Source organism: Cupressus sempervirens, chromosome 11 (genome assembly GCF_028749045.1).
Source record: "Cupressus sempervirens isolate cs-2001-9-10 chromosome 11, ASM2874904v1, whole genome shotgun sequence".
Taxonomy (NCBI): domain Eukaryota; kingdom Viridiplantae; phylum Streptophyta; class Pinopsida; order Cupressales; family Cupressaceae; genus Cupressus; species Cupressus sempervirens.
The window spans coordinates 30,095,925-30,384,282 of record NC_143128.1 but is presented as its reverse complement, the minus strand read 5'-3'; positions in this window follow the sequence as shown (position 1 = coordinate 30,384,282).

Here is a 288,358-nt window from a genome sequence, read left to right as displayed (position 1 = left end):
TCAGATATGGAGAATCTTTGACTTTTCAAATAGTGCTATAGCTCAGCACTATTGAAATGTTGGTGCTTGGCACATACTGTGTTACTCAACACTAACTACATTTTAGTGATGCTCAACACCTACTATGGATTCACTTGACATCCACTAAGTCTTTTGATGCTTGGCACCCATTACTTTTCTTTGTTCCTTCTGTATCACTCGACACACACTAGATTTTGCATTTGCTTGACACTAACTGAAAATCTGCTTGGCTCAAACTAGCTTGCTCGGCACTCACTAATGAACTTAGTTAAGCTTTGTAGACAACCTTGTTACAACTTATTATTTCAATGTTTTTAAGTGTGGCCAACCTCTTTATCTTCAAGTATATTATCAATACATCATTTTACTAGTGTCTTAACTGATCCTTGCACTTCATTACAAAACCATAACTCAACCTTTCCTTTAGGTTTTTTGTTACATCTTGTTGATTAAATCCTCTTCATCAATCAACTAAATGATAGTACTTGGATCTTATAAGAAATTGTTATTCTAGAAAATAGAAGGTTGTACATCAGTGACAAAACAATAATTCAAAACATTCTTTATCAACAATCTTCCTCTTTGTAACCAATCTTCTTCATTCTTCAACAATGATCTTTTCAATCAGATTTCCAACAATCTCCCTCTTTGGCATTGATGGAAAACCCAATTGATCAACCAAAATATCAAAATGCTAACTAGGTTAAAAGAAACAATCAAATGCCAAAAAGAAAACTTTATTCAAAACTATTCATTTTATCAGCAACATAAACTAGCTTATGACTCCCTCTAAATTCTTTTGTTGATAAACTATCTTCTCCCAGTTTGTTCTTCTCTACTATTCCTCTTGATATATTCTTGTTTGCATTGTTTTCTCCCTCTACGCTACTATTTCCTTTTTGTTTTTTTTTTTCCTATTCTCTCTTTACATAGCTGAATATTCTTTTTCTTTCTCTTTTCTATGGATTACCACTATTCACTTTGTTCTTGTGTTGCTCTTGACCCCCTCTTACATTATTTCGCCATTTGCATGCATTGATCGGCTACTTCTCCCTTTGTCCATTTGATTATGTAGATTTGATCAGTTTTTGCTATTTCTCCCTCTTTGACAACAATTCCAAAGATACATTATCTCAACATCTTAACATGCAGGTATAGCATTTGTTGGTCCTCCAATATCTCAATCTGTCACCTTGCTTGTGACTTGTTTGGAATTTTAGTACTTTGATTACTTTAGGCATAATCCTAAAATAAATATCATCTACATCAATTTGTAATATGCCAACAATCAGCTCATTTGATGCAATGTAGACTTTTTTTTTTCTCAAGTAGCCTTAGCTAGGGGTATCATGCCTAACTTACCTCTAAGATACTCAAAAGCATCTTTAGGTAGTGCTTTTGTAAAGATATCAGCAATCTATTCCTTTGAGCTGACATATTCCATCCTTACTTTCTTTTCTTCCACCAATTCTCTTACATAGTGATACTTAATTGCAATATGCTTTGTTTTAGCATGCATCATAGGATTTTTTGATATGTTGATAGTAATTGTGTTATCACAATAGAGTATCATAGGATCAGTGATGCAGAGCCCATTGTATTATCTTCAAGGAATCTTAGTTCAACTCAAGGGATTCACAATATGCTGGTACACCCTCAAGGAACCAAGAACATCTCAAAGATTACAATAAAGAACCCTGACATTATACACCAATAAAGACAACATCTTCACTCACACAATCAGATTCCTATGTCTGATTGCATTGTTTATAAATTCAGTTATAAATATCTTCTTGAAAAAAACTTTGGAGGAATTGTTCCAAAATAGGCATAGTAAAAAATATTCAAAGATGGTACCCACCCAATAAACCAATTACAAGTTATGGTCTTTGTATCAAGACCCATTTTCTCTGTCATAAACTAGAAACAAAACTAGTAACCCTGCCTAGGGCATCAGATATCTTCCTCAAAATAAATCTAAATGAAACCAAACCAATTCTATATTATCCATCTATGATTCTAATTTCCAAATCTGTAAGCCATTTATTTTTCCCATTCATATATAATTTTTCAAGCACAAATCCCTGCCTTCATCTTGAATGGATATCTTTAAAAACCAGTTTTCACTCAAATCTTCATAACTTTCCCAAATCTAAATGAAAATGATTCAAAATAGTTGAAAATGAAAGTTAGTTCACATATATTTCCAATGAATATCATTAGAGATCTTGAGTCTACAAAATATGTCCGCATCACACGCTGTAACATGACTGTATTCAGCGAATCTCAAATCTGCAAACATCCACTTTCACCAAAATACCCATAAATTATTAATTTTTTCATAAAATTGAACCAAACCAAAAGAATGAGAAGAATAATTCATCATACTATATATCTATTAATATATTACAGGGTTTACAGGCTTTACAGGGCCGTCCAAGGCCTGAAAACTACTCTAAAACTAAAAAATACCAATCAAAATCACAACAATAAAATGCACCAAAAATGTATCAAAGTATTTCCTCTTCTCCAAATTGATTTGGTTCGACCATAAAATAGTTTTTATATCCATTTGACAGTTATAAACCTTCCTAACTAGCCCCAAGACCAACCGTATACCTTTTTACATCATTTTTCTATTATTAACAACTTTCTCAAAGTTGCATTTTACAACTTTTTATGCAACTTTTACATTTTTGACAAAAAATGGCTTCATAGCCTTTACAACTTGACCCAAATACAATACAAATGACTCAAATGAATTTAGATTGATGTCAATAGATCCATTCACCAATTAAATAAACATTTTTACATTATTTATCATATTAAGACCTCCTTTGACAACTTATTACAAATGGCTTCTCTAGCTTTTATATCTTTGTCTTCTTGAAATTTAGGTGCCTCTGCACCATACTCCCAACCTTGAAAAGTTTCCAAGTCCCTTGGAAACATGGAATCAATAACCTGCAAGAAAAAATATTAGATCAAAATCCTCATCTTTTCCTTTGCCTCTTCACCATCATCATTGGATTGATGCCTCCTCCACTTTCCTATCTCTTTCGCTAATGACTCCCATCAATGGAGTTATGCTGGTTTCCTCTATGGTGCTTCTCATTTCTGAGTCCACTCCTCCATGCTGCATCACAACCTCTTGTCCCTCACTTGGGAGTCCCATCATGCCTCTCTCCCCAATCTATTGGCAACACACAAAGGACCATCCTCTCTGGCCCTGGATCATCTCCTATGATCCTTTGGTAGACCTCTCCTATCCACCCATTGTAGCTAAGCGAACTGGCACCATTCTGAAACCACAAACCTCAAAACAAGAATCCAAAATAACCCAACACTGCTTGGTGTAGATCATCTTCCATCTACACGCTCAGAATCTTCTGAGCTCTGATACCAATCTGATGCAGAGCCCTCTGTATTTATCTTCAAAGAATCTTAGTTCAACTCAAGGGATTCATAATAGGCTGGTACACCCTCAAGGAACCAAGAACATCTCAAATATTACAATAAAGAACCCTGACATTATACACCAATAAAGACAACATCTTCACTCACACAATCAGATTGCTATGTCTGATTGCATTGTTTATAAATTCGGTTCTAAATATCTTCTTGAAAAACCCTTTGTAGGAATTGTTAAAAAATAGGCATAGTAAAAAATATTCAAAGATGGTACCCATCAAATAAACCAATTACAAGTTATGGTCTTTGTATCAAGACCCATTTTCTTTGTCATAAACCAGAAACAAAACTGGTAACCCTTCCTAGGGCATCAGATATCTTCCTCAAAATAAATCTAAATGAAACCAAACCAATTCCATATTATCCATCTATGATTCTAATTTCCAAATCTGTAAGCCATTTATTTTTCCCATTCATATATAATTTTTCAAGCACAAATCCCTGCCTTCATCTTGAATGGATATCTTTAAAAACCAGTTTCACTCAAATCTTCATAACTTTCCCAAATCTAAATGAAAATGATTCAAACCAATTGTAAATGAAAGGTAGTTCACATATATTTTCAATGAATATCATTAGAGATCTTGAGTCTCTAAAATATGTCTGCATCACATGCTGTAACATGACTATATTCAGCGAATCTCAAATCTGCAAACATCCACTTTCACCAAAATACCCATAACTTATTCATTTTTTCATAAAATTGAACCATACCAAAAGCATGAGAAGAAGGATTCATCATACTATATATCTATTATTATATTATAGGGTTCCTAGGCTATAAATGGCCGTACAAGGCCTGGAAACTACTCTAAAACTAAAAAAAACAATCAAAACTACAACAATAAAATGCGCCAAAAATGTATCAAAGTATTTCCTCTTCTCCAAATTTATTTGGTTCGACCATAAAATGGTTTTTATATCCATTTTAAAGTTATAAACCTTCCTAACTAGCCCCAAGACCAACCATATACCTTTTTACATCATTTTTCTATTATTAACAACTTTCTCAAAGTTGCATTTTACAACTTTTTACGCAACTTTTACATTTTTGACAAAAAAATGCTTCATAGCCTTTACAACTTGAACCAAATACAATAAAAATGACTCAAATGAATTTAGATTGATGTCAATAGATCCATTCACCAATTAAATAAACATTTTTACATTATTTATCATATTAAGACCTCCTTTGACAACTTATTACAAATGGCTTCTCTAGCTTTTATATCTTTGTCTTCTTGAAATTTAGGTGCCTCTGCACCATACTCCCAACCTTGAAAAGTTTCCCAGTCCCTTGGAAACATGGAATCAATAACCTGCAAGAAAAAATATTAGATCAAAATCCTCATCTTTTCCTTTGCCTCTTCACCATCATCACTGGATCGATGCCTCCTCCACTTTCCTATCTCTTTCACTAATGACTCCCATCAATAGAGTTATGCTGGTTTCCTCTATGGTGTTTCTCATTCCTCAGTCCACTCCTCCATTCTGCATCACAACCTCTTGTCCCTCACCTGGGAGTCCCATCATGCCTCTCTCCCCAGTCTATTGGCAACACACAAAGGACCATCCTCTCTGGCCCTGGATCATCTCCTATGATCCTTTGGTAGACCTCTCATTTCCACCCATTGCAGCTGAGCGAACCAGCACCATTCTACAACCACAAACCTCAAAACAAGAATCCAAAATAACCCAACACTGCCTGGTGTAGATCATCTTCCATCTACATGCTTAGAATCTTCTGAGCTCTAATACCAATCTGATGCAGAGCCCTCTGTATTTATCTTCAAGGAATCTTAGCTCAACTCAAGGGATTCACAATAGGCTGGTACACCCTCAAGGAACCAATAACATCTCAAAAATTACAATAAAGAACCCTGACATTATACACCAATAAAGACAACATCTTCACTCACACAATCAGATTGCTATGTCTGATTGCATTGTTTATAAATTCAGTTCTAAATATCTTCTTTTAAAACCCTTTGGAGTAATTGTTCCAAAATAGGCATAGTAAAAACTATTCAAAGATGGTACCCATAAAATAAACCAATTACAAGTTATGGTCTTTGTATCAAGACCCAATTTCTCTGTCATAAACCAGAAACAAAACTGGTAACCCTGCCTAGGGCATCAGATATATTCCTCAAAATAAATCTAAATGAAACAAAACCAATTCCATATTATCCATCTATTATTCTAATTTCCAAATCTATAAGCCATTTATTTTTCCCATTCATATATAATTTTTCAAGCACAAATCCCTGCCTTCATCTTGAATGGATATCTTTAAAAACCAGTTTTCACTCAAATCTTCATAACTTTTCCAAATCTAAATGAAAATTATTCAAACAAGTTGGAAATGAAAGGTAGTTCACATATATTTCCAATGAATATCATTAGAGATCTTTAGTCTCCAAAATATGTCTGCATCACACGCTGTAACATGACTGTATTCAGCGAATCTCAAATCTGCAAACATGCACTTTCACCAAAATACCCATAACTTATTCATTTTTTCATAAACTTGAACCAAACCAAAAGAATGAGAAGAAGGATTCATCATACTATATATCTATTACTATATTACAAGGTTTCCAGGCTGTACATGGCCATACAAGGCTTGGAAAATACTCTAAAACTATAAAAAACCAATCAAAATCACAACAATAAAATGCACCAAAAATGTATCAAAGTATTTCCTCTTCTCCAAATTGATTTGGTTCGACCATACAATGGTTTTTATATCCATTTGATAGTTATAAACCTTCCTAACTACCCCCAAGACCAACCATATACCTTTTTACATCATTTTTCTATTATTAACAACTTTCTCAAAGTTGCATTTTACAACTTTTTACGCAACTTTTACATTTTTGACAAAAAATGGCTTCATAGCCTTTAAAAATTGACCCAAATACAATACAAATGACTCAAATAAATTTAGATTGATGTCAATAGATCCATTCACCAATTAAATAAATATTTTTACATTATTTATCATATTAAGACCTCCTTTGACAACTTATTACAAATGGCTTCTCTAGCTTTTATATATTTGTCTTCTTGAAATTTAGGTGCCTCTGCACCAATCAGTTACCTCTTCTTTCATACCTTGTAGTAGATGTTTGATCTATACAATATTGGTGAAGTTAAGAGCAATAGCAACATATTTAGCTTTTGTTGTGGACTGTGAGGTGCAACTTTTCTTTTTTTTGGTCCAAGTAACCAATCTTTTGTCTAAGAAAAGTGCTCCTCCACTGGTGCTCTTTCTTTCATCAATATTACCTCCCCATTCTATTTCAGTGTAGGATTTCAACTCAAACTTTTCACTCATCTTGTAGTATAATCCAAAGTCATCAATTCCTTTTAGGTACCTCAATATTCTCTTTACTACCATCAAATAATTTTCTCTTGGATTAGTAGAAAATCTTGCCACTATTCAAATAACTAATGCAATGTTTAGTCTACTATGCACAACATACTATAACTTTTCAATCATTGATATATACATTGTGTAATTTACTTCAGCTAACTCATCATTCTTGGATAACCTATGTCCTATTACCATTGGTGTACTAACTAGTTTTGAGTCTTCTAATCCAAATGTCTTGAGTATCTCCTTGATATATTTTGATTGGGTCACAAATATTCCATGCATCAATTGATGTACTTGCAATCCAACAAAGAATTTAATTTCTCCAAACATTGAATTCACAAACTCATGTTTCATCTAGTCAACAAAATCTTTGCATAAGACATCTTTTTCTCCAAATATTATATCATCAACAAAGATTTTAGATATCAAAATTTCTTTACTTTTTTCTACCTTGATATATATGTTGTTGTTGTCATCTATTCTCTCAAATTCTATCTTCACAAAGTATTTATGTAGTCTCTCGTACCATGCTCTAGGTGCTTGCTTCAAACCATAGAGTGTTTTATGCAATTTGCAAACCATATCCTTGTTGTTGTCATCAACAAATCCCTCTAGTTATTTTATGTAGACTTCCTCTTCCAGCATACCATTCAAAAAAGTAGACTTTACATCTATTTGGTAGACTTTGAAACCTTTGTAGGTAGCATATGCAAGTAGTGTTCTCACTCATTCTATTATTGCAATAGAGTAAAATGTTTCCCCATAGTCCAATCCTTCTTCTTGTGCATAGCCTTTGCAGACTAGTCTAACCTTATTTCTTGTGATCTCACCATTCTCATCAAGCTTTTTTCTAAAGATCCATTTGATACCAATTACATTTTTATTAGTTGGTCTAGGAACTAGAATCTAGGTTTTATTCTTCTCAATCTGATCTATCTCCTTTTCCATAGGTTTATGCCAATTTTCATATTGCAGTGCATTTTTCACTATTTTGGGTTCAATCTTGCTTAGTAGACATGATTCATTCCTTAATCTATTCTTTGTCATTGGTCTTGCTTCCTTGTCACCAATGATTTGTTCTATAGGGTGATGTCTTCTTACATATTTAGATAGTCTTGGTTTTTTCCTTCTTCCCATGTTTGGTCCTTCAACTTCAGAATCACTTTGCACATTACTTTCAAATATTTTATTATCTCTTCCATGTGTACCAATTTCAGAATCAGAATGTGCATTATTTTCATTTTACAACTTGACTTCCAAATGTAGCTCAGAATTCACTGGTTGTGACTTGTTTGATATTAAAATTTGTTGCTAATTTTAAACTTGATTTGTAGCTTCATCTTCAGTAGACATTCCTTCATAGAAGTATAAAAAATATCTATAATATTTGAGTTTCTTGGATTCATTATCTTGGACTTCTACATGCTCATCAAAATTTATATTTGCACTCTCCACTATCTTGTTAGTGTTAGTATTCAAACACTTATATGCTTTGCTTCTAGTGGAGTATCCAAGGAATATTCCTTCATCACTCTTTGCATCAAACTTGCCATTTCTAGTATCTTTAAGAATATAGCATTTACAACCAAATACTTTGAAATGTTTTGCATTAGGCGAGTGACCATACCAAAGTTCAAAAGGTGTTGTATTTGTACCTTTATTGACTTGTACTCGATTCAGGGTGTAAACAGTAGTACTTATAGCTTCTCTCTAGTACTTCAAAGCAACATTTTTCTCCATCATTAATGTTCTAGCATAGTCTATCACTGATCTATTCCTTCTTTCTGTAATGCCATTCCAAGGTGGAGTTCTTGGTGTTGATGTTTGCCTCTTGATTTCTTTTTCATTACAAAATATCTCAAATTATTTTGATGTAAACTCTCCTCCTCTATCTAATCTGAGACATTTCAGACTCTTTCCTATTTCCTTCTCAACCCTGGCCAAATACTGCTTAAACATTTGAAATGCATTAGATTTTTTCTTTAAGAACATGGCAGTCGTCATCCTAGAGTGGTCATCCACAAATAACATTATGTATTTGTCTCCTTGGTAGATTTGCACTTCTATTAGGTCACATAAGTCAGTATGCACTAACTCTAGTACTTCTTTGAAAGTGTAGACTTTGCTTTTAAAACTAGACTTAGTCATCTTTCCTAGTTGACATTGTTTGCACATTGTATTTTCAGGCTTCTTTAGCTTAGGAAAACTTTTGACTTTCTTCTTTTTGTTGATGATAATTGGATTATCAAAGTTAATATGACATAAACTTTTATGCCATAGCCACACATCATCAAGTTTTACAATAAGACAAGTTCCATCTTCCATATCCAAGTAAAACAAATTACTCCTATTTTGTTCACCGTTTCCTATCAAATTTCCATCAGTCTCATAGATTTTGGTAGTTTTCTTTCCAAATTCTACTTTGCAACCTATATTTCCTAATTGTGACACACTTAGCAAATTGTAGTTTAGTCCTTCAACATAATATGCATTATCACATGGAATTTTCTTAGTAAGTTTAATAGTCTTTTCCTTTGATTTGACATGGAGCATCATTTCTAAATCTAACACTATTTCCATCATAGTGGGTAAAGGTAATAAACTTACTTTTGTCTCATGTCATGTGATGTGAGCATCCATTTTCTATGATTCATCTTCAACCTATTCATCATTCATGACTACATAGACTACCTCATCATCATTTTCATCAGAATTTTCTTCTTCAACAATGTAGCACTTTTTTTCTTTCTCTCTCCTATCATCTTCTCTTCTATTCTGGTTCTTGTTGCCTTCTCTGTAATTCTTCTTTTGTGTACATCTTGCAATAATATGTCCTACTTCATTGCAATTAAAACAAATGATAGGAAGCTTACCTTTGAATTTACCTTTGCCTCTGTGAAATCTTCTGGTCAGTAGTGCTTCTAATTGTTCCACATCTTCTTCATCTGTGCTACTATCACTAGATGCATACTTAACCTTTTTCTTCTTTTTCTTTGGTTTCACCTCCTCGGTGTTTTTAAATATAGCTTGGGCTTGACAAAATATTTAAGGTTCTTAGGTCTATAGTTATCAAAGTTGGACAACTCAAATGTAGTGAGTCTCCCTAATATTCCTTCAAAGGTTAACTAGTTTCCTGGTACACACCTTAACTCTTGGATGGCTAAAAATCTAATAGCATAAATGGGGAGCAAGGTTCTTAAGTATTTTCTATTAATAGTGTCATCTTCCAAATGACTACCCAAACTTCTTATTGCACTTACCACTTCTTTAATTCTAGAGGCATATTGAGTAGCATTCTCATCTTCCTCCATTTTCATGTCATCAAACTTTCCTCTGAGGCTTTCTCTTTTTTCTCTTTGAACATTTTGATCTCCTCCATAGATATCAGTCAAGGCTTTCCACATCTTGAATGTAGAGTCACATCCCTTGATGTCATCAAATTTAGCATAGTCGAGAACAGAGGTAATCTCTAGCATTGCTTGATTGTGCTCATTTTTCTTCATATCTTCTATAGTAGGTACATCTGAATCAACATGTTCTACTTCAATTGAGGTTTGTTCATGATCACTTATTTATCCAAGGTGCAACTTCATCAACCTTTCCCATCTAGTGAAGTTGTCTCTATTAAGCTTGGGAACTTCTCTCTTGGACATTTTGATCTTCTTGCTTCTATTACCTTTAAACTAAATCAGTAGATGGCTCTAATACCAATTATTAGAAATACTTTAAAATAACTTAGAGGGGGGGCTAAATTAGTTATTTAGGGTCCAATTGTCCAATTAAAACTTTTTTCATTAAGTAATGTGAGCCTATTAAATTGTTCATTCATCCAAGCTTAAACTTTTCTACTTAGCAAGTTACTGTAAATCAACATGAAAGCATAACACATGAAAGATCAACACGTAACACAGTGATTTACATGGAAACTCAATTTGAAAAGAACCACCAATAACATGCTCCTCAATTTTCACTCTTCTAAAGTGATGCCCTATGAATGGCCTATCATTTTAAAGGCTACAACACATTGTTAAATGTGACCTAGTTAAAGGATTTAACCACCTTGTTAGAAGTGGGCCTAGTTAGAGGACATTAAAACATTCACTTGGAATGCCACCCTATTAAAGGATTTACATATGGCTATTAAACCAACCTATCCATAGTATTTTTCCCTATTTGAAACAATTGTTAGAGAGTAACAACAAGGGCTTTTGACTTGATACAACTCACAACTTGACTTGTAGCTTTCATATCATTATTCAACTCTTCACAATTTTCCTAGATTTTAGTCTTTGTAGCTCTTATAAAATGTTCTCCTTTCAAGAATTGTCTTCTTGATTCTTCATGCTTGATATACTAGTGCAATCTTCTATATGACCACTTATCAAAGTAGAGCCTTTGTGCTCTATTCTTCTTTCTTAATGTCTTCTCCTTGATATCCCTCAACAACTTTACATTTTGGCACCCGAACTACTCTAACTTCTTGGCCTATGACTCCTTGAATAGAAGTCTAAAAAATTATTTTCCCACTCGATTCTTCCCTCCTTTAATTTTAATTCAAATGGATTAGGTAAGATTTAATGAATCTAACCCATATCTTGTTCCTTCTAGAAACATCATGAAGAATCCTCTTGAATTTTATCAAAAATAGTTTAGCTAAAATTTTGTGCCATCAACTCATCATCCTTATCCTCCATTTGGTTTACAAAATTCAAGGTAACAAGCTTGTCGACTCAAATTTGATGAATCTTTGACTTTTAAAATAATGCAGCAACTTGGCAATATTGAAATTCTGGTGCTTGGCACATACTATGTTACTCGACACTAACTACATTTTACTAATGCTCGACACCTACTGTGAATTCACTTGGCATCCACTAAGTCTTGTAATTCTTGGAACCCATTACTTTGCTCAGCTCCTTCTATATCACTTGGCATACACTAAATTTTGCATTTGCTTGGCACTAACTAAAAATCTGCTCATCTCAAACTAGCTTTCTCAACACTCACTAATGAACTTAGTTAAGCTTTGCAGACAACCTTGTTACAACTTATTCTTCCAATATTTCTAGGCGTGGCCAAGCTCTATATCTTCAAGTATATTATCAATAAATCATTTTACCAGTGTCTTAATTGATCCTTGCACTTCATTACAAAACCATAACTCAACCTTTCCTTTAGGTGCTTTTGTTACATTTTGTTGATTAAATCCTCTTCATCAATAAACTAATTAATAGTACTTGGATCTTATAAGAAATTGTCATTCTAGAAAATAGCAAGTTTGACATCAGTGACAAAAAAAATGATTGAAAACATTCTTTATCAACAATCTTCCTCTTTGTAATCAATCTACTTCATTCTTTAACAATGATATTTTCAATCAAATTTCCAACACATACATTATTTGGTCCTATTGTGCTAGTCTTGTGCTTCTTGATCTTGGTGCTATTTTTCCCTAAGGTAAATTATTTCATGGTATCATAGCTATGCCAAATTCTTATATGGTCTTAGAGCCATCAGAGCATCATTTCATAGCCATTGGAAACCATTCTTGCTTCACCTCTTTGAGGACCTCAACTCACATCTAGAGTATCTATAGCTATTAGGAGCATCTAGAGCCAAAGCAGACCTCACCATTGCATCTAGAGTGTCAATTTGGTGAATTTTGACTATAAATTTTCCTACCCTAGGCCATAGTCAAAATTGAGGCAATTTTTTTTAGCAAATCAACACCTAAAGGCTTGATTTTTAGAATTTGATATGATCTATTAGATTTGTAAATTTATTTTTTTAGATCTATATTTATTTTCTCTATAATTTTTTTTTTGTAGTTTTTTGGAATACTTTTTTAGAGTATCAGGCCTACAGAGAAAAAATTTGGTAGGAACCAGGTGGTCAAATCTTGGCCCTTGAAGTGGACTATTCCTTATTAGTATGGCATATTCCATTCTATAATCGATGACATATTCCTGCACATTCTAGCGAGCTCCATAACTTGATGGCATACCACAATTGAAATCAGCAACATCAATAAAACATATTGTTTCATCACTAAATTAACCTAGTTGTACTACACATTTTATATACTTGAGGATTTGAAAACACCATACATGTGGGATTATTCATAACCTTCCCAGTTCACAATGACTGTGCTACTAGCGATGACATATTTCTAGCCACCAACCTCCATGAAATCGGTGATCACAATCCAATGTACATGTGGTGTCACATCAACAACCTTGGCTAGTATAGTCAATGTTGATGACTCTAGTATCCACTCTAGCTCACTAGTGACACATCAACCCACAGACCCCTCTTCTACCAACTCAACACCATACATGACACACAACCTACCTAGTCAGTGCCATGTGGTAACCCCATTCAAAGACACATGGAACTACCACATTAGATTTTGTATGATTTCATACTATTGACATCAACATCCATACCTACCATGTCATCCAGGGAGGGCCCATTTTTCATTGACGTCATCCAATCAAAACATTAAATTTGATGATCATTTGACCATCACCAACAAGCTAGATTGCACTACCATGATGGTTGTTTGGACATCAAATTTAACCTTGCAGTTTGTTGATCAAACCCCTCTCCATATGCAGTTTTGATTTGCTAGTCTGACTTCGAGAGGCCATATCTCAGTCATCTAGACTCCAAATTAGGTGCAATTTTTTTTATTTTGGCTAGAATTTCCTAAAAATTTTGGTGTGGCTATTATTTTCTAGTTTTAGTGCATGGATTTGTTAGAAATTTCAATTTTTGGTGACTATACCTATCTAATCTTACATTTTACAACTTCAAATTCTTTGTATGAGCTCATCTCGACACATTTTTAGGTTCCATATTTGAAATCCAAGAAGAGGTTGTAAATAGAAAAATTAGAAGTCTACTAAGGCTTGAATTAGCAAGTCACCTATTATAAACACACTACCTATAAAGTGTCAAATCATACATTATAGGGGGTTGATTGATTATTTTTTCATTTTGGGGGGTGTATACATTTATTTGATCTCATGGAGTTTTGTTTCACATGTCAGTTTGGTCTTAAACTAAGGTTGATGAAGAGGAACTATAAGAAATGGAGTCCCTTGATAATTGATCATCTAAGAAGAGAGCATAAAGAAGTATTTCCTTTTCTATGTTCCAAAGAACTAGCCTCTGATGATCTAATACCTATCAAAATAATTATGTTAGTAATTTATTTTAGTGTCAATGCTTATTTATTTGATGTCATTAATAAGTTCACTGATCCTTATGACATTTGGTTGGCTCTTTGGAAAGCATATAGAGATCCAATAGCTTCTCCATTTCTAGAGGATATTCTACCACTAGTCACTCCAGTTATGGTACCCACAACTCCAACTGAGATCTTACCTTCCAATGTTCCTATTGCTTCTAATGATCAAGTTTTAGCCACAAATGTTCCTAATTCAGTGGAGCAGGAAATGTCATGTCTTCCTATTTTAGCTTTATAGGATGATTTCCTTCCAAACATTGCAGGGCTATTTGTGGAGTCTCACATTGAAGATGTGGGAGACATCATTGATGACATCTACCTTCTCTTTGTTGAGGAGACTTCTTCAGTTGTTGTGAGGGAACACTCTAAACCTCAACCAGTTCAACTGTCTTTCGATATTAAAATGATTATGGATACTTCTTTACAATAGATGGAGGACTCTTTCACTTCAGAGGAGACATATCAATCTTTGAAGATTGTATTCTAGTTTCCTAAGACATCATATTTTTTGAGGATTCTTCCTACTATTTGGGGAGCATTCTCTACTACACCTATGGCACCATTTCTTCCTACAAGGAGGAACATCATTCAACTTTCATGGTGCAGCTTCTTCAGTCATCAAGGGGCTTCTTTCATGGGTGTGCATTCATCATTGAGGGGAGGCTCTATTATGTCTCTTCCTACATCTTCCTATCAGGATGCTTTGTCATCTTTGGAGGTTTATTTAGTTTTATGCATGGACATGTTGAATAAGTGCACCAAGTTGTGGAACCAAAAAGATGACACCCTTTTTTTTCTCATTCTAGAAAGTGAGTATGTGCTTTGTATATCAACAAAATTTTATAAATGGGCTGCAAACCCACAACCCATTTAATTTTCACTCATTTTGCAAGGATTTCATAGCCACAACATGTATATGAGTTAAAAGAATTATACATTTTCACCACTCGCCTCCTCAAAATTCTTCCTCATCATCAAAGTTTGAGATTGAGACTACGTCGTATGTTGTTTAAACTTGTTTTTGCGACATTTTGTAGATTTTTTCAATTTTTCTTTAAATTTGTTTATTTAATTAGGTTACAATTGGTTTCTTATTGAGAAATTTGATTAATGAATTGGCAAATCCCCAGTAAGATCAAAACCAAAACCCTCAGCAAGATCCAAATGAAAACCCTCCACAACAAGAACAAGAAATTTTGCAACTCTTGGCACACAAAATAAGATAATAAATGAAATAGAAAGAGGCAAAAGTGAATTAGAAGCACTCATTCGTATTTTGAAAGCTTGTAGAAAAACCAATCCAATGAGAGCTCAATTGGCATCCTTCCTCGAGTCCATTATGACCCACGTAGCTTCTATTAATGGTTAGTTGGATATTTGGCAGATTAAGAGGGATGAACAAAAAAGATCTTATGCAAACAAATTATCATATCAAGACGTAAAAAAAAAAAATATCAAGAGGTAGCATTTGTGCATCTTTTAGAAAGATTGGTGAACAAAATACTATTAGAGAGACAACTAAATGGTTCCCCATCCATTGATGCATACATGATGGTATTAGAAATAATTTTTGGGATAGATGGTGCATAGTTTTTTATGCCCCTCCCTACAATAATCATGAGGTCCCAATGTATTTCTTATAGAAATTATATTGTGAATTTTTCCTTGGGGAGATCCCCAATTTTTTTGATACATTAGAATCTCAGAGTAGAGGTGGGGGTCATCATTTGAGAGGCCAAGGGCACATCGTGACCCTAATGTAGTTAGGACACCTATTGTTAAGCCATAGCCCATGAGCAGGTGACTGTTCCTTTAGTTGTAAAGGATCATGTAGAGGCCATCACTCGAGGCACTATTAATGCTTTGATGCAGACCCTCATTCATTGCATGAGTCCATTAATTAAGGAGCCTTCTATGCATCATGGTCACATGTGCACATCATGTAGATCCTTATGCACATTTGGTAGTCATGTTGGTGATAGTGTGGATGATGGGCTAGTCACTGATCAGTTCCTGAATAAGACATTTGGCATTGAAATATAGGTAAATTACAATTATAATAAACTAATTTGATAACATTTCATATGTATAATGGATGACTAATTAATTATCATGTATTGACATTGTTCAAAATTCAGGGTCAAAGTGTTGGTAACCCTAGTAGCAATTCCCTAGCCCCATTTTTCATCCTATCGATAAGTCCAGAGGTATGTATTGATTTAATCATTTAAATTAATACATATATTTATTAAGTAATCATATGAAGGATTGATAAAAAAATTTATGCATGTGCATCAGTTCTCTACAAGACCATCGACATTCACTAGGGACTCTGAGCCTAGACATGATATGAGCTTTGTAGAGGCACATTTGTTTCATGTTAATTTAATTCATTTGATTATATTTTTTTCATGTTTCATGTTACATGTAACATGTATTATATGACATGCATCTCTTGACATCTAAGACTCCTCCTCATCTTTGATAGTCCATCGATCATGGAGTCGCTGCAACTATGGCTAGTTCAGAGCCATTGACTAAGGTATGAAAGAATTTTCTTGATTTTAGTTGTTTTTCATAATAGTTAGTATCAAAATTTCTAATGTTATGTATAAGTGATTATATTGATTGAATTTTTATAGGGTCTTATTACACCTGATCATCTATGAGCCTTTGAGGTGGACTTGTAGAGAGACTATTTGATGGTGGTAAGAAAATAATTAATTTTGTATGTATATATATTTGATTTCAATATATAATAATTATTGATTCATATCTACTTTGTTTGTATCAGCTTGAGTTAGAGAAGAGCCTAAACAAGAGGACAAGTGAGCATGTGAGGAAGACCCCATCATCTCCCTCCACAAGATGACTGAAGACCACTAGAGATTTGTTTCCTTCCCCTCATGGGAAGGAGAAGATATAGTTGATAGACACACATTTATAGGCATCAATGGACATATATGTTGGATTTTATGTCAGTGGACATATTCGATATACATTTGATCTATATATGACATTTTATATTTGATGTATGACATTTGTTTTTGATGCATGACATTATTAGACTTATGACATTATTGGTTAATATATGATATGTTTGCTCATGCATAAAATTATTGGTTATCATAATATATTATGGTTTTGTTAATGTATGACATTATTGTTTATCGTTTTATATTATATATTTTTTCATGTATGACATTATTGGTTATCATAATATATTATATGTTCCTTCATGTATGACATTATTGGTTAACATAATATATTATATGTTTGTTCATGTATGACATTATTGTTTATCATAATATATTATATGTTCATTCATGTATGACATTATTGGTTATCATAATATATTATGAGGTTGCGTGGGCACTTGTACCCACCCTTGGTACTGGTACCCATGTACCCAAGTATTGGATACACGTATCCCAAGTAGCGGGTACTTGGTGGAGAGCATCATAGCTAAGGACCTTGATTGAGATTTCAAATTTTTTTTCCAGTTTTTTGTTTATGTATCAGCTTGTTGTTTATCAAGTTTAATTCAATACCTAATCAGTTCAAAACTTTGATAGAATATTGATTAACAATAAACTTTATCACAATTCAAGCATAAGTTTATCATTTTCGATATATCATTGTCATATGATTTATGATCCTGTTCATGTTTAAAGTTTTCCTTCTTTGTTATTTCTTTATCAAGCTTAATTCAATACCTAATTAGTTTGAAACTTTCATACAATATTGATCAACAATAAACTTCATTAGTGTTAAAGCCAAAAATTTATCATTTGCAATATGTCATTGTCATATGATTTATGATCTTCTTATTCATTTTTAAAGCTTGCCTTCTATGTTATGCATATAAACATTTATCATAAATTAGTATTACAAACATATAACAAATCTAATATTGAAAATAAGACATTGCATTTGTAAAATTTCACTGTTCTTGATTTGAAAAATTATTGTCATGACTCATAAATTCAGGTTTTCTATAAATATAAAAGTATAATTAAAAATAAAGTTTGACATGCCCAAGTACCCCTATCTCCTATTATAAAAATAGTTGCACCCATACCCATACCCATACCAGTACCTGTATGCATACCCATACCCTAAGTACCCAAAGTACGCCCATCCTTGTGCAACCTTGTATATTATATATGGATCTTGGTTTTTTCTCTACACCTATGTGGTCTATAGGATCTCTTACTACTTAGAACATCCCCTAACCTTTCCCAACCTCCTCACCAGGTTAACTGATCCAAACTTGCAACATCACTCCCTTACTCTTATAGGAACACTATCCCTCCAAAGGTTTTATAGGTCTACTAGGGTACCATAGCACTCCCTAGTCAAACCAAGGTTTCCATTATGTCCTAAGGTGTTATTGGAACACTTTTAATATGCTTGAATGGATAAAAATAATAGGTTTATACCTGATTTTAAGATTTCTTCACAAAAGGGCTACAAGGAGAGCCCCTAATTAGGCCTCCACCCAAATTTTTAGGCCAAATAGATACTTTTTCTTAGAGTTTCAACACCTCTAGCCTTAAGAAAAATTGATACATAGGACTCATGATCAAGGATTTTTAGGGTCTTAGGGTGCCTATAGATTGTACAACAAAAATAGAAAAATTGAGGGTTTGGTAGAGTTTTCTTGGTTTCCTGTTGTCCCCACTTTTAAGACACATTCCACACTTCATCAAGAATCCTCCACAAGTTAAAACCTCCTCATACCCCTCTTCAATTCCTCAGAAGGGAAAGTCTTCATTCTTCAAGCTTTCCTCTCGAGAGCTCTTTCTTTGCTAATAGTCCCTAGTTGGGCATTGCCTAGCTCCCCTAGGGCTTGGTCAAAGAATTTTTTGTACTCACTTTCAGGGCCCTTTCTTGCATAATATAATACATTATATTCTATAGCCTTGAAATCTATAACACCATGGAATTTCCATGTTGGAGACAAGACTTACAACCCTTTCATGATATAAAACTCCAAAACTGGCAGCAAACAGGTGTCTTTGAAGAAATTTGCAAAATCTTTCAAAACTTGGTCACAAACTATAACTAATGCATGGAAAATGGAAAAATAATAATAAGACAACTACAAAATGCAAAAAAATGATAATAGCCACGTGATTTTCCTCCAAACAAGATTAAAAACTAGTAAAATCTATGCTAAAATAGTCATAGCCTATTGCATACATTCCAACAGTACAGATTCATACAAGAAATGAGTTTTCAACCCTTGATTAGGGTTCCTCCAAGCATAAATAGGTTTCTCCTCAAGTTAGAGATAGGTTTTATGGGTTTCTAAAAGCTTCTTTACAAAGTAGGTCTTTTAGCAACAATTGGAAAAAGTTACTCAACAACTTTTAAAATTTGCAAGGAATTTTTGGGCAATTTTTATTGCTCAAGAAGTCTTGTTTTGACTCACATTTCAAGACAATGCTATGCCTTCCCAAAAAATCATTGGGAGGGAAAATTTCACTATCTTGCTTCACCTAAGAATCCCCAAATTCATAATAACATCCCTTCCATAAGGTGGCATATTTACATAACATTGCGTTGTTCATGCACTTTGGTCTTCTAAACAAGTAGTCCACCTTGGAAGGTTGTTTTATTGCACACCCATGCCTAAAATGTAATAAAAACTCCAAAATAAACTTTCCCCCAACAAAGAGTTAAGAAGGATACCAACCCAAAGTCAAGGTACCATTCTCAACAGAGACCAAAGAGGAAACTTTAAGAACTATCCTAGCTTGGACACACAAGCATGAGCTAAATGCCCTTATTGTATTCACAGACTTCTTCAAAGAAGTTCATCACACAAAAAAAGATATGGTGGGAGCCTTGAATAGGTGATCCTACACCACCTTCCAAGATATTCTTCAACATCCTATGAGTGAAAATAATTTTCCAACATCCTATGACTATATTTTCTTTGCATCAACATGTAATTTGTTGATTTTCGAACAACTTTTTATAAAGGGAAGTGTTTATGTTTTAAACCCATGAAATGACTATTAAGACTACCAATAAGATCATTAAAATCTTCCACTAACTCCATTCAATGATAACATGCAACTATATAAGGTGTAATGACTCTCAAAACACTTATTGAGTCAACTTATTAACAAAACCAACAAAAAAAGGAAAATTGTTAGGACTAATGCAATTTGGGTTTATAGGTGACCTCAAGTTCCTTGACCTTACAAACAAGGATTACCTTATTACCATAAAAGAATGACATGTTCAAAATGATGTGTATGATCACACCTTTACCTTCTATCACAAGTCTCCATCATTGGATGAGATGACATATCTAGTTGCCACAGTCAAAGATTGCTACCCTATGGCATTTAGTGACTCTTAGGGATGATTCGGTTTGGTGTGCATGATAATGTTCAGGTGCTCAATGGGATAGGATTAGCTTGGGGCTAGTGTTTACCTAGCCACCTAGAGCTAATAGAATAGACAGTTTGATCCCACAACAAAAGGTGAGAGAGATTTGGCAGTTGGCAACTTTTTACTAGCCAACACTTCAAATTTCAGCATCACTCGGGATGGCATCACAAAATGAAAATGAAGTATGATCACTAAAAAGTAAGAGAGGTTATTGTAGGTCTTTGCAACATGGTCCTATAGGACCTAGAATTGCATCCACACCTTGCACGAGCTCTAAGATATGCCTCGTCAAAGATCACTACCCTATGGTATTTAGTGACCCTTAGGGATATTTTAGTTCAGCATGCCTGAGAACATTCAAGTGCTCAATAAGATAGGACAAGCTTGGGACTATAGTTTACCTAGCTAAAATAGTGAGGGAGATTTGGTAGTTGGCAACTCTATATTAGCCAACACTATGAGTTTCAACATCACTTGAGATGGCATTGCAAAATCAAAATGGAGTAAGATCTCTAAAAAGTGAGAGAGGTTATTATAAGTCTTTGCAACATAGTCCTATATGACCTAGAATTGCATCCATACCTCACACGAGCTTTGAGATATTCCCCATCAAAGATTGCTACCCTATGGCATTTAGTGACCCTTAGGAACATTTCAGTTTGGTATGCTTGAGAATGTTCAAGCACTCAATGGGATGGAACAAGCTTGGGGCTAGTGTTTACCTAACCACCTAGAGCTAACAGAATAGATAGTTTAATCCCACGATGAATGGTGAGGGAGATTTGGCAGTTGGCAACTTTATACTAGCCAACACTATGAGTTTTAGCATGAATAGAGATGGCATTAAAAAATTAAAACAAAGTAAGATCTCTAAAAAGTGAGAGAGGTTATCATAGGTCTCCACAACATGGTCCTATAGGACCTAGAATCGCATCCATACCTTGCATGAGCTTTGAGATATGTCCCATCAAAGATCACTACCCTATAGCATTTAGTGACCCTTACAAATGTTTCAGTTCGACATGCTCGAGAATGTTTGAGCACTCAATAGGATAGGACAAGCTTGGGGCTAGGGTTTACCTAGCCACTTGGACCTAACAAAATAAACAATTTGATCCCACGATAAATGGTGAGGGAGATTTGGCAGTTGGTAACTTTGTACTAGCCAACACTATGAGTTTCAACATCACCCGAGATGGCATCACAAAATCAAAATGGAGTAAGACCTCCAAAGAGTGAGAGAGGTTATTATAGGTCTCCACAAAACAATCCTATAGGACCTAGAATCACATTGATACCTCACACGAGCTCTAAGATATGCCCCGTCAAAGATTGCTGCCCTATGGCATTTAGTGACCCTTAGGGACATTTTGGTTCAGTGTGCTTGAGAATGTTCAAGTGCTCAAAAAGATAAGATGAGCTTGGGACTAGGGTTTACCTAGCCCCTTGAAGCTAACAAAATAGATAGTTTGATCCCATGATGAACGGTGAGGGAGATTTGGCAGTTGAAAACTTTGTACTGGCCAACACTATGAGTTTTAGCATCACCCAAGATGGCATCACAAAATTTAAATGGAGTAAGATCTCCAAAAAGAAAGAGAGGTTACTATAGGTCTTTGTAATATGGTCCTATAGGACCTAGAATTGCATCCATACCTTGCACAAGCTCCGAGATATGCCCTATCAAAGATCATTTCCCTATGACATTTAGTGACCCTTAGGGACATTTCAGTTCAGCATACCCAAGAATGTTCAAGCGCTCAACAGGACAGGAAAATCTTGAGACTAGGGTTTACCCAACCACTCAGAGCTAACAAAATAGATAGTTTAATCTTACAACAAATCGTGCGGAAGATTTGGCAGTTGGCAACTTTGTACTAGCCAACACTATGAGTTTTAACATTACCTGAGATGGCATCGCAAAATCAAATGGAATAAGATCTCTAAAAAGTGAGAGAGGTTATTGTAGATGTCCACAACATGGTCCTATAGGACCTAGAATTGCATCCATACCTCACACAAGCTCTAAGATATGCCCTATCAAAGATCACTACCCTATGGCATTTAGTGACCCTTAGGGACATTTCAATTTTTCGTGCTTGAGAACATTCAAGTGCTCAACAAGATAGGATGAGCTTGGGGCTAGGGTTTACCCAACCACCTCAAGCTAATAGAATAGACTATTTGATCCCATGATGAATAATGAGGGAGATTTTGCAGTTGGCAACTTTGTACTGGCCAAGACTACAAGTTTCAACATCACCTAAGATGGCATTGCAAAATCAAAATAGAGTAAGATCTCCAAAAAGTGAGAGAGGTTATTGTAGGTCTCCACAACACAGTCCTATAGGACCTAGAATTGCATCCATACCTCACAGGAGCTCCAATATATGCCCTATCAAAGATCATTGCCCTATGGCATTTAGTGACCCTTAGGGAAGTTTTGGTTTGGCATGCCCAAGAATGTTCAAGCACTCAACAAGATAGGATGAGCTTGCAACTAGGGTTTACCTAGCCACTTAGAGCTAATAAAATAGATAGTTTGGTCCCACAATGAATGGTGAAGGAGATTTGGCAGTTGGCAACTTTGTACTAGCCAACACTATGAGTTTCAACATCACCTGAGATGGCATCACAAAATCAAAATAGAGTAAGATCTCCAAAAAGTGAGAGAGATTATTGTAGGCCTTCACAACATGGTCCTATAGGACCTAGAATCACATCCATACCTCGTACAAGCTCTAAGATATGCCTTGTCAAAGATCACTACCCTATGGCATTTAGTGGCCCTTAGAGATGTTTCTATTTAGTATGCCTAAGAATTTTTGAGCACTCAATGAGATAGGAAAATCTTGGGAATAGGGTTTACCTAGCCACTCAAAGCTAATGGAATAGATAGTTCGATCCCATGAAAAATGGTGAGGGAGATTTGGTAGTTGGCAACTTTGTATTGGCCAACAATACGAGTTTTAGCATCACCTAAGATGGTGTCACAAAATCAAAATAGAGTAAGATCTCCAAAAATAAAAAGAGGTTATTGTGGGTCTCTATGACACAATCCTATAGGACCTAGAATCACATCCATACCTTTCATGAGCCCTGAGATATGCCCCATCAAAGATGGCTTCCCTATGGCATTTAGTGACCCTTAAGGACATTTTAGTTCTGTGTGCCTAAGAATGTTTGAGTGCTCAATGGGATAGGACAAGATTGGGGCTAGGGTTTACTTTTATTAGAGAAAATAATTATTTATTTATTCTATTACTTAAGCTTACTTAGGTTAATGCATATAGTTAATAGTTGTAGTGATGAGTTGTTGACAACATGGGAGTTTGTTCCCTTCTAGCATGTTCCACCTTTTTGTGGAAGTGTGCTTAGTTGTCAACCTTATCTTCTACCACCTTCTAGCTTTCTCTAAAAGCTTTCTTCAAGCCTTTACAAGTGGTCTCTCTCTCTCATTGTAAAATCATTCATTCACATAGCAATTTCATTTTTCCTATTGTGCAATATTTTCTCTTACATTGTTTTCTTTAAGCTCTTGCTCCTTTAGTTTCTCTTCAGCAAGCTATTTGCATGCAAGTGATCTTGACACACTATAGAGTTGGATTTCACCAACTTCTACATGGTATTAGAGCCTCCATGTTACTTCTTGGATGAAAGATTTTTGAAGCTGCAATCTAGAGACACAAACCCTAGTTTGTTTGTGATTTTTTCTTCAATTAGGAGGAAGAGCATTTTTTTAATATTTGGAGAAAAAGGAGAAAAAAGGGCTTGAATAATAGATCTAACATTTTTTTGGATTTTTTATTTATTTTTTGGAGGTACGAAAGAAGCAATTTAGAAAAGATAACTACAAAGGTGATTTTCAAACAGTGATATCTCCCTCATATAGACTCATTTTTTCGAGCAATTTTTTTGTTTTCGGGTAGAATTTTGTGATCTACACATTGGTGCAAGTGGTTTGAGATCTCTATTTCTAAAGTTTTATGCAACTCACAAATCTCAATTTTTTCCACTTTAAATGCTTTTCACGAGCTCATCTAGACACATAATCAGGTTCCACTTTTTTTGAAAGTACATTTTTTTTGTCTACTTTCCAGATCTACAATTAGATTATAGGTTCTATGGATAGAAATACTGCTTTCAAAAATAGGCCCTAAATTGGCTATTATAATTGCACTAAGTATAGAGTGCCCAAATTATACATTAGGGGGGTTAATTAATCTCTTTTGTATTTTGGGGGGAGCATTTTCTTTTATATAATTTTCTTCAGAATAAGACCCTTCTTCTTCTATCTTCTTCTCTCTCAATGGAGGATCCATTTGTGACCTATCTCAGGCCACACAACTATGACACCTAGAAGGCACAAATGACTAGGCTTCTCATGTCAAGGGGCTTATGGTCATTTCTAGATGAGAATTAGCCTATTCTTACATGCCCTTTTGAGGTTCTTCAACATAGGAATAAAATGGATGAGGCCAAGGGATTGATTGCACTAAATATTTTAGGTAGTCTACTATTTCACTTGGATGGTTTGACTACTCCATGGGCTTATTGGCTCAAATTTTAGAACTAGCTTGGCACAATGAATGAGTTCTAGGAAATTTAGCTTGATGCAAATTTGACTTCTTTAACACTTGACAACTTTACCACCATTGAGGACATCTTCATGAAATTCAAATATTTGTGTACACTTTTGCAAGGATGTGGAAAAAGCAAGACAGATGATGAGTGTATCTTTTTTATACTCTCAAAGTTGAGGTGCCAATATCAAATCTTCTCTTCCACTTTCTACTCCACTATGGATGCCTTGGATGACAAACATAGGATGCTTCATTTGAGATATTCTGTGATCGGTTAACTTGTGAATAGTCCAAGATCAATTAGATGGATTCACTTTCAAGTTCACAGTCAGAGGCATTGCTTGTCAAGGATACACGGGAGCAAAAATTGAAGTAGACATTAGATCCCTCTTCTAATAGTTCATCATCTTCTAAGAAGAAGGAGAAAAAAAAGACTAACACTCCTACTTGTTCCTATTGTCAAAAAGGATCTCATGATGAGGCACATTATTTTCAAAAGAGATTTGATGGCTATGAAAAACAAATTGCAGATTTGTAAGCTCTTCTTTAGAAGAACACTATTTCTTCTCCATCCTCTTCTACCTCATAGGGGTCTTCCTTTCAATCTTCTTTCACATCTTCACCATCTACATTAGATCTTGGAAAGAATCATGCATTATAGGCTTCCATTGCATCTCCTTCATAAGTTCCTTAGATACTAGATTTAGGTGCTTCTCACCATATGACATCTTCTCAAGGTGTCTTCTCTACTCTTAAGGCTTCTCCTATTCCTCATATTCTCATGGGGAATAACACTACCCTACCAGTCTATGGGAAAGGTTTAGTTCACATCCAAGATGGTATGTTCAATGATGTATTGTATGTTCCATCTTTGTTTTCCAACCTTCTCTCAATTTCTCAGATTACACATAGTGGATCAGGGAAGATAGTTGAGTTCACTGTTGATTCAGTCTTCATTTGAGATCATGTAATAAGAGTTCTTATTGCTATAGGGGTAGTTGATCCTTCCACTCATCTCTACACCTTCTCACACTTTGGTCCACCATCTCCATTGTTGGAGCACGACTCTTCTCTTTTACAAGAGCATCATGTGGTACAATCTAGATACTTGAAGCTTTGTATTGTTCCTGAGATCCCTATTTTGATTGCCACACCACATCCAATTGAGTGCTTTTATCCTCTACAGGATTCTTCTTCCACTCTACCTAATCCTCCAACTCTATTCATGAAGCCTCTAGGTGTACTTGTTGCAGATACTATAGTAGACATTCATAACAGTATCATCACACTTGCCTTGGATATTCCATTTCAAGATCCTCATCCTTTTTCTTTTTGGCATTAGCTAGGCCTTCCAATTTCCCCTCTCATTTAGGGGTTTACTTGTTATGTGCTTTTGTTCCTTCCACATTGGAGTTTCATTGGTTTGATCAATTCTACAAGAGCTCTATCATTCTAGGGGGGCCTTGGTGTCTATTCTCATGAGGGGACTAGTTGTACTTATGGTTTTGAGAGAGTCTCTTGAGCACATTTATAGTTGTTTTCCTTGGGAGGCCTTGTTGAGGCCTTCCTTCCTTCATTTTTTGAGGCCTTCTTTCATGTTTTTTCAGCATAGTTTACCTCTTCTTGGGGGAGGGTTTTTCACATGAGGTTTTCCCTCTTTCCCTATTTTTAGAGGTTGCATTTCTTTATATTTTGATAGGTGCCCAACATGGCCTTGTTGCCGAGACCCATTCTATATTTCATCTTAGTTTTGTGAGCTTAAGGAATTACCCTAAGTTGCACTTAAGGGGGGGTGTTAGAGTAAATAATTAATTGTTTATTAATTATTTATTCTATTACTTAAGCTTACTTAGGTTAATGCATGTAGTTAATAGTTGGAGTGATGAGTTGTTGACAACACAGGAGTTTTTTCCCTTCTAGCATGTTCCACCTTTTTGTGAAAGTGTGCTTAGTTTTCAACCTTATCTTCTACCACCTTCCAACTTGTTCTACAAGCTTCCTTGAGGCCTTTATAAGCGGTCTCTCTCTCATTGTAAAATTATTCATTCACATAGAAATTTCATTTTTCCTATTATAAAATATTTTCTCTTGCATTGTTTTCTTCAAGCTCTTGCTCCTTCAATTTCTCTTTAGCAAGCTATTTGCATGCAAGTGATCTTGGTGCACTACAGAGTTGGATTTCATCAACTCCTACAACTCGGCCACCCAGAGCAAATAGAGTAGATAGTTCAATCCCACAATGAATGGTGAGGGAGATTTGGTAGTTAGCAACTTTGTACTAGCCAAAACTACGAGTAAGATCTCCAAAGAGAGAGAGAGTTTATTGTAGGTCTTTACAACATGATCCTAAAGGACCTAAAAGTGTATCCATACCTTGCACAAGCTCCAAGATATGCCCCATCAAAGATCATTGCCCTATGGCATTTAGTGACCCATAGGGGCATTTTGGTTCAGTGTGCCTAAGAATGTTCAAGCACTCAATAGGATGAAAAAATCTTGGGACTAAGGTTTACCCAGCCACTCGGAGCTAACAGAAAAGACAGTTCAATCCCCCAACCCTTGTCCCACTAAGTTGCAAATTTGAGCAATTTTTACAACTTTCAACAATGCAGCTTTGCACAAAAATGCAATTTTTACATTTTTCACTTCATTCCACTTGTACAACATGGAAAAAGTTTGGCAATACTAAAATAACTTATTTCCAAATGCTCAACCCTTCACCAATTCCCAAACTCATGTCATTCACAAATCAACATGCTACAAGAGGTCAAATCCTTCATGGTACTTGACTTAGGGCTTGATTGGAAAAATCACAAAACACATCCTCCAGTCTTGAAACCCTAGAATATTAAAAAGGACCCTACTAACTACCATTTCCAAAGTGGGTATGAAATTTCAACCAAGGAAATTGCAATTAGAGGCCCATTTTTGCTATGTGCACCACAATGTTGTCCTAAAAACCTAGTTTCACTAAAAATGCAATAACTTGAGTTAGAAAACACGTAGAATAATGAGACTAGAAGAAAAAGAAAGATGATTTAAAGAAATATCTCAAAAATCCATCACATATGGTTTAAAAGTCCATAAATTTCATGCAATATGCAAACAATAGTAAAAATGACTCAAAAATTAAATTTCTTTCTTTGCAACTTCTTCCAATCCATATATTAATGCCCTCTAGACCTCAAAAATGAGGTATATATATCTTCTATGTATATTTTAATGGTTAGAACCAATATTTTAATAGTTATAACCCTTTCCCCACTAAGTTGCAAATTTGAGCAACTTTTACAACTTTCAACAATGCAACTTTGCACAAAAAGTGCAATTTTTACATTTTTCACTTGATTCCACTTCTAAGACCTTGAAAAGGTTCCAACATACCTAAGACCAACTAAAAAAAACTTAGTCCTACGATTTCTTGACCAAAAATATTAAAAATCCCAAATTTTTCTAATGAGCAACTTTTGCATATAAATTGCATAAAGTGTCTTAAGCATGCAAAATGGTGTCTTTCTTTGACAACCATGGATATCTTATCCAAGGGTTGTTTATTCTAGCCTATTAGGTAAAAAATAATATGAAAACCAAAATATAAACCAAGTTGCAAGCACCTATCAGCTTATCGATTTCAAATTTGGTATAACACCTAAATTGGAGGTTGATGATTTTTCCTATTAGTATGATGACAACTCTACCATGGTTGTCTATCATTCCATTAAATTATAGGAAATATTGTGATGTATTTGAAGAGGTCCTTTGATACCTTTTTATGTCTCTATGAACTTTGTAAAATCCACTAGATTGGGATAGTATCTAAGATCATAGAGGGAACATTATGTCTACTAATCCTATTTATCACTATGATGGTGTATATTAGCATGTATATCTTTAGACTATTGTGTATTTTAGACTTGATGATCCCCTTGGTTGTATCAATTGCATCATATGAATAATCCACACCATTTTTCCCACCAACTAGTCAAAAAAATCTAATTAAAGACTCCTATATTTATGTAATTCTTGCTCATATGAATAAAGATCTTACAAAGTATATAAATATGCATTAAATTATTAGAAAACCTATCTCAAATTTCTCTATTAAAAAAAAAATCATTGTTTCTTAGTGCTTTTTTGGATTTGGCCTTGTAATAAAAAATCTCCATATGGTCAAATTCAAAAATATTAAGAAACCATCAATATGGATTGTGAAAATTTCATGTATTTTTTCAATATTTATATTCTCTTCTACGACTAAGGAGTTTAGAATGCAAAGAAGTGGGTAGCAAACTTTTTCATTTTGGATAACATTCATTACTATTTGTGAAGGAAGGTATCATATTGAACACACTTGATTGATTATAAATAAATTTGCTAATAGTTTGACCTCTCATCATTATAGATTTAATTCATGGAAGTTTATCAATGACTTCTAGAAAAAAGTGAAGAAAATGTTGTGCATATGAGATCCTAAAACTTATCTTCCATTAACCACATAATCTAATAAAGTGAAAAGTGTATGTTTTGATATGGGCCTATGTAATGCATCTATATATTTCATGAAAATTTGTGCTAAGATTATTTTTTAATCATGTAAGTCATTTTAGATGATATGATAACCTATCATATCCCACTCTTTATAGTGTTTAGCAAGTACATCTATTGCATCTTGAATTGCATCCCTCAATATTATTTTCCAAAAATTATCATGCAAGGGAGATTTAAACTCAAGACATGCAACTATAATTGCATCCACCATTTCTTTTCAATAAAGTGACCTAGCAAAATTATATGGTATACTAGAATTAAATAATATAAATAGTTTTTGTAGTTTACACATGAACATTAAGTTCCACTCTATACTCTAAAGATAGGTGTGAACCAAGTTCAGTAAGAGGTGTGAACAAAATAATGTTTATGTCTCCTTTGTTAGGCCTATTTGATATACAAGAATACAAATTTATTTGGAAAAGCTAGGACTTGACCAAATGACCCTAAGGACTATTAAAACATTCTAAGGATCACAGAAATCCTATTTGCATTGAAAACCACCAAAATTGCTTATTTTTTACCCATTGGTACAATTCGGCACTCTGGCTTATAACGGCACCTAGAGCCCAATTGACCTTAAATTTTGCTCTTACTACAACATTCTTATTAATGTTCCAAATCCAAAACTAGGACCACTATCCATTTTCCTTGGTGCCCTGCACCAGTTTCCTTCAAGTAAAATGATGTAACCATCCCCTTTTTGTTCTAATTGTGACTTTGGGATGGATTATTAACATGTATCATATGTGATTATGCATACTAATGTAGGGAAGAGTCAAAGGATGCAGATGATTGGTGCAGAGTCTATAGTCTTAATCCACCAAAACCTTCTTAAGTGCCTAGTAACACTCAACCCACTACAAGATACCAAACAAGGTTTCTAGCCTTTACCCAATGCTAACCTCTATCTCTTCAAGTGGACTCCACTTCTCAAGGGTCTTACCCTCTCCCTCGGGTTCTTAGCAAACTTGGACCAAAATAAGGCTTTAGGAACACTAGCCCTCAACTAGGCCAAATAGGGAAAATTATGCAAAATGCTTTCAGGGTTTCAAACAATGACTTATTTTGTTAGACTTAGTCCTATCACACTATAATTCATCCACTTTTAGGGTTCCCACACCACTAATAGACCTATTTCCCAAATCTAGGCCTAGAGATCCTAGTAGATCTATTTTTAGTTTTCCAAGGTTAACTCCAAAACTCCCAAAAAATGTGGCAAAAAAAACACCTTTTTGGATACCCTTTTCTAGACTCTTGAAGATTCCAAGGACTCATGGGCTGATCCTACTCCAACATACCCATACACCAACTAGGTTCACAGTCCTAATAAGCGTAATTAAGCTAGCTTTCCAAGAAAAGTGTCAAGAGATGGGGTCATAGAATCAGCACAACCACTTGGAATCTTCCTCACCATGCCAAAAATCCATTCCACCCTTCACCTGGATCATTACAACAATTTTGAGAGTTTTACACCAACTTCTCTTCAAAATTAGGCTTTACACATGATGATGTTCAGCCTAGGGCCTACAAGAAAAAATAGTAAACAAAATTTTCTACCCCTAAAACTCTACCATATGTAATAATACACCCTTAACTTGCTTCCCACCAAATGGCATCAAGATCCCACTGTTGGATTGCAAGTTAGAGGGCCATAATGCAATGTAGTTAATTTATAGGCTTACCCAGGCAACCCTTTGTAAAATAGCAATATCTTACACAAATGAAGAGATAAAAACCTCAAAAAAAAAAAAAATGAATGATACTTCATATAACTATCCAAAAAAATTAAAATTTCACATGTTTCAATATGTACACATTTGTACAACAGTAAAACATAGGAAAAATGACAGAAAATCAGGCTTTTATTGCTTCAAAAGACTTCAAATCTTTACAACCATTGCCAATTGAGGCTTGTATGGTAATCTCATACATATATGATTCTATTGAAATGGTTATAACCACATTTGAAATGGTGGTTGTAATGTACACTTGGTTTTTCAACAAAATTGCAAAGTTGTCAGCATTTTTGCAATTTTGCTTGACAACTTTTGCAATTTTTTGCAATTTTTGGCATCTTAACTCCTAGAAACCTAAAACTTAACCCAATGACCCTAAGGACCTTTATAACCTTCTAAAAAACTTAAAAATCCTTTTTTCTTTGAAAAATTACCTATATTGCTCATTTTTGACCCCTTGGTTCAATTTGGCACTCTAGCTTATAATGGCACCTATATTCCAATTGACCTTACATCTTGGGTCTTATTACATCATTTTGAAACCTTATTCATAATTAATAAATAGTATGACACCTATATATTTTCCTTGGTGCCCTACACCAATGATCATCTAACTAGACAAGTCTGGAGTGCTTGGGTACATGAAAATGCATTAAATTTGATGCCATAGGTATAGCAGCAAGAGATCTGCCCAAAGGAGGCCATGGTTTTATGTAAAAAATTTAATTGCATCATCATAAACATGGTTTAGGATCAAATAATAGGTCCTGGAAGTGATTTCTTGGTCAGATTTGAAGAGGCCCTAGTTTTTTACCTTGTTTGGTGAGGGTTTCATAAAAAGAACATATAGATAGTTGATGGGTTTAATACAATTGAATAATCCTCAAATTAGTATCATATTAAGATACTTTAACAAGTTTTATGTTGGGGGGATAATTATTCCATATAATTCCTTTGTAAATGGAGGGGTTTTATGTCTAAAAAGTGGCCCATAGTGTAATAGTAGAGACTTGGTCCAAAACAACCATACCTCATCTTTTGATATGTTATAGAGAAGAAAAATGGGTATCCTAATATTCAATTTATTTTCTTTATCTTATTAAAAAATGTGGAGAAAAATGCAAAAGGATAGCATTTGACGGCTAACTAGGGCTTGTAGGCCTAGTAGGCTGGGATGATTGGTTTACCTTAGAGATAGGCTCTTGGTATTTGGTAAACTAATTATTTGGGGTGTATTAGGGTATTAAAAACCATTATATTACTAATAAATATTTGGATAAGTCATTTACCTAATTTGGGAAACTTAAGCCTTAAGGTTGCATTCAGAAACCTTTGGGAAAACACATTGTTCGGAGTATTTTCCCATAGAACTTGGAAGGTCCCATCTTGCTCTAAATCAATTTTCCCAAAAGTTTTTATAAATAATATATATAATCATACCCTAAATACTTGATTGCAAGTGTAGAAGAGATACAATATGTAATTGGGTCCTAGAGCTACATTACAAGTTATAAGTTCAATACATGTTGATATGTAGTCAAGTCTCAAATACTTAACAATGATTGTGTTAAGAGGGTAATATGCAATTAGGTCTTCAAGACTAGATTGTAGGGATGCAAGACTTAACCCAATGGCATATGAAGATGCTTAAAGAGCTTGCCTTCAATTCCTAGAGACTTGATTACAATACGTGCCTATCAACATAGAAGGATGACTTGTTGGTTGGGTTTTAAAGCCTACCAACCTCTTAGGAATGAGAAAAATTGAAATCAAGTTTGTGAAACCCAATTTCATTTTTTTAATGCATGTAACTTATTACTTGTAATTGATGTCAAAGACCTTGATTTCATATGAGAACTAAGACAAACTATTAACATGTTTAGATTCAAATATCAACCTATACACTAGTAATTATGAGGATAATGTAAGGGCATTCAAAGACATAAAAAAAGGGCCTAAGTGATGCAAGTGGTAGGGTACTAACAAGGTATATTGGGAGAGTACAACCTACAAGAACAACCTAACAAGGTTTGATAGCCCAAACAAGGCTCAAAAACCCAAACTTGCACCTTGACAAAAAATATTGCTTAATACAAGAAATCTACACTAGACATGGAACCAATAACATAGACTCAATGATGTTCTTACATTAGAATAGGCATATCGACTAGAATTGAAGACCCCAAACTAATGAAAGGACATAGTTCCTTCATTAACCTCTTGGATTCCTAGTAGCCCAAGGAATGAGACTTAGGTCTACAACTTGTACACTTAGCATGAAAAGAAAAGATTAACACCAAGATTACTTCCTATTTCTAATGTACTATTAGATTCCAAAGTGGAGAGATCCCATTAGCAAGCAAATTGTCAAATCCTATGGGGATAGGATTTAGACACAGGGGCTAATTAGGCCACATTTACCAAGGAGATACCATTTAAACACATGTTAAAAACATGAGACTAATTGTATATGTTGAGGAATGATCCAAATATGATCATTACCAAGTTACAGACCATAATATGGAGTTTTGAGGCCTTAAAATGCTAGGACAATAGGTTTGTGTATTGATGAAACAATATGTGCATTGTTCAATTCACTTGCTTCATATTTTCTTTACTCTTTTCTATCCCCACCTACATAATTCAAACTTCTACTACATGTAAAATACTTTCTAACACATCCAACTTGTTAAATGGGCTATCCCTTAGCAATTCTATGCTAGGGACCCTTCCCTAAGCTAGAGATTTATCCCTTAAGTTGCTCATTTCCCTATGGTAAGGTATGCCTTGAATTTTAGACCAATTAGTGACTCTTCCAAATACATTGTGACCTCCTACACCCTAGCTATCACACCTAGGTCTAATGACCCTATTGATGCAGAGCACACAACCTACTTTTGCCACATGGTTCTTAAACCTCTAAGGGTACCCAAACCCACTTTAGGATGATGTCTTGATTACCATCCTTTTCTAAATGATGACCTTTAATTATCCAAGTGCACTCCACTCTCCTAAGGTCCTTCCCTTTTCCTAGGGCTCTTGGAAAACTTGGATCAAAATATGGCTTTAGCGACACTTGCCCTTAACTAGGTCAATAAAAGCAAAACAAGTAAAAAGGTTTCAAGACTTCAAACTTAGACTTGATTCAAAATTTCTAGGACTAAACCATTGGTATTCATGCACTTTCAAGGCCCAAACACCTTCAAAGGATCAATATCCCTAACTTAGACCTAGAAATCCTAGTATGTCAAAATTTAGTTTTCCTTGGCAAACTTCCAAACTTTCCATAGGAAAAGGCCAACTTATTAGCTTTTCAAATACCTTTTACCTAGTTCTTGAAGACTCGATGAATTCTCAATTATCTTTGGATTAAAATATTACACAAATGTAAAAAATGTTAGATTTTTAAGATAAATATCAACTTTAAACAACATATAAATGGCACTACCTTTTTTTGTAGAATTACCCATCTCAAATGAAAACAACAAATAAGTTCTACCCAAAAAACAAACACATGAACTATCTAAACAAATTATAATGTAAAATATACTATTTAGATGAAACCATGAATGATAATAGTGTACCTAGATTGACGTACATGTCATCATCAACTTTAACATAGAAATCAACATAGCGAGTGTTGTAGAGATGTAGATCTTGGTCTTTCTTAAGAGCTAATGGTAGCCTTCAACATGTTCAAGTCTAAGGAAGTCATTATGCTCTACATCTTCTTCTTCAATTGCATGATACAAAATGCCACCTAGTGTACCACTGTGCCCAATCACAAACCTTATCACTATCCCCTTCTCCTCCTCCAACTTCTTCAGCTTTGCCCCAACCATTCTCATTTCCCATTTCCCATTTTATTTGTGGGCTTCAAAAAAGATAGTAATATTCAAATTTAAAAACTTACAATTGTTACAAGTGTTTTAGTTGAGTATAGTTGTTGACCTTGTAGCATCCAAGTATGTCATATAGAATCACGTCATTTTCTACTGCTAAAATTAGTTTGATTCCCACCACAACAAATGCTTTTTTGGCAGAAGATTTATTTTCTTTCTCCACTCCATTCATCTTCATTCCACTTGCAACTCTTGCTACTCCTCATGCCATTTCGAGTGAAGATATTGGTTTGTCTAGTGACCTGTATCACTCATGCCCCTTTATATTCTTCAAATGAATCTTAAAACTATCCTTTACAATACCACTTATCCCAATAGATTTAGCTAATTTAAAGTTCTCATACATTTATATATATCTTAGATGATAACACATCAAAATTCAATCTAGCATTATAAGATGGGTTATATAAGTTTATGATTCAAAGATAAATTTGTTTTGGAGTTTATCTAAAATAATTACGAATGACAAAACAAATAAAAGATAAAAGCATGTTAGTCATAATATCATTATTGGTAATAATGTTCCAAATGCAAAGAATTATTTGTTTGAGCTTCTAGCAATGATCAAGCAACTTATTGAATGGCTTGATGAGTCTCAGAAACTTCTCCCATTACATCCTTGCTTTCACCAGTTTTAAGTTTCTGGTTACATACACCTAATCATGAATTTATGTCACAAAGCATTCACATTCTAATAATTTTTATGTTCTTTCATTACATTTTGATCTAAACAAAAAATTCTAAACTTTCACTTATTCAAATGACTAATCTAAAAATGGGTCCTATTAAACAATCTAATATAAATTCAAATAATGTATCTAGATTCTAAACAAATCAAAACATAAAATTTGTGATTTAAACTTATCTCATCACTTACACATAATAAAAATACCCACCTTTTCATGTGGATAGTCTTGGGAGAGAGGTTGGAACATTGTATTTGGATCCAACTGATCACTCTTTCTCTCTCTCTCTCCCTCTCTCCCTATTCAATCTAATGAACCAACTAGATTTGCTCTAAATTTTAATGTCTCAAGTATTGCCTCGTGGTTTAACTCACAAACTTTCCAAAGAATATTATTATGTGGTTTTCCACCATATTTTATTAAGTGGACATTTGATGTGACAACAAGGTTCAAATAATGAAGAATTTTCCTCTCTATTTGCCAATCCTTGAATAGCCACAAATTAAGTTTCTTCATAGAATATCATCTAAGCCATGTGCCGATTACAACCACCACATTGATATGGTACTCTAAACCTTCACCATCTATAACTAAATGATCCAATTTTTTTGGCTTGGACACAATGACACAAATAATAATCTATCCCTTCTTCATTGTCTTCAGGTGCAATAACAACAAAAACATGGCTTGTAGTGACAAATGTACAAAATGCAGTCATTAATTTAGAAAATACTTAGGTAAAAGTTATAAAGTTACATATTGAAATTACAAATATATATATATATATATATATATATAACTAGGTTGCACTAGATCAGAGAAGTAGTCAAATTCAATAGATAAATCTATCTCTATCATTTTCAATGCTTGTGGGGGATGATAGATGTCAATTGGGTCCAAAACCCATATATCTCATTTGTCCACCCATTCAATTGACTCACAGTCAACCCATTTTTCCTTTGTACATGATGGATAATAGCATGCCATTTTTCATGTGTGGATACTCCATGAACCTACATCAAAGCTTCTAAAAGAGTGCAACTCACTTGATCCTATTAGTGTGCAACAATCCTCATATGGTGCAATGTTAGTATTATCTATCAACCAAAAAAATTTACAAATTGTAGACTCACCTTCCTTACTTGAACCCATTGTAGTATTACACCACTAGATGATAGATTTTGCATCTATTAATATTACTCCATCTTTGTACTTTAGTTCTTCACAAGCTAAGGCTCTTTTGATGCATGCACCTACACTATCGTGCTCTCCCTTTCCATGACAAGCCTCTTTGAATTCTACATATATTGAATTCTACACAACCTATGCCTCCTGCTCAACCAATAGAATATCTGTGCATTCTTGAATTGAGATGCACAATTGTATGACCAAATAATGTGTCGATGATATGTTATGCCCCTATTAGCCAAATATCCATAAAATAGTTGAAAACAACCATGTACAAACTCTGTAGAATGTGATCAATCATTGCTGATGTATAAATGGTACTCTCTCAAAATATTCCTATCATCTTATGTACTTGTAAGTGAATGCATGAATGTTATGTGAACAAATATGGAAACCTGTTGAGAACTATAGTACTTTGCTTGCACCTCATTTTGTGGTTGTAGTGTGTAGTTATCTATAAAGTCTACAACTAAAACAATGGTATCCAATGAAAATGTATCCTTGCACAACTTGAATTGCAAATCCAGCCATTGAGCTCTATGTGTATGCCTTGCATACTCATAAATAATCTTTTCACAAAAACTCTTCATGAACTCATACACTGAAGTCTTTTCAATGACTAAATCACATTTTTTATCCAGTTTCTAATCTTTTAGACCATATTTCATTGTCTTAAATTTTTTGTAATCTGCTATTTCATTTCCAATTACATGTGTACTATCCATATGTTCACAAGTTGATAAAAGTTGCAAAAAATCACAAAATAAGCATGTACCATCCAAGCATGATGTCTTGTAATATTGTTGGCTATCCCCTATTTCACATAAAATGTTGGATATGAATTCCCTTGAAGATCTTGGTAGCTCATTCATGTCACAATCTTGCAAAACAAACTTAGAATGCAAAAACACACATATATGCCTAAAAACATCAAAATGGTTAGAAAATTCAATATGTATCCTACAACAAGTTGTGCATGTTTGATTTATCTTCACATAAAAAGGTTTACCCATCTCAAAAAAGCTTTGAATTATTTGAATTTGAGGATACATACCAATAAATTTTGCAAAAAATTGTGTTTGAGTTGAATCCAAAAAATGTTTCACATGTGGGTCATGATTTTGGCTACCAATCATCCTTACAACATCTCTTTGATTAGGAGAAGCACGTGTGTGATTTTTCCAAAAATCTTTGATCAATGATTTCAAAGCTTCACTAATTTATTTATCCTTTCATGGTAGTCTACTACTAAATGTCCATAACTCATTTTTTGTTGGATCTTCCAATCTCTCACACCTTAGCGTGGATCTCCTTAAAGTACCTCTACCAATTTTCAATGTTTTGCTTGTCTTTCTCATGAGTCAAGATTTCTTCATTTGGGTGCTTACTATTGTTGATGTAAGTACTCATCTTGCGATATTACTATCTTTGGTACATGATTTGGAACCCACTTTGTCATAAGCACTCATTAGATTCTTTACAATTCTTTTTTCATTTGAATCGTCCATCGTTCTTAGCCCAATAATCTTCATGATAGGCCTAAATTTCAAATTTGTCATCATTTCAACAAATAATTAGCATTGACCTATAATATTTGATTCTTCAAAGAATAATCTCCACATACAATTAACTTTTCTGTGTCAAGTATTCTTGATAATCTTGTCAAGCATTGATTTCAAAATGTTAGTGTCAATATCAATCAAATATTTTGGTCTTCTCAAATGAATTCTAGAAGGTGTTATAATCTCTTCCATTCCCTCAACATTTTGAACATCAACATAAGGTTGAGTGTTTTTTGTACCTTGAACCAAAGATGATGTGCCTTGGCAATAAGATGCAAAAGATGGAATATCACCTACTTGATATGTTGATGTTGTGCCTTCAACATGACATGATGGAGTGTGTACATCATCAAATCTACAAATTAGTGTCTCTTCAACATGAGAGGATGATATGACTCGAACATTGGAAGATCAAGTAGCTTCACAATTCAATTGTCTTCTTGAGCATAATAGTCTCATTCATTCTCATCTTTCCACTTCTTCCTCTTTGTTTCTTTGTATCGATGGTTCTTGTTCCTCTTTGAAATTCAATTCTTCATTATTGCTTTGCAATTTTCTTTGTTCACATAATAGTTTCATTTAATCTCTTTTAATTTCCAAATCTGCCTCCCTTTCTTCCTTTGTTTGAGTTTTTGGTTTCTTCCTTGGCATGATGATGATTTCTATACGTCAACATCTGAATTACTTACAATTTGTAAATTACAAATCATTTAAATACATATAAAAATTATAGTTATTTCAACAAATACACAATATATATCAAACAACTTGCCAAATTTCTAACCATTTCCACATAAAAATTCATTCAAACATAAAAATTTCATTGAAATCATTATATATTAAACAACATGTCAAATTATAATCAAATTTGTCTCTATATATCAACAAATAATATTTAAAAAGGACCTGCAAGTTAACCTTTTTTATAGAAAGAATATTAAAAAATCCTTCAAATAGCATATCCAATGATTGAATTTGGTGTTTGCTAGCTTCAAAAAGTCTTCAAATAGTGTTTGCTAACTTCTGACAGCTTGAAACCTATGTTTTATATTAGAGCAATAAATTGCATAATAGACAAAAATAGAATATGGATCAAAAGGGACCCAAAGTTTCTTTATGATCATTTTTTGGCGATTTCACATAGTGTGTACACATTATAGCATGTACGCACTATAAAGAACATATGTACTATAGTGCATACACATTATGTGAAAATAAATCTCTCCCTATCCCACCATCTCCTATCCCCTACTCTCTCTCTCCTCTCCCATCCCTTACTCTCTCTCTCTCTCACTCTCCCTCTCCTACTCCCTCTCCCATTGCCTACTCTCTCACACTCTCTCTCTCTCCCATCCCCTACTCTCTCACTCTCTATCCTCTCCCATCCCCTACTCTCTCTTGCTCTCTCTCCTCTCCCATCCCCTACTCTCTCTCACTCTCCCTCTCCCACTGCCTACTCTCTCACCCTCTCTCCTCTCCCATCCCCTACTCTCTTTATATCACACACTCCCATCCCCCCTCTCTCTCCCACCACCTACTCTCTCTCCCCCCTCCCATCCCCTACTTTCTCTCCCTACGCTCTTCCCTCTCCCATCCCCTATTCTCTCTCTCACTCTCCCTCTCCCATTTCCTACTCTCTCTCTCCCATCCCCTACTCTCTCTCTCTCAAACTCCCATCCCCCCTCTCTCTCTCCCTCTCCCACCTCTCCCATCCACTACTCTCTCTCTTCCATCCCTTACTCTCTCTCACTCTCCCTCTCCTACTCCCTCTCCCATCTCCTACTCTCTCTCACTCTCTCTTGCATCCCCTACTCTCTCTCAAGTCTCCCATCTCCTAGTCTCTTTCACTGTCTCTCATCTCCCATCCCATACTCTCTCTCTTACTCTTCTTCTCATACTCCCTCTATCATTGTCTACTCTCTCTACCTCATCCCCTACTCTCTCTCTCTTAGGCTACTCTCGCTCCCCCCTCTCCCATCCCCTACTCTCTCTCTCACTCAAAAAATCTCATCCTCCTCTCTCTCTTTTGCTCTCCCTCTCCCACCACCTACTCTCTCTCTCTCTCTCCCATCCCCTACTCTTAGTCTCTCTTTCCCATCCTATTCTCTCTCTGCTTCCCCCTACTCTCTCTCACTCTCACACTCTCTCCCATCCCCTACTCTCTCTCTTACACACAATCCCATCCCCCCTCTCTCCCTCTCCCACCACGTACTCTCTCTCTCTCCCCTCTCCCATATCCTACTCTCTCTCTTTCACAGATACACACTCCCATTCCCCCCTCTCTCTCTCCTCTCCCATCCCTTACTCTCTAGATCTCTCACACACACTCCCATCCCCCCCTCTCTCCTTCTCCCACTCCCTCTCCCACTATCTACTATCTCTCTCTCACTCTCTCTCTCCCTCTCTACTCTCTCTCCCATCCCCTACTCTCACTCACTCTATCCCATCCCATTCTCTCTTTGTGCCACCCCTACTCTCTCACACTCTCACACTCTTTCTCATCCCCTACTCTCTCTCTTACACACACTCTCATCCCCCTCTCTCTTCTCCCTCTCCCACGACCTGCTCTCTCTCTCTCTCTCTCTCTCTCTCTCGCTACTCTCTTTCCCCTCTCCCATCCCCTATTCTCTCTCTTTTGTAGAGGCACATTCTCATCCCTCCTCTCTACTCTCCCATCCCCTACTCTCTAGATCTCTCACACACACTCCCATCCTCCTCTCTCTCCCTCTCCAACTTCCTCTCCCATTGCCTACTATCTCTCTCTCACTCTTTCTCCCTCTCTACTCTCTCTCTCCCATCCCCTACTCTCACTCTCTCTCATCCCCTACTCTCTCTCACACTCTCTCCCATCCCCTACTCTCACTCTCTCTCCCATCTTGTACTCTATCTTTGCCACCCCCTACTCTCTCACACTCTCACACTCTCTCTCCCACTACCTATTCTCTCTCTCCCATCCCCTAATCTCTATCCCTCTCTACTCTCTCTCTCTCTCTCTCTCTCTACCACCCCTACTCTTTCTCACACTCTCACACTCTCTCCCATCCCCTGCTCTCTCTCTCTCTCTCTCACTCCCATCCCCCCTCCCACCCCCTCCCTCTCCCACTCCCTCTCCCACCACCTACTCCCATCCCCTCTCTCTCTCTCCCTCTCCCACTGCCTATTGTCTCTCTCTCACTCTCTCCTTGCCACCCCTACTCTCTCACACACTCTCACACTCTCTCCCATCCCCTAATATCTCTCTTACACATACTCCCATCCCATCTCTCTCTCTCCCTCTCCCACTCTCTCCCACCACCTACTCTCTCTCTCTCATCCCCTACTCTCTCTCTATCTCTCTCTCCCCTCTCCCATCCCCTACTCTCTCTCTTTCACACACACATACCCATACCCCCTCTCTCTCCTCTCCCATACCCTACTCTATCTCTCACTCCCTCTCCCTCTCCCACTACCTACTCTCTGTCACTCTCACTCACTCTCTCTCTCTCACTCTCACTCTCTCCCTCTCTACTCTATCTTTTCCACCCCCTACTCTCTCTCACATTTTCACACTCTCTCCCATCCCCTACTCTCTCTCACCTCTCCCATCTCCTAGTCTCTCTCTTTCATAGACACACACTCCCATCCCCCCTCTCTCTAGATCTCTCACACACACTCCCATCACCCCCTCTCTCTCCCTCTCCCACTCCCTCTCCCACCACCTACTCTCTCTCACTCTTTCTCTCGCTCTCCACTATCTCTCTCTCTCATCCTCTACTCTCTCTGTTCCACCCCTTTTCTCTCTCACACTCTATCTCATGCCCTAATCTCTCTATTACACACACTCCCATGCCCCCTTTCTCTCTCCCTCTCCCATTCCTTGTCCCACCATCTCTCTCTCTTAGGCTACTCTCTCTCTCACCTCTCCCATCCCCTACTCTCCCTCTTTCTCTCTCCCCTCTCTCATACCCTACTCTCCCTCGCACACATGCACTCCCATCCTCCTCTCTCTCTTGCTCTCCCTCCCCCACTTTGTCTCCCACCACCTACTCCCTCTCTCTCCCCCATCTCATACTCCTAATCTCTCTCCCATATTGTACTCTCTCTACCACCCCTAATCTCTCTCTCTCTCTCTCTTTCACACTTCCTCTCTCTACCATCCCCTACTCTCTCTCCCCTCTCCCATCCCCTACTTTCTCTCTCTACCACCCCTACTCTTTCTCACACTCTCACACTCTCTCCCATGCCCTACTCTATCTCTCTCTCACTCTCATCCTCCTCTCTCTCTCTCTCCCTCTCTTGCTCCCTCTCCCACTACCTACTCTCTATCTGCCATCCCCTACTCTCAATCTCTCTATCCCATCTTTTACTCTCTTTCTGCCACCCCTACTCTCTCTCTCACACTTCCTCTCTCTCTCTCTCTCTCTCTCTCTCTCTCTCTCTCTCTCTCTCTCTCATCTCCTACTCTCAATCTCTCTCTCCCATCCCATACTCTCTCTTTGCCACCCCCACTCTCTCTCTCATCCCATACTCTCTCTACCACCCCTACTCTCTCACTTCCTCTCTCTCCCATACTCTACTCTCTCTCTCCCCTCTCCCCTCCTCTACTCTCTCTCTCTCTCTCTCTCTCTCTCTCTCACACACACACACACACACACACACACCTCTCTCTCTCTCTCTCTCTCTCTCTCTCACACACACACACACACACACACACACACTTTACCTCTCTTCTTTCCTCTTTATGTACTATTTAGGTCTCAATAGTTTGTGTACAGTAAAGTGCACATGTGCTATTAAGACTCAAATTAAAAAAACTCTAAGTAGTGCATGCATGCTATTCAAAATTTTGCATTCTACCAAGCCTAAGGCTTGGTTTTTCCTTAGGGATCTAATGCAGGAGCATCTAGAGGTATAAGGGCAATCTTGTGTCACCCAAAAAAATGTACTTAGACTTAGTTTCTATTTCATTTCTTTACATTTTTGGATACCCATTTGGCTCAAATAAAGGTTCCAACTCTCATAGTTCAACTATCAGTGCATTTGAAAATTCTGAAAAAAATAGGAGCATGTATTTGGGCCATCATTTCGGTAAACTAGAAGGTGTGAATTGGCCAGATGAATGTACTCATGATTTAGAGCATTCCAAAAAAAGAATTAGGTCAATACGCCCCATGGTTTGAAAGTTATTGCAGTTTTTTGAGTTTTGGAGACCTCCTAAGAATGCTTCAAAGTCAAGTTTGGGGCATTAAATGACCTCGAAAAGGGTCAAAAAATGGGGGATGAGTGAAGCTGGTCCATAGGGCTATAGAGCACTTTGAGAGCCTTCTAAAAATGTAAACAGTTTGTCAATCGGAGCTATGGTTCAAAAGTTATGCCTCCTGAAAGTTCGGTTACCATTTTTGGATTCTTCTAGATTTGCACCGACTTCTAATGCAGCTTCTGGAACCTTCTATTTTGTCGGTGGATGCCTACTAGCACTTTCTAGAATGTACTCCTAGTCCTTAACCCTTCGGGGTCTATTTAAGGAGATTTTTGGCATTGTAAAAGGCATTTCGGAGTGGAGTTTGAGGGGAGGTACTAAAAGGAGAAATTATCTCCAGATTTATGCTATTGTAAACCCTTAGGGCATGTTTTGAAGTTTATTTTCTCTGCACTATTTATATTAGCTTATTTTCTCAGTTAATATAATTTTCCCTTTCTATTGGTTCCATTATATTCTTGGGTTGTGTCCCCATCAAGTGGTATCAGAGTGGGTTTTCCTGAGTGTATAGACAGAGCGCCGACTGTGAGGCAGTTTGTACCAGGACTGTGTGGTTGTGGGTTCAAGTTAGAAGATGCCTCCATGAAGAGAGTGTGGCAGAAGGGCTAGAGCTATTGATCCTGAGGAGGTTAGAGCCCTCCAAAGGCAGGTACAAGCATTGCAAGAGGAGCTTTGTAGAGGAGCAAATGTTGCCGCAGGTGACAACAGTAAGGATGACAATGAAGAAGAAGTAATGGGACCAAAAGAGGAAGTTGACGGGGAAGTTCTGAATCCTGTAGAGGAAAGGCTTTTTAGGGCCATTACTAAGTTTGGGAAAAGACCTACAATTGAAGTGGGTATATTTTTAGGAAATCTGAAACCAGATAAGTTGATCAATTGGATCAATGAACTGGAAGAATACTTTGAGTATGAGGATATAAGGGACCCAGATAGGGTTAAGTTTGCAAAGGCCAAACTGAAAGGCCATGCCAAAATCTAGTGGCAAGAGGTTCAACTGGAAAGACTTAGAAGAGGAAAGGAGAAGATCACAAGATGGGATCACATGGTGGACAAATTGAAGAAGCGGTTCATTCCTGTGGACTACGAGCATGATCTGTTTAAGAAGATGCATGGGTTAAAGCAAGTAGGAAGATCAATCCAAGAATATACAAAGGAGTTTTACTGACTCTTGATTAGAGTGGGGCATGCAGAAGCAAATAAGGAGAAGGTTGCTCGTTATATCAGTGGGTTGCGACCTAGCATCTAGGAGGAATTAAGTCTGGTAAGAATGACCAGCGTTGAAGAGGCATACCAGTTTGCCCTACGAGTTGAAGAGAAGCTGAATAAAAGGTTTGAAGGAAGACAAAGAGGGCGTGGTTAAGGAGGAAGGGGAAGTGGTAGATCATCTAGAGGCCGCAATGAAACCAAAAAGAAAAATGAAGATGTGGGTACTAGCAAAAACCAAAGGAATGATCAACTACTCCCATGATCAAGACTTTGGAAATCAAAGAGGAAGAGGTAGAGGACGTGGACAAGGAAGAGGAGGCTTTCATGGTACCTATTTCCATTGTAATGAAGAAGTTCATCATGCCTTTGAATGCCCTCAATGACAAGGAAGGATAGATAGGAGAGCTGAGGGCCAAGCTAAGGTTTCTCATGTGGATGAGGATGCACAATCATCACATTCAGAGGATGCAGAAAGAGGAGAGACCTTGGTAAATGTGAGGATAAATGTTGTGACGTGATCATTGATGGTGGTAGCACTGATAACCTAGTATCAGAAGAGATGGTCTCTAAGCTAAAGCTTAAGAGGGAGAAACATCCCCAACCCTATCATATTTCTTGGGTAAAAGATGATCATAAGGTCTTGGTAAGTGAACAATGTTTAGTAAAATTCAAAATTGGGAGTTACCATGATGAAGTTCTTTGTGATGTTATTTCGATGGATGTTTGCCATCTATTGTTGGGTAGACCATGGCAGTTTGATAGACATGCAATACATGATGGACATGCAAACACATACTCTCTGACAAAGGATGGAGTTCACCACAAATTGAAGCCAATGAAAAAGGAATGTGAAAAGGTATGTAGCAGTGCTAGGATTTGTCTTGTTGATGGAAGGAAGTTTTTAGATGGCATGAAACATTAGCATATGTGCTATGCTTTGATTCCTAGGAAAGATAAAGAAGGTAGTAGTGAAATACCATTTGAAGTTTCAGATTTACTAGGGGAATTTGGAGATATTATCTCTGATAATGTTCTAGATGGATTGCCACCAGTAAGGCAAATCAGTCATCAGATATATCTGATTCCAAGAGCTAGTTTGCCTAACAAGGCTGCTCACAGGATGACTCCTACTAAAATAGAGGAGCTAAATAGACAGGTTCAGGAGTTGCTGAGGAAGGGCTTGATTCGAGAGAGACTGAGTCCATGTGTAGTACTTGCACCAAAGAAGGATGGAGAGTGGAGGATGTGTATAGATTCTCGAGCTATAAATAGGATAACCATCAAGTACCGATTTCTTTTACCAAGGATGGATGATCTTATGGACTGCTTGAGTGGAGCTCAGTACTTCACAAAGATAGATCTGAAGAGTGGCTATCATCAGATATGGATTTGAGAAGGAGATGAGTGGAAAACAACCTTCAAGACCAAGGAGGGTCTTTATGAGTGGTTAGTCATGCCCTTTGGATTGACGAATGCCCCAAGCACCTTCATGCGGCTCATGAATGAGGTACTTAAGAAGTTCTTGGAAAAATTTGTTATTCTCTATTTGGATGATATTTTAATTTTCAGCGAGACTTTGGAAGAACATTTACTACATATTTGTAGTGTCCTTGAAAGGCTAAGGGAAGAGAAACTGTTAATTAATCTAAAGAAACGTGTCTTTGCAAAAAGGGAGTTAGTCTATTTGGGATTTGTTATATCACCTGAAGGTCTCAAAATGGATCCAGAGAAGGTAAAAGCCATCTTGGAATGGCCTACTCCAACATCTGCTACTGAGGTAAGATCATTTCATGGTTTGGTTAGTTTTTACAGGAAGTTTATTAAGAATTTCAGTGGCATATGTGCACCCCTAACTGATACAATAAGAGGGGATAGAAAAGAGTTCAAATGGACTGTACCAACTATGAGAAGTTTTGAATTGCTGAAGAAGAAAGTGACTGAACAGCCTGTGTTGGCACTTCCAAATTTTTGAAAAGTATTCCAGGTGGATTGTGATGCTAGTGGTAGCACTATTGGGGCTGTATTAAGCCAAGAAGGTAAGCCTATAGCATATTTTAGTGAACAATTGAATGATGCAAAGAAGAAGTATTCTGTTTATGATCAAGAGTTCTATTTAATAGTTCAGACCTTAAAGAAATGGAGGCATTATTTATCGCCAAAGGAATTTGTTTTGTATACTAATCATCAGGCATTACAGTACCTAAATAGCCAAGGTAAATTGAATCAGAGACATATGAAGTGGGTAGAATTCTTGCAGAGAGGTAGAATTCTTGCAGAGTTATACATTTTTGTTGAAGCATAGAAGTGGAAAATCTAACAAGGTTGCAGATGCACTAAGTAGGAGACAATTGTTTCTTACAACAATGCAGGTTGAAGTATTTGGGTTTGATGAACTCAAGAATTTGTACCCCGAGGATCCTGATTTTGCCAAAGCATGGAAAGCTTGTAAAGAACCTGTTGCTGTAGATAGAAATAAGTGGTTAGACTATTTGATTCAGGATGGCATGTTGTTCAAAGGTAGTCAATTGTGCATTCCAAGGAGTTCCATGAGGGAAAATCTGATTAAGGAGAAACACAGTGGAGGGATGGTAGGACATTTTGGTCAGGATAAGAACATTTCCATTCTTAGAGAACATTATTTTTGGCCTCAAATTACATAGGATGTGAAGAATTTTGTACAGAGTTGCCATGTTTGTCAAGTTGCCAAGGGGTTTAGTCAAAATACTGGCCTATATCAGCCATTGCCTGTTCCATCAAGGCCATGGGAGGACATAAGTATGGATTTTGTTCTTGGATTGCCAAGGACACAAAGGGGTAATGACTCAGTATTCGTGGTGGTTGATAGGTTCTCCAAAATGGCACATTTCATTCCATGCCACAAAACTCATGATGCTATCCATATTGCAAACTTGTTTTTCAAAGAGGAGGTAAGACTACATGGTCTTCCAAGGAGTATAGTTTCTGACAGAGAAACTAAATTTGTGAGGTATTTTTGGAGGACATTATGGAAAAAGTTGAGGACAGACTTGAAATTTAGTTCCATGCATCACCTGCAGACTGATGGCCAAACAGAAGTGGTAAACAGAAGTCTAGGAAATTTGCTGAGATGTTTAGTTGGGGATAAGCCCAAGGGATGGGATTTGATTCTACCACAGGCAGAATTTGCTTATAATAACTCTATAAATAGGAGTACTGGAAAATCACCATTCCAAATTGTATATGGGAATAGCCCAAGGACTGCACCAGAGCTGAGGAAGATAGAACAAGGGGAGAGGACAAGTGCTGAAGCTGAGGAATTTGCTAAACATATCAAGCATCTACATGAGGAGGTTCAGGCACACATAACCAAGATGAATCAAGAGTATAAAGCTAGGGCTGATCAAAGGAGAAGACATAAGGAATTCCAAGTAGGAGATTTAGTCATGGTACACTTATGAAAAGAAATATTTCCAGCCGGTAATTACAACAACCTAAAAATGAAGAAATTTGGCCCCTGCAAAATTTTGAAGAAACATGACTCAGGAAATGCATATGAAGTGGAGCTGCTAGATGGTATTCAGATTTCTCCCATTTTTAACATTGCAGATTTAATAGAGTATCATGATGATGGTGTAGATGAGGAGTTGGTGTTAGAGCCATGTCCAATTCCTGCTTCTAAGAAGGAGGAGATAGAAGACATTCTAGATCATCGTGTGGGTAGGAGTACCAAGAACAGGCAGTATGAAGAGTATTTGGTCAAATGGAAAGGACGGCCGATCAAGGACTCAACTTAGATTTTAGTAGCTGAGATTTCCCATTTGGAATTTCCTCTACCATCCATAAAGTGACAGGGTCACTTTTCAATCTACCCTGGGTGTCTGATGCAAGAGCATCCAGAGGTATAAGGGAAATCCTGTGTCACCCAAAAAAAAAAGTACTTAGACTTAGTTTTTGTTTCATGTCTTTACATTTTTGGATACCCATTTGGCTCAAATAAAGGTTCCAACTCTCATAGTTCAACTATCAGTGCATTTGAAAATCTCAAAAAAATAAGGAGCATGTATTTGGGCCATCATTTCAGTAAACTAGAAGGTCTGAATTGGCCAGATGAATGTAATCATGATCTAGAGCATTACAGAAAAAGAATCAGGTCAATAGGCCCCATGGTTTGAAAGTTATTGCAGTTTTTTAAGTTTTGGAGACCTCCTAAGAATGCTTCAAAGTCAAGTTTGGGGTATTAAATGACCTTGAAAAGGGTCAGAAAATGGGGGACGAGCGAAGCTGGTCCATAGGGCTATAGAGCGCTTCGAGAACCTTCCAAAAATGTAAACGATTCGTCAATCAAAGCTACGGTTCAAAAGTTATGCCTCCCGAAAGTTCGGTTACCATTTCTGGATTCTTCTAGATTTGCACTGACTTCTAACACAGCTGTCAGAACCTTCTATTTCATCGGTGGATGCCTACTAGTACTTTCTAGAATTTACTCCTAGTCCTTAACCCTCCGAGGTCTATTTAAGGAGATTTCTGGCATTGTAAAAGATAGTTCGGAGTGGAGTTTGAGGGGAGGTACTAAAAGGAGAAATTATCTCCAGATTTATGCTATTGTAAGCCCTTAGGGCATGTTTTGAAGTTTATTTTCTCTACACTGTTTGTATTAGCTTATTTTCTCAGTTAATATAATTTTCCCTTTTTGTTGGTTTCATTTTGTTCTTGGGTTGTGTCCCCATCAGAATCCAACCCAAAGGTTTGGAGTCTGTAAACTAGTCTGAGATGTGTTTTACTACAAACATACAAAAAATGATTGATTTTTATTATGTGTTGTCCTTCAAGATTCTTTTTGGTTGAGCATTGATAAGATTAGGTTACATGAAATTTTAGGTCTCTGTGTTAGTTATATAACCATATGATTTAGTTTTTATTTGAACTATTTTAAGCCTTTCATCTATAATTTCTTTCGAATGTATGTCCATTTTTTGTCAAAAACCAACATGTACTAATTGTGCTATAGATTTGAGATTGTTCATTGAATTTTGAAACAACTTAGTTTTTTAGAAACTAGACTCCATTCTACACATTTTGACAAAAAGAAGTTTTGATTTTAGATTAGTTTTCAATCATTTCAAGGGGGAACACATAGATATTTCACATTTTTGGGATGTGTCTAGTTAAAAAATTCATTTAAAAAATACATATTATAAAATTACCCAAAAAATTTGTGATAAACTACATAGTGTTAAGTAACTTTTTACTAGAGTGATTAAAGAATTTCAAAAAAAAAAATTTTTTAGGGGGGGCACACTTTGTACTGTGTTATGTTTTTTTGGAATAAATAGTACCACTTTCTATGGCCCCCTTTTTTGAGGACCTAAAACTAAACCATTTTGAAAAAAATTTAATATTTTAGAAACTAGATTCAAAAGACTACTACTTTTGTTTTTGTCATATCTTAAAATTTTGAACATAACTATCTTCAAATTCTTGTTGAAGTTCAAAATTTTTTTATTTCAGAAAAAAGGTGTCCACTTATACCCCCCTTTTTGTAGCACAACTTGGTGCGCTTACCCTATTATCTTGTTTGCCACCTTATTTTGGACATCCACTAGATTGGTTCATAGCATCTACATTCATCAAGGACTTGTCAACATATGAGTAGACTTTAGAGGAAGCATCCATAGCATACTACATATAAATCCCTCTTCCATCTTCATATCCATAGTGGGAAGGATATTTGCACCTGTACTTGGTGTATCTTCTTCCTAAATGGAGAAATATTGTTTTTAGGCATTGGATTCTCTTTTATCTTCAAGCACTCATCATCATGAGATCCTTCACTAAGGGGGGTGATTTCATGGAGGGATTCTCTATTGTATATGCATGATGTATGTCATAATGGAGGGGTCATGATTACTCCATCCATACATGCATCTTTCTTTATTTTCCTTATCTCTCTTGTGGGGGAATGGTTTTTCCCATGAGGTTTTCCCTCTTTCTCCATTTTAAGAGAGATTGTATTGCATTTGTGCATGGGTGCCTAACATGGCCTAGTAGTCGAGACCCATCATACATTTTCATAGCTTTTGTGAGCTTAAGTGCATTCCCCTAAGTTGCACTTAAGGGGGGGTGTTAGTGTAAATAATTATTATTTAAACTTTACTTAAGTTTACTTAATTTAATGCATTATTTTATTATTTATTAGGTTAACCCAGGATTATGCATACTCATATGAGTTGTCTTGTTGACAACACAAGAGTAAGAAACTCTATTTTAACACATGGTGTCTACAACATAGGAGTTAGCAACTAATTTTAGCACATGGTGTCTACAACATCTCTATACAAGATACATCTTGTCATACTTATCCTCTCATCATCACACATACTTATGTGCTCAATGGTGGATAATCCACTTTTGGTGGATATGTGCTTAGTTGTTGAGCTTATCTCTTCACTAACTCCCAATCATACTAGAGGCCTTTATATACAGACACTTCTAGTGTATGAACAACAACATTGAAATATATGAGGACATCATCTATCACTAAATAATTTGATATCCAAAGATAATTAGATATTCATTCTCATATTGTTATGATCATACATTATTTGGTCCATATTTTTCTAGTCTTGTGCTTATTTATCTTGGCATTATTTTTGCCTAAGGAAAATTATTTCATGGTATAATAGCTATAACAAATTCTTACAAGCCAACCTAGCTTAGTAGACACTAACTTAGAAATGATTTCCCTATATTGATCAAGTGAAGCTTGGTTAACACTATAAACTAGCAAATTCCTTTAGTAAACAAGTGAGCTTGGTTAGCACTAGTTCCATCCAATATTTCTTTACATTAACCGAGTGAGCTCGGTTGAAACTCATCTTCTACAAACTTTCCTTTGATGCTTGAGTGAACTCGGTAGACATTGTCTTCTAAACTAGGCAAACACAGGAAAACTCAGTAGACACAAAAACTGTCTTCACTATCCAAGTGAGCTAGACATACATTGACTAATAATGGAATGACATTTGTGTAACATCAAAGACAATACAAAATTAATCAATTGTATCTAACAATCTCCCTCTTTGGCATTGATAGAAATACATGTCATAACATAATGAAATTTTGGAACAGAATAAAGTAAGGAACATATCCTTAGTTTTATTTAGAGAACTCCCTTTGACAAAAGACTTCTATTTGCAATAACTTCTACCAAGTTCATTCTCCCTCTTTGCTATCTCTCCATAAAACTTCTCCCTCTTAAAAAAAATTCTATGAGATATGACTATAAACTTCTCCCTCTTTGACAACATATGATAAAGACAAAAACTCTAATAATATCCATGTACCTTAAGTACTGATTCATTTGCAATATGCTCTTATCAATACTGCATCAACTTATTGATCTTCAACTTTCTCTAGCTAGTGCATCACTAAGATTCTTTTAGTGAGCTTCATATAGAGGAATGACCACTAGCTTATCTCTTAGATATAGAAATGCATCCTTAGGTAATGGCTTGGTGAATATGTCTGCAATATATTCTTTTATATTTACATATTCCAATCAGACTTCTTTATCCTGCGCCAATTCTCTTAAGAAGTGATATTTTATAGTAGTGTGCTTTTTTTTGGTATGCATCACTGGGTTTTTTCATATATTGATTGCATTGGTGTTATCATAATTTATGACTACTAGATCCTTGATCTCTATTTTCATTCCTTCCAACAGTTGTTTGAACCAAACAATGTTAGAACAATTAACTATTCTTGCTACATATTATACCTCTGTTGTGGATTGAGAGATACAATTTTATTTCTTACTTGTCCAAGGCACTAGTCTTTTACCAAGAAAGAATGCTCCACCACTAGTGCTTTTTCTATCATCAAGACTTCTTGCCCAATCAACATCAGTAAAAACCTTCAAGTCCAAATTTTCTTTGAGTTTGTACCATAAGCCTTAGTCTTTAGTACCTTTAGATATCTCATGATTCTCTTGATTTCTATAATGTGGTTTTCTCTAGGATTTGTTGAGAATCTTGCCACCATACCAACTACTACTGCCATGTAAAACCTTGTATGTACTACATATTGCAATTTTCTAATTATTGATCTGTACATCATCTAATCTACTTCTTTGGAATCATCATTCTTGAAAAGCCAATGTCCATAGCAATTCCAACTAGTCATGAATCTTCCATTCCAAATTTCTTTAGTATCTCTTTGATGTGTTTGGATTGAGTGATGTAGATACCATTTTTCTTCTATTGAGTCTATAATCCAACAAAGAATTTTATCTCTCCAAACATAGACATCTCAAATTCCTTGCTCATTTCTTCTAATGATCCTTTGCACAAGTCATCATTTCCTGTGAATAATTTGTCATCAACAAATATTTCAGACAACACAATATTTTTCTTTGGTCCTTCTTTGATATATAGACTATTGTTGAAAGCCAATGTGTATCAAATAGTTATGTAGTCTTTCATACCAAGCTCTGGGAGATTGCTTGAGACCATATAATACTTTGTGTAATTTTTAGATTGTGTCTCTTTTGTTAAGATCTACAAAACCATCTGGTTATTCAATGTAGACTTCCTCATCAAGAATTCCATTCAAGAATGCAAATTTAATATCCATTTGATACACTTTAAATCCTATGTGAGCTGCATATGCAAGTAAAGTTCTAACACCTTCTAATCTTGCAATAGGGGAAAAGTTTCTAATATGCATTGAAATATCTTGCTAACATAGGTTCTTTGGATTTGGTAGGGGTTCCATTGTTTTTATGGTGAACTTTAGTATCAAGCTTGGGTCCCACTATCTGTGACTTGGGTCCTTTAGACTTAGTTTAAACTAGCTCAGTAGCTTCTGACTATGACTTGCATTGCACTATCTATGACTCGGTAATTGTTAGAGATTTTGAGGACTTGGGATGTGAAATATTCTTTCTTCTTGGTAGGGTATCAGGTTCATAGTTGTAAGAATTTTCCTAAGGGAAAAATTCACTTAGGAACTAAGAACTCAAACACAAGCACAACTGTAGACCAAAAATGGATATGAGCAATTAATCAGAGTATGTTCAAATACATTGCTCTGTTCAGAATGTGATGTTCAACACACTAGGAGTGCATGTATATAAAGGCCTCTTAGGAAGCACCTAGAATTTCTCTACAAACAACTAGGAGATAAGACAACTAAGAACCTTATCCAACATTCTAGATGAATGGATAAGAATGAAAAAGTCATATGTGTGTAGAAGATTCATATGTTGTAGACAACATGTGCTTAAAAGAGGTGTGGACCCCTGTGATGTCATCAAGACAACTCACAAGAGTGCACAAACTCCTAAGTGTCTCACAAATAAAATAATGCAAAATAATTAAATAATGCATTAACCTAAGTAAACTTAAGTAAGTTTAATAAGTAAATACTTATTTACACCAACACCCCCCCTTAAGTGCAACTTAGGGGAATGCCCTTAAGCTTACAAACTAGGATGAAGATGCATAATGGGTCTTGGCTACTAGGCCATATTAGGTACCCTTGTACATAATGAAGATGCAAATCTCCCATAAAGCAGGAAAAGAGGGAAAACCTCATGGGAAAAACCCTCCCCCAAAAAGAGAGATGAATAAGGATGAGTCGATGGATGGAGTAATAAAGACCCCCCCATTACGACATACATCCAATATATACAAGAAATAAAGGAGAAGGACAAAACGTCCTATGAGAAAAAAGTCCCCCCCAAAAAAGAGAAGAAGGAGACGAGGTAGTCCCCCCCCTTAAAAGTAGTGTGCCAATCAGTGAAGAATGCTCCTATGTAGAAGCTAATCCATGACCTCTATATGATGTTCCTCCCCTTTGGAAAAAACAAAGGCAAGGGTACCTGTGAGATGTGTCCCCTATATGGAGAAGGAATCTCTATGATGATCGGTGTCTCTAAAGCCTGTCCTAAAGTCCCTTTGTCGATACTGATGATGGCTTCCTCCAAAACTACTGAAGAGAAGAGTAGATTGAAGAAGGAAGGATGTAGAAGCTACTTTAGGAAACCAACAGTCTTCCCAAATGTGAGAGAGACCTCTTGCAGATGTTGTAAAGAAGAATCCACAATCACACCAATCTAGAAGGATTGATCATGTAGAGCATGGAGTTGAGGGTCAGAGTGGGCTGTCACAACAACTATAGAAGAATCCTCAGCAAACAGAAGCGAGAAATCATCATAAAAGTCTCTGATATCTACTATGTGTGATTCCAAGAATAGAACTAAAATGTCTGGCAAGAAATCATCACATGGAAGACCATGAGTACCTTGCAGTGCTGAAGTACATGAATCTATCACTGCAGCAAAGGATGAAGTATCTGCCTCAAAAAGAAGATGAATGTCATCAAGAATATCACCCACATCTTCAATGTGAGAATCCATGAACAATTGTGCAATGTCTGAGAGGAAGTCTTCACATGAAGGTAGAGTAGGAAGACATAAAGTATCCTATTGCACTGATTCTAAAGCATCTATGGCTGAAATAGGATTAGTAGGAGCAATAGGAGCTAGAGGTGAGATCTTATTTAAGGTTGAAGAAACCATAGCTAGAGTGACTAGATGTAGAAAGTCCACTAGAGATGGAGGATCACATGGATCTCCATATGCTTCCCAAATAGACCACCAAATATCACAAGGAAAATGTACCAATCTAAGAGGACCAAAAGATTCCCTACTCATACTTTTACGTAAAAATTGATTAAGCTTGATAATATATGTCCAATCAAAATGTGGTGGCATTGAATAGAAATAAGGAAGTAATCCTAGATGTTCTCTTAGATGGTATATTATCAAAGTCTTCCATTTGTAATAGTTCCTTGTTGTCAATTGTGGTCTAATACCAAATTGACAAATCTGACAAGACTCCATGAGATCAATTAATGAACCCCCAAAGAATCAAATAACCCCCCCTGAAAAAGATGTTGTTGGCACATGAAAGCCACTTGCCAATTTAGTTCCTATTTTTGAAAGTAGTATTTCTATCTACAAAAACTATAATGTGATTGTAGATCTATAAAGTAGACAAAGAAAATATGCACTTTCAAAAAAAATGGAACCTAATTTGGAGTCTGAATGAGCTTGTACAAAACATTTTAAGTGGCAAAATTTTAGATTTTGGAGTTGTAGAAAAATTTAGAAATAGAGATCTCAAACCACCTACACCAATGTGTAGATCATGAAATCCTACCCCAAAACAAAAAAAAATTGCTCGCAAAAAGTAGTCCATATGAGGATGATATCTATGTTTGAAAATCGTTGTTGTTGTTATTTTTTTTGAATCGCCACCGCACCTCTAAAAAACAAATGGCTCTAGATTTTGCCTCAAATGTCCAATTTGGATGAAACAAAATCCGATCTAGGAGTTTTTGGACCTTCTGAATGTGATGCAAATATCAGATTTGCACCAACAACCTTCAATCTTCAGCTGAAAAAAATCTCTCCTATGGCCCTATGGCCCAAAAATTTTTGGAAAATGATGTAGATCTAAAAAAAATAGCAGAGATGTAGATGAAAAAAAAATGTAGATCTGAAAATTAAATGTAGAGATTTGAAATAATCATACCAATTTTGCAATTCGGTCCTTTGAGTGCCCGTTTGCAAAAAATATTTTTTTGCCTCACAATCGACTTTGGCCTATGGTAGGCAGCTTTGTAGTCGATTTTCACTGGTTTAGCATTATGGATGTCATGGTGAGGTCAAATCTGATGCTGGACACTCCCAATTTTTGTGATACTCTAGAGTCAAGTTGCAGTGATGAAGCAAGATGATGGTCTCGAATGGCTATGTGATGAGAAAATCTCCAAGTTTCTCTGATACCATATAAGAATTTTCCTAAAGGAAAAATTCACCCAGGAACTAAGAACTCAAACACAAGCACAAATGTAGACCAAAAATGGATATGATCAATTTATTAGAGTATGTTTGAATAAATTGCCCTGTTCAGAATGTGATGTTCAACACACTAGGAGTGCTTGTATATAAAGGCCTCTTAGGAAGCACCTAGAATGTCTCTAGAAACAACCAAGAGATAAGACAACTAAGCACCTTATCCAACATTCTAGATGAATGGATAAAAATGAAAAAGTCATATGTGTGTAGAAGATTCTTGTGTTATAGACAACATGTGCTTAAAAGAGGTGTGGACCCCTATGATGTCATCAAGACAACTCACAAGAGTGCACAAACTCCTAAGTGTCTCACAAATAAAATAATGCAAAATAATTAAATAATGCATTAACCTAAGTAAACTTAAGTAAGTGTACTAAGTAAATACTTATTTACACCAACAATAGTAAACAAATCTTTTGTAATCCTTTCACTCTTTTCTACAAATTCATCAATTCTCATATGTGCACTTTCTATGATTTTGTGAGTAAACAAATTCAAACATTTTCATGCTTTACTTCTACAGGAGTATCCTAGAAATATGCCTTCATCACCTTTGACATCAAAATTTCCTTTTATAGACTCTTTTAGAATATAACATTTGCTACCAAATATTTTCAAATAACTCACATTAAGTTTGTGGCCATACCATAGTCAATAGGGAGTTTTGTTTGAGTCTTTCTTCAACTAAACTCTATTCAAATTATGAACTATAGTGTTGATAGCTTCCTTCCAATATTTGATTGCAACATTCTTTTCTATCATCAATGTTCTTGCATAGTCCATGATGGATTTGTTTCTTCTTTCAACTATACCATTCTACTAAGGTGTACTGAGGGCTAATACTTGTCTTTTGATTCCTCTTTCAATGAAGAAATTATTAAATTCATTGGAGATGAATTCACCACCTTTGTCCAATCTTAAACATTTCAATCTCTTTCTAATTTCTTTTCTCTTGCTAGATAACATTTGAATTTTTCATAAGCTTCTAATTTTTCTTTTAGATACATTACAGTCATCATTCTAGAATAATCATCAACAAAAAGCATGAAAAAATTTTCTTCACTATAACTTTCTATTCCAATAGGTTCACATAAGTCGATATGTACAATTTTTAAGACTTCTTCTGATTGATAGTTTTTTCTTTTGAAACTAGTCTTTCCTATCTTACCAATTTGACAGTTCTTGCATAAACCCATATCAGGTTTCTTCAAATGAGGAATGTCTCTTACTCTTCTATGTTTTCTTATCTTAAATAAATTATCAAAGTTTAAATGACATAGTCTTTTGTGCCATAACCAGCTTTCTTCTACTTGAGTAATAAAACATAAACATTCACTGAGATGAAGATAAAATAGATTACCTTTTTTGGCTTGCTAGATCCAACCAGATTTCCTTTGTCATCTAGTAGTTTTGTCTTGCCATTCATGAATTCTACCTTGAATCCAATGTTGTTCAACTATACCACACTCAATAGATTATGTTTTAGTCCTTCAACCCAATAGGCATTGTCACATATAATTTCATTGGTTAATGAGATATGAATTTTTCCTTTTATGCGGCAAGGTTCATTATTTCCAAATCTTACAATACCACCATCATAATGTTCAAAATGTTCAAATTTTGTTTTATCTCCAATCACATGCTGTGAACATCCACTATCAATAATCCATTATCATTTTTGCTAACATGAGAGATAGGTCTCATCTTATTTCCTTTATCATCAAATTCATCTTTTACAGCAATATACACTATTTCATCTTCACTATTTTTAGAATCTTTAGTAATAAAACAAGATTTCTTACCTTTGTCCTTTAGATTTTATAATTACTTCTTGCCTTTGTGCTAGTGGCTTTTATTCTCATCCTTGCTTTCTCTATTTGGACACCTAGTAGCAATATGAACAACTTCTTCACAAGAAAAGTAGATTAGAGGAATTTTACCTTTGTACTTTCCTTTGCCCTTAGAATATTTCTTTGCAAGTAGGGCTTCAACAATTTCAAGATCATTGTTAGAACTTTGTTCAGTTTCTTCTTCACTTCTTGATTGATTGGCCTTTGATTTCTTGCTCTTTTCCTTAAGTGAGAGTTTGGCTTCAAATGTAGACTTAATATTTTTGGAAATAGGAATATAGTTATCATAGTTGTCTAATTCAAAAGCTACCAGTCTTCCAACTAGAGCATCCAAGGTTATTTTGTTATTTGGATCACATCTCATTTCTTGAGTAGAAGACACTCTAATTGCATAAATAGAAAAAATAGTTCTGAGTACTTTTCTTATAAAAATTTTGTCCTCAATGTCTCCTCTAGATGCTTTGATTGCACTTACATTGGCCTTGATTCTTTTAGCATATTTTACAATGTTTTCATCTTCTTTCATTCTCATTTTGGTCAAATTGTCCTTTGAGACTTTCTGCTTTGACTCTTCTTACATTGTCATCTCCTCCATAGATATCTTTTAGTTTGGTCCACATTTCATGAGTAGTTTTATAGTCTTTTACCTCATCACATTCAACATATCTGAGAGCATATGCAATATCAATCATCATGATGTTATGATTCTTCTTTTCATCAATATCTTCAACTGATAGTGTTCCAGTGGGAGTTTTGTATTCAATATCAAGATATTTGCAACTTGAATCACTTATCATAGCTAGATGTAACTCATAAGCCCTTGCCATGCTACAAAATTTTCTCTATTCAGCTTAGGAATCTCTCTTTTGTAAGACATCCTAATCTTTAGCTTAGGTCCTTAAAACCTTTTCTGCAAGTACCAATAGCTTTAATGCCAATTGTTGGAAATATAAGAGTAACTAAGAGGGGAGGGGTGAATCAGTTGCTACAAAAATAAATCCTTGATCACTTAGATGTCAGTAAAAAATAAACTCTGAAAGCTAAATATTGTTGATGCTTGACAAATACACATAAAATATTATAACTTAGTAAATATTGAATATACTTGGTAATGAATTAGCTTTTATAGATCTTAACATGTTATCAGTGATTATCATTACTTTAACTTAATTGCAAGAATAAAAGAAATAGCATGAACATATTTGACACCAAAATTTAACATGGAAACCTAGTTTGAGAAAAAGTACCAATTGCAACTAGTTCCTAATTTTCACCCTTCTAGAGTGAGTCTTGTTAGGTGCCAACCCTATTAAAGGTTACAAAACACACTGTTAGGTGTGAATTTGTTAGAGGATTTAATCACCCTATTAGGAGTTTCCTTATTAGAGGTCTTTAAAAAATTCAACAGAACTACCACCTTGTTAGAGTATTTACAAATCATTGTTCAGACAACTTTGTTAAGAGACTTACATCATTGCTATGATGGTTAGATAGTAATAATGAAATGACTTAATTTAGATGTAACTAAATTGCTGATTGCAGATCTCTATTCTGGCTTGTACATGATCCTTCTTGATCGAATGTATCATTTTAGCTCCTCAAACACATTTATCTCTAGATTTTCTTCTCCTAAGAATTTATCATATCTTCAATGGATTTACATTACTTCTTTGCACACTATGTCCCACAACTTGACCTTCTACTTATATCACTTACATTGTCAAATTGGCTAGAATACAACTTGGAATAATTAACATTCATCATCTCAGTCAGCTAGAATTAATAGATAAGTTAATTAAACTCAATACACCAAAATAAGAAAATCCTTCATTAGCCAACTCAGCTCAGTAGACATTAACTCAAAAATGATTTCCCTATGTTGATAAAGTGAAGCTCAGTTAAAATTGTAAATTGGAAAATTTCTTTGGTAAAAAAGTGATCTTGGTTAGCACTAGTTCCATCTAATATTTCCTTCATTAACCGAGTGATCTTGGTTAACAGTCATCTTCTATAGACTTTCCTTTGATTCCTGAGTAAACTCGGTAGACACTATCTTCTAAACTAGGCAAACACAAGAATGCTTGATAGACACAAAAAAATTGTCTTCACTATCTGAGTGAGCTAGACATATGCTAACTCATAATGGTTTTCACTATCATTATTATGTTGATTTCCATTGTTCAAAATTATGGGAAGCCTTGTTTGACTCATTGAAAGTTTGACCTAGTTGACCATATTGAGAAAATTATTTTTCCATTTCATTTTGGGGGTCAGAGACTTGTTATGTTTCAAATTTGAGCTTATGATGAATCCAATTGGCTAGTTTTCAAATGCAGTTCCAAATGCAATTTCTAAAGTTTTATTAGTAGTCTAACGTGTAGATTGATTGGTAGCCTTATTCAGGATGTTTATTGGTTAATAGTTTGTTCTCTTGTTAGGGTTTATAACCTCAATCTTTTTAATGCCCAATATTTGGAGAAACAAAAGGATGTCACCAAAAAATGGGTCAATGTATGTGTTATATCCTTGCCCTCTAAATTACAAGATACAACTTCCTTTATTTTAAAATTATATACAATTAATTGATGTCTTTATTTGATCATTATTTTAAAGGATAAGCTCTTGACCTGAGAGAAAAAGAGGCTACTAACCAAATTTCTTGTAGACACAAATGATTTAGGAAAAAATAGATTTAGATAACTCACAATCCCCAATGGAATGTTTGTTATGAGTTATCTTAAAGCTCTAGCATCTAACTTCTAATTAGCAACTATTTTAACTTCTACAATCATGACTACTAATTCTAATGATGTAGATACAATCGAGAGGTGTAGAAAAAGAACCAAACATGGAAGGTAAATAGGATTAACTATGATGCAATCACCATAATGGAATAGAATCTAAGAGAAAATCACAGTAGCAAATATGATTTTCATTTAGTACTCAATGCAAACTTAATATAACCTATGATTGGAACAATAAACATGAAATCCAAATAAAGGTAAATGGAATTGAAAAGTCTTCGCTATCAATTTTTTTTACCCTTTCATTATCTTTAGAAATTACATTTATAGTTTCACTGTTAAGCTCATCCATCACTAGGAATCTAATAGTCATATTATTAAAAATACTTAATTTGAGAAAGTTAGGAATAACATTCCAAATTCATAGGTAGATTAATATGTTCATATATTTCTTGATGTTAAGCCCTAGTCCTATGATGACTCTACAGACATCTAGCAGATGCTTGGATTTCTGTAACTAAAGAGAACCAACGAAAAACCTCAATTCCCTATGTGTTCCTATGAAAATCCTATGTTGGTGCCAAAACCTTATTTTTATATTCTAATAGATAATTGATCTTTTAATTATGAGTATGGATCTAGCTCATGTCAAATCAATGGTTGAGATTAAACATTTTGTTTTAACTAACCCATGCATTTCCTTTTCTCTTTTGAAAAAAATGGACAACCCTGATATCCTCTAATCCTTTTAATTTTGACTCAAAATGGATATGAGTGTGGACAAGTGTCATTATTTTGTATACTTTCTCCAAAACCTTTTAGCCTTCAACATTTAGGCCCTAAACATGACTAAGGCCATTTGATCTTTGTTGATTGAACAATGTGTAATTATACTTGGGTGGGCCTACCATTTATGAACAAATGAGATCAATGGCTTTCTGTCATAATAGATTTAATGTCAAGTATGCCACATGTCCTCCTTCTAGAGAATTCATGAATACAAGATGATTGTTGCCCAAAATTGGCTTGAAGTTCATTTAGAGTCATTGATCTAAACTTTGTTGGATGGTCAAGATGTGTTACTAGACTGGACCCATAGCCTTATGTTTAAATGAAGATCAATAGCTCCCATGACACCATGAGAATTAAAGACCTCACATTTGATCTATGTGAGGTGATGGGAATCATCAAATGTGCATGACTATTAATGCTTTACCAAGGGCACTTATAATTCCATCTTAAAAAACCATCCATTAGTTTGATCCCCATCTGACTGCCGTGACATGTTGTTTGGAGCATTTGAATTTTCAACTTGCAAATGTGGATGTTCAAATTTAATTTGCACTATCAATTGCATTTCAACAGGGTCTTTCACCATCTTTGACTAGCTTTTTCCATCATTGTTGGATATTTGAGCTCTTCATCTACATCAAATTCAAATGTTCTTCGTTCTAACTTGTTTCCATGATCTGCATCATATCCTTTGGCCTTGATCTCGATGTTCTCTTCTTCTCTTTTCTCTAAATATAAGTGTGATCTTCATTTCAAAAGAATCCTATCTTCACCATGAACACTTAGTCAAAGCATTAGGATTTCAAAAAAACCTTCCTCTCATCTAGAAAATGCATAGATGTACCCTCCCTTTCCTAATCACCTAATATGAATGAATGCATTAGATTTCTTTTGAATGCCCACCTCGGTGCACACAAAGGCATAGATAAGAGGAGAAGCTCCTTAAGTGAAATCTAGACGTAGACATGACATCAAATTGACTCAACCCTAATCCTAGAAGTTTAAAAAATAGGGAAACTACAATTATGGCAATACTTGGCTCTATTTGGGGATTTAAGCATGACAATGCTTAAAAGGACCTAGTAATCTCGAGTTCTATAAAACAAGGTAAAAATTTGGCAATAAAAAGAACAAATTAATCTAGGAGAGTGGCAACAACTAACTACGAAAGTGAGCATCAAAACAAAAGAAAACTACATGAAAGAAAAACCTTCTTAACTAGCTATTATATAGGGGTTACCTACTTTAGTTTTGTATTTTCACAGGAGCACATAGGGAATTGAGATTTTTTTTTGGTTCATTTTAGTTATAGAAATCCAAGTGTTTGCTAGGTGTCTACAAGGTCATTATAGGACCAAATCTTAGTGTCAAAAAAGATATTAATGGATTAACCTACCTCTGAATTTGGGATTTTATTCCTAACTTTCTCAAATTAAATATTTGTAATAATATGATTGTTGGATTCCTAGTGATGGATGCGTTTAACAATAAAACTATAAATGTAATTTATGATGATAATGAAAGGGTCAACAAAATTGGCAGTGAAGAGTTGGTAATTCCATTTACCTTGGTTTGGCTTTCATGTTTGTTGTTCCAATCATATGTTAGATTAGGTTTGCATTGAGGGATAAAAGAAAATCATATTTGGTACTATGATTTTCTCTTAGATTCCATTCTATTATGGTTATTGCAACATAGGTAATTATATTTACCTTTCACATGTGGTTCTTTTATTGCACCTTCCTATTGTATCTACATCATTAGAATTAGTAGTCATTATTGTAGAAGTTAAAATAGTTTCTAATTAGAAGTTATATGCTAGAGCTTTAAGATAACTTATAAAAAACATTCCATTAGGGGTTGTGAGTTATCCAAATTCAATTTTTCCTGAATTTTTCTATGTCTAGAAGAAATTTGGTTAGTAGCCTCTTTTTCTCTCAGGTCAAGTGCTTATCCTTTAAAATTATTATCAAATAAAGACATTAGTTCATTGTATACCATTTCAAACTAAAGGGAGTTGTACCTTGTAATTCAGAGGTTAGTGATATAACACATACACTAACCCATTTTTTGGTGACATCCTTTTGTTTCTCCAAATATTGGTCATTAAAAAGAGTCATGTTATAAACCCTAATAGGAGAACAAATTGTTAATCAATAATGTTATAATTTCAAAACCATGATAGATGAAGCCAAACCAATTGTACCCCTAGATTATAGATACAAAACAAGTCAAATGTACCAATTTTTGAGTTTTCAAAAGTTCATTTTCATGCTTTCTTAGGTCCATTCTGTTTGCAAAAATCTCTAACCTAACATGTTGTCTAGTTCTACAAATCCCAAGAGCCAAAATTGCATGCTTTCCAAATATGCCATGTTTATTTTCATGAGCCAAAATTATACCTTCATATTCTACATACCAAAGTGAAACTATGCCCCAAATTTTCTCTCCCCAAGTGGTCATTTGACTAATTTTCAAAATCAAAACTAGATGCACTTTATTATTGTCTAACATGTCATTTGTAGGATAAATTGAAAAGAGAATTTTTTCATTCAATACCTTATGAGTGGATAATCATCACAAGGTGATGTTTGGTAAACTAAAAGAGTGTACACCAGAGAACATAAATGCAAGGTTTCAGAGCTTAGTTTTTTTTTTTTCCAATTTGTAAAGCCAACTGAGAAGCCTCTTGATACAAAATTTGTAGTTTTCTGAAAAGGTTAAAGATAAGTTTTAGAGTTTCAAACATTGATTAATTTTGAATCCAATTAGTATAATAATCTCAATGGGTCAGTTTCAAGGGTTAGATGTTTGAGTTTTTGAAAACAATTAGCCTAACCCACTTTGGGGTTTAACAGACTTCAGTAGACTGATAAGACATTGTGGGGCTTGAAGATAATTTAAAAGAAATTAGAATTCTTTTGATGATTATAATAGTCTAATGTGAAATTTTTAGTTTGAGCTCAAGCTAGATATGAAATTATGCACACAATAAACAACAGAGTGTGGAATTTAACATATTGGTTAAGGTAGATGTTCATACTTGTTGGGATTGCTATCTAATACCCTTTCTCATAAAGTGGTGTTATGAACTATTCATTTATAGAGTGGATTTTAACCTTAAATGAAAATGTTTGTCACTCTTGTCATGATTTTAAGCAAAGAAGAGAGTCTCATATTAAGTATTATCTTCTTGATATGCATATAGTGTCAGCAAGAAAACAATAAAAATTAAAGAATAACAAGCATTGGATTATGTTTGGAGGAGGCAATCCAAAATGTTATATTTTCTTATTCATTGAAATTATTGCTCAAGATACTCACTAGAAACACAAGCAAACATATGGATTTATTTACTGCTAATTATTTTTAAACCAAAGCATTCTTTCCTTATTTCTAGTTCCCATACAACTAGTTGCAACTTATAAAATACATGTTATTTTGGATGGTTCATGGTTATTGTATTTGACTCTATGTGTATGCATGAGAGGCTCCATTTACACAAATTAGGGTCTCTATCTTTCAAGTGTCTTGTGAATCATGTGGAAAAAAAACTAATCAAATTGGAAAGAGAGAAAAATAATTATTTCAATATTCACCATATTGACCAAATTGGTCTGAAAATATATGCCTAAATTGTACACTCCATTGGTTAATCAATGGTTTCAATATAAAAATACACACATCTTAATTGGATCCCAGTCTTGTACCATGAATGCAACTGAAGCTAGAAGAATCTAGTGATTGTCTCAACTGTTGTGATTGGCAATAATTATTAGAGGATAGGAGGTGTTGATGCATGGAATATGTAGATAAAAGAGTAACTGGAATTAAAATCTAGGTGGAAATTGTAAATCACTATTAGGATACCTTCAACCTAATCATTGATTTGAAAAAAAAAGGTTTTTTCCAAATATGATATGCGATGGTGAAGATGTAGTCTTGACATCTTGTATGTGAGTGTGGAAAGGAAAAAAGAAAAAGTTTGTTCTTGTAGTTTTGGTAAGGGGTCAGAAGGCGAACGTGTTTATTGCTAGATTTTTTTCTTTTTGTTTGATTCTATCTGAACACAAATGTTCAAGTCCTTTCATCCATCAGATAGTAACAAAACAAATTTTTAATAAAGGACACATTGTATTTCCAAGAAAATGTGTATTCAAGGGAGAAGAAGTCAAAGTGAGTGGAGATGGATCACAAGCATGGGTCTACACTATTGGGTTATGCTAATTAGTTAAATCAACTAAAAGACTATTTTCTAAAATTTTCATCAAATCCCTTTCTCAAGAAATAAAAATAATGTGTTGCACATTCTTCATGAATAGAATAAAATGAACCCAATTCACTAGTTGTAAGGTAATCTACCCAATATGCCCAATGTTTTATTAGTTCTTCCTATGGTATCACAACAAATAGATGAAATTTTTGAGCTAAGAAAATTAGATTTGAAATTGGAGGAGGACAAGTGTTTGATTGGGATTTTCTAAGATATAGATGAAGTAACCATGTGTGCAAAGGATGAACATAAAATTAGTAATAGCTATTTCTATTTTAGCAGTACTTTTTAAATTACAATGTTATCCATATTAATGTTGGGTTTGCATTCTATCATTATGGAAATAATCACATAGAGAAAATTATGGGATGATACACTACACATTTGAGGTATTGCATGAAGGATAACTTATGATAATTAAGAATAAATACACTTATATGTTATCCCACATTCAAGTGGAAGATGTGTTTCTTGGTATTTTTAATAAGAAAAACTTTGATAGAAAGTGTCTAAAGAACATAGTTTTTTTATAAGAGAAGGAAACTCCACAAATGGGGCCTATTGAAGCTAGCTCAAGTTGCAAAAATTTTTTTTGAACAACTAGCATGATGAATGATGATGATGTAGAAAAATCAAAAAATGAAGGAGAGTGCAACACTTGGCATGCAAAATAAGGCAGGACCCATAGTGGTGATGGAGACCAGGGCGCCACAAGGCACGATCATGTTTTATCATGAAAAAATGGTGTTAGAGATGTAGAAAAGTGAGATATTTCCATGTGGCATAGAGGGTCTAGGTATCAAACAAGAAGATGGAGACATGGCATCTAGGTGGTCGATGACATGGTGACATCAACAAACTAGAGGCTAACACATGGCAATCGGATGCAAGAATAGTAGCATCGGTAAATCACACATAGCACAATCTCACTATCCCACAATGCGATGATGATGATATCATGATGCAACAAGATATTTCCATGTGGTAGGAGCACCTAGTTGGAACCTAGTGAGTGACATGTTAACATGGATCCATCAACCAATCACTGAGCACCATGTGGTGCTGATTTGGTAGGCTACCTAGGGGTGCTGACAGGTTATTAACTAAGCAATAATTGGATTAGAGTAGCCAATCAAATAGTGACATGTGGCAGTCGACTAGTTTGACCAAGCCAAAATTGGAAGGGAAGTCCAAGGTTTGGAGATTTTTTTTAAAGTATGTATTCATTTTAAATGAGGACACAAAATGAGAATTAAAGAATTTTTTAAATCTTGAGTAGGGCCCCATATATTAAAATATTTGTGTAGATATTATAAAGTGGTAACTTTATAATAGTTTTAACTTTTTTGAGAATGGTCTACACATTTAGTCATATGGTATGCTTGGATTTCATACGAGGGTCTTTGGCCTAATTTTTAAGAAAAGGTAGGACTATTATATATCATCAAAAAGATCTCGAAGTGAAATTTCCAAATTTTTAGTCCAGATGCATGTAGGTATCCATAGTAAAAAGTTATTCAAGGATTTTTCCAAGTAGATTTCATCCAAATAATTTTTCCTCCTAGTTTTTTGAGTTTTAATGATGATAGTTAGAGACTCCTTCTTGCAAATCTGCCATTTGGGTAGGGGAAAATCTTGGTAACATTTTTCCTAGTAGTATTATTTTGCCTCCAAATTAATCTAGTGAAGGTTTGGGCAACTTTTTGATACCATATATAATATTTCTCCAAAGAGGTTGTAGATATCATGAGAAGGATAGTATGAGTATGAGATTTAGTTTGAACATAGATGTATGATTCACAAAGTGAAGGGATAGATCTAACAGCTAATGTATGTTGTGATTTGTGGAATGCCCAATGGATAGGGCACTGATTAGTCATAGGATCTCCAAGTATATTTTTGTTTCATATGTGGGTTATGTTGATGTTAGTCAATTAATCAAAATCATTTTCACTTCATGTTGTAGAGCTGAAACGGATACCTACACTTAGCTTGTGATGAAGGGTGCTCCCCTCAATACCATAAACCATAACAAAAACAAAGAAATAACACCAAATGTGAGAATAAATTATGGACTTCTTATTTGCACCACAATACAAAATTAAAAAATTCACAAGCACAATATGTTAACCCATATGGGTGCCTTCATTACAATAGTTTGCAAGACAAGTTGTGAACTATAACCTAGAGTTGTTCTAGACAATGTTTGGGTCCTTCTTAAATAGGCAATGTTATGTTGCCTAGGAGGGTTCTAGACATTGAAACTTAATACCTAGGGTCAACAAACCCCAACAATACATATAGAGTCGGCCAAATACATCTTTGACAATTATTTTAGATATTTTGGGTAGCCCAACTTTGAAAGGCCATAACTCATGAACCATTACTTTGATTGGCTATTATAACCACTTTTTGAAAATGCTAGCTCTTGATCTACAAGCTTGAAATTATGGTGGCACCCTTCCGTTGAGTTTTTAGACCTCATCCGAGAACTCTAAGGCCTCCAACAGTGAGCCTAAAGATTTTTCTACAAATGTTTCTATTGAAAATCTATAATAACTTCTCTGATGCTTAAGCTGGATCAATGAGATTTTTATGGTAGGCTTATAACTCTAAAATGAACCTTCCTATAGAAAATGAGAACATTTTGAGCTCATATGAAAAGCTTACTAAAAATAGGAAGTTTCCATAAATAGTAACCACCCTATCTACTAGTCCTTATTAAAATAGAAAAGACTAAAAATAAAATATTTTTGGGTGATGCAAGATTGTTCTTACACCCATGATGCTCCTGCATTAGACACCTGAGGTAATTTGAGAAGTGACTATGTCACATCTCAAGTGTTCAGAGGAAAACCAATGTGATTAACCTCCTCCTTTGATAGCCAAAATGAATCCTCTACTAGCCTCCCTTACCATTTGACCAGATATTCCTCATAAGTTTTGTTCCTTGTACTTTTGCCAACATGATTGTCTAGTATCTCCTCAATCTCCTTTGTAGCCAAACTAGCTATTGGAATACTCTATTGTGCTTCTATAACTTCATCTCCATCACCTCCTTCATAATACTCTATCAAATTTGAAATATTAAATATTGGTGAAATATTCAATTCAATAGCCAACTCCACTTCATAAGCATTTCTAGATTCATGCCTTTTCACTATCTTGCACAGTCCAAAGCTTTTTCATCATCAGCTTATTATATCTACCCACTGGAAAATGTTCCTTTCTCAAATGAACCATGATTTTATCTCCAATATGAAATTCCTTATACCTCCTTTTCATGTTTTCCTTATCCTTATACTATGTATTCATCTTTATAATGTGCTTCCTCACCTACTACTAGATGTTCTTCAAATGTTCAAAAAATTCTTCTAATTCAGCACTACTTATCTCTCCTTTATCCAACTACCTCAATTTAGAAGAATATATGGGACTACTCCCATATACAATCTGGAATGGTGATTTACTAGTAGATTTATTGACAAAATTATTATATACAAATTTTTCCGATGGTAAAATCATATCCAATTCTTTTGGCTTGTCTCCAACCAAACATCTCAACAAGTTTCCCAAACTGTGATTCACAACTTCTATCTATCCATTAGTCTGTGGATGATGTGATGAACTAAACTTCAAATATGTCTTCAACTTCTTCCATAATGTATGTTAGAAATACCCAACAAATTTAGTATCTTGATCTAAAACTATCCTCTTCAAAAAAACATGTAGTCTCACCACTTTTTTGAAAAACAACTCTACTGCATGAACACCATCACTAGCCTTCTTGCAAGGAATAAAATGTGCCACCTTTGAAAACTTGTCAACCACTACAAAAATAGAATCATGCCCTTGCTATGTCCTCAGTAATCCAAGAACAAAATCCTTGTTGATATCCTCCCATGGCTTCTCTGGTATAGGTACTGGCTGATATAACCCTGTATTTTGCTTCACTGCTTTCGCCATCTAACATAATCTACAAATTTTTATAAACTTCTTCACATCTTGCTACAACTATGGCCAGTAATAATTCTTAGTAAAAAAACTATGGTTTTATCTCTACCAAAATGTCTAGCCAATCCTCCACGATGCTTCTCCTTGATGAGATTTTCTCTCATTGAACTTTTAGGAATGCACAACTAGCTTCATCTAAACAAAATACTATCCTAGATCATGAAATCCAACCACTTTTTCCTGTGAAGTATAACAGGTTATGTACAAGACTTTCATGCTTCACCAAAATTAGGATAATCTAGATATAAAGTACTGAGCTTTTTCAACTGGACCACCTCTATCTACATTTCTATCAACAAAAGTTATCATCTACTAAGAGCATCTATAGCTCTATTAGACTTCCCACTACTATGTTTTAAAAAAAATGTATAACTCTATGAAAATTCAACAAACTTCAATTGCCTTTGGTTTAATTTTCCTTGACTATTCAAATATTGCAAAGCTTGATGATAAGTATACAAAAAAAAATCCTTAGGAAGAAGATGGAATCTCCACTTCTTCAATTCTTGGACTATAGCATAAAGTTCCTGATCATAAACATAATATTTTCTTTTTGCATCATTCCATTTCTCACTAAAGTAAGCAACAAGTCTACCTTCTTGGCTCATAACAACTCCTATTGTAGTACCACTAGCATCACAATCTACTTGAAAGACGTTGTTAAAATATGGAAGTGCTAAAATAAGCTAGTCAGTAACTTTTTATTTCAATAAATTAAAACTCTTATCTACTCCTATAGTTCACTTGAATTATTTCCTAACCCCTCTCATTGTTCTATTCAAGGATCCACAAATACTATTAAAACCTCTTATGAATTTTTTATAAAAACAAGCTAGTCCATGAAAAGATCTTACCTCTATCACACTCATTAGAGTAGGTCATTCAAGGATAGCCTTCACTTTCTCTGGATCCATTTTTAGACCTTCTGCTAAGACTACAAATCCAAGGTACACCAACTCGTTTACAAAATTGCAACTTTTTAGGCTTATCAACAACTTTTCTTCCCTCAATTTATCAAACACCTTACAAATATGAATCAAGTGCTCCTCCAATTTCACACTAAAGATCAATATATCATCTAGGTAAACAATGACAAACTTACTCAGAAATTCCTTCAATACCTCATTCAAGAGCCTCATGAAAGTGCTCAGTGTATTGGTTAGCCCAAAAGGCATGACTAGCCACTCGTACAGACCTTCTTTTGTCTTGAAAGCAGTCTTTCACTCATCACCTTCTCTGATACAAATCTGATGGTATCCACTCTTTAGATCTATCTTTGTGAAATACTTATCTCCACTCAAATAGTCCATAATATCATCCATCCTTGGAAATGAAAATCTATACTTAATTGCGATCTTATTGATAGCATGGGAATTTGTACACATCATCCATTTTCCATTCTTTGGTGCTAATACAATTTTTACAACACATGGACTCAAACTCTCTCAAATCAACCCCTTCTACAATGACTCATGAACTTGCCTATTCAACTCTTCACTTTCGGTTGGTGTCATTATGTGTGCTGCCTTTTTTGGAAAACTGGCTCCTAGAACCAAATCTATCTAGTGATTGATCTTATTTGTTGGGGGCAATCCATCAAGTACATTATCTAATACATTATTAGAAAACTCTCCCAACATATTTGCAACTTTTTGAGGTACCTTCTCTACTTTTTCTTTACTATCTTTTGAAATTATAGAAAAACACATATCCTCACAATTTGTACCTTTGAGAAACTATTGTCCATCAACAAAGCATATTCTAGCACCACTACGTACCTTTTCTTCTTTATCCATCAATGGTTTCAACTTATGTTTCACTCCATCCTCGGTCAAAGTGTAGGTATTTTCTCACCCATCATGTACAACATGCCTGTCAAACTACCACATCCTACCCAACAACATATGACATATGTCCATAGGTATGATATCACAAAGTACCTCATCTTGGTAGCTTCCAATCTTGAACTTCATTGAGCACTACTCATATAACATGACCTTGTGGTCATCTTGCACGCAAGCAATATGGTATGGATGAAGGTGTTTCTACCTCTTTAGCTTCAACTTGTTGACCATCATTTTTGACACTAGATTTTCAATACTTCCACCATCAATGATCACATCACAACACTTGTCTTTACATATGCACCTTGTGCAAGAGAAGCTCCTTCTTTAATCAAGTTCATTCTCACCACTCAGCAGGACTCTTCTATTAACTAGGACTTCTCCTCTTTCAACATCTTCAGAATGTGATGATCGGACATCTTCATCAACATGTGCAACTGTAGCTTGACCTTTTGTTCTTTGATCTATCCTTCCTTGGCATTGGGTACATTAAGATGCTCTATGTCCTTCTTCTCTATAGTGAAAACATTTCCCATGAAAGCCTCCTCTTATAGATCCTTGTTTTCTGCCTCTTCCTATCTAATCTCTATTGTTTTGATCATGGAATGATTAGAATTGTTTCCCCTTTGGTTCTAACTACTACTTTCAATCTCATCCTTATTCTTTTGATCATCATTACAACCACCATAAGATCATTCACCAAATCTTCCACTATGACCTCTAACACCATTCTTATTATTGAACTTCTATTAGGAATAAGGTGTCTCAACCTTGTATAATTCCTATTCTTATTATTTGTTTTGTAAAATGTATTTCTTGCAAATAATGTTGATGTGTCGACATCTTGAATTGTGTGTAAGGAGATCATGACTAAAATGGTTATGATGAATTCCTATGACACGTAAGAGCTATGTTAGGAAGATTCAATGACAGGTGAAGACATGTGGCAACTAAGATTTTTGAGTACTGTGTACTCTACCCCAATAGTGGGGTTTGGGGCATTGCCTCAAAAAAAATTTTGGGGTTCCTATTTTCTTGGAGAATGGTAAAACCCTAATATGGTTTACCTTTTGGGAGTAGCCCTAAAGTGAAGCATATTTTATAAGCATTTTTAGGGTTGCAAAAAAGGTGTATTGTTGGTACTACGAGTAGCTACTAGAGTCTTCTATTTTTGATGTTCAAGTTGCATTGCAATTGTATTGTAACCTCATGTTGAAGATAATACATTGTGCAGGTTCTAAAGGGGTGGGATTGTTTTACCGAAAGGTTTTTACCCACCAGAAAATCCTTGTTATCTGTTCCTTTCTCTATCTATTTTCTGTATGCATGGTTGGCTACAATATTGTTGTTTACATGATATTGAATCTATAAGTGTAGAAGATTTTAATAGGATTTTCATCATACTTTCCTTATGAGATTAGTGTAGGAAGCTGTTTCTGCACCTGAGCTTCCTTACAACTTCTATATCAATTTCTCTTCAACTCTTAGGAAAAATTGGTATGCCTCCTCAATACTTCTCATTTGAACTAGACTCAACTCATCCTAAATACTTGGCCTTGACCCATTAAGATAATGGGTGACTTTCTCTTTATCTTCTTTTGCATGGATGATTCTAATGAGAACTCGATAGAACTCCTCAATATACTCTTGAACTAATTTTCCCACTTGCTTTAACCCTTGCATTTTCTTTGATAGATCAAGCTCATAATCTATGACAATGAATTGTCCCTTTAGTTTAGCTATCATCCATTCCCATCTGGTGATTTTTTCCTTTCACTTTCTATTTGTCTCCAACTGAACCTCCTACCACCAGATCTTTGCATGTCCCTTTAGTTTTTCCTTCACAAACTTAACCCTATCAGGATCCTCAATATCTTCATACTCAAATTACTCCTCCAATTCATTGATCCAATCATTCAACTCCTTTGGGTTAAGATTTTCCAAAAATGTGAGAACTTCAAACTTAGGTTTTTTTCCAATCTTGGAGATGGCCCTAAAAAGCCTTTCTTCCTTTGGGTTTAGAATTGCCTCTGCTTCAACATTTTTGTCTACTTCGTCCTCATCCTCATGTTAATCTCTTACAAGAAGATTTATCCTTTGCACATTTGTTCTTCCAATGCTTTCATTTGTCTTTTGAGGACTTGGAAACCCTTAGGTGTAACACCTATAGCTCTTCCACCATGTTCTCTTTGTAGAGACATTTTTGTGCTTTTGCTAAAAACCTAGTGTAAACTACCTCACAATTGATGATCTGTCTACATGCTCAACCCAAACCATGGTCCTAGTATGAACTACCTCATAGTCAACAATTTGTCCACACACTTAAGAACTCTAACTCTGATACGATTTGATGAAGGGTGCTCCCCTTAATACCATAAGCCATAGCAAAAACAAAGGAACAACACCAAATGTGAGAACAAAATATGGATTTCTTATTTGAACTGCAAATGTGGTATTAAAAAAAATTCCAGTACAATATGCTAACCCACATTAGTGTCTTCATTACAATAATTTGCAATACAAGATAAGAACTATCACCCAGAGTTGTTCTAGATAGTGTTCGAGCCTTTCTTAAATAGACAGTTTTATGTCACCTGGGAAGGTTCTAGACATTAAAACTTAATACCTAGGGCTAACAAACCCTAAGAATACATATAGAGTTGTCCAAATACATCTTTGACAATTATTTTAGATATTTCAAGTAGCCCAACTTTGAAAGGCCATAACTCAAGAACTGTTGCTCTGATTGGCTATTATAGCCACTTTTTAAAAATGCTAGCTCTTGATCTATAGGCTTGAAACTATGCTAACACCCTTTTTTTGAGTTTTCAAACCTCATCTAGGCAATCTAAGGCCTCCAATTATGATCCAAAAGATTTGTCTACAATTTTTTTCACCAAAAATCTGCAATAACTTCTCCAATACTTAAGTTGGAGCAATGATATTTTTATGGTAGGCTTATAACTCTAAAATGAACCTTGCTATAGAAAATGAGAACATTTTGAGCTCATATGACAAACTTACTAAAAATACCAAGTTTCCATAAATAGTAACCACCCTATATTCTAGTCCTTATTAAAATAGAAAAGACTAAAAATAAAATATTTTTTGGTGATGCAACATTTCTCTTACACCCAAGATGCTCTTACATCAGCTTATGACTCTCATAGGTTATGTTATTATCTATTGCATATCATTATCATTTCATAAGCATAGAAGGTTTTGGGATTTTCATTTTCTTAATATAGATTCACATTTATGTTTTAGTAACTAGTACCATATAGATGAATCTGAGATCTATCCACCTAGGTCTCAAAGAACCTAAAGTACAGAAAAAGTTTAGCCTTATAGTTGGCTTGGGTTCCATACAAATTGTGTCTATCATAGGAGATAGCTTCCCTTAGATTCAACTTTTTCTTAGCTTTCTGGTAGCTAAAATCTTTGTTAAATCAAGAGCCAAAATAATGGTGACTCTACTAGGGAATATGTGAAGAAATTCATTATTAAAAGTACTAGAATCTCTGGTATAATCTTTGCATTTTTAGTCATGTATTTTAGTTGTGTTTTTCCCATCTGAGTCACAAAAAAAATGGTGACTCTACTAGGGATGTATTGAATCTCTCTAGTAGAAAAACCTTGAGAATCTAAAAAGAGATTCAATGTGACAAGAAGGCATAAAAAGGTATGCTACATCAGTAATGTTGTGATGATTGTTTCATTTTATTGTTGAAGATCCATGTCTCCCAATAATGTTTTATTCATGACAACAATAGTTTTGAGAGTTGGATGAAAATTGTGTGCTACAACCAAAGTAAGCTAATCATCAATCAATTTAGTTTTTTCAAGGCACTATTGTAAAATTCATAGTCAAGAATAATTAGATGTATTTTTCCTCTTTTCCAAGTTTGTAAATCTCCGAGAGTGGTTTGATGATTTGCAAGTTCCTCACAAGTTGAATGTTTGATTCAAATTTGTCAAGTAATAAATTATGTTTCAAAATCTTGTCTCACAAGTGTGAGTGGTGACTCTAAAGATCTATGTACTAGTCCCTAATCAATTTCTTATAAAATATTTAAAATAATTTCAATATTCAATGAGTAGATATGAAGCTATTGTGAGTTGTTCTTGAAAAGCGAAGTTATAGGTTCTTGATTAGAGAGTTAAAGTGTTGTATGCATCTATTGTTTTATGAGCTTGAGGTGCTAAAAGGAAAATCACATCAATGATTTTATAGTCCTCTTTTCAAGTAGGTGGCAACTCTACATGGTTTTCATATATCATATGAGGGAGTTTCATGCCTACAATGATGCCCAATCAGCAGATGAAGTTTTAACATCAACACTTGGGGTATTTTAATTTTCATGAGTTTTCTTTCCATTAGAATTAAGTGATAGAAAAGTAGTGCCTCTATTTGGTATCTCTAGCACTAGAAGAAAGAGGTATAGTTTTAAAATGGATTCATATCTCATATTTGAAAATGGTTTACACAATTATGAAAGTATTTGTGAAGATATTGCAAGATTGAAAAAGGAACTCTGTGATCAGATTATCATCTTCAAAAGGAATACAATAGGATATTATCAAAGTCTAAATTATATTCTCAAGTACCTAAAGTTTAAATCAACACTTAAGAATCTTCATATTTCTTTAAGACCTATGAAAACTTCATGGCCTATTATTTTCTTAGATGTTTTCATTCCCAATTTAGTTAATTAGTCAGAAATATTGAGGTTAGAAAGGGTTATTCACATTGAAGAATCATTGAAGAAAATTGAGAGTTATTTGATTGACAATGAATGTTATGTTGATTCTTCTGATGGTGAAGGTGAAATTTCTGAAGATCCTAGTGAATGTGATGGATCTTATGAATGTGATACATCCTATGATTGTCAAGAGAAGGATTCTTAGTCTAGTGAATTACATTGATATAATTATCAATCTAAAGACAAACATGATATTGATTCACCTTTTAATGATAATATGCATGAGGAATAAAAGTGTAACAGCATGAGGGATCACTCTTCTTGTGATGAGAATAAACATGATAAGGTACCTAATGTTGAGGTATTATATAGAGAAGAGAAAAGATGTTTTAGTAAAGCTTCTAATTGTTTAGATTATTCCATTAATGATACTATCGTTACAAGTTTTCCATATCATTCAGATTATGATTGCAACCAAGAGGAACAAATTTGTGATGAAGTCATACAAAGTACTAATGAAATTTTAGCACTATTGGCTCATGATTTTGAAAGACATGCATCTAATAATTATTTTTATTACCAGCACATGCGATCTTCAATAAAGATAAAAGTGATCTTAGTGTTGTGAGTTATGATGCATGTCCAAATCTTCCTTCCATTCATGATAAACATGCATGATGTGAAAAGATTGAACATGAATATGAAGTGTCTGATTGTGATAATGCACATAATGAAGATAGATTTGTTTCTAATTCATATGATAAAGAAAGCACTAATGATGATGTATATTATTTTAATTTCAACATCCCTTGTATTGATCATACTTTAGTGATGTGCAATGATCAAGATGATAGATTTGTTTCTTTATCAAATTTGAGGAGAGTTGTTAACAATAGCTTGCATTCACATGTGATTCGGTTTGATAATTCATATGAAGGAGAGGATGATGTTGAGGTTTATGATTCAGATTATGACTTGGCCTTCTATGTTGATAAATCTCAAGATAATGAATTTGATAGACTCAATATTCTTTCCAATGACTTATTTGACAATGACAATTATGGTAATTAGAATATTGTATGTGAACACTTTCATAGCAATATTTTCAACTTGGTAACTAATTTGTTATTTGAGAAATGTGAAGGATTTTCACCACATGTTAAATCTAATTGGATGAACAAAAAGATTGTGAACGAGGAGAAATCATATTTCATATGCCCTTCACAAGTGGATACATAAGGTGAGTTTAAAATCCTTGACATATGTGACTCCTTGAATCAAGTAGAGTACAAATCCTTTGTGTTTCCATTGGATAGCATGTGTAAGTCATTTAATGTAGAAAAAATTTGGTCTAATTTTGAAGTCCAAGAGCATGTTGATATGATGCAAGAGCATCTCCTTGGGACCCTTTTGAAGACTAAAGCACTAGGAGGATGAAGATATGATGTGGTCTTTCATGAAATAAAGCTTAAATGCTTAAAAAGCATATATTTGTAATAACTCCTAAAAGGACAAAATTGTGAAATTCTTGCATTGTAAGAGAAATAGGGAGTGCATAGGTTAAGAAGGGCATTTTATAGGGTCATATAGTTTTTCATAGTCACATCATGTCATTTGATAGGTTATAGGATTCCAAAAGATCATTTAATGCTTGTTTTAGAGTTGTACAAATTCAAATTTTCAAACTTAATGGTTAATTTCTGTTTTGGAGGGAAATGCAATAATTTGAATTTGGTTAGGGATAATCATGTGTAACCACTTGGAAATGGTTTAGGGGTCCCTATAGCATCTATATAAGGTTAGGAACCTTTGATGAGTCCTAATAGTGCCCTATTTTTGTTAATCTTTTGCCTCGTACATTCCCCACTTCTATGGCATAAAATTCCCTTTTTGCTAAACTATTGATAGGAAATTAGAATATTTAAGTACTTCTCTAAAGAGGGAAGAATAGTTCCTAAAAGTTATTTATTTTTTGCTACAAGAGCTGAGAAAGCTAAGGATGCATAATCAACCATTCAATTGGAAGATCCGTTTTGAAGATTGTTGTTTTGTTACACTAAGAAATTAGTTTTGAATGGCTCACCTTTGGCCATATCTTATTATAATTAGACTATTGTATACATTGTTATATATTGCCTACGGCCAAAACAAACTATTGTCTATGTTTGGGAAATAGGCTAGCGGCCATTCAAGTTAGTTGTCAATATGGTTAAACAGTTTAGATTATATTAGCAAATGTGAATCAAAAGACTCATGAGGATAATATATGAAATTCCCTGTTTTTGCATCATTTTTGAAATATTGAATTGAGAACGCAGAACTCCTGTAGCAGCCAGTTTTAAATTAGTTCTCACCCTACCTAGCAGAGGAGGGCCCCCTCTTGGGAAACTTGGTGAGATTAGTGCAGTTTATTTTGTAAGTATTTTCATTGTTTGATTTCGTGTGTTCCTTTCAAGTTTTAAATTGTATGCATTTTCAAGAAGTCTGCTATATATTTGATTGAATCTAATATAGAGCTTGTTGATTGATTATCAATTTAGTTGTTTGAGGAAGTAATTGGTTGTGATAAGTTATAAAGAAATTGTTTGATATTATTCTGTCATTACATAAATCTATTATTGTTTGCCACATTCCTCCTACCACCTACATTCATCCTTAATACTCACAATATCATTTGTTCTATTCCCCTTACTATATCCGTTCAGTCCTTGAGCTAAAATACTCCCAATATTCATAACCTCCTATCACCATCCATATTATTCTCTTCCTTCTTTATCATACTTCCTACTGCATTCATCATACTCTTTGTTGCACTGTATTGAAACCAGTCAGTTAAAAACCTCCTGTCGCTACCATACTTCCTGTTGCAGTTGAGCAGATTATAATCTTTAATTAAACCAATCTCTAGTCAGACAACAAATTTTGCAATAAGAATTCATTGAGAATAATTATCTAAAACAATGTGATTAATTACTTAGAGGTGTGTTAATAAATACATTGTTTAATTGTTAAAAGATGTGAACTTTAGATGAATTTAATCCATTTATAAAAAGTATTGTTTGGATCTTAAAACTCATTTTGTAGCAGATGTGTGATGTGTTTGACTTTTAATTGCTTTGTGTTTAAATTTCATTTGTAGTAATTTGATTCTTAATTACTTTGTGTTCATTTGCAGTAAATGTGTGGTAGTTTAATTTATTACTAAGTAGTAATTTGCATTCACAAAACCCTTGATTTATTACTTTCACCCCTTGAGCAAACAGCCACTATATCTCTCACGAGTTTACAAATCTCGGATTGACATTTGTAAGGGTAATTTTGATTCAATTATATCCATAAAAGGGTATCCCAGTGAACCTTAGTTGTACCCAACATTTTGGCGTTGTTGCCGAGGAGAGATATTAAAGTCATGAAATTATAATAAGTCAAGATAGGAACAGTGAACCCTTGAGAAATCTTGAGCAATTGTCAACCTTGCTTAGGATAGTACCTTTGGTTTCCACTACAGTAAATCATTTAGGTGCATGAATAGGCCTAGAGATAGTCAAGGTAGATTTTTTAAGAAGGAATTCGTAGGTAGCTCAAATAATCAAAAATCACAAAAAGAGAAAAATCCATCAAACATTGAAACCAAACCAAGCAGTGAAGTTAAAATCTAGTCATTCTCTCAATTCACCTCTCTGACTACACCCTTTGAAACTGCTGAACAGTTTGCAAAATTATACGAACTTAGGTGTAGTAAACCTCCAAAACCCCAGGAACAACCCTTTAAAACATATTTTACACGTTGGGCAACCAAAGTTCTGGAAGAAGTCATGGTTGAGCATGTTGAAAACAATAATTTAGGGGGAAATAATGATAAAAACAATAAGAATGAAACTGTTCAACATAATACAACCTTTGAATTTCCTATTTAGCCTCCCATTGATGATGCCCCTATGAAAAATATCCCTCACTCAGCACTTCCCATATTTCGAGGGTAAACCTCCAAGGATCCTAATATGTTCCTATTTGAATTTGATGTCCTTTGTAATAGCTATGATTATCAAAGTGATGCACAAAAGTTAAAACTCTTTCCAGCTAATTTGAAAGATGCTGCATTACAATGGTTTATGAGTCTTAGGGACATTAGGAAATGGAGCCAAATGAAAGATGCTTTTCTATCAAAGTATCAGGAGTACTGTAAGACCAAGGAAGTATGGGATGAAATCTTTCACATGACTCAATGGGAAGAAGAGTCAGTTGAAGATTTCTTGGAATGTTTTGCCTTTAGCTTACAATGCTCATGACGTCCTGATTTAAATTCAGAAACCTTCAAGATGCTTTTCCTAAGAGGAATTCATGATGAAACCATGGATGCCTTAAATTTGATTAGAAAAGGTGATATTTCTAAAATGTCCTTTGAAGATATTTGTGATATATGTAGGAATTATTCACGGTCTCATCGATCTATTTGCGAGAATTCAAGTAATTTTTCCACTATGGGTAATGCATCAGGTATTTCCAAGCATGAAATTGGTAATTTACTTGAAGATCTTAAAATTGACTTATTAAATCATATGGGCAAACAAATTGACACGTTGTATTCTCGCAAGAAGCATGAGGAAGTTGAAAAGGCCTTAGCCGTATATTGTCCAACTTGTCGTAAGAAGCATAGACTAAAGGATTGCCCTTATAATCGAACTCATGTAGCATCACTTGAGGAAGCTAGTAAGACTTCAATGCTATGACCCCTTCCTGAAGGGATGATTCCTATGGAATATACCGAAGAACCAATTTATTATATGGCTCCACGATGCTAGTTTTTACCTCCAGGGTTCTCCAATGAATATTTTTCTAGACCACCTCAACAATTCTCTAACCAAGGCCCATGGTATGGAGGTTATCAACAACCCCAACCTTATTAGCAATGGCTCCAAAGCTTTCAGCCTAGTACACAACCATGGCATCAAACATGGAGGCCGCAACCTTCATATCCAACTCCTCCATCATCATATCAACCTTCACAACCATATATGCAACCTTATCTTCCACAACAATCCTTTCCTCCACCACCATTAATAAGCCCCTAGCAACAACCTCAAAAATTCCTTCCTCCCATACCTTCATCTTCTTTGAACCCACCTTCAAATCTACCACAACCTCCTAAACCCACATCCATGCCAACTCAACCAAATCCAAAATCCCAATAATAAACCTCCTCAACCAATCTATCACACTAAAGTGACTAATTTTCCCACCTATCCTGTTAACTTGGTTGAGTTGGATGGTGTACACCTTAGATCTGGGAAAGCTCTTAAAGGACCTACTATTACAGAGATCTCAGATGAACCTGAAGAGGAACCAAAAAAAGAACCACCCTTTCCTGATCGATTCATTCATAAGTCAGAGCCTAAAGAGCTAGCACATCATGAGTTTGATATTTTAAATGAATTACAAAATGCTAACATCAAAATTCCTCTTTTGCAGGCTCTTAAGGATGTACCGGTATACAACAAAACAATATGAGAATTATGTACCCGGTGTCAGAAAAAGAAGGATCCAAAGACTGTTCAAGTTATTGGACAACGTGTAGAATTAATGTTGGGGAATATCAATATTCCAAAATATGTAGATCCTGGTAGTCCTATCATCCAAGTAAGTATCAGTACAATTGTTATTCCTAATACACTTGTGGATTTAGGTGCTGCTATAAATGTAATGACAAATGAAACAAAAATAAAATTATCCTTAGAGGGACTTAGACCTACCCCTACAGTGCTTCAAATGGCTGATCATTCCTTAGTCAGACCAGAAGGGGTTATAGAAGATGTCATTCTTTCCATTGATAGTTGGGATTATCCAACCAACTTCATGATCCTAAAGCCCAAAGCTAAGTTGGGGGGATATCCTCTCATCCTTGGAAGACCCTAGTTAGTAGTAGCCAATGCCCACATTAATTGTCGGTCAGGTAACATGGTTATTTCTAATGGTGAGAAAACAAAAGAATTAACCTTATATCCTCCTTCTCAACCATTATTAGATACCCAGGATCTAACTTGGGTCGGCAGTGATTCAGATGACTATGTTCCAGTCCTTACCATTGGGCAAGTATAGTATTTTGAAGACCCAACTGATGAGGCCATTTTAATAAATTTTCTTCAGAATAGGTATGAGTCTAATGATATCCTGGAAACTATGGTTTTTCCTTCTCATGCGACCGTTGAATGTCCTTTTGGGAATTTTCCTTTACTTGGAAATCCTAGATCCATTCAGCACTTTCTCACGTTACATTAGCTTCTGCCACATTCATGTTTATATAGTCCATTATTATCTTTAGAAACACCAAAAACATCATCAAAACCTACCTCATCCGAACCTATGGAAATCCTACCTAGGCGTACCCTTAAGGTTAATCCATAATTAACACCAGCTCATGTTAAGGATCTCATAAGTATGCTTAAAGAGCATAAAGATGCTTTTGCATGGGAATATCAAGACATGCGCGGTATTCATCCTGACACTTGTACCCATCACATTTATATAGAAGAGGAGCCGCCCAGTCTGACAACCGCAATGCTAACTTAATCTTTCCTTGCGTGATATTTTCAAAGAGGAACTCCAAAAACTTTTGAATGTTGGATTTATTTATCCAATTTTGGATAGTAGGTGGGTATCTCCCTTGGTTGTCGTTCCAAAGAAAAATGGTAAGTGGCGTATTTGTGTTAATTATCGAGCTTTAAATAAGGCTACTAAGAAAGATCATTTTCCATTACCTTTTATTTATCAAGTCTTGAATACTCTTGGAGGGAAGCGATTCTTTTCCTTTTTGGATGGATTTAGTGGTTACAATCAGATCTGCATTGCCCCAGAAGATCAGGACAAAACTACTTTTACTTGTCCATGGGGAACCTTTTCATACAATGTTCTTCCTTTTGGGTTATGTAATGCTCTCACGACATTTCAACGAGCAATATTAAGTATCTTTTCTGATCTAGTTAATGATTGTGTAGAAGTCTATATGGATGACTTTACTGTTCATGGAAATACCTTTGAAGAAGCCAAAGATAACCTAGAGAAAGTGCTTAAGCAATGTATTGATACTAATTTGTCTTTAAGCCATGAGAAATGTCATATGTTGATGATAGAAAGAATTGTCTTAGGTCATTTAATCTCATCAAAAGGAATAGAGGTTGATCCCAAAAAGATCCAAATAATTCAAGATCTCCCCACACCTTCGACACAAAAAGATGTTCGAAATTTCCTTGGTCATGCCGGATACTATCGGAGATTCATTCAGAACTTTAGTAAAATCGCTTCTCCTTTGTTTTCCTTATTAGCTAAAGATGTTGTTTTCACTTGGACCCCCGAATCTTAAGAGGCCTTTGAAACCATTAAGAACAAGTTAGTAACTACTCCTATTCTTAGAGGTCCTAACTGGGGATTACCATTCCATATCCACGCAGATGCTTCTGATTTCTCAATGGGAGCATTACTTGGACAAAAGGAAGACAATCTCTTCTATTCAATCTACTACATTAGCAAGAATTTCGCTGGTGTTGAGGTAAACTATACAGTAACTGAAAAAGAATTTTTAGTAGTTGTTTATGCTATTAATAAATTTTGGCATTACATTACTGGTTATAAAGTGTTTGTTCATACTGATCATTTAGCAATTCCATTTTTGATGAATAAATTTGTGGTAACCGATAGGGTTATTTTATGGTTGCTTTTATTACAAGAATTTGATGTCACTATACTTGATAAGCCTGGTCGAGAAAATGTAGTTGCAGATTTCTTGTCCCAGATACCTCAATTAGATAAAGAAGTTGTTCCTGTTGATGACTCGTTCCCTGATGAACACCTCTTTGCAATCTCTACCAAAAGTCTGTGGTATGTCGACATTGCCAACTATTTGGTTACATGTAAATTTCCACCACACTTCTCCCCTCGTGAGCATCGTAAGTTGGTGGGCCTCAGTGGATAGTATACTTGGATTAATGGTCTTCTATTCCAAACTAGAACTGACAATATCATGTGCCGCTACATTCTTGAGGAAGATTTTTTGACATTCTTTGTGCTTGTCATACTAAACCTTGTAGAGGACACTTTGCTGCTCAATGGACTGCTCACAAGATTTTGATTGCAGGTTATTACTGGCCCACGCTTCATAAGGATTGCAGACACTATGTTCAACATTGTGACCAGTGCTAGCGCATGGGTCGTCCTACATGATCAGATGAGATGCCACTTCACCCACAGCTTTCTATTGAGCCTTTTGAAAAATGGGGCCTTGATTTTGTTGGACCTATTAACCCACCATCCAGAAACAAGGAATATATTCTTGTTTGCACAGATTATGTCACAAAGTGGGTTGAAGTAGTTGCACTAAAACATGCCAGGGATACCAAAGTTGTTGAATTCTTATATTCTAAAATCTTCACTCGCTTTGGTGTTCCACGCGAAATCACTACTGATCAAGGACCTCAGTTCACTTCAGACCTCATTTCTACATTAATTAAGGAATATGAGATCCGCCACAGAAAATCATCACCTTATCATCCTCAAGTGAATGGACAAGCTGAGGTGACTAATCGAGAACTAGAGAACATCCTTACCAAAACTGTTGCACTTCATAAACGTGATTGGGCCACATGACTTCCTGAAGTTGTGTGGGCCTATCATACTATGTGGAAGACCACCACTAGTCTGACCCCTTATGAATTGGTTTATGGTAAGAAGGTTGTACTTCCTATTGAGTTTGAGATTAAGACTCTTCAAATTGCACTTGAACTCATATTGAGGCTCTCTGATGCTCAAAAGGAACGACTAACCCAACTCCACTCCCTTGATGAGTTATTTCAAGAAGCACTTCTTCATACCAAACTTGTTCAAAATCAATGAACATTGTGGCATGACAAAGACATTCATCAACATTTTTTTCAGCATGGCAATTGGGCACTTTTATATGACTCTCGATTCCAAGATTTTAAAGGAAAATTTCATACAAGGTGGCTTGGACCTTATGAAATTGAACATGTGTATGACAATGGTGCGGTTCAACTCTGTACTGTGGATTTTGAACATCGCAAGCTTCTTGTTAATGGTCATCGCCTGAAGCTATATAAGAGGCCTCTCTCAAAGGACACTTTCTTTCTGGAGATTGCCAAGGAACTCATCATGGTTCCCATTGGTCTCCTTCAGTATTAATAATATACATCATATACTATATATATATATATATATATATATATATATATATATATATATATATATATATATATATATTTATATATTTATAGATTTAAAAAAAAAAAAAAACAAGAAGAGAAGATCCAACAATGAAAACCAGATCTCTAGCGTTGTTGGCCAACTACTTGTTGAAAACTGGGTAATCCAATGACTTGTAGTTGTTAGACTTCCTAGACATGAAAACTGGTTCACTGGTGCTTCCAGGCGACACTAGGTTGAAAACCAATTTTTAGACAGTCTTGTCTCGTAATAATTTTTTTTTTTAAAGAAAAAAAAATGAAAGAAAAAAGAAAGAGCCAACCTTGCTAGTTGTGACAGGAAGTTTCCTTGCTCCTGTCGCCCTTTTGCTTTTCATGCCCATCCTTCTTGGTTAGATGCGGTAGGAGGTTTCTTTGATCTAGTCACTCTGGCCCTTTTCAAATACCCGCCATCACTCTCCTTGCATGTGTCTCTATTCATGATCTTCTCTCTTTATGATCTTTTTTTTTTCAAATCTTTTCGTTGCAGGTTTCACGTGCTTCCTTCATTTTCCATGCTGCTACTCCATTTTTCTGGCATAATTAGTCCATATTTGGCTCGTGCAGCATGGATATTGCTCCATCATTGTTTTGACATTTCCACTCCATCATTTTGCTACTTTTCAGGGATTTTTCTTACCCTTCTTTTTAGTTTTACTTCATTTTCTATTTTTCTATTTCTAGTTTAAGTGCAAACGGGACGTTTTCTTGCCAAAGTTGGGGAGGGGGGGTGTCGTACCTCCGCATTCCCATTAATTATTGCCATTCCTACCACTTTCTCCTCATAATTTATTCACATAGATTGAAGCCCTAATTACCATTATTTTACCTCTACATTTGCCATTGAAACGACGAATTCTGATCAGCCCTCCATTCCTCTCTGTTTGCCCTTTTGAATTCAAACTTTTTTGCTATCATGGGTGGAAAATGTAAGCAGTTTGAACTAGACTCCATGGACAAGCTACTGGAAGACAATGAGGCCTACAAGATTTTTTGCCATGTAGGATGGCATCAATTTCTCTGTCGGCTATAGGGTTATGACCTTACCATTGCTGAAGAATTCGCCCATGCCTTTGATCAAGACTCTGTGACAATATGAGGCATTACCTTTCCCATGACAGTGCAGATAGTGGCCACTATAATAGATCTTCCCCAAATTGGTGAATTATATTTTCCCACTGCCAGTACATGGGTTACAGAATTAAAGACCGACAGAACCAATTTCCTGCAGCGCAATGAGTTCGTGGAGGTTGTTAAGGGACAAGGAGCCAGATGCAAAACCCTTCCTTCACCATGGGATTTAGTAACCCAATTTATAGGTCAGTACATTGCCTGTGAAGGTTGCTTTAATTTGTTTCATGCACATCATTTATGACTCATGCTTTATTTGAGGATAGGGCAACTGGTTAATCTTTCATATTATCTGTATTACTCCTTGAAGAGAGCTTGCACTCAGTTTAGAGAAGGTCATGAACATTCCCTAGCACATCATGGTTTAATCAAGCTACTGGTCATACATGGTCTTCAGCTCCAGGAAATCCCCATAGGATGGGATGCATTTATTGACCCTGCTTATAATGCCCCTCAAACCTAGCAAAAAGAAACTAAAACTATGATTGCAAAACAACCCTCTCCAGAACATGACCTAGAAAAAAACCCTATTGCTATATCTTTGCAAACACCCAAAAAGGGCTTACCCATTTCCTCTAGTACAAAAACACCTAGCCCCTCTCCAATCTGCCGTAATCCACCATGCTTTTCTAGGTTCTTAGAAAACCTAGCCAATGTTGCTCAAGCTGCTATAGATGTTGAAGTTGAGGTTTTGACCAGTAGCTCTAATAAGAAATGAAAAGAAAAAATAGGTAGGGAACATCGCCGTCAAATTAGACATACGAAGAAACAGAGGAATGCACCATTCATAGAAAGTTTGTTAAACTCTACTAATGAAGAAGATAATTCTCACAAAGGTGATACTACTGCAGACCAGTGTGACCCTCAAGATGAATTGGAAAATCTTGACACAAACAAGGAAGGAGAAATCCTTGAAAGTCAAGCCAATAAGGAACCTGAATGTGAACCCATAGAACAAATGAGCCCTGATAAAGCCACAGAATCTCCAAAGAACTATCTTGATCAAGACATAAATCAACAGACACTTGATGCAGGAGGTGAATCTGAACTAGGTGCTATATGGCAAGATGATATAGTGCAAAATACCATCCAAAGGGCTTATGAATAGGGTGAGGATCATTTAAAGGAAAATGTGCAAGACAACTCTGAAACACCTTAAAAAGAACCCCTTCCAGGAAGTGCTATAGGAAATACAGAGAGTTCTTGTCACTTGGTGACATCACAGTCTTTGATTGTTCCTGAGAGGACTCCAAAGGGTCCATCGAGTGCCTTTAGTCCTCTTCTTGATCCTATTCCATTGACAACAGAAATACCAAACATTCCTATGGTTACTATCAATGAATTTCTATATACTTTTATGCAACTTCAGCAGGAGCTTCAACAACTCAGATCCAGGGTCACAGAACAGGATAACATTAACAGTCCAGCTATAGTTTCAAAAGAGTCCATGGAGCACCCTAACAGCAATATCCCACCTGGTTTGTATCCTTTTGTTTGCATGAGGACATGCAAATCCTTCACTTAGGGGGAGATGATGAGTCCTGATAGTGCCCTATTTTTGTTAATCTTTTGCCTCATACATTCCCCACTTCTATGGCATAAAATTCCCTTTTTGCTAAACTATTAATAGGAAATCAGAATATTTAAGTACTTCTCTAAAGAGGGAAGAATAGTTGCTAAAAGTTATTTATTTTCTGAAAATAACATATTGTGACTGATGCTAATACAAGAGCTGAGAAAGCTAAGGATGTGTAATCAGCCATTTAGCTGGAAGATCCATTTTGAAGATTTTTGTTTTGTTACACTAAGAAATTAGTTTCGAATGGCTCACCTTTGGCCATATGTTATTATAATTAGACTATTGTATACATTGTTATATATGGCCTGTGGCCAAAACAAACTGTTATCTATGTTTGGGAAACAGGCCAGCGGCCATTCAAGTTAGTTGTCAATATGGTTAAACACTTTAGATTATATAAGAAAATGTGAATCAAAAGACTCATGAGGATAATATATGAACTTCCCTATTTTTGCATCATTTCTAAAACATTGAATTGAGAATGCAGAACTCCTATAGCAGCCAGTTTTAAGTTAGTTCTCACCTTGCCTACCGGAGGAGGGCCCCCTCTTGGGAAACTTGGTGAGATTAGTGTAGTTTATTTTGTAAGTATTTTCATTGTTTGATTTCGTGTGTTCCTTTCAAGTTTTATATTGTGTGCATTTTCAAGAAGTCTGCTATATATTTGATTGAATCTATACAGAGCTTGTTGATTGATTATCAATTCAATTGTATGATGAAGTATTTGGTTGTGATAAGTTATAAAGAAATTGTTTGATATTATCCTGTCATTACATAAATCTATTACTATTTGCCACATTCTTCCTACCGCCTGCATTCATCATTAATACTCACAATATCATTTGTTCTATTCCCCGTACTATATCCCTTCTATCCTTGAGCTAAAATACTCCCAATATTCATAACCTCCTGTTGCCATCCATATTATTCTCTGCCTTCTTTACCATACTTCCTACCGCATTCATCATACTCTTTGTTGCACTGTATTGAAACCAGTCAGTTAAAAACCTCTTGTCGCTACCATACTTCCTATCACAGTTGAGCAGATTATAATCTTTAATTAAACCAATCTCCAATCAAACAACAACTTTTGCAATAAGCATTCATTGAGAATAATTATCTAAAAGAGTGTGATTAATTACTTAGAGGTGTGTTAATAAATACATTATTTAATTGTTAAAAGGTGTGAACTTTAGATGAATTTAATCCATTTATAAAAAGTATTGTTTGGATCTTAAAACTCATTTTGTAGCAGATGTGTGGTGTGTTTGACTTTTAATTGCTTTGTGTTTAAAGTTCATTTGTAGTAATTTGATTCTTAATTACTTTGTGTTCACTTGCAATAAATGTGTGGTAGTTTAATTTATTACTAAGCAGTAATTTGCATTCACAAAACCCTTGATTTATTACTTTCACCCCTTGAGCAAATAGTCGTTATATCTCTCACGAGTTTATAAATCTTGAATTGACATTTGTAAGGGTAATTTTGATTCAATTATATTCATAAAAGGCTATCCCAGTGAACCTCACTTGTACCCAAAAACCTTCATTGTACGGACAAGTATAGAGGTTGTACGGATTGCTCCATAAATGGAATGAAAAAGCCTTGTTTTGAGTGCATTTTGAAGATTTCTTGGTGTTTTGAGTTCCAATCTGATAGGAGTAAGTTGTATGATCATTTCCATTGATTTTTAACATTGTTTCATGAAGAACTACTGACATTTCATTGCATTTTGTTAACCTATTATGCACTGATTGGCTGGAAACTCACATTTTCAAGCAATTTTGAGGGTTTTTACTAATACTCATGGTCATTCCATGAGATATTTCTATTTTTTTTCATGGGATGTATCAAATGTAACATGTACATTACAAATATGCACTAACATTTGCAGTTAACAAGGTTTGAAGCATAGCTAGCCACTAACATGGGTGAAAATTGGTAGAAAAGGGCTTGGTAGACTCAAGCAGCGGGAATTTGGCCTTAAGGAGGGCATGGTTAATGTTTGAAACATGTATGGAATGTTGAAATAAGGATTTTTTTCCTTCCAATTGGATATGGAAGTTATGGCACATGTGAGATTTAGAAAGCCCTAGAAACAAGGGTTTCAAGAGGGCAAATTTGGGGTTTTTGGGGTTAGGGAGCCCTTAGACTGAAATTGATTGTGGAATGTTTTGATTGAAGAAATTTTAGGAGCCTATGCAAGTTTTGGAGTCTAGAAATTAAGTATTTCTATCAGCTACTTTGTAAATGCATCATTGCTTCATTGTTAAAGATAGGGTCATTGTGAAGAATCTCTAATATTTTCCAAAGGAGTCGCATCTCAGTTTTATTTATGTTTTGTATGAGGATAAAGGGTATCTAAAAAGGTCATTTTTTCAAAGAGTCTTTTGAGAAAATCAAAAGTTAAGTCCATATTTTTCTTGCTGCTGTCACAGAATTGAAAAGTTGCATTGACAACATTGGGGTACATTGTGCATTTTTGCTTAAAAGGTATTGAAACTGAAAGGTATTGGTTGGAACATGTTATATTAGCCAAAAAAATCCTATTGAAGCCTTAAAACCTCTTGGAGTTGACCATTTGTGGGATTTGACCATTAGGACCTAGAAGGGTCACTTGGCACATTATTACAAATTTACTCATTTTGGGTTGTTTAAAGGGATCATCATAGAATTACAAATCCTTTGTGTTTCCATTGGATAGCATGTATAAGTCTTTTGATGTAGAATAATTTCAGTCTAATTTTAAAGTCCAAGAGCATGTTGATCCCTCCTCTCATAGTGAGCATTATGATGATTTTTATTCTAATTCTTCCATGCATGATGAAAGTGAAGAGAATGAGTTTGTTTTTCCAAATGAGCTGATTGAGAATTTTTTGGTAAAAAGATTTTTCTTTTTTATTTTGACTCTTAAATGCCCAAAATATGAATAATATTTGATTACAAATAGTTGAAAAGTTGCTTTTGAAAAGGCTAAATTTACTCTAAATTAATAGGTACAGCTCCCTATTGTGGATTTGCAATGAATTATGTTTTGTTACTAAAACTTATATAGGGTGTGTTCTTGACCTAAGAATAGGAGAGGTAAAATCAAGCTAGACCTAAATAGGATCTAACTCAGGCAAGAAGTGATTTCTAAAGAATTGATTAAGTTTATGAACCCACACATCTTATGAACTCACAAAGCTTAATAATTCAAAATGACATAACAACTAATACTAAATTGATTCAGCTAGAATTTACACTATAGAGAAAGAAATATTAACTAAAGGGAAAAACATCTAAGAGATTTCTCTTTTAACATGCAATGACACTACTTATCGCATTTATTCACTACTTCAAAATAGGGGAATGAAACTGTGTTTGTTCCTTGCATCAATTTAGATTAAAGAGAAAACATGTAATTAACAACTAACAAAAATGGAACGAAAAATAATTGATACAAAATACCATTCAATTGACTTTGCAACATCAAGTACTTTCACACCAAAAATTAGCCAACATTTTATTAATCTTTCAAATTCATACATATAGGATTTTGAGATGACCGTTACAATAGAAACCAATTTTTTGTATTACAATGATCACACCAAAAAATGAAAGGGACAGAATATGAATTAATTTCCCTTGTTTACCATTTCTAGTTTTTCCCTATAGGCCTTAGTAGCAACAATGATTGGGATTAGCTCTTCATGCTTAGGCATGTTTATGTTGGTGTATCTCAAGAGCCACTTAGAATGCTCCCTAGCTAAATCCTTCACAACATTCAATTGATCTTGCAATTCCTCCATGGCCCCATGTATGCATCCTCTAAGTTTTTGGAGTTCCACAACTCTATTTTGATTACTAAAGGATACATCCATCAAACTATCTATGAGTTTGGAGAAATTCTCCTACATGATGGTTATTTGAATGAGTTCTTTCCCTTGACTTCCAGTCTATGAATCTATATGCAGTCCCCCCATGAGTTCAAAATCTCTATCTTGGTCCTTCTTTACTTTATCCTCTATCTCCTTAAGTCCTTTCTCTACTAACAAGATCATTTTTTATTTGAACTACATGTTGTAAAGCCATTCGAACAAAGGTTCATCTCCCTTGGGCAAGATATTTTCTTCTATGGCTTCCTTTTCCTTCATTTGAATAATCATTTTTAGAAGAGAGATACAATCATCACACTTCACTCTTTCTCCAGCCAAATTATTTCTATTTGTTGAGATGTTATCCTTCTCTACTTCTAATCTTAAGATGACATTGCCAATTTTCTCTATAATAGAGAGCCCCTCTAATTTGAGCTTCCTAGTCTAGTCCTTACCAATTTGGCCAAAGTTCCTATCTTCCTGAAGCTGAGAGATAAGGGCTCGAACTTTAGCAATAGTAGGATTACTTACTACTAGCATTCTAGAGATACTTGCCAATGAAGTGACCAATTGTCTAATAAATTTTTTTAGCTCTTCTATCTCCACCTTCATCCTAACCTTTGACAACTTGAGACTCTCTAGTTGTCCTTCAATTACTTTGTTGGTTGACTTCCACAAACCAACCTTGGTGTCATGTTTGGCATCTCCAAGATCCATGGAGTGCAGAGTGAAATCATCTGTAGACATATCTTCAATCTGTCCATCCTTTGTGGGCTTTGCGATCTCCATAGTTAGGTTCCCAGTTATAGGATATTTTCTAAGGATAGGCAAGGTCTTCTACTTCTTAAGCTTACTCAAAGTAGATCCAAAACAAACTGCAAGAGATAAGGTATCCTTACTGGGAGCACCTTCATCCTTCCTCTTTCTCTTCTTCTCCAAAGTTTCCTCCAACTAGGAATCTATGCCTATCACCTTGGAGATCATCCCAAGTGAGTTTATGTTGAACATCTTCTTATTGACTGGAGTGATTATCATCGCAGTTGAGGAGAAGGGGTTCTTTGGGTCTTGAGATATGAGCTTAGAAGAGCTCTGGCTTTTCTCCACTTTTGAGTTTTTCTTTGCTACCTCATTAGATTCAATAGATTCACTCCTATTGCTCTTACATATCCCAAATTCACTATCTACACTGGGGAGCTACTTGGTTGTAGAAGTGTAGCACTTGTGAAACTGGGTTATGATGAGGTGAGTGAACTAGGGTGACATGAGGAGAGGGAACTAGGGTAATGGTATTATTTTTTGGCTCCTCCATCTTCATCTTCTTAGCATTAGTTTGGGTTCCAATGATTGGGATGGAGCCATCCTAACAATTCATAGCCATAAGGATGTTCTTTTTTGGAGGTTGGACACCTCCCCCTAATGGTTAAGTTGTTTCTTGAGTGATGGCCAAGGTTACACTTGTTGTGCCACTTTGAGAGGAGGAAGGAGCTATAGTTGTTGGAGAAGCTTGAGCTGGTGTGCTTTTACTTTTACTCCTCTTCGTAGTAGTCCATTCATCCCACTTTCCAAATCTTTTGATGATCCAGGCCATCATGATATCTAAGTCTTCCTCAGCATCCTTGTAAGGCTCCAAACTAATAGGAGTGCCTCTTAACTTAGTCAAATATGTATCGTTATGCATATGTTTCCCATCATCCTCTAATCCTTCAACATCTAGATTGATATTATATGTTTTTATTTGCTCCACTATGAGCCTAGTGAAAGAATGATCTCAACTTTCAAAATTGCCTTTACAATCTACCCAATAATCTTCAATAGTGGTAATGTGTTTGATCACACTCCCAATCTAAAACACCCTCCTAGCATATCCATTCGGATCAAACATAGGTCTCAAGACCTCATAAATCTACAATTTGTACTTCATCTCAAACACTTTAAGCATGTTCTTTGCATTAGATCGAGACTTGCGATTGAAAGCTCCTACTTGCATAGGGAACTCATATCCCTTCTTCTTCAAGCTCTCACTCAGTATATTCATGTGGATTGCCTACCTCATGATCTCAATCAACACAATCATGTTGCTCAGATATCTAGGTAGCTTCAAGGGGAATCCATCGAAAGTTGCAAGGTACAAATACAAAAAGGATGAGAACTAGATAAAATAGCCTCCAAACTGGCTAATAGCCTCCATTGCTTCTAGGCTAAATCTCCTCTCTAGGCATCCCTAGAGCTCCCTCCTAAGCCCAATTAATATATTGAGTATCAAATCATATAACTTGCACTAAAAATAAATATTGCTCAACAAACTTTAAAGCCTCTACTTCACCTCTTGCTATATGTAATAGGACCAAGATCTCAACAATCTTTGGTTTGATATTAGTACCAAATAGAGTTTTGGGGACCTTACTCTTGGTGCACCTCTTGCTATATGCAATAGGACCAAGATGTCAACAATCTCTGGTTTGAGATTAGTACCAAATAGAGTTTTGGGGACCTTACTCTTGGTGCTCCATGGCTTTTGAAACTAGGACTACATAATCTCCTTCCTCCAAACCATCTTCTTAGTAGAGAACTTAGAAATTGCTCCTCCCACTATCAAATCTAAAAACTCTTCCCATTCTAGAACTCAGAGACAATTGACCACAACTTGCCTATCAATGGGGATCAACACTATATCATTTGGTAACACAATCTATCTGGTATCTAGATTGTAGTGATTTTATGTATTCATAAACCAATTTCAGAGCTTGGACTACCACCAAGAAACCAACTGCTTCCACTAGGCCACATCCTCAAAGCTTCTCAATTATGGGATGAATTGGCTTTGATTTCAGCCTCTTTTGAAAATCTTGCATATCATAAGAATGGAGTGAATTATCCATTAAATCTTGCAAATTGGACTTGATTCCATTCAACCCATCAAAACCTACAAACCTAGTTACCATTCTATCTGAGAATGAAATGAGTTGAAATTTTGAATCTCAAAGAAGAACAGGGTAGTGAATTCAAAAATATAGGCTATTTGAAAGAGTTGTACAATTTAACAGAATAAAAGTTCAAGAAAGAGTGGTAGTTTGAATAAATTTTTATGTTTCCATCTATATAGGAGTCTCAATTCACCTATTGATCTTCATGATTTGTGCCACACGAATGAATTAAAGGATAAATTTGTTGAAATAGTAAATGTGAGAGCTCTAATAGATATTTTAGTGTCTTTTCACTATTTTCATTGGCCCAATAGTAACTTTATATTCTTTCATACTTACTTTCCCATTTCCCATTATGTTTTAGGAAACTATGAATAGAGTACCCTTTATGAAAACATCTGCCTAATCAAATTCTGCTTAATATATCTCTCCTGAAATGGTTAGATTATTTCCATTATCATATTAAGATGTTTTCTATATAATTTGTGGGTCCAATCCACTTACAAAGTTGATTTTCTTCAAAATGTTGAAAATTGTCCTAATGGGTTGAAAACTCGCCGAGAAGACAATTTTCATTTATCTGCCTAGTCTTTTGTTTAACTTTATCTTTGAGCTAATACTTTTTTTGGGTTTGGAGAAGTTTAAAATAAATGTCAAAGTCAAAAGGTGGCCACTTCCTTGTCTATTTTCCTTTATAATTTCCTTTGGCGAAAAATGGACTTCATGGGTTAGAAACCTGCCAAGGAGAAGTCAGTCTTGAGTTCTTTGCTTGAGATGATTCTGAGCATTGTAATAATCCTGAATGTTTCCTAAGGTAGTATATCATAGTTAAAATAGGAATTTATCATAAGATATCTAATTATCTCCATACATGGATATCTACGCATCATTTGTTACTCTTCACAACAAATCACCTTTATGGGTTGAAAACCCGTCGAGGAGAAGGTGAAGCTCATTTTTCTACAAGCTTCTTCTTTTCATTGAAAATATGATAAGCTGTGAGCAAGCTCAACTTTGTGAATAATTTTTGCATGTTGAAAGAATCTCCATCAAATTAGGTACTAAGCTACTCATAAGACTCACAACATAAAGGAAAACCACCCAGCTATGAAATGTGAAGGAAGGGAAAGATGAAAAATCCAATGAAGACTCTTTCCACCTAAGGGAGCTTAAAACTAAACTCAAACATACCTAGTCTTAACTAAGACACAAAATTCTTCACTTTTGTAAAATTGTTATAGGGTGAAAATTGGGGCAGTAGAATTCTAATTTGATTGGTGAAACTAATGGAAGTGATATTTTCATCTTACCTCTAGAAGATGTAAATGGAAATTAGGCCTATGACATAGGTAATAAATTGTGTTAAAAGTTTGGCATCCTAGGGCCATCATTTGTATAGTCTAGGAGTAGATTTATTGCTTTCAATAAAGTTGTTTGAGAGAAATATTGGAGTGCTTTTCTTATTCTAGAGCTATGAATCTTTTCCATGCTTGCAAGGGCCATGCATCCCTAGATAGAGCCACTATTGGGACTCAAATTTGTAAGCCCAATTTGAGTACTATTTCAAAATTTGTACTAAAAAGAAGCCCCTATAAGGGTTTTTTAGGCAAGTCTACCTAGCCATCATTTCGAGGCCTATGTGTTAATCAAGGATTAGTTTTGAAAAATGAGTGTCTATACACTTAATTTATTATAATGCATTTACTTAGTTCATGTCAAACAAGTAATTCATGTCGAGCATAACATATAAGATAGAGCATGCCAAGTAAATAGTGAGTGTCGAGCCACTCAAGTGCTTAGTCACTAAGATGTCGAGCAGATAGTATGTTCTGAGCAAGTAATGCATGCATAATCATTTAGATACTGAGTGAAAACATTGAAGTTATAGTTAGTATTGAGCACCAGGGACTTTAGATTGCCAAGTAATAAAGTTTTGACGTAGTTTTTTGCATTGGCAAAAATTACTATGTAAACCAATTTTGATTCAAGTTAAGGATTGTTTTACAATCTTTGTTGATAAGGACAAATCTTAAATATGAATCATTATGCATTACATGCATTCAATCAGAAAAGGGAACATTTAAGAGGTAATATGGGTGAATCACTACCATTGATTCATACCTAATCCTAAATAACCTAGGTCTTCTTGAAAAAGACAAACCCTAAACTTTTTAACAAATGCTAAGGAGAATTGAAGAAAGTTTGCATGCAAAAATAGAGAAATCATGGTGATTAAGGTGTTATGAATTGAGTTACATTGCAAAATTGGTTAAAGGAGAATAGAGGAAAGGAATCAGAGGACAACAGAGATACATCTAGTCAAAAAGGATCAAGTACACATTAGTATAGAGGTGATCTGACATTTAGCAATAGAGTGCTAACTGAAGGATCATTGTCGAGACATTTTAAAAGGTGAATCAATTAAATCTCTTAATAGAGTAGTCTTAACAAGCTGTAGTAAATCCTTTAACATGGTGCTTACTTCATTGTAAGTTAAAATCCTTTCACTAGGCACACTTTTAGTAGGGTGTTTAAATACTTTAATAGGGTAAGATCTAACAATCTTGTAAGCCTTTAACAAGGTAGACCTTTCATAGGGTAGATCATGTCTCATGGTCAAACATTGTAACCTTCATTAGATACATGTTATTACTATAGTAGTGAAGATTTGTGGGGGTACCTTCTCCTTGGAGGGTTCATGTGTAACCAAATATCTTGTGTCACACATGTGTTAAATATATTACTTTTATGCTATGGATGTGTGGTGAATAGTTTTAGAGGTTAAAATATTTAAGTGCTAATTCACCCTCCCAACCTCTCAGAGTTTACTTCCCTTTTGTATTTCTAACAATTGGTATTAGAGCTGAGTTCTCTAGAAAGTAAAGCTTTGTAGCTTTGAGGAAAGATCTTGGAGATGGAAGTCTACATATTGGGAAAGACTATTGAGAACTAGAAGATTAAAATACAAATTTCCTTACATCAAATGAATGAAGGAAGAAATGATTTGAAGATATCACGAAAGAGAAGGAAGGAAATTGCTATTGAGGAGAATGACACACAATACCAAGATATTGACACTATTGAATTATTTGCAAATGGAAACTCCAATCAATTTAATGCAGTAGTTGTAGATCTTAGGGAAAAGAATGAAATCCTAACTAAAGAAGTCAAAAATATCGAAAGAGAACAAGAAGTCCAATCAATATTACTATGTGAGGTGACCAAGCAGAAAAAGAAAGATGAAGAGGAAAAAGTCATGGTTCAAGATGATAAAAGGATTTTAACCAATAGACTAGAAGAGAAAACATCAAAGGTAACTAGGATTTCTAACATGCAATTCAAAACTTTGGGTCAAATGATGATTGCAAATCATGAACTGAATGCAAAGGATATTGAGATCACAACACTAAAGTTGTAGAATGAACAATTGAGAAATGATCTGAAAAGAGAAAAGGAGTTTTTTGATAGTTTCAACAAACCTAGTGAAGCCATCAAATGCTTTGAACAATTGATGAGATCCCCTAGATCCAACAGTGACACTTCTAGATTGCGTTACACTAATACTAAAGAAGGAGAATCATCCAAAAGTGGTGAAGAAAGAAGTATCAAAGGTAAAAACTCTGAACCTACTTGTCATAATTGTGGTAAGATAGGTCATACTACTAATTTTTTCAAGAGCAAGTTTGCAAATCAAAATCCTAAGCAAAATTTCATGGGTCATTTCCACAAATGCAATAAACAAGGACATAAAGCACATGAATGTAGAACCAAGGCCACAAGCACACAAATATTTTAAGGATACTTATATAACTCTTAGAAGTATGAACATATAGCATACGAGTGTAGATCCAAGCCTAATTAGTCATCAAATAAGTAGACAAAGGCAAAACATAATGGCAACTCTTATAATTGGGATTATAATACAAGGTATAGTCATCACTACTATCAAAAGTATGGACATGTTGCTGAAAATTGCATAAGTACACATTTTAGATGTCACTACAATAGATGGTTCAGTCAAACCAGATGTTTTAGTTGTTTGAAGAGTGGTCACATAAGAAGGAATTGTCCAACAAGGTCAAAGGCACCGCATAATGGGTTCAACAAAGGAAAAGGAAAGGTAGATGTTGAGAATGTTAGAGATGAAATGAACAAGACATGGAAGAGAAAGGAACATTGTAGTACATCAAGTGTAGATGGGATCACTTCACCCAATGGGTCAGGTGATCACATTTCCTCAAATTAAGCAATCAAGAGGTAAGTGGGACTGATATTTGAAAAGATACACTACACATCAGTTCCAAGGATTTAATTTTGAAAAGATTACATATGCATGAATAAAGATGCAAAGTTTTTTTAAGAATCAAGAATAAATTTTTAAGTTTTGTTGGTTTTCATGTTACTACTGAGCATGAAAAGTTTCACTATGGTTTCTGAGTGAAATGTTAGTTGATACCAAGCCATAAAAGTTGTTAGTATTGATCAAGCTTATAGTGCTTGCTAAGAGGAAACTTCATGGAAGCTGAGTGAGTCAAAATCTTTATTGAAGCCAAGCTTATAGCTGTGTACACACTAAGCATTAATTGCAAGGTTTTGAGGTCTATATGATCAATTTCTACTCATTTGACAACATTCAAATTTGAAGGAAAACATGAAGAGCTAAACACAAACTAGAGAAATTATTGTTAGAGTAAATAATTAATATTTAATTATTTATTCTATTGCTTAAGCTTACTTAGGTCATGCATTTATTTAATACTTTTGTATTTAATGCATGTAGTGGTTAGTTGTTGACAACTCGGGAGTTTTCTCCTTTTTTAGCATATTCCACTTTTTGTGGATGTGTGCTGAGTTGTCAATCTTATCTTCTACCTCCTTCCAGCTTGTTCTACAAGCTTCCTGGAGCTCTTTATATTCGGGCTCTCTCTCATTGTAATCATATCGGAAGCCATTTCTTATTGTAAATACATTTCTTATTGTGTTTGCATTTTTGGCTCTCATGTCCGTTTAGGGTTTTTGCCCGTGCTCCATGCTCCTCCCCTTCTATGGCTTCTCTTTGACAGGTTCGCATGCAGGTGATCTTGGCATCTTCGGAGTTGGCTTTCCTCAACTCCAACATGGTATCAGAGCCTTCCTGCTGTTGCTTCGTTGAAGAAATTTTGAAGCCGTGATTTGAAGTCACAAACCCTAGTTTGTTTGTGCATTTTTTTCTTCAAATCAGGGGATCAGCGATTTTTCGAAGCACTTTCAGCCCAAACGGACATCACCATTGGATCCGGAAGGCCGTTTGCAGTCAGGATTCATATAAAGCTTTTCATTTTTGGAGACAGGGCAATTTTGGCGATTTTTTCAGGATCCCGGGTTCGCTGCCGTATGGATCGTACGGACGCAGCGCGGATTTTTTTTTTAAAAAAAATTATTTCGGGCGCCGCCGCCGCGCCGCCCGCGCTCTGCCGCGGCTCCTCCTGGCTCCGCTGCTGCCCGGCCTCCTCCTGGCCGCCGCCCTCCGCCGGTAGCGCCTCTCCAGCTCTCAGCTCTGCGGCCACCTCCACCAGCGGCGCAACCTGCCTCCACCGCCCTGCGGCCGCCTCTGCCCGCCAGCACCGCTCCAATAGTGCAGCAGTTATTGCCCAGTCAGCGACACGTGGCATTTTCTGCTGCGTCGTGTGACTGACACGTGGCAGGCGCGCCACGTGGCACATTGCCACGTGGCACCTGCCACGTCATCATCTGTACTGCCACGTGGCACTTCTTTTTTGTGGCGACAGCCTCCAAGCCATCAAATTTAATCGCGTGACTTGCTGATGTCAGCGCTGCATCAGCCCTTGCATGCACCTCTCCTGATTCACTTTTTGACCTACTTGTGGTTTTTTGGCCATAACTCTTGCATACAGAGGAATTTTTCCAATCCGAAAGAAGCTCTGGAAATCTAGTTCCGAGACGGAGATTTTGGTGTAGGTATTTTTAGGTTTTGATGCTTTTTTATTGCCTATTTTTTTAGTTAAAGTCTGAAGTCCTCTTTTTGACTCCGGCATGCATATCTTTTGCGTCCCATGCCTGTTTTTTGAAAACTTTATATTTCTGGAAAGCTAGTTCTGTGTAATTTTTAGAACTTTCGTCTTTTTTCCTCACTTTTGGCCTCTTCTCTTTCTATCATAGTTTTGGCATTTTTTCTCTATGGTTGATATTTTGAGTGTTTTAGGCCCGAGGATCATTTTCCTGGCATGGTTTGCTTTCTTTTAGGCTTTACTTTCTTTTGGTTCAGCTCTTTTTTAGTTCTGATCATTGTAGCTATCTTTTTGAAGCATTTTTCATTTTCGCACTGAGATAAATTGTCACTTTTGCATTCTGGGAGTCATGAACATTGTTTTTGAGTCAGGTGTACTTGCACTATTTCATAAAGCACCATGGGGGGGATTATTTGTTTGCTATTTTAGGCATTCTCCCTTTGTCAAGTGAGTGTCCCTTCCACGACATTAGCCCATGCAGAGTCAGTTAGACCGTGTCTTTATCAGTGTCTGTACCTCTTTTTCTCTCTCCTCATTCTTGGTTCATTTTCAAAAGATTTTGGCTCACCTTCTCAGTTTCCTGTCATCACACCCTGTCTGCATTAAGGGGGGGTTATGATGTGTTCTAATGCATCCATGGTTCGATGGTTCGATAGTGTGAACTATGTATTCAGTGGTTGATCCTACATACAAGGCAATTGCAGTGGCTGGCTACCTATGCATTTCGGTGAGATGGATCATCTACCATATAGACATGCTTAGTTCGTGCCTTCTTCTTCCATGGAGGTTTTCTTCAGATCAGCAAGCAGTTTGGCAGATTTGCGACTTCTTCATGCTTCAGTGATGCTGCTTCTTCATGATCACTCTTTGTTCCTGTTTTAGGGGACAATTTCCTAGTTGGAGACTTCTTCAGCTCTTCACTGGGTTCTTACCTCTTTTTAGGGGAGGGTTTTTCCCATGTGGTTTTCTCTCTTTCCCTACTTACAGAGGTTTCATTTTCTTGCATTGTACTTGGGTACCTAAAATGGCCTCGTTGTCAGGACCCATTATGCATTTCATCTTAGCTTTGTGAGCTTAAGGCATTTCCCTAAGTTGCACTTAAGGGGGGGTGTTAGAGTAAATAATTAATATTTAATTATTTATTCTATTGCTTAAGCTTACTTAGGTCATGCATTTATTTAATACTTTTGTATTTAATGCATGTAGTGGTTAGTTGTTGACAACTCGGGAGTTTTCTCCCTTTTTAGCATATTCCACTTTTTGTGGATGTGTGCTGAGTTGTCAATCTTATCTTCTACCTCCTTCCAGCTTGTTCTACAAGCTTCCTGGAGCTCTTTATATCCGGGCTCTCTCTCATTGTAATCATATCGGAAGCCATTTCTTATTGTAAATACATTTCTTATTGTGTTTGCATTTTTGGCTCTCATGTCCGTTTAGGGTTTTTGCCCGTGCTCCATGCTCCTCCCCTTCTATGGCTTCTCTTTGACAGGTTCGCATGCAGGTGATCTTGGCGTCTTCGGAGTTGGCTTTCCTCAACTCCAACAATTATCTAGAGCATTTCCAAATAGATTTAACAGTTGTTCAATATCATCTCCATAGGATTGAAAAGGTATTTATCATGTGTTGAGCTACGTAGTTTAAGATTTTGCAAAACCTAGTTTTATGAAATGACATCTAGTTCTTCAGTAGTAAAGGTTCTAGATGGAAAGGAAGTTTTGAATATACAATTGATAAGTAATGAGATTAAACAACCAAATTATAGAGCTATTCTAGACATGGCTTATAAACAAGATCCTTCTGATCTTTTGTCAATGATACCACCACAATTTTTAGTGATTCAAGATGTTAGATATTGCTAAACATGTAAGGTTGGAAGCATAGGAGACATGGAGATTAGGGATACATATGGGAAATTGTGTGAAAGTGGAGCATTGAAGGAGGAATAAAAAAGTGTTGAGAAGAAAGGGTTAACCTGTACCCTATATTTCCCCAATGTCTTCAAGACAGAATGGATAAAGATAGTTTTTTAGTAGAATACATGACAATTTTGTATGGTTAAAGAATGGACTAGTGAAAATCACCAAGAAAATTGTACATAGAGTAATAGGGTATCCAACGCTTTATTGACCTAAAACCATGAGAAGTGAGTCTAAAGAGGTCATTCAGAAGAATATAGGGGTAGTGGAGAACAAATAAGGCATGACAATTGATACTATTCCATATCCCCTAATTTCATTTATAGTGAGGATAATAACACATAAATTCTACCAATCAAGTAGGCTCAATAGTGTACCATGTATTGATGTTGACATGGGCTATAAGATAGTCAAGAAGGATCATACCTATGACCTCATCAAGTTGCAGTTGCAATATTAACTAAGAATTTGTGAGCCATAAGGAAGACCAAAAGTGTACAATGCAAATTTGAATCTATTCATGTATGTATATTCTTTTATCTACATAATACATTTCCTACTTTTGTTAAAGTTGCATGGAAGGTAAACAGACCTATTGTAGTGCAAATAGGTGAATCATTGATCAACTAGGTGATAATTTTGAGTGAGTTATGACAAGATACTTCAAAGACTCTGAGTAGTTAATGAGGAAAAAATTAGGATACTAGTTTCACTAATGGAGAAGCATTTTGATGATGTTTTCTTCCTAGTTGACACTAACTTTGTATATGTCCAGGAAGCAGTTCCTAGAGTTAGATGGTTAAGACCATTGGGATATGAAATCAATGTTGATGAAGCCTCTGCAACAATCACAACATTACTTGCAAAATAAGTGGACAAGGAGGCTACAACTTTTATGAACTATGAAGTGACTAAGTCAAAAATCACCATGGACTTGAAGAATACTTCAATCATTAGGAAGAAGAATAAGATGGTGAAGAAATTGAAAGTGAAAATTGGTGAAGGGGTAAAAGAAGAAGAAGAAGAAGAAGATGATGATGATTATGAAGAGAATGCACCCAAGGAAGCACCATTTGCCATCACCCAAGGTCAAGGGGAAGACCAACAAGAAGAGGAAGTAGAAATTATAGAATGTTCCAAGGGAGAAGAAGCTAGTGAAGCACCTATAGCTACCGAAAAGAAGAAAAGAAAAGCCAAAGCACCATTAGTGAGAAAACCAAAGAAGGTTGCAAAACCTACTCAGCCTATAGTACCTACAACAAGGGCTAGCACAATATCCACTACACAAAAGGTTAAGGAAGTATCTAAGCCAAAGGAAAAGAGAAATAGTCAAAATAGCAAGGGTAAAGAGTCTTAGAAGAGACTAAGGAGAAAATATGTTGCCCTACTTGAATATGATGAAGAGCAGATTGAATCTTATGATAATAGCTAGTTTCAAGTGGTAAGTGTTAGATTGTGGTGACTGATCAAGAAAGTATTGTACATACTTCATAAATTGGTTCTTGCGGCGGTATTGAGCTGTAAGGGATTACAGATTGTAATAAGGTTGTAATCACTAGATTGTAATAAGATCAGACTTGATGTTTGGTGGATGTAGCCCAGGGATTGGGTGAACCACATTAAATCTTTGTGCCTTGTGTTCATTTTTGTGTGTTCTATTATTTTTTGTTATTGGTTATATTTGCATGTAGTTTTTATTTTTGTCTGTGGTTTATCCTAACAAGTGGTATCAGAGCAAGGTTGTCTTTTAGTTATCCTCTGCAAGAAAGTCTCATGGTTAAGTGGGAGTCTCATAGTTGAGTGGGAGCGATGGAAGATGAGGGTAAGTTGAGGGTTGATAGGTTTAATGTGTAGAACTTCCAGTTATGGAAGATGCAAATGGAAGACTATTTATATCAGAAGGATTTATGGAAGCCGTTGGAAGGAAAAGCCAAGAATCAGGGAACTATGTCAGAGGCTGAATGGGATCTTTTGGACAGAAAGGCACTCGAAAGCATTCGGTTATGCTTGGCACCATCGGTGGCATTTAATATTACAAAAGCAAAGACGACAAAAGATTTGATGAAAATCCTAGCGACACTATATGAAAAGCCCTCCAATTCAAATAAGGTATTTCTCATGAAGTGTTTATTTAATATGAAAATGGCAGAAGGTGGATCTGTTGCAGATCATTTAAATGAGTTTAATACTATTACTAGTCAATTATCTTCTGTGGGTATCAATTTTGATGAAGAAATTAGGGCTCTCTTGATTTTGTGTTCTTTGCCTAAAAGCTGGAATGGCTTGGTAATGGCAGTGAGTAATTCTGTTCCTGGATCTAGTACCCTAAAATATGATGATGTGATCGGTGTTATTTTAAGTGAGGAAACTCGTAGAAAATCCTCAGGTGGATCTACATCAGGAAGTGCTTTAAATGCACAAAGTAGGGGCAGAACAACTGAAAGAGGAAGTAACTCTAGAAATCGTGGGAGATCAAGAGGAAATTCAAAGGGGAGGAGGTCTCAATCGAGAGGACCAAATGATTGCTGGTACTGTGGGAAACCAAGGCACAAAAAGAAAGATTGCTGGAATCGAAAGAAAAATGAAGGAGATAAATCAGATGGAGACAAGGAGGCAAATGTTGTAAGTAACAAATCTGAAGAGGATGTTTTGCTTCTATCTTTAGAGAGTGTTGATGATTCAAGGGTTTTAGATTCTGGTGCTTCATTTCATGCTACACCTCATAGAGGTTATTTCATTGATTATGTCCAAGGGGATTTTGGGCTTGTTTATTTGGGGGATAATGAACCATGTCAGGTTATTGGAAAGGGAAAAATTAAGATTAAGTTGTAGAATGGGAATCATTGGCTACTACATTAGGTAAGACATGTTCCAAAACTAAGTAGAAATTTAAATTTAGCAGGGCAACTCGGTGATGAGGGTTGTGTAGTTACTTTTAATGATAAAAATTGGAAGGTTTCAAAAGGTTCCCTTGTAGTAGAAAAAGGTGTGAAAGTAGGCACCTTATATCTTTGTATAGGTCATATTTTTCCTTCTACTTTGATTGTTTCAGAGAAAAATGAATATTTAGGAACAATTACTGCAGTTGAGCAGGGAGAATAAATAGCTGTTGTAGATTCTGATACAGCGCTGTGGCACAATAGACTTGGGCACATGAGTGAGAAAGGTATGAAAGTACTTCATTCAAGGAAAGTTTTACTAGGTCTAAAGTGTGTGACTATGAATTTTTGTGAAAGTTGTGTGTATGGAAAACAAAAGAGAGTGAGTTTTGTAAAGACAGGGAAGGAAAAGAAAAAGGAGAAATTAGAGCTTGTGCATACAGATGTATGGGGACCAGCCCAAGTATCTTCCCTTGGTGGCTCTCATTATTATGTTACATTTATTGATGATGCAACTAGAAAATTATGGGTTTATTTCCTTAGACAAAAATCTGATGTATTTCAAACTTTTAAGAAATGGAAATGCTTGGTTGAAAATGAGACTGGTAAGAAATTAAAATGTCTCAGATCTGATAATGGTGGTGAATATTGCAGTCATGAATTTGAAGATTATTGCTCCACTAATGGTATTCATAGACAAAAAACTATTCCAAGGACTCCACAGGAAAATGGAGTGGCTGAACGCATGAACAGAACTATAATGGAGCGGGCAAGGAGCATGAGGTTGCATGCTAGGTTGCCCTTACACATGTGGGTGGAGGCTATCAATACTGCAGTATATTTGATTAATAGAGGTCCCTCTACTCCTTTGGGCTGTGGTATTCTAGAGGAAGCATGGACTGGTAAGAAGGTGAGTTATTCTTTTCTCAAGACCTTCGGTTGTGAAGCTTTTGCTCATATAGACTCTGAAAATAGAACCAAGCTAGAAGCTAAATCAAAGAAATGTGTCTTTGTTGGATATGGCATTAATGAATTTGGTTATAGGCTTTGAGATTTTGAAAATCTTAAAATTATTAGAAGTCGGGATGTCATATTCAATGAGAAAGTGTTGTACAAAGATCTGTTGCAGCAACATGAGAAGAAAGAAGATGATTATGTAGTGCTGGATGATACTCCAAAAGCTGATGTTCTAGCCATTCCTCATGATGTGCAACAACTATAACAACAAATACCACACACACCAGTGAATGTTAGACGGTCAACAAGGAAAATTAGACCTCCACAAAGGTTTTCTCCCTCTTTGTATTCTATTTTACTTACTGATGTTGGTGAACCTGAAAGTTATGATGAAGCTGTGCAGGTGGATACTAAGATTCAGTGGGAGTCTGCAATGAAAGATGAAATGGACTCTTTGCTGAAAAATAAGACATGGGATTTGTGCAAGTTTCTTGCAGGTAAAAAGGCTTTATAGAATAAATGGGTTTACAGGTTGAAAGAAGAGGAAGGAGGTAAGAAAAGATTTAAGGCCAGGTTAGTTGTAAAAGGATTTGCACAGAAAAAGGGAATTGATTTTGATGAGATATTTTCTCCTGTTGTTAAAATGACTTCTATTCATACTGTTTTAAGTCTTGTGGCTACTGAAGATTTTCATTTAGAGTAGATGGATGTTAAAACAGCCTTTCTTCATGGTGATTTGGATGAAGAAATATATATGGCTCAGCCATAGGGTTTTGAGGTCAGAGGTAAGGAGAACTTAGTGTGCAAATTGAAGAAAATTTTAAATGGCTTGAAGCAAGCACCTCGGTAATGGTATCTAAAATTTGACAGTTTCATGCATGAGCATGGATATAATAGGTGTCATTCAGATTACTGTGTTTATTTTAAGAGGTTGGATGATGATAGCTACATTATTTTATGTTTATATGTTGATGATATGCTTGTAGCTGGGTCTAACATGGATCATATTAAGGGGTTGAAATGCCAATTAGCACATGCATTTGCTATGAAGGATTTGGGGGCCGCAAAACAAATCATTGGTATGAATATTTGCAAAGATAGGAAGAACAGAACATTGACGCTATCTCAAGCTGATTATGTTGAGAAGGTGTTGCAACATTTCTCTATGGAGAATGCTAAAGCTGTCAGCACACCTTTACCTGGTCATTTGAAATTGACTAAGGAGATGTGTCCCAAGACACAGGAAGAGGAGGATAAGATGTCCAAGGTACCCTATGCTTTAGTTGTAGGAAGTTTGATGTATGCTATGGTATGCACTAGGCCAGATATTGCACATGCAGTGGGAGTCGTTAGCAGGTATATGAGTCATCCAGGATTTGAGCATTGGAATGTCGTCAAGTGGATTCTCAGATATTTGAGAGGAACATCCAATAAGTGTTTACACTTTGGGGGCTCTACTACTAATTTATAGGGCTATGTTGACTCAGATTTGGCTGGGGATATTGATACTAGGCAGAGTACTACAGGTTATGTCTTTACTGTTGGTGGGGCAGTCGTGAGCTGGGTTTCTAGGTTACAGAAGATTAATGCTCTCTCCACTACAGAGGAAGAGTATGTTGCTGCTACAGAGGCAGCCAAAGAGATGATATGGCTTCAATTCTTCTTGGAAGAATTGGGACATCCTCAGAAGGATAATTATTTGTTCACAGATAGTCAGAGTGCCATTCATCTTTCCAAGAATCTAGCTCTGCATTCTAAGACCAAACACATACAGTTGCAGTACCATTTCATTCAGTCAATTTTGGAGGATGGACAGTTAAAGCTAGAGAAGATACATGCCAATGACAATCCAGCAGATATGTTGATAAAGGTTGTAACAAGGGAGAAGCTGAACTCCTCTTCAGCTTTGGTTGGTCTTTTAGACTGAACATGAATAAAAGAACAGTAGATTCCAAGATGGTTTGATCCAGTGGGAGCCCCATGTGGTAGTGGTATTGCTACAGGATCAGTCTCCAAGTGGGAGATTGTTGTTTAGTGTGGAGCCTGATCAGTCCCCAAGTGGGAGATTGTTAGATTGTGGTGACTAATCAGGAAAGTACTATACATACTTCATAAATAGTGGGGTTCAGGGCATGGTAGCCAACATATTATGGCCGACATATGGTTGACATGTTATAACCCTAAAACGGTTTAATACTTGTATAAAAGGGCTTAGGGTTGGGTATTTTTCATAATGTTGTGATACGAAATTGGTTCTTGCGGCGGTTTTGAGCTGTAAGGGATTACAAATTGTAATCAGGTTGTAATCACTGGATTGTAATAAGATTGGACTTGCTGTTTGGTGGACGTAGCCTAGGGATTGGGTGAACCACGTTAAATCTTGGTGCCTTGTGTTCATTTCTGCGTGTTTTATTATTTTCTGTTATTGGTTATATTTTCATGTAGTTTTTATTTCTGTCTGTGGTTTATCCTAATAGTAAGTCATAGTTCTTCTTCAAATTTAGATAATCTATGTCATAGTACTATCTCTTATTGAATTAGCAACCAAAAATTGAGAGTGTGAAGAAGGTACTAGAGAATATTTTCTCTTTGCATAATAAATTGAATAATACTACACTCTTTATAAGGGAAGTTAGGAGTCATATCCTAAACTCAAAGAGCATTATGCAAAGATTTGGCATAACTCTACCAAAATCTCTAGCCAAAAGTAAGAAACACTTCAGCACCCTCCTACAATAACAAAGTCAATTAGCAACATTACATAAAGATGAAGCCAACGTCAAGGCTAAACTAATATGCATCTAGTCTACATTAACTCTACACATAGATATAATACACAAGGAACTAGCCTATGTTGAAACTCTTATGAAGAAAGATCCTCATCTTTGTACACTTAAAGGCTTAGTAAACCTTGCTATTGAGATGGGCATCCATATTAAGTCATTGGAGGTAGCTTGTGATAATTGGGATGCATCTCTAAAGATTATACTAGAGGGCCATAAATCATTTTTGGACAAACACACTATTTTTTTATAACCCTTTGACATAAGTGTCAAAAGGGGGGAGTAAGAGCAAAGTGGGAGTAAGAGAATAAGAAATGAGAAAGAGTATGGGGGAGATAGAGATAGAGACAAACATATAGAAAAAAAGTATCAACTTAGCTTATGCAAATCTACTCAATAGGAGAAAAATTATTGTTTAGATACAAAGTATAGAGTAGAACAATAAACGCAGGGGGAGTTATGAAATTTTGAGTTATGCCTGATAAGTCATGTGTTGTAAAATTTTGATATTTTGAATTTTTTTATAGAAGTTAAATAGATATCAAATATCTAAGTTATGCTCGTAATTATAAGATTATTAATGTATAGCCAAGTGTTTTTGACACTCATATCAAAAGGGGAGACTTTTGATCTTAGATTGGTTTTAACAAATGAGTGTCTATATACTTAAATCATTATAAGTTATTTACTTAGCTCATGCCAAACAAGCAATATATGTTGAGCATAACATATAAGATATAGGAAGCTGAGTAAATAGTGAGTGCTGAGTCACTTAGATGCTAAGTAGGTAGTATGTGTCAAGTGTCCAACAAGCACTAAATGCTAAGTCATTCAGATGCTGAGTGATAGCATTGAAGTTATAGTTAGTGTTGAGCACCAGGAACTTTAGATGCTAAGTAATATAGTTTTAACATAGTTTTTTGTATTGGCACAAACTACTATGTAAACCATTTCTGAGCTAACTTAAGGATTTTTTTATGATCTTTGATGATAAGAAAAAATCTTAAATATGAATCACTATGCATTACATGTATCCGATAAGAAAAAGGGAAGGTTTAAGTGGAAATATGGGTGGATCACTACCATTGATTCATACCCAACCCTTAGCCACCTAGCTCATCTTACAAAAGAAAAACCCTCAAAAATTTAACAAATGCTAAGGAGAATTGAAGAGAGTTTGCATACAAAAATAGAGCATTCATGGTGATTAATGTGTTATGAATTGAGTTACAATGCAAGAGTGGTTTAAGGAGAAAAGAGGAAAGGAATCAGAGGGAAAGTAGAGATACATTTGATTAGAAAGGATCAAGTAAAAATTAGTATAGAGGTGATCTGACATCAAGAAATATAGTGCTAACCAAAGGATCATTTTTGAGACATTTTAATAGGTGAGTTAGTTAAATCTCTTAACATCCTAGTCTTAACAAGTTGTTGTAAATCCTTTAACAAGGTGTTTACTTCATTGTAAGTTAAAGTCCTTTTACTAGGCACACTTTTAGTAGGGTGTTTAAATCCCTTAACAGGGTAAGATCTAACAATATTGTAAGCCTTTCATAGGGTTGATCATGTTTCATAGTCAAACATTATAACTTTTATTGGATACACTTAATTACTGTAGTAGTAAAGAGGTCATCCCCACCCCAGATTTACCTTCTCCTTGGAGAGTTCTTGGGTACCCAAATATCTTGTGCCATACATGTATTGAATATTTTACTTGCATGCTATGGAAGTATATGTTTAATTTGGTATTTAGTTTATATGCATAGATTGTGAGATGGATGTGTGGTGAATAGTTTTAGAGGTTGAAAATTTTAAGTGCTATTCACCTCCACTCTCAGAGTTTACTTCCCTATTGTATTTCCAAGACTATAATGTGTTTCAAGTGTTTAACATATTTAGTTTACTACATGCATGCATCTCAGGTTGATAAATTATCATTTTGAGTCATTTTGTGAAGTGTCATTTGGAGCATTTATCAAATCTGCATTTTTCTTCTAACTGCCAAACAATGACAGAAAGCCTATTTTTCAATTAAATATCTTGCACCTAGTAAATTTTCATGACACAACTTTGGGAGTGTCTAGTATTCATATCAAAGAACCTATGTTTCATTATTCAAGTCATTTTGACATATTTTGATAGGGTTTTGAATTCCTCAAATTTGGGTGTTTATCTTTATTATGTTGATGCACATTGTTTAGAATTCAAGAAAGACCAATTGACCCATTTCAACTTTGACCTTGTTGACCATATTGATAAAACTATTTTTCTATTGCATTTTGGGGATCAAAGACTTGTTATGTTTTATATTTGATCTTATGATGAATCTATTTGACTAGTTTTCAAACATGATTCCAAATGCAATTTTTGAAGTTTTATTGGTAGCCTAATTTGAAGATTGAATGGTAGCCCTATTTAGGATGTTGTAATTTTAAAAATATGATATATGAAGCCAAACCAATTGTACCCTTGGATTATATATAGAAAACACTTCAAGTGTGCCAGTTTTCAAGTTTTCACGAGTCCATTTCCATACTTTTCCAGGTCCATTTCGTTTACAAATTTTTTTGTTTTAACAAGTTATCCATTTTGCAAATCCTAGGAGCCAACTTTGTGTGCTTTCCAAATATGCCCTATTATTCTTCATGAGCCAAAATTATACCCTCTATTCTCCATACCAAAGAGAATGTATGCCCCAAGTTTCCTCTCTCCAACTGGTCATTTGACTAATTTTCATAATCAGAATTGGATGCATTTTATTATTTTCTAACATGTCATTTGTAGGATAAATTGAAAAGAGCACCTTTTTCATTCAATACCTTTTGACTAGATAATTGTCACAAGGTGATTTTTGTAAACTGAAAGAGTGTACACTAGAGAACATGAATGCAAGGTTTTAGAGCTTGGTTGTTTGTATTTTCTAATTTTTAAAGTCATCTCATAGGGCTCCTAATACAAAATTTAAAGTTTGTAGAAAAGGTTAAAAATGAGTTTTAGAGTTTCAAACATTGATTGATTTTGAATCCAATTAGTATAATGATTTTAATGGGTTAGTTTCAAGGTTCAAATATTTGAGTTTTAAAAAAAATTATCCTAACCCACTTCGGGGTCTAATGGACTTCAGTAGACTGATCAGACACTGTGGGTCTTGAAGATATTTTAAAATAAATTATAAAGCTTCTAATGATTATAATAGTCTAATGTGAAAATTATTAGTTTGAGGTGAAGTTGGATATAAAATAATGCACACAATGAAGAATAGAGCATGGAATTAAACATATCAGTGAGGATAAGACGTTTATGCTTGTCAAGATTGCTATCAAATACCCTTTCTCATGAAGTGGTATTATAAGCTATTCATTCACAGAGTGGATTTAAACCTTAAAGGAAAAAAAATCACCCTTTTCATGATTTTAAGAAAAGAAGAGAGTCTCATATTAAGTATTTTCTTCCCGATATGCCTGCAGTATCAACAAGAAAATCATAAAAATTAGAGAATAGAGAGCATTGGATTGATTTTGGAGGAGGCCATCCAAAATGTTAGATTTTCTTATTCATTGACTTTATTGCTCAATACACTCACTATAAACACAAGAAAACATATGGATTTATTCACTACTCATGATTTTTAAGCCAAAGCATTCTTTCCTTATCTACTAGTTCCCATACAACCATTTGCAACTTCTAAAATAAATGTTATATGGATGGTCCATGGTGAATGTATTTGACTCTATGTGTATGCATGACAGGCTCTATTTATACAAAGAAGGGTTTCCATCTTTGAAATATCTTGTCAATCATGTGGGAAAAAACCAATCAAATTAGAGGAGAGAAAAATAAATATTTTAATGTTCACAAAATTGACCAAATTGGCTTGAGTATATATGCTTCAATTTTGCACCCTATTGTTTAATAAATGGTTTTAATCTATAAATATGGACATCTTAATTGGATCCCAGTCTTTTACCATGACTGCAACTAAAGTTAGAAGAATCCTTTGATTTTTTCAATTCTTATGATTAGCAATAATTATAAGAGAATAGGGGGTGTTGATGCATGGAATACAGAGATAAAAGATTAATTGGAAATTAAATCTAGGTGGTAGTTACAAATCACCATTAGTATGCCTTCAACCAATTGATTGATTTTAAAATTTTAAAAAAAAATTGCCAAATCTGATATGCAATGGTGAAGACGTAGTTTGGACATCTTGTATGTGAGCATGAAAATAAACAAAGAAAAAGTACCCCTAAGTCTACTAGACATAAGCTATCTAAGATTGATGATTCTACTAATGCAAACTAGACCCTACATATATCCATGATTGAAAAAATATCAATATGTTTTCACAGCAGGCCATATATGTTAGAAACAATAGTCCACTAGGATAACTAGGGGGGTGGGTTTGTTATCCAACAATTAAAAAATTTATCAACCTTAAACAATATTATCCATTAAACCAAAGTAAACAACAACCATAATGAGATGCACATAGACAAGTATACCAAATATGTTAACTAGGTAAACCCTTGATCAGAGGGAAAACCTTGATAGGAATGATGATTACAATATGATGCACTAATATAAATATTCCTTGTTAGAGGATGGTCTGTGTTAGGATTCTATTACAACATTTAGTACATATGAGTCCCTATTATGAGACTCTAAATCCCTAATAGGAGATTCCAACCCTATTAGGAGTTGTAGTATAATGTATGCAAGAATAGCCCATTGCCCAAACATGAAATTTCAATTACAAGAAGAGCTTAATGCCCAAACAAGTAATTTATTGTTAAGTTCCTCTTTCCTCTATTCTATTAACTAGACCAACCACTTTTAGACCTTGTAGACTAGGTCACAAACCTCTGATCCAATTATCCAACTTTTGATCACTAAATAAAACCTTGGCAATGAAGTTTCCTTCACTTTTTCTTTTCTTTCCTCAACTTTCATTCCTCTCTTTGTGTTACTTACAACAACTTCTCTTCAATGCACATGATAAAGGATAATTTCATTCCTTCATATCAAATCCATAAATAAATGTGTTGCATAAAATTGTAACCAAGATTATGCAAACCTCAAACTATGAACATAGCAATGGAGTAAAATGTTCGGTATGCTCTCAGGAACACAATAATGGATGAATCTCTTGGATGTATGAATGCAAATGGAAAATGTACCTAAACTAGAGGATGTGAGAAATGATAGAATGATGATGCAATAACAAGAAATTCTAATGGACTTCAAATGACTCCTAACCCAGCCAGGGTTCTCTTCGTGTGTGTGTGTATATCATGGTGTCAAATGCTTGAGACAAGATGTCTATTTAAAGTGGATGGAGGAAGCATCTAGAATGTGCTTAGAAACCACTAAGAGATAAGGATAAGGATTTGACAACTAAACATAGGAGATAAGGATAAGAATTGACAACTAAGCATCTTATCTCACATTCTAGATAGATGGATAAAACTGATAAGATTGCATGTATGTAGAAGATTCCTATGGTGTAGACAACATGTGCTTAAAAGACAACTCATATGAATGCACGTACTTTTGTGCAGTTTGAATAAAGATTAAATTAAATAAAATTTAATTTAATCAAGGTCTAGAAGAATTAATGGGAATATGGAGGATTTTAAATAAATAAAATTTATTTAAAAAAGGGAATACGTGGAAAAATCATGTGTTAATTAAATTAACACATTAGAGCTAGGAAGTATTTAAATTAAATTTAAATACTTAGACAAAAATGAACTCATTTAATTAAAATAATTTAATTAAATAAGTAGAAAAATGTGACTAGTATTAATTAAATTAATATAGTCATTCGGGATAATTTTTAGTGTGTACAATAAATTCCATAAGTCATCTATTACACCTCAATTAATTATTATGGGACCAAATTAAGAACATGTTACACTTAGTGATAATATTAATCTTTTCTCTTGCAATTGTTAGAAACAATAGTCCACCAAGATGACTAAGAGGGGGGGACAGGGTGAAATAATAGTTAAAACATTTATCTTCTTTAAAAAAACTTAACCATTCAACCAGAGTAAAGAGCAACTAGAAAAAGATATATATAGATAATTACACTAGATATGTTGACTAGGGAAACCCTTGATTAGAGGGAAAACCCCAGTGGGAATGATGCCCACAAGATGATGTACTACTATAAATATTCCTGGTTAGAGGGTGGATCCTATTAGGAGTCTATTACAACATTTATTACAATGAGTCCCTATTAGGAGACTTTGAATCCTTGCTAGGATATTCCAACCCTATTAGGAGTTGTGGTACAATGTATGCAAGAAGAGCCCACTACCCAAATATGCAATTTCAACTACAAGAAGAGCCCACTACCCAAATATGCAATTTCAACTACAAGAAGATCTCACTGCTCAAACAAATAGTTTACTATTATTTTCTTCTTTCCTTGTTATTTCCTCTATCTTGTCAACTAGACCAATCATTGTTAGACCTTTTAGATCTAGTCACAAACCTCAGATCCAAAAATCAAACCTTAGATCACTCAGCAAAATCTCAGCAATGAAGTTTCCTTCACTTCCACACTACTTTGCTCAACTTTGAATTCCACACTCTCTACTACTTTTAGAACATTCAAAATTAACATATATCCATACCATGATAAAATAAAATATCCTTACTTTATACCAAGTCCATAAAACAATTCCTTGATTTGGTTGTTAGTCCTTAATTAATTATTACATGACTACATTAAGAACACGTTACACTTAGCGATAACACAAATCTTCTACCTTGCAACTTGAATAACTTTATGTACACACAATATTATGATAATCTAGCTTAGACACATCATCCTCAATGTGTCTTCTATATGTCCTCAACCTCAATTCTTGAGATATCAACTTGACTGAGAGATATAACTAGTTTACCAGAACATGTCTCTGTAAAATTTATCTCAGAATAGACATCACCAAAACTTACATTACTTCTTCTAGACTTATGCTTTCTTCTTTTGATGTTAATTGGATATGCCATGTATTCAGAAGTATCTCCCATAACCTCAAGTGGTTATCATGCTCAACTAGTCATTTGTACCAACTTTATCTTTCATTGTTCTTTTGTTAGATGCCACAAAAGACATCAAACATGCTATGTTGACATCAATGAAAAACTTAGTCAGGAATGTAACATATCATCATCAAACCAATCTTCCAAAAGAAGCTTGAATATCTTTCCATACATGTAATATTATGATGAGAAAACTTAGCCATGTCATCATCAACATTTCTTCTTCACATCTTTAACTTTAGCTTCTTGAAATAACAACTTTGCTCAGAGATATAACAAGTTTACCAAAACATGCCTCTATAAACTCTATCTCAAAACACTCTTTACCAAAACTTGCATAACTTCTTCCAAACTTAATATCTTGTGCTTCCAAGGTTAGCTACATATACTAGAAACTCAATAGTATCCCTCTTTAACTTTGGTACTAAATGTACGCCACAATCTATCCATACCAACTTGATCTTTCTACTATTCTTCTATCAGATACCACAAAAAATTGCTATGTTGACATCAATGACAAACACAGTCATGAATGTAAGTTATCATCATGGTAACATATCTAAAATACTCCCCCATAAGAATATCATCAATGTTCATGCTTCCAACAATATATTACTTTTTCAGTTGGAATAGTTGCTAAATTTTCATCAAATGCCAAAGAGAATCACATGATGGTAGTGAAAAGGATAATGAGATATTTGGAAGGAATAGAAGTCTATGGATTGTATTACAAAATAAATTATAATTTTGAACTAAGGGTGTTTACTAAATCAGATTGGGTAGGAAATATTGTTGACAGGAAAAGCACTAGTGGAGGTGCATTCTTTCAAGAAAAGATATCAGTGTTATGGACAAGCAAGAAGTAGAATTATGTTTCTCAATCTACAACTAAAGTTGAGTATGCAACAGCTACAATGAACTATTCAAATATTATGTGGATCAAATAGTTACTAAAAGGTACAAAAAAAGAAATCATAGATCCAGTGGTTATATATTGTGATAACACAAGTGTTATCAACATTTCAAAGAATCCAATGATGCACACTAAGACAAAGCACATTGTTATCAAGTATCACTACTTGAGGGAATTAGTTCAAGACAAAGATGTGAAGCTAGAATATGTGAATACTAAGGAACACATTGCTAACATATTAAAAAAACTATTACCTAAAGATGGTCATGAATATCTTAGAGGTAAAATAGGGGTGATTCCCCTAATCAAAGCTACTTAAATAGGCAAGGTGCATTGAATCACATGTATTGATCAGAATATCCTTTATAGTGATGCAATACAACTCTACTTTGGGAAGTTCCTAAGGTATATAATTTAGTAAAACAAAATAGATCAGTCATAGACATATGACATATATCAACCAAATATGCTAAATCTATATAATTCAGATGTATGAAGACTTTGAAGCTGATATAGCTACATGTCTTTGGCATTGTTATCAAAGAGGGAGAGATTTATTAAAAGGAATAACTTACTATAGAGAGAAATTTAGAAACTTATAGAAGAAGATATTATAGAAAGAGGGAGCAATTACTCCTAAGAGATATTAAGAGAGACCAATTAAGAAAAGAAGAATCAAATTGTCAGCAACAAAATCTTTTCGATTGTATGGTAACTAAGCTATTACTAGTATTAAGATGTTTGATATGTTGCCATCAATTCCAAATAGGAAGATTGTTGGAAACTTACAATTGGAACAATTTTTTTTTTGTCATTGATGTCAAATCGATTAATGAGACATATTTCTACCTAATCCAAAGGTCATATCTATTTGATTGATGAAGAGGATTTGAGAATTTTCTCATAACCATAACACCTAGAGGAAAGGTTGAGTTATGAAAAGGAAGTTACATTGGACATTTGATTACATAGACTTTGATAAACCAAAGTGATTATTTCTGTTAAAGAATCTAAGAAATGTTGAGAAGAAGTAGAAAATATAGTTAGTGCCACGAAAATCCAATGTTGACTAAGCATTAGCATCAACTGAGAAAGATAGTTGATGCTAAACCAAAAATCTTTACAATGACCAAGTATTTCAGTGATGATCGAGTACAAAAATTTTGAGACTATTGAGTGAAAGTATAAGAATGAATTCAAGGAAATCATGAGATCAAGCTGACTTGGTTGATTTCTTGGGAGATGTAAATTGAATTAAAGATAAGATTGATGAGATGGATCATTAAATTAAAGGAAAGGATTAGGTAAATACCTAAGAGACAAATTCTAGATAAGTTTCTAGAAGAAGATCAAGAAGATGCACAGATACAATGAATCAAGTTGAACCTGTTCATAAACCCTAAGATCTATGGTGGATGTAGAAAATGGTAAAGCAAAAATTGTCTATTTAAAGAGATACAGAACTAAAAAACAAGATAGTGCAAGTGAGCATGTAGTGCATATGAATGTGTATGTGTAAAGCTTGTATGTGAAGAGAGACACATAGAGAAAGGTTGACCAAAAATGCACAAGAGTGTGAGTGAATGTGAAGCTAAAGAGAAAGTTTGTAGATATGATGTTGCTATTGATAAGTACATTAGAGTAGAAGGCTTAAGTGTTATTGAGAAGAGTGGATTGATTTCTTGAAGGGTGTATAAGAAAATCAATATTAGAGATGTCACTAGAAGGATTATCAGTAAACTAGCATAAGGACCAAACAAAGATCTAAATCTACAAAAGTGAGTTGTAATCATGACATAGATCAACACTTATTATTTTTTTACTAGTCATTGTAAACAGTTTGTATTGAAACCCTTCTAACAGAGGTTGACATAATAGTCTATGTAAATCCTTTAACTAGGTGACATTCTAAATGGAATGATCAAAGTCCTCTTATAAGGCCACTCTTAACATGTTGAATAAATCATCTAACTAGGTCAAATTTATTAACAATGTGTTTTGTAACCTTTAACAAGGTTGTGTCCTAACAGAGCCCACTTTGAAAGAGTGAAAAATAGTGACATGTTGCTGATCATTTTTCCCAAATTCGGTTTCCACATAAAATTCTAGTGTCAAAATGGTGTGTTTACATTTGATAATGTTTTCATTATGCAATGCAAGTTATGTTTATGAAAGTTCTACATTAAAGAGTGAGCAACAATGGGATAAGCAAAATAGTAAAATTTTCATTGTTTAATTGTTCAAGTGGTACATATTTATTGGAATGTTTAGAATAACTAGGGGGTGAATCAGTTATCCAAGGTCTAAATGTACAAATAAAACATTTTAGTACTTCAACTTACGTATGCATTGATCATTCAATATCTTAAACTTTTGTATATTGTTGTCCTAGATCAAAATAACTTTTCAAAAATGTAAACATGAAATACCAGAAAATCAATCACACATTTTGAAACAAGGATTTTACATGGAAACCTAATTTCGGAATAACCACCAGTAGCATGCTACCAATTTTCACTCTTCTGAAGTGAGCCCTATGAAGAGCCAACCTTGTTAAAGGTTACAATGCACACTATTAAATTTGATCTGGTTAAAGGATTTCAATCACCCTATTAGGAGTGAGCCTTGTTAGAGGACTTTAGAACATTCCATCAGAATGTCACCCTATTAAAGAATTTACTCATGACTATTAGGTTAACCTTAGTCCAAATGAATTATCTACAATAATAGGATAAGCAGAAAAATGAAGTGTTTATTGTTTAATTGTTCAAGTGGTACAGATTGACCTTGAGTAATTGATTCACCCCTCCTCTTAGTTATTCTAAATATATCTAATAGTTTTTTTTCCAATGAGTTATTTGACAATGACAATGAAGGTAATCAACATACTATATGTGAACACTTTCATAGTAATGTTGTCAACTTGGTAACTAAACTTCCCAATTCCCATGATATAAAATGTTCTTAAACTTGACACTAGTTAAAACCTTTCTGAGTCACCACCCACTTAGGGGAAATTACTACAATAGTCTTACTAACCTTATAGACTATCATAGGATTATGATGAAAGAAATGGACAAATAGAAAGCACCCAATCAGAATTTTTTTTGGGACTGTAACTCTTTCCTAGTGGATAAGACAACTTTACAAGGATGGTTCATGTCAGTGTAGACCTATGGAGTGGGGTTTTGTTTCTCTTCTTTTTGAATTCTCAAGGTTTGTCACTAGAAAAGTCCACTAAAACCACAAGTAATTTAATAGGATCTAACACATGTAATACTAACACTTGTCCCTAGCAAAGTTGCCATTTTGTTGGTGTTTAAAACTACTGTATCAACAAAATGTTCAATACCAAAAGATAACACTCACATAACCCAAGGATTAGCCAATTCTCATTAACAATTACATAAGTAAACCATTTGGACCCAACTTCAACAAAACCAAGGATGGTTTCCTACTCTTTAGGCTCTACAAAACCAAGGCAGGTATACCTAGGGGATAAATCACCAGGATATTGTTGCATGGGACTTAATTTAGTTTCATTCAGATTCTCATCCTCTATTCCTATCACATGTGAAATTTATCCATTTGTTGATATTCTTTAGTTCATGTATATCCCTCTTAAGTAGATTTGGTCCTAATTCTCCTTAAATTTACAATTACTTCTGGGAATAGCAGCTAACTAATATCCAAAAGTAAAATATAAATGAGTGATGACCAATATTATAACTCTTAAACAAAATGGAACAAGAATGACCTTAAAATTGAAAATTTTGGATATGTAGCAGCATAATTTACTCTCTAACACCTCTTATTTATATGACCAATGCTTTATCCATAGGGGCAAATAGTAAACTATTAGTAGGAGATCTTATTCAATTAACTTGTAATTGAATTTATCAACTGTAATCACCTATTTCCATTCTTACAAAATATCCTTTTCATAAATTCATGAATTCTACTAATCTACTAAAGCATTTACATAATCCCTTGAATTAAAAGAAACAATAAACCAATATACAACCCATCTGGACTACATTCAATCAAATGAACCTTATTCAAATGATCTCAAAATTGACAAACTCATGAAATGGAGACAGAAAATAGTGACACAGATCTAGTGTAAAAACCCTTTTGTATTATCCTTTTACTGATTGATATAGGAACCAATAGAGACTCAATGAAGAACCCATGAATTCATGTTGATGTTGTCCTTTCTATTTTTTATTAGAAAAGTACATAACTAGAAATAAACTTAAATAGAACTACACATGCTTGGATCGACTGTACTATTTTCTTGACAATCCAAAAAAAAATCAGACATCGGACCCTTGTTCCAACCTTGGGATCTCACTTAAATATGTGAGATGCAACAAGCTTCAAGCTTGGAAAACTTGACAAGTGTCCAGAAAAATAAAAATTAATGTAATAGAAAGTTAACACATCAATATATACTTTGGTAGGTCCATTTCTATTACATCATAACAAATTATTGGCTATTTTGATTTGCCACCACTATTCTGAATCTTCTAAATATGCTACCACCAGGCTAGCTAATGATGAGTCCTATCGTGTTTCTAAATCAACTTTTACCCTTGGATTTTCACTATTTTCTCTTTGGATAGACAACATTACTTTTACCCTTGATTGTTTCTTAGTCACGTCCACATCCTGGGCTTCTATACCTGCAAATGGAGCTAACTGGTGACCTTCACCTTCTTCATTTTTCATATTTGGTGCTGATGTGTCAATGATCTGCACCTCGTGATCCTGTATCTCATCATCATCTATTCCAACTTCCTCAAATTGCTCGCTAGAAGAAATATCCACCATCCATGTGTCAAACACTATATCATCTGGCTAATCAAACTATAGAATATCTCACTGCTTTTTGATAACATATTTTGCCTTCCTATCAATATCAACAAATTCTTTTTTTAAAGAATCAAAGAATATTTGGGCTTTCACTATTTCCTCAGTTGTGGTAGCCCACCATGTATGCCCTATTTCATTGATAATCCTATTCATCCTTAAACAAAATAAATCATCAAGCTCCTTGGCCCATTCATCTTTGTTCTTCAAAACATTTCTCCTATCTAGGGCATAAAGAAACAACCTAAACTTTTGGCTCTTGTATTTGTTCAAGTAGCCAACTATTATTCTTTGCAAATGAAATCTCTTATTGTCAAAATCAGAAATATCAGAAACAATATCAAAAGTTTTTTCAATTTGATCATAGGACGTTTTTATGACAAAATAACATAAAAATGTCATTTCTTTCCTCCTTCTTACCCACTTATTCACAATAGGCTTTAAAGCCCCATCACTTACTTTCATTTCCTCCCAAATAATTATCACCCTAGCCAACTGATCATAGACTAGTGGCCATTCAATTTTGTCCCCCATATATGTGACAACCTTTATTAATTTATCTTCATATTTCACCTCCAACTCCACATGTAATGCCCGTAGCTTGCTTTTTTCTTCTACAAAATCTTATGATGTTTAGTAGTCCGGCCTTTGGGGTGTATCTGGTATTTCTATGAGGGGGGTAGATTTGAAGGGTTCAACTAGAGGGTGAGGGTATGTTATTCTTGGTCTTGTGGACCTCCCCATTAGCTTGTTCTCAAGCTCAATTGTCTTTTTAACCTCTTTATTATAGGCCTCTAGAATTGTTTCATATTTTCTTTGTAATTCAAACATGGCCTAGTCTTCCTTCTTAGCAGTGGTCAAAAGAAATTGGGATGAATCCACATTCCAATGTGATGCCTGTACATGAGAGGTATCAGCAACTCTTCTTAAAATTATGTTTCCCATCAATCCAGACTCGTCTGGTTGTAATAATGTTGCTCTAGATCCTCTTCTTAATGACCAGCTGACCAATGCAGCTCGATCTTCAATTAATGTAGTACCTTGGAAGTCCATTTTATTTTGATCTTGCAAATTCAATTTATTTGAAACAGAATTGAAAACTAAGGCATCAGTAATGTCCCAATTTGGTAACGATAAAATGTTAGATGCCCTTACCATTTTTCTTCCCTCTTCAAGGCTTATATTCTAAAATTATTTTATCATTTCTTCTTTTTTTTAGTTTTTGATGGAGGCCTCATCTATTTATAGATGCTCTATTTTCAACCTTTTACATCTTTCTTCATAACTATTCATGTTTTCCCTCCATGCAAATTGTTGGAAAGCCCTAGACTTTACAAAATTATCATCAACCAAAAATTGATGACTTGTCTATTCTAACATAGGGTCCAATTCCTTGTCTATATAATTAGCTATTTTTAGATCCAAACTTGGTGGACGAGGTTCTTGAGGGTTACCTCATCTAACTCTGCTTGAGTAATAAAAATACCTTCCTATGATCCAATTTTCTCAATTTTCTCACCAATGAGTTGTTCTTCCCCAATCCTCAAAGGAGATTGAGTGGGTGAATATTCCTCAACTTGAGGACTCTTTTCCTTCATTACCCTCTACCTCTTGGGAGAAGCTTCATCAGGTCTCTCCTCTTGGAAATCACTAGTGGATCCTATTATTTGCTTGCCCTTATCTACAAGATCCCTTTTATTTTGAATTACAATATAACCTGGTTTCTTTTAAACAATTATTTGACTAGCTCCTATATTAGGAGTGAAAGCCAACCTCCTCATGACCTCTCTAACCTTATCTAGGTATGAATCAATATAAGATTATTTCTTCTCATTCATAGCTTCCATTATTTTAGAGAAGGTATTCATGAGTTTATTTACTTTATTAGCCTCTGTATTAGCATTATCTAGAGGACCATATTTTTTATCAAAACAATGAATGAATTTTAAAACTTGGGAATATACTCTCCCCTTTTGTTTTTTAGTTTCATGTTCCTACAAAGAGAATAAATTCCTTATTATGTCTTCTAGATAATATGAATCATGTTTGGCCTATCCTAATTTAATCGTATCTCAAGGTCCAATTAGAGAATCCCTCAATATCACAAAAATGGGGGTGGGAGACAGCCATTTTATACTGATCCAAAATTTTATGCAAAAAGAGCCAACCCCCTTTGGTAATCATGAACTGGTGTGCCAGAGTGCAAGTAGGAAAAATTGACCCTAGTGACCTTTTCAACAGAAACATCTCCTCCACTTCTCCTAATTGCCACAAAACTTTAGCCATTCCTACCTTTAAAGGTACTTGGTAGGGAAAAACATGAGGTCTCCCCCTAAAACCATAAAGTCTAAAAATAGTAGAAAAAAAGTAAGGAATACTATCCCCCCAATTGTGTGAAAAATTCAAATTATGGGGGTTATCCATAGGCCTAATGAGATTCATTATTTCCTAAGGGATCCTAGGATTGTCACTCAATATGAGACATCTCAATTTAGAGGAAAAATACCTATTAAATATGACAAAACTAGCCTTATCTGTATCCCAGGTCATATTTGCACTCCACAATTGGACTAGTAGTGCTTCCCCATTCTCCTCTTTGTTTAGTTCCATCTCTTTAACAAAATATGCCACCCCTTTAAACAAGAACATATGCATCAATAGAGAATAGCGACCAAAGGTCTTCTCCACTTTCCCTTTGACAATTCCAACCAAACCAACATGGATTTCTTTAGCTAAAAAGGAAGAAAAATCATAAATAACATCTACACCAAAAGAGGCAATTTGAACCATCATATACATAAGGTCAATGGGCATGAAATCCTACTCGTCTTCACCAAAAACATGACACAAGGTCCTATATATCTCTACAGCTCGAGAAGTGAAAAGACTCTTCTTAAAAGGTTCCCTAGAGGTTGCAGTGATTACTGCAAAAAGTTCCTATTCTGCCAATATGTGCCCTCGGCGCACCTCACCTAATTACATCCTTCTTTGCCTTGTATTCATTTTCTAGTCCTAATAGATTAATTGGCACATGATAATCTGACAATGGCTCTAGGTGAAAAACCTCTCTAATTTCCTTAGGACCAATTGAGATTAAAGGCACACCATCAGTTCTTCTCACCACCCTAATAGCTTGGTCATAATTCTTGGCAATGGCTACAAGAAAATCGTAATCCATGAAAACACTTGGAACTACTAGTTTTCCCAAATCAAAATTTCAGACGTTAGCATGAGGGGCAAACAAATTCTTCTTTGAAAACCATTTTTTGAACAAAACAAGACCAGTTTGCTTAGTTGTTGCATCCCTAACCCAGTTCCCTTTGTCATATGGGTCATCAACAATCTTAAGCCTAGGGTTTAGGGAAATTAACTTCTTAACTTGTGCAAGTTTAGTGGTGGACTCTGGGAGTAATTCTAGCAAATCGTCATGAACATTCCTATCCATATAATTTACTTGCCTAGAAAATGCTTTCTTAGGAGGCATCTTGACTATAATTCACAGGAACTAGAATGCTACAAAGTTTATAATATGATTACTTACTTGATTTGTCAAACTTATTCTTCTTGAAACCTCTTCAATAGCTCATGAACAAATGGAGGATTGCTTCACATCTTTGCTAGGTTTAACACAATATCATCAGTAGGCTCTTGTGCTTAGAAAACGTGAAATCTTTGTTTGTGTGAGACTAGAAATGGAAAAATCTCATGTATTATACTCTATTTTACTCACATGTGAAGCTTTCATTCATCATAAATGCATAGAATTGAAAAATAGAGTGGTATCACATTTCCTTTTAAATTTGTGTCATTGATCCTTGAAAATTCCTATGATCCAAGAATGAAAACTAGGCTGACTCACCTTTCTTCTTAACATGCTAGCAATCAAGCCAATAAAATGCTTCCATCTGTACCTTTCCTTCAATGCTAGCATTTTAGTCTGGTCCCACTAATGACTGGGGATACATGTCATCAAATTGCTACCTCGCTATACATAACTTTTGTGCATCTTGCTATAGCGAGCTAGTGATAACCATTGATTATGCTTTGATCGTGGGGTAGACATTTGATATAATTCTTTAAGAGAAAAATGGTGGGTCCGTCATTCGCTATCTCTCTATACATAATGTCCATACAACCCTTCATAGTGAGATAGCAATGGTCGTAGATTTGAAGCTAATCTGAGGGTGTGGAAACTGGATGAATCTTTGAAAAGTGGTGGGTCCCTTACTCGCTACCTCACTATGCATAATCTTCATACATCTTTTCATAGCAAGATAGTGAGTATCGTTGATCCATGCTTGATCTGATGATCAAAATCCCTTATATGTTTTATGCATGGGGTGTGGGTCTTGGTTACTGCTGACATTGAGCTAGCTTAACATGCTAGCATATATATATATATATATATATAGTGACATCACATCTCCTTGGCATTGTCATGTTTGTTATTTTTTAGGCGGGTTGCTACTTTGCTACCGGCAAAAGTCATTTACTTTCTAGTAGCAACATACTGATTTCTTGTAACCCATCAAAAATTAGCACCAGGAGAATTAAAAATAGAAAAACCATGATTGACATGTATGTCACAAAAATAAAGGCATAGCTTGCAAGATATCTTCCTCAGGATCCTCAAAAATCACTGCCCATCTTAAAAGAACACTTTCTTCTGCAATACCAATCATTCACTATGTTGCTACTAGAAAATTGATGACTTTCTTGGTAGCGATGTAGCGACCTCTAGCAGATTTTGAATTCTAGTGATAGAGAGCATATGACACATTGATTGAAATTTCACCAATTAATGTCACTGTTAGAGAAGGTGGTCATGCACATTTATGAAATTGCATGGGAATTTTGTAGTTACATCATCTTTAAAAAGGTTTCCACTTTCTTTCTATTCGAGGCACTCGTTATGTCGCCATGGGCAGGGCGCATAGATTTTTTGGTTGCGACATAGCAACTTGCCAGAAAAACTTGGGTCCTAGTGACAACACTTGCAAATTTCTCCTTGTGCATCCCTGATACTGACAACCCTATGGCAGAGCACATGACCATAATGTTTTCAAATTGATACACTTCTTCGGTGTTGGACCTCATTTTTCAATACCAAAACACAATTTTTCAATGGTCGCTACATCACTATAGTAAATAGCCCTACAACTTTTTATAATGAGCATGCCTTGTATAGACAACACCTTGTACTTTAAAAATCCATTAATTGATGAATTATGTGAAAAATTTCACATCATACACCATTCTTCATCAATTTACTATCCCCAAGGCAATGGCCAAGTAGAAGCTACAAACAAAACTATCATCAACATCCTCAAACAAACTGTCAATAATACTAGTAGGGATTGGCATTTATAGTTAAACCCCACCCTTTGGGCCTACATGACGAGAATTAGGATTCCTATAGGTGTGACACCCTTCTCTTTGGTTTATGGTTGTGAGGCCATTCTCCCTTTAAAAGTTGAGATCCCCTCTTTGAGAGTTACTCTTCAAGATGTCCTATCAAATGAGGATTATAGAGTAGTCTGTCTAGAATAGCTAGAGTTATTAGAAGAACATCAATGCACAGCACATGAACATCTCAAAGTGTATCAAAATAGATTATCAAGGCATTATAATGAAAAGGTTAAACCTCATGTTTTTTAGATTGGTGACCTAGTGTTTAGAGAAAACCCCAAGAATGAAGCAGCAAGAGAAAAGAAAGGGAAATGAGAGGCTAATTGGATTGGTCCTTACCTTATCATAGAATCCTTTGGGAGTGGTACCTACTGACTTTCATATTGTGATGGCACAAAATTAACAGAACCCATCAATAGCATCCATCTCAAACGGTTCTATGTCTAAAGGCTTTAAGAAAAACTTCAAAATACCAAAAAAACTGAAAAACCTCAAAATACCAAAAAAATTGAAAAACATCAAAAATACCAACAAAAAAAAAATGGTACAAAAAAAAGTGAGAACAACACTTTTAGTTTGAAAAGGGGCAAGAGATAGCACTTTTAGACTTCCCTAAGCAACACAAGGTTTTCAATGTAGTTGAATGGTTGATTTACTATCTCTGAGACAAATCGTGGTTCTTTGTGGCTTCCCATTGCAATTAATAGAAGTTGGGAATAAGAGAAAGGGGTAGCATTTATAGTTGAATTATTTGGAGGTATTTGGCAAAAAAATATTTGTTTATCTGGGGTTGAGAAGCTATCATAATCTATTAGGCTAGTATTTGATCTAGAATTAATTTCACACATACCCCCTTGAGAAACATTTGTGGGTTCAAGTTATGAGATCTTTTGGCATCAAGAGTGGATTCATAGTAGCACAAATAACCAACATGGCAGCAACAGTAAGGCAAGGGAAGCAGAGCTTATAACGGAAATAATAATAACAATAACAAGAGCAAATCAAAGCCCTTTTCCTTGATTGAATGAGCATAGTAGTGGAAATAGCTAGTATGACAACAACAATGGGGAGCACCACAAATTCAGCAACATAGAGAATCTAATTATGTATTGAAATACCATAGACATGAATTGCAAGAAAATCAATACACATCTCTAACATCCACCTTGCCCAATAAGCTCCAATATTTATTTTTCGCCCTTAGTCCACCTATTGGCATCATAAGCTCCTCCATTGCCTCTTTAGGTACTTCACACAGTCCTGGTTACCCCCGTATTCTACCAAATCTTGCTCACATCCTCCATTTCACCCCCACCAACCCAAAACTCTTCCAAAAATGTTAACAAAATTCAAATATCATCCAAAAATGTCAAAAACATTCAAAAATTGTTCAAAAATGCAAATATCATCCAGAAATGTCAAAAAAATTCAAAAATTGTCCAAAAATGTCAAAATAAATTCAAAAATTACCCAAAATGTCCAAAAAAAATAAAAATTCAAAATTCATCTAAAAATAACGACAAAATTTAGAACTAGCCAAAAGCATTCAAACTGGGGGTAATTCCTATCAACAACACCTCAAAATTCCTCTCAATTTCTCACTTTGGCTCCAGAACAAGACAACAGCTCCCAACATGCCCTGTGAATATTAAGAAGTGTGGTAATGTCCTATAACATAATTTCAGGCTTAGGAAAATCCAGCACAACTAAGATAGCAGAAGAGATGTTGCGAAGCTGACCGTCGCCTTCCTTCCATGCAGACATTATTAATGTAAATGAAGAAGGATTTTTAGTCTTATTTAAGTTGTCATGGCCACGATTAGTCTAGCCTCCTTCAACAAATATGTCAGTGCTATCTTTAAAGCCCAAATATCTATTGGACTCTTTCATCCTCACTCAACTTGAGGCACATAATAAGTAGGCGTAAGCGTGTGAGCTTGGCCTTCCCCTCTAGCATCTTTTTCAAGGACCAAGTGTCCTTTTTGGACCCCTCCAGTGCCTTTTTAGGCCCAAAGCACCTTTCTTAGGCCCCTCTAGTGCCTTTTTTCAAGGCCCAAGCGTCCTTTTTGGAACCCTCCTATGCCTTTTTAAGCCCAAAGTGCCTTTTTTAGGCCCCTCTAGCACCTTTTTCAAGGCCCAAGCATCCTTTTTGGACCCCTCCAATACTTTTTTAGGCCCCTCTAATGCCTTTTTCAAGGCACAAACATCCTTTTTAGACCCCTCCAGAGCCTTTTTAGGCTCAAAGCACCTTTTTTAGGCCCCTCTAGCACCTTTTTCAAGGCCCAAGCATCCTTTTGGACCCCTCTAGTGCTTTTTTCAAGGCCCAAGTGTCCTTTTTGGACCCCTCTGGTGCCTTTTTAGGCGCAAAGCACCTTTTTTAAGCCCCTCTAGCACCCTTTTCAAGGCCCAAGTGTCCTTTGGGACCCCTCTAGTGCCTTTTTCAAGGCCCATGAACCTTTTTTAGGCCCCTCAAATGCCTTTTTATAGGCCCCATTTCATCCTTTTCAAGACCCTCAATGTCTTTGGGCCCCCAACATGTCTTTCTTAGTTTAAAATTGTCTTTTCAAGGCCCTATTTTGCATACTTGAGACCCACATGTTCTCTTTTGGGCTCCATAAGCCTTTTCATAGGCCTCAAGAATGCCCATCTCATCACACCCTCAGAGAAATGTCCTCTTATTGGCATTATTATTGTCTATACTAAGTCCTTCATATGCACACAGACATTCTTGCCAACCTGTCATGGTTATCCTCACTCTATGGATGGTATTGTTACTATTTTTATGAGAGTTAAACCATTACAACATTTATCCAAAAAAACACAAAAAAAAAAAAATCTAAATATTTTCCAAACAAATCACAAAAACATTCTAATATTTGATAAAATCACAAAAACATTTAAATATTTGAGAAAAATCACAAAAACATTTAAATATTTGCAAAAATCACAAAAACATCCAAATATATTTTGAAAATACCAAAATACACATGGCAATGCATTACAATCAACATCAGTTGCCACAATAGCAAACATCAACTTTTTATTCCCCTACGACAGCATTAACTGTGTTACATCCCAACAATGTCTAGTGGATTATTTATTTTGGCCTCCCAAGGGAGGTGGCATAATAGGTTGTCCAATCAATGGTGTCTCTTTTGACCTAGCTCCAGATGAAGAGGCTCCCAGTCTCAACCCCTGACGTGTCCATACTGCTTCCATAGGAATTGGAAACCTTTTGCCATGTAATTGCATGTTTAATAGAGCTATAAATTCTTTATCTATAAACTATGTTTCCTACAAGTCCTCATGTGGGAATGCCTGATAATAACATCCCATCCAATTAGTAGCTTCTTAGTGTACCTTGGCCATCTGATGCATTTCCATGAACACATTCTCCACCAACTTGCTTACCCCTTGTGCAGTGATCGCTTGTTGGGCTGTGTCTCACTCTTGTTGCATTTGATCAGTCATCATTCACCAATGCTCCCTATCTACTTTTGCCTCACCCAAATGTTGTTGCAATTGCCTCACCTTCCCCTCACTTAGCACCAACCACTCAACTTCAACACCAAAGTGTTTTCCTTCACAATCTCTTTCCTAAACAACTCAAATTGTGACTGTTGTAACACTAGCTCATTCTATGTGCTCTCGAAACCTACTTGTGCCATCTTCATTGATTCTTGCAACTATTGTGATTTTGATCATTTAGCCCACATTCTTGCATCACTTCCTCGTTAGGATAAACTACAAACAGAAATAAAAAACTACATGCAAATATAACCAATAATAGAAAAATAATAGATCACACAGAAATGAACACAAGGTACAAAGATTTAACGTGGTTCACCCAATCCTTGGGCTACATCCACCAAACAGCAAGTTCGATCTTATTACAATCCAGTGATTACAACCTGATTACAATCCGTAATCCCTTACAGCTCAATACTGCCACAAGAACCAAATTTGTATCACAACATAATGAAAAAATACCCAACCCTAAGCCCTTTTATACAAGTATTAAACCACTTTAGGGTTATAACATGTAGGCCATACGTCGACCATAATATGTCGGCTACCATGTCGGCCATGGCCCAAAAAAAAATTTCGAACCCCACTATTTATGAAGTATGTACAGTACTTTCCTGATCAGTCACCACAATCTAGCAATCTCCCACTTGGGGACTAATCAGGCTCCACACTAAACAACAATCTCCCACTTGGAGACTGATCCTGTAGCAATACCACTACCACATGGGGCTCCCACTAGATCAAACCACCCTCGACTCTATTGTTCTTTTATTCATGTTTAGTCTAAAAGACCAACCGAAGCTAAAGAGGAGTTCAGCTTCTCCCTTGTTACAACCTTTGTCAACATATCTGCTGGATTGTCATTGGTATGTATCTTCTCCAACTTTAACTGTCCATCCTCAAAAAATGACCGAATGAAATGGTACCACAACTGTATGTGTTTGGTCTTAGAATGCAGAGCTGAATTCTTAGCAAGATGAATGGCACTCTGACTATCTGTGAACAAATAATTATCCTTCTGAGGATGTCCCAATTCTTCCAAGAAGAACTGAAGCCATATCATCTCCTCAGCTGCCTCTGTAGCAGCAACATACTCTACCTCTGTAGTGGATAGAGCATTAATCTTCTGTAACCTAGAAACCTAGCTCATGGCTGCCTCGCTAATAGTAAAGACATAACTTGTAGTACTCCGCTTGGTATCAATATCCCTGGCCAAATCTGAGTCAACATAGCCCTGTAAATCAGTAGTAGAGCCCCCAAAGTGTAAACACTTATTGGATGTTCCTCTCAAATATCTGAGAATCCACTTGACAGCATTCCAATGCTCAAATCGTGGATGACTCATATACCTGCTAACGACTCCCACTGCATGTGCAATATCTGGCCTAGTGCATACCATAGCATACATCAAGCTTCCTATAGCTGAAGCATAGGGTACCTTGGACATCTTATCCTCCTCTTCCTGTGTTTTGGGACACATTTCCTTAGTCAATTTCAAATGACTAGGTAAAGGTGTGCTGACAGCTTTAGCATTCTCCATAGAGAAACGTTGCAACACCTTCTCAACATAATCATCTTGAGATAGCATCAATGTTTTGTTCTTCCTATCTCTGCAAATCTTCATACCAAGGATTTTTTTTGCAGCCCCCAAATCCTTCATAGAAAATGCATGTGCTAATTCGCGTTTTAGCCCCTTAATATGATCCATGTTAGACCCAGCTACAAGCATATCATCAACATATAAACATAAAATAATATAGCTATCATGATCCAACCTCTTAAAATAAACACAATGATCTGAATGACACCTGTTATATCCATGCTCATGCATAAAACTGTCAAATTTCAGATACCATTGCCGAGGTGCTTTCTTCAAGCCATATAAACTTTTCTTCAATTTGTACACTAAGTTCTCCTTACCTTTGACCTCAAAACCCTGTGGCTGGGCCATATATATTTCTTCATCCAAATCACCATGAAGAAAATCTATTTTAACATCCATCTGCTCTAAATACAAATCTTCAGTAGCCACAAGACTTAAAATAGTACGAATAGAAGTCATTTTAACAATAGGAGAAAATATCTCATCAAAATCAATTCCCTTTTTCTATGCAAATCCTTTTACAACTAACCTGGCCTTAAATATTTTCTTACCTCCTTCCACTTCTTTCAACCTATAAACCCACTTATTCTATAAAGCCTTTTTACCTACAGGCAACTTGCACAAATCCCATGTATTATTTTTCAGCAAAGAGTCCATTTCATCTTTCATTGCAAACTCCCACTGAATCTTAGTATCCACTTGCATAGCTTCATCATAACTTTCAAGTTCACCAGCATCAGTAAGTAAAATAGAATACAAAGAGGGAGAAAACCTTTGTGGAGGTCTAATTTTCCTTGTGGACCATCTAACATTTACTAGTGTGTGTGGTATTTGTTGTTGTAGTTGTTGCACATCATGAGGAATGGTTGGAACATCAACTTTTGGAGTATCATCCAGCACTACATAATCATCTTCTTTCTTCTCATGTTGCTGCAACAGATCTTTGTACAACACTTTCTCATTGAATATGACATCCTGACTTCTAACAATCTTAAGATTTTCAAAATCCCAAAGCCTATAACCAAATTCATTAATTCCATATCCAAAAAAGACACATTTCTTTGATTTAGCTTCTAGCTTGGTTCTATTTTCAGAGTCTATATGAGCAAAAGCTTCACAACCAAAGGTCTTAAGAAAAGAATAACTCACCTTCTTACCAGTCCATGCTTCCTCTAGAATACCACAGCCCAAAGGAGTAGAGGGACCTCTATTAATCAAATATACTGCAGTATTGACAGCCTTTGCCCACATGTGTAAGGGCAACCCAACATGCAACTTCATGATCCTTGCACGCTCCATTATAGTCTTGTTTATGCGTTCAGCCACTCCATTTTCCTATGGAGTCCTTGGAATAGTTTTTTGTCTACAAATACCATTAGTGGAGCAATTATCTTCAAATTCATGATTGTAATACTCACCACCATTATCAGATCTGAGACATTTTAATTTCTTACCAGTCTCATTTTCAACCAAGCATTTCCATTTCTTAAAAGTTTGAAATACATTAGATTTTTGTCTAAGGAAATAAACCCATACTTTTCTAGTTGTGTCATCAATAAATGTAACATAATAATGAGAGCCACCAAGGGAAGATACCTGAGCTAGTCCCCATACATCTGTATGCACAAGCTCTAATTTCTCCTTTTTGTTTTCCTTCCCTGTCTTTACAAAACTCACTCTGTTTTGTTTTCCATACACACAACTTTCACAAAAATCCATATTCACACATTTTAGAACTAATAAAACTTTCTTTGAATGAAGTACTTTCATACCTTTCTCACTCATGTGCCCTAGTCTATTGTGCCACAACACTGTATCAGAATCTACAACAGCTATTTGTTCTCCTTGCTCAACTATAGCAATTGTTCTTGAACATTCATTTTTCTCTGAAACAATCAAAGTAGAAGGAACAATATGACCTGTACAAAGATATAAGGTGCCTACTTTCACACCTTTTTCTACTACAAGGGAACCTTTTGAAACCTTCCAATTTTTATCATTAAAAGTAACTACACAACCCTCATCACCGAGTTGCCCTACTGAAATTAAATTTCTACTTAGTTTTGGAACATGTCTTACCTCATGTAGTAGCCAATGATTCCCATTCTACAACTTAATCTTAATTTTTCCCTTTCCAAAAATCTGACAGGGTTCATTATCCCCCAAATAAACAACCCCAAAATCGCCTTGGACATAATCAATGAAATAACCTCTATGAGGTGTAGCATGAGATGAAGCACCAGAATCTAAAACCCATGAATCATCAACACTCTCTAAAGACAGAAGCAAAGCATCCTCTTTGGATTTTTTACTTACCACATTTTCCTCCTTGTCTCCATCTAATTTATCTCCTTCATTTTTCTTTCAATTCCAGCAATCTTTCTTTTTGTGCCCTGGTTTCCCATAGTACCAGCAATCATTTGGTCCTCTCGATTGAGACCTCCTCCCCTTTGACTTTCCTCTTGATTTCCCACGATTTCCAGAGTTACTTCCTCTTTCAGTCATTCTGCCCCTACTTTGTGCATTCAAAGCACTTCCTGATGTAGATCCACCAGAGGATTTCCTATGAGTTTCTTCACTTAAAATAACACCGACCACATCATCATACTTTAGGGTACTAGATCCAGGAACAAAATTACTCACAGCCATTACCAAGCCATTCTAGCTTTCAGGTAAAGAACACAAAATCAAGAGAGCCCTAATTTCTAGCAAAAATGCAACCTTATGTTCTACATTTTCTGCTCACACTCTCTCTATTGCCAATAGTTTATGTAATCCTTCCATGTCTCGTGATGCTTGATCACTATACCCCACCTCTAGTTGTAGCTCCCCCACATTCACAATGCTCACTCCCCCTTCTATTGACCCTCATCCCGCTATCTTGAGACTAATCCATTATCGTGTTCCACTCAGTACTTCCCCACCACTAACACCTCCCACATCCTTTGCAGTCTCTCCCACAAACTTTATAGGAGATCTTATTTCCCCCACCTTGTCCTCCACTTCTGACATACTTTTTGTCTTCTCAAATAGACTATCCTCCACTTGCAACATTGGCCCATCATTTTCCACCCCTTGCAATGCTTGTTGCACTGTAGTCCTAGATAACATCATTAGCACTGGCAAAGGCATGTCCTCCATCTCCATCCCCACCCCTTCAGGTTGCACAAGCCTTTTCTCAGATTGGCTTGTCTCACCTAGACCTGAAATTACCACTTGGAGTTCAAGTTGCTCCACCCACTCCTCAGAAGATCATCTAACACATTTTTCTCTTTGCCCTTGCCTCATCCACCTCCCTTAGTTAACATCACCCTCTCTCTATGACTGATCTAGTGAGGTTGACATACTTTCACTTGCAAGATTCCCACAACCTCTTTCTATCTCTAATAACTACATTCTACTCTCCACTTCACCTTGCTTCATTATCACACTATTCAACTCCTTATAGCCATCATTCACCTGAACCTCATTCTACACTAGTCTTCCATGTATCCACTCTTTGCATCCTACCGCACTAGTACCTGGTACATTTGACCTTCAGCTCTGACATTCTATCACCCAAATTTCCACCAATGCACATCGAACACCAGATTTTGCTACTAGATCATTGTTGTCATATCCCATGCCTTCTCATCCACCTAATACAACAAGTTACTCCCTAGCAAACCTAAGCAAAACACACAAAACAAATGTAATACTATCATACACAACTAAAAGCATGCCTAGTTCACACATAATGATTTTCTATGCTATCATGCACTTTAGTATCTCAATGATGTGTTCGACTAGAGGTACCAAGATAAATTCATGATGTTTTATTGGTTTTGCACTCTTTAATGCCTATGATCCTTTGGTTCTGCACATTACTAGCATCGACTTATAAGAGCCTCCTCTCGGATGGAATGCCATGTGTACCTCAACCAATTTTGTACACTACCTTAGGTGAGGTCCTTTTTCTAACATGTGACTGGTTGGTGTGCCTATTTTTATTATTCTGTGGCTATAACTTCTACTTCTTAACAATGTCATGTTTTCTTGTACATTGTTCCTCTTTGTTGGTACTTCTTGGCATGAAAAAGTATTCATATCACTATAGATGAGCTAGTGGTGGTTGTACTCAGTCACTTTTATCACATGCTCTATGATGACAATTAGTTTGCCTTTCTTTAAAAAAGGTGACAGTTAGTTGGGTTCATCTAGTTTGCATTTTTCATCTTCAGTTCCTTGTGAAACACATGGTTGGTACACAACTAGGTTACAATTCACCGACATTACTCAGAAATTTCACAACTAGTTACAAACAACACATGTAGCAGCATCAAAATCACCCTTAAAACAAGCTTATAAGCACTCATAGACTTTGTCTCTTTACCCCATCCACGCTAGCATTACATGTCATAAATTCACCATCAAATTGTGCCTGTAGTGCCTACCCTAGTCTACATTTTTCTAGTTTACATTTTTGCTATTATTGCCAAACTCTTTTAGGCCAGTTTTATGTGGATCATTAGTACCATTATCTTGAGATTATTAGATATTGTTTCAAACTTAGTTGATATATGATGAGATTACTTGGTACTCTATAATTCATGTGTACATGATGATTATTATAATGTTGTTAAATTATTGATGATGTTTAGTTAGATGGGTTATCATATGTGTTTTCTTGTGGATACTTACCATATGTGTTTTCTTGTGGATACTTACCCCATACTACATGTGTATGGTGTGTGTGCTTGTTTTCTTTATGTATGATGTGGTTAAGGGAGGGAGTTGTAGTCACCTACTAGTTGGGACCTACACAATGTACCACTTCCTACCATTGTCTATTTAGCTTAATATATATTGTGTATGTACATGCATGGATTTTATGCAGGTTGCAGGTACAGGGTATCGACTTCCCTGAATTGCCAGGATGAGCATACCCTATCGCATTATCTCAATGGTAAGAGAGGGGAGATAAATCTTAAGTCCAAATCCTAAACCCTTTATCCATTTGTCCTAATTGATAATTAGGACAAGTATTTGAGTTGAGCACCTTTCGAATGTGTCAGATGATGTTAATTCATGATTTTAAACCTTAAGTATGTTTTTGTATGTGCTTTACTAATGATGGGTTTTTTCGTGTTTTTACTTTATGAGTTTTGGTGAATTTTTTGTTAATTAAGTCTAAATAAAAAGATTTAATTAATGATTTAATTAAATGGAAAATTATATGTTATGTTAATATTTTATTTAATTAATTGAGAAATTAATTATATAAAAGAGTCAAATAAAAGAATTAAATTTGAGAATAAATCTATAAGTTTAAATTTGAACATGATAATATTTAATTAATTTAATAATAATATATATATTTGGAGTGCATTTTTAAATAAATGCTAAATAATATTATTATTTAAATTAATGGATAGATATCAAAATTATTGTTCAAAAATAAATTTAGAAGTGGGAAAAGAAAATTAATTTATTAAAAGTTTTATGATTGCATAATACGTGCATGAGACTAAATTAAATAAATCAATTTAAAAGAAGTCAAGTAAAAATTAAATAAAGTAATTTAATGGATTATTGTATGTGCATGGAAAAGATAAAAGAAAGATAAATAAAAGTTAATAAAGAGTTAAAGGTGTGAACAAAGAGTTCTCTGAGGTGAATGCACAATTAGTGCCCCAATTTTAGGGAGAGAACTCCTTTTTCACAAATTGGGGGTTCATTTTTCAAGAGGCTGGGAAATTTTGGAAAGAAGAAGGAATTTTTCAAAGAAGGAGAAAGTTCTGAGAGGGAAATTGTTCTCTACAGATTTCTGGATCGTAGCAAATTAGCATCAATGTCTAGGTAGACGCTTGTGAAAATTTGCATAATTTAAATATGTTCTTTTAATTCCTATCTTCTTCGTGTTTGATTAGATGATTGTCTAGGTAATTTTGGTGAAAAATGTATGCATATATCATGTAGTGTTTTTCTAGATATTGGAAAATTATTCTATACATGGAATGTTTTAATGGTTTAATATAAATTCTCTCTAGTAGATTTTTGATTGAGCAAAATTTATCGAGAAGGGTTTGAAATTTTAAGATGGGTATGTTGAATACATCCATTAGATTAATTATGGGCTTTAAATAAATAATAATAATAATATATATACATTACAAGCTTACCCAAATTTGTTTTATGAGATTTTGGTTTATTACAAAATTGTAATAAAATAAATTTAAAAAGAAAAATGAAATAATATTGGAGGCAATCATATTTTTTGTAAAAATTAAAATAAAAATGAAAGGAAAATTTTAAAAGAATATAATAATAATGGGGAGGGGCGGATCAAACCACCCCCTACCCCTGTCATGTCTCTGTGCACAACAAGTGACTACTGATGTAATCGTACCTGTTGATGCAGGACGACTACAACAACAGTCCTTGCGTCGCAAGAGGGCCGCAGGACTTATTATATTAAGCCGGCAGGCTTATTGAAAAATGCGATTCATTTTTAATAAAGGTTTTTTAATATACTTTTTAAAAAGTTGTTATATATAATTATAATATATTTTAAATAATATATATTAATTAACAAATCATTATTAGTTTTGAATAATAAATGACATTTAATATAGTTATTTAATTTAATTTAATTTAATAAATATTAATTAAAAATTGATAATTAAACACTAGCAAACTTGGAATAAATATAATTTTATCTTAGTAAATTTAGGAATTGATTTTAAATCATGGGGTAAACATTTATTTTTGCTTAAGCTAATACTTGAATTTATTATAAGGAAAATGATGAAAATATTTCTTCACTTGTTAGTGAACTCTGAATAAAAATTGAAAACCCACATGTAACTTAACTATGTGCTTTCAATAAACTAAAAATCTTGTGCTTCTATCATGTTTTCCTTATGCTATTTATGTTTGAGATTTTTTTGGGTTGACTAGATTGTTGACTAGTTATAGGATGTCTACCAGAGGCTTGGGGGTTTTGTGAGTGTGGTATCATGTTGACTCGATCTTGATCATTAATGCTCAACCATGTATGTGATGGTATGCTTATGAAGAGTATGTTTGTTTTGTTAGTTACTATGTTTTTTAGTGTCTTTGTGAGATAGCGGGATGTATGCTATGAGATACCTGAATAACCATTATGAGTCATTAATCAGTATTGTTGGATTACTTTCGATTGCTCATTGAGAACCGATGGATATTTTGATTTATCTTGTTGCTTTCTAGTTGCTCATAGAGAACTGATGTGATTACTATGATTATCTTTATGATGTTTTCCAGTCACTTGTATAGGACTGAGGTGATTTTGTTAATATTATGTGATTTGTGATTTCATGAGCTTAGGGTAGGTTATCTTTATGCAGTGTCAGGAAGTGGCTTGCAATGGGGGCCAAGTACCCTAAGAGGTCCTGGGGGTAACCCATTGTAAGTTGTTTAATAAGTGATAACTTTACACTTAATACTAACTTAAATGAACCTAATAAGAGATAATTGTGTGTTCTCGCCCATGCCATGAGTGCTAATACAGACTAGGATGGGAGTAGAGAGAACATTTGGTTATGACCTTGCATTTCGTAGTATGCCTTGTCAGCGCGAGAGGATACTAGTGGCTGCAGGGATCACTAGGGACCCGGGAGTCCTAAGGGACTGCTCAAGTAACTCCAAACATGATTTGTGCGATGACACTTTCTCGCTTACATAGTAGATACCTATGTGTCTTTGTGGTGCCTCTGGGTTTAGATGTCAATCTATTTTAGGAACCTTTGAGTTAGCATACTTATAGGATTTCCTAGACTTAGAGAGTATTTTTGTTATGTGATTTGTTATCCTATTTAGGACTTGAGACTATCTCCTCAGCGTGGTGGGAGTGGACCATTTAGGTTCCATGTGGTCGAGTGGTAGTGCTTTTTACTCTTACCATTGAGATTTGTCCGAGACACCATGGCTAGAGTATTCTTGTTGGCATATACCTTCATTCTGTTCATGGATCATTATGATAGATGGTTATATTATATGTTCGATGTTGTATCATTTTATAATGGACGTATATCTTTTGATGTATGGATGTATTATGTATGGAAGATGGTTTCATTTATTTTATTGCACATGTATCATGGATCCAAAGAGGATGATGTATATCTATCTTTACTTATGTATATTCTTTTAAGCCTTTCATACCCTGTGGCTTGTACAGTGGATGAATGAGAATTTTGAATTAATTTGCCAAAAGGCATTCGAAACAAATGTATATTAAATGGATATTGGACTTTTCATTATTCTTTCATATAGATGTTGTAATTGATGGACATAGTTTTAGATTAGATTTAAATGTGATTCAACATCATGGAATCTTAAAGGAATGTAACCTGTTATGTATGTTATTGCTTCCGCTACTATGTGTTTGATGTGTATGTTATATCTTTCATGATTTTTTTAAAAAAATGCTATCAGACTTAGTCAAACTTTAGATTGTTTCTTTTAGATCCCTTGGCGGAGTGTTACAGTGCCACCTCATTTTCTACCTTGCATGGCTTTTGAATCCCAATCAATCTCATTTAACCACCTTCCATCTTCATCTGGTTCATTGCATCACCTTCTTTCATTCTCCATCTCTTTCATTTCATCCATTCATTTAGTGGCTTTTGAATTGTAAATTTTGACATACCAACTCAAAGCCTTTGAATCTCAAACAATTTCATCACATTTCATTTCATTTCCTTTCATTGCATTTTCATTTCATTTTAGTACATTTTCACTCTTCATTTCATTTCATTCCATTTTTCATCTCATTTCATTTCATTATCTATCATTTCATCACATTTTCACTCCATTTCATTACATTTTCATTTTCATTTCATTTCATTACATAATCCATTTCATTTCCCTTTCTTATTTCATATCATTTCATAATCCATTTCATGTTCACTTCATTCCTCATTCTGTTACATAATTCATTTCATTACACTTCATTTCATTATCATTTCATTTCAGTAACTATCATGTCCCTCTCTCTTAGCTCATTTCATTTCATTTCTATCTAATGGCATCTCATGTCCCATTACAAATTTCATTTCATTACGTGTTGCATTGCATTACATGATCCATTTCATTTTCATTTCATATTTCATATCATTTCATTTCATTTCATATTTCATCCCATTCTATTTTATTACCCATCTTATTTCATTTCGTACTCATCTCATTTCATTTTATTACATAGTTCATTTCATTTTCATTTCTTATTTCATCTCATTTTCTTTCATGACATCTTACATTTCATTTCACCTCATTACTCATTTTAGTTCATTTCATTTCATATCACATTTCAATTCACTCCATTTCATTTCATCTCATTATATATTACATTCCATTTCATTACCTATTTCATTGCATTTCATTATTCATGCCATTGCATTTTCATTACTCATTTCATTGCATTATATTGCATTACCAATCATTTTTCTTATCTCACGTTATATTTCATTACATCACATTCTTTTCTTTTTTTCATTTCATTTATTTTCATCACCTCTCATGTCACTATTTAGTTCATTGCATTACATATCATGTTATTACATCTCATTTCATATCATATTTCATTGCATTCATATTACCCCCTCACGTTTTCATTACATCATCAGTAACCTACCATCTACTCTAAATCATGATTCATCTACATCAATCATTCACATATATATACACATTGACATCCATTGTCAACATAATCACCACATCAAATAATCACATGACAACATAAGTCCATGATATAATAAGTGCACACAACTAAAACATCAAGGAAACTCAGATATCTCATAAAGCACCATGACAATCAAAAGGTCCTGCAGAAGGCTAAAATCGTAGGAACAACAAATCAAATACATCAAATCAAATACATCAACATGTGAATCATAGAATCATATCATATGCAAGTACATAAATTAAGGATCAAATAAGTTCCTCTACATAAATGCCCAGTAAACATCCTATGAATAATCATACACAATGAAACATGAGGCAATAGTACAATCATATAAACTCATCCAATAGAGGGTCCCTGATCTGAGAGTCCCTTCTCACTGGGGGCACATGTATCCTCTTGTCGTGCCTACTCCATCACCTCTTTTGATGATGCAATGGGAGCAACCATAGCTATCTAACTCAACGAAGCCCCATCTATCCTCGGTGGTAGTGGTGGCAGTGGTGGTTCTGGTATCATCACTACTATAAGTGTCTGCAAGGTACTCAACACCTCACCCATCCAAGCCTCTATAGCACTCACCCACATCTCTAAATCAATCAATCCCCCAAACTTCTCTGATGGTTGTGCCTCTGGCAGTCCCTATTGCTATACCTGTGGTTGTGCCCCTAGTAGATCTTTGATAGGCCCTTGCACTCATGGTCTTTGTCAATAGACAAATTGAACATCCTCTAGAAATCTCGCCCTCATCCACTCTGCTCCATCACACTTCCCAACCATCCCTCCTCTCACCTGTGCACCACCTTGGCCATGGACATCCCTAGCTCTCCCTACACCAATTGGTCCTTGCATTGGGCCTTGTGCCACTCCCCTCTATGGTAACACCATAGCTACTCAGCCTTGTGTCCCTCGTACGCTGCCCTCTCTGATCCTATCTCATCAACTCCCTCTACCTCTCCCTAGACCATCCTCATCATCATCATCCTCTCCCCCACTCGATAGCTCATCAATACTAGGCATCAGCTTGGCTAGATCTATGTACCTTGGAAAGGGATGATCTTGAAACCACCATGCATAATCTCCCTGCATCCCTACATCTACTACACTTTCTTATAATGCCCAAGGTTGTGGTGTATCTATCATCTATAAAAATGCCTCCATACAAGCCTCATACTCTAGCATTGGGCCCCAAACTGGTCTAAATGACTGAACCTAGGCATAATTTGCAGTCCCCTGTGGCATGCCCTTCTGCCAACCAAACTACCTCACCACTCACCTAAAGAAAAATCTCTCTAGTATAGAAGGAATCGAACCAAACAAAATCCTCAGACTAAATAAATATACTAGCTCATCATCGTCCTCTACCCATGGCTCTATAAACCTGTAAGGTCTCCATATGACCTCATCAATATCATCCAGTGTCTAGTGCCAATACTCTGTCTTGCCCAAATGGTGCTACATAATAGGACTTGAATAAGTATACATATAGGGCATGCCTTGTGGCCGTTGTCATACACATAGTGGACATGTAATGGGTAGATGCTCCCATGTCCATACCTATAACAAAATGACCCCTGCTGATAATTATGAGGCTCCCAAATATACAACTTGGTGTAAATCATGACACAAGTGAGCCAAGATACAACTACCCTAGGAAAATCTCTGTGGCTCATCAATCATCTCCTGAATTAGCCAACCCCATCCAATTGGACACCCCCACCCTCGGTGATCTAGAAAAAAAAATCCACCTATCAGTCCTGCTAATACTATTGGTAATGCATCATACTATAACATCTAAAACTAGGACACATTATCATTGCTAATACTGTCATCTCCAAACAAGTCTCAGAATGTAGCCCTAGCAATAGTCTAATCATAGTACACTAGATCCCCTACAGTAAGGATTTGAATAATCATGTACACATCTTCAGGAGTCACTATCGTCTCTCCCATTGGCAAATAGAATGTGTTGTGGTCCGAGTGCCACCGCTTGGCCACAGCTATCAATAATTCCCTATTCACTCAAAATTGGGGCATCTACAATAAATACATGAAGCCACACCTATCTGCATTGGACAATCAACCCACTAACTCTAAGGGCCACAAATAAAGTCCTTGTACCATGAGCTTACGCCCGTGCACATATTATTCATCAAGAAAGCACAACACATCAATCTTCATCACAGAGTGACCATCAAAAATCAATCTCTTAATCATATCTATCCATCTAACTGCTAGTTCTATCTTGGACCTATTGCTCATCTTTCTCTATCTTGAGTTGGACTGGTTTGGCTTCCCTACTTTGTATCCTAAGTTGAGACATTACCTATCTATTATTAGATCAATCCTAAACACATAACTTTATGGATACCTGACTACTAATGATTACTTGTCATGCTCAACCATGGTTGACCAACCAAGACTCTAATCTTGGGGGTTATCTCACGCTCAACAAACAATCCACACCTAGTCAAATGCATCACAACATTCAACTACCCTAATCCACCATGCAAAAGTGCTCTTATATAGATTGTGTGTGCTATCCCATCTCATATGCACTATTACATTATGTGGATGTACTATTTTATATGAATGCACTATGACATACTTCAAATGCGTCAAAACATTTTTTGTATGCACTATTTTATATGAATGCACTACAACATACTTCAAATGCACTGAAACATTTTTTGTATGCACTATTTAATTGAATCCACTAAAAAAATATTCAAAAGCACTATTTTATGGAAAACATGCACTCTTATTTTAAATGTGCTTGAAGATGTTTCATTTGTGCTATTAAATTATGTGCATGTGCTATCATATTCAGATGCGTTATTATACTTTTCATATGCACTATTTTCTACCAAATGCACTAGTCTATTGCAAACCCAAGGCTCCAAATGGGCTAATACACCCTACAAAAGTGCTAAAAGACTATGCATAAGCACTAAAAGAATTCAAATATGTCACAAGAAACTTTAAATGCACTAAACCCCTCAAATTAACACTTCCACCCTACAAATCTATGCAAAAACTTCAAAATATAGGTAAAAACCCTAAATCACAAACACAAAGGATCTTGATGACTCACTGGGGCATTGTAGTCTACTAGATGCTCATATCAATGGCCCCTATCGAATCTATGCTTGCAAAACCTAGGTCCTAGTGATAGCACTTGCAAATTGCTCCTCGTGCGTCCCTGATACTAACAACCTTGGGGCAAAGCATGTGACCATAATCTTTTCAAATTGATACACTTCTTCAATGCTAGACCTCATTTTTCAGTACCAAAATATAGTTTTCAATGGTCGCTACATCGCTATAGTAAATAGCCTAGCAACTTTTTATAATGAGCATACGACCTCCATGGATCCAAACAAGTTCCAACGACAGGGCAAGACCTTTTCAAAAAGGACTCAACAATGACTTCAAACTAGGTAGCAAAAGAATATTTAACCCCTTTTAAAAGATTTCATGCCAAGATAAATTTAAAAAGGGCAAGACCTAAGGTTTTACACAATTTTTAAAAGATATCAAAAATACAAGACCCAAAACTTGAAACCCTAGGATCAAATAAAAGAACTCACATCTAATTTTTACACCATAATTTTAAGAAAAGTTACTATGTAAAAAATCAGACCAACAAGTTGATTGAGAATGCTTATTTGATTGGTTAAGCTAATGGAAGTGATATTTTCAGCTTGCTTCAAGAAGATGCAAATGAAAATTGGGTCTATGATAGAGGTAAGAAGTTGTGTTGAAAGTTCAATGGCCTAGGGCCATCATTTGTATAGTTTAGGAGTAGATTTCTTGCTTTCAATAAAGTTTCTCAAGAGAAATTTTGAAGTGGTTTGCTTCTTCTAGAGATCTGAATCCTTTCCATGCCCACAAGGAGATACATCCCAAGATAGAACCACTGTTGGGACTCAAATTTTGAAGTCCAATTTGAGCACTACTTTGACTTTTTTGCTGAAAAGAAACCCCTATAATAGCTTTTTAGGCATGTGTACTCAACTATCATTTTGGGGCCTATGATGTGCTTCAAGTGTTTAACAAAATTCACTTAGCACACACATGCATCTCAGGTTGACAAACTATCATTTTAGGGCACTTTGCAAAGTTTCATTTGGAGCATTTATCAAATCTACATTTTTCTTCTAAGTGCCAAATAACGATAGGAAGCCTATTTTGCAATTGAGTATTTTGCACTTGGTAAATTTTCATGATTCACCACTTCAAGATTGTCTAGTATGCATATTAAAGAACCTATTTTTATTTTTCAAGTTTTTTTGACATATTTTGATGGTATTTTGAATTCCTCAAACATGGGTGTTTATCTTTATTATGGTGATGCACATTGTTCAAAATTTCAGGAAGCCCTATTTGACCCATGCAACTTTGACCCAATTGACCATATTGAGAAAAATATTTTTTTGTTACATTTTGGGGGTTAGAGACTTGTTATGTTTCAGATTTTATCTTATGATGAATCCGTTTGACTAGTTTTAAAATGAGATTCCAAATGCAATTTTTGAAGTTTTATCAGTAGCCTAATTTGAAGATTGATTGGTATCCCTATTCAGAATGTTATAATTTCAAAACCATGATAGATGAGGCCAGACCAATTGTACCCCTGAATTATATATAGAAAACTCTTCAAGTGTGCCATATATTGAGTTTTCAGGAGTCAATTTGCATACATTCCCAAGTCTATTCCATTTGCAAAAATCTCTGGTTTGACAAGTTATCGACTTCTGCAAATCCTAAGAACCAATTTTGCATGATTACCAAATATTCCCTATTATTCTTCATGAGCCAAAATTACACCCTCATATTCTCCATACCAAAGTGACCCTATGCCCCAAGTTTCCAAACTCCAAGTGGTCATTTGACTAATTTTCAAAAACAAAACCAGATGCATTCTATTATTTTCTAACATGTCATTTCCAGGATAAATTGAAAAGAGCACCTTTTTCATTCAATACCTTTTGACTAGATAATATTCATGAGGCAATATTTTGTAAATTGAAAGAGAGTACACCAAGGAACATGAAGACAAGCTTTTAGAGCTTGGTTGTTTGTTTTTGCCAATTTTTAAAGTCATCTTAGAGGCCTCCTGATACAAATTTTAAGTTTTGCAGAAAAGGTTAAAGATGAGGTTTGAAATTTCAAACATTGATTGATTTTCAATCCAACTAGTACAATTAGCTCAATGGGTTAGTTTCAAGGGTTAGATGTTTCAATTTTTTTAAAAATAGCCTATCCCACTTTGGGGTCTAATAGACTTCAGTAGACTGATAAGATATTGTGGGGCTTGATAATTTTTTAAAATAAATTAGAATGGTTTTGATGATTATAATAGTCTAATGTGAACATTATTAGTTTGAGGTCAAGTTGGATATGAACTTATGCACATGATAAACAATAGAGTACAGAATCAAACATATTGGTGAGGATAAGAAGTTCATGTGTGTTGGGATTACTATCTAATACCCTTTCTCATGAAGTGGTGCCATGAGCTATTCATTCACGAAGTGGATTTGAACCTTAAAGTAAAATGTTTGTCACTCTTGTCAACACTTTAAGCAAAGAAGAGAGTCTCATATTAAGTATTTTCTTCCTGATATGCTTGTAGTGTCAACAAGAAAACAATAAAAATCAAAGAATAGTGAGCATTGGATTGAGTTTGGAGGAGGTGATCCAAAATGTTAGATTTTCTTGTTCATTGAGTTTATTTTTCTAGAAACTCACTATAAACACAAGAAAACATATGCATTTATTCACTACCCATGATTTTAAAACCAAAGCATTCTTTTCTTATCTGCCAGTTCCCATACAACCAATTGCAACTTCTAAAATACATGTTATATGGATGGTCCATGTTGATCGTAATTAACTCTATGTGTATGCAAGAGAGGCTCTATTTTCAAAAAGAAGGGTCTCCATCTTTGAAATCTCTTATGAATCATGTGGAAAAAATTGGATATAATCAAAAGAGGGAGAAATAAATATTTCAATGTTCACCATAATGATCAAATTGGTCAAAATATATAAACCTAAATTGTGCACCTCATTGGTTAATTAATGGTTTCAATCTAAAAATATTCACATCTTAATTGGATCACAGTCTTGTATCATGACTGCAACTAAAGTTAGAAGAATCTGTTGATTGTTTCAACTATTATGATTGGCACCAATTATAAGAGAACAAGAGGTGTTCATGCATTGAATATGGAGATAAAAGAGTAATTGGAACTTAAATGTAGGTGGTCGCTACAAATCACCATTAGTATGCCTTCGACCAAATCGCTAATTAAAAATTAAAAATATTTTTTCAAATCTGATATGCAATGGTGAAGATGTAGTTTTGACATCTTGTATGTGAGCATGCAAAGGAACAAAGAAATAGTTTGTTCTTGTAGGTTGGGTATGGGGTTGAAAGTAGACCATGTTTATTGCTAGATTTTTCTCCTAGTTCAAGTTTGACTGAACACAAATTTTCAAGGCCTTCCATCCATTAGATAGTACCAAAACAACATTTTAATAAAGGTCACATTGTATTTCCAAGAACATATGTATGCAAGGGAGATGAAATAAAAGAGATTAGAGATGGATCACAAGCCTAGGTCTACACTATTGGGTTGTGCTAAGTAATTCAATCAACCAAAGGCCTATTTTGTAAAATTATTTTCAAAGGTCTTTCTTAAGGAGATAATGTGTTGTGCATTTTTCACCAATAGAATGAAATGAACCCAAGTCACGAGTTGCTAGGTAATCTACTTGATATGCCCAATTTTTCTAAATTCTTCCTATGGTATCAAAACAAATAGATGAAATTTTTGAGCTATGCAAATTAGATTTGAAATTGGAGGAGGATAGGCATTTGATTAGATTTTTCTAAAATATAGATGAAGTAACCATATGTGCAAAGGATGAACATCAAGTCGGTAATGGTTATTTCTATTTGAGCAACAATTTTTTTAATTACAATATTGTCCATATAAATAGTGGGCCTATGTTCTATCTATAGACGCCCAAAATTTGGCAAAGATTCAAATCATGCAATCCCGATCAATTAGTACCAAATTAGAGAGAAAATCAGAAGAAACACAACAGACTTTTAAATAAAAAATCACATCATGTCATTAATCATCTTTTAAATCGACAAGACCTAAATCAAATTTAAAAGAGGAATAAAACAATTCAAATTCATAAAATAAAATGCAAAAAGGGAGGAAGAAAAATAAAAAGTGTTGAAAATAAATCATTTAGTAAATCAATAAAATCACTTTATCCTCACAAGATGAAAATCTCCCTTCTACCATTTAAAAGAATTTGAAAAATCCTCATATTATCCACAAAACCAAGTCTGTTGGACTCTTCCTCCTGGTCTTTTATGAGATATTTTGAGTTTCACTTTCACCACCTGTCAAAAGTTAAAATCATGGTTCTTACCCCAACCCCTTCCAAAATCTTATAAATAGGAAGGAAATCTAAGAGACAAGGGTCCCAAGTTTTTATGCATTTACACTATAGGCATATTTAGACTCATTGTTTTAGCATTTTCATTATAGTGATTTCATAGCATTGTTAGTATCAGTTTATGTCATTTGGCATCATTTTGTATCATTTAGCTTCATTAATTGCATATTTAGCTCATAGCATGATCACTTCAAGAGCATTTCTAGGAGTTATATTTTGAAATGTCCCTTTTCTAATTTTTGTATGATAGTTCCAACCTTTAATCAGATCTTTAAGATCAAACAACTAATATCACAAAGATCCTCCAAATTTCTCAAGAAACCCCAAATCGGGTATGTCAGAAATGGTGCCAAAAGCTTCACAGCTTCACCTATTATTAATAAATCTGAAAATGGACATTTTTACAGAAATCTCAGAAACATAACAGCCTACAAAATGACATTTCCAGATCTATATAGCCTTTACACAACATCTCACAAATGTAGACAAAAACTATGCTCATCGAGCTCTCGAAATTAACACAAAAATGCCCGGAAACACCACAAAAACACTAATAAACTATCTCAAAAGTTTAATCACATCCCAATACATATATTCAGCTCTATTTTAATAGCTTAAAGTCTGAAATACAGCAGAAACCAAAACTGATATGAAATGCTCAACTGAAAACACCAAACTCATGCAAAAAACACACCCAAAAACCCACAAATCTACACTGTTCAGCACAAAGACAAACTCTGTATGAGCATGCACATGGAATGGCTTCAAACTCCCATCCTTAGCCTTCCTGGAAACCTGCAAACTCCTATTCTTGGGTCTCCCTGGAAACCTGCAAACTCCCATTCTTGGGTCTCCTTCTCCACAGGTTTGGCAGCCTCTGAAGAATAACAAAGAATGAGCAAAAATCAAGTTCTGGGATCAGCCCAAAATGCCTCCAAACCCCTTAAAAGAGGGCATAACTGTAACTCACGTCCAAGAGAGGTTAATGAAACATATTTTAATAATAATTTTCATTTATTAGTCCAACGGTTTCCAAAGATTAACCCCCTTTTTCTGAAACTTCACTTTCTTGGGCCTGCCTGCCTTAGCAAAGATTATTATTTTTTAATTATTTGAAAAGGGGACATGACAAATCCTCCCCTCCCAAACATTGCTTTTCCTCAAGAAATGGCTGAACAATAAACCAATCAATCCACCTGGATCCCAAATGTAGTATTGAACTATACTACTACCAATTAACACAGGCTCCTGCAATATCCTCTGCAATATGACCAAGAGGAATCCATAATCAAACTGACAATTATAGCTCAACCAAACTCCAAAATCACAACTTCCACAGTCAGAAACCCATGAGACACAAACTCTTAGAACATCAAAATCCAAGTAAAGTGGACTACCAACATAGTAAATACCATCAATGCATTCCACTGGCGTATACAGAATGTACAATCCAACTCTGCAACAATGGTGAATGCTCCCAAATGAAACTGTACCAAGTATGGAGAATCCACACACTATACAATGCCTGCAGTCAACACAACTCTGTAGATCACCAACCACTATCTCATAACCATAACTACCATGCACCCCTGATGGTGAAAAGCCATCACAAGATAAATAGCAACAATTGGAACCCAAACCAAATTTTCCTGCCATCAACTCCTCAACACAAGGATCAAATGCTAACTGATGTACATACCTTGCAATATAAAGTTGATAAAAAAAACCAACCTCAGTCAAGAGCTCACCATGAACAAGTGATACAACCCACTGTGACTGATCACCAACTAAGTCAGGAGATGTCATAGCCAAAGGAGTAGAATCAATAACAACACCCGCTGAAGTATCACTCTAAAACTCCTGCTCTAAGTCATGTATTATCAAGTTGTCAACTGTAGAACCTATCACCATGTCATGCCCATCACAACTCTCATCCTGAGATGTCAAACTATCCCATAACTAATGACAAGCACTAGGAACCAAAGTACATCTGTGTATCATCATCTCATCAACATGGTCATCAAAGGTAAATGGATGAGTGTACCTCATAGTGTAATGCCGATAGAATGCGCCAATCTTAGTCAGTGGCTGAGACTGTAATCCAGATGAAACTAACTGCAATTGATCATTAACCATGTTGGAACTGACTACTACCTCCGAATATATCACCAAGGGAGTAGTATTACTAGCAATAACCATGCCAATTGCCAACTCACCAACATCACACATGATCTTTGATACATCTCTAGTCTTCATGCCATCAGTACTAGAGGCCACCACCATGTTAGGCATACAACAATTTGCTACAACACCCAACTCAACTGAACCTAACTCTAGTGGGAATGAACCTAATATGCCAATGTTAGTATCAAAGATGTATGCATCCCCATCTCCATTGTCTCTGACAATCTCAGCCATGGACATCCTCGGATCACCAAACACCATAGCTTGTGATTGTATAGAATCAGGTAAAGACTGTAGTCGCTCTAACTCCATGGTCACCTTAGCCAAATGAAACTGTGACTCCTTGAAAGCCAACTGTGTACTCTCAAGAATATCAAAAGTCACCTCAAGCTGCTCAGTAAGCTCACTCACCTCATCTTCCTTGGCCAACAATGCATCATATGCTGTACTACCCCACTCCATAAGATAATCTCTGTCGGCTATCAACTACATATAATTCTATCTCAAAATCTGAATAGCCTCCCATAAAGAGTGGAACTCTGTCAAGGAAAGATAACTGCCTCCCTTCTCATCACTAGTAGGAGAACACCATCCATAAACTGCTAACAACTGACGAGCAGCATCAAAATGCTGGGAAGTGATAGCAATGTCTCGGTCACTAACTCTCAACTGATTAGACACGTGATGGCACTAGCTTGACTGTCTCCTACAAACCTCCTCTGATGCACTGTCTAAAGGAGTATCCTCAAAGTTACTAGTCTCTAGAGTATTACCATCCATATCTTGTGAATCAAATCTAAAGCTCATATCAACATACGAAGTATCAAAAACATTAGCATTTCTGTCCAACTCCTCTATACCCAAGGAAACTAAGTCTTCAAAACTACCCATTGCATCCTCCTAGATGTCATCAATGGAAATATGATCCTAGGACTCATCTATACACACTGCCAAATATGAAATATCATCAACACATTCCAGCAGGTATGGTCGACTAGATATATGAACAAAGCCCAACATTGGTGTATAAAAACTAATACCAACATCAGACAAGATACTGGCACAAGAAAAGACAACACCGTGTAATCTGCTAATCAAATCCATGATAGCACCCAAACAAACACTGCTACCAAAAAGTGTTAAAGATCTCCAGTCAACTGAATCCCAAATGCCAATATAACAATTTCGAGTCCATATTCGTAAACTAGAATCAATTGGTAACTCAAGAAAACTCCTCACCTGAGTAATATGACCAATACCAACTAACTCCACATACCTATCATGATGAGATAATGAAGTCACAATACTATCTTTGTTCACCTTCAGCTGGCTGGACAAATCATGTGAAGTACTACCAGTCTCAACCTCATGTGATGAAGCATCTAACTGTGCCTGGTACTCTTTCTCAAAAAATTCATGAATGCTCAATGTCTGCACATCTCTACTAGGTATCTCACCATCCTGCACAACAACATCCTCATAATCATCATCTGAACCCACTACACTGTAGTCACTGCCTGTTGTAACTATACCATCCTGAATACTTGTGGCATCACCCTTTGACGACCTGTAAACAATTGTCTCAATTTGAGTATCAAGTTGACCATTACTATCAATCTGTGTAATATCCTTTCCCACCACCTCCTGTGGCAGAGTAGAATCTGAGACCTCTACCTGGCTATCAGCTAGTTTCTCAAACTCCTCATGCAAGTTCTTGGGAATTGTGTCATCTGTCCTGTGAGAAAATCTGCCAAATAGAAATCCAGTCAACTTATCCACCTTAGCTGGGTCAGACAACATGTCATTCATTATACGGTGGTGCTCAACCAACTGTTCAGACATGTCATGGCTTATTTTCATAAGTTTATCTAAAATGTCTAAATAACCATCATTTCTACTATTTTGACTCTGGATATCAATTGTCCAAGATCGTGTCCTCTGAGACTCTGTACTATACCTATCCATTTTGGATAAAGTATAGTGTAACCCCAATAAGATATAACTTCTTCAAACACCAAGAACTAACATGCAAATGATTAGAAGTAGCATGCAACCATAGATTTTGACATGCAATTGATTAGAAGCAACATGCAACCACCAAATTGACCAAGAACTAACATGCAAATGATTAGAAGTAGCATGCAACCATAAATTTTGACATGCATCTGATTAGAAGCAACATGCAATCATAAATTATGACATGCGAGATCTGGGTAGTTGTCAAAATTGACATGCAAGATCTGGGTAGTTGTCAAAACTGACATGCAAGATCTGGGTAGTTGTCAAAACTGACATGCAAACTTCTACAACCACCAAATTCACTAAGAACTAACATGAAAATGATTAGAAGTAGCATGCAACCATAAATTTTGATATGTAGCTGATTAGAAGCAACATGCAATCATAAATTATGACATGCAAGATCTGGGTAGTTGTCAAAATTGACATGCAAGATCTGGGTAGTTGTCAAAACTGACATGCAAGCTTCTACAAACCCTCAGGCTGGCAAGATCATGGCTCTGATACCACTAAAATGTCTCTTTTCTAATTTTTGTATGATATTTCCAACCTTTATTCAGATCTTTAAGATCAAACAACTAATATCACAAAGATCCTCCAAATTTCTCAAGAAACCCCAAATCGGGTATGCCAGAAATTGTGCCAAAAGCTTCACAGCTTCACCTATTATTAATAAATCTGAAAATGGCCATTTTTACAAAAATTTCAGCATAATAACAGCCTACAAAACAACATTTCCAGATCTATATAGCCTTTACACAACAGCTCACAAATGTAGGACAAAAACTATGCTCATCGGGAACCCAAAATTAACAAAAAAATGCCCAGAAACACCACAAAAACAATAATAAACTATCTCAGAAGTTTAATCATGTCCCAATACATATATTCAGCTCTATTTTAACAGCTTAAAGTATGAAATACAGCAGCAACCAAAACTGATATGAAATGCTCAACTGAAAACACCAAACTCATGCAAAAAACACACCCAAAAATTCACAAATCTACACTGTTCAGCACAAAGGCAAACTCTGTATGAGCATGCACATGGAATGGCTTCAAAATCCCATCCTTAGCCTTCCTAGAAACCTACAAACTCCTATTCTTGGGTCTCCCTGGAAACCTGCAAACTCCCGTTCTTGGGTCTCCTTCTCCACAGGTTTGGCAGCCTCTGAAGAATAACAAAGAATGAGCAAAAATCAAGTTCTGGGATCAGCCCAAAATGCCTCCAAACCCCTTAAAAGAGGGCATAACTGTAACTCACATCCAAGAGAGGTTAATGAAACATATTTTAATAATAATTTTCATTTATTAGTCCAACGGTTTCCAAAGATTAACCCCCTTTTTCTGAAACTTCACTTTCTTGGACTTGCCTGCCTTAGCAAAGATTATTATTTTTTAATTATTTGAAAAGGGGACATGACATATTTCGCATATAATTTGCATTATAGTCATAGATCTTTCATTTTTCATCATAGATCTACATTTTTACCAATATCCCATTCTAGAACTATCACTAAAAGGCTAGTCTAAGAGCTATTTTAGCGGTTGTAGTTAGGGAGACATGAGACATTTGTAGAGATTACTTGCATGCTAATGATGTCTTGGTCTAGTATAGTTTGTCATCAATCCATTTTCTTTCTATGTTAAAGTTTCATGAATATGCATTCTTTTACTATGTACACTATCATTATGAAAATAATCACATAGAGAAAATTGTGGGATGATACACTATACATGTGAGGTGCTATGTGAAGGATCATTCATGAGCATTAAGAAGAAATACACTTATATATTAGCCCACATGTAAAGATAGGATGTGTTTCTAGGTATTTTTAATAAGAAACACTCTGATAGAAATTGTCTAAAGCACTTGGTGTTTTTGGTAAGAGAAGGAAACTCCACACATGTGGTCCATTGTAGCCAACTCAGGTTGTAGAACAAAATTTTGAACAACTAGCATGATGACTAGTGATGATATGGAAAAATCAAGAATGGAGAAGAGTGTGACACTTGGCATACAAAACAAAGTGGGACCCACAATGATGATGGAGATAGGAATTCCACATTGCATGATCATGTGTTCTTGCAAAAATATTGTTTTATAGATGTGGCAAAGTGAGATATTTTTGTAAGGCATAGCACGTCTAGTACCAAACAAGGAGCTTGTGATGTGGCATCCAAGTGGCTGATGAAATGGTGACATCAATGAACCAAAGGTTGATACATGGTGGTTGGATACAAAGATAGAAAAGTCAATAAATGACACATAGGACAATCTTTTTTTCTCACAAGGTGATGATTATGTCATCATGATGCAATAGATATTGCCATGTGGCAAGGTTTCTTGGGTGGAACCTAGTGAGGTGGCATGCTAACATGGATCCATCAACCAATCAATGAGTGCCACATAGTGTTGATGTGGAAGGTTATCCATGGGTGTTGACAGGTTTGCGAATGAGTAGTGAGTGGATTGGAGTAGCCAATCAAATAGTGACACATGACAGTCAACTAGTTTAACTAAGCCAAAATTGGAAGGGAAGACCAAGGTTTGGACAATTAAAGGATTTTTTAAATCTTGAGTAGGGCCTACATATTTTAAAAGAATTGTGCACATATTATAAAGTGGTAACTTTATAATAGTTATATTTTTTTGTGGAATGGTCTTATAATTCAGCCCTCTAGTATGTTTGGTTTTGAAACAAGGGTCTCTAGACTAATTTTTAAGCAAAGGTAAGACTACTATATATTGTCAAAAAGCTCTCAAACTAAACTTTTCATATAACCATACATCATCAGTTTGAACAATGAGAGTAGAAGCATCTTCCATGTCTAGGTAAAACAAATTACTCCTAGTTTGGTCACCTTTTCCTATTAGACTTCCTTGAGAATCTCAGATCTTATCCACTCTATTTTCAAATTCAACCTTGCATCCTATGTTGCCTAACTGTGAGACACTTAAAAAGTTGTAATTTAGGCCTTCAACATAGTATGCATTATCACATGATATCTTTTTAGTAAGCTTGATACTACCTTTCCCTTTGATCTGACATGGTGCATTGTTACCAAATCTAACACTATTTCCTTCATATTGAGTAAAGGAAATGAACTTACTTTTATCTCCAATCATGTGATGAGAGCATATGTTGTCTATGATCCATTTGCTATTCTTATTCATGCAGGTTACCAGGGCAGTTGCTTCATCTTCATCTGATTCATCTTTCATAGCCACATAGACTACTTCATCATCATTCTTGTCGGAGTCTTCTTCAACAATGTAGCATATTTTTCCTTTACCTCTATAGTCCTTGTTGTCCTCTTTCTTGTTCTTGAAGTTGCCTCCATCCTTGTAATTTTTTCTTTTGTGTGCATCTGGCTGCAATGTGACCAACTTCATTACAATTGAAACAAATGATTGGCAGCTTACCTTTGAATTTGCCTCTTTCTCTGTGAAATCTTCTTGCTAGTAATGCCTCCAATTGGTCTACATCATCTTCATTAGTGCTTCTCTAACTAGATACATACTTTCCTTTTTCACTCTCTTTCTTTGTTTGCACCTCCGCATTGTCTTTTATTGTCATCTTGTCTTTGAATGCAGATTCAAAGTTTTCTGGCTTGTAGTTGTCAAAGTTGGATAGCTCAAAGGTAGTGAGTCTTCCAATTATTCCTTCAAATGATAATGTGTTGCTTGGTACACACCTTATCTCTTGGATGGTTGATACTCTTATAGCATAGATATGAAGCAAAGTTCTCAAGTATTTGCTACATACTATTTCTTCTACTAATTGTCCTCCTAGGCTTCTTATGGCATTTACCACTTCTTTCATCCTTGCACCGTATTGAGCAGCATTCTCTCCTTCTTCCATTTTCATGTCATCAAACTTTCCTCTTAGGCTCTCTCTTTTGTCTTTCTTGACATTATCATCTCCTCCATAGATTTTTGATAATGTTTCCCACATCTGATATATAGTACCACATTCTTTGATGTCATCATACTCAGCATAGCTTAGTGCTGAAGCAATATCTAACATCGCTTGATTGTGCTCCTTCTTCTTGCTCATGTCATCTGCAATGAGGGGTCTTGCAAGGTCTACATGATCAACTATAATTGAGGTATGTGCATAGTCACCTATTGATCTGAGGTGTAGCTTCATCAGACTTTGCCATGCAACAAAGTTGTCTTTGTTTAGTTTGGGAACTTCTCTCTTGGACATCTTGATCTTCCTATTGTTAGTACCTTGAAACAAATCAGTAGTGTGCTTTAATACTAATTGTTAGAATTATTTAGAATAACTGAGAGGGGAGGGTGAATTAGTTATTCAAGGTCTTGTAATGTCCAATTCAAACTTTCTAGTAAAACAAGAGTGAATCAGAAGTACTATCCTTTTTACTTTCTTAACATGCATACAATTAAACATGAAAAGTAAACATGCATCACACCATAACACAAAGGATTTTGATGACTTAGAAACCCTCTAGGAATAAGAAGGTAAAACTAGGGTGGGGATGATACCCACAAAATAACCATGCAATTGATTTTAACCACTTCTGATGGTCTACCCTGTTAAAGGCCTGCCCTGTTAAAGGCTACAACGCATTCTTAAATGTGACCCTATTAAAGTATTTCTACACCCTATTAGGAGTGTGTCATGTTAGAGGATTTAAGAACATTCAACTTAGAATGTTACCCTGTTAAAGGATTTACATAGAGCTATTAGGCTCACCCAAGTCCATGGGATTTATAGTCACCTTCTCAAAAGAATCTTTTATCCCTCTCTAAGGATCTTCTATCCTTCTCCCAAGGATCTCTTATCCTTCTCCTGAAGATCTCTTATCCTTCTGCTGTGGATCTTCTACCCTTTTCCTAAGGCTTATCCACCTAGCTATTAAGCTAACCTAGCAATGTAGGATTTCAATATCTAATACAATGGTAAGAAAGTATTAGAAATATTTTGACCTGATAAAGATTGCAACTTTAACCTTGTAGATTTCAGATCGCTCTTCAATTCCTTTCTTTGCTTGGCTTTTCTCCCTTGCAGTGCTGACAGCTTGTTCACCCTTCAAGATTTGCCTCCTTGAGTTCTTCCACTCATTATGCCAATGCACTCTATGGTCACTCGATCAACTCAGAGTCTTGATGCTCTTTCCTTACTCCTCACTGTGTCCTCTTCTTGACACTTCACACTAGCCTTATCTTGGCCCCTTTGCACAACCACTCTTCTAACCAACTCCCTCTCACACACACTTGATTTCTGACCTATAACTCCTTATAAAGAAGTTATGTTCTTCATTTCTTGCTCAAATCTTGATTTGATCTTGAGAAAATGGTATTGTTTTCCCTCCAAATTGTTTCTTCCATAAAATTCATGATAGATCCATCAACATTCGCTTTGAATTGGTTTGCATGGTTTACATAAAATTCTGTAACATCTACTCATCATCCTTATCATCCAACTAATTCACAAAATTTGATGTAACAAACTTATCGTCACTGATCTAGAAAATCTTTTGACTTAACAAATAATGTAGCAACTCAGCATCATTGATTTACTAATGCTCAACTCCTTCTGTGTTACTTGTCTTCTATTGTTGTTTTACTAGTGCTCGGCACCTATAGAATTTCTACTTTTCTCAGCACTTGAAGACTTGCTCAGCATCCATTACCTTTTTCTCATGCTCGGCACTTGAACAATTTTTTCTTACTCGGATCTTGAAGGATTGCTCAGCACACACTAAAGTTTAACTTGCTCGGTACTACTAGCTAGCTAAGCTCTCTCAAATGAACTTAGCTAGGCTTTACAAATGACTTAGTTAATCCTTACATATTTGATGTGTCTTGATGTGTCCATTCTCTATGTCTTAGAGTATGTCATCAATACACTATTTCATCAATGGCTTAGCTAATCCTTATACTTCTTTACAAGATCATAAATTCAACCTTTCTCTAGGTGCTCTAGTTGCATCTTATTGATTGCCTCCTCCTTGTCAATCAACCAATTGATAGTATTTGGATCACTTAAGCAATTGTCATTCCTACAAGTAGCAAGTTTGACATCAATGACAAAATAATGATTGAAAACATTCTTTACCAGTTCCATTATTATTCATTCATGATCTTTTTCAATCATTTTCAACAAGTTTGAACATAGATGTTGGACTCAAAAAGTCAAGAGATAGATCTAATACCTAATGTATGTTTTGATTTGTGGAATACCCAATGGATAGGGAATTTATTACTCATAGGATTTGCAAGTATATTATTACTTCATATGTGGGCTATGCTGATATCAATAAATTAATCAAAATCATTTTCCCTTTCATGTTGTAGAACAAAAAATAATACCCGCACTTATCTTGTGAGTTTCATAGACCATATTATTAGTCATTTCATGTCTTTTTCATTGCATGAGCATAAAAGATTTTGGGGTTTTCATCTACTTAATACATATTCAAATTTATGTTTTAGGAACAAGTACCATATAGATGAATCTAAGATCTACCTACCTAGGTCTTGTAGAGCCTAAAGTGTAGAAGGATTTTAGCCTTATAATTGGCCTAGGTTCCATACAAACTGTGTCCATCATAGGAGATAGCTTCCCTTATTGATGAAGGATGCCCTCCCCAATACTATAAATGCATAATAGAAATAAATAAACAATAGCAGATGCGAGAACAAAATATAGACTTCTTATTTGCACCACAACTGCAATATTATATAATTCACAAGTACATTATTCTAACCCACATAGGTTCCTTTGGTACAATAATTTTCAAGACAAGTTGTGAACTATCACCCAGAGCTGTCTTAGACAATGTTTGGGCCTTTTTTAAATAGACAATTTTATGCCACCTAGGAAGGTTCTAGGTGCTCAAACTTAATACCTAGGGTTGATAGATCCTAACAATACATGTAGAGTCAACCAAATACATCTTTGACAAATTATTTTATAAATTTTGATAGCCCAACTTTGGAAGGCCATAACCCACAAACTATTCTATAACCACTTTTTAGAAATGCTAACTCTTGATCTACAGGCTCAAAATGGTGCTAGTGCCCTTCCATAGAGTTTTTGGACCTCATCTAGGAAATATAAGGCCTCCAACGGTGAGCCTAAAGATTTTTTGCAAAATTTTGCAATAACTTCTCTTATACTAATGCTTGAGTAGTGAGATTTTTATGGTAGGATTACAACTCTAAAATGAACCTTCTTGTAGAAAATGAGAACATTCTAAGATTGTATGATAAACTTACTAAAAATAGCATGCTCCTAGAAATAGCAACCTCCTTGTCTACTAGTCCTTATTAAAATAGAAAAGACTAAAAAGAAAATATTTTTGGATGATGCAAGATTGTCCTTACACCCAGGATGCTCCTGCATCAAACACTCAAGGTAATTTAAGAAGTGACCCCGTCACATCTCAAGTGTTCAGAGGAAAACCAAGACATTTAACCTCCATGATGAATCCTCTACTATTATCCCTTTCCATTTGACTAGGTAATATTCATAAGTTCTGTTCTTTGTACTTTTACCAACAAGACTATCTAGTATATCCTCAATCTCCTTTGTAGTTTAACTAGTTGCTAGAGTATTCCACTACACTTCTGCAACTTCATCTACATCATCTCCTTCATAATGCTCTATCAAATCTAAAATATTAAATACTGGTGAAATATTCAATTCTTCATATGCATTGCTAGAATCATGCCTCTTCACTATCTTGCACGGTCCAAAATTCTTCATCTTCATCTTATTATATGTACCCACTGGAAAACACTCCTTTATCAAATGAGCCATGACTTCATCTCTAATCTAAAATTCCTTATATCTCCTTTTTACATCTACCTCAGCCTTATATTATGTATTCATATTTATGATGTGCTTCCTCACCTCCTCATGGATGCTCTTCAAATGTTTAGCAAAATCTTCTACTTTAGCACTACTTATCTCTTCTTTATCCAATTACCTCAATTTAGAAGCATTTTTGGGACTACTCTCATATATAATCTAAAATGGTGATTTATTAGTACTCCTATTGATAGAATTATTATATGTAAATTCTACCTATGGTAAAATCATATCCCATCCTTTTGGTTTATCTCCAACCAAGCATCTCAGCAAGTTTTCCAAACTACGATTCATAGCTTCTACCTATCCATTAGTTTGTGGATGATGTGATGAACTAAACTTCAAATCTATCTTCAACTTCTTCCATAATGTAAGCTAGAAATACCCAAAAAAATTGGTATCTTGATTTGAAACTATACTCTTTGGTAGACCATGTAGTCTAACCACTTCTCTAGAAAAAAACTCTGCTACATGAATAACATCACTAGTCTTCTTGCAAGGAATAAAATGTGCCATCTTCAAAAACCTATCAACCACCACAAAAATAGAATCATGCCTGCATTGTGTCCTTAGTAATCCAAGAACAAAATCCATGTTGACATCCTCCCATGGCTTCTCTAGTATAGGTAATGGTTGATTCAAGCCTATATTTTGCTTCACTCCTTTCACCATCTGACATACTCTACAAATTTGGACAAACTTCATCACATCTTGTTGTAACTATGGCTAGTGATAATTTTCAGCAACCAAGGCTATAGTTTTATCTCTACCAAAATGTCCAGCCAATGCTCCACTATGCTTCTTCCTTGATTAGATTCTCTCTCATTGAACTTTTAGTAATGCACAGCTGGCTTCCTTTGCATGACATATTATAATGGTTCATGAAGTCCAACCACTTTGTCCTATCAAGTGTAACAGGTTATGTACAAGCCTTCTACACTTCACCAAAATAAGGATCAACTAGATACAAGTATCGAGTTCCTTGAACCCAACCACCTTTATTTGCATTTCTCTTAGCAAATTTTTTCTTCTACTAAGAGCATCTGTGACTTTGTTAGACTTCCCACTCATGTGTTTCAAAACAAATGTATAACTCTACAAAAACTCAACCCACTTTAAATGCCTTTAGTTCAATTTTCATTCACTATTCAAGTATTGCAAAATTTGATGATCATTATACAAAATAAACTCCTTAGAAAGAAGATATTGTCTCCACTTCTTCAATTCTAGAACTATAGCATTAAATTCTTGATCATAAAAAAAATATTTTCTTTTTGCATCATTCAGCTTCTCACTAAAATAAGTAACAAGTCTACCTTCTTGGCTTAAAATAGCTCCTATTGTAGTACCACAAGCATCATAGTCTACTTGAAACACCTTGTTAAAATTAGGAAGGGCTAAAACAAGTTGCACAGTAACTTTCTATTCAATAGATTAAAACTCTTATCTACTCCTATAGTCCACTTGAACTCTTTCCTATCCCCTCTCATTGTTTCAATCAAGGGTCCACAAATACTACTAAAACTCTTTATGAACTTTCTATAAAATGTAGCCAATTCATGAAAAGTTCTTAACATTGTCACACTCCTTGGAGTAGGCCATTCAAGGATAGCCTTCACTTTGTCTAGGTCCATTTTCAAACCTTCTCTTGAGACTACAAATCCCATGTATACCAACTCCTTTACAAAACTACACTTCTTCAAGTTTATCAACAACTTTTCTTCCCTCAAATTATCAAACACCTTACGAATATGAATCAAATGCTTCTTCAATGTCTTACTAAAGATCAATATATCATCTAGGTACACAATGACAAACTTACCTAGAAACTCTTGCAGTACCTCATTAATGAGCCTCATGAAAGTGCTCAATGCATTGGTTAGCCCAAAAGGCATGACTAACCACTCATATACTCTTTCCCTTGTGTTGAAAGTAGTCTTCCACTCATCAACTTCTCTTATAAAAATTTGATGGTACCCATTCTTTAGATCTATCTTTGTGAAATACTCAGCTCCACTCAAACCATCCATAATATCATCCATCCTTGGCAAAAGAAATCTATAATTGATGGTGATCTTGTTGATACTATGAGAATCTATGTACATCCTCCATTCTACATTCTTCTTTGGTGCTAACACTACTAGTACAACACATTAACTTAGACTCTTTCAAATCAACCCCTTTTGCAACAACTCATAAACTTGCTTGTTCAACTCTTCACTTTCTTCTAGTGTCATTCTATACACTGCCTTGTTTGGAAAACTAGCTCCTAGAACCAAATCCATCTAGTGATTGATCTTCCTCACTAGGAGCAATCCATTAGGTACATTATTTGATACAATATCATAAAACTCTCCCAACATATCTACAACTGCTACAAGTACCTCATCTACTTTTTTCTTACTATCTTTAGGAATTATAGAAAAACACATATGCTCATGCTTCATACCTTTGAGAAACTCTTTTCCATCAATAAAACATATTCTGGCAACACTACATAACCTTTTCTTCTTTATCCTTTAATGGATTCAACTTATGTTTCACTCCATCCTTAGTTAGAGAATAGGTATTTGCTCGCCCATCATGTAAAACATACCTGTCAAACTGCCATGGCCTACCCAATAACATATGACATATGTCCATAGGTATGATATCTCATAGTACCTCATTCTAGTAGCTTCTAATCTTAAACTTCACTAAGAACTACTCATTAACCCTGACCTTATGGTCATCTTGCACCCAAGCAATATAGTATGGATGCAGGGGTTTCTACCTCTTTAGCTTCAACTTTTTGACCATCATTTCTAACACCAAATTGTCAGTAATTCCACCATCAACAATCACATCACAACACTTATTTTCACATCTATACCTTGTGTGAAATGAGCTCCTTCTTTGTTTAGATTCATTCTCACCACTTAGCAAGACTCTTCAGTTAACTAAGGCTTCTCCTCTTTCAACATCTTCAGAATGTGAGGATCTGGCATTTTCATCAACATGTGCAACTCTAGCTTGACCTTCTATTCTTCGATCTATCCTTCCTTGGCACTGGGTACATTCAAATTCTCTATGTCCTTCTTCCTTGCAATCAAAACATTTCCCATGGAAGCCTCCTTTTCTAGATCCTTTTCCTCTACCTCTTCCTCTCTAATCTTTATTATTCTGATCATGGAAATGATTGAATTTGTTTCCCCTTTGGTTTTGACTACTACTTCTAGATTTATCCTTATTCCTTTGATTATCATTATGACCACCATAAGATCATCCACTAGATCTTCCATCATGACCTCTTCCACTATTCTTATTGTCAAACTTCTTGCTCAGTTTCTCCTTAACTCTTAGGGAAAACTAGTATGCCTCCTTAATACTATTCATTCAAATGAGACTCATCTCATTCTAAATGTTTGGCCTTAACCCATTAAAATAATCAGAAAATTTCTCCTTATCAACTTTTGCATGGCCAGTTCTAATGAGAACTTGGTAGAACTCTTTGGTATACTCATGGACAATTTTTTTTGCTTGTTTCAACCCATGCATTTTCTTCAACAGGTCAAGTTCATATTCCACAAGAATAAATTTTTTCTTTAGTTTAGCTACCATCCATTCCCATCTAATGATTTTTTCCTTTCCCTTTCTATTTTGCTCCAACTGAACCTCCTGTTACTAGATCTTTGCATGTCCCTTTAGTTTTTCATTTGCAAACTTGACCCTATCAAGATGTTCAATATCTTCATATTGAAAATATATCTTCATTTCATTGATCCAATCAATCAACTTCTTTGGATTAATATTTCTAAAAATGTGGGAACTTCAAACTTGGGTCTTTTTCCAATCTTAGAGATGGCTCTAAAAAGCCTCTCCTCTAGGTTTAGAACTACCTCTACTCTGGCATTTTCTTCTACTTTGTGCTCATCCTCACTTTCATCTCTTACAAGAAGATTTATTCCTCTTCACATTTGTTCTTCCAATACTTGAATTTTCCTTTGGAGGGTTCAAAAACCCTTAGGTTTAACACCTATAGCTCTTCCACCACACTCTCTTCATGGAGGCATTTTTGCACTTTTTTTAAAACACTAGTGCAAACTTCCTCACAATTGTTGATCTATTTACACACTCAACCCAAACCATTGTCCTGGTGTGAACTACCTTACAATCATTGATTTATCCATACACTCAAGAACTCCCACTTTGATACCATTTGATGAAGGATGCTCTCCTTAATACCATAAACTCACAACAGAAACAAAGAAACAATAGCAAATGCCAGAAAAAAATATAGACTTCTTATTTGCACCACAAATATGGTATTACATAATTCACAAGTACAATATTATAACCCACATGGGTGCCTTCTGTACAATTATTTGCAAGACAAGCTGTAAATTATCACCTAGAGCTATCATAGACAATGTTTGGACCTTTCTTAAATAGGTAATTTTATGGCACTTGGGAAGGTTCTAGATGCTCAAACTTAATACATAGGGCTAATAGACCCTAACAATACATATAGAGTTAGCCAAATACATCTTTGACAAATTATTTTAGAAATTTTAGTAGCCCAACTTTGGAAGGTCATAACTCACGAACCATTACTCCAATTAGCTATTATAAGCACTTTTTGAAAATGCCAGCTCCTGATCTATAGACTTAGAATCACACTAGCACCCTTTTGTTGATTTTTTGGACCTCATCTAAGCACTCTAAGGCCTCAAACGATGAGCCTGAAGACTTTTTTACAAATTTTTTCCACCAAAAATTTATAATAACTTCTCTAATACTAATGCTTGAGAAATGAGATTTTTATGTTAGGCTTATAACTCTAAAATGAACCTTCCTGTAGAAAATGAGAACATTCTGAGCTCGTATAAAAAACTTACTAAAAATCACAAGCTCCAAGAAATAGAAACCTCCCTGTCTACTAGTCCTTATTAAAATAGAAAAGACTGAAAATAAAATATCTTTTGATGATGCAAGATTTCCCTTATACCTAGGATGCTCTTGCATCACATATATGTAACTTTGTCTTGGCTACTTGGTAGTTAAAATCTTTTTTAAATCAAGAGCCAACAGATCCATAGTTCCCATATGTTGTCATCAATGCCAAAGGGGGATACTGTTGGAATTTTGGATAGGGTAATTAGTATTGTGTATTCATTTATGCTAATAAATAGTCAAGATTGAGTGAGAAAATCATGAAGATAAAACTTTGGGATAAAGACTTAGAAAATTACAATAGAGTTTATTTGCCAACACATTGACTATTTTGGTTAGCATGGATTGTAGAATCATTTTTGGCACATGTGCACTTACTTGGAGAAATCACAATATGTGAGGATGATGTATGTATGATTGTGAGATAGTACTAGTAGTTTAGATAAAGATATTCTAGTTTTATAGTGATAGTGTTAAGCTAATAGAACAAGGTAAAAGACATGGAATCAATATTTTATATTGAGGAATTATTAGTTTTATAAATATAGTTATTTAACTAATTAGGGACAACATTTTAGATGCCAAACCTAAGAAAGAAAGAGTTAATTTGGTAATTTGGAAAGCATGTGAAAAATTGAAGGCCAATAGATTAAAGAAATAAGGTATAAAGAAAAAGTTTTGAATGTGAAGTTGAGTGTATTTTTTCTAATCAGTATGTTGTTATTTTGAGATGAATAATTATGATGTAATATTAGGGTAATACAAATTTATGATCAAGGTTTTGTGAAGAGTGGTGAAAGGAAAAACCAAATATTGAAGATATCGGTAGTAGTAAGAGGTTTTTGTATTTATCTCTTTTAATGAAGAACATCATTGTATATTTCATGTTTTGGTAGTGGGCTCATCTTGATACTTTGTGTAATTGCACCAACAAGTCCTAATATGTTTTAGGCTTATAATAAGGCCTAGTCCTCTAGCAATTACTGAGACACTATACAAATGTAACATACTCCTAACAAGGTCAATATATTTCACAAGAAAGTTTTGATTAGTGGATCATCTTGTGTGTACCATACCCACCAAGGTCTTCCCTTGGCTAGGGTTTCCCTAGTTAAAAAAATATAGATTTATGCATTATTTTATGGTTTTTTTTACTATTCAACATAATCATTTTACTTTCATATGCAAGTTATAAGTTTTTGAATGATATCCATAACTAGGGAAAAGTTTGTGGAATATTCATTTACCCCATCGCACCCACTCTTAGTATTCTTATTTGTAACAAAATCAAGGCCTTAGGAGGAAAAGAAGTAGAAGGAGTTCCATTTTTTAATGGAAAGATGGAGCTATAATTAGTGATGGAGTGGATAGAAGGGATGGAGAACCACTTTGAGTTTGAAGGAATCTTAGAAGCCTAGAAGGTCAAGGTATCTAAGTCTAGAATTGAGGAGTCAACCCTAACTTGGAGGAAGTTCCTACAGTCAAAGAGAGATAAGGAAGAAAAGTAGCCTAGAGATTCTTAGAAAGCCATGAAATCTAAGGTAACGAAGATCTACTTACCTGAGGATTATGAAATCCATTTACACAAGAAGAGGAAAAGTTTTGGAAAGAAGGATTTGGATGTGGCTACCTACACAAAGGAGTTCTACAAGTTGTGCTTAAGTTCCATGTTGCATTAGGATGAAAACATTAAGGTAGATAGTTGATGCAGGAGCATCCTAGGTTGACATGTTATGCTGCTCATCTATGTTCATTCTATTGGTTGTTGTTTAGTTACAATCATTTTTGAGTTGCAGCAATTGTTGAGTGCTAGTAATTTTTTAGTATAAGCCAAGTTGAGGTTATCTCATGTCATATTAACACTCAAGATAGCATGTTATCCCATCTCACTCTACAGCATGTGACAAGTTCCACAGTGTGTGTTATGTCAACTTATATAGTGTATGTCGAGTGATCCTTTATGTGATGAGTTATCCTATTGATGTTGAGGGTCAACATTTTGGACAATTTTTCTACATTTTTGATGTGATTTAACTTGTAGGATTAATTATGATTGCTACATTTATGATAAGACCTTGTCTTGGAATGTGTCTAGACCATTGTTGGGTTAGTCTTTCTATTATGTAATTATCTAGAATGTTCTATAAGACATTTTGGCAAGTATAAATAGGAGTTTAGGCTTAGAGTTAGGGAAGATTCTAGAGAGTTTAGAAGAGAATGGAAAGGTTTAGAAACTTTGTTGCATATGTGTTTGGAAGTGTGAATTTGATGTTGGATTGTAGATCTTGAATGTATATTGTATTTGGTTGTAAGCCAGAAAGCCTTATAGCTGGCCATGTATGTTAATATTTTGATGAATCAATAAAAGATTATTGTTCTCTCTCTCTATTGTCTTGTTCTCTTTTTGTGTTTTCTTTTGTTGTGTTAACTCTACAAGGTTGGTTTGGATTACTAGGTGTACCTTAGGCCCTAGTTCTTTTTTCCCTCCTTACATTAGGTGGTATCAGAGCTTGCGGTTCATCCTTGTGGAGATTGGATTGTATAGAACCTTGATTTAAATTTGGTTTTAGGGTTGCAAATATATAGATTTGATCTATAACTTGCAGAGGGTTGCAGTCACGTAGGAACCTGATTTGTAAATATGGTTTCTGATAGAGGAAATGCTAATAATTCCATATTGGATACATTGAGACAAATTGCAGCTAGATTAGATGTTGTGGAGATAGCCCAAAGGAGAGGATTTCATCTTGAGGATGTGAGTGATGATGAATTAGTTGCACCAAACCCTAATCCAAAACCTAAAGAAGATCAAGATGAGGAAAGATTGTAGAGAGTATTATCTAGGGCACATTTGAAGCCTACTATAGAAGATGTTCCTTATGATGGAAAGTTGGATACCAATGTTGTGTTGGATTGGATCTCTAATATGGAGAATTTCTTTGAGTATGAAAATGCTCCTGATAATAGGAAAGTGAAACTTGTAGTTACTAGGCTAAAAGTTCAAGCTTCACTGTGGTGGGAGCATTTGCAAATTGATAGACAAAGGAGAGGAAAGGAAAAGATCAAGACTTGGTCAAAGATGGTGAACAAGGTAAATAAAAAATTCTTTTCTATTGATTAATAAGTTAGCTTGTTGAGAAAGATGCAAAATTTGAGGCAAAAAGAGATGAATATGAAAGAGTATACTGATGAATTATATAGATTGGATGATCTGGACATGTGGATGATGATTTTGAGAAAATTGCAAGATATCTAAATGGATTGAGATTTGGTATTCAAGATGAAATAAGTTTTGTGAAATTGGAAAGTGTAAAAGAAGCATATCAATATGCCTAGAAAATTGAGGAGATATTGACAAAGAAGCATGAACAAAGACAAAGAGGTAGAGGTGGTAGATTCAAGAGAGGCAGAGGTAGATCATATGGTGAAGGTGGCATATCTGATAGTTTTATTCAAGATAAAGAAAAATCTAAATGGAAGAATGATGACAAATACAAGACTAAGTGGAAAGGTAGTAGTTCATACCAAGGAAGAGGTAATTCTTATTCTAGAGGTCGATTTCCATGGTAATTTTTTGAAATTTGGTAAAGAAGGGTATAGATATTTCAAATGTAGATCCTCTGAAAGTGGGAAAGGTTACAAAGGAGACATTGAGAGTTCACTAAGTGAACCTAAGGCTGGAGAAAATATGATGGTGAGAAGAACCTTATGTAATAAGGGAAGTGATGAGGAACTTGTCCTTAGAAGAAGTCTTTTCAAGACCAAATGCAAGATGGATAGAAAATGTTGCAAGGTGATCATTGATAGTGGAAGTTCCACAAATTTGGCATCAGAAGAGCTAGTTACAAAGTTGTAGTTGTAGAATTTGAAGCATCCTAAACCTTATCATGTTTTATGGATCAAAGATGAGCATAAGATATTGGTAAGTGAGCAATGTGTTGTGAATTTCAAGATTGGACATTACTTTGATGAAGTTTTATGTGATATTATATCTATGGATTTTGGTCATATTGTGTTGGGTAGACATTGGAAATATGATAGATATGTTGTACATGGTAGAAGATTGAATTAATAGACTTTTTGGGTGAATGGGAAGAAGATAATATTTATGCCTTTGATTGAAAGTCTAGATGAGGTTAATTGTACTACCATGAGAGTTTGCATAGTTAATGGAAAAAAAATTCAAAAAGAAGTGAAGAAGAATCAAGTTTTTTTTCAATAGTTCCTAGAAGACTGAGTGTTAGTAGTAATGATCGAGCAGCAAAATTTGGTAATGACTAAGTAATAGTAGAAACTAGTGATAATGATCAAGTACTAGTAGAAACTATAGAATTTTTGAATGATTATAAGGATATTTTTGTTGAGAATATTCCTGATGGTTTACCACTTGTAAGATGTATAAGACATTGTATGGATCTGATTACTAGAGCTAGTTTGTTGAATAAAGAACCATATAGATTGATACCTATAGAGAATGAAGAACTTAACAGACAAGTGCATGAGTTACTATAGAAGGGATTAATCAAAGAAATTTTGAGTCAATGTGATGTACCTATTGTATTAGCACCTAAGAAGAATGGAGAATGGAGAATGTGTATTAATTCTAGAGTTATTAACAAGATCACAATGAAATATAGGTTTCCTATGCCAAGAATGGATAACATAATGGATTTTTTCAGTGGCACAAAGTATTTTACCAAGATTTATTTGTAGAGTGGCTATCATCAAATTAGAATCAAAGGAAGAGATGAGTGGAAGACTATTTTCAAGACAAAGTATGGTTTGTATGAATAGTTGGTTATGCCTTTTGGTTTGACTAATGCACCTAATACTTTCATGAGATTGATGAATGAAGTTCTGAAAAGATTCATGGGTAAGTTTGTGATTATTTATTTGAACGATATTATGATATTTAGTAAGACTAAGGAAGAACATCTTGAGTATGTTAGACAAGTATTGTAGAGATTGAAAAAGGAAAAGTTGATGATTAATTTGAAAAAGTGTTCTTGTATGCACAAGGGATTTTGTATTTGGGATTTTTTATTTCAAATAATTATTTGAGAATGGATCCTAAGAAGGCTAAAGCAATTTTGGAATGGCCTACACCTGAGAATGTGGGTGAGGTAAGATCATTTCATGGTTCAGCTAGTTTTTACAGAAAGTTTATAAAGAATTTTAGTGTTGCTTGTAATGCTATGAATGAGACAATGAGAGGAGATAAAAAGGAATTCAAGTGGACACATGGAACTGATAAGAGTTTTGATACTTTGAAACAAAAATTTGTTGAGTTACCTGTATTGGCTTTGCTTAATTTTAATAAAGTATTTCAAGTTGAATGTGATACAAGTGGTAGTACAATAGGATTTGTATTAAGTCAAGAAGGTAAGTTTGTTTCTTTCTTTAGTGACAAGTTGAATGATGTTAAAAGAAGTATTCTATGTATGATCAAGAGTTTTATGCTATTGTTCAAGCATTGAAGAAGTGGAGACATTATCTAATTCCTAAGGATTTTGTGTTGTATACTAATCATAAAGCTTTACAGTACATGGGAAGTCAACATAAATTAAATCAAAGACATATGAAGTGGGTTGTGTATTTGCAAAGTTTTAAATTTGTGATTAAACATAAGAATGGACTTACTAATATAGTTGTTGATGCATTGAGAAAAATACATTCTTTGTTGACTAAAATGAAGATAGAAGTTCTTGATTTTGATGAAATGAAAGATTTTTTTGATACTGATCCTAATTTTTTTGAGGTGTGGAGAGAGTGTAGTGCACCAAATCTAACAATTGAAATCAGTAAGTATGATGAATATTTTATTCAAGAAGGTATGTTGTTCAAAGGTATCCATTTGTGTATCCCTAGAAGTTCTATGAGGTTGAATTTGATTAAGAAAAAGTATAGTGGTGGATTGGCTAGACATTTTGGAATTGATAAGACATTGAGTTTGCTAAAAGAGAAGTATTATTGGCCACAGATGCACAAGGATGTTCAAAAATTTATAAGGATTTGTGGAGTTTGTCAAATTTTCAAAAGGAGCAAGTTAGAATACTAGATTGTATACACCTATTTTTATTCTTGAGAAACCTTGGAGTAGGATTGCCTAAAATAGAAAAGGGGTATGATTCTATATTTTTTTATTGTGGATAAATTTTCTAAGATGGCTCATTTTATACCATGTAAGAAGACATCAAATATTGAGCATGTTTCTAAATTAATTTTCTTCAAAGAGATTGTGAGATTGCATGGATTACTACAAAGTATTATTTTTGAGAAAGAGAGAAAGTATTTTAGTTATTTGTGGAGAACTTTGTGGATGAAAATGGGTACAAAGCTAAAGTTTAGTTCTACATTCCATCCACACATTGGGGGATAGACAATGGTTGTGAATAGAAACTTGGGTAATTTTCTAAGATAATTAGTTGGAGATGAAACACATAATTGGGAGATGGTATTTGCACAAGCTGAGTTTGCATATAATAATTCTATGAATAGAAGTATAGGGAAGATACCTTTTGAGATTGTTACTAGAATAAAGCCTAGAGGAGTATCAAATTTAAGGGATGTTGCTGGTGAAGAGAAGAGAAGTGTTGTAGGAGAAGAATTTGTTAATTTTATGGAGTCTTTGCATAAGGAAGTGAAGCTGAAGTTGGAACAAAGTAATCAAAAGTACAAGGAGAATGTTGATAAGTCTAGAAGACATCATATTTTTTAAGTTGGTGATGAGGTGATGGTTCATTTGAAGAAAGGAAGATTTATGGTTGGAACATATAATAAGTTGAAGATGAAGAAGTTTGGACCTTGTAAGATATTGAAGAAGTTTTATAGTGGAAATTCTTATGAAGTTGAGTTACCTATTGACATGGATGTATCTCCTATATTCAATGTTGCTGATTTGTATAAGTATCATGAGTCAGATGATGAAGTTTTTGTACCTAATGATTATCCTAAGAAGTAGATTGAAGAGGTTGAACAGATATTGGATCAGAGAGTTGGTAAAAGTACAAGAGGAAAAGAGTACTATGAATATTTGGTGAAGTGGAAAAATAGACCAGTTGAAGATGTTACATGGATTTCACAATCTAATTTGGATTCAGCTCAGGTTGAGACATCTCAATGATTTAGGAGAATAATTTCTTTCTACCGTAGTTTTCTAATGTAGGAGCATCCTAGGTTGACATGTTATCCAACTCATTTGTGTTCATTCTACCAATTGTTGCTGAGTTATAGTCATTGTCAAGTTGCAACAATTACTGAGTGCTAGTGATTTTGTAGTATAAGCTAAGTTGAGGTTATCCCATTTCATGTTAACACTCGAGTTAGCATGTTCTCCCATCTCACTTTGTAATATGTGTTGAGTTCCATAGTGTGTTCCAAGCTATTCTTCACATGTTGAGTTATCCAGTGTATGCCCAATGATCCTTCATGGGCCAAGTTCTCCTGTTGATGCCTAGTGTTAACATTGTGGATGAGTTTTCTACATTTTTGATGCAAGTCAACTTGTGAGATTAACTTTGATCATGACATTTATGATAAGATTTTGTCTTGGGATGTGTCCAAACCATTGTTGGGTCAGTCTTTCTATTATGTAATGATCTAGTGTGTTCCAAGATATCCTTCACATGTTGAGTTATCCAGTGTATTCCCAATGATCCTTCATGCGCCAAGTTCTCCTGTTGATGCCTAGTGTTAGCATTTTGGATGATTTTTGTACATTTTTAATGCAAGTCAATTTGTGAGATTAATTTTGATCATGAAATTTATGATAAGAGCTTGTCTTGGGATGTGTCCAGACCATTGTTGGGCCAGTCTTTCTATTATGTAATGATTTAGAATGTTCTATCAACCATTTTTGCAAGTATAAATGGGGTGTTTAGTCTTAGAGTTTGGGTAGATTATGAGAGTTTAGAAGAGAATAGGAAGGTTTGGAAACATTTTTGTGTGTGTCTGGAAGCACAAATTTGATGTTGGATCTTAGATCTTGAATGTATATTGTATCTGGCCATAACCCAAAAGACCTTACAGCTGGGTATATATGCTAATATTTTGATGAATAAATAAAAGAATATTGCTCTCTCTCTCTCTCTCTCTCTCTCTCTCTCTCTCTCTCTCTCTCTCTCTCTCTCTCTCTCTATTGTTGTTCTCTTTGTGTGTTGCTTTCCTTGTGTTAACTCTACAAGGTTGTTTTGGATTTTTGGGTGTTCCTTTGGCCCTAGTTTCTCTTTCCCTCCTTGCATCAAATAGATACCTTAATGGAATTAGATAGAGAACACAACAAGAGATCAATCTATTAAGCCCAACTACTATCCACAAATGTCATCAACTAGCCCTTAAGGTGCAAGAAAAGGGGAAAAAGAAACATGATACCCAATCTAAGAGTAGGGGTAGAGGAAGAGACTCTAGAGGCTATAGAAGAGGTTATGGTAGTAGAAGTAGTAATAACAAGTCACAAAGTGACTCTAATCTTAAAAATCATAGTGGGGACTCTAGTTTAAGAGGAGGGTCAAGTAGAAGCAAAGGATTTGGAGGCAATAGTGGAATAGTAGGCAGAGGCTCACATTTCACAAATATGAAATGCTACAATTATGGTCAGCTTAGACACCCTTCTTATAGATGTCTTGAGAAAGGGACCACTTCTCAATCAGAGAAAAGAATAAATTATGTATACGAGGATACGAGAATTATACAGTATCTTGATGTGAATCTAGACTTAGAGATGGGAAAAAATTGATGTTCTAAAGAATCTTGATTAAGGAACTAGTCAAAGCAGAACCTACACAAAGAAGAGCACTATTTAGATTAAACTGTAAGATACTTGAAAAAGTACACAAGTGATCATAGATTTAGGTTCAATTGACAAAATTATCTCTAAGGAAGTAAGAACAAGTTGGGATTAGAAAGGAAACCTCATGCTCATCCTTATAAGGTTACTTGGTTGAACAAAAGCCTGAATGTCTTGGTGAATGAACAAGTTTGGGTAGTGTCCATTATTGGAGGTTACAAGGACCACATTTTGTGTGACATATTACCCTTGGATGCTTGCCACTTTCTATTAGGAAGACCATGATAGTATGACAGGAAGTCCATCCATAATGTAGAGAAGAACTATTACTCTTTTAAGAAGAATCCAGTCACATGTCATATTTAGTCACTAGTTGAAGAAGATGAGGCAATTATAGTAACCCCTAATGTGTTATTGATCAGTGGGAAGAAGCTTTTGAGTGTTCTAAAGAAGGAGGAAAATGAGGTGAGCTTTTTCATTATGGTGAAACCTAAGGAGGAGGCAAATTGAATACCAAAACCATTACGTATAGAGGTGGAGAAGTTACTTGATAGTGATTGAAGTCCTTCTACATTACCACCTAAGAGATCCTTTAGTCATCATATTGAATTCATACCAAGGGCATATTTACCTAACAAAGCTACCTATAAGATGGCTCCAAACCAAAATAAGAATATTGCAAGGCAAGTACAAGAAGTTCTTGACCAAGGTCTGATAAGGAAAAGGATAAATCCATGTGTAGTGCCAGTAGTGCTAGCCCCTAAAAAGGGAGCTATGTGGAGGGTATGCACTGATTGTAGAGAAATGAATAGGATAACCATTAGGTATTGGTTTCCTATTCCTAGAATAGAAGATCTCATGGATTGTTTAGGTGAGGCAAGGCAGTTTACAAAAAAAAGACTTGAAAAGTGGTTATCACCAAATTAGATTCAAGGAGGGAGATGAATGGAAAATGATATTCAAAACTATAAAGGGTCTATATGAATGGTTTTTCATGCCCTTTGGGCTTAGTAATGCACCTAGAACATTCATGAGGTTGATAAATGAAGTTCTCAAAGACTACATAGGTAGATTTGTAATGGTATACTTGGATGATATACTCATCTTTAGTAACATGAAGGAGGAAAACTTGCAACACTTGGAGATTTTATTAAAGAGGCTATGTGAAAATAAGTTATCCATAAAATGAGAGAAATGTGAATTCATAAAGAAAGAATTAGTATCCTTAGGATTTTTGGTTTCATAGGGAAGTCTAAAGATGGATCCAAGTAAAGTGGAAGCTATTTTGAGTTGGTGTACTCCAAGATCAAGGGTAGAGGTAAGCAATTTTCATGGGTTAGCCTACTTTTATAGGAAATTCATAAGGTTGTTTAGAGAGATTTATTCACCTATTCTAGGAACCATTAAAGGTAGACTTAAAACTAAGTTTAAGTGGACCAATGAGGATAATAAAGGGTTTTAAGAAACTCAACCCATCTTAGTTCTTCCAAGATTTAATAAATTATTCATTGTGGAATGTTATGCAAGTAATTTTGTAGTGGGAGAAGTGCTTAGCCAAGAAGGAAGACCAGTGGAATTTTTTAATGAATTGAATCAGGAAAAGAAAAATTATTCTTCTTATGATTTGAAGTTGTATGCATTGGAACAAGCCCTCAAGTAGTGGAGGCATTACCTATTTCCTAAATTTTTTTTGGTTTTTACAAATGACTAGGCTCTAATTTTCATCAATACATAGGGCAAACTAAGTTATAAATAGATTAAGTGGCTAGAGTTTCTCCAATCTTATACTTTCTCTATCAAGCATAAGAAGGGACAAAAAAATAAGATAGCTTGTGCACTCAGTAGGATATTACTAACAGTCAATGAAGTTCAATTGCAAAGTATTTGAGTAGAAATCTTTAAGCATCTCTACAAGGATGATGAAGACTTTGCATAGGCTGTGGAGTTCAATAATCATTTTCATAGTCAATATAAAAACTACACCTTACATAATAAGTTTCTTTTTAAGTTTAGTCAATTATGTGTACCTAGAGGGTCCATGAGTGAGAATTTTATGCAGGAGAAGTATAATGGGAGTCTTAGTGGACATATTTAGAATTACTTAGAATAACTAGAGGGGGTGAATCAGTTATCCTCAGGTCCATATGTTCCAATTAAAAAATTTAATACTTCAAACAACCTAGGTCTATTCATTATGTAGCTCAATTTCTAAAGTAACTTATTAGTAACATAAACTTGTAGTCCACTATCCTAATAATCACCTAACTTACATAAAGTAAAATATTAAAACATATCAAATAAAATCCACACAATTAAGACAATAGGATTTAATATGGAAACCCAATTTGGGAAAAATTACTAGTAAAATGTCACCAATTTTTCACTCTTCTAAAGTGAGCTTTGTTAAGAGCCAACTTTGTTGAAGGTTACAATACACACTTTTAGGGCTGACCCTATTAAAGGATTTAATCATCCTATTAGGAATGGCCTTGTTAGAGGACTTAAGAACATTCCATTATAATGTCACATTTATTAAAATATTTATAAATTATTATTAGGTCAAGCTTGATTAAAGGATTTTAACTTATACAATGGTTAGAAAGTAACAAAAAGTTGATCTGATAAGTACAACTCACTTTACAAATATAGATCACAATATAGCTCATCTACTAAGTCATTTACTAAACTCCATTCATGTCTTCATCACTATATATGATCTTCACCTCTTCTCTTCTCCTTCTTCTCAGCCTTCTTCTCTAGTTCACTAGTCAACAAAATTAGCAACTACGAACCTCTCTAGGTTAATCCTTATGCCTACTTAAATAGGTAACTTGATAGTTTTCCACTTAAACATCACTATTGATCTTAGGTTTAGGTCAAATTCATTGAATCCTTCCATCATTTTATTTCCCCCTTCTCCTTCTAGATAGTTCTCAAAACTCATCTTTGAATCCATGCCTAGAAACACTCAAACATGGTTTCTCAAAAATTAAATACTCCATCTCATCAAAAATTATCCTTCATGCACTTTAACCAATCCCAAATTCTAACTATGTCAGATGGGAATCTCAATTCCTTCACAAACTAATAAATGCTAAAACTTGATGAATATTGTGTTCCATGACCTCATTCATCACTAACTATCTTCACTTGGTCCAACTTTTCTAATACTTAGTCTTTACCAATGCTTATTTGACACTATATTTTCTTGGCTTGAACTATTCACTTGTTTGACACTAGCATAACTCATCTTTAACTATAAGTTCCTTAATCTTCAAATTTGAAGCTTAGTTTAGCCTATGCATTTGGTCCTTCATTTATCATCTCTTCTAGGCTTAGCTCAACTACCTTCTCCACTTAGTATTATGATTAAATAACACCTTATCTTATCAAATTCCAACTAATCAAGTGTGCATTGTACTTCCACACAACTCAACCTTTCCACTATGTCTCCTTGTTATCTCTTGTTCTCAAACCTTCATCAATCATCTTGATATGGAACTCTACTCAAGTAGAAACTATCTCATCAATAAGGTTTGACATCGGTGACAATATAAAAACTGTTTCAATTGTAGTTTCCAAAATTTTATCACTCTGGTATTGATGAAAACACCTCACTTTAAGATACCATACAATCTAAATCTCTTGACATACTTCAATCAACTCCCTCTATGTTTAGTAATAGATCTTCATCAATATCCTTAGTTTCATTTTGATTCTCATCTCAATGTCAAACAATCTCTTTGCTCTCATCTTTTTAGTTTCATTATGATGTTCATCCATGTAGTTCTAATATGCAACACCTCACTCTTATATCATGACTACTTAATTATTTCTTCCTCATGTTGTAAGGTAACTATAACTATGTTTTTACCTCTTAATCCACTAATCGGTAACCAAACTTAAAGCACCAAATGAAAAATCCAACACGTAAAATCACTCACACACTTGACACAAATATTTTTGTTACATAGAAACCCAACTTGTATCAAAATATTAGTGAGGATTTGTACCCATAAATAATTGCACTTTTATAAAGTACACCTTGTTAGGAGTTTAACATTATCATGACTTTACAAAGACACATTTAAGTGTCACTATGTTAGAGTATTTGCATCTATCTCTATTAGTAGTATCCTTGTTAAAGGGCTTCAAAAATTAGTTAAAGTGTTACCCTATTAAATTATTTACTTTGAAGACCTATTAGGATCCACCCAATTGAGAGATTTCACCTATTATAAATTTTAGGGAATGACATAAAGATTTTTCTATGAAAAAATAACTATCTCTACCTATTTAGGTCTTCTTAATCTCTCTTACTCTTCTCAAATCTCCTCTCCTCTCTCTAGATGGGCTATACCTTCCACTTATTCATACACCAAATGGATTGGGATCAACAACATTAAACCTGTCATTCTTTCACTTGTTAAACTAGGTTTTTCCACTTCCACCAACTTAGCAAAACCCTAAATGTACTATAATTCAAACATCTCACTCACATCCATCTACCATAAGATGTTTATTTAAAAGTCACTTTTTCAAAATCACACCAACTAATTCATAGTATTTTATACCAGAGCTCAAACATATCTTAACCTATCATGATATTCCTCTAGAATATTCTCCACAAACATAATCTCAATCACTATGATGCCATATCATCACCTCCACATGTATATCCATGCTACTAGATTACAACTAACTCATCCCAAGTCATTTCAATGATTCTACTTAATTTCTCATTACTCAAGAAATCATTCTTTATTAACCCTTCTATATAGTCTTTAACCTATCTATCATAGTTTCATCAGTCACCTATCTAACCTAAAACTATGTAACCTATCATCTTTCCATCCTATAAATTCTTTACCTATCATGATATTGAGTTTCTATCATAACACTACAACAACATCACTATCTATTCAACATCTTGTTTTGATTATTATTCTTCATTCATAATGGATTTGATAAACTAGTATATTAGAGTTATAGGTGACTCTACAACACCCCCAGTATCAAATGAAAGACCAAGATAATTTCCAGAAGAGATTGCCAAGATAATTGCATTAAGATGCAATAAAAATTTAGTAATCATGGGATTCCTTAATATCCCATGGATTTATTTAAATGTACATAATAGGCTTTCTTATATAGGAAAGGTGATAAGAGACAATGATAATGAGAAGATAAGATAACACCTACACAAGGTAGAATCACATGTCCACCAAAGGTGGATCATCCTCCATTATACAATGAATAATGTGCAATGTTGAGTTTGATAATGTGATATATACACTAAAAGTGGAATGAGGTGATAACTATCACCCCCTAGAATGTTATTCTCCTCCACCATGTGCATAATTGAGGTGCAAACTTGTAGGTGTCTTAATGAAAAACTACTATGCAATGCATTATCTTAAGTAATCTTAAACAAGCATAATTAGTAAATATTTAATTACACTAACACAATCAAATCACTTATCGATTATCACTAATTTATTATAATAGTTGCATTTTTACTTCACTGATCATTTCATTCTTCTCTTCACTAACTACATCATACACCTTAATATCTTTACAAAAATTAATTATACATGGACAAATACTAAGAGAACTATGTCAATAGTCAACATCAATGACAACATAGTAAATGATCATCACATAATCAAATTATCATTTCTTATTGACATCATCCCATCATCACTTATTCTATAAACCTCGTCAATTATACCAATAGTATCCCCCTTTGACATTGATGAAAAATATACAAAACATACTATACTTGATTTCTCACATCAAACTATTCAATAATTATTATTGGAAACAAAATGTTTCCACTTCTACCTTCGACTTGACCTTTTAAGTTCTCAATTGATTCTCCTTCTTTCACTTCACTTACCTTTACAACTTCATACATATATTCTCACTTTTTTGTGTGCACAAATCATTCTTCTTTCTCTCCTTTCTTTAGTTTTTCTAGAAGTACCTTCTAAATTCCTTTATTTCTTCTCTATCTCTTCCTCTTATTCAACTTTCTATTTATCTCATGAAGTCATCTTCATCATCAATTTAAATATTAAGATATTCAATGTATTCATTTAAATTTATGTAACCTACATCCTCTCTTAGTTCAACTTAGGGAATGTAATTTCCCATATAACCTTCCCCTCACATACTCAAACATATCCTTAGGTAGTGGATATGTGAAAAAAAATTCTACCTTTTTCTTTTTTGGCACATACTCCAACTTTACTTCATTTTCTTATCTTTCTCTCTAAGATAATGAGACATGATGACTATGCCCTTGGTCTTAGATTGCATTATTGGATTTTTAGAAACATTTATTGCACTTATGTTATCACAATAGATAACTACAAGTTCATCATCCTTTTCTTTTATTCCTTCCAAGATTTTTTTGATCTATGTGAATTTTAACAATATATTGAAGCAACAACATATTTTTCATCAATTATAGACTAAGATACAGAGTTATGTTTCACTTGTATATGAAACAAGTATTCCACCTAGAAATAATGAACCACCACTTGTACTTTTTCTATCATCCAAATGACCTTCCGAATCAAAATTAATATATGCAATTAATGTGAAATCTACTTTTTCTAGACCAAAAACCATGCTCTTCAATTCCCTTGAGATGTCTGAAGACTCTCTTTACTACAATCAAGTGTGATTTTTTTATATTATAGGAAAACCTTTCTAATAATCCAATTATCTATGTTATATCTAGTTTTCTTTGTACTACATATTATAGTTTACCTATCATAGATCTATATAGTGTCTCATATACTACCTTTCTATCATCATCCTTTGATACTTTTCAACTTATTATCATAGGAGTACAAACTAGTTCTAAATCTTCTAATCAAAATTTCTTTAATATTTCTTTTATATACTTGGTTTGACTAATGTAGATGCCATCCTTTAGTTGGTAAATATTTAATTCTATGTAGAATTTAATCTCACCAATCATAGACATTTTGAATTCCATCTTCATTTCTTCTTATAATTCTATACTCGTCAAACCATTGCCTCCAAATATAGTGTCATCGAAAAATATTTTTGCAATCAACAAATTATCATCAATTTCTATCTTTGGGCACATATTGATGTTATCACTTATCCTTGTGAATTCACTATTGACCAAGTTTGAATTTAAGGTCTCATACCATGCTCTAGGACCTTGTTTCAATCCATACATGGACTTTTTTAATTTGTACACCATGTTCTTTCCTTATGAATTTTTAAATCCTTTAGGTTGTTCTATCTAGACCTCTTCTTCCAATACACCATTAAATTTTTTTGACATAGCATTCATCTAATAAATTTTTAGTCCTTTGTAAGAAGAAAATACAAGATATATTTTAAATCCTTTATTTCTATCCATAGGTGAAAAAATGTCTCCATAGTCTAGTCCTTCTTCTTGTGCATAGGCTTTGAAAACTAGCTTTTCTTTTTTCTTGAGAACTTTACGTGTTTCATCCATCTTATTTATAAAAACCCATTTTTTTCTAATTACTTTCTTGTCCACTAGTCTCGGAACTAGAATCCATATTTTCTTCTTTTAAATTTTTTATAATTCTTCCTTCTTCCTTTAAAGAATTTTTTATAGTTTTTGGTTCAAATTGAGATAACAAACATGTACTTTAAACCACTAGCCAATAATAAAATTTAAAACATCAAATGAAATATCTAGAACATGAAATCACTCACACGTTTGGCACAATATTTTTTGGTTATGCATAAATCCAATTTGAACCAAAACTATGGTGGGGATTAGTACCCATAATTTTTATTCTTCTAAAGTATCCCTTTTTAAGAGCTTAGCCCTATTAGGAGTTTACAAAGACACGGTTTAGTCCTACCCTATTAGGGGATTTACTTATAGCCTTATTATGAGCTTTACCTAGTTAGGATAGCCTTGTTAAATGACTTTAAACACAAGTTATATTATCACACTATTAAAGGATTTACAATGGGGAACTTTTAGGATGCACTCGATTAAGGGATTTCACCATTGTAACTATTAGGGAGAAACAAAAAGACTGAAGTATAAAATAGCACTACCTTGCCTATTCAAATTTTATTAAGATCTCCAAGTCTTCTGAACTCTCTTCTCTTCTCTTTGAATGGACCACATCTTCTAATTATTTACATGCCAACCAAAACACTATCAACAACATTAAACCCATCCTTCTTTTATAGGTTAAATTGGTTTTTTTCACTTCCACCAACTCAACAAAACCCTAAACATATTAAATTTAGAAAATTCAAATATCTTGCTCCTATCCAACCACCATAAGATATATTTTGAATTGAGGTACAAATAGCTTTTGAGGGAACCTCAAGATCCCTTAGAAAGATAAAACATCAAATATTCAATAGATCCCAACTAAACTAAAAAATAGAGAAGAATATTGTTGGAAGCACAAAAATTGACAGACCATAAAATAAGTTTTAGAGAAACCCAAAACCCTTAACAAAAATGAGAACATAAAGATAATCAATAAAATCCCAAGATAGAATATTGTCGACAAGAAACCCAAACGAAATTGACAATAAGGAGGAAATAAAGAGGAAGCATAGACTACCCAATGGGAATGAAACGAAGATCCCACAACAAGAGAAAGAAAGGAAAAATTAGGATTTTTCTTTACTTCCCTTATTGTGGGAGTGCATAGTCTTATAAAAATAATGAGGGGAATTTTTATGATATTTCCCAACAACTAGGATCCACACTTCCTCCACCATAGAAGCCTTCTTTTGCCAATCTCAAGAAACCAAATCTTGAAACCCCAAGATAGAAACAAAAGAATAGCTAGCCACAATAGAACTACAGTAAGATTTTATCTTATGTTACAAGTCACTTTTCATTATTATGCCAACTAATTCATAGTATGGTATGCCATATGTCAAACATGTTTGAATTGTCATGAGATTCCTCTAGAGTTTTATCTACAAACTCAATCTTAATTATTGTGATGCCAAATCTGCAAACTCAAGAGCTCATTCTTTTTTAACCTAATTATATCTTCTTTAATCTATCTATCATAGCTTCATTGATCATCTATCTAACCTAAAACTATCTCACCTGTCATATTTCAATCTTGAAAATGATTTTCCTATCATGATAATGAGTTTCTATCATAATTATATCAACTTCACTATTTATTGAACATACTAATATGATCATTGTTCTTTATTTGTCATGGATTTGATAAAATAATTAAATTACCAATTAATTGTCACTATCTTCTCATGGTAGTTTCTTTTATACTTCACCAATCATCTCATTATTCTCTTCACCAAATGCATCATAAACCTTAATCTCTTTACAACATTAATTATATTTGGAAACATACTAAGAACACTAGATCAATAGTTTATATTAATAAAAACACAACAACTAGAAATCACATAATCAAATCATCACTTCTTCTTAACATCATCACATTGTCACTTATTCTTTCAACCTCACTAATTATGCCAATAATTTTCATGAGTATTTTTTCTATGATTTCCCTTTTATCTTTAATGTTTCTCTCTAGGTTTCATCAACTAACTTGTCAAGCTATTGTTAGAAATAGGGATTATTGAAGGGGGGAGAAGGGGTGCGGGCAGGGGTGGGGGGATGGTGTATCAATAATCTTCAAACTTTAGTCACCAACTGGACATTATTACTTACTTTAAACCATGCATAACAAAGCAATAAAGTAATACTAAATAGTAATAGTAACAATGCATAGAAATAACTCATGACACCATATTTTGTTAACTAGGGAAAACCCCAGTGGGGATGATACCCACTAGATTGTTGGATACAATTGTTAATTGTGTATTGTCCTTGATGTTGCACAAATGTCATATTAGTCATCAGACAGAGTCTACTGAGCTCCCAAGGTTAACAAAGGAAAGTTAATGTCTATCGAACTTCCAAGGTTAACAAAGGAAAATTAATGTCTACCGAGCTTCCAAGGTTAGCAAAGGAAAGTTAATATCTATCGAGCTCCCAAGGTTAACAAAGGAAAATTAATGTCTACCGAGCTTCCAAGGTTAACAAAGGAAAGTTAATATCTACCAAGCTCCCAAGGTTAACAAAGGAAAATTAATGTCTACTGAGCTTCCAAGGTTAACAAAGGAAAGTTAATATCTACTGAGCTCCCAAGGTTAACAAAGGAAAATTAATGTCTACTGAACTTCCAAGGTTAACAAAGGAAAGTTAATATCTACTGAGCTCCCAAGGTTAACAAAGGAAATTTAATGTCTACCGAGCTTCCAAGGTTAACAAAGGAAAATTAATGTCTACCGAGCTCCCAAGGTTAACAAAGGAAAGTTAATGTCTACTGAGCTCCCAAGGTTAACAAAAGAAAGTTAATGTCTACCGAGCTCCCAAGGTTCACAAAGGAAAGTTAATGCCTACTGAGCTCACTCAGTCTCCAAAGGATTTTTGTAGGGTTTGCAGTGTTTACCGAGCTTCACTTGGTTAACACTAGAAAACCATTCTGGAGTAGTGGTTACCGAGTTGGGTCAGCCAGCAAAGGATTTTTGCAGGGTTTACAGTATTTACCGAGCTTCACTTGGTTAACACTAGAAAACCATTCTGGAGCAGTGGTAAGAAAACTTCAAATCATTCAAGGATAAAGGTAAGAAAATATGTTTTATGGCTAAAGATTCTAATGATTCTAATGATGAAGAAGAAGATGAAATTGTCTACATTGCTGTGAAAGATGAGTCTGATAATGATGAAGCAATGGCACTCATTTCTCATATGAGCAAAAATGATACATGGATCATAGATAGTGGTTGTTCTCATCACATGCTGGTGATAAAACTAAGTTTGAATACTTTGAAGGCTATGATGGTGGTAGTGTAAGATTTGGTAACAATGAACCTTGCTGTATAAAAGGAAGAGGAAGAATCTCTCTAACCAAAGAACTTATACGTGATTATGCCTACTGGGTAGAAGGACTAAATAATAATTTTTTGAGTGTGGCACAACTACTCAATAATGGATTCAAAGTAGAATTCATGCATGGAAAAGCAAGACTGCTGGAAGGCAAAGGAAAACTGATTAGATCAGGCACTCAAACAAAAGGTAACATATTTTATCTTGAACTTGGTGAATCTTCATGTTTTATTGCTCAAGTTGAAGAAATTTGGTTATGGCATAAAAGGTTGTGTCATGTAAATTTTGATAACTTGGTAAAGATAAGAAAATTCAAGAAAGTGAGAGGCATTCCTAACATGAAGAAACCTGAGGTCGGTTTATGCAAGAATTGTCAGATTGGTAAAATGGAAAAGACTAGTTTTAAAAGTAAAAACTATCAATCTAGAGATATATTAGAAATTGTGCATACTGATTTATGTGGACCCATTGAAATTGAAAGCTATACTGGAGAAAAGTTCTTCATTCTTTTTGTTGATGATTACTCAAGAATGATGACTGTCATGTATCTAAAGAAAAAATCATAAGCATTTGAGAAATTCAAATGGTATTTGGCCAGAGTAGAAAAGGAAACAGGAAAAAGATTGAAATGTTTGAGGTCAGACAGAGGAGGAGAATTCATTTCATATGAGTTCAATAACTTTTGCATTGAAAGAGGAATCAAAAGATAGGTATCAGCCCCTGGAACTCTTGAACAAAATGGAATAGCTGAAAGGAGGAACAGATCTATCATGGATTGTGCAAGAACCTTAATGATTGAAAAGAACATTGCTATCAAATATTGGAAGGAAGCTATCAACATTGCATTTCATACCTTGAACCGAGTACAGCTTAAAAAGCACTCATTCAAGACTCCCTATGAGCTATGGTATGGCTATAAACCTAATGTAAGTTATCTAAAAGTATTTGGAAGTAAATGTTACATTTTGAAAGAATCTAGAAAAGGAAAATTTGATGTAAAAGGTGATGAAGGAATATTTTTGGAATACTCTTGCAAAAGTAAAGCATATAGATGTTTGAACTTGTCTACTTACAAAGTCATAGAAAGTGCACATGTGAAAGTTGATGAGTTTGCAGAAAAGATTGAAGAAGAAAGAAAAAAGGAACCAGAAGATTATAGAAGGTTTGTTTTCACTGAACCTGATACAGTACCAGTCAATTAGGAATCTTCTACTCCTAAGTCATCAGTAACTGAATTATAGGTAGTTCAAACTGAGCTACAACAACCTGAGTTACATTCAGATGCTACCAAGCAAGTGTCTACCAAGTCTAAAGGACTCGAACCAATATCTATCGAGCCAAAACAGCTAGAACTCAAAATTGAAGTACAAGAGGATAACAATGAAATTCTCTCAAAAGGCAAGGAACCTGTATTAGTGTCAGGAGACATCATTTAGCAGATCAGATCATTGGAGACAAATCCGAAGGAACCATGACAAGAAGCAAGTTGAAAGGTACTTGTTTACTTGCTGATTTTGAACCTAGAAATATTAATGACGCATTGGGAAATGATAGTTGGATTGAGGCTATGAATGAAGAGATAGAACAGATAGAGAAAAACAAGACATGGACTCTTATACCTAGGCCTAAAGATAAAAATTTGATTGGAACTAAGTGGGTATTCAGAAATAAGTTGGATGAAGATGGTAAGGTATCAAGAAACAAAGCAAAACTAGTATGCAAAGGTTATGCTCAAGAAGAAGGAATAGACTATGGAGAAACTTTTGCTCTCATGGCAAGATTGGAAGGAGTCAGAACCTTACTAGCATATGCTACACACAAAGGATTCAAAGTTTATCAAATGGATGTCAAGTCAACATTCCTCAATGGTATACTAGATGAAGAGGTTTACATTGAAAAACCTAAAAGTTTTGTTGATCCAGATAAGAAGAACATGGTATGCAAATTACACAAGGAATTGTTTGGTCTAAAACAAGCCCCTAGAGCATGGTATGAAAGATTGCATAACTATCTTATTCAGATTGGTTTTCAAAGAACTAATGATAACAGTAGCTTGTATATAAAGGAAGGACCAGATAATAAGATTGTTTTGGCAAAAATAGTTGTAGATGATACTATTTTCACAGGGAATGATGATCTATGCAAAGAATTTTCAGAGCAAATAAACAAGGAATTTGAAATGTCTATGTTTGGTGAAATCAAATTCCTTGTTGGTCTTCAAATTTAGAAGAATAAAAATGGTATCTACATCACTCAATCAAAATACATCAAGGAGATATTGAAAAAGTTTCATATGGGAGATTGTAAACCAGTTGGGACTCCTATGTGTACTAGATTAAAACTTACCAGGGAAGATGAATCAAAAGAAGTAGATCAAACATTGTATAGATCTATGATTGGAAAGCTGCAGTATGTAGTTCATACTAGGCCAAATATTGCCCTTGCAGTTGGTATTGTAGCAAGATTTTTAGCAAAACCAAGAGAAAATCACATGATGGCAATCAAAAAAATAATGAGATATTTGAAAGGAACTAAAATTTATGGTTTATGGTACAAATTTGGAGGTAATCTGGATTTGAAAGTGTTTACTGATGCTGATTGGGCAGGAAACCTTGATGATAGAAAAAGTACAAGTGGAGGAGCATTCTTTTTTGGAAAGAGGTTGGTTTCTTGGACAAGCAAAAAGAAAAATTGTACATCTCAATCTACAGCAGAAGCATAGTATGTTGCTGCAGCAGTAAATTGTTCTAATATTGTTTGGTTTAAATAGTTGTTGAGAGGCGTGAAGGTAGAAATCAAAGACCTAGTTTTTATGTTCTATGATAATACAAGTGCGATCAACACATCTAAGAATCTAGTGATGCATTCCAAAACCAAGCACATTGCAATAAAATATCATTTTTTTAGAGAATTGGTGCAAGACAAGGAAATCAGATTGGAATATGTTCATACAAAGAAACAAATTGCTAACATATTCACAAAGCCATTACCTAAGGATGCATTCTTGTATCTAAGAAGTAAGTTAGGGGTCACTCCCCTATCTGAAGTTCACTAAAATGAAGTTTTAGTAATGCATCAATGCATATCAAGTAAAAGATCTATTAGTTGATGCAGCATAATCAGGACATATTGCATATGAATTAGTACTCAAGGTACATTAAAATTCATTTGAGTTGTGTTTTCTTTGGCATGTGTTGTCAAATAGGGAGAGTTTTACTGTCATATCTTTCTAAAATTTGTTTAAGAGGAAGAGTTTTCTATGGAATTCCTTCACAGAGGGAGATTACTGAAAGAGGGAGAGTTTGCTATCTAATAAAGAAAGTTGTCTTGACAGAAAAGACTTGTTAGACTTGTTTTCAAATTTCATTCTGCTATGACATGTTTTGTTGCCATCAATTCCAAAGAGGGAGATTTTTTGATATAATTGTTAATTGTGTATTGTCCTTGATGTTGCACAAATTTCATATTAATCATCAGATAGAGTCTACTGAGCTCCCAAAGTTAACAAAGAAAAGTTAATATCTACCGAGCTTCTAGGGTTAACAAAGGAAAATTAATGTCTACCGAAGCTTCCAAGGTTAACAAAGGAAAGTTAATATCTACCGAGCTCCCAAGGTTAACAAAGGAAAATTAATTTCTACTGAGCTTCCAAGGTTAACAAAGGAAAGTTAATATCTATCGAGCTCCCAAGGTTAACAAAGGAAAATTAATGTCTACCAAGCTTCCAAGGTTAACAAAGGAAAGTTAATGTCTATCGAGCTTCCAAGGTTAACAAAGGAAAGTTAATATCTACTGAGCTCCCAAGGTTAACAAAGGAAAGTTAACATCTACCGAGCTTCCAAGGTTAACAAAGGAAAATTAATGTCTACTGAGCTCCCAAGGTTAACAAAGGAAAGTTAATGTCTATCGAGCTCCCAAGGTTAACAAAGAAAAGTTAATGTCTACCGAGCTCCCAAGGTTCACAAAGGAAAGTTAATGTCTACCGAGCTCACTTGATCTCTAAAATATTTTTGCATGGTTTGCAGTGTTTACCAAGTTTCACTTGGTTAACACTAGAAAACCATTCTGGAGTAGTGGTTACCGAGTTGGGTCAGCCAACAAAAGATTTTACTGTTTTGATATTAAGTTTAATTGTTTCATGTGGTTGACTGATGTAATGATTTTTTTAATTTTTTTTTGTTATTCTAACCTATATTTAAGCCGACTTGATAATCTGAAAGGTATATATATAGATGTTCAAGTTGTGAATTGAAGAAGAGTGAATATATGGATGAGGATGAAATAAGCGAATATTGAGTGAATTCTGATGAAGGATTAGATATCTTGGAGGAGCTGCAAAGTTGTATTCGATCAGTAAGGATTCAGTAAAATAGAAAAGAGATATGTAATCAGCAAAAGATAAGTTGCATATCATTCAGGTCACCTCATTGTTGCTTTCTAATCATTGTAATAGTGAATCTAGAATCTCTTAACAGAGTTGGTTTAACAGTCATTTTGTAAATCCTCTAACAAGGTGACAGTTTAGTTGAATTGTTCACAAGACCTCTAACCAGGCCACTCCTAACGGGGTGATTAAATCCTCTAACAAGGTCACACCTAACAGTGTGTTTTGTAACCTTTAACAAGGTTGGCTCCTAATAGGGCTCACTTCAGAAGAGTAAAAATTGGTGACTAGTTACTTGGTGGTTTTTCCCATATTAGGTTTCCACGTTAAATCTAGTGTCTCTTGTGTTCATTTATCACAATCTTTGCAAGCATATTAATGACTATGAATTCTAGATAATTAGTAATTAGTTAATCTACCAAGTTATAGTATTCCTACATTGTTTACCAAGTATCAATAGTAAGTAAAGACATCTAAGGAATTTATTTTTGGAATTAAATTTTGTGGTAACTGATTCACCCCTCCCCTCTCAGTTACTTCATCTATATTTCAACACTAGATAATATACTGATATATAAGTTGCTTGTTAGAGGACCTTGTTAGGGGTCAATGAGAAAATTTAGCATAAAAATCCCTATTAGGAGACTTTGAATCCATTTTAGAAGATTCCAACCTTGTTAGGAGTTGTAGTGTAATGTATGCAAGATGAGCCCAATGCCCAAACAAGCAATTTCAACTACAAGAAGAGATCACTACTCAAACAAGTAATCTACTATCATTTTCCTTCCTTGCTTGATCTTTGATCTTTAGCTTGATCTTGGATCACCAGATAGTTCATATCAAAATTTCACATATATCACTTACAAAAGTTAGCTCACTTCTAAATCTTACTTGATAGAATTTCACAATCACACTTCTTATTGCAAGAAGTCCTTTAAATAAATACCATGCCTTTTCATAAAATACTACTAGGTTGGCTAAGATCATAATTCATTTTTCCAATTTAGAGTAAAAATCTAGGATGTGGGCCCTAATTGGACAAGTAATTGTTTTGCAACCAAAACAATTCTTTCCTTCAATTATGTTGTCCTGCTTCATCAAAACATGATTAACTCTATTATGTACAATCCGTACAAAATTTTGAGGTTATACATGTTATCACCAACATGTATACTATCTCCATGTAACTCTGCTTTCCATAATATGACATCTGCTAAATATTATAAACAAAACAATACACTGCTATAAACCAAATTCTATACTTAGACAATTTTCTAATAACCAAACACTACGTATCTTTATTTCCAAGGTTTCTTGTCAACATGTACATCATGTGTTGTCATTTATGAGAAGAATTACATATCACAATTAGCCAATTGTCAACAATCTCCCCCTTTGGCATTGATGGCAACAAAATACGAAAAATTGGCTAAGTGAAGGAAAAAAAAAAAAAAACCTTACCTTAATAGTTAAGATTTTTCATATGCTCCCCCTTACAATATACTTCATATTATTCATGTATTTTTCCCAATAATATACTTCATAAGTTTCTCTGCTATTACTCCCCATGTGACATCAATGACAGAGGTCACAAAATGTCAAGATTTTGTCCAAAACTGTCAAAATTGTTTTCCTTGCCTTTATGCTGAAATAATCTTCATACAATCTTCAAAAATAGTTTTCAAGTTGTCCATACATTTTTTCCATGTCTCTTTTGTACACTTTTCTGATGAGAGAATTACACATAATGCATATGATGCAATTTCAATTGCATTGATATCTAAATACAAAAAAAATAGTATATGTGTACTTGGCCTTGACATGTTCTTCTAGCTAATTCTCAAAAAATGATAAATTCAAAGAAATGGATTCTTTGAAATTAGATTTTCTCCTTAATATCTATTATTTCTAAAGTTCTAGTTTCTTGATCTCGCTGTGAACACTGGCAACTTGGCTTTCAATATCATCAACTTTACTCAATGGGTGTTAGATTAGGTTGGATAAAGCCTCTAACTTATTCAACTTAGCCTCTAACTAATTGTCCAAATCCTTAGTCATTTTGTATGATAAGGTACACTTAACATATAGAGCTTTCCCTTCCTACTAACATCTCTGAATTTCTTTTACACAATTATCAAGATTGACTAAGTTGTTCTTGATATTCTGACAAATGGTGCTAAACAAGTTAGCATCATAGAAGATCTAACCTTTTCCCTCTACAACATTCAAAAATTTGTAAATTTTTCATCAAAATACTTTATCACTACTGCTGCTCTCTATTTAGGATTTGGTTTTGAGTGTTGAACTTCCAATGTATTGTGAAGTATGTCTATTACTTCCATTAGTGTTCTTTGTAAACTCTTTACTTTCCTATTTTTCTTAATTAACTTGGTAAGGGATGAGATCATATCTATTTGATCATCATCATTAGTAGATATAGTGGCAAGAGAGAGTAGAGTAGATGAACTAGATGGTTTAGTTTCATCTTCCCTCTGTTTATTTGTTGTTTCCTTGGCTTTCCTCTCTTCCTCTTCTTTCCTTTCTTTTTCTTCTTTTTCCTTCTTCTCTTCTGATCTTTTCTTTTCTTCCTCCTCTATTTTTCTTTTATTGTCTTTGTCTTCCTTTCTTTTCCTTTCATTCTCAAGCAATTGTTTCTTGTGTTCCTCTATCCTTTGCTTTTCAATTTCAATAAGCTTCTTTTCTTCCTCAGTTTGCTTTAGCTTATCTTCAACATCCTTAGTATTAGGTATATTTGATTTGGAACCACCAAATAGATTTGTATCATCAGTGTTCAAAGTAATATTGGTTTGATCAATCTTCACGCTATCATCACTTACTAATACTTCCATGGTTCTAGGGGCTGGAGGAGTTGTTGTTTGTAATTCTAACAACATCTTGCTAATAGCTACTGTTGTCTCTTTCCTCAACTTATCCTTCTCACCAACCATGAACAAAAATGGGCTCAATTTTTTCCTCAAGTAAGTAGCTAGGTTATTTAGTAATCTCTTAATCTCATCTTCATCATCAGTCTTGCAAATGGTCCTTAGCATAGACTTTCAAAGTTTAAGGTCTTCTTCCCTTGTTGGATTCTTCTTCTCAATAAGTCTCTCATAAACTTTCTCGTTCACTAGTCCTTTGATATCTTTCATACTTAGATCATTTACAATGATATGTCTTATAGTAGATATATCAATTTGATCCTTCTTGAAATTATTATAAAGATCATAAAATGTGTTCATCTAAACAATGTTTCCCTCATTTGCAATCGTTGTGTTTATCTTTTCAATCTTCAGCTTCCATGGTTGTCAAACTTTTCCTACTACTTGTTTAGGTGGATTCACCTTCTCAGCTTGCTTGATTTCATGTTCCTCAACTTCCTCATTACTAATGGATTCAATTGTCAACAATGCCCTCTACTTCTTTCTAGGTCTTGAAGCCATCTATTTGACTCTTTTTGCCTTTGTAGGCACTACTTCAGCTAATCTTTCTAATTTTCTCTAAGTTCACTAGGTTGAACTTTGGATAATACTGCATAAGGTATACTATATCCTAAAGTTGTCTCAGTAACCAAAACTAACAAGGGTTGAATATTTAATACACCTCATTTCAATGTCTATTTTATGGCCTTAGATTCACTTTCTATCATTCTAGCCTCAGATAATTCTTTCTTCATAATTCATTCAACCTTATTGTGAGATGCATTTTCCAAGGTTGCTTGATGAGCATGGTATGTGATCTCATCAAATGTGCCAAATATGTTCTCAGTTTTATCTATCTCAGAATTCAACAACAAATCAATGTATCCAACTACAACATCATTAGTCAACTCATAGCTCAATCGATCCAAAAATGTTTCTCAAGGTTACACTACTTGAATGTATGTATAGTCAGTATCAACTAAGATACATATGTCCTCCTTGAATCTATCCACAATTGCAGGTGAGATCCTAAATCTTTGTTTCATCTCATTTTGGAATGTTCTCATAATCAAATTACCACTATCCAATACCTTATCTATAGGGTGTCTTTTGCATACCTCTAATATATTTTCCATAGTGCACCTATCACTACTCATAATATTAGTTACTGACAAGTAAGGAAATCTCTTTAGCACATAAAAGAATATGTGATTAATCAATGATTGGAACCTAAACACACCATTCTTTCTTCTTGTAATCTTCTTAAGGTTCTCCAAGAGTTGCATGCTTAGAATTTCACTCAAATTCACCTATTTTTTCTCAACACAAATATTGTAAGCTACATATATAAAAATTGGCTAAAAGTTCATCTATCTAAGAACTTGCACATACTGGATAAGATATTATTCTACTAAGAAATCTCACATCATCCTACTTGATGGAGCTAAGTACCATAGCTTTTCCATTGTAAACTGCCTTAGTGTATCTTTCTAATTTCTTCTTGACCAGTTTCTCTCCTATGGGTACACTGCCTTGTTTTCCAAGACCAATTACCTCATGTATAAGGTTGGTAGAAATTTCTACTACATTATCTTTCATCCATAACTTTCGATCATGTATTCTACTTGGTATAATTTGAGTCCATTCATCTATATCTAATTCATGATAAAAATGATACTTAAACAAGTCTAATTCACTCAAATGTTCAAATCCAGTCTTTATTGGCATGTTGTGGTTAAAGACTATTTCCATATCCTTATTCATGTATTCACTGCCAATAGACTCAAAGTTGCAATTCAAATAGTTTTCTACATCTTCCAAATAGACTACGTTGTTCAGGGTGATAGATAATGTAGAATTAGGGTTTTCATCACTATATTTTATAGAAACTACCTTAAAATTAGGTCTATCCTTATTCTTGATATTGTGAACAACTAACATATCCATAATTCTTATCAACAATATCCTTTACCAAACAAATATTGCAGAAAAATGATTAAATACCTCTCTAAAAATAGGGTTTGCTTCGAAATCACTCTGACAAGTCACTTTGGAATGTACTTTTCTTTGAATGTATTTACAGTGAAGTAAAATCAATTATGTACTCCATTTATGCATCAACTTGAAATTGCATCAATTATGTACTTCGTAAATATGTAAAAGTTTCTATTTGTGTTCTGCAAATAGATAACTACATAAACTAATCTATCTAATCTTCAAATGTCACCTGAGGTTTATTGTAGCCTCCTTTCATCATGAAAATCATCCTCAAAAATTTACATCACTAAATTCTCTACAAAAATGTACTTTTTATCTTTTGTTATAGAATCAACTCTTGTTGTAACACCAGTAACTCTAAAATTCATCATAACTTGTTTAGATGAGCTCCAAACTACAAGTGAGCTTAGGTACCATCTAAAAACAACTAAATACATATTTTCCCAACTTCTCTACCTCTAATTTGATCTCTACATGAAGTTCTCAAATTCTAATGCTATGAACAAACTTAATTCAACTTGATTGAATCAAACTCAACATCTGACTTCAGTCTTTCTATCTCATTGTCATTTAACTTTTCCTTTGAGATATTTGTTCCTTTCACAAATGCTTCATTAAGTTCTTCTCAAAGTTCACTTACAGTGTTTCTTTGTTCTACATTGTTAGATCTGGAGTTCCTTCTAGCATTCCTTCTATTTTTGAAGTCTCTTCTATTATTTGTTTTGTCTCCAAAGTTTCTATCCATTCTATAGTACTTCATTGTGTGTTTGAAGTTATTGCATAACTGACATACAGGTGCTCTACTTCTAGGATTCTACTGATCATCAGGTGCATGACAATTTTGAGCAATATGTCCTAAGTTGTTACACTTATAGCACATAATTTGTCTTCTATCATCATAAGATCTTCTTTTTCTCGATTTCCTTTCATTAGATCTGCTTCTATCTATAGGTTTAGTATTTTTAAACATTCTACTATTTCTTCTATCATTATCATACATAGGTTTCCTACAATCAATTGCATTATGACCCATACCATGATAATTATGACAATACAAGGTCTTAACATGATTAAATGACTTATTAGTACAATCTCTCTTCATATGACCTATTTCATTACATAAAAAATACTTCCCTCTAAATTCATAGTCTCCACTTGCTTTAGTTCATCCAAGATTTCAACTTCATTGATTTGCTCAACTTCTTTAGGTTTCTTAGAAGATTGACTAGATTCAATCTTATCATCAGATTTTTCTATTGCTTTTTGATCTAATCTAATCTTAGGTTTCTTTTTAGACATGTTAATTAGACAACCAAGACCAATCTTATCATAAGAAGGTCTCTATATAGACATTGAACCATTAAGCTTTTCTCTGCTAGAATAAAGCTTCTCAAGCTATTGTTTGCATCATGTCAATTCACCTTTCACAATAGCATTGTACTTATGGAGTTCTTCATGATCTTCTTTTAATGTTTCAAGTTTGGATGTTTTATTTTCTAGACTTGCTCTTAGATTTGCATTTTTGGTCTTCAAATTAGATTCAATTTTGCTAGGATCATTTCTCAAAGTTAACTACAAATTTGTAATCTTCAATTCATGTTTCAAGATCTTGTACTCGGTCTTGATTAAATTTGAATAGTCATCATCAGTGGTTCTAGATTCAGTAGATTTAGGCTCAGATCTCAGATGTTCAATCTTTTCTTTCAAATGACCAATATATACTTTGAAGTCTTTATATCTATCCTTCAGTTTATCTCTTTCTTCAGTAAGAAGATCAATTTGTTCAAGAGCTTCTTCAAGGTTCTTTTTCAATTGTTCCATATCCATAGGGATCTTACTCAAGTTGTTAAGCCTTTTCAAAGTAACTACACTCTTATACCAATTGTTAGAAATAGGGATTGTGGCAGGGGGGGGGGAATCATTAATCTACAAACTTTAGTTGCCAACTTGATATTATTACTTACTTTATACCATGCATAACAAAGCAATAAAGTAATGATGAATAGTAATAGTAACAATGCATAGAAATAACTCATGACACCATATGTTGTTAACTAGGGAAACCCTATCCAAGGGAAAACCACAGTGGAGATGATACCCACTAGATAATATACTGATATATAAGTTCCTTGTTAGAGGATGGACACTATTAGGAGTCAATGAAAAAACTTGGTATAATAGTCCCTGTTAGGAGACTTTGAATCCTATAAGAAGATTTCAACCCTATTAGGAGTTGTAGTGTAATGTATGTAAGATGAGTCCACTGCCCAAACATGCAATTTCAACTACAAAAAGAGCTCACTACTCAAACAAGTAATCTACTATTATTTTCCTTCCTTGTCTGATCTCTAATCTTTAGCTTGATCTAAGATCACTAGATAGTTCATACAAAACTTCACATATATCACTTGAAAAAGTTTGCTCACTTTTGAATCTTACTTGATAGTATTTCACAATCACACTTCTTATCAAAAGAAGTCCTTTACATAAATACCATGCCTTTTCATAAAATACTATTGGGTCGGCTAAGACCACAAGTCACTTTTCCAAGTTAGAGTAAACATCTAGGATGTTGGCCCTAATGGGACAAGTAATTGTTTTGCAACCAAAATAATTATTTCCTTTAATTCTGTTGTCTTGCTTCATCAAAACATGATTAACTCTATTCCATACAGTTTGTACAAACTATTGAGGTTATACACGTCATCTCCAACATGTATACTATCTCCATGTAACTTTTCTTGCCATAATATAACATCTGCAACATGTTATAAACAAAATAATACACTGTTGTAAACCAAAGATTATATACATAGACAATTTTCTGATAACTAAACACTAAGTATCCTTATTTCTAAGGTTTCCTATCAACATGTGCATCATGTATTGTCATTAATGACAATAATTACATATCACAATTACCCAATTTTTAATAGCTATTTGGGTATTATTTTGTAGAAATCACTTGGTTCCTTACAAAATTTATGCATATGCCTGACAACTTCTTCCTCTATCTTCCTCTTTTCCTTGTCCTTATTGATTGAAGAATCATTATGAGGTCATTGATGATGAACATGTTAAATATGGTTATCATGTTAGATGAATGAGGGGGGTGTGGGAGGGTTGAATCAATTATCCTCAAGACCTTTTAACAATTTCAACAATTTAACAACTTGAACTTTTAATATGTAAAATCAAAAACTTGATTCAAACTTCACAAATGTTAGAAAGTAAATCCCACTACAATATCAGATTGAAACAACTCTAAATATCCTTATAGGGAAACCCTCAATGGGGGTGGTACCCACAAATTGATGTACTAATATGTTAGTTCCTTGTAAGAAGATGGACCCTATTAGAAGTCAATGAAATAAATTTAGTATATATCAATCCTTGTTAGGAGATTCCAACCCTATCAGGAGTTGTTGAAGATAGAAGGACACACTATCCAAAAATCTTTAGGACAAGACCACCAAACTCTCTTTCCAATTGGCCTTAGCATTATCCTTCTTAGAATAATATAGATAAACAATTGTCAAGAACAATTTCTTTTCCAAATAGAGTGTCTTTGTTCACTCATTACGTCTCAATTGCACCAATCACTACTCTAATGAAAATACATTCACTATGAGGTTCACTAGATCTCACATACAAATTTGCATACTCGCATTAAACAAAACCACACTCTACCATAAGGAAAACATCTTTCCTTTATACCAAGTCCTAAAAAAAAAGTTGAGTCAGCCTCGAGGCTTTCCCAATTTACACTAATAATATAGGACCATCTCAAGACATTATACTTGCATGTTACATTACATCTTTACACTTTTCACAGTTATAAAGAATTGATAGCTCACAATCTTAAAAATATTTAATCGATGCTCATCTAGATGTGTGTGTTTGACCACCACATCTTTATCATGTCTTCTACCATTTATCAAGTCTACCTAACTAGATTCTATTAGATATAATCTAACCATCAATAACTATTACACATGAACTTCATGTAAACACTATCTTCAACAAATATTGAATAAGTTTGCATTGTCTTCACTTTTTTGTACACATTTGTAACCATAACATATCAACACTTTGTAGAACATATCATCAAGTCCACATATTATCAAATTAATTCCTCAAACCATGTGACCATGATCTTTATATTTTTCTATTCAATTCTCATAAAATAACAAGTATGTTGGCATCGATGACAAATATTGCCATGAATGTTTTGGAAATTTTTTCAATGCTCCCTTTAGGGTTCATGACAAGGGATTAACTATGTCATGTGTACTATAAGTTGAGTGGTTATATCATGCATTGATAGATTAGTCTTTTGTTGCAAAGACAACCCCACTCTAATAAGAGGTATTAGAGCTTGGTCATAGGTTCAAACCCTCAGACCCTCGAGTAACATTGAGGAGGATATTTTTGGAAAAAAAATTAGTGCTCGCCTTAGGATTCATGAAAAGGGCTTAACTACCTCCTCTATATTATAAGTTGAGTGTGTGTATTAGGCATTGATAGATTGGTATTTTGGTGCAATGGAAACCCCACTCTAAGAGAATGTAGCACATGATCATTGTATCATCTCTCCAACAATGTTATGATACTCTTCCATAGGAATACCAACAACATTCATGCTAACAATCTCCCCCTTTGGAATTGATGGTAACATAGATGAAAAATATCTAAGTTCCATAAATCCCAAATGTATTTTTAACATGTTCTCCCTATTCATGTTGTCCATGAATGTCTATTGTAGTGTAACAATCATGCATAAGGAAGGTATTAACCTCCCCCATACATCAATATCTTTTCAAATCCTCTTCAACAATCAAATCTTTCCTTTAGGAACATTTCTCTCCATTGACATCAATTGATACATATTTTTCATGTGTTATTCTCCCTCAATACATAATGATGTTTTTCATGTATTACTCTTATCCCCCATTGACATCAATGACAAAGGCATCATTATGTCAATCTACTACATAAGATCTTCAATAAGCTCAAGTTTTCAAAGATAGTATTTGTAATACCTAGAAAATGGGCTAATGCCTAACATACTATGAACAAATCACAAAATAACAATATGCTAGCACCCTCTAGTCTACCATGAAAGACAAACTAATAAAGAAAGAAACACAAGGTTAGAAACCCCCTATTTCATTCATAGCTCCCACATCTCTATCATGTCTTCTACTATTTCTCAACTCTACCTAACTAGATTCTATCGGATATAATCTAACCATCAATAGCTATTACACATGAACTTCATCTAAACACTATCTTCAACAAATATTGAATAAGTTTGCATCGTCTTCACATTTTTGTACACATTTGTAATCATAACATCTCAACACTTTGTAGAACATATCATCAAGTCCACATAAGATCAAATTAATTCCTCAAACCATGTGACCTTGATCTCTATATTTTTCTATTCAATTCTCATAAAATAACAAGTATGTTGACATCGATGACAAATATTGAAATGAATGTGTTGGAAATTTTTTCAATGCTCCCTTTAGGGTTCATGACAAGGGTCAACTTTGTCATGTGTACTATAAGTTGAGTGGTTATATCAGGCATTGATAGATTAGTCTTTTGTCGCAAAGAAAAACCCACTCTAATAAGAGGTATTAGAGCTTGGTCATAGGTTCAAATCCTCAAACTCTTAGGTAACACTGAGGAGGAGATTTTTGGAAAAAAATTAGTGCTCACCTTAAGATTCATGAAAATGGCTTAACCACCTCCTCTGTATTTTAAGTTGAGTGTGTGTATTAGGCATTGACAGATTGGTCTTTTGGTGCAATGGAAACCCCACTCTAAGAGAATGTAGCACATTATCATTGTATCATCTCTCCAACAATGTTATGATACTCTTCCATAGGAATACCAACAAAATTCATGCTAGCAATCTCCCCCTTTGGCATTGATGGCAGCATAGATGAAAAATATCTAAGTTCCATAAATCCCAAATGTATTTTTTGCATCTTCTCCCTATTCATGTTGTCCATGAATGTCTATCGTAGTGTAACAATCATGCACAAGGAAGGTGTTAACCTCCCCCATACATCAATATCTTTTCAAATCCTATCCAATAATCAAATCTTTCCCTTAGGAACATTTCTCTCCATTGACATCAATTGATACATATTTTTCATGTGTTATTCTCCCCCAATACATAAGGATGTTTTTCATGTATTACTCTTATCCCCCATTGAGATCAATGACAAAGGCATCATTGTGTCAATCTACTACATAAGATCTTCAATAAGCTCAAGTTTTCAAAGATAGTATTTGTAGTACCTAGAAAATGGGCTAATGTCTAACATACTATGAGCAAATCACAAACTCAATAATAATATGCTAGCACCCTCTAGTCTACCATGAAAGCCAAACTAATAAAGAAAGAAACACAAGGTTAGAAACCCCCTCTTTCATTCATAGCTCCCATGTCCTTATTTCTTCTCGAAATGATGTAGCTCCAAAATTGCCTATAGTGCACATAATTATGAAGCAAAAGCCTCAGATGATGATAATGCTATGAGAATACTTGAAGTTGTGATTTTAGTGTGAGAAATGGAGTAAAAGACTCAAAAACTAGGGACTTGAAAAGACTTAAGAATTAGGGACCAGAAATGAGAGAAAAAGTGCTCATTTTATAATCAACACTCAAGATGAGAGCATTGGATTTGTAACCTTGGATATGTGATGTGGGAAGAGATTCCTTTGAGAATCCATGATGCAAATGACACAAGATTCCAATTATAAGATTCTATGATGCATGGAAGTCAAACTTGGCTAAATGTGCGAGAGAATCTATGATGCGTCATAAGACACCTCAAGCCCACTTAAAGCCAAGAATCTATGACAAAGGGAGCTAAAGATAGACATGCGTAAGGGAATAAGAATATTGGATTATGACATATCTTAGCGAAATTTCAAAGGAGAATCCACGAGGTGTCACGCCCAAGTGTCATGATAATGTCAATATTGTATGGAATATTTGAATTAAAAATCCTTTATTCCACAAAATAGAAATTAGTGAAAATGGAATTAATAGGGGAAAATATGACTTAGGAAATTAAGAATTTCCATAGTTTTGGGATGATGAACCAATTAATTAATAAAATAACAATTAAATGAGAAGTTAAGTTAAGAAGAATAATTAGTGAAATGACATAGGATTAAATTATGGGTTATTTAATCCTATAGAGAATATTAGTAGATGATTGGCCAATTTGATTTGATAAGTGTGACAATATCCTTTTATGAAGTGTGATGATAATAAAAATTGAATTGGATGATGATAGGTAGACCAAAGCCATGGTCAAATTGATTGATTTATCAAAATTGATAACATGCCAAGGACATATGACATGAATTAAAGATATGTAACATTTAACCGATATCGTAAATGCTACAAGATTGAGATTGATTGATAAGGTTGATCATAATAATATCAATAGACACAGTCAATATTATTAAAGTGGTTTTATGATGTCATGATCTAACATTGAGAGCCTTGACAATGTCAAAGATCAGATGACATGAATGATAGTTTGACCTAGCACTAAGAGCCATGATAGTACTAAGGCTAGATTGACAAGATTTGATAGATTGATAGGTTTACAGGACACTAAAAGCCATAAAAATGCATAGGATTATACAAATGATGATTTATTTGGGATGTCTGATATGTTTTTTGATGATTTAGACTAATTTTGGGTGATTCTGAGCTGATTTGGGGTGATTTTGGGTTGATTTGATATGATTTTGAGTTGATTTGATGTGGTTACAAGTTGATTTGAAATGGCTCCAAAATGATGTTCAATTGATGTGAAAGAGGATATGATGATAGACACTATTGAGATACAATCAAGTTGGCCAAAAGATCAAAGTTAGAGGAATGAGATAATGGGATGAATTAGTATGAAGAAGTGATGTCAATTCAGGGGCCCAAGAGTATTTTCAAAGGTTACCACTCAAGATAGTAATCAAATAATGAAAATGATATCTCAATGTTTTCACACCAAATATATGAATCCAATGCAATTAACAATTTGAAAATCAGAGTTGAAACGCAAAAGTTATGGCCTCCAAAGTGCAACATAGGGGCTCCAGGAGTAGTTCCGACCATCCTACTACCCCGAGTGTGCCCAAAACTCACCCAAGTGCATCCATTGCACACTTGGTAAGCCCAAGTGTGCCATGATAGTACCAAGTGTGTCCATGGTGCACTTGGGAAACCCAAAAAGTGCAGAATGTGCTCTAGAAGGCTCCAGGGGCCAAAAACAACCCAACTGGACTCAGAATGACCTAAAACTCTGTGTGAGTGTCCAAAATGGTGGAAAGAGGTCAGAACATGAGTGAAATCAGTCAAAAAAATGGTCACATTAGGTCAATATTTGTCAAACAAGGGTCAAACTAAGGTTGGACTAAGTGGAAAGCCCTAGAAGGCTGACAAATAGTGTAGGATGATTCTGGAATGTAGGAATGCAAGATGAAGATGATTCGGTGTATTAGAAACACATGATCATGGTGGTGAATGAATATAAAAAAGAATGAAGACCTAGGAGATGATATGAGAACCAATTAGAATGAGGTGAAGACTACTTCTTTCAAAAGGTGTGCTATAAGTCAAATGGAGCTTCATTTTGATGAAGTCGTAGATGCGAACCATTTTTTAGCATCTACATTTTGCCCCTCTTTAATACAATGTGATTTACAGTGTTGTGTCAAAGAATATTGATGAGAAGGCCATAAAAACATGCGCCTGTAAGAATGATATATATGGGTGCCCCCTCGAGAAATTGACTAAGATATGCATATGATTGGTCAATTTTTCGATAATGAGATGCAAGGTAGAAGATGAAGAAGACACAAAAGATGGAGGAGATGAGGTGAGGAATTGTTAGGATGATGAGAAGACTTTTACTTTTGTAAAGTGCACTACATGTTATTGGAGCTTTATTTTTATATGGAAAATGGAATGGAATGCAACATGGCATAAAGGGCTAGAGTGTAAAATGCAAACCTTTTGTGTAAACAAGCACGATGTAGATAGAACATGACCTTGTCCTTCCTAAGGCATATATACATACCTCAGACTCTCAGAGGTACATTTTAATAGATAGAAAATAAAAGATGACCATGAACCATCTTGGCCACTCTCATACATCAATTTATATCATCGAGTGGCATAGGAACATGATCAAAGAAAAACAAAGAAAAAAAATAAATTACTCACTAAATAGCATGATCCAACAGCTATTCTTGTCCATTATTACTTACTTTTTAGTATTTTAGGTCTACAAATAATGTTTGATAGGTTGATGATGTGATAGGTCTGTTTGTTGATTCAATTGATAGGTTCATAGTGACATGTTGGATTGACTGCTAGTTCACATTGCTCAAATAGTGTGATTGTCTTGAAAGTGTAGTGCTTTGAGTTTTAGTCTACAAAGTGCAAGTGTGTACGTAAAATGGGTGGTTATCCACAATGAATATTTACAAGGTTTATTGCAAATTTTTGATGGATTTTGTGATTTTTAGGGGTTTTGAGGATATTTCATGTTTTTGGTGTGACTAATTTTTTCCTGACATTTTACGATTTTTAGGGTTTATTTTAGGACATTTTATGATTTTTAGTGATTTTTTTAGGACATCTTATGTTTCTTAGTTCTTTTTCAAGATATTTTATGATTTTTAGTGATTTTTTTAGGACATTTTATAATTTTTAGTGATATTTTTAGGATCGTATTTGAATTTTTAGGTTTTTTTCAAGATCGTATTTGATTTTTTAGGATTTTTTCAAGATCATAAAAGCATATACAAGTGTTAGCTCCAATCCGTTATGTGATAAGTCCAATAGATAAATAGTGGTTAGGGATATGCCCCTAGTTCAAATTCAAACTCATGCAATGTGTGGGTAATATACCCTTAGGCAAGACGCAAACTATGTACAAAGGCCAATGACAGAGTATGTATAAACTGGTGATGCATTAAGTAGGATAATAATGGATATTAACCAGTTCGTGAGCCATGGTCAAGGAGCCAAGGATGTCTTGCAATATGATGGATATGATTAAGGAATGACAAAAAGAGGAAAAAAATTAGATGGAATCCTAATAGATGGGAGAGCAATAACTGATTACACATGGCACCTGTTTGCTAGGTTTTCACCATGGTACTTGCCCAAAGTGCCTATTTGTTAGTTTTTCACTCTTGGATAGAATTTTTCTTTTGACTCAAATTTTCATGCCAAGATTCCTGTTTGCCAAGTTTCATCAAGGCATCCATTTTTTCATGACTTTTTTAAGTTTTTTTTTTTGTCCATGACTTTTTTCAATTTTTTTTTATGTTTTTTAGGACTTTTAAACAAAATCATGAATGTTGTTGATGAATGTTGAGAAGATAGCTATTGTTTGTGTTGCTAACTGATAATGTCTTGATCCATGACTAACCATAACTACATAGGATTCAATCTAAGTTTGTAGCTAAGATCAAACCACTAGAAAGGCCTTGAGATATACTATCATCTACCATATGTAAGATAGTGGTTTCCTCTCACAAATCAAGGCATCTGAGGATAAATGGGTCAATGGATATGTTGTGTGGTATGTCACTGATGATGACATGTGTGATAGTGTGTTGGATAGAGGTTTGATGTTGGGTGTTGGACAAGTTAGGTGGTTGGATTGGGGGATACCCAACTGGATATAAGGAAGGATTGGGAGGATTGAGACCAACGTCTTCCCACATAAAGGCTAATAGAGAGCACTCAAAAAGACTTTGTGGCATGTTGAACATTGGAAAATTGATATTCATGGCATCATCTTTTTTCATCTTGTATCCTTGGGAGCTTCTTATCTTTTGAGTTTTCATGGTCTAATGGCACCTTTTGATTTTCACCAAGAGACCTACTTTTGTCATTTTTGTCTCTTTTTGCTTTGCAACTAGAAGGTGGAGTTGGCTCCCCAAAATATGCCAATGTGTTCACTTTAGGATAAATTGCTTCTTTATGATCACCAATTTTAATACCTTTATATATCTCAAAGTTTGTTGCTAAAGCATCATAATTTTCAAATCGATCAAAAATTGGTGGTCTACATTGGTCCCAATCCAATAGTTTAGGATTACTTAAGGGGATGTCATCATTAGTGTTGAATGGGCTTTGGTTGAAGGTAGATATATGGGCATTATATTTAGTGGTATAATTGGGGTCATGCTCAGAAGCTAGAGGATTGTTGGTTTTTGGTGGGGTATCCTCAAATGTCTTTTCATCATTCAAAACATCCATAGTCTGACACGTAGGTACTTTAGTATTAGGAGGACCTATTTGTAATGGTTTGAATCCAAGCCTCAAACTAGGAGGTCATTCCTTTGTAGTAATAGGTTCAATGATTCCTTGTTTCTAAGATCCAAGACCACCATGTCCATCATAGGCTTGTTTCTACATGATAATAAACCTAGGTCCACACTTGCTAGGAGATGTCAAAGTGGGTTCTTCTTCTTCTTTTTCTTTCTTAATACAGATAGATGTATTCTCATCGATAGAAGTGGCATTCTTTGTACTAACCTCAAAATATTGTGCTTGGAATAGGTGTGATTTACCATAAGATTGGGGAGAAAGTGGTGATTCCCTAATGTGGGATACTTGAGGCATGAAGTATTCTCCACACCCATTGTCTTCAATCTTTAGCTTTTCCTTGGCCTTACTGAGGAGTATATCTTCATCCACATATTTAGAGGAATATATGGGTTGTGCTTCATATTTTTTTGGGACTTGGCATATATTAGCATCTCTCATATTTGCACAAAACTAGAAAGGGTCTAGATCTCCAGGGATTGTAACCTCCACATTGTTGTAGGAAAATTTTTAGCATTGATGATATGTAGAGGGTACTACTTTCATAGCATGAAGCCAAGGGTGTCCTAGTATCATGTTCCAATTCATTTCTATATCTAGGACTTGGAATAAAGTGTTCTTAGTAGTTGGACCAACTATAATAGGTAAGATGATGACCCCCACAGAGAAGCATTCACCATCATCATAGGCTTTGATTGTGATCCATTGAGAGGGATCCACATCATTTTTAGAATAACTAAAACCTTTGACTACTTTGAGTGTATAGATATTTAGCCCTACTCCTCCATCTATCAAGACACATCTGACTTTAACATTGTGGACAAAGACTTCAAGGTGAAGAGGGTCATTGTGTTTTGGTCTATCTTTAGGGATGTCACAAGGGGAAAAGGTGATATGTTGGGAGGTAGATAGGTTCACCACCATGGCTTGGAACTAGGCAACATCAATGTTATCTGGGACTACTGACTCATTAAGGGCTTGATCCAAGATCTTTTGATGTTGGGGAGATGCACACAATAGGTCCAAGATGGATATTTGCACAAGGGTTTTGCCAAGCTATTCAACAAGGCTATAATCAGATGAAGTAGGAGCAGCAGGTCTACTAGGGGGTTCAGGTCTAGTAGAAGTAGTAGGTCTATATGGGGCTTTAGGCAAAGTGATCTTGGGACAACATGTAGTGACAGCACAATGAGGGTCTTCAGCCTTTAATGTGAATATTGATATGTGAGAATCTGACTCATTAAAGCAATTGATGGTGTATTCATATCTAGTGTGCATGTAATTCACATTACCTTATGATTTTGAGTTTGAACTAGAGGGTTTCTCTATGTCATGATTACCCAAAGGATCTTTGAAGATAGTGTGATCAAAGTTGGATGCTAATAGTGATAGATCGATAGTGATTACACCATCATCAATAAGGTCTTGTATTACATGTTTCAATTGGAAGCATGATGAGGTTTTATGTCCTTTGGTGCAATGGTAATCACATTACTTTTTTTCATCTCGCCAATTGGCTTTAGTCAATGGTTCATCTTTGATTGGGAATAATTGTAGGAAGTTATTATTCAATAACTATTGTAGTGTAGTCTCAAGAGGTATCTCCAAAGGTGTGAATTTTCTGTCCTTGGTTCTAGGATGTCTTCAAGGTTTTTCTTGTGTGGAAATCTCAGTTTTCTATTGTTGAGGTGTTGTTTGATTGGGAATTTGTGAATTCATAGGGTTTGCACCTTTAAAAGTCAATTGAGGTAGTGTTGTGCTACCTATTTGTGCATCTACAATACCATCATTAGTAACATTCTTATTTTTGGAGAAAAATTTTGCCTTGTCATTAGATGAGTTGGTGTTTGTGTTTTCTTTGTTTATCTTAAGGATTCCCTTATAGATAAGAGCATCTTCAATACTAGCCCCTTTTTTCATCAGTTTAGAAATGGTGCTTGGACTCTTGATTTTGAGTTCATAATTAAGTCTAGGACTAATTTTTTAATGTACATGTTAACTTGTTGTTCTTCAGGAATGTCTAGTGAACATTGACTGACTAAGCTTCTCTAATGAAGTAAGAATGTAATAAATGGTTCTCCCATCTTTTGTTTAGTTGAGCACAAATCAAAAAGTGTCACCTCATTTGTAATGTTAAAAGCAAAGTGGGAGATGAACTTGTCTGCGAGTTCTAACCAAGATTTGATATTGTTGGGAAGTTTGGAGTACCATTCAAGTGTGGACCCACCTAGAAAATGAGGGAACAATCTCATGAGGTAAGTGGGCTCATCACTAAGTTCGGTACATGATGCACAAAATTCTCTGATATGATCAACAAGGTTGCCTTTCTCTTGGTATTTTTCAAATCTTGGAGGCTCAAAGTGTTTTGTGAATGGAGGCATATATAGAATTTTATCAAAAGGATTAGGATGTAAGTCCCTTTCTGTATATAGAGCCTATTTCTTTTGGACTCCCAATGCCTCACCTTGTTTGGAAAGTTGTTTGAATTATTGTAATAGTTCTTCATTAGGGTTTTTCATGATAGTTTTTCCTTCAAGTCTTTTGTGTATATGAGTAGATTGTTTGCTATGGCGAGAACTATGTCTACTCAATTTTGACATTTTTGTATCTAATGAGTCTGGTGATGCGGCACTTGGTGGTGGAGGTATGTTAAAAACTCAAAGAAGAAAAGGTCCTTGTTGTGACACATGTTGGGGTGCTTGTTGTGGTATTTGATGTGGCACCTATTGCAGTAGTGATTGTGATTGATGTATCATGTGTTGTTGTGACATTTGTTGTGGTTGTTGTTGGGATACCTCTATTGGTTGTGTGTGAGGCCATGTGTGTGATTGTTGTTGTAGAGGTATCTATTGAGGTTGTTGTGGAATATGTTGCTATTGTAACAAATGTTGTTGGTATGAAATCTTTTGCTCAAGTCATCTTTGATATTCCAACTATTGCTTGAGCTGCTCTTGTTGCTTAGCAAACATGGCTTGTTGTTGTTGGATTTTTTTTGATACATTGTGTAGAAGTCAAGTGGGTTTGCATTGGGTTGTGTGTTAGGGACATTGTATGTTTGTACCACTTGAGGTTGTTACTGTTGTGGTTGATGTTGTTGTTGATGTTGATGTGTTAAATGTGTGTTGGAAACATTAGGTCCTAGGACTATTGCAAGTTGGTGTTGTCGGGGTGGTTAGTTGTGTCATTGAGGATTGATCACCATGTTGGTATTCTTGCTTTGGAACCTTTCTGTGTTAGAGGTTTCTCCTTGGGACATCATATTGACTTGACAATGAGGTGCATTCCTTTTTAGGAATAGGTGTAATGTCAATAAGACTTTTCCTTTGTGCATCAATAGGGATTGTTGTAGTTGAAGTTTCACATAGGGTACTCGCGGGAGGCTCCATAACATTTGATGTCATAACACTTGGTAGGGTTAGGAGTAGAGGTGCACTTTGTTGATTTGTCTCCAAATGAGGTATGTCTAGCATCCCTAGAGCACAAGTCTATTTAGGTGCATCTTGTTGTTGCATCATGTGACTAAAATCAAGTCTTAATGTTCTCTTGGGATATTTAGGAAGAGTCTTGTTTCCCTTCATTGGTTGTGGTTCATCAAATAATGGATTAATGTTGATGTGTTCAAATGTAATTTGGAGGATTTCAATTATGGGTTCTTGATGGAACCTTATAAGTACCATTATTGTATTTAAAAACTCCAAAGGTTGTTTTCGCTTATCTAAGTCCAAATTGATCATGGGTTGTATGTTTTCAATGGTTGTGTTGGTTTGATGTTTGGACTTAGGTCCCTCTACATTTGGGTTGAATTTGACAATTTTTTGGGCTGCCAAAATTTTGAAGTTCTTGCAAAAACTTTTGTCTTCACATGCCCTAGCTCCTTCTTCATCAGTGATGCCATAGTCAGTGTCAAAGTCATCACTTAGGTGCATAATACCTTGTTGTTTTTTTGATGTATTAGAGTTGAAGGTACTCATTTTAGGTCTACTGAATTCAAAGGAATGTGTTTGTTCATCCTCAAGTGTGTTCGGTACAATTCCACCTCCGGGTGGTATTGGCACGAATATAGGTTCAAAGTCAGGACTCCATTGAACCATCCCATGTGTAGGGGAAGTGTTTAGAGGAAATCTCATGGTGCATTGTTTAGGTTTTTTTGCATCATCTCTTGGTTATGGTGATCTTGTGAATACTTTCTTAAGGGGTTTGTAAGTAAAGGTTGTGATGCCTCGATTTGGTCTTCTTCAAAGGTTTGTTGGGTTTTCTTGCTCTTCTTTTGTCTTGGATGAGGTTTTGGTTGTGTTGGTGCCTTAGAAAACAAGGGTTGATAAAGTTTTTCAGGCCTCTGAACTAATTGTATGCAAGAGAATTTGACCTGTTGGAAGCAAGAGTTAACAAAAAAACATTAGTTGGACATAGATATTAAGATATTCAAGACAAAATGAAACACAACTAATATTATGCTTGAGTTTTGCAACTCCAAGCAACCAATAAATCAAGTCCTCATGCAACCTCAAATAGCTCAACAAATGCACCCATGAGAGGCCATGTTGGTGTGTTTTAGATTGGAGGGATGTGAGTGTGCTCTTCCCAAACACAACTATGAATCCCAAGATGATGAAAGATGCAATAATGAATATGCAACTAAGCTAAATGATGAAGAATACTTCAAGAGATGGCTATGGAAGCAACCATTCTTGAGAGCACTCAATGGATAATAGAAATGGATGTAGAAAGAAAATCTAAGAATGTAATACTATCATGAATATGAAAAGAAATGCAAGAAATAAACAACTACCAAAGGGTTAGTAACTATGCATAAAAATTTTAGAAAGTTCTAACTCTAAACTAGCATTATAACAATGCATATGGAGGAGATGGAAAATGCTTGATACAAGGGCTCTATTTATAGGCTTGAGAGAGGCCTTGGGGAGGTGTCATATATTTGGCATCCACATAGGTTCCACAAGGGAGACACATGGGCAAAAGGACAAGCCATGCAAAAGTCAAAAAGAGCCTTTAATGTTTGAGAGGCTCAAGGTGTGCTCACACATGTGAGCAACCTTTGGGGAAGGAGTGGGGGACAAATGTGTAAGAGGTGGAAGCTTTATTGGATCAAGAGCTTATCACACATGTGTGAGCAAACTCTTAGGAGCTAAAAGGTGTTTAGAAATGGATTTAGGATAATAAAGTGGGATTAAGTAGTGAGTAGGCTTAGAAGGATGAGAGCAATGGTTGTAGGCTAGGTTTTAGGATAGGATTAGGATTAAATTAAATAGGATTCAATTTAATCATAGGTTTAGAGAAATTAATGGAGATGGAGGAATTAAATAAATAGGATTTATTTAACAAGGGGATTTATTGAGGATCATGTATTAAATAAATTTAACATATTGGGGATGGAAGTATTTAAATTAAATTTAAATACATAAGGAAAGTGAAATTATTTAGTTAAATAAGTAGATGAATATGATTGATATAATTAATTAATAATTAATTAATTATAATGTTAAGGGTAATATTAAATGAATTAATATAACTTTTAGCACAATTTTAAGTGTCTACACTGATTGTGTCCTAGTATGTGTTGGCATGATACCTAAGGATGTAGATGCAATGACAGAAAGCCTAAATGGACTCTCTACCTCCCAAGTGCACACCTAAACTACCAACTACGCCCAAACAGTACCAAGTGCACCCTTGGTACACCTAGGAGCCTAAAGGTAAGCAATTGGTAAGTAAGAGGTATGAAATGGGTAAATAGAGGTGTTAGAGTGCCTAAAATGCAAAATGTGAATGTTTTGAGTGATTTAGAGTGTTTTGCAAGGTTTTGTGATGCAATGCAAGGTGTGGAACTGTAGATTAGGGTTCTAGAACCTAGAATGAAGTCCTTAATTACCAATTGCACTTGAAGTGTGAAATTGGTAAAATAGGGTTGCGATTGGTAAGTTAGCAACAGAAAATAGGGGTTATGGTGTCTCTTAGGCCCTTAAAACTACTCCTAGGGGTCCCAAGTGCACCCTAACAGAGCAGAGTGCACCCTAGGGAAAAAAGTTGACAAAATGCATGAAATGAAAGGACATAACCATATTATTGGACCCCCTAATTAATCTAGGTGTGATAAGGAAGTGTAGATAGTCGTTATGCCCTTCCAAGTGAGCTCCTTCCTTGCACCTACAAGCACAAAACTAGAAAATCCAAGTTAGATAAGCATGTTCAAATTGGGTTCACCAAAATGTAGTACCTAGAAAATGGGCTAATATCTAACATACTATGAGAAAATCACAAACTCAATAATAATATGCTAGCACCCTCTAGTCTATAGTAAAAGAAAAACTAATAAAGAAAGAAACACAAGGTTAGAAACTCCCTCTTTCATTTGTAGCTCCCATGTGCTTCTTTCTTCTCGAAATAATGTAGCTTCAAAATTGCCTATAGTGCACACAATTATGAAGAAAAAGCCTCAGATGATGATAATGCTATGAGAATAATTGAAGTTGTGGTTTTAGTGTGAGAAATGGAGTAAAACACTCAAAAACTATGGACTTGAAAAGACTTAAGAATTAGGGACCAGAAATGAGAGAAAGAGTGCTCATTTTATAATCAACACTCAAGGTGAGAGAATTGGATTTGTCACCTTGGATATGCGATGTGGCAAGAGATTCCTTTGAGAATCCATGATGCATATGACATAAGATACCAAGTATAATATTCTATGACACATGGAAGTCAAACTTGGCTAAATGTGGGAGAGAATCTATGACGCATCATAAGACACCTCAAGCCCGCTTAAAGCCAAGAATCTATGACAAAGGGAGCTAAAGATAGACATGCATAAGGGAATAAGAATATTGGATTATGAAATATCTTAGACAAATGTCAAAGGAGAATCCACAAGGTGTCACACCCAAGTGTCATGATGGTGTCAATATTGTGTGGAATATTTGAATTAAAAATCCTTTATTCCACAAAATAGAAATTAGTGAAAATGGAATTAATAGAGGAAAATATGACTTAGGAAATTAAGAATTTCCATGGTTTGGGGATGATGAACCAATTAATTAATAAAATATCAGTTAATTGAGAAGGTTAGTTAAGAATAATAATTAGTGAAATGACATAGGATTAAATTATGGGTTATTTAATCCTATAGAGAAAATTAGTAGATGATTAGACAATTTGATTTGATAAGTGCGATAGTATCCTTTGATGAAGTGTGATGATAATAAAAATTGAATAGGATGATGATAGGTAGACCCAAACCATGGTCAAATTGATTGATTGATTAAAATTGATAACATGCCAAGGACACATGTCATGAATTAAAAATACGTAACATTTAACCGATATCATAAATGCTACAAGATTGAGATTGATTAATAAGGTTTATCATAATAATATAAAAGAACATAGTAAATATTATTAAAGTGGTTTGATGATTTCATGATCTAGTATTCAAAGCCTCGAAAATGTCAAAGATCAGATGACATGAATGTAAGTTTGACCTAGCACTAAGCGCCATGATTTTACTAAGGCCAGATTGATAAGATTTGATAGATTGATAGGTTTCCAAGGTAATGAAAACCACAAAAATGCCTAGGATCATAAAAATGATGATTTATTTTGGATGTTTGATATCTTTTGTAATGATGCAGATTGATTCTAGGTGATTCTAAGTTTATTTGGGGTGATTTCAGGTTGATTAGATATGATTCTAAGTTGATTTGAAGTGGTTGTGAGTTGATTTGAAATGGTTTATGATGATGGTGAAATGGATCCAAAATGATGTTCAATTGATTTTAAATAGGATATAATGATAGACACTATTGAGATACAATCAGGTTGGCCAAAAGATCAAAGTTAGTGGAATGAGAAAATGGGATGAATTAGTATGAAGAAGTGATGTCGATTCAGGGGCCCGAGAGAGTATTTTAAAAGGTTACCACTCAAGATAGTGACCAAATAATGAAAATTATATCTCAATTTTTTCACAGAAAAGATATGGATCCAACACAACTGACAGTTTGAAAATCAGAGTTGAAACACAAAAGTTATGGCCTCTGGAGTGCAACATAGTGGCTCTGAGAGTAGTTCTGGGCATCCTACTAGCCCAAAACTCACCCAAGTGCACCTGGTGCACACTTGGTAAGCCCAAGCATGCCATGACTATACCAAGTGTGCTAATGGCACACTTGGGAAGCCCAAGTGTGCTCAAAAAATGCAGAATGTGCCCTAGAAGGCTCCGAGGGAAAAAAAACAGCCCAACTAGACTCAGAATGACCTGAAACTCTATGTGAGCATCCAAAATGGTGGAAAGAGGTTACAAAATGAGTGAAATTGGTCAAAAAATGGTCACATTTTTTCAATATTGGTCAAACAAGGGTTAGACTAAGGTTGGACTAGGTGGAAAGCCTTATAAGGTTGACAAATAGTGTAGGATGATTCTAGAATGTAGGAATGCAAGATGAAGATGATTTGGTATATTAGAAACACATGATCATGGTGGTGAATGAATATATGAATGAAAGAAGATTTATGAGATGACATGAGAACTAGTTAGAATGAGGTGAAGACTTCTTCTTTCAAAAGTTGCGCTATATGTCAAATGGAGCTTCAATTTGATGAGGTCATAGATGCGAACTATTTTGGAGTGTCTACACTATTAAGTATTAGTTACCAAGAGACCTTCATGACTAAAATCAAACATAGATACTCCCCCATAGAGGAAGCATCAAACATCTACTCAAAATAAAAAAGAATTGCTCTACTACCATTGGACTAATGCAATCTTTGCATAAACTACTCAAAAGTAGGCTAGGACATAACCCCAAGCATACATCTCAAGTACTCAAATGTATCCTATGGAAAAGACTTTGTAAAGATATATGATATATTCTCCTTTTTACTTACATAATCCAATCTAGTCTCTTTTTCTACAACTTTCTCTCTCACAAAGTGATAATATATATATATATATATATATATATATATATATATATATATGCTTTGTCTTAGAACGTAAAAAAAAATGCTTTGACATACTTAGTGTACTTATTGTATAACAACATATGATATTAGGCTCTAAAGTTCAATTCTAATGTCCTTCAATATTTTTTCATCCAAATCATCTGATAACAATTACATGTTGTTGCTACATACTCTGCTTCTACTGTACTCTATGAAATATAGTCTTGTATCTTTCTTAGCCAAGAAACCAATCTTCCCCCTAGAATAATAATCCACCATTTGTATTCTTTATGTCATCCATATTGCCTACCCAATCCACATAAATGTTTGCACATAAGGTAAATTCATTTGATCTATCATACCATAATCCAAAATCAAGTTGACCCTTTAAATATATGGAAAAAAAATTCACTTCTACATAATCTAACTCCTTACAATCAACTTGAAATTGTTCTATTATACCATCTGCATTACCTATATTAGGCCTACTATGTGTCAATTATTGTATTCCTCTAATCATAGAACTATAATTTTTATGCTCAACAATAGGGTTTCATCTTTGCTAAATAACTTGTGACCAGTTACCATAGGTGTTCCAATAGGTTTGCAACTTTCTAAACCAAAATTTTTCAACAAATCTTTCAAATACATAGTTTATGATATGAAAATACCACCATTTTTTTGAACAATCTACAATCCCAAGAAATAATTCATCTCACCAATCATACTCATCTCAAATTATCTCTTCATTTATTCTATAAATGCTTCAGTTGCTTCATCATCACCTCCAAATATTATTTCATCCACAAACACATCAACATTTAGTAAGCCATTTTTAGTTTCCTTCAAATATAAATTACTATTTCTAGTATATTTAGCAAAACCCATATTTTCCAAATGCTTATCCAATCTTGCATATCATGCTCTAGGTTCTTGTTTCAATATATCTAATGCTTTCTTCAACCTACAAACCATATCTCCTTCCTTAGTCAAAGTTAAACCTTCAAGTTTCTCAATGTATATCTCTTTTCTAGTTTTCCATTTAGAAATGTTGATTTGAAATTGATCTAATATACTTTAAATTTCTTATTAGTTCCATATGCCAAAAATATTCTAATTGCTTCTATTCTAGTGACAAGTGAAAATTTCTCCTCATAATCAATACGTTCTTGCTATGAATAGCCTTTACATACTAGTCTTGATTTTTTTTTCACAACCACCATTTTCATTCATCTTATTTCTAAATACCCACTTAGTTCCAATAACATTCTTATCCTTAGGTCTAGGGACCAATCACCATGTGTTATTCTTTTGAATCTAATCGAGTTCTTCTCTCATAGCTTTAATCCCAAAGCCATCTTTACTAGCTTCATTAGCACATTTAGGTTGAACTTGAGAAATAAAACATATTTTTTCACATACCTTATTCTTTTTCATAACTCATTTGTATTTGCTTCCAAAAATTTGATCAGTAGGTTGATTCTTCATCAAGTTCTAGTTGTTAGAAATGCTTTTAGAATAACTAAGAGGGGGTTTGAATCAATTATTCAAGGTTCAACATGTCCAATTCAAACTTTTTCACGAAATTTAGTGAGCCCATTCAGCCATTCATTCATCCAAGCATTAAGTTTCCTAATCAGCAAGTTATTGTAAATCAACATGCAAGCATAACACATAAAAGATCAACACATAACAAAGTGATTTACGTGGAAACCCAATTTGGAAAAAACCACCAATAACATGCTACTCAATTCTCACTCTTATGAAGTGATGCCCTGTGAAAAGCCTACCCTGTTAAAGTCTTACAACACACTATTAAATGTGACCTTGTTAGAGGATTTAACCACCTTGTTAGAAGTGGGCCCGATTAGAGGACTTTAGAACATTCACTTGGAATGCCACCCTGTTAAAGGATTTACAAATGGCTATTAAACCAACCTAGGTCCATAGGATTTTCATATCTAATACAATTGCTAGAGAGTATTAGAAAGTCTTTGACCTGATTACAACATACAACTTAACTTGTAGATCTCATATCACTTCTCAACTCATACCATTGCCTAGCTTTCAATCTCTGCAACTCTTGACAGATTGCCCTCCTTTCAAGCTTTGTCTCCTTAAGTCTCCATACTTAGTGTACCAGTGAAATCATCACTTCTTGACCACTTGTAGAAGTAGAGCCTCTATGTTCTTCCTTCTCTTAGATGCCTTCTCCTTGACACCCTTCATACAACTTCACAACTTGGCACTTCAGCAACAACATTTTCTTCCTGGTCTATGACTCCTTAAATAGAAGTCTTAGAGTTTCTTTCCTACTCAATTCTTCCATTCTTTAATTTCAATTCATATGGATTAGGTAGGATTCATTGTATCTAACTCATATTTTGTTTCCTCTAGAAACTTCTTGAATAATCCTTTGAATTTGTGCAAAAATGGTTTACATAGAATTCTATGCCACTAGCTCATCATCCTTATCCTCCAACTCATTCACAAAATTCAAGGTAACAACTATTTAAGCTTGGATTTGAAGAATCTTCATCATTTAAAATAATGTAGTAGCTTGGCACTATTGAAATATTGGTGCTCGACACATACTATGTTAGTCAACATCAACTACATTTTTACTGATGCTTGATAGCTAAAGTTCACTTGGCACCAACTAAGATTATCTAATGCTCGACACCTGATACTTTGCTCAGCACTTGAACTTCACTCAGCACCTGAAGATCACTCAACACACATTAGATTTTCCTTTTGCTTAGCTCCAACTGAGAGTTTTCTCGACTTCAACTAGCTTGCTCGACACCCACTAATGAACTTAGTTTAAGCTTTGCAGTCAACCTTGTTACAACTTATTCCTCTAATGTTTCTAAGTGTGAACAACCTTTGTATCTTTGAGTATGTTATCAATACATCATGTAACCATTGTCTTAACTGATCCTTGCACTTCATTAGAACATCATAACTCAACCTTTCCCTTAGGTACTTTTGTTACATCTTGTTGATCAAATCCTCTTCATTAATCAACTAAGTGATAGTGCTTGGATCTTATAAGAAAATTTCATTCCTATAATTAGTAGGTTTGACATCAATGACAAAAAAATGATTGAAAACATTCTTTTAACAAAAAACTTCCTTCTTTGTAACAATCTCCCTCTTTCATCTTCAACAATGAGCTTTTCAATCAGATTTCCAACACTAGTAAAGTGTCACTGGTTCAACTGTGATTTCTACTCTAGGTTTGATCCTAGGTTCTTCACTTTGTTCCACAACTTGTATCTCATTCTACAAATTAGTGTCAGACTTATAAAATACTTCAACATTTTCTCTATTGGTCCTTGGATTAGTCTCTTCATCGTACTTGTAATCAAGTATTATTTCCTAATTTCTAAACTTTTCACCCACTTTAACATTTATGCTCTTAATAATAGTTTTATTTCTCTAATTAAAGTATCTATAAGCATTTTTTTTCAATGAATAACCAAAAACATACCTTTCTCACTTCTTGAATCAAACTTACCAATGTCATCATCCCTTTTAATGTAACACTTACTTACAAAGATTCTAAAATATTTAACTGATGGTGCATGTCCAAACCATAGTTCATAGGGTGTCTTACTAGTACCTTGTTTGATTTGTACTCTTTTCATAGTGTATACCACTATATTTACTACTTCTCTCCAAAATATCTTTGCCACATTATTCTCAAAAATCATAGCTCTTATTTCTTCTATTACATATCTATTTCTCCTCTTATTTATATCATTCTATCCAGGTGTCTTGGGGGCTGAAAGTTTTCTTTTAATGCAAGAGGAACTAATGAAGTTAAGAGATGGGGGAATAATTAAAACTATTAAACATTCCACTTGGGTCTCTAATTTAGTACCTATTAAGAAAAAGAATGGGGACATCAGACTCTGTGTAGATTTTAGGAATTTGAACATTACTTTCCTGAAAGATAATTATAGGTTACCCAATATGGAAGCTATGTTGCAATAGGTAATAGGGTCTAAACTTATGTCAATGATGGATGGATTTTTAGGATATAACTAGGTCCTAGTAAAGGAAGAAGAGGAATTCAAAACAGCATTTACAACTCCTTGGGGAACCTATGTGTATGCAAGAATGCCATTTGGTTTGATTAACGCATGTGCCATATTCCAAAAAGCCATGGATGTGGCTTTCCATGAGTATACAAATAAGTTTATGGTGGTATATCAAGATGACCTCACAGCTTATTCCAAGAAGGCTGAAGACCGCTATAGGAATTTGGAGAATATTTTTATCAAAGCATTGGAATATGGAGTGTCATTAAACCCTAAGAAATGTGCATTTGGGGTGACTAAAGGTAAGTTATTGGGACACATAGTGTCAAAGGATGGCTCAAGATAGATCCTAAAAGAGTAGTAGCCATTGATAAAGTCCCTAAGCCAAAGAATGTAAAAGGAATTCAATCTTTCTTTCGGCAAGTCAACTTCTTAAGAAGGTTTCTTACTAACTTTGCTAAAATTAGTAGACCTATTTCTAAAATGCTCAAGAAAGGAGCCACTATAAATTGGAATGGTGAGCCTTCATAGGAATTTCAAGATATTAAGACTACTATAAAAAATGCCCCAGTCCTGAGGACTCCTGATTACACTAAGCCAATGCACATATTTTCCTTTGCATCTTTCCACACTATAGCTATAGTTCTGTTGCAAAAAAATGAGGAGGGATATGAACAACCCATTGCTTTCTTTAGTAAATCACTACAGACTGCTGAACTAAAATATGAGATAAATGAAAAACAACAATATGCTTTAGTAAAGGCTATTAAGGCATTTAGATGCTATTTGGTAGGTGCTATTGTCATTGCATTTGTGCCCAGTGCTACTGTGAAGGATATTTTTTCTCAGCAAGAAGTATCAGGAAGAAGATGTAGGTGGATCAATAGGATCCAAGAGTTCAACATTGAGATACAAATAACAAAGTTGGTAAGAGGTCAATGATTAGCTAAACTCATGGCACAAGCTAACTTAGATGCTAATCAGATAAATATGGTGACAAATGACCTCATATCTAATTTATGTGACATAGATCATTGTGACTAGTATGCAAATGTTATCCACTACCTACAACATATGGAAGCTTCATCCTATCTAACTAAAAATTAGAAGAGAAGCACCAAGTTACAAGCCATCAAGTACATAATTATCCAAGGTGGATTGTGGTGGAGAAATTTTGAAGCAATATTACTAAAATGTGTTGATCAAGAAAGGGCCAAGGAAATTCTGAGTGAGATGCATACTGGAGTGTGTGGGGGACATTATATGGCTAAAACCACTACACACAAGGTAATGAGAGCTAAATTCTGGTGGCCATCCCTTTTCAAGGATGGTCAAATTGTAATGCCCTGCCAAAGGATCCAAAGAATTAACCTAAAGTTTCACTAAGTTTGGTAGCATTTTTTTTTTTTTAATCATGAAAGTAAAAACCATTTACAACTTATCCATAGCAATGGAAAAAATAGCAACAATCTAAATGAAAGTAAACATACTTACGTAACAGGTTACATTCTTCATGGATCCCTTAACATTGAGTTACATCTAAACTAACTATTAATGATTCCATCTAGTACTACATCCACATAAAATAATAATGAAAAGTTCAACATTCGTAAATTACACTTTCGATTCCTCAATCATCCACTGTACATGCCACAGGGTATGAAAGGCTTAAAAGAATATACATATGTAAAATAAAGTACATCATCCTATTCTAATCCATGATGCAATAACATAAATGAAACCACAAATCATACATGATACCATCATCATAGGAGATAACCATAAATCATAAAACACATCTAATCTAAGTCCACGGTTCCTCCCAACCATAAATAGCATCATTAGACCATCGTGGATCCTAGCCATCCGTCCATGCGTAACATTCCAAATTACAAAATAGATTATCGATTTAACATAGTATTAATGTCACTCCTAAACATACTACATCATATGTAGAAAGTAATCTAACATGCAAAGTAAAGCATAAGATAACATCATCTAACATATGAAAATCATCAATATGAGGATACATGTCCACCATCATAATCCATGAAGATAGATGCCAATAAGAGAATGCATTAGCCACGGTGTCTCCGATGAATCTCAAATGATAAGAGTGATAAGCACTACCACCCGACCGCATGGAACCTAAATGGTCCACTACCACCGCACTGAGGAGATAATCTCAAGTCCCAAATAGGATATCAAATCACATGACACAAATACTCTCTAAGTCCAAGAATCCTAAAATTTTACTAACTCAAAGGTTCCAATCACAAACTGACATCTAATTCTAAAGGCACACAAAGACATGTAGGAAACCTACTATGCAAGCGGGAAAGTGTCATCGCATGAATCATGCTAGAGTTATCCTGGTAGTCTCTTAATAGACCTGGCCCCCCAATGATCCCTGTGCGGCTACTAGTATCCTCTCATACCAACAAGGCATACTACAGAATGCAAGGTTGCAACCAAGCATTCTCTCTACTCCCATCCTAGTCAGTATTAGCACTCAAGGCATGGGCGAGAACATACAATTATCTTATTAGGTTCATTTAATCCCTATTTAGTGTAAATGTTTTCACTTATTAAATAACTTATAATGAGTTACCCTGGCAGCCACTTAGGGCCCCAGCCCCCATTGCAAGCCACTTCCTAACACTACAAGTAGATAACCTACCCTAAGCTCATGGAATCATAAATCACAAAATCACCACAGTCCTGTACAAGCAACTGGAAAAATACCAAAAGATAATCCACAATAGAAGCATCAAATCTCCATGAGAAACTAAAAAGCATCCATAAATAATCATGACCACATCAGTTCTCTATTGGCAACTAAAGGTATCACTGATAATCACAAGTATCCATTGGTTCTCAATAACTAAAATATTTCTCAAAATCATACTGATCGAAGACTCCAAAATGATTGAGTCAAACATGTCACAACATGACATCATCAAGAAATAAATCAACACTTTAGTCCCATCATAGCGACTAGAAAGTAATCCAAGGATAACTGATTGATGACTCAAAAATGGTTAAGTCAAGTGTCTCAGATACATATAACTTAGCTTCACTCAAGAAGATTGATGAGCAATAACAATTAGTAAATAAAAACATCTCATAGAGCATACCATCACATTACCATGGTTGGGTTTATAAAGAATCGAGATCAAAAGACATCATCATGACATCATAATCATAACCTCCGAGCCTTTGGTAGACATCCTATAACTGGTCAACACTAGTCAACCCAAAAACTCAAAACAAGAAGCATAGAGAAAACACAATGCAAGCATATGTTTTGGTTTGCTTTTGCAATCACATGATTAAGCCAAATATGAGGTTTCCGATTTTGTTTCAAGTATATTTCAAGAGTATAAGATTCTTCTACAAGTCAACCCATTTATTTCTTTGAATAAAGCATAGAATTATCCCTCCATTATTTTAGAACAATTTCTAAAATAATCATAAGATAATTATTTACTTATTTAAATCATTGAACTAGTTCCCATTGACTTTTAGATAAAATCATTCACATTATTCAAAACATAATACTTATCAACTTTCTAATAATTAGTTTACAATTTCCTTTAAACACTTCAAGGACAATCATTTATTTAAAATAATCCTCATTGATTTTAAGTAAAATCAATCTTATTAATAATTCAATTATTTAATTCCACTTATTAATATCTCTTTTCTTTTAATTTTCCCTCATTTAAAAATCCATTTACTTAAATTGACTAATAATTAATTACACTTCTTCTACTATTAACTAATCTTAATTAAATTTAATTTAATTAGATTAGTTAATAAATCATATAAAACTAATGCATAATAATAAGATACTATTTTAATTCAAATCCAAACCCCGAATCAATTTCCAAATCTTGATTCTACTAAGGGAAGATTGCAATAACATTTTTTAATTTATTCCATGCTTTGATAGATTATTTTTGTGAAGTTTAAGCACAAAGAACTCTTGGTTATGGAAAATGGAAGAATGACTATCATTGAATAAAACAATCCCAATATGGGGACCATGTCTCCTTAATGAACCATTGGATCGAGCCGAATTTGAAATATATTGGAGAGGGCCAAGTTGCGCCAAATCTAACTGGAGCAATCGAATAAATTTAGTCTAGATAAAAAGTTATGAATGTCTGAGTTTAGGTCTATGTAAGAAGCAACGATAGGGTAGTTTGCGATGAATTTCCTTCATAAATGAAACTAGGGTTTCCTAATGTTTCTTTGCAACCAAATAAAAATTAACATACATATCTAGATTCCAATTTCAAGATTGAAGATTCATTCATGGAGTATATTTAGACACATATAACAGACATGATGAAGATAGAATGAGAAAGAGTGCAAATCGAATATGTGAAAATCACAAGTGCACCTGGATACTGATGCTAATTTTCTATGCCTCAGAAATCCATAAAAAATTCCCTTTCTTCTCCAACATTCGCCATTCCTCCAAGAATCAAACCAACTGAAACCTCCAAGTGACTAGAAGTGCTTGTAGAAGCATATGAGCATGTAAGATGCATCTAGAATGTGTCTAGAAAGAACTAGGAGATAAGTATGACAACTAAGCACATAACTTCTACAATAAGAAGATAAACATGATAAGGTGTCTAGAATGTTGTAGACACCATGTGCTCAAATAATGTGCTAACTCCCAAGTGTAGACAACATGTGCATAATTAGAGTGTAAACTCATGTTTTGTCAACATGACAACTCTCGAGAGTTTGCATACTCCTATGTGAATAAATAATGCATATTAATTAATTTAATATTCACTTTTTTCTTTTCAATTTAATTTTTTTTTTTTTTAATCTCATGCACTCACTTTATTAAATCCACTTGTTCTATCTTAATATATTTATATTTTAATCACATGCACACATCATGCAATCTAGAATCTTTTAATAATTTTAATATAGATTTTCCACTTTTAAATTTATTTTTGAAACTTAATTGATAAAACATTTATTAACTTAAATAAATATTATCACATTCCAACTTTAAAATTATAACTTTTATCTTCAAATTTAATTATTTTATTTAATTAATTTCCTAATTAATTAAATAAAATAAATATTAAAATACCATATTAATTTTCCATTAAATTAAACCATTAATTAGATCTTTTTAATTAGGCTTAATTAATGGAAAATATACCAAAGACTCATAAAATAAAATACGAAAAACCCACTATAGCAAAACACATATAAAATCAAACCAAAAGGGTTAATATCATGAATTACGTCATCTGAAGCATTCAGAGGGTGTAGACACCTAAATCTGATTACAGCAATAAGTAATCATATTTAGTCATCTCCTAGGATATTATTCATTAAATATTTACTATTTAATTAATTAATCGTCATCCCCTAGTTAATTAATTTATTTAATTAACTATAGTCCAATTGATAAAATCAAATGATCACCCAAAATCAATTTATCAGTTAAATCCCTCTTCCCCTATTAAATTGAACAAATCATTAAATCTATTCAATTTAATTCCATACTCCCATTTTATTGAATAAATTATTTAATAAAATATCTAAAATCCTAAAACCTTATCCTAACCCCTAATCCAACCCATTCACCCATACTAACCTCACTTAGCCACCTAACTAACCCATCCCATCAAAGCCAAATCACTCAACAACTAACCCCCCTTCTAAGGTAATCCTAAACCTCTTCTAATCATGTGCACAATCACAAACATGGGTTAAGACTTGCTAACCCAAGCTAAAGTCAACAAATATCTTCCCCTCATGCTCCAACATAAATGACCCTCAAATATCTCTTACACTCCTCCTAATGGCTCTTACATCCTCACTCATGGATCTTACATACTCAACCACCCTCATCAAGCCTTTGACCAACCCTTATCCTATCCTCTCACACTCATCCTCTGTGTGACAAGTGTCACCTCCCCATTGGTGCTAAACTAGCACAATCCATGTGCTCCCTTTTGAGTGCATCCTGACCCTCCCTCACCATCTCATCATCTTGACATCTTGGCCCTCCATTTCTCCAACTCTTGGCCTATAAATTGAATCCTCCTTCTTCACTAAAATGATCCATCCTCCATGCAAAGTTATAATGCTATTTTGAGAGCTCATAAACTACCAAAATCCTATTATAATGTTGGAATCACTCCATGACTCCATTGTTGCAACCTTATCTCACTCACCCCATCCATCCATTTGAAGCTTTGAGCATAACTTGTGAGCATACATATTTTAAATCAGGGACAAATCCATTGCATCATGATGTTATACCATTAGGAGCCTACCATTCTTGGTTTGCTTCCTTTTGTGGTGATAACAATCAGTCTTATCTTAAGTGTTTGCTTATTTAGTATTGTTAATGCTTTCCTTAATAGCCAGTATTCATGTTACACTACTAAACTAGGTGATACATCACCTCAATCCCCTTACTCTTCCCAGTCCAACACACTCATCTCTGAGGAATTTTACAAGGAAGGCCAAAGGAAATCCCTCTCCCACCCCCATCACTCCTCTTACATCATCCTATCGCTACCATCCCTATCACATCCACCCCACTTATCAAACCCCTTCCATCTCCTACCTCCCATCCATTGAATCCCTCCAAATCCCATCCACATCCTCTCCTCCTAGAATTATTCAAATCCCATGTAATGAACCTAATGAGTCCCTCCCCCATCAACTCATCCCTACTGAAGAAACTCCTACCCATCCATCTACCTCACTTAAAAAGATCATCCATACTTCTCCTAACATACCATCCACTCCCACCCATTCCTACCAAGATCTTGTCCAAAAGCATGTTGAAATACCCCCTGACACAACAGAAGATCCTGCCATCCCACTTATTCCCCTACATGATCCACTTTTACCATCCCCTCCATATCTGAATCCTACCATCACACCTACTCCATCTCAAGATCCATTTCCATCAACCCATCCAACTCAAGATCCTATCCTTCCATCCCCTCTGCTCCATGATCATACATCTCCCATAATCCATGATGATAGATCCATCGAAGAAGAACTAACTATCATACATGAAGCTTTGACTCCTTTAGCTAATAATGGACTCACATCTTGTGTTCCAAATAATGAACATCATATTGAAGAAAGAAATAAAAGTGTATCTCTAGATGTTGGTATCCCCTCTATCCCTACATTGTCCCAAGTCCTTCCATCTCCACCCCAAAGCTCCCATCCATCTTATTCTACATCTATTTTGGGCCCTTATACTACTACTTCTTTTCAACCCTCCATTTTGGGTCCATATACCCCTTATCCAAATCCCCCATCCTTTCCATCCATTTTTGGTCCTTATATACCTAATATGAATCCTTTATCTCCTCCCTCTATTTTGGGACCTACTCCTTCCCTGTTTCCATCTATTTTTGGCCCATATCCTTCATTCCTGCCATCCATTTTGGGAAATTATATCCATCCATATCCTATGTTCCAATCTATCCTTCCATCCCCTCAAATCCACCAACTAGATCATCAAAGGCAGTCACCCTTGAATCCCTTCCAACCTTTAAATCCTATCACTCCATCCATTATCCCTCCATCTCATCCATGCTCTTGTTCCCATACCATGGCTACTAAAAGCATATTGGATGCCAAAATACAAAAGCATAAATCCAAAAATCCATAAAAATCCAAGTCTTGACATGTCCCTTCTAAAATAAATGTTCATTAAGATAAACATTTGCTCCAAATAAAAAAAAAGTCAAGAGGCCACAAAGGCCCAAGCTCAAAAAGTCAAAAATCATGTGGATACCCAAGATGCTCATAAAAGAAATGCATCTTAAAGAAAAATCTCAATCAGCATCCATTCCTACTACTCAAAAAGCCTCATCCATTCATCCTTTATCCAAATCCCCATATATACATCCTTCATCCCCCGAACCATGTCTTAGTCCATATGCTTTGTATCCTGAATTTCCTATCCTCCATCTTCTAACTCTACTTTTAGTCCTTATCTTTCTCTTCCTCTATTTTCTCCACAACCTCGCTCAAAACCATCTTTCCCACTAATTTATCACCTCTCAAGGTGTGTGCCAATGATGATCTTTCTATTTTCCTCATCCATTTACCCACAAGCCTTATGTCTTTGCATCTATTATCTGCCAAATTCCCATCCACCATTCCACTTGTTAAATCCAATCCTTTTCCATCCATCCTACCAACATCTGTGAGTAAAAATGCATCAAAAAGGTCAAAAAAAAAAAAACAAAACAAAAAAAAACCATCCAATGGTGAAAACTTGGCAATTTAGGCACCTTGGACAAGTACCATGGTGAAAACTTGGCAAACAAGCGTCATGCAAAATCCCTCCATCCAAATTCTCTGTACACTTAGGGGCATGTTCCATCACCCATCATCCCCATCTCATCCCATCGTACCAACCACACCCTATCCATTTCACCCACCATCCTCCTTTGGATCTTGATAGAAATAAAGTCCACCACTAGATACATGCTTTTGGTCATCCCTTTGACATCCATTTTCCATCAAAGTTTGTATCCACTTATCCTTTATCTACCCATTCTTTCATCCATCCAATCCCTCCATTGGCCTTATCCACCCATCCTCTTTATCCTCTACCTCATTAACCTTTCACATCCTAGCTTCCATCTATCTCCCTCATCCTCTTGTTGACCACTATTCAGTCCTACTGCATCCCTCATAAAAAATCCTCTTGAATAACATATTATAACTGGGGGCACTTTATTCCTTGGAGACTGTGTCATGTCCATCTTTCCATCAATCCTTATCCTTTTGCATTCCTCTACCCAAATCCCTCTATCTACTGTTCCCTTTTTCATCTATCCTTGAATCTCCCAACATTACCTGCATCTTTCCATCACCTGGTACATCCCTTATCATCAGTACCTAGCCCTCCACTATCCCTCATCCTACATTTTTCATCCACTATCACCTCATCCTGAGCCTCCATTCGCTATCCTCCCATCCTGAGTTTTTCTCTTGATGTCTCCTCATCCTGAGCTTCTCACTCCCACTATCTTAAGCTTTTCAAAAAATAGCTTCTCCTTTTGAGCTTTTCATCCCCTCTATCTCCTTATCCCATTCTTTTCCTCTACCTCCCCATCTCAAGCTTTTCATCCACTATCTTCTCATCCCAAACCTTTTATCCACTATCTCTTCATCTTTATCTTTCTTCCCGCTATCCTATCTTGTTGCACTTTTGTCTAGTAACCCCTTGTACATCCTTGGATCTATCAACTATATATTCCTTGCCCATTCATCCTTATCTTGGTCCCATTGTATACCTCTCATTTCTTCGTGTCAGTTCTTGCTTGATCAAAAACCTTACCGTTCTCTTGGTTAGGTGCTTTAGTGAATCCTTGTACAAGATCCCTTGTCATCAAAATATTGTCCTCAATAGTTCTACTTGCCTAGCTCATCTTAGTCCTTGACATTACCAATAGATCCTTGAAAGATGCATCCTTTCTCTCATCTGATCTTGTTCTGTCAGTATCCAGTCCTACCGATCTCTTTAGCAAAGGTTGAATTTTTTTATGGATTTACATATTCTTTCGATTTATTTTCTTTTCAAGATTTCAAGCATGATTCTTAAAGTATCTCTTTCAAGTGATTTCAGTTGTTCCCTCCTCAAGGTCACCACAATCTTTTATATCATGGTGTGCTACAAATGGGGCAATTCGAGTGCAAGGCCTTGATCAGGTCTTTCATCTTTTCTTTTTTTTTGCTTGTGGGTTCCTTGGTATCATTCCCACTCTGACTCTTCCAACATTCATGCGTGATGTTGGGGCAATCCTTGCATGTTTGTTTTACATTAGTCATCTGTAATATTGGTACAAAGGCCTTGATGTTCTTGGTAACCCTGGCATATACCCAATATTCCTATATCAAAATAAATGCTCAATTACATGATGGTGTTTCCCCTTTGGAACACCCCCACGCTCAAGCTTCAATCAATTGCATCAAAACATCCCATCCCATCCTATTAGTGCAACCCATCCTATCCAAGAATCCCATCCTTATCCAAGCTTCCCATCTCATCCAATAATCCTATCCTATGCAAACATCCCATCCAATCCATCTTTCCATCATGATCCAACCAATCTCTCAATTCCATCATGTCCAATCTTGCATCAATCATAATCACAGCTCTTGCATCAATGATAATCATAGCTCTTGCATCAAATCATAATCATAGCTCCTGTGTCAATCATAATCATATCTCCTTTATCAATCATAATCATAGCTCTTGAATCAATCATAATCATAGCTCCTACATCAATCATAATCTTAATCATCATCGATCTTCATCCCAGAATCATAATCTCCCCAACCCTACCCTCCCTTTCTTAGCCCTTGGTTATCCTTGTGCACATGGTTTTCCTTTGTATCATTCTCCCGTAGTGTGAGTATGCACTTTCTCCCCTCCTCTCTTAGACACTCTCTGTCATCTCGCTCATCCTTGATTCTTGTGCTTTTCAAGAAGTTGTCAGGCCTCACCATCTCTCCCTACCACCTTCTTGAAGGTGCATCATGCAATCCATTCTCTCCTCTTCTATGCAAAACTGGGGCGACTATGTTGCTTCAAAAAGTCTTCTTCATGTCGTTTATGTTTGAACTTCTTTGAAATAGTGTTTGAACCTAAATCTGATTACATCAATAAGTAATCATATTTAGTCATCTCCTAGGATATTATTCATTAAATATTTACTATTTAATTAATTAATCATCATCCCCTAGTTTATTTATTTATTTAATTAACTATAGTCAAATTGATAAAATCAAATGATCACCCAAAATCAATTTATCAATTAAATCCCTCTTCCCCTATTAAATTGAATAAATCATTAAATCCATTCAATTTAATTCCATACTCCCATTTTATTGAATAAATCATTTAATAAAATATCTAAAATCCTAAAACCTTATCCTAACCCCTAATCCAACCCATTCACCCATACTAACCTCACTTAGCCACCTAACTAACCCATCCCATCAAAGCCAAATCACTCAACACCTAACCCCCTTTCTAAGCTAATCCTAAACCTCTTCTAATCATGTGCACAATCACAAACATGGGTTAAGACTTGCTAACCCAAGCTAAAGTCAACAAATATCTTCCCCTCATCCTCCAACATAAATGACCCTCAAATATCTCTTACACTCCTCTTAATGGCTCCTACATCCTCACTCATGACTCTTACATACTCAACCACCCTTATCAAGCCTTTGACCAACCTTTATCCTATCCTCTCACACTCATCCTCCTTGTGACGAGTGTCACCTCCCCATTGGTGCTAAACTAGCACAATCCATGTGCTCCCTTTTGAGTGCATCTTGACCCTCCCTCACCATCTCATCATCTTGACATCTTGGCCCTCCATTTCTCCAACCCTTGGCCTATAAACTAAATCCTCCTCCTTCACTAAAATGATCCATCCTCCATGCAAAGTTATAATGCTATTTTGAGAGCTCATAAACTATCAAAATACTATTATAATGTTGGAATCACTCCATGACTCCATTGTTACAACCTTATCTCACTCACCCCATCCATCCATTTGAAGCTTTGAGCATAACTTGTGAGCATACATATATTAAATCAGTGACAAATCCATTGCATCATGATGTTATACCATTAGGAGCCTACCATTCTTGGTTTGCTTCCTTTTGTGGTGATAACAATCAGTCCTATCTTAAGTGTTTGCTTATTTAGTATTGTTAATGCTTTCCTTAATAGCTAGTATTCATGTTACACTACTAAACTAGGTGATACAGAGGGTACTCAACTTAGATACTTGTCCTAATTTCCAATTAGAACAAATTTCTTAAAGGGTTGGGCTTTGGACTTGAGAATTTATCTCCCCTCTCTTACCATTGAGATAATGTGATAAGGTAAGCTCATCCTAGCAATTCAGGGAAGTCGATACCTGGTACTTGCAACTTGCATAAAACCCACGCATGTACATACACAATATAACTAAGCTAAATAGGCAATGGAAAGAAGTTGTGCATCATGTAGATCCTGACTAGCAGGTGACTATGACTCCCTTCCCTAACCACATAAGAAATGCCATCCAAGAACAAACACACACACCATACATATGCAAGTATGGGGTAAGTATCCATAATAAAACACATGTGATAATAAACCATCTAACTAATCATCATCAATAACTAGAATAATGTAATAATCATCATGCATATATGAAATGTAGAGTCTAAGTAATCTCATCACATATCAACTGAATCCATAGAATAATATCTGATAGTCTCAAAAAAATGTTGCTAACTATCAACATAAAATTAGCCCTAAAAGAGTTCAACAATGATTAAAAAAAATGTGAACTAGGGGCAGGCACTCCACAAATCATGGTTAGGAAGTGTGATTCTTGTCAAAGTTTTGCTAGAAACTAAAATTTTTAGGTAACGCTCCTTTAAAGCAAGTTGAGGTACAAGCACCATTTCAGCAGTGGGGTATGGATTTCATAGGTGAAATTTCTCCCAAATCTAGTACTGGCTACTCATGGATTTTAGTACTGACTACTTTACAAAATGGGTAGAAGCTATCCCTACAAGAAATGCAACAAGTAAAGTTATTTATAAAGTTCTATGACAAGTATGGAATAACCAGGTCAACATCTTTCCCATATCATCCACAAGGAAATGGACAAGCTGAATCTACAAATAAAAGCTTGTTAAAAATTATTAAAAGGACCTTGGATGATAGCAAGAAGGCATGGGACTCTAAGTTGCAACTTGCAATATGGGCTGACATCGTGACTATCAAGAAAGTTGTTGGAGTAGCTCCTTTTGATCTAGTATATGGAATTCAAGCAAGGATGCCTCAGAATAACTTAATGGGACTCTACAATCATATCTAGTTATATGATGAGGATATTATAGATGATATGCAAGAAAGGCTTGATGAGCTTGTAGGGTTAGCAAAAGAAAGAAAGGAGGCATCAGTCAGAAACCAAAAGTTGCAGTTACAAATCAAGACACTATATGACAAAAGGACAATAAGAAAAAAAATTCAAGATGGAGATTTAGTCCTAATGTGGAATGCTATAATTGAAGATAAAGAAAAACATGGTAAGTTTGATCCTATCTAGCTATGTCCCTATTTAATTGTAAATTCATGGTGAGAAGATTCTTATATCATCAAGGATTTATTAGACAATATTCTGGAATTGCTAGTTCATGGACAGTTCTTGAAGAGATACTTTTCTTAAGGTATCCATTTTTCCATGACCGTTAGTTTTAGGTTTCTTTGTGTTCTTTTACATTGTGTATATATTGTAAATACATGTAAATATCCATGTACAATCTAGTTTCTTGTTTCTATGCGTTTCTTTGTGCTCTCTGAAGAATTTTTCATCTAAAGTCAAGTATGTTGATGGGGTCAAGCCAAATAACAGAATGGACACAACAAAAAAGGGAAAATTTTATTAACTATAAAAATATACTAGTACACTTAGTGCAGAGAAAATAGACTCCAAAACATGCCCTATGGGCTTACAATAGCATGAAACTATAGATAATTTCTTCTCCTAGTACCTTCTCTCAAACTCCACTCTGAACTGCCTTGTACAATGCCAAAAATGTTCTTAAATAGACCCTAAAGGGTTAAGGATTAGGAATACATTCTAGAAAGTGCTAGTTGGCATCCACCGACCAAATTGAAGGCTCCAGAAGTCACATTAGAAGTCGGCACAAAATTAGAAGAATCTAGAAATGGTAACCGAACTTCTAGGAGGCATAACTTTTGAACCATAGCTTCGATTGATGAACCGTTTACATTTCTAAAAAGCTCTATAGCCCTATGGACCAGCTTCAGTCATCTCCCATTTTTTAGCCTGTATGAGGTCATTTAATGCCATGAACCTGACTTTGAAGCATTCTTAAGAGGTCTCCAGAAACTGAAAAACTGCAATAACTTTCAAACCATGCAGCCTTTTGACCTGATTCTTTTTCTGGAATATTTTAAATTACAATTTTAATCATCCCTCCAATTTACACCTTCTAACTCACCATAATTATGGATCAATTACATAGTCCTATTTTTTTTGCATTTACATGTATCCTAAGGTGCTTAAAAACTCTAACCGAGAACACTAATTGTGGAACTGTGAGAGTTGCAACCTTTATTTGACCCAAATGGGTATCTAGAAATAAAAATACATGAAACAAAAACTAAGTCTAAGTACATTTTTTGGGTGACACAGTATTGCCCTTATACCTTTGGATGCTCCTGCATCATATGTGGTCTGCTCTTCCAAAGATTTTGAATTCTTGCATAGACTCAAATAGTCTATCACCCCCAGATAGAGCCACTATTTGTCTAATTTTTACAATCCTAAAAAAAATTGAAACTTTTATTGAAAAATCACTTGAGACATTGTATCATGCATTTTAGGGTTTGTCCATTTATATTTCTCAAAATTCTTAGATTGCCCTAGTTCATGTCCTGGTCTCTATGTTGTTGGAATTCTATCAAAATATCAAGATTTGTCATAAGAGCAATCAGTTGAAAATCCCTAACTATGAAAACCCTAATGCCTTATATCATGTTACCTTAGTTTTGAAAACCCTCAAAAATAATATTTCAAAAAAATGATTTTAAGGCATAATACTTTTACCCTAAGGATGGGCTTACACAAGCATGACTTCATTAAAAATCCTATTTAAACCTTTATTGACTGTGGTTTGCTCGCAATTTGCTCAATTTTTTATTTGGAAATATCTTTTGAGGTGCAAATTTTATGTGATTGTTGATCTTGTTTAGATCAATGAGTATCACATTCCCACAATGTTGAGATGCAAGAAATTTAAGGAATGTGGGCATGCACTTTTTTGACATGTAGCCCTTACCTTTTTAAAAATCTTAGTGAGCCACAAAGTTTTCGATGAGTCATAAGTTGTCAAAACCTTTTGCAGACTTGTCTGTACTTTTCGTGCATATTCTGGAATTACTAAAATCTCATTGAATGATTTATTAACAAAGATATTCCTTTATCACCAAAATTCATCAAACATTGATTTCATTTAAATCAAGGGCTAGCGCTTTCTCGCAAGAAGGAGGCGCTCGAGAATTAAATAATACAAGGAAGTGTAAATAGGAAACCTAGCACAATCTAACAACATCGGCCCACCATTTCCATAGGTGATGTTGAGATGTCTTCCATGGTAGTACCTGATGAGTTGGACTGGATGATAATATTTTATTTGCCAATTCATATGATGTGGTATTTAAGACTCATGATTCTATAATTGTTGATCTGTGTGAGATCAAAGGCTAGTGCATGCCTATATTTTCAAGCTACACAAAAGATAAATAAAGCGGGCAAGTAGTTTTTGACACATAGCAAGGTAGGGTCAAAAATCTCTAGTATGTGTTGTAGTGTGCCAAGCTATAAAATAATTGTTGATATGTATTTCCAGTTGTGCCACTAAAGAATTTTTCCTACCATATAGGATTGAATATTTATCAACCATAGATCTTTCAAAGATTGAGGGTTAGCACAAGCCCGCATAATGAAGTTTCTCATTCAATAAGGAATGCAGGTATGGTCCTTTGCATCATGTGTCATAGTGGGGCCAAAATTAGGGAAGAATGTTGAGTCATGCCTTAATGTATGCCACATGTGCTTAGCTGGAAGTACTCATGCTATGGGCATGGAAAATCTTAGCAATTAATGTAGTAGGTAGCAATTAATCTAGTAGGTAGATGGGTCAGAGCATGAGGGTTGAGAAGAGTCACTTCATTGGTCTGAGTGGATGATGTAATCATGAAGTACAAAAAAATTTCACACCGTTGATCCTATCTTGATCAATGAAGGGTGCTTTCCTATATAAATAACTTGATTGAAGTTTAAAAAAAGCGGGTATGCACCATGTAGACACATTTCCATGGTAACGTCACTTTCCCCATCTTGCAAGGTTTATAGAATTCAAGCATTGCCTATGTTGATCTCTCCAAGATCGACGATTGGCACAAGCCCACAATTTGAAGATGGTTATCAAATAAGGAAAGTGGGAATGTGCTAGCTTGATGCATGGAAATAATTATGTCAAATCCTCACTCACATAGAAGATGATATGGGACCTACTTGAGTGGAAGTTTTCATGAGGCACAAACTCATATAAAGGCTTCATATTGGTCAGTGTAGCTAACTAGACTTTATTCAATGGTAAACCTATCCGATCATTGATTTTCCCTTGATCAATGAGTGGCACTTACCCACAAAAATAAGGTGAAAGAAATTTAAGGAATGTGGGTAAATGGTAATGCAACACATGGCCATGTTTTAAAAGCCATAAAGCTTGTTTTTTTTTTAATTAAAGCCGTCCAATTTGGTGAAAATCTATGGATAGGATTCAAATCTGGGTGCAATTTGGAGGTAATAGTTACTGAGAGTAAATATGGTGCAGAGCTCATTCGTATGATTTCAATGCATGAATAAAACTCATGATCTCACCATTAATGAATCACCAAAGTGTAGAAAGAACATCAGAGCATACAAAAATTTTAGAGCCAGGGCACAAAAACTTTGTTTAGCGATCCAGTAAGTTGTAGAGGAAATCACATAGTGCAGAAGTGCAAATTTTAGTGGGTAAGTACTCTATGACTCCTTGAAAATCAAGTATCTATTGTTATAAAATTTCTAAGGTTATTCAAAATGCCTCCTTGAAAATAATTTATTGGACAAACAGACTATCTGAAATGTTCTATACATGATGAATTTCTAGAACAATTCCCTTTATCTATACATGAAATAACTAAGGGGGGGGGAGTTGATTCCTAAACACCCTAGGGTAGCCATAGCAAAGGGTTTCCATGACAAAGCTAACTAGGTATGAGATAACTATGTTTCCACGAGAGGTTTAGAGTTATTTAGAAAATGGTTTTCAGAGCGAAAATTGAACACTCCTATGAGCAATGTATGGGAGTTTGACATTGGTTAATTAATAGTCCCCATAGTTTTCTTTGATAGTGATTTGCTGATGGATTTGGCCAAGAAATATGATCCAATTACAGGGTGGGTAAAGAACCATGCTGGAGTGAATATTTTTAAGGTTTGCCTTGAATTAATTAGTGAGGTTTTCAAACTCAACCCTAACCATGTTGTGCATGAAACTATTGATATGGATGACCATTAAGAAAGGCATGATACATCAAGGATTTACATAAGAACAAGGGCACTACAAGAGCATGCTGCTAAAATTTGTAGTTTGCCTATGATTACAGCAAGCACCCTAGAGCCATTACTAAGTAGGCATTTTAACCTTAGGGTTTAGGCATTATATTTTTCTCTTTGCAAAATTTTTGGGATGAATAAAACTCATCAAATCCTAGGCTCAATTGTCCTTGTTATGACTCAAACTCTTCAGTTTGGGATGAGCACTATTCTGGATTATGCTACTTTTCTTGTGAAGTAAATTCACAATGTTTTGGTGGGGATAGCAAGGGGAAAAGTGGACAAACCATGCTATTGGTATTCATTGCTTATGCATGTATGCTTGTAAAAGGGATTTACCTTTTTCTCGAAGGGTATGGAGCTGGAAACAACTAGGGATGGAGAAAGTAACCTAGTGCAAATATGGAGTGTGGATATGACTTCAAAGGCCATAGATGCTAGTTATGTGAGGTTTGATAGATACTTCGCATCAAAGCTTAGATTAATTTTGAGAGGGGATAGCCCTCAAATTCCACAAGCACTATTAGAGTTGGTCAAACCTAAGGACCATGCATAAGGGCTATTAGTTAGCCATAATTGGGGGGATATAATCCCTTATAATGTTTCAGTAGTAATAAGAGTATATGGTTTTTTTGGAAAGCCACATGTGTTTCCATTTCATGTGCCCTTAAAGATAGGAATAGTTGAGCTGTTATGGAAAATAGGCACTAAAAATGAGAGGGAGTTGCCTAAGAAGGGTACCTTTTTTCCAATTGTTACTATGGTACATGATTTTGTCTTTGTGAGGAAAGGGTGGAACCACCTAAATTTGTTCCTAGATAGATATAACATGGCAGAATCTCATGCTAGATTTATTGATCCTAAAGGATTCTATGACCTCTTAAGAGAGAGGATGAAAGCTTCTCGCATGGTGCAACAAGTTTACTATCTGGAGGATGTAATTAGGAATGTTTTTACTTTGCAAGAGAAAGAATTGAGAAAGGAAAAATGGATAGTATTTAGAAAAACCCTAGAATTCATTAATGCTTTTGACCTCCATTATGACCAATTGAAAGATAAAAAATATTGGTGAGCCAAGATGCAAGCATTAATGAATAATTTTTTTGTGATTATCCAAACTATGAATGAGAAGAAAGCCACATATGTTGAGACATATCTAGACAAGGCTACAAAGGTGCAAAGGAGGATCAATAGTAGAAATGTATAGGCCCCTGGACAATACACCTTGCAGAAAAGGGTGGGATATGTAATGATCCAGAATGTGCAACAAGCTTCTCTTCAGCAGAGACCAAGCCCAGGAAGCCCATCTATAACCAGTGCTCCAAAAAGATAAAAATTAGGGCAAGGGTCTTCTTCCCAAGTGGAGCAATATTCCCCAAGCCAATCCCCAATCAGAATTGATGATGAAACATCTCTAAGGGAGTAGCTTAGAAAAATTGGTGGAGAGGGGGATGTGATTGTTACTTCCACATATTTAGAGATTGGAGAGCCTCAAGAACCACTTGCACCTTCATTTGATCTCACTATGGCTAATTATCAAGGTAAGGAGATTGATCCCATAGTTGCCCAAGCCTCAGAAAACTTTATTAATGATGAGAATTTTGTAAAATCTAGGGCTTTTGCTCAATTTTTGTGGAGATTAAACATGGGAAATTTTGAGAAAACTTGTGAGAAAATAAAGGCAGAACAACTAGATAAACCTGAATCTACTATTAAGGAAGAGCTAAAGTCTAAATTTTTGAATGACTTTGCTCAATTTACACCTGAAGCTAGGAGGTAGATAGTTAAATAGTTAGGAGTCCTCCTTCTGCCAGAATGGGATATAGTGAATGCCATTGTTTTTGATTCAGTAATAAAACAAAAGGATGTTCAATTAGGGACTAAGGAAGAGATATTGCAAGCTCACAGAGGAGTCAAGTTTAGTGATGACCACCAAGCCCTTGTTATTTGGTCCATGTAAAAAAGGAACAATACAAGAATGCATGAAATTTCTACTATAAAACACATTGGTGCATTGACAATGTTTAGGGCTGGTGAGGTAGGCAGTAAACAACTAATGGGAATGGCATCAGAAATGTTAAAATTTGTTAGTGTGGTGTCTGGCCAAGAAGAAGATAGATTTGCTCAACTCAATGCTAGGTTTGAAGAAGTTATGAAATAATATGAGAGGAGTATGCAAATATAATCATTGGAAAATAAAGTGACTCAAATGGAGAAGATTCTTGGGAAAAGAAAATTAGGAGAATCCAATAAACCTAGGATTACATACCCCCCACGGCCACCTGTTGAGCCTTTTAAGTCAACACTAATTATTGAGATGCCAAATACCCCAGAAAGGCCTCAATTCTATACTACAAAGGATTTTGAAGAAGAGAAAAATAAGTTATTATAGAACTTAATAACCAATATGAAGAAAAATTGAGGCAGGGTATCATGTATTTAGTAGATAGAATTGAATGGCCATAATTTTTTGATTTGTTAGTAGGGATTGCAGCTATTAGAGATGAGCTAAAAGGAAATGAAGCTACATTCAGACCCATTGTACAAAAGTGGATAGAAAGAAATGAAGATATCACTGCTATGTGTATATCTGTTATCTAGCTGACCTATCATCAGATAGAAAAGATCTTTGATTTGTTAAATAAATTACAAGGTTTTGATGATAAACAAGATTCTTTCTAAAGAAGATTAACTATTTTTTTTTCCAAGTATTTTGTAGAAAAAATTGATTTATTCCCTTGTGCTTTAAAGACAATTGAGAAAGTGAAGGAAACGGAAGAATGGAAGAAGGAGTTGGATGAGATATTTTGCAAAAGAATGAATAAAGTTATAAATGAAACAGGCCATCTATTATGAGCAATGACAAATGAAGAGCTACTAAAGGTACAGTTTTTCTACAATAGCATCAAAAGAGATCTTGTGGATATAGAGGCAATTGCAAATTCCTTAATAACTATGCAAAGAGAGGTCCTAAGTTTTGATTGACCTGATGACACAGCCCACAATGAGTGGAAATATAAATTTCTATCTATAGAGTAGATGGCAAGAGATGACAAAGTAGAAGATGATGAGGAAGAAGAAGGTGCAAAAATAGAAGTCACCCATGTAGTTGATGATAAAGACAAAGAGGATCCTCAGGTAGCCGAAGGTGACTCATCACTTTCAAACTTGATGGCCACCTACCCTAAGGAATCAGAATGATAAAAGAATATGATCATAGTTCTTTTTTCTTTCCAAGTGGAATAACAGAAAGGGACCCACAAAAGACTTTTTAATGTATTGGTCTTTCTGTTATTCACAATTTTGTTTTCTTGTGATAGGTGTATGTAAGAATCTTTGTGAAGGACACCTATCAATCACATTTTCCCTTTGCTAATGTCTATATAAATGAGTTTTCAAGGCAATGTGAGGGTCCGATTTCTAATGCTTTTAGTCATACATAGTTTTTTTGGTCCAAGTAATTTGAACAAGCTTTATGATGTATTTTCTCTGTAAGTTTATGGGAATACATTAATACAGAATGATCTCTGTGTTTTTCCTATGGTCATTCTACGTTTACTACAAAATGTATACAACTTTCAAAGAAAATGAATACGAATTATGAGTTATCCCCATATTAGTTATTTTTGAATTTTGTCTCCTTTTGGTTACTTAGTTATCTTGATGTTTTATGAGTAAAACTTGTGCAATTGAATGTAATCCTTTAAGTTGTATATCTTTTCATCACTACTATTAGTTCAATGAATTGAGTAAACACTTTGATGGATTTGATGAGGTTGTTGTAGCAATGAGAAGGATGTTTGAATGATGGATTTCAGTAAGAATTGCTGATAATTTTTGTTGTAAGGCAACAAATTAGATTTATAGATTTGTAGTAGACTCTGATCCCTACTAGATTAGGCACTAGTCAAGGTGATTCAGCTAAAAGAGAAATAGATCATAAATGGGTATCAAATCTAAGATTATAATCAATTTTACTTTTATTTCCTGAAGATCTTCAAAGCTGGTCAATACTTGTTTGCATGAAATATTCTAGCCTTTGTTAGCCACTATTGCAAAGAATACTTGTAGATCTATAGAAGACTTTATGACCAAATCTATTATATGGGGTGTATTATGTTTAAATTTTCATAATTAGTTGTGTGATTATGGATTAAGGATGAGAATCAAAATGAAACTAAAATAGTTTTCATACAACTACAGTCAAATTGAGTCATCCCTTAGGTATACCCACCTTGGTTTTGCAAAGCCTAAAGAGAAGCAAACCATTCTTGGTTTTGTTGACTTTGGATCCAAATGATGTGCATGTGTAATTGAAAATAGGAAATGGCTAATCCTTAGATTGTATAAGTGTTATCATTTTGGTATTGAAGCATCCTAATGCTCAGTAGTTTTTAAAAGTCCAACAGTACCAATCTTCACAATTATATTAAATTTTATATGACAAAACCTTTTGTTCCAAGACCAATATTCATCTACATGCCACTAAGTATTTCATCTCAATAGGATTCAATTGAAAAAAATTACCTCTTGTCCTTGTACCAATACCAATGATCTTAGCTTCTTCATCTTTGATAATTCATGTCTTATCTGTTACTTGCAACTATTTAACCCTTATCCACTAGTTGTCCAATAGTCAAAACATTATGTTTCAATTCATCAAAAAAGTACACATTATTAGTATTAGTTTTCCAATAAGTGTAATAGTTCCCTTTCCCTTAATGTGATAGGTTGTATTATTTACAACTCTAACAATTCTACCACCATAGATATTAAATTCAACGAATTTTTTCATGTATTCAATCATATGATGAGAACAACCACTATCAATAATTCAATCAGATTTATTATGTTCAACTTGTGATACTAGTGCTCTTTCTTCTCTAACTTTTTCTTTTTCAAGACTTTCTTTCTTAATAGAAACAAACCCTATTTCATCACTTTCACTCAAAAATCTTTCTAGACTAGCATATAATTCCTCATTATTAGAAAATGGACATTTCCTTGGTTTATAAGGCTTCTTCTGAAACTTTCTTTCTCTTTTAGGGAACTTAGAAGAATAATGACCATACTCCTTACATGTCCAACATTTAGATATTTGTGTACCTTTAGATTCTCTTTGGATAACTAGGGAAAGATCTCCTTCAATCTTCTTTTCTTATTTTATTTTATCTCGACATCTCCACTTGTACTTGCACTTCTTGTCGATGTAGGTCAAATAATTAACACACTTAAAGAAGTCTCAATTCTAGGAAGTTATAAAATTTGCCTCATTCACATCTAAAATGATTCTAACCTTTGAAGAAGAGTCACTCTTATGAAATTAGGTGTGTAGGGATTAATTTGTTCAACCATATGTGTTTTTTGTTTGAATGTAGGTGTCAAATTCTTTGATATTTTCCATATGAGTTCATCTTCATATTTTGTTCCATTATATTAAAAGCCTGAATTCCTACATTAATCTCTAATATTATTTCAAAATAACTTCTTTCAAATTTATCTTCCATCATCTTAGCATCTTAAAATAGGAATGTCCAATTATGTACTCTAACCTTTCTAGCATGCTTATCACCTTCAAAAGTAGATTACAAAGATTTCCAAATTTCATGAGCTAATTTTAAAGGTTTTACCAAATAGACTCATTTTTAGGAAGAGTTGTCAAAATTGATTCTCTAGCAAGCATATTGCACATAAACTTACCTCTTTGAGGTTTAGTACATTCTTCAAGGTTATCCTCATCAACCATATATTTCTTTCTCTTAGTGATCACCCAATATCCCAAACCCATGCCTAGAAAATGTGTCTTCATCTTCTCCTTTTGAATTTCATAGTTAAGTCCATCAAACTTCATACTTTCTTTCTTGAAATGATTACTCACCATAGATCTCCTTAAGTTGTTAATATTTTCTTTCAAGGACATGTTTCTCTGACACCAATTTTTAGAAAGTAAAGTCCACCAGAATAACTCAAAAGGAGGAGAGAGGGGTGAATCAGTTATCAGATTAAAACAACCCTCAATATCCATATTAAATCCAAAACATATAAGAAATAGATGCAACAACCATAGAAAATATAACCATACACAATAACAGAAGATTTTTTAACTAGGGAAACCCTTGATCAGATGGAAAACCTTGGTGGGGATGGTACCCACAAAATGATGTACTAATATATAAGTTCCTTGTAAAAGGATGGACCCTATTAGGAGTCAATGAAATATATTTAGAACATATCCATCCCTTTTAGGAGACTTAAAATGTTAGGAGTTGTGGGAGACAAAATGACCCATTGTCCAAATAGCTTTAGGGCAAGACCACCGAACTCAATGTCCAACTAGTCTTAGTCTTATCCTTCTTAGAATAATATAGATAAACAATTGTCCATAAAAAATTATTTTCCAAATATAGTTTCTTTGTTCACTCACTATGCTTCAATTTTACCAAACATTACTAATATCAAAAGATATTTTCTATCAGGTTCGTTGGATATCATACAAATTTTAATACTTGCACGACACATAAACCATACTCCACAAAAAGGAAAACATATTTCCTTTATACAATTTCCTAAAAAAAAATATTTATTTATCCTTAAGGAATCCCTAATTTACAATAATAATATAGGACCACATTAAGATATTAAATTTAGACATTACATTACAAATTTACACTTTTCACAATTACAAACAATTGTTGGCTCATAGTCTTCCTAACTCTTTACTCAATGTTCATCTAGATGTGCATGTTTGACCATCGCATGTTCATCATGTCTTCTATTGTTTCCCAAGTCCACAAAACTAGATTCTATCTTTTTTAATAGATATAATCTAAACATCAATAATTTTTGCAAAAGAACTCTATCTAAACACTTTCTTCACCAAATATTGAATAACTATATATTGTCTTCATATTTTTGTAAATGATCTTAATCATAAAATCTCAAAGCTTTGTAGAACATATCTTCAAGTCCACATAAGCTCAACTTCATTCCTTAAACTGTAAAACCTCATCCTTCTTTGTTGTTGTGTTAATCTCATAAAATAACAAGTATGTTGATATCAATGACAAAGATTGCCATGAATGCAACACATGATCACTATGATAGCTCTCCAATAATGCTAGGATACTCCCCCATAGGAATACCAAAAAAATTCATGCTAAAAACAATAAAATTCAATTTAATATTTACTAATAAATTATTAGCTTATACTAAGCATCAAAGAAATTGAGTGTTAATTGTATTCTTAACATACTGAATTTCAACAATAAATAGTAAACAATAGATAAACATTAAATAACATGCAACACAATTATCCACACATTTTTGCATAATTATTTTTAATGTGGATGCCCTAATAAGGGGGAAAACACCTAGGACTAGTAACCTAAAATTTTCACTCTTCTAAAGTGAGGCTAGTTAGGAGCCAACCTTGTTAAAGGTTACATGCAGATTATTAGTGTGACAATGTTATGGGATTTATCCCAAATATCATCTAGAACTTATTACTCCTCAATTGAGTGGCCTTATCTAAAGGACTTACAAACATTATATGGAATACCACCTTAAAAAATATTTACAAATAAGAATGTTAAGTCCACTCGGTTAAGGGATCTTCTACTACAATTTCTAGAGAGTAATAGTAAAATAGTCTAATTAAAAATACAACTATCTTTGTTGTTATAGATCTCCATTTTTCTCATACTTTGTCCCAATTTATTCCTCCTTGGCTAAGCCACATTACACACTTCACTTTCTTGATCTTGCAATGCAGTTCTTTACAGTTGTAAACTTTGCATTACTCGGTTGTTAATATTTTTTTGATGATCACCATTTCTATTGCTTGGCCTATATTACTCTTCTGATACTCAACATATATTGTGCTTGGCACACACTATATAACTCTTCACTTTTATACTTGGAACTTTCTCGGTCACTAATAAGCTCAACTTGTATCAAAATCCTTGGTGACCATACACTTAATCGGCTCCTATAGAGCTCAGTACATATTTACTTATGTACATGAATCAACCTATGTAGAGTAGCTCAATCACAATGATGACCATTTGACTCTATCTTTTAAATGACTAAGTGATTGACACTCATAGACAACAATGGTTAGAGATACCAAGAATATCCCCTTTTAACATTAATGGAAAAAGCACTTTGTCATATTTACATCATTACAATACAATCTAATAAATGAGCTCAACCCCTAAGGCTTATGACTTATGTCAATGAATAATTGTTGGTGTAAATAAGTATTTACTTATTACACTTTACTTAATTTTACTTAGGTTAATGCATTATTTTATTATTATGCATTATTTTATTATTTCTTAGGTGAGACACTTAGGACTTTGCGTACTCTTATGAGTTGTCATGTTGACAACACTAGAATAAGCAACTCTAATTCAACAAATAGTGTCTATAACACTAGAGTTTGCATAATTAACTAAGTTTTCATGTAGACAACATAGTTATTCACACTCCTAATTTAGCACATGGTGTCTACAACATAATTCTGCATGTTACACCATTGTAGGCTTATCCTCTCATCTTTGCACTTACTTTTATGCTTAATGGAGGATAACCCATATCTGGTGGACATGTTTTTGGTTGTATGTCTTATCATGTTGTTGATTCCTATGCATTCTAGAAGCATTATAGAGGCCTTTATATATAGGCACTCCTAGTGTACTTTCACATCGATACATTGAATGAATATCATATCATCATTCTGATCATACTTTTTTGGTCTATTGTTGTGCTTGTGCTTGAGTTCCTTGGTCTTGGATGAATTTTTCCCTAAGGTAAATTCTTACATGGTATTAGAGCTCAGAAAGAATCTCTTCATATAGAGGTTTGAGACCATTCTTGCTTCAGCACCTCAACCCAAATCTAGAGAATTTGTGGATAGTGGGAGCATCTAGAGCCAAAATGGACCTCACCATTGCATCTGAAATGTTTATTTGGTGAAATTTGACTATAAATTTGCCTACCCAACAATAGTCAAAATTGAGGCAAAAAAAAATTTGCAAACCAAAACCCAAAGGCCCAATTTGCAAAATTGGTATGATCATTTCAGATCTATACATTTAATTTTTAGATCTGCATTTTTTTCATCTACATCTCTACAAATTTTTTTGGATCTGCATTTTTTTTGTGAAATTTTTGGCCATTAGGCCAGTAAGAGATATTTTTAACAAGTGAAGATTGAATCTTGTTGGTGCAAATCAAATATTTGCATCACATTTAGAAGGTCAAAAACCTCCCAAATTAGATTTTGTTTCATCCAAATTAGACATTTGAGGCCAAATCTAGAACCTTTTGATTTTTGGAGGCACGACGGCGATGATTTAGCAAAAATAACAATAGAGGTGATTTTCAAATAGTGATATCTCCCTCATACGGACTTGTTTTTTCAAACAATTTTTTTTTTGTTTTGGGGTAGAATTTCATGATCTACACATTGGTGTAGGAATTTTGACATCGTCATTCTTGAATTTTTTTGCAACTCACAAATCCTAATTTTTACCACTTCAACTGCTTAGTACAGGCTCATCTGGACACATAATTAGGTTCTATTTTTTTTGAAAGTGCATTTTTTTGTCTACCTTTTAGATCTATAATCAAATTATAGGTTCTATGGACAACAATACTACTTTCAGAAATAGGCCCTAAATTGGTAAGTGGCTATTAAAGTGCAAATCATATATTAGGGGTGATTAAATATTTTTCCATTTTGGGGGGTGCTTAAATTCATTAATCTCATGGATGAGTTTTGTTTCACATGTCAATTTGGGATTAGACCCCCATTGACAAAAAGGAACTATAAAAAATGGAGTGCTTTAGTCATTGATCATCTAAGAAGTGAGCATAAGTATTTCCTTATTTATGTTCCAATGAACTGATCTCTGACACTGAAAGATAGCCATCTGTTGGTAGACTTTTAGATATTATTATAATAAATATGACTAATGATCCTTGGCATGTCATTAAAAAGCTCATTCACTCATATGATATGTGGATGGCTCTTTGGAAAGAATGTGAAGATCCAACAGTTCCTCCTTTTCAAGATGACATTATATCTTTCATCACTTCAATCATGGTTCCTTCAACTCCAGATGAGATCCAACCTCCTAATACTCTTGTTGATACTACTAATCTAGTTCTAGCCATAGATGCTTCTAATTCAATGCAGTAGGAAACATTACGTCTTCCTACTTCAACTTCATGGGATGACTTCCTTCCAAACATTGCAAAGCTATTCATGGAGTCTCACATTGAAGATGTGGGAAACATCATTCATGATATCTGCCTTCTCTTTGTTGAGGTGGATACTTCATACATTGCCATAGTGATAGATTCATGTACTTCAACATAGTAAGGTACACCTTTTCTTCCAATTCTAGCATTAGTAGATGACTTCTTGATAGACATTGAAGGTTTGTTCATGGAGTCACACATAGAAAATTTGGGAAACATCTTTGAGGATCTACATCTTCTCTTTGATGAAGTAGAATCTTCTCTAGTTGTTGCAAGGGCTCACTCTGATCCTCATGTCCATTCTCTACATGATCAATCTTCAAAGGTTGATGTGATTGTGGATCCTTATGTACAACAGTTGTAGGAGGTCTCTTTATCATTTGAGGAGACACTTTGCTATTTGGAAAATGTTCTACATACATCCTTGTTAGATTTGCACTCCTCCTTCTCAGCAATATTGGAAGGAACCACCATCAGTATCAACAAAGGGATAGTGGAGCAAGTTTCAAAGACACATTTCATCTTCAAGATTCTTTCCACACATAGGGGAAGCATCTCACCTATACCTCTGCCATTATTTCTTTCAAAGGGGAGAAACATTATTCAGTTCTCATGGATCAACTTCTACATTAGAGTAGCTCTCACTAATCGACACACTATATTTAGGGGGGGAACTACCTTTTCTCCTTCTTCTTCTCTTTTATGGGGGGGACTTTATCCTCTTATGGGGTTTTATCCTTTTCCTACTTCTCTATTGTATATACTTGATGTATGTTGTAATGGGCGGGTCTTGATTACTCCATCCATCCAAGCATCTTGTCTTTTAATCTATTTTTGGGGGAGGGTTTTTCCCATGACGTTTTCCCTCTATCTCTACTTTATAAGAGATTGCATTGCATTATGTACATAGGTACCTAACATGGCCTAGTAGCTGGGACCCATTATGCAATTCATCCTAGCTTTTGTAAGCTTAAGTGCATTCCCCTAAGTTGCACCTAAGGGGGAGTGTTGATCTAAATAAGTATTTACTTATTACACTTTACTTAAGTTTACTTAGGTTAATGCATTATTTTATTATTATACATTATTTTATTGTTTCTTAGTTGAGACACTTAGGAGTTTGTGTACTCTTATGAGTTGTCATGTTGACAACACTGGAGTAAGTAACTCTAATTCAGCACATGGTGGCTACAACACTAGAGTTTGCATAATTAACTAAGTTATCATGTAGAAAACATAGTTATCTATACTCCTAATTTAGTGTCTACAACATAATTTTGCATGCTACACCATTGTAGACATATCCTCTCATCTTCACACTTACTTCTATGCTTAACAGAGGATGAACCATATCTAGTGGACATGTGCCTAGTTGTATCAATTATCATGTCGCTAATTCTTGTGCATTCTAGAAGCATTCCAGAGGCCTTTATATGTAGGCACTCCTAGTGTACTTTCACATCGATACATTGAATGAATATCATATCGTCATTCTAATCATACTTTGTTGGTCTACTATTGTGCTTGTGCTTGAGTTCCTTGGTCTTGGGTGAATTTTTCCCTAAGGTAAATTCTTACAATAATGAATAAACAATGAAATAATGAATAAACAATGGAAAAATGAATAACAAATCCATTTCACCTTTATTCACATCTATATTTCTCCCTTTGACATCACATATCATTCCCCTTCAAAACTCTTACTCCACCTTGTTTTTTAACACTATATGGCATAGTTTTTGGGGTTCAATAGGTGGAAGTAATCCATATATTTCAATGAATTCCTTATGAACTTTGGTAATCATGGAAAATGCATGATCCCATGTGGTTCTTGCTTCTTCTAAAATATGATTCTATAACTATAATCTTGCACCCAAATCAATTAAGCTATTAGCCACTGAAAGATTGTGATCTTCTATGATAAGATCCTAGGTTATTTTCAATTATCTCTACATGACCTCCAAATAAGGTATCATTATTTGCCAAATAGAGATCAATTTGGATCTCATATTGTTTTCAACCACCTGAAGCTTGACCAATGTGCCTTGAGCATTTAGTAAATTATTGAAATGATCAATGCTTGATTATGTTGATTATGAAATAATGTTCCTTTATCTCTTAAATTTGATTTATTTATGCCTAAATATTATTAGGTAATCTTGGCACTTCTAACAAAATTGTGTACAAATATTGTACCTTCTATATTAGCTCAATCATAATACGTACTCTCTCTTGTAGTTGCACTTTTTTCTTGGTAATGGTTGTGGAAACTTTGTCTACAACCTTAGTTTTAGATCTTCTAGTAGACCAATCTATTAGCTTCTCATTTGACTCCTTATTTCCAGCATTCACTTGATCAACTATAATTACAAGTTGGTTGATGATTGGTGCATCTTCATCAAAATTATGAATGTCAACAGCATAAAAAAAAAAGCTTTACATCATTTAGTAGCTATTTTTTCTTGTTCTCTTTCTTAGTTCTTTCCTTTTCTTCTTTGCTAAAACTTCTTGCAACAAATTTTTTTCTCCTAGGTGAGACTTTTCAAGTCTAATTATAAAATATCAATAATTTTATCTAGACTAACTTCAATATCTAATGAAATATCTTTTATTGCTCTCATCCTTCTGCTAGGAAAAAGAGTGTTGTTGCTCACCACTAACTTGAGAGTTGGTGAAGGGGTGTCACCACTCGGTCTTGCTTGTGCATCTATGATTGAGAAAAAAAAGCTATAGTCAGTTCAACTACATTTTATTATATTCCTTCCTTAATATGAGGTGTTGAAACAATATTATTATCTAAAAGTATTTCCTTCTCTTCACTGTCTACCTCTGTATCTATGAGCCTTGACTACTCAACATCTGGAGAGTTAGGGGTGTTAGCATGTATACAGGACATTCTTCCTTATGGACTTGACACACTTAAGCTTTCTCCACTACTATAATAATCTTTGATGTTTACAGTGTTTATCACTCATGTCTTTGTTGTTAACCCAAAAAATGCTCTTCCATAGAAACTTACTTTGTTAGTGTACTGCTTCCTCTTTATTTAGTAAGATCAAACACATTCTATATTTTGGAACAAATCTTCTCCTATATTGCTCAAAAAATGTCTTGCTCCTAGTATAAGTCATGCATTACTCTAACTAATCATGTGTCAGTCCTTATATTTTTCTCTTCCTTCTCTACCTACTCCCATCTTTTTTCCAATCTATTATATGAGTCTTGAGGTATCTTCTTCTCTATTTCACTAGGAGCTAGTTTGAATTTGAGATTATTTCTACCATAGCCTCCTCAATTTTCTTTCTTTCATCATTATCTAGTGTATCATATTTGACAAATCTAAAACTAGACAAACCTTAAGAACTTCTTAAGTTTGCACATACCTCATCAATAGACTTAGTTTTCCTCTAAGGTGGTCCTCTAACCAATCTTCTTCTTTTGGTTATGGGGGCACTGTACTTTTTAGCTTCTTCTACCTTATGCTTTGCAAATTACTTGGCACTAGCAGCTCCCCTGGTCCTTGGTTTTTTTGGTGGTAGAGGAGAGATGGGTATGACTAACGGTTTCTTCTTTGTTCCTTGAGCCTTCCTACTTGGTGGCCTAATAACAATTAGGGATTTTCCCTTATCACCTCCTTCTTCTTTTTCTTCTTCATCACCACTATGTTATTCTTCATTTTCACCAAGACATTGTGTCAATTGTAATGGTTCTTTTCGCTTGCCTAGGGTGCCCAGTTTTTGTTCTAACACTACTATATTTGGGCTCAAATTATGATGACCGACCATCATAATTATAATAATAACTTATCGTCCAACTGACATCAGTCAAAATTGGCTCCTGTCAGATGGGTGTCAAATATTTTCTATTGCAATTTGCGATGACAGGGGTTACTATCACAATTGTGATGACTATAGGTGTCATAAATTGGGCTATCATTTTGGCAAACCATTTATTTTCACTATAAGAATTTTGACAAAAAAAAAATTCAACTTAATTATGACATCCATGTGACAAAAATTCTATGGGTCCCACAAAAAGTAATCAGAAACCTTCATCACAATTGGGATGGGCATGTGGTAGGAATGTTGTGGGATCAATGGCTAGTCATCACAATTGCAATATCATATTTTATTAATAAAAAACAATGTCAACAAACATTGAATAGCTATGAAGTAATCATAGATTAATATTGAGCTTCACTTAGTTTCAAGAATAGTTTAATACTCTCTACTAATCAGGGCCAACAAAGTGAAGGTGGAAGCTCATTTGACCCCACCCCCTCACCCCACCTAACATCTGAATTCCCTATTAACATCTAAAATCTTTAAGAAATGATCAATGTTTAAAGTACAAAAAAAGGTTCCAGACCTACAAAAGTGGCATCATTTTCTCATTTTCTAGTGCATGTCATTTTTCTAGCACATCCAAAATAAGATTATGCTACTCTGAATCAAGAAGGCATGTGCAACTGCATTCTTTATGCATGGACAATAGGTGGAGCTGAAAAAATGTAGCACAATTACATTTATTTAATAGGTCTATTAAGTTTTTAAAATTATAGACCATCATCATGAACAATGTTTGTGATGGTCTATAACATAAAATACCTAATTAAAGACCTCTAATGAAAATGAAAACCCTTTTTTTTTTTAAGTTCTACCTAATGTCATATACATATGAATTGGCATTGTATATTGAACTATAGCATCCTTTTGCATTACCTAAAACCAAGAGATCCAAACAATTAGTTGTCATACAATCATAGGTTATTATTGAGCTTCACTTGGTTTTGAGAATAGTTTATTATTCTCTACTACTTAGGGCCAACCATGTGAAGGTGGAAGCTCATCCCCCCCCACCCTCCCCCCCCCCCCCAACTTCTAAATTCCTCATTAATATCAAAAATCTTTAAGAGAGGATCAATCTTTAAAGTACCTAAAATGTCCTCATCGCCTCCTGCTACTCTCAGGGGAAGTCCATCTTCATTGCTCATGGGAAATTCATCACACAAGTACATTAGGAATGTACTCATCACCTCATGCATTAAATGAATCCAATATTAGAAAATGTCCCCTAAGAAATAATAGTTCAAGTTAAATAAATACATGAAAAATGAGAGAGAGAAAGAGAAATCTACTTTCCAATAGGCATTTCCATCGCATCTATGGTCATTGCTACCTGTTGAGTTAGTTTTATTGTTTTTCTATTGTGAAAAGATCTCTATGTTTACACACACACACACACACATATAGAAATAAATAAATGCATGCATACATATACAGAGATCACAAGGGCATCAAAATAAGATGCAGATATCAAAAGGACAAGACAATGAAATGTAGTGATCACAAGGGGACATACATACATACATACATACATACATACGTATATATATACTTATACATATATACATACATGCATGCATGCATGCATACATACATACATCTATATAGAGAGAGATCTTCTTTAAGGTGCTAAGTGACTTACCTCAAGATTGTCCACAAAATAATGCAGATCAAAAAAATTAGCAAAGTTTGCAAGAAATTTTACAAAAACATATCATAGCATATATTTATAGAAATAAACAAGCCATAACCCAGTTAAATGGGTCTAGTTACTAATTAGATGGGTTGATATATATGTGTATTTAACTAGGTTATGGGTTTTACAAGGGAATGAGCCTATGATTATGGCATTTACACAAAAGAAGAACTTGCTTCTTCAACTCCTTAGACTCAACTCTTCACTCAAGTTATTCTTCCAATAGTGAGAATAGCTACTACAAATTCTTGGAAGCCAAGGGACCCTGAACCTTTGCTACATTTTCTAGATACATGGGAGAAGTCACTACCAATGTCAATACTTCATTACATTCTAGATCATATAGTGATGCCCAAATTAAAAATGACATTAGATACTTGGGATCCTCGCAGGGAGAGTGTGCCAATACATGCTTGGTTACATCCTTGGCTTCTATTTCTAGGCCAATGTATGGAGCCTTTATATCTAACCACTCCCTATAAATTGGGGAACGCACTTCATGCTTGACATTCATGTGATGTATTTGCATATGCAATTTTATCACCTTAGAAAATTGTATCTGATCTTGCGAGCTGGGAACTACTAGTTGTTTGTTTTATTATACCTAATCTAATGATAGCTCTACAAGAATTTTTTTTCAATCCAGTTAATAAGAAATTAGACCAAATTAATAGAAATAGTAGATACTTTGGATCCTCACACAAAGAGCATTCCAATACAATTCAAAACCCATAGAATTTAAATCAAGTTATTTATCTGTAATTCTTTTAAACCTTTAATAAGATAGGCATAAAATACCAAGTCTGTAGATCCAGATGTTCCAATTAAATTTACTGGAAAACATAGAACAAATAATAACATAGTCCATTAAGCTTCCCAACATGTTCCTACATTATTAATACCCTATCTTAGCTAATTTTCTTGAATCTAATTGAAGTCAAATTGGAATTTTAGAAACTTGTATTTCTTGAGCACATAGAAGACATAGTTATAATTAGGAGGCATAAAAAATTAAACATATTTCAAACCCCATTGCAAAGGAAAGAAATCATTAAATATAGATACTCTTTAAAAAATTGAACAAATTTGCCCTTAACAAAATTATATATATTCTAGGATTTCTATACAATATTTTGTCTAGATTTTCTCATTAGAAATCATGGCATTTGGGAAAAAAATATAGATTTGAAATAAAAGTTTGTATTAGCCCAAAAAAAAAAAAAATTAACTCAATTAGATATATTCTAAGATTTTTATTAAATAAAGAAATAGGTCTTATCATAAGACATGGGTCTTATCACCTACCTGATTAGTTTGGAATTTTTTTCTCACCAAAAATCATAAAATGTAAGAACAACTATGCCAAAAAGAATGTAAAAAGATGATTATCATGCACAATCATTTTTTTAGCTCTTTTGGCACAATCATTCTTACAATTTTTTGGCTCAATCTCCAACTAGTTAGTATGTGTTTTAAAAAATTATTCTTAGACCGTGAGTTAGGAAAAAGAGAAATATCAAACTTGAAAAAGATGGACATAAATGCAATTAATTTTTAAAATTTAATTTTATAAAATTATAAATAGAACTATAGAATTATAAGAAACTATTGTGGTTTGTACTATTTGAAAATTATAGTTACAAGTGATAAATTTATATACCTTTGATTCAAAGAGTGCAAATAAAGGGAATGAAGTATTCCCAAAGGTGAAAGCTCAACTACCCCCCCCACCACATGTGGATAGTACTGTTAAGTAGAGAATAGTTAAATACATACAGACATACATGGTAAAGTGCTACCTAACTATGTCCAAGGTGTCTCTACACACTAGAGCTATACTATGCCTACCAAGCTACCTACATACCCATATCCACAAGATCAAGACCCTTGAACTACTCACTCTAATGAATATGTAGTTCTAGTTTCTAATTGTATTGATGTTGTTGTATTCTTATAACCACTGCTAAGCTTTACTCACCTAATACAACTCTTCACTATCATACATCCACTCAGCGAATCAGGTCATTTTCTATCATTAAAATATTGTAATACCCTGGTGCAACCTTTATATTGTAGTCTACAATTAATGTAAGGTTAACATATATACATCCTAACTCACTTCTTATATAGTTATGTTTAAAAGCTTGTGAAAATACCCATGGCCATGTTACCTATTGAGTGAATTTTTTGTTTTTTCTATCATGTCAAGATCTTTCTATTTATATACATATATACATATACAAATATATATACATATAAATATGTATATATATGTATAGATACACATACATACATACATACATATATAGAGATCACAAGGGCATAGCAACGAGATGTAGAGATCACAAGGTAGGACAACAAAATCCTAGATCTTCATTGATCTCCATAATCCACAAGATCTCTCTTTATATATGAATTCATACATATATATACACATAAATACATGCATACATACATCTGCATATGCAATTTTATCACCTTGGAGAACTGTATTTGAACTGCTAGTTGGGACTAGTTGATTGTTTGTTTTATTGTATCTAATTTGATGATAGTACTATAGGAATTTGTAATCAACCCAACTAATTAGAAACTAGACCAATTTAGCTGTGTTATGTCTTGTTTCTTTCTAAAAATATCTTCTATGATATGTTTTTCTAAAATTTCTTGCCCATTTTTCCAAGTATACATTATATTTGTGCAGGATCTTGAGCTAAGTCAGTTAGCATGGGTTGAGTGAGTTTTATTGTTTTATAATTTGGATTATGGAATATGGGCTTTTTTTAATCATTTATTTTGTTCAAGTCCTAATTTTAATGAAGAAAAAAAGTGGTTTTAAGGGTGGATAGGACTATATAATGAAGAGGAAACTTGAAAACTTGAATGTTTAAATGTTGAAATGAAAGCTATCAAGGATCAAACACCTATGGAAGAGTTACAACACAATGTGAAGATGATTTTAGATATTAAAAAAAAAACATGACATAAATCATTCCCCATTTATTTTGATTGTGGAGAGTTGCATACTAAAGAGGTTGGAGAGCTTTGAACAAGGGTGGAGAACTCTGAATGTTGGTGGAGATTTCATTTTTGTGCCCTTGTGGTCACTACATTTTTTTGTCATGCCCTTATGATCTCTGCATCTTGTTTTCATGCCCTTGGTGGATATTAGTGGAGATCTAGGATTTCATTTCTATGCCCTTGTGATCTCTACATTTTGTTGTCATGCCCTTGCTCTATGATTTCATTGCCTAGTCATGCCCTTGTGATCACTATGCCCTTTGTAGCACTACAACATTTGGGATCAAATTGCAATGGCAATTTGTGATGGTGGTGTAATTTGTGGTGTTCAGGCCCAAATGTGGTAGTGCTTGCTCTGCGATTTTCTTCAAGGGGGGAAGAGGTACCTATGTAAATATTCTTTTCTTTTCCTTCTAAACATGTATCTCTCTTTATATTTCCCCTAGTAGGTGATTAGAGAAGCTTCTTTTTATGTATATGTATGTCTATATATATATATAATATACACATATATACATATACATATGTATATATATGTATATACATACATACAAACATACATATACAGAGATCACAAAGGCATGACAATGAGATCTATATATATATATATATATATATATATATATATATATATATATATATATATATATATATATATATATATATACATACATACATACATACATACATCTGCATATGTAACTTTATCACCTTGGAAAACTGTATTTGATCTTTACTCAATCACTAAGAGATAATATAATTTGTAAGTATAGAATTCTACATGCTTAGTTTGGTACGAATAGTTTTGATTGAATTCATCTGAGGAGAGTGAGTCTAATCATGATGGTAATGGCTCCATGTATTGGGTCTTTAGAGGAGAGAGACTTACAAACAATTAAATTTTGTTTATGGATATGGGATGATTCATTTGTGTGAATGGTTGATTGAACAAGTTGCAAAAATTCAGGGTGTCAATTACAAATAGTTTCATTAATTAGATAAGGGAATCAAATTTGAAAGCAAGCTGATTAAAATTGGTATGTCCATCCTTATGATAGATGTCTCTATCTCATAATAGAAAATTACCTCAAATGACAAGTGACAAATTATTAAATGTATCAAAAATTAGAAGAACATTCACCTATAATATTGTTGAAGGAAAAAATATAATTTGGTGGAAAAAGCCATGAGCTATGTGGCTCCACATTGTGGCTATTCCACTATCCTATTGTGGAAACTCTTCACATTAAATATGAAGATCTTGAAACTAAAAAAGATAACTATCAAAGATCTATATGATTAAATAAAATAAACAAGAGTACTAGTTGTAGCTGTATAATTCTAGTATTATTGATTATGTTAAACAAAATGTTCAATAAAATAAGTATGAAGTGACATAAATGGATCATCTTCTTGATCCTATTATGACTAATGTGAATGCATTCGATCAGTACCTGGATGATATTATGCACGAGATTTTTACTCAATCACTAAGAGATAATATGATCTATAAGTATAGATTTATGCATACTTAGTTTGGTATGAATAAATTTGATTGAATGCAAGGATAATTTCTTGTGTGAATCCAAGACATCAAATATTAATTTAATTTAGCACAAGTACTATGAAATTGTGTATGTATGCATGTAAAGTAGTTCACATAGTGAAATGGTTTACATACATACATGCACATATGCATACAATCATCATAATCAGTTATCCTTGAATTTGACCAAAGCTATTATATATGAACAAGAGCTACATGTTCAGAAAGAAAAGAAAAGAATATTTACATAGGTACCTCTTCTCTCCTTGAAGAAAATCACAGAGCAAGGGCACAAATATTGCAAGGTAATGACAAAAAAATCCTACATCTTCACTAATCTCCACCAATGTTCAAATCTCTCCACCCTCATTCAAAGCTTTCAACCCTATTTTGCATGCAACTCTCCATAATCAATCCAAAAAAATGGAGAATGCTTAATGTTCTATTTTCTTTTCTTTTTTGTTTGTAATTCATAATCCACAAGATCTCTATGTATACATACATAAATATACATATACATATAATACATACATATATATACATGCATACATATATAAATACATACATATATATACATACATACATGTATACATACATACATGAAAATAATGACACACTTTCTAAGATTTTATAATTGTTCAACAAAATTAATGTTTTTACAAGAAAATGCATCTAAAGAATTATTAGCTCAAAAGCAAGAACATGGTGTTGAAACAATACAAAAAGCTATTTACATGAGAGGTCTAGAAGTGAAGGTGTTGACCAATCTTGAAAAATTGAATGCTAAAATTAACACTATCAATGATCAAAGACCTGTGATAGAGTTACAATACACTATGAAGTTGATTTTAGATAACATAGAGGAAGATATTCAGAAGTTTCATAATCAAAATTGAAGGCATGAGAGCAAAGGAGAAGGAGTGGCTTTAGAAATAGAATGATGAGTAGCTGCTTTAGAAAGAGACTTACATGGCAAAAACAACAGCTAGACAACATACAGGATATTATGGGAGCCATTGGATAGAATCCAGGAAAGTGTTGCAGTAGGTATTATGACATTAGAATCACTTGAAAGCATCTTTAAGAATTTACATAACCATGAAGAAAATCATAGAGCTAGGGCATGGAAAAAAAATCATAGAGCAAGGACATAACATGACAAAAAAAATCATAGAGAAAGAGCATAGCATGGCAACAAAATCACAAGGCAAGGGCATGACATTGAAATCATAGAGCAAGGGCATGACAATGAAACACAAAAATCATAAGGGAATGGTAACCAAATCGTAAAGAAAGGGCACAACAACTAAATGTACAGATATATCATAGGAAAGAAATACACCAAACACATATGCATAATCATGAGGCTCATTCCCTTGTAGATGCCATAACCCAGCTAAATATACATATATATCAACCCAACTAATCAGAAACTAGACCCATTTAACTGGTTATGGCTTGTTTTTTTCTAAAAATATCTGCTATGATATGTTTTTGCAAAATTTCTTGCAAACTTGACCCATTTTTTGTGGTCTACATTATTTTTGTGCACAATCTTGAGGTAAGTCATTTAGCACAGGTTGAGTGAGTTTTATTGTTTTATTATTTGGATTCTAGAATATGTATGAAGTTGAATCATATATGTAATAAGCACCTTGAAAAATATCTCTCTAAATATGTAAAGAGGTACATGTTTAGAAGGAAATATAAAGATATACATGTTTACAAGGAAAAGAAAAAGAACATTTACATACATACCCCTTCTCACCCTTCAAGAAAATCATAGAGAAAGGGAATGACATGACAATAAATTGCAAAACAAGGGAATGGCATGAAAAATAAATCACAAAGCAAGGGAATGATAATAAAATGTAGAGATCATGAGGGTACAACAACCAAATGCATTGATCACAAGGGTGCCACAACAACATATATAGCTCTCTACCTCTTTCATGCACGACTCTCTCCAAAATGAAAAAAAATGAAAAATTATTGTAATGTTTCTTTTTTTTTTGTTTTATGCTCACAAGCACATCACAATTACAATGCCAACATTGGTATTGTGATGGTGTTAGGGAAAGCTGCAAAAAACACATTAAAATGACCACAAATTACAACGTTGTCACAAATTGTTGTTGTAATTTGACCCCAAATGTTGTAGTGTAAATATTCAATAATTTTCTTCCTTTAGCTTCTTAATATCTCCCAAAAGGTTTAGCCTTGACATCTATCTCTTCTTTCAGTAGTGCATCAATGTTTGCACTCACTACATCACTATCTATCTCATAATCAAAACTTTGTAACCAAGCCTTCCTCAATTTCAACGTGTATACAAAAGTGTTGTCTATATCCACAAGAAAACATATGTCATTGTAATATTTCATGACCAACTCTTTAGGTATCCTCATTCTTCTTTTCATCCTTTTCTTAAATTTATCAAAATAAGTATCCATTACACTCTTAAAATTTTCCCCCAGCTAAATGATATACTTATTAATTTTTTTTGTCACTAGTTTTTCTTGCTTCCATACAAAATTACCAATACCAAGAAAATACTTTTGGATATAAAAGAAAATACACATAATGAGGGATCCAAACTTATACATTGAATTCTTTGTTTTCTTATGGATGATAGATTTTTTACAAGTTATAACCTAAGATCTTGGCAAGATCATACTCGTGATATTTCATTACAATCTTCCATGCTTATTCCATAGCCACACAAGGCACACTATTCAATATTCTTGATTGGTAGAATTTGTGAGCGATAACCCTCACTGCAAATTCAATTAATAGATCAGAGATTTTTGTGATAGATAGACCATGTCGAATCTACTTGACTCCTACATTTACCTCAACTTCTTCATGACTCCAGCTTCACATGGCTTTCTTCCTATCTAGGGTTGGATATCTTATAACCCTATGAATCATTTTCTTTGTGATCTCCACTAGTCCATTCTATAACCAATACTTAATGTCATAGATTTGGCTCAAAACAACTTTAATCCATTCAACCCTAAAATTCTTTAGGAATTCCAAGGCACAAGTTAGCCCTTTCCTTTCAACAAATTTGAATTCATCCTTTAGGAGTCCTTCATTGCACAACTTTTCATATCTTTCCTTGATTTCATAATCACCTACTTCTCCAATTTTACATATACAATAGCTTCTAACATTATGGATCATAATGACTTTAGGTGGTATCAAGGATAACACACCCATTGAGTCTCTTTTCATACCAATCTCTGGAATAGCACAAAAATTTGGTGGAGGAAAAGTGTCACTCTTCACTAGTTGGATTTTACTAACTTCTTGGCTCATTCAAGTGGTTGATGAAGCTATCATGTTCATAGTTAGGATTTGAAGTTATTCATTCTCTAAATACTCGTCATAGTTCATATCTTCTCTCATTCAAGCCTCTTCATCTAAATCTCTCTTGAAATATTTGCTCATTACTAAAATCACCAAATTCCTCTGTGCTCTCAAAAATCTGAATGGAAGGTATGCAATAATTTATCTTCTAAATTCATTATATACCTTCTTTTGATTACTTAGGGTTCTTCATTAATATTGTGTATTTAGGTAGGTAGAAGCTAGCTATCTTGGTCAATATTGATGCCTTTAAAATAGGTCTTTGTATCAAAACTCAGTCTCTTCCATATTACTAGGTCTCTTATCATTTCTCTTCTGAAGTGCCTAGTCTATGTTTCAATGCTCGGTCAACATAGACAATTTTTACTGACCCTTGACAACCTTTCAAAAATTTGTACTTATGCTTCTTCACATATGCAGATATGAATTTTTGGCACATTTTCATGTAAGGAACTAATGCATGATATATTAATTAAGTATATAGTTCCATATATACCTCTCTTTCTTAGTATCAGATGACATGATCACCTTCTCCATTGGATTGAGTGACCTCTTCTCCATTAGTTCCACTAGTTCTATCTTTTATTTTCCATTTCTAGTTCATTTCATTCCTAATTTGTTCAATATCCACTTTTCCTTTGCCTTTTCCTTTTCTCTAATTCATTGAATATTCTTGAGTCCTGCAATTCTTACTTTGATGTCCAAACTTGTGACATTTGGAATATACATTATTAGGTACATAATTTGTCCTTTGATTTATCTAGTATAGTTTTATCTGTGATCTACATTCATATGCTTGTTGGTTAACATTTTTTCCTCTTATTATATTTGATAATCTTGATTCTTTGATACCCAATGTTTGGAGAAACAAAAGGACATTTACCAAAAAATGGGTTGATGTATATACTTTATCACTACCATCTAAATGTATTAGGTACAACTCCCTATGATTTTTGCAATAATATGCAATGAATATGTCTTTATGTGATCAGAAATTCTTGATATTATAAGCTCTTAACCTGAGAGTAGTAAAGGATAACCAAGTTTCTTATAGGCACAAACAACTTAGGCAAAATGTATATGAATAACTTTTCACACTCAATGGAACAATTATAGTAGATTATCTTGATATCTTCTGGCTTCTAATTCTATTCTAATAGCAAATTACACATCTAAATGTAGTAGTAAGAAAGAAAAGATTATACATATTAGGACAAGTGGAATTTATTTGGCTATTAGCCTTGACTGAAATGGAATTCAAAAAGTATCTAATAGATTCACATACATTATCCTTTAATTCCCAATGAAATGCATAACATGTATGAAAATATCAAGAAAAGAAACATAACCATTTATTAAGCAACAAATAGAATTACTATACTACAAATATCAAAATGAAGTGGAATCCATCTAATTATTTATAAGATCATACACAATTGTCTTTCAACTCTAAGTGCAAAATTTTCTAATGTATGGACTACAGAACATGAAAAGAAAATATTGTAAATGGAATTATAGAACCATTCCTTGTCTAGTTTGTTGACCATTGTTATGTCAAAAGAGATTACATTTATAGTCTATTGTTATCATTTCTAAATTTTGGTAGAGAAACAGTCATATAATAGAGAATAAAATTGGAAATATCCAATTTGTATTGTGATATGAGCACGTTCTATCTCTTCTATTGATGATTCTAAATCAATGACATTCCTAAAAACATACTATGATTGTTCACTTTCGTGTAGTCTTAGAAAATCCTATAGAAAATTGTTTATTCTCCATTTTCTGTCTTTCTGTGCCAAATCCATATATTTCATATTCTAATAGTCATTGCATTTTCAAATTTTTAGCATCAATGTTAAATCAATGATCATGATTTAAACATTGACACTTTCCTTTATGGTTTCCACCATGGGTCCATCAAGTTGATGTGTCTTCCTATTGCTTTGTCACTAAGAATAATAGTCAAGCAACTTCGTATAGTGAGATAGCAACAACCATGGATCTCTTTCCAATCTAACAATGATAATAGAAAAATGTTAAATTTCTTTCTTTTTCGGCACGGGTCCCTCTTTCTAGCTAGGTACATTGTGGCAGACAAATGAAAAAAAATTATTGTCTGATGTCAAACTATTTTGGCTCATTGGCACCTCATGACTAGACTCTGACTGTGTTTAATAAAAAGTGATGGCCCACTGGACATGTGTCATTCCTTTGTTATCTCACTTTACTTAAAGATCAATCAACTTTTTATATTGATACACCAAGAATTGTAAATCTATTTTAATCAAGTGGCTAAGAACATACATGACATGCAGTCTTTCTTTAAACTATTTGACTTGTAAACTAGCAAATGACATCTAGTTTTTGATTAATTTAATTTTTCTCCACCATGTAGTTTATTTTTTATTTGCATCTAAGCTATCAATTTTTATTTCAAAAGAAGTCATATCACCTTTGACTGGTTTCTTTTTCCATTTTTGCATTTTTGAACATTCATTTTGTATTGGATCTAACTAATTTTGCCTCTAACTTGTTTTCAAGATCAGTATATCAATCTTCAACTTTAATCTTCAATGTTATCTTTTGCATTTGCTATGTATATATCTATGAAAATATATCCTTCTCTAGATATAGATTGTTGAACATGGAATTAGAAACTTTCAGAGATGAAAAAATGCTTTCATAAAGAACTGCTCCTCAACATGAATCTTGTAATCAACATGATTAGAAACAAAGAATATGAATCATTACAGATATTCAAACCTTCTTCTCCTCAAGAAAATGCATAACAAAACCCTCCCAAAACCTAATCACCTAGCCAAGAAATATTGTATTACTCATATGGTTTCCCACATTAGGTTAACTCAAATGAAAATGAGAAGAGAGACCATTCTAAGGGAAATCTACACAAAAACTCAAGACTTTAAGTTTTGACTTGAATCAAAAACCCTAAAGAAAAGATATAGATTGAAACTTAGGCAACATGATGCAAGAGCATCCAGAGGCATAAGGGCAATCCTGTGTCACCCAAAAACAATACTTAGACTTAGTTTTTGTTTCATGTGTTTTCATTTTTGGATACCCATTTGGGTCAAATAAAGGTTCCAACTCTCACAGTTCCACTATCAGTGTTCGTGTAAATCCCAAAAAAATAGGAGTATGTAATTGAGCCATCATTTTGGTGAACTAGGAGGTGTAAATTGGCTAGATTAATTTAATTGTAATTTAGAGCATTCCAGAAAAAGAATCAGGTCAAAAGGCCCCATGGTTTGAGAGTTATTGCAGTTTTTCAGGTTGTGGAGACCTCCTAAGAATGCTTCAAAGTCAGGTTAGGGGCATTAAATGACCTCGAAAAGGGCTGAAAAATGGGGGATGAGTGAAGTTGTCCATAGGGCTATAGAGCGATTTGAGAGCTTTCCAAAAATGTAAACGGTTCATCAATCGAAGCTATGGTTCAAAAGTTATGCCTCCCAGAAGTTCGGTTACCATTTTTGGATTCTTCTAGATTTGCGTCAACTTCTAACGCAGCTTCTAGAACCTTCTATTTGGTTGGTGGATGCCTACTATCACTTTCTAGAATGTACTCCTAGTCCTTAACCCTCTGAGGTCTATTTAAGGAGATTTCTGGCATTGTAAAAGGCAGTTCGGAGTGGAGTTTGAGAGGAGGTACTGAAAGGAGAAATTATCTCCACATTTATGCTATTGTAAGCCCTTAGGGCATGTTTTGAAGTTTATTTTCTCTGTACTGAATGTACTAGCTTATTTTTTAGTTAATACAATTTCCCTTTTCTGTTGTGTCCATTCTGTTCTTGGGTTGTGTCCCCATCAAGTGGTATCAGAGCAAGTTTTCTTGAGTGTGTAGACAGAGCACCGACTGTGAGGCAATTTGCACCAGGACTGTGTGGTTGTGGGTTTGAGTTAAGGAGATTCCTCCACGAAGATAGCATGGTGGAAGGCCTAGATCTATTAATCCTAAGGAGGTTAGAGCCCTCCAAAAGCAGGTACAAGAATTGCAGGAGGAGCTCTATAGAGGAGCAACTGTGGCCGCAGGTGATAAAAGTGAAGATGACAACAAAGAAGATAAAATTGGACCAGAAGGGGAATTTAACGAGGAAGTTCTAAATCATGCAAAGGAAAGGCTTTTTAGGGCCATTACTAAGTTTGGGAAAAGACCTACAATTGAAGTGGGTGTATTTTCAAGAAATCTAAAACCAGATGAGTTGATCGATTGGATCAACGAACTGGAAGAATACTTTGAGTATGAGGATATCAGGGACCCAGATAGGGTTAAGTTTGCAAAGGCCATGCCAAAATCTGGTGGAAAGAGGCTCAATTGGAAAGAAATAGAAGACGAAAGGAGAAGATCACAAGATGGGATCGCATGGTGGACAAATTGAAGAAGCAATTCATTCCTATGGACTACGAGCTTGATTTGTTTAAGAAGATGCATGGGTTAAAGCAAGCAGGAAGATCAGTCCAAGAATATACAGAGGAATTTTACCGACTCTTGATTAGAGTGGGGCATGCAGAAGAAAATAAGGAGAAAGTTGCTCGTTATATCTGTGGGTCGCGACCTAGCATCCAGGAGGAATTAAGTCTTGTAAGAATTACCAGCGTTGAAGAGGCATACCAGTTTTCCCTACGAGTTGAAGAGAAGCTGAATAAAAGGTTTGAAGGAAGACAAAGAGGGCACGGTCAAGGAGGAAGGGGAAGTGGTAGATCATCTAGAGGTCACAATGAAACCCAAAAGAAAAATGAAGATGTGGGTACTAGTAAGAACCAGAGGAATGAGGGTTTCAACCGCTCCCATGATCAAGACTTTGGAAATCAGAGAGGAAGAGGTAGAGGACATGGAAAAGGAAGAGGAGGCTTCCAAGGTACCTATTTCAATTGTAATGAAGAAGGTCATCGTGCCTTTGAATGCTCTCAACAACAAGGAAGGACAGATAGGAGAGCTGAGGGCCAAGCTAGGGTTGCACACATGGATGAGGATGCACAATCATCAAATTTAGAGGATGCAAAAAGATGAGAGACCTTGGTAAATGAAAGAATCCTACTAAGTGGTGAGATTGAACCAGGACAACGGAGGAGTTTGTTCTGTACCAGATGCAAGTATGAGGATAAATGTTGTGACGTGATCATTGATGGTGGTAGCACTGATAACTTGGTATCAGAAGAGGTGGTCTCTAAGCTAAAGCTCAAGAGGGAGAAACATCGCCAGCCCTATCGGATTGCTTGGGTAAAAGATGATCATAAGGTCCTGGTAAGTGAACAATGTTTAGTGAAATTCAAAATTGGGAGTTACCATGATGAAGTTCTCTATGATGTTATTCTGATGGATGTTTGCCATCTATTGTTGGGTAGACCATGGCAGTTTGATAGACATGCAGTACATGATGGGCATGCAAACACATACTCTCTGACAAAGGATGGAGTTCGCCACAAATTGAAGCCCATGAAAAAGGAAGGTGAAAAGGTATGTAGCAGTGCTAGGATTTGTCTTGTTGATAGAAGGATGTTTTTAGATGGCATGAAACATCAGCATATGTGCTATGCTTTAATTCCTAGGAAAGATAAAGAAGGTAGTAGTGAAATATCACTTGAAGTTTCAGATTTACTAGGGGAATTTGGAGATATTATCTCTAATAATGTTCTAGATGGATTGCCACCAGTAAGGAAAATCAGTCATCAGATAGATCTGATTCCAGGAGCTAGTTTGCCTAACAAGGCTGCTCACAGGATGACTCCTATTGAAATAGAGGAGCTAAATAGACAAGTTCAGGAGTTGTTGAGGAAGGGCTTGATTCAAGAGAGCCTGAGTCCATGTGTAGTACCTACAGTACTCACACTAAAGAAGGATGGAGAGTGGAGGATGTGTATAGATTCTCAAGCTATAAATAGGATAACCATCAAGTACCGATTTCCTTTGCCAAGGATGGATGATCTTATGGACTGCTTGAGTGGAGCTCAGTACTTCACAGAGATAGATCTGAAGAGTGGTTATCACCAGATACGGATTAGAGAAGGAGATGAGTGGAAAATAGCCTTCAAGACCAAGGAGGGTCTTTATGAGTGGTTAGTCATGCCCTTTGGATTGACGAACGCCCCAAGCACCTTCATGCGGCTCATGAATGAGGTACTTAAGAAGTTCTTGAGAAAATTTGTTATTGTTTATTTGGATGATATTTTAATTTTCAGCAAAACTTTGGAAGAACATTTATTGCATATTTGTAGTGTCCTTGAAAGGCTAAGGGAAGAGAAACTATTAATTAATCTGAAAATGTGTATCTTTGCAAAAAGGAAGTTAGTCTATTTGGGGTTTTTTATATCACCTGAAGGTCTCAAAATGGATCCAGAAAAGGTAAAATCCATCTTGGAATGGCCTACTCCAAGGTCTGCTACTGAGGTAAGATCATTTCGTGGTCTGGTTAGTTTTTACAGGAGGTTTATTAAGAATTTCAGTGGCATATGTGCACCCCTAATTGATACAATAAGAGAGGATAGAAAAGAGTTCAAATGGACTGCAGCAGCTACGAGAAGTTTTGAATTGCTGAAGAAGAAGGTGATAGAATAGCCTGTGTTGGCACTTCCAGATTTTAGAAAGGTTTTCTAGGTGGATTGTGATGCCAGTGGCAATGCTATTGGGGCTATATTAAGCCAAGAAGGTAAGCCTATTGCATATTTTAGCAAAAATTGAATGATGCAAAGAAGAAGTATTATGTTTATGATCAAGAGTTCTATGCAATAGTTTAGGCCTTAAAGAAATGGAGGTATTATTTATTGCCAAAAGAATTTGTTTTGTATACTGGTCATCAAGCATTACAGTACCTAAATAGCCAAGGTAAATTGAATCAGAGTCATATGAAGTGGGTAGAGTTCTTGCAGAGCTATACATTTGTGTTGAAGCATAGAAGTGGAAAATCTAACAAGGTTGCAGATGCACTAAGTAGGAGACAGTTGTTGCTTATAGTAATGCAGGTTGAAGTAGTTGGGTTTGATGAACTCAAGAAATTGTACCTTGAGGATCCTAATTTTGCTGAAGCATGGAAAGCTTGTAAAGAACCTGTTGTTGTAGATAGAACCAAGTGGTTAGACTATTTGATTCAGGATGGCATGTTGTTCAAAGGTAGTCAAATGTGCATTCCAAGGAGTTCCATGAGGGAAAATCTGATTAAGGAGAAACATAGTGGAGGGATGGCAGGACATTTTGGTTGAGATAAGACCATTGCCATTCTTAGAGAACATTATTTTTGGCCTCAAATTTCACAAGATGTGAAGAAGTTTGTACAGAGTTGCCAAGTTTGTCAAGTTGCCAAGGGGTTTAGTCACAATACTGGCCTATATCAGCTATTTCCTATTCCATCAAGGCCATGGGAGGACATAAGTATGGATTTCATTCTTGGATTGCTAAGGACACAAAGGGGTAATGACTCAGTATTCGTGGTGGTTGATAGGTTCTCCAAAATGGCACATTTCATTCCATGCCACAAAACTCATGATGCTGTCCATATTGCAGACTTGTTTTTCAAAGAGGTGGTAAGACTACATGGTCTTCTAAGGAGTATAGTTTCTAAAAAAGATACTAAATTTGTGGGGTATTTCTGGAGGACATTGTGGAAGAAGTTGAGAATAGACATAAAATTCAATTACACGCATCACCCGCAAACAGACGGCCAAACCAAAGTGGTAAATAGAAGTCTGGGAATTTGCTGAGATGTTTAGTTGGGGATAAGCCCAAGGGATGGGATTTGATTCTACCACAAACAAAGTTTTCTTACAATAACTCTATAAATAGGAGTACTAGAAAATCACCATTCCAAATTGTATATGGGAATAGCCCAAGGACTGCACCAGAATTGAGGAAGATAGAACAAGGGGAGAGGACAAGTGCTGAAGCTAAGGAATTTTCTGAACATATCAAGCATCTACATGAGGAGGTTCAAGCACACATTACCAAGATGAATCAAGAGTATAAAGCTAGGGCTAATCAAAGGAGAAGACATAAGGAATTCCAAGTAGGGGATCTAGTCATGGTGCACTTACGAAAAGAAAGATTTCCAGTCAGTACTTACAACAAGTTGAAAATGAAGAAATTTGGCCCCTGCAAAATTTTGAAGAAACATGACTTAGGAAATGCATATAAAGTGGAGCTGGCAGATGGTATTCACATTTCTCCCATTTTCAACATTGCAGATTTAACAAAGTATCATGATGATGGTGCAGATGAGGAGTTGGTGTTAGAGCCATGTCCAATTCTTGCTTCTAAGAAGGAGGAGATAGAAGACATTCTAGATCATCGTGTGGGTAGGAGTACAAGAAATAGGCAGTTTAAAGAGTATTTGGTCAAATTGAAAGGATGACCAATCGAGGACTCAACTTGGATTTCAGCAGCTGAGGTTTCCCATTTGGGATTTCCTCTACCATTCATAAAGTAACAGGGTCACTTTTCAATCTACCCTGGGTGTCTGATGCAGGAGCATCCAGAGGTATAAGGGCAATCCTGTGTCACCCAAAAAAATATACTTAGACTTAGTTTCTATTTCATGTGTTTTCATTTTTGGATACCCATTTGGGTCAAATAAAGGTTCCAACTCTCGCAGTTCCACTATCAGTGTTCATGTAAATCTCAAAAAAATAGGAGTATGTAATTGAGCCATCATTTTGGTGAACTAGGAGGTGTAAATTGGCTAGATGAATGTAATTGTAATTTAAAGCATTCCAATAAAAGAATCAGTTCAAAAGGCCCCACAATTTGAGAGTTATTGCAATTTTTCAGGTTGTCGAGACCTCTTAAGAATGCTTCAAAGTTAGGTTAGGGGCATTAAATGACCTTGAAAAGGGCTAAAAAATGCAGGATGACCAAAGCTGGTCCATAGGGCTATAGAGCACTTTGAGAGCTTTTCAAAAATGTAAATGGTTCGTCAATCGAAGCTACGATTCAAAAGTTATGCCTCCTAGAAGTTCGGTTACCATTTTTGGATTCTTCTAGATTTGCGTCGACTTCTAACACAGCTTCTAGAACCTTCTATTTGGTCAGTGGATGCCTACTAGCACTTTCTAGAATGTACTCCTAGTCCTTAACCCTCTGAGGTCTATTTAATGAGATTTTTGGCATTGTAAAAGGCAGTTCGGAGTGGAGTTTGAGAGGAGGTACTAAAAGGAGAAATTAACTCCACATTTATGCTATTGTAAGCCCTTAGGGCATGTTTTGAAGTTTATTTTCTCTGTACTAAATGTACTAGCTTATTTTTTAGGTAATACAATTTCCCTTTTCTATTGTGTCCATTCTATTCTTGGGTTGTGTCCCCATCACAACAACTAGCTTTATTTGGGGATTTAAGCATGATAATGTTTGAAAGAATCCAAGAAATCTCTAGTTCTGCACAAGGGTGGAAACTTGGAAACAAAAAGATTAGGCCATACTAAGAATGAAACAAGGAACTACCTAAGGAAAACAAGAAACTAAACTAAGCAAAATGTATGAAAAGGAAAACCTACCTAGCTATCTACTACACAAGAGTTACCTATTTTCAATTTTGTATTTGATACAACTTTAGATCCTACCCATTGTAAAAATATGGTAGGGTTTCTCCAGTTGTATATGCCAATTTGAAAGAATTATTTTGATTTTCTTGTGTGATCTAAAACGGTACTTTCAACAAAGGTTGAAACTTGGAATCTATGCCTCTTGGCTCATGTCTCTTATCCCATAACAACACCAAGTCACCTTCTGTAAATTTTCTAGGCCTTGCTCTTCTATCAAATAATTTATTTATTTTTTCCTAATTTTCAGTAATCTTATCAACTATCTCTTTTCTCTCCTCTTGCAGTTTAGTAAGATACAAGATCCTCTTCTCTAACCCATCTTTAAAGACATCATCTTCAATTGTATTTTTCAATTTACAAGCTGCTAGTTCTAATGGCAGTGGCAATATAGCTTCTATTCCATACACCAATTCAAAAGGTGAGATCCCAATAGCCCTTTTAAGTATGGTCCTATCATCCCATAAAGCATCATGAATTTTCTTATGCCAACCTTTATGATTATTTGAGACCAATTTATTCAAAATATTAATCAAATTTTTATTATTAGACTCAGCCTACCCATTTCCTTGAGGGAAATAATTAGAGGAATGTCCAACTTAAACACCATTACCATAGAAAGACTCAATGATTATTGAAGAAGAAAAATAAGATGCATTATCCATTACTAACTTCATAGGAACTCCAAACCTAACCAAAATATGTTCTTTGTACCACTTTTGAGGAAGTCTTCTTCATTGGCTTTTCCTCTAACCATTTGTTGAAATAATCTATAGCAATGAGTATGTATGAATGTCCTTGACTAGAGAGAGGATTAATTAGGCCTTTAAAATCTAAAACCCATTGATGGAAAAGAGCTTCAATTACTACTGGCCTAAGAGGTAAGGTAGCCAACTGAGGTTTACTAGTAAACATCTTACATTTTTCACAATTAGTCACCTACTTATATGCATCTTTAAACATACCAAGCCAATAATAACATTGTCTAAAAATTTTGAATGCAGTGATGGTGCTAGAAAAATGTCCACCACATGCTTCATCATGAAAAGATCTTAACAACTTTAGCTGTTGTTCCTTACCCACACATCTTAAAAATGCTCCATTAATGGCTCTCTTATATAATACATCATCATGAATTATATATTTTAGGGCTTTTGTTTTGAGATCCCTTCTTTGTTTAGCAATCAATCCTTTAGGGAATTCATTATATGTTAGAAAACAAGTAATGTTTGAGAACAAGAAATCTTGAAGACTTATCATAAGAACTTTTGGAGTACCTTCTTCTGTGTTTTGTTGATCCTCTACTAAGGCTATACAAAGTAAATTTCCTCTAACAAGTTTGTTTGGTTTTATTTCTATATCATATTCTTGAACTTTGGCTATCCACACTACTCTATTATTCCAACAAACATCTTGTTGTGTCAAAATACTTTTCACTCAAGATATGGCACATATATTATTGAATGAGAATGCAACACATGAAATGTGAAATTATTGATGGCTCTAAAGATTGCATATGCATGTTTTTTGATTTGATAATATCTTATCTCTTGATTTTTCAATGGTATACTCATGAAAGCTATTGGGGCTTATTTTCTCTCTTTATTTTCTTACGTCAATATAGCTAACATAGTATGTTTTGAGGCATAATAGTAGATGATGAACTCTTTGGTGTAGTCAAGATGAACAAGCATAGGGGCTTTGGAAATGGCCTCCTTGATATCTTCAAAGGCCTTTTTCCCAACATCACTCCCTTTGAAAGTTTTATTTCATTTCATCATATCAACTATACATTTAACTATTTCAATGAAATCAAGAACAAATCTTCTCAAGAAATTTACCTAGACAAAGAAAATTTTCACTTTAGTTTTGTTGGATACAATTTTCTAATTGTGTGTTGTCTTTGATGTTACACAAATGTCATATCAGTTTTCTGTCAGTGCTTACCGAGCTCACTTGGTTAGCAAGACAGTTTTCCTTGTCTATCAAGCATTCTTGAAGATTACTCTTCAAAGACAGTGTCTATCGAGCTCACTTGAGCATCGAAGGAATTCAGGCAAGTAACAGTATTAACCAAGTTCTCATGATTAGCAAAGGAAAGTTGGACAAAGTCAGTGTTCACCGAGTTCACTCAGTTGCCAAAGTATTTTTACAAGTTCGCAATGTTAACCAAGCTTCTATTAGTTAACACAAGAAATCGTCTCAGAACCAATATTTACTAAGCAGGGTCAACCAATGAAGGATTTTGTTGTTTTGACATAAGACACTTTATTATTTCAAGTATTATTTCTAGCTTACTATGGTAATGACTATTGGTTATTATAATTTTTAAATGAGCCAACTTGACAATCTGGATGGTATAAATGAAAGGTCAAGTTGAGATTTTTTAGTGTGTGTGCAAGTGTGTTGATTGAATTGAGAAAGAAAGAGTGAGAGTGGATTGGAAGGATAAGTATGTATCCTTGTGGAGTACAAAAGTGTTATTTGATCAAGAAGGATTAAGTATGAAGTAGAATAGGATCTATAATCAATAATTCAGTTGCATCACAATCAGGTCATTTCATTGTTACTCTCTAACAATTGTAGCAGTCATCTAAATCTCTTAACAAAGTTGGTTTAATAGCCAATTGTAAATCCTCTAACAAGGTGACAGTTCCATTGAATTATTTTTAAGACCTCTTGCAAGGCCACTCCTAATAGGGTGATTAAATCCCCTAACAAGGTCACACCTAACAGTGTGTTTTATAACCTTTAACTAGGTTGGCTCCTAACAAGGCTCACTTCAGAAGAGTGAAAATAGTAACTAGTTACATTGGTGGTTTTTCCCATATTGGGTTTCCATGTTAAATCCTAGTGTCTCATGTGTTCATGTTATTTCTCTTATGCTTGCAAATTAATTATTGTGAATATTTTAAGATCAGCTAAAAGTAAATCACACTCTACATTTACCAAGTTATAGCATTTTTGTGTATTTACTAAATAATAGCATAAATCATTTTTTATGGTTGACATCTAAGGGATCTAGGATTTATTTTAGTGGTAACTGATTCACCCCCCCCCCTCATTCTCAGTTACTCCTTCTATATTTCCAACAATTGGTATCAAAACTTTTGGTGCTTACAGGAAAGGTTTCAAGGACCTAAGCTAAAGATCAAGATGTCTTACAAGAGAGAGAGATTCCAAAGCTAAATAGAGACAACTGTTAAGTATGGCAGGAACTCATAAGACTTCATCTAGCCTCCATTAGTGATTTAGGCTTGAAATACCTTAATGAAGAATACACAACTCCCACTGGTACATTATCTATTGGAGATATTGCTAAGAAAAAGAACCATAACACCATGATGATTGATATTGCATCTACTCTTAACTATGATGAATTTGATGATATCAAGGACTCCAAAACTATTTTTGGTATGTGGAACAAGCTAAAGGACATCTATGGTGGTGATGACAATGCGAGGAGAGCTAGAGAAGAAAGCATTAGCGGATAGTTTGATCAAATAAGAATGAGAGAAGATGAAAATGTTGTCAAATATGTGGAAAGAATCAAAGCCAGTGTCAGTGCAATCAGAGCATCTGGAGCAAAAATCAAGGATAAAACTATTGTAAGAAAAGTTCTCAGAACTTTACTTCCTATCTATGCAATTAGAGTATCTATTATTCAGGAAAAGAGGTGTAAGCCAAATCACAAGATAACTTTGGCTACTTTAGTAGGAAGATTGACAACTTTTGAGCTAGACAATTGTGACAATTATGTTCCAGCTTCCAAGAATATTGAATTTTCATTTGAAGCCAAACTTTTACTCAAAGAGAAAGGTAAGAAAATAAAGGACATTCAATCATAAAGTGAAGAGGAATTAGAGGAAAGTTTTGATAGTGATCTTGAATTTGTTGAAGCTTTACTTGTAAAGAAATATTCTAGAAGCAGAGGAAAATACAAGGATGAGAAGAAAAGTCACAAGTGCAATGACAAGAAAGATTTCAAAAATTACAAATCATTCAAGGACAAAGGTAAGAAGACTTGTTTTATGGCTAAAGATTCTAATAACAGTGAAGATGAGATAGTATACATTTATATGAAAGATGAATCTGATGAAGAAGAAGATAAAATGGCACTTATCTCTCATGTCAGTAAAAATGACACATGGATCATAGACAGTGGATGTTCACATCATATGACTAGAGACAAAACAAAGTTTAAACATTTTGAAGACTATGATAGTGGTAGTGTAAGGTTTGGAAATAATGAACCTTGTTGCATAAAAGGGAAAAGTCAAATCTCATTAACCAAAGAACTTGTATGTGACAATACCTATTGGGTTGAAGGATTAAAACATAATCTATTGATTGTGGCATAGCTAATCAACATTTGATTAAAGGTGAAATTTACGTATGGCAAGGCAAGATTGATGGATGACAAAGGTAATTTGATTGGATCAGGCAAACAAACAAGATGTTACCTATTTTATCTTGATCTTGGTGATTGTTCATGTTTTATTGCTCAAATGGAAGAAAGTTGGTTATGGCATAGAATATTATGTCATGTAAACTTTGATAATATGGTTAAAGATAAGAAAATTTAGAAAAGTGAGAGGTATTCCTAATTTGAAGAAACTAGATGTTGGTTTATGCAAGAATTGTCAAATTGGATAAATGGGAAAGACTAGTTTTAAAAGAAAAAAATATCAATCTGAAGATGTCCTTGAAATTGCGCATACTAACCTATGCAAACCCATTGGAATAGAATGCTATACTGGAGAAAAAAAAAATTATTCTTTTTGTTGATGACTATTCTAGAATGATGACTATTATGTATCTTAGAGAAAAGTTAGAAGCATTTGAGAAATTCAAATGGTACCTAGCAAGAATAGTAAAGGAAATAGGGAAAATGTTGAAATTCTTAAGATCAAACAAAGGTGGTGAATTCATCTCCAATGAATTCAATAACTTTTGCATTGAAAGAGGAATCATAAGATAGGTATCAGCCCCTAGTACTCCTGAATAGAATAGAATAGCTAAAAGAAGAAATAGATCTATCATGGATTGTATAAGGACTCTAATGATTGAAAAGAACATTGCTATCAAATACTAGAAGGAAGCTATCAACATTGCAATTCATACTTTGAACCAAGTACAGTTGAAGAAGGACTTATATAAAACTCCCTATGAGTTATGGTATGGCTATAAACCCAATGTAAGTTACCTAAAGCTATTTGAAAGTAAATGCTATATCTTGAAAGAGGCTAGAAAAGGAAAGTTTGATGTAAAAGGTGATGAAGGTATATTCTTAGGATATTCTTGCAAAAGTAAGGCATATAGATGTTTGAATTTTTCTACTCATAAAATCATAGAAAGTGCATGTGTGAGAATTTTGAAATATCTAAAAGGTACTAAATATTATGTTCTATGGTACAAACTTTGAGGAAACTTAGACCTAAAGGTATTCACTGATGTTGATTGGGCAAGAAATCTTGATGACAGAAAGAGTACAAGTGGTGGAGCATTTTTTTTTGGTAAAAGATTGGTATCTTGGACAAGCAAGAAACAAAACTACACATTCCAATCTATAGTAGAAGCAAAATATGTTGCAGCAGCAGTGAATTGTTCTAATATTGTTTGGTTTAAATAGTTGTTGGAAGGAATGAAGTTTGAGATCAAAGAACTAGTTGTCATGTATTGTGATAACACCAGTACAATTAACATATCAAAGAACCTAGTGATGCATTCCAAAACTAAGCACATTTCCATAAAATATCCTTTTGTTAGAGAATTGGTGTAGGATAAAGAAATTAGATTGGAATATGTTCACACAAAGAATAGATTATAGACATATTCACCAAGCAATTACCTAAGGATGCATTCTTGTATATAAGAGGCAAGTTAGGGGTCATTCCCCTATTTGAAGCTCACTAAATAAAGTTTTAGTGATGCATCAATAGGAACCAAGTTGAAGATCAATCAGTTGATGTATCATAGTCAAAGGGAATATTGCATATGAATCAATACTCAAGGTACATTGATACTAATTTGGTATGTGTTTTCTTTGACATGTGTTAGATTACTATCATATCTTTCTGAAATTTGTTTATATCTTTTGAAAAAGAAGTACACTATCTTAGAAGTTATGTAATTCCTTTATAGAGGGAGAATAATGCATGAAAGAGAAGAATTTTTTGGTTAAAATCTAATAGGAAGAAACTTTCTATCAGAGAAAGTCTTGTTTTCAAATTTCATTGTGCTATGAGATGTTGTGTTGCCATCAATGCCAAAGAGGGAGATTGTTGGATACAATTGTCTAATTTTGTGTTGTCTTTGATGTTATACAAATTTCATATTAGTTTTCAGTAATTTCTTACCAAGGTCACTTGGTCAACAAAATAGGTTTCCTTGTCTATCAAGCATTCCTAAAGATTACTCTATAAAGATAGTGTCTACCGAGCTCACTCGATCATCAAAGGAATTCAGGCAGGTAACAGTGTTAATCGAGTTCTCATGGTTAGCAAAGGAAACTTGGACAAAGTTAGTGTTCATCAAGTTCACTCAGTTGCCAAAGGATTTTTACAAGTTCATAGTGTTAACCAAGCTTTTGTTGGTTAACACAAGAAATCGTCTTAGAACTAGTATTTATCGAGCAAGGTCAGCCAATGAAGGATTTTGTTATTTTGCCATAAGAAACTTAATTATTTCAAGTTTTTTTTTCTATTTGACTATGGTAATGATTATTGGTTATTTTAATTTTTAATTGAGCTAACTTGATAATCTAGATGGTATAAATGAAATGTCAAGTTGAGATTTTTAGTGTGTGTGCAAGTGTGTTGATTGAATTGAGAAAGAAAGAGTGAGAGTGAACTAGAAGGATAAAAAAGTATCCTTGTGGAGTAGAAAAGTGTTATTCAATCAAGAAGGATCAAGTATGAAGCATAAAAGAGATAGATAATCAGCAATTCAGTTGCATCACAATTAGGTCATTTCATTGTTACTCTCTAACCATTATAGTAGTCATCTAAATCTCTTAACAAATTTGGTTTAATAGTCAGTTGTAAATCCTCTAAAAAGATGAAATGAGATCCATTTAATTATTTTTAAGACCTCTTGCAAGGCCACTCCTAATAGGGTGATTAAATCCTCTAACAAGGTCACACCTAACAGTTTGTTTTGTAACCTTTAACTAGGTTGGCTCCTAATAGGGCTCACTTCAAAAGAGTGAAAATAGTAACAAGTTACATTGGTAGTTTTTCCCATATTGGGTTTCCACATTAAATCCTAGTGTTTCATGTGTTCATGTTATATCTCTTATGCTTGCAAATTAATTACTGTGAATATTTTAAGATTAGCTAAAAGTAAATCACACTCTGCATTTACCGAGTTGCAGCATTTTTGTGTATTTACTAAATAATAGTAGAAATTGCCTCTTATGGTTGACATCTAAGGGATCTGGGATTTATTTTAGAGGTAACTAATTCACCCCACCCCCTCCCCACCCTCTTAGTTACTCCTTCTATATTTCCAACAAGTTTTACTCAATAGTAAACTTTATTTTTGAATAGCTTTAACCCTATTTGGATCAATCTTCACTCCTTCTTGAGATATAATATGACCAAGAAACTTGCCTTCTATAACATAAAATATTGATTTCTTTGGGTTTAGGGAGATACCATGCTCTTTACATATTTGTAACACATTTTCTAGATCCCTGATATGATCTTTTCTCTCCTTGGAAAAGACTGTCAAATTATCAAGATTTATGACAATAATTCTATCTTTCAAACCTTTGAAAGCTGAATTCATTTCACACTGAAAAATTGCTCCTATATTGATTAAGATAAAAGGTATTCTATTCTATGTAAATTTACCCCATGGTGTGGTAAATGCAATTTTGAATTGATCTTCTTCATTTACCTAAATTTGGTTGTATCTTGGAAATTCATCCAACATGGACATCATCTCTGATCCTACAACAATCTATAAAATATTATCCAAATTAGGGAGAGAGAAATTATCCTTTAGTGAGGCTTGATTTAATTTTTTGAAATCTACATAAATTATTATTTCTCCATTATTTTTCCTCATTGTTACAATATTAGCCACCCAAGTGGAATGATGAATATGGTATATAATCTTGGCCTGTAGCATTTCGTCAATTTCCTTGAAGATTCCCCCTTCAACTATAGGATATAATTTCTCTGCTTCTACCTGAATGGTATTCCATCTAGTTTAAGAAGGATTTCATGTTTGAAATTTCCACCCGTGGAATTATTTAGGTCTTCATAACTCCAAGAAAATACATCTTGAAATTCAATGAGCAATTTCTTGATTTCTACTCTATCATATTGTGTGCAACACTTGCCTATGTTTATCATCTTGGGGTTGACTTCCATCCCTATGTTAATTCTATCATAGTTAGCATAAGTATTTCTCCTCTTATCTCTTTCTCTCTTTATATATGCATCATGCCTATCAAAGAGTTTCTCTAAAGAGATTAAATGCGGTGGAATCTTATTACCTTTCAATTGAAACACATCATATCCTATCTTTTTTTCATCTCCTATCACTGAATAATTATCTTTTATATTAGTGATTCCTTCAAAATACAAACATTCAAAAGGACCTTCCCCTTCAATGAATTTGAGTATTTTTTTATCATCTTCAAATACCTGCCATGACTCATCATGATCAGGGACATTAGGTTTGAATAGAACTTCTACTTTATAAGTTTGATTTTTGAAATCAGTGTGTGGTAAGAGAAATGGTGCAAATACTACTAAAGAATCATCTCTTGAATTGAATTCTCTAAGTACTTATGTAATTGAGAAGGCAAAAAAACCCTCAATTTCATCCCACACCTTACTACAGTAGTTTCTCAATCTTGAATTCTTCACTGCATATTGATTTCTAACTTTTCTTACTACTAACTCTACATCTTCTTGTGCTTTAAGCATCTTGAATCCTTTTTGTTTTACTATCATTATACCAAGAAGGAGAGCTTCATATTCTATAGTATTATTAGTGTTTTGAAATCCAACTTATAAGTAAAACAAGTCATTTCTTCATTGGGTGATATCAACACCATGCCTACACCTAAACCAACATTTACACAACTACCATCAAATTCTAGGGTTCACAATTGATCACCTTTATTTGGTTCTGATTCTTCTAAGATCTCAGGGGTACTAGAGAACAACATATAATTACCAAACTACATTTCATGATACAAGATTTGAGATCTAGGATCATCTAATTTTAAAACAATGAATTTTTCTCTCTCTTTTGGTTCTAGCTTTACCTTTTTGTCTCCAACTTGTATAGTGGCACTAGACCAATCTAATTTTATTTCTCCCCCCATATCTTTGCAAAAACTTCTATTCAAGAGCATTCCATAGCTTGCAAGAATATTTTCTACTAGAATAGTAAGTTTCAGTCTCTTAGAGGGGTGAGTAGCAAGGGCAACTTGAGCATCTTTAATCTGTCCTAGCAATGGCACTTATTTAGTAGCCATTGAGTAGCATCTACCAAAAGCTTTAGTGAATGGGAGTCCTAAATCTTTTGCAACAAAAGCAGGCATCACATTATCAAAGGCTCATGAATCTATGATGCAATTACTCAATCTATTTCCATTGATGAACAAAGAAATATAAAAAGGATCTGGTTTTTTATTTGGGTAGGTGTCTAAATTAGAAGATTCTTCTTCTTGAAACAATCTAGGAATTGCAAAATCATCATTATCAAAAGAAGCTTCACTAGTGCTAGCCTTATTATGATGTTCAACATTGGCATTAATATTAGCATGATCTACATCTTTACTATTGTAATGTTCAACTAATCTTTTCAATTGATCAGAATTAGATTTTAAATAATCCAATGGAGGATTCTAAATTCTTTTTCTTCACAATATTGTACTATGTCAAACGAATTATCAAACTTGCTTTTGTACTAATTTTGTGAAGATGAAGTTACTATGCCACTATCTTTATCAAATTTATTTTTTGGTGCATTATTCTGGACAAGGACTATATTGTTGCTCTGATTCCTGTTCTTCTTACCTCTAGTTATTACTGTTAACTATGGTCCTTATAGAGTAGCAAAACAATCTCCTCCTACTTCAGAATCTGACTCATACTCCAAGAAATAATTTTTTGATTTTCCACAAGGAGGGTGATCATCCTCACTTTTAGGATACTCAATTATTTGTTCTTTATTATCCACCATATGTCTATATCTGATCATATTAGCACATGTATCTTCATCATGATCTACTCTTGGGTGAAAAGCACACATAGTTTGTCTTTTTGGAGAAGATTCAATTGCTAATCTCTGTTGAATAGGTGGTATTTGCAAAGCTTTAGCTCCATCTAGATTTACATAACCTTCCTAATGAGGTTGATAAGCAAGTCTATTGATTTTATTTTTTAATGAAATGAGCTCATTAGATCATTTTTGAAACATGGCTTCTGTAGTATTGGAAGTACTAGTTGTATTGCTCATAGTTCCAGATTGAAACTCTCTTTTCCACTTACCAGAGGCTATCATGTCATCCTTCATCTCCATAGCTAGCATTTGAGAAGCTTGCAAGTTGGCTACATTTTCTCTTCTAATCTAGTATCCTAGATTAGGTGGCATGGAGATAATGTAGAAAATTTTCTTATTATCATCAGTAGGTGCACTTGTAGAAGGAATTATTTTGAGAACTTTATTGAATTTTGCATTAAAATCTCTTATAGAAACTGAGGTTTCTTTCTTTATTTGTGCCAATTATAATAACAAGGCTTGTGCATCTTCTGTGCCTTTGTATCTTTCCTCAAACCTTTGTTTCATAGTGCTCCAATTAGTGATGCATCCTAAAGGTAGGTATTGAAACCAATTAGAAGCATTATCTAGTAGTGTATCTACAAACATTTTGACTACCACATCCTCATGTTAAGGATTTACAACACCACAAGCCTTATGGAAAGCATTCAAGTGTTGTTCTAAAGAAGTAGAGCCATCTCCATTGAATGTTGGAAAGTTCTTCCTTAATGCTCTTGGTAGATCATTATTAGCCCAAAGAGCAAGAGGACCAATATTATTTCCCCATAAATATGCCATAATTGTTGGTACAATTATTTGATTATTTTGAAAAGTAATAGAAATAGGAATAGTAGTACCAATCAATAGCAAAGCATCAAAAATAGAAGGAATATAATTTCTAACAATAGAAGGAGTAGAAGATTGATTTCTTTATGTTCTATTTGGAGGAACAATTATAAATAATAGAGTATCTTGAAGTTGTTTGGTTACAAATTCCCTTGCACATTTTCTTCCTCTTCTACAAAGGTCTTCTAAGATAGGAAAGTTAGCCTTCTTGAGCTCTTCATATACTTGGTCAACCTTTCCTTTCTCCTTGTCACTCTTGGTATATTTGGAATCTAAAATTTATCAAATGTTTAGATAAATGGTGTTTTCCAAATTAATCTTACCAGTCTTCAACTTTGAATTTGTTTCTACTTCTTTAGCAGGTTAAGGTTGTAAACTTGTATTAAGTCCTTATGGAAAACACTTGAATACCACAAGTTCTTTCTTGAAATGCAAATATATATTTTGAATATAACTAATTATGAAGGGAAATTCTTCAGAACTTTCATTTGAATTCTCCCTAGTAGAGTCACCAAAAACTTTTGGTTAATAGTTTGTCCTCGTATTACATTTGATAATCTTGACTCTTTGATATCCAATGATTGGAGAAACAAAATGATGTTTACTAACAAATGGGTCAATTTATATACTTTATCACTACCCTCTATATTTATTAGATACAACTCCCTATTATTCTTATAATAATATGCAATGAATATGTCTTTATGTGATTAGAAATTCTTGATATTATGAGCTCTTAATCTGAGAGCAAGAAAGGATAACCAAGTTGTTTGTAGGCACAAACAACTCAAGCAAGATGTATATGAATAACTTGTCACACTCAATGGAATTATTGTAGTAGATTCTCTTGATATTTTCTAACTTCTAATTCTATTCTAAATGTACATTACTCATCTAAATACAGGAGTGAGAAAGAAAAGATTATATATATGAGGACAAATGGAATTTATTTGGCTATTAGCCTTGACTAAAATGAAATTCAACAAGTATCTAGTAGATTCACATACATTATTCTTTAATTTCCAATGAAATGCTAACATGTATGAAACTATCAAGAGAAGAAACATAACCATATATGAATGATGCAGAAGCATCTTGGCCATCACATTATCCCACTTATTTTGAAAGTTTCGACCAAAAAATCCTTCAAGTGCTGAATTGGTTGGTTGTAGTATTTGTTGAGTTGCAGTTTTTTTTGAGTTTTCCTTCATGTGTCAAGTGTTCTAGTTGGTGTTGAGTTTTCCTATATGTGTCAAGCACCAGTATTAGTGTTTTGCATTTGTTTACAGTTTGGACCAAGCTTGGATTTTGGTGGAGTTATGCTTTTCATGGTTAGGGATGTATTAGAGACACATTGGAGAACATTTCCTCATGATGTCATAGATATTGGATGGGTTGAGTTGAAGTTTTAGCCATTTTAACTTGCTACTACAATTGTGTTTTCTGGTTTCTGGATGCCTGTTGTCAGCTATGTAACTAATTTTTTGAAATGAGTTAGAGGATAAAAATTTTAGGTCTTGAAGAGGACCTAGAGTACTATCTTTGGTTAAGGTTGCAAGTCCTAATTCATTATAAGTTGGGAGATATGGAAATTCTCCTTGAGTATCAATTTATGGAAGTTTGCACGATGGGTTTTTGTGCATGATTTTTGGGACAAATCTAAAGATATCCTTAATGAATCAGCCTTTGAAAACTGAAAGGGTTGTGAAGGACCTAAATTACTACCTTTAGTTCAAAGAAAAAGTTCTAATTCAATCAGAGCTAGCAGATATCATGATTTTTTTCGAGTATCAATTTTTGGACATTTAATTATTGTTGGAGGTTGACTTGTGGCTCTTCAAGTATTTAATGTTAGGTTTATTTTTGTGATAGGTATTTAATATTTGTTGAGAGCTAGCTTGTGGATTTTCTATGTTCTAGAATCTCCTATAAGCTATTTTGGCAAGTATTTAAGGGGATCTTAGGTAGAGTCTTAAGTAGAGATACTATTTGGTAGAGGAGTCTTAGGTGGAGCAGCTTGGAGGTAGCAATTCATAATTGAGTCTGGAGATCTATTCTTCTTTGAAGGGTATATTCTTCTTTGTAAGTGTCATAACCTGCAAGGTCATATAGCTGAGCATGTTGGATGTAAACTTCTTGATATTAATTTATGAAATATTGTCTCTCTGGATCTAAATCTCGCTCCTCTTGTTCATTTTCTACTATATGTTTGCTAGTTTTTTGAATCACCTCATTTTGTGGTACATCTAGATTAGCACTACATCATTTGGTATTAGAGCATCTAAGGTCTTTTCTATTTACCATTATAGTCTGATGTAGGAGCATCCTAGTCGTCGCATTATCCCACTTATTCTGACAATTTTGACTAAATGATCCTTAAAGTGTCGAGTTGGTTAGTTCTAATATTTTCTAAGTTACAGTCTTTGCCAAGTTTTCCTTCATGTGCCTAGTGTTCTAGTTGGTGTTGAGTTTTCCTATATGTTTTGAGCACCAACATTAGATTTTTGTGTTTGTTTCCAATTTGGGCTAAGCTTGGATTTTGGTGCAGTTATGCTTTTCATGGTTAGGGATGTGTTGGAGACACATTGGAGAAACTTTCTTCATGATTACATAGAGATTGGATGGATTGAGCTGAATCTTGAGCCCTTTTACCTTATTGTTGGAAATATGTTTTCTAGTTTTTGGATGCCTATTGTGAGCTATGTAACTAATTTTTTGCAATGAGGTAGAGGATACAAATTTTAAGGATTGAAAAAGGCCTAGATTAATATCTATGGTTAAGGTCACAAGTCCTAATTCATTATAAGTTGGGAGATATGGAAATTCTCCTAGAGTATCAATTTATGGCAGTATGCACGATGGGTTTCTATGCGTGACTTTCAAGATGAATCTGAAGATATCCTTAATGAATTAGACTTTGCAAACTTAACAGGTTATAGAGGACCTGAATTAATACGTTTAGTTTGAAGAAAAACTTCTAATTCAATTAGAGCTAGGAGATATTGTTATTTTTCCTGGGTATTAATTTTTCGATATTTAATTGTTGTTGAAGGCTGACTTGTGGCTCTTCAATTATTTAATATTAGGTTTATTTTCATGATGGGTATTTAATATTTGTTGAGAGCTAACTTTTGGATTTTCTATGTTTTAGAATCTTCTATAAGCCATTTTGGCAAGTATTTAAGGGGGTCTTGGGTAGATTCTTAAGTAGAGATAATTTTTGCTAGAGGAGTCTTAGGTGGAGTAGCTTGGAGGTAGAAGTTCTTAATTGAGTCTAGAGATTTGTTCTTCTTTGAGGGGTGTATTCTTCTTCTTAATGGCTATAACATAAAAGTATGTATAGTTGAGTATGTTGCATGTAAACTTCTTGACATGAATTTATGAAATTTTGTCTCTCTAGATCTGAATCTCTCTCCTCTTGTTCATTTTCTGTTGTATGTTTGTTTGTTGGTTTTCTAGATCACCTCATTTTGGGGTACATCCTAATTAGTGTTGCATCAATGAAGTAGCAAATGGAATTAGTGTACTACAAATATCAAAACAAAATGGAATCCATTTGATTATTTATAGGATCATACACAATTATCTTTCAACTCTAAGTGTAAAGCTATGTAATGCATGGACTACAAAACATGAAAAGAAAATACTATAAATGGAATTACAGAACCATTCCCTCTCTAGTTTGTCAACCCTTATTACGTTAAAATAGATTACATTTGTAGTCTATTGTTATCATTTCTAAATTATGGTAGAGTGATAGTCATATAATAGAGAATAAAATATGGAAATATCCAATTTGTATCATGATATGAGCATGTGTTATTTCTTCTATTGATGATTCTAAATCCATTATATTCTTTAAAATACACCATGACTATTCACCTTCATGTAGTCTTAAAAAATCTTGTAGAAAATCATTTATTCTTCATTTTCTATCTTTTCATGAAAAATCCATATATTTCATATTCTAATGGTCACTACATTTTCAAATTCTAACCATCAATGTTAAATCAATGGTTGTGATTTAAATGTTGAGACTTTCATTTATGGTTCCATTGTGGGTCCACCAAGTACACATGTCTTCTTGTTGCTTTTTTTTTTGCTAAGAATAATAGTCAAGAAACTTCATATAGCAAGATAGTGAAAACCATGGATCTCTTTCCAATCTGATGATGATAATAGAAAAATGTTAAATTTCTTTACTTTGCATTGTGGATCCCTCTTTCTAGCTAGGTACATTGTGGCAGACAGATGACATAATTTTATTGTCTAACGTCAGATTGTTTTACCTCATCGGCACCTCATGACTAGACTCTGATTGTGTTTCATGAAAAGTGATGGCCCACCAAACATGTTTCATTCCCTCTCTATGTCACTTTACATAAAGATTGGTCAACTTTTTTTATCGAGACATAGTGAGAATCATAGATCTATTTTAATTAGGTCCCTGAGAACATACATGACCTACAACCTTTCTTTAAACTATTTGACTTGTCAACTAGCCAATGACGTGGAGTTTTTCATTAATTTGACTTTTCTCCACCACGTAGTTTATTATGATTTGCATCTAAGCTGTCAATTTTATTTTCAAAAGAAGTTGCATCACCTTTGACTAGTTTCTTTTACCATTTTTGCATTTTTTAACATTTATTTTATATTAGATCTAACTGATTTTGCCTCTAACTTATTTTTACAATCTGTATATCAATCTTCAACTTTAGTCTTCATTGTTCCCTTCAACATTTTCTTTGTATATATCTGTGAAAATGTATCCTTCTCTAGATATAGATCATTGACCATGGAATTAGAAACTTTCAAAGATGAAGAAATGTTTTCATAAAGAACTGCTCCTCAACATGAATCTTGTATTCAACATGATTAGGAACAAAGAATATGAATCATTAGAGATATTCAAACCTTCTTCTCATTAGGAAAATGCATAACAAAACCCTCCCAAAATCTAATAACCTAGCCAAGAAATAATGAATTGCTATATGAATATGATTTCCTACATTAGGTTAACTCAAAGGAAGATGAGAAGAAAGACCATTCTAAGGGAAATCTAGACTCAGACTCAAGACTTTAACTTTTGACTTGACTCAAAAACCCTAAAGCAAAGATATAGACTAAAACTTAGAAAACAAAGCCCTATGCCCATAATTTTGA